Below are 272,410 nucleotides of genomic sequence, written 5' to 3'. Positions count from 1 at the left end.
TCTAATTAATCAATAAATATTATTTGTTTTTTTACTTAATTATTCAAAACCAGCCACGGTTTTTGATTAGCAAAAACACACAAAATTTATCATATTTCAGACCTTTTTTTCTGTTACTGGTATTATTTATGAAGATATGAACAGATTTTAGGCACTGTTCTTTAGAAAACTACAAGGTTCAAACAAGAAAACAAACACACGGAATTGTAGAGACTGCAAACTGAAGGTGACCTTCCAAGGGAAACGAGGAAAATATGGTTTTCGCAATAACTGGTTTAAAGCGAAACAGCGAAATGGGCGAAAATGGAATAAACGAATATTGAGAATTTTGTTTGGATCTGTACCTGCTGCAGCAATAATCAATCAGAGGCGGAAGCTGACAGAAAAGTACTTACTGATCAAAAGGTATATGATTGACATTACTTGCATTGTTCTTAAAAAAAACCCAGCCGAATGCTTGATATTTGCAAATTCGATAGCTAAAACCTGCTTTTTAACATACAAAATGTGAACATCAAAGGAAACTTGGCGTCTCTTGATAACAACGTCAACTTGAACTACGATTAAAAAAATTACCTGCCATTGGTATCCAAAAGCAATGTAACCTGGAAATAGACTAAATTTTTGCAGTTGTTCATCTATTTTGCTTAAGAAAACAGTAATTAAATGGAGGAACCAAAGGGTTTTTAGCGGAACTAGTTACTCGGTCTTTGATCGTTTGCACAAACAAGACATTGTCCCGATGGATAATCTTCAAAAACAGTAAAACAGAATCAAATTGTGAACCAAAATCATTTACAAATAGTTTAATTTAAAACTGATAATTAGCGCTCATGCAAAGAAATTTTTATGGTCAGTTTAGTATCCCCTATATTTCATACATTTTTATATTTTGCGGAAATGTCTTTTCTGTCAGCATTTTTTGCGTCCTTTCTTCAATAAGTGAAATCAGACATCTCCTCCAAAAAATCAAAGAAATTTATTTGATAAAATTTAAATTAATAAACGAATCAAAATAATAAAAATTTACTGAAGCCTTGAATAGTTTAGATTTGGACAATATTTCGAGGAAGTAAACCCAGCAGCCACTGCAGCCGCTCTCTAATTAATCAATACGTATATGATACGTTTATTTACAAAACTATTCAAACCCAGCCAGGGTATTTGACTAGCAAAAGCACACAAAATTGTTCATACTTCAGACCTCTTTTTTCTGTTACTGGTAGTAGTTATGGAATTGTGAACATATTTTGGTACTGTTTTTTGGATAATTAAGGGTTCAAACAGGGAAACCAACACACGACGTTGGACAAAACATCACTGCAGTAACCTAATCGCTGTGAAAATCTCTTTTATTGCGATGAAAATTGGAATTGTAAAAGTGACCTTCCAAGGGAAATGAAGAAAATATGGGTTATGCAATAACTGGTTTCAAGCGAAACAGCGAAATGAGCGAAAATGGAATATACGAATATTGAGAATTTTGTTTGGATCTGTACCTGTTGCAGCAATAATCAATCAGAGGCGGAAGCTGACAGAAAAACATTTTCTGATCAAAAGGCTTGTGAATGTAACTACTTGCACTGTTCGTATAAACCTCCAGAGTGCTTGAGATTTAGAATTTTGATTGCTAAAATTTGCTAAAAGACATGCTGGACCAATCATCACTATCCTGATGAATGGTCGTCAAAAACAGAGAAACAAAATCAAATTGTTAACCAATGTTTTCTGCGAATAAGTCCATTTACAAATAAAAAATCGCGCTCTTGTCATTTAGATTTAAAGATCAGTTTAGTATCCGCTCTGTTTCATTCGACTTCATATAATGTTGAAACGTCTCTTTTGCAAGCTTTTTTTGTGTCGTTTCTTCAATAAGTGAGCTCAGATATTTCTCCCGAAAATTCAAAAAAATTAATATTTCAGAAAATTAACGTCAGAAACTAATCGAAATAAGATAAAGGTACCAAAACATTAAATAATTTAGATTCTGGCACCATTTTGAGAATATAAACAATAGCAGCCGCTCTCTATTTAATCAATAAAAATATGTTATGTTAATTGAATTAACTATTGAAAACCAGCCAGGGTTTTTGAGTAGCAAAAACACATAAAGCTATTTCTATTTCAGACCTCTTTTTTCTGTTACTGGTAGTAGTTATGAATATGTGAACCAATTTTTGGCACTTTTTTGGAAAACTACAATGTTCAAACAAGGAAACCACACATGATGATAGAAAAACATTAAGCAATGCATCACTGCAAAAACCAAATCTCAATGAAAAGCTCTTTTATTGTGATGAAAGTTGAAATTGTAAAGATTGCAAACCGAATGTGACCTTTCAAGAAGAAAGAGTGGAACATGAAATAAGCAAAACTGATGGAATATACCAATATGTAGGATCTCTTTTGGATTTGTACCTACTGCAGTAACCAAAACCACAAGCGGCCGCTGACGGTAAAATACTGCTGAATTTTTACGTAATAATCTAGCCGAATATTTGAGATTCTCAAGTTTGATAGCTAATAATGGGCCATTTACCATAGAAAAAGATGCCAATATCTACTTGAACAACGATAATAAAATACCAGCCATGGGTATCCAACTGCAATTGAATTGGCAAAGAGATTAATTTTTTTGCAGTTATCTACCTCTTTTAGCACAGAAAACAGTAATTCCAGGAACGGATCACAGGGTTTTCAGCGCAACAACTATTTTCCAAAATTGAGAGAATATAAATAATAGCAGCCGCTCTCTAATTAATCAATAAATATTATATGTTTTTTGACTTAATTATTCAAAATGAGCCTCGGTTTTTGATTAGCAAAAACACACAAAGTTTATCATATTTCAGACCTTTTTTTCTGTTACTGGTATTATTCATGAAGATGTGAACAGATTTTAGGCACTGTTCTTTGGAAAACTACAAGGTTCAAACAAGAAAACAAACACATGGAATTGTATGGACTGCAAACTGAAGGTGACCTTCCAACGGAAACGAGGAAAATATGATTTATGCAATAATTGGTTTCAAGCGAAACAGCGAAATGAGCCAAAAATGGAATATACGAATATTGAAAATTTTGTTTGGATCTGTACCTGCTCCTGCTGCAGCAGTAATCAATCAAAGGCGGAAGTTGACAGAAAAATACTTACTGATCAAAAGGTATATGATTGATATTACTTGCATTGTTCGTAAAAAAACCCAGCCGAATGCTTGATATTTGCAAGTTCGATAGCTAAAACCTGCTTTTTAACATACAAAATGTGAACATCAAAGGAAACTTGGCGTCTCTTGATACTAACGTCAACTTGAACAACGATAAAAAAAATTACCTGCCATTACCTGTCAAAAATTCAAAAAAATTAATATTTCAGAAAATTAACGTCAGAAACTAATCGAAAAAAGATAAAGGTACCAAAACATTAAATAATTTAGATTCTGGCACCATTTTGAGAAAATAAACAATAGCAGCCGCTCTCTATTTAATCAATAAATATATGTTATGTTTATTGAATTAACTATTGAAAACCAGCCAGGGTTTTCGAGTTGCAAAAACACATAAAGCTATTTCTATTTCAGACCTCTTTTTTCTGTTAGTGGTAGTAGTTATGAATATGTGATTTTTGGCACTTTTTTGGAAAACTACAAGGTTCAAACAAGGAAACCAACACATGATACTAGAAAAACATTAAGCAATGCATCAGTGCAAAAACCAAATCTCAATAAAAACCTCTTTTATTGTGATGAAAGTTGAAATTGTAAAGATTGCAAACCAAATGTGACTTTTCAAGAAGAAAGAGTGAAATATGAAATAAGCAAAACTGATGGAATATACCAATATGTAGGATCTTTTTTGGATTTGTACCTACTGCAGTAACCAAAACCACAAGCGGCAGCTGACGGTAAAATACTGCTGAATATTTACGTAATAATCTAGCCGAATATTTGAGATTCTCAAGTTTGATAGCTAATAATGGGCCATTTACCATTTACCATAGAAAAAGATACCAAAATCTACTTGAACAACGATAATAAAAATACCAGCCACGGGTATCCAACTGCAATTGAATTGGCAAAGAGATTAATTTTTTGCAGTTGTCCACCTCTTTTAGCACAGAAAACAGTAATTCAAGGAACGGATCACAGGGTTTTCAGCACAACAACTAATTGCCTGGCTTTTCCTCGGTTACTCAAACAAGACACGCTGGACGAATTATCACTATCTGGTTGAGTTGTCTTCAAAAACTCTTTATTGTGATGAAATTGGAATTTTAAAGGCTGAAAGCCGAAAGTGACTTCTAAGGAAAACGAGTAGAATTCGATTTAAGCAAAAACTGGTCTCATGAAAAATAGAAAAATAGTCGAAGAAGGAAGATACCAATTTGGAGGATCTTATCTGAATCTGTGTCTACTGCAGCAATCATCGATCAGAGGCGGAAGCTGACAGAAAAATACTTACTGATCAAAAGGTATGTGAATGATATTTCTGGCACTGTTTGTAATAACACAGCCAAATGCTTGAGATTTGCAAAAACTTTTTTTTAACATACAAAATATGGACACCAAAGGAAACTTGGCGTCTCCTGATACCAACGTTAACCTGAACAACGACAAAAAAAATTACTTGCCATTGGTATCCCAAAGCAACGGAACCTGGAAAGAGACTAAATATTTGCAGTTGTTCATCTTTTTAGCATAAGAAGACGGTAATTAGAGGGGGGAACCACTGGGTTTTTATCTGAACATTTTGTTGCTTGGCCTTTGATCGAGTAAACAAAAAAGACAATATCCTGATGAATGATCTTCGAAAACAGCAAAACAAAAACAAATTTTGAACCAAAATCATTAAAAAAATTAATTTACAATTGATATTTTGCGCTCGTGTAAAGAAACTTTTATGGTCACTTAAGTATCCCCTATCTTTCGATCTTCTTTATATATTGCTGAAATGTCTTTTTTCCGGAATTTTTTGCGTCGTTTCTCCCATAAGTGACATCAGACATCTCTTTCAAAAAATCAAAAACAGTTATTTGATAAAAATTAATGTAATAACAAATCGAAATAATATAAAGGTTTTGAAGTCTTGAATAATTTAGATTGAGACAATATCTCGAGGAAGTAAACGCAGCAGCCACTGTTTAATTAATCAATAAATATTTGATATGCCTATTGACTTAATTATTCAAAACCAGCCCCGGTTTTTGATTAGCGAAAGCACATAAAATTATTCATGTTTCAGACCTCTTTTTTCTGTTACTGGTAGTATTTATGAAAATGTGAAAAGAATTTTGTGACTATTTTTTGAAAAACTATCAAGCTCAAACAAGGAAAACCACACACGATGTTGGACAAAACATCACTGCAGTAACCAAATCTCAGTGAAAACTTCTTTTATTGTAATGGCAATTGGAGTTGTAAAGAGTGCAAACTGAAAGTGACCTTCATGGGAAACGAGTAGAAAATGAGTTATGCAAAAACTGGTTTCATGCAAAATAGCAAATTAAGCGAAAACGGAACATACCAACATTGAGAATCTTGTTTGGATCTGTACCTTGTGCAGCAATTATCAATCAGAGTCAGGAGATGACAGAAAAACACCTATTGAACAAGAGGTTTGTGAATGCCATTTCTTGCACTGTTTGTAATAACACAGCGGTGTGCTTGAGATTTGCAGTTTCGATTGCTAAAACCTGCCGTTTACCATGGAAAAAGTGATCATCGAAGACATTCAGCTGTTCTCGGCATCACAGTCATGGTGAACATCGATACTCAAATTACTTGCTATTGGAAGCAAAATGCAACCAAACGGGGAATGAATCTAAATTTTTGCAGCTGTCCACCTCTCTAGCATAAGAAAACAGTAGTTGCTATAAGCTGCCATTTACCATAGAAAAATTGAACAACGAAAAAAAACTCAGCTTTTCCTGATATTATTGTCATCCTGAACAACGGTAATCAAATTAACTGCCATTGGAAGCAAATTGCAACAAAACCGGGCAAAAGACTAAATTTTTGCAGCTCTCCACTTGTCTAGCAAACTAAAACAGAAGTCCTAGGGACGGATCACAGGGTTTTCAACGCAACAACTAGTTGCCCCGCCTTTGATCGGGTGAAAAAAAACATGCTGGACCAATCATCACTATCCTGATGAATAATTTTCAAAAACAGTGAGACAGAATTAAATTGTGAACCAATATCTTTCGCGAATAAACAATTTACAAATAATAATTCGCGCTCTCGTTATTAATTTTTTAGAGATCAGTTTAGTATCCGCTCTCTTTCATTCAACTTCATATGTTGATGAAATGTCTTTTTTCCAAGTTTTTTTTGCGTCGTTACTTCCCTTAGTGACTTTAAATATCTCTTCCAAAAATTCAAAAATATTATTTGTGAAAATTAATGTAAAAACTAATCGAATAAATATAAAAGTACCAAAACACTGAACAATTTGGACTTGGACAAAATTTCGAGAATGTAAACAAGAGCAGCCCCTCTCAAATTAGTCAATATATTTTGATATGTTTAACGATATAACTACTCAAAGCCAGTCAGGGTTTTTTGGTTAGCAAAAACACATAAAATGGTTCATATTTCAGACCTATTCTTTCTGTTACTGGTAGTAGTTAAAAAAATGTGAACAGACTTTTGGCACAATTTTTCGGAAAAGTACCAGGCGCAAACAAGGAAACCGACACAGGATGTTAGACAACATTAAACAAAATATCACTGCAAATAACAAATATCAGTGAAAACTTTTCTTTTAATATAATGAAAATTGAAATTGTAAAGACTGCAAACTGAAAGTTACCTTCGAGCAAAAAAATTAGAATGCGGGTCATGCAAAAACTTGTTTCATACAAAATAGCAAAATTAGCGAAAAAGAAATATACCAATATGCGGGATCTTATTAGGATCTGAGCCTACTGCAGCAAACAATAACCACAGGCGTAAGCTGACAGAGAAACAGTGTTCAAATTGTAAGCAAATGACGTTACTTGCCTTGCTCGTAAAATTCAAGCTCTTTACTGGCAATTCGCAAATTCGACAGCTAAAAACCGGCCATTTACCATAGAAAAAGTCATCAACGCAAGAAACTTGGCTTTTGTTGGCATCATCGTCATTCTGAACAACGATATTCAAACTGCCTGCACATTGAAACGAAATGCAACCAAACGGGGAGAGAGCAGCTGTCCACCTCTCTAGCATAAGGAAACAGTAATTCAAGGGACGCTTCAGAGGGTTTTAAAACCAACAACCAGTTGCCTGGCCTTCGATCGAGTGCTTCAACAAAACATGCTGGACCAAAAATCAGTATCCAAATGATTTTTCTTCCAAAACAGTAAAAGAGTATCAAAATGTAAACCATTATCATTTACAAAAAAGACATCTGCAAATGATAATTCGCGCTCTTTTATGATCAGTTTAGTACTCATTTTGTTTCATTCAATGTAATATCTTGCTGAAATGTCTTTTTTTCTCAGCATTTTTCAAGTCGTTACAACCATAAGCGACTTCAAATGACTCTTGCAAAGGTTCAAAAAATTGATACTTGAAAAAATTAACGTAATAAATAAATTGAAAAGAAATAAAGATATTGAAGATTTAAATACTTTGGATTCGAAATATATTTTTAGATAGTAAACAATAGCAGCCGTTCTCAATTCAATCAATAAACATGTGATATCTTCTTTAACAAAACTGTTCACAAACATCCTGTTTTTTAGTTCAGCAAAAGTACAAAAAAAATATCTCAGATCTGTTCTTTCGGTTCCTAGTAGCAGTTATGAAAAATTGAACAGATTTTTGGCATCGTTTTTCCAAAAACTTCCAGGCTCAAACGTTGTAACCAACACGTGATACCTGCAAAAACACTAAACAAAACACCACTGCAAAAACCAGATCTCAGTGCAAACTTCTTTTATTGCGATGACAATTTGAATTTTAAATACTGCTAACCGAAAGTGAACTTCGAGGGAAAAAATAGAATACGAGTTATGCGAAAACTTGCTTCATGCAAAATGGCAAAATTAGCAAGAAAGTCCATTTACAAAAAATAAATCGCGCTCTTGTCATTTAGATTTAAAGATCAGTTTAGTATCCGCTCTGTTTCATTCGATTTCATATAATGTTGAAACGTCTCTTTTGCAAGCTTTTTTTGCGTCGTTACTTCAATAAGTGAGATCAGATATTTCTCCCAAAAATTCAAAAAAATTAATATTTCAGAAAATTAACGTCAGAAACTAATCGAAATAAGATTAAGGTACCAAAACATTAAATAATTTAGATTCTCACACCATTTTGAGAATATAAACAATAGCAGCGGCTCTCTATTTAATCAATAAATATATGTTATGTTTATTGAATTAACTATTGAAAACTAGCCAGGGTTTTTGAGTAACAAAAACACATAAAGCTATTTCTATTTCAGACCTCTTTTTTCTGTTACTGGTAGTAGTTATGAATATGTGAACCAATTTTTGGCACTTTTTTGGAAAACTACAATGTTCAAACAAGGAAACCCACACATGATACTAGAAAAACCTTAAGCAATGCATCACTACAAAAACCAAATCTCAATGAAAACCTCTTTTATTGTGATGAAAGTTGAAATTGTAAAGATTGCAAACCGAATGTGACCTTTCAAGAAGAAAGAGTGGAATATGAAATAAGCAAAACTGATGGAATATACCAATATGTAGGATCTTTTTTGGATTTGTACCTACTGCAGTAACCAAAACCACAAGCGGCAGCTGACGGTAAAATACTGCTGAATATTTACGTAATAATCTAGCCGAATATTTGATCTTCTCAAGTTTGATAGCTAATAATGGGCCATTTAGCATTTATCATAGAAAAAGATACCAATATCTACTTAAACAACGATAATAAAAATACCAGCCACGGGTATCCAACTGCAATTGAATTGGCAAAGAGATTAATTTTTTGCAGTTGTCCACCTCTTTTAGCACAGAAAACAGTAATTCAAGGAACGGATCACAGGGTTTTCAGCACAACAACTATTTGCCTGGCTTTCCCTCGGTTGCTCAAACAAGACACGCTGGACGAATTATCACTATCTTGTTGAGTTGTCTTCAAAAACATTGAAACAGAATCAAATTGTGATCCAATATGATTTTATTCGATAACAATTAAGGTAATAAACGAATCGAAATTTTTATAATGGTATTGGAGCGTTAAACAATTTAGATACGGACATCATTTGGCGAAAATAAACAGTAGCAGCCGCTCCCCAATTAATCAATAAAATTCCATATTTTTTACATTATTATTTAAACCAGTCAGGTTTTTTTGAGCAAACGCACCTATAATGATCTACATTTCAGATCTGTTTTTTCTATTCCTGCAAGTAGTTATCAAAATTTGAACATGGTATTGGCACTGTTTTTCCAAAAACCACCGGGCACCAATATTGAAATCAACACCCGATACTGGAAAAACATCCGACAAAACATTGCTGTGGAAACCGAATCTCTGTAAAAAACTCTTTATTGTGATGAAATTGGAATTTTAAAGGCTGAAAGCTGAAAATGATTTCTAAGGAAAACGAGTAGAATTCGATTTAAGCAAAAACTGGTCTCATGAAAAATAGCAAAATAGGCGAAGAAGGAAGATACCAATTTGGAGGATCTTATCTGAATCTGTGTCTACTGCAGCAATCATCGATCAGAGGCGGAAGCTGACAGAAAAATATTTACTGATCAAAAAGTATGTGAATGATATTTCTGGCACTGTTTGTAATAACACAGCCAAATGCTTGAGATTTGCAAAAACTTTTTTTTAACATACAAAATATGGACACCAAAGGAAACTTGGCGTCTCCTGATACCAACGTTAACCTGAACAACGACAAAAAAAATTACTTGCCATTGGTATCCCAAAGCAACGGAACCTGGAAAGAGACTAAATATTTGCAGTTGTTCATCTTTTTAGCATAAGAAGACGGTAATTAGAGGGAGGAACCACTGGGTTTTTATCTGAACATTTTGTTGCTTGGCCTTTGATCGAGTAAACAAAAAAGACAATATCCTGATGAATGATCTTCGAAAACAGCAAAACAAAAACAAATTTTGAACCAAAATCATTAAAAAAATTAATTTACAATTGATATTTGGCGCTCGTGTAAAGAAACTTTTATGGTCACTTAAGTATCCCCTATCTTTCGATCTTCTTTATATATTGCTGAAATGTCTTTTTTCCGGAATTTTTTGCGTCGTTTCTCCCATAAGTGACATCAGACATCTCTTTCAAAAAATCAAAAACAGTTATTTGATAAAAATTAATGTAATAACAAATCGAAATAATATAAAGGTTTTGAAGTCTTGAATAATTTAGATTGAGACAATATCTCGAGGAAGTAAACGCAGCAGCCACGGTTTAATTTATCAATAAATATTTGATATGCCTATTGACTTAATTATTCAAAACCAGCCCGGGTTTTTGATTGGCGAAAGCACATAAAATTATTCATGTTTCAGACCTCTTTTTTCTGTTACTGGTAGTATTTATGAAAATGTGAAAAGAATTTTGTGACTATTTTTCGAAAAACTATCAAGCTCAAACAAGGAAAACCACACACGATGTTGGACAAAACATCACTGCAGTAACCAAATCTCAGTGAAAACTTCTTTTATTGTAATGACAATTGGAGTTGTAAAGAGTGCAAACTGAAAGTGACCTTCATGGGAAACGAGTAGAAAATCAGTTATGCAAAAACTGGTTTCATGCAAAATAGCAAATTAAGCGAAAACGGAACATACCAACATTGAGAATCTTGTTTGGATCTGTACCTTGTGCAGCAATTATCAATCAGAGTCAGGAGATGACAGAAAAACACCTATTGAACAAGAGGTTTGTGAATGCCATTTCTTGCACTGTTTGTAATAACACAGCGGTGTGCTTGAGATTTGCAGTTTCGATTGCTAAAACCTGCCGTTTACCATGGAAAAAGTGATCATCGAAGACATTCGGCTGTTCTCGGCATCACAGTCATGCTTAACATCGATACTCAAATTACTTGCTATTGGAAGCAAAATGCAACCAAACGGGGACTGAATCTATATTTTTTCAGCTGTCCACCTCTCTAGCATAAGAAAACAGTAGTTGCTATAAGCTGCCCTTTACCATAGAAAAATTGAGCAACGAAAAAAAACTCAGCTTTTCCTGATATTATTGTCATCCTGAACAACGGTAATCAAATTAACTGCCATTGGAAGCAAATTGCAACAAAACCGGGCAAAAGACTAAATTTTTGCAGCTCTCCACTTGTCTAGCAAACTAAAACAGAAGTCCTAGGGACGGATCACAGGGTTTTCAACGCAACAACTAGTTGCCCCGCCTTTGATCGGGTGAAAAAAAAACATGCTGGACCAATCATCACTATCCTGATGAATAATTTTCAAAAACAGTGAGACAGAATTAAATTGTGAACCAATATCTTTCGCGAATAAACAATTTACAAATAATAATTCGCGCTCTCGTTATTAATTTTTTAGAGATCAGTTTAGTATCCGCTCTCTTTCATTCAACTTCATATGTTGATGAAATGTCTTTTTTCCAAGTTTTTTTTGCGTCGTTACTTCCCTTAGTGACTTTAAATATCTCTTCCAAAAATTCAAAAATATTATTTGTGAAAATTAATGTAAAAACTAATCGAATAAATATAAAAGTACCAAAACACTGAACAATTTGGACTTGGACAAAATTTCGAGAATGTAAACAAGAGCAGCCCCTCTCAAATTAGTCAATATATTTTGATATGTTTAACGATATAACTACTCAAAGCCAGTCAGGGTTTTTTGGTTAGCAAAAACACATAAAATACTTCATATTTCAGACCTATTCTTTCTGTTACTGGTAGTAGTTAAAAAAATGTGAGCAGACTTTTGGCACAATTTTTCGGAAAAGTACCAGGCGCAAACAAGGAAACCGACACAGGACGTTAGACAACATTAAACAAAATATCACTGCAAAAAACAAATATCATTGAAAAATTTTCTTTTAATAAAATGAAAATTGAAATTGTAAGGACTGCAAACTGAAAGTTACCCTTTAGCAAAAAAAATTAGAATGCGGGTCATGCAAAAACTTGTTTCATGCAAAATAGCAAAATTAGCGAAAAAGAAATATACCAATATGCGGGATCCTATTAGGATCTGAGCCTACTGCACCAAACAATAACCAGAGGCGTAAGCTGACAGAGAAACAGTGTTCAAATTGTAAGCAAATGACGTTACATGCCTTGCTCGTAAAATTTTAGCTCTTTACTGGCAATTCGCAAATTCGACAGCTAAAAACCGGCCATTTACCATAGAAAAAGTCATCAACGCAGGAAACTTGGCTTTTGTTGGCATCATCGTCATTCTGAACAACGATATTCAAATTGCCTGCACATTGAAACGAAATGCAACCAAACGGGGAGAGAGCAGCTGTCCACCTCTCTAGCATAAGGAAACAGTAATTCAAGGGAAGCTTCAGAGGGTTTTAAAACCAACAACTAGTTGCCTGGCCTTCGATCGAGTGCTTCAACAAAACATGCTGGACCAATAATCAGTATCCAAATGATTTGTCTTCCAAAACAGTAAAAGAGTATCAAAACGCAAACCATTATCATTTACAAAAAAGACATATGCAAATTCGCGCTCTTGTATGATCAGTTTAGTACTCATTTTGTTTCATTCAAAGTAATATCTTGCTGAAATGTCTCTTTTTCTCAGCATTTTTCAAGTCGTTACAACCATAAGCAACTTCAAATGACTCTTGCAAAGGTTCAAAAAATTGATACTTGAAAAAATTAACGTAATAAATAAATTGAAAAGAAATAAAGATATTGAAGATTTAAATACTTTGGATTCGAAATATATTTTTAGATTGTAAACAATAGCAGCCGTTCTCAATTCAATCAATAAACATGTGATTTCTTCTTTAAAAAAAACTGTTCACAAGCATCCTGTTTTTTAGTTCAGCAAAAGTACAGAAAATAAAATTCATATCTCAGATCTGTTCTTTCGGTTCCTAGTAGCAGTTATGAAAAATTGAACAGATTTTTGGCATCGTTTTTCCAAAAACTTCCAGGCTCAAACGTTGTAACCAACACGTGATACCTGAAAAACACTAAACAAAACATCACTGCAAAAACCAGATCTCAGTGCAAACTTCTTTTATTGCGATGACAATTTGAATTTTAAATACTGCTAACCGAAAGTGAACTTCGAGGGAAAAAATAGAATACGAGTTATGCGAAAACTTGCTTCATGCAAAATAGCAAAATTAGCAAGAAAGGAATATACCGATACGCAGGACCTTATTTGGATCTGAACCTACTGCAGCAAACAACAACCAGAAGCGTAAGGTGACAGAAAAATTTTGCTCAAAAAGATAAGTAAATGGCTGTACTGGCACTGTTCGTAAAATTCCAGCTGAGTGCTTGAGATTCGCACTTTCGACCCCTAAAAAACTGCCATTTACGATAGAAAATGTGAAAAATGAAATGAAATTTAGATTTTCTAGGCATCATTGTCATTCTGAACAACGATGATCAAATTACCTGCCATTGGAAGCAAAATGCAACCAAACGGGGAAAAAGACTAAGTTTTCGCAGCTGTCCCTTTTTCTAGCATAATAAAACAGTAGTTCTATGGACGGATCACAGGGTTTTCAACGCAACAGCTGGCTGTCCGGCTTTTGATCTGGTGAACAAAATAGACCTGCAGGAACAATCTTCCCCTCCCTGACGAATGGTCTTCAAAAACAGAGAAACAGAATCAAATTTTGAACCTATAATTTTTGCGAATAAGTCCATTGACATAAAACAATTCGCACTCTTGTCATTAAAATTCAGCGATCCGTTTAGTATGCGCTCAGTTTCATTCGACTTCATATAATGTTGAAATGTCTCTTTTGCAAGCTTTTTTGCGTCTGTATTTCAATAAGTGACTTCAGATATTTCTTCCGAAAATTCAAAGAAGTAATATTTGAGAAAAGTAACGTAAGAAACTAATCGAAATAAGATAAAGGTACCAAAGCATTAAACAAAGTTAGATTCGGGCACTATTTTGAGAATATAAGCAATAGCAGCCGCTCTCTAATCAATCAATTAATATATGTTATGTTTATTGACCTAACTATTTAAAAACAGCGAGGGTTTTTGATTAGCAAAAACACATAAAGTTATGCATATTTCAGGCTTCTTTTTTCTGTTTCTGGTAGTAGTTATGAATATGTGAACCGATTTTTGGTACTGTTTTTTGGAAAACTACAAGGTTCAAACAAAGAAACCAACACATGATGCTAGAAAAACATCAGGCAAAACATCACTGCAAAAACCAAATCTCAATGAAAACCTCTTTTATTGTGATGAAAGTTGAAATTGTAAAGGTTGCAAACTGATTGTGACCTTCCACGAAAAAAGAGTGCAATATAAAATAAGCAAAAACTGATAGAATACAAATGTTCGCACCTGTCCACGTGTCTAGCATATAAAAACAGTAATTCAAGAGACGGTTCAGAGGGTTTTCAATGCAACAACTAGTTTCCTGGCCTTCGATCGAGTGCTTCAAAAAAACATGCTGGACTATTAACCAGTATCCAGATGATCTGTCTTCCAAAACATTTTTAAAAGTTTCGCAAAATATTTTTAAAAAGTAAACAATAGCAGCCACTCACAATTTAATCAATAAACCTATGATATCTTTACTGACAAAATTATTCACAAACATCCAGTTTTTTTGGTTCAGCAAAAGTACAGAAAAAAGTTCATAACTCAGATCTGTTCATTCGACTCTTAGTAGCCTTTATGAAAATTTGAACAGATTGTTGGCATCGTTTTTCCAAAAAATACCAGCGTCAAATAATGAAACCAACACGTGATACTAGAAAAACACTAAACAAAACATCACTGCAAACACCAGGTCTCAGTGCAAAATCCTTTTATTGCAATGAAAATTGGAATTGTGAAGACTGCAAATTGAAAATGACTTCCCAAGGAAAAAGTGTAGAATACCAGTTATGCAAAAACTGGTTTCTTGCAAAATATCAAAATTGGCAAAACAAGAACACACCAAAAAGCAGAATTTTTTGGAGACTTGTACCTAATGCCCCAATCAACAGACAGAGGCGTAAGTTGGCGGAAAAATATTGTTCGAAAATATATGGCTGTCATTGCTTTCACCGTTCATAGTTACCCGGCCGATTACTTAAGATTTCCAAATTCGATTATGAAAAACCTGCCATTTACAGTAGATAAATTATACAACGAAAGAAATTTGGCTTCACTTGATACCAACGTCTACTTGCACAACCACAGTAAAATTACCAGCTATTGGTATCCAACTGCAATTGAATGGGGTAAGAGTCTAAATTTTCGCAGCTTTCCACATCTCTAGCATAAGAAAAAAGCAATTCAAGAGAGGTTTTGGGTGGTTTTTCAAATCAACAACTAGTTGTCTGACCTTCAATTGAGTGCTTCAAAAAAATATGCTGGACCATTAATCAGTATCCAGATGATTTGTTTTCCAAAACAGTGAAAAAGTATCAAAATGTGAACCATAATCATTTAAAAAAAACAGTTGCAAATCATGTTTCGCGCTCTTATATGATCAGTTTAGTGTCCATTTTATTTTATTCAAAGTAACATCTTGCTGAAATGTCTTTTTTCACAGTATTTTTTAAGTTGCTACATCCATAAGCAACGTCAAATGACTCTTGCCAAGGTTCACAAAATAATCTTTGAAAAAATTAATGTAATACATAAATTGAAATAAAATAAAGGTATTGAAGACTTAAACATTTTAGATTCGAAGAATATTTTTTAAAAGTAAAGAATAGCAGCTGCTCACAATTTAATCAATGAACATATGATATCTTTACTGACAAAGTTATTCACAAACATCCAGTTTTTTTAGTTCGGCAAAAGTCCAGAAAAAACATCATATATCAGATCTGTTCTATCGATTCCCAGTAGCAGTTATGAACAATTGAATAGATTGTTGGCATCGTTTTTCCAAAAACTTTCAGGCTCAAAATTACCAGCCATGGGTAACCAACTGCAAGTGAATTGGCAAAGAGATAAAAATTTTTGCAGTTGTCCACTTCTCTAGCATAAGACAACAGTAATTCAGGGGACGTTTTGGTGGGATTTCAACGCAGCAACTAGTTGTCTGGCCTTCGATCGAGTGCTTCGACAAAATATGCTGGACCAATAATCAGTATCCATATGATTTGTCTTCCAAAACAGTGAAACAGTATCAAATTTTGAACCATTTTGAATTACAAAAAAAACCATTTGCAAATGATAATTCGCGCTCTTGTATGATCAGTTCGGTATCCATTTTATTTCATTCAAAGTAATATCTTGCTGAATTGTCTTTTTTTTCAGCATTTTTCAAGTTGCTACATCCATAAGCATCGTAAAATGACTCTTGCAACGGTTCAAAAATTATTCTTTGACAAAAAAACGTAATGAATAAATTGAATAAAATAAAGGCATTGAAGATTTAACTATTATAGATTCCAAAATCTTTTTTAAAAAGTAAACAATAGCAGCCGCTCACAATTTAATCAATAAGCATATGATATCTTTACTGACAAAATTATTCACATATGTCAGATCTGTTCTATCGACTCCTAGTAGCAGTTATAATCATTTGAACAGATTGTTGGCATCGTTTTTCCAAAAATTTCCAGGCTCAAACATTGAAACAAACACGTGATACTAGAAAAACATTAAACAAAAAATCACTGCAAAAACCAGATCTCAGTGCAAACCTCTTTTATTGCAATGAAAATTGGAATTGTGAAGACTGCAAACTGAAAGTGACCTTCCAAGGAAAAAGTGTAGAATACCAGTTATGCAAAAACTGGTTTTTTGCAAAATATCAAATTCAGCAAACCAGGAATATACCAAAAAGCAGAATCTTGTTTGGATATCTACCTAATGCACCAATCAACAGACAGAGGCGTACGCTGACGGAACAAAATGTTCAAAAGTATATGGATGGTTGCACCGTTTGAAATTACCCGGCCAAATACTTAGGATTTGCATATTAGATTATCAAAAACATGCTATTTACTGTAGACAAAATGAACAACGAAGGAAACTTGGCTTCACTTGATACCAAGGTGATCTTGAGCAGGGCTAATGAAATTACCTGCCATTGGAATCAAAAAGCAATCAAACTTACAAAGAAACTAAGTTTTAGCGTCGGTGCACCTCCTTACCATAAGAAGACATTAATTCAAAGGACGGTTCACAGGGTTGTCATCGCAAAAATTATTTGCCTGGCCTTCAATTGTTCGCTTCAACAAAATACGCGGGACCAAAAATCAGTGTCTAGATGTATGGTCTGCAAAAACAATGAACCAGAACTGGGATAAGTAATGATCAGTAGAAAGCCTCACAAAGAGAGTAAAAAATTCACACTATAGTGAATGAAAAAACAAAAACTTTTCTACAAAACCACTAAACACAATTTTGGAAACATTTTGTAAAAACTATGAGACTTGCAAAAAGTATTCGCAACGCGAAAATTAAAATCATGCCTCCCATTCTTGTGGTCATCTGTCGATAAAAACCTGATATCTCACGAGGCATATCAAATAAAATTATTGAATGCAGTTCATCTTTTTTGAGCAGACAAGCCGGCAGGCTCCACTCGGATATCAGAACCTCAAAAAAAGAAGGATTCACAGTTGGTTTGGCTTTTCGAATATCTTGGAATCGCGAAACTTGGAAGGCTGTGGAACAGTAGAAAAATTCATCACCATCGACGCGGAAGGCATCAACAAGTTGAAATCAATGCACACGCTACGATTACTCGTAATATATTATAATTTGGGATCCCACGAATCTGGCCATGTCATACACGAACAGATTTGAGCTCCCTAATGCGGTGCTCGGGTTCGCTTTCAAGTAGCAAATACAGGTTTAGCTGGCCCGGTCAGTTTACAAAGTTCAATTTTGGCATTCCCTTCGCTAGTCAACATAAAATTTTTGAACAACTCTGTGATCGAAAACAAGTGGCAAGAATAAAGAATATTTTGCGCAACTAGTCAAGATATGCAAAACTAACATAATGATTTAGCAATAACTAAATGTGGTGAACAGATATCAGTCACCAAGGCGCGATATTAAACCTCTTGCTTGTGAACAATAATTAACATCAGGGTCGCCCAAATGAAGCCAATTACATTAGCACAAATTGAGCAGCACAATTAAAAACAGCAGCACAAATGGTGTCAATTCCAATAGAATATCTTTCGCTAAGTTTTGCGAGAGTCTTTCCTCGTGACTTAAAGATTCGATCAGTGGATCACAGTCTAAAATATGATTTTGGCCTGGATGAATAAGAAGCGAACAATTCCGATTAACAATGTCAAGCTGAACCCTAAAGCATTCATTTATTTTCGCTATTATCACCAGCTCTTTAAAACCAGCAAATTTATTGCTACATAACTGAGGGATAATTGTTAATTTGTAACAAATAGAGTTGTTAGAAAACTTTCAATTGTAGATTTTCAGTTTTTTTGAAAGGAACATGTCGTTTACAATCAAATTGTTTGTGTTTTTCGTCCTATAATTAACGCAGTAGATTCGTATACGATGTACTTTATTTATTTGATGGTCAATTATTATATCTCACTCTTATTTCACGGTATCTTCTGATATTTATTAATATTAACCTGCAAGTCTGATGGGTAGTATTTTGCCTTGGGAAGTGACATCTGTCACCCACTTTTAGCTGTTGCTAAATCATTTTCTTAGATTTGCATATCGCGATAAGTTGCCCAATCTGATTCTTTTCTTCGCTGTATTTTTTCATTCACAATTGAGTGGGTAAGCAATTCTAGGTTGATTTTCTAATTTTAAATTAAACTTTGCAAAGCAAATACGCCTATTCATTCAAAAAATAATTCTTCTAGAATAAATAATACCTACGCGTTAAGCGTTCAATCGCTTCAAATTAGAAAACAACTCGCAGACCAAAATGCAACTACACAAATAAAAAAATTTAATCCTTCTAATTGTAATACCATTCTTGAATCGCACGTACGCTTGGATTAAAATTGTAATTCAAGCGCATCTAAAATAACCAGCGCAAAATTTGTACTTTACAAAATTATATATTCACAATACACTCTGAACCGCACGTCGCTGAGCACCGTATCTCGCTTGGCAAAATGTAATTCGAAATAAGGAGTTTTCTAAGCAAGCCCTGACAATCACTCTTGCACCAGAAACTTCTTTCCAATATAGCAACAAAAATCAATTTGCCTCAAACAATTTGTTTTTTTTTTCATATAATTGACGTACTGAATTGGAAAACAAAAACAAAGTGTTTTTGCACATTCTAACTCTGAAAATCAGTTGCTCTCTGACTGATTAAAGTAATTTTCTAAAACCTCTTTTCATCTCCATTATTCAGGATACATGAGTCAAGCTTTATGCATGAGAAAGAAATCTGTACCATAATTCTCGTCAAGAGTCCTCGCGTATTATCCACAACATAACCGACACCAAACACGTCTCTCAGATCACCTCAAGTACAAAATATAAGCACTCGCTTAACAGATAGTTCGCAGTTTCTCTCATTTGAGAGAGTAATGACAATTGTTTTCAACAGATACCTCAAAGTCGATCACTTAATACCAAAAATGCAGTGTCAAACGAAGTACAGTATTGCAGAAATTAAGATGATGAGACCCGGCTAAAATAACTAAACCCCCACTTTAATTCATATTGGCTGGACCCCAACGTGCGCATCGGGTCGGTTGGCATGGTCCAAACGCAATTTTCCATGCCCTCATTGATGCTTTGATTGAGTCTTAAATGCTAGTCACCCATGCAGTTGCCGGAAGGTTTGCATGGATCAACAATGCTGTTGACCAAACCTAAGACTCAAACTGCTAGTACGCTTTATTGAGTGCTAAACTTGCACCACTATTGGTATAAATTTGTATTCCATTATTCCCGCAAAATGAATTATAGGATATAAACTTTTTTCTCGAAGTCTCCAAACAGGAATTACGAATTGATTTCGCTGGCCCTATTAAAATTGAAAAAGAATCTGAATTTGAAAATGAAATCTAGATATTACATGCATTGATTGATTTTCTGCATACTTATTGGCTGAAACTTTTGTTAAACAAAAAGTAGACAATGATATGAAATGCATAAATAATTATCTACAAATTGTTCCTTGATCTCTTAGTACTGACCAAATTCGTTGTATTTATGCTGATCAAGTATAAAATTTGTGGAAAAAAACTATCGATTTGATGTTAGCACCTTCTAGCAACCAAGGAGCCAAAGGTTCAGTAGAAAAGCAAACTAACACAAATAAGCATTGTCTTGCATGTATGAAGTAGCTCACAAAAACACAAATTCTTTCATTATAAAACAGCACGTAATTAAATAATATACTAGCTTCGCATATAAAACAAAAAACAACACAGATGTTGGCATTTGAATCAAATTTGGTCATTTTGCCAATACCCCGCTTTCCAATATGAGTAAATCAACAAAAAATGCAGATTTGGGATTTGATAAAATATAGAAACAATATTTAGGTGATGAAACGGTTACCCAATTGAACATTTGCCCGAACAGATCCGGAACCATTAGCGTAGTGACAGGGAACTGTAGAAAAATATATGCAAGACCATTCGCGACGCAAGTGATAGGGATTAAATAGCCTCGGACGGCGAGTTACGCTTTCTTCAACTGTAAATTGTACTGACCAGTCCCGGTCAAGGAGGAAGCGGTGCGACTAAAGCCTGCCCAAAAACCTCACCCGCAGAAGTGCTTCAACAAAATCCTTGATGGTTATACGATGCATTGTCTCCTTGGTCTAGTTGTTTCGATTTTAAACTGAGTGGGTCAATATTTGATCATTGATTCGTTAAGCAAACAGCAAAGTTGAAATTTGTAGGCGAATGCATCTAGCGAAATCTATCTATGTTCGGCAAAAATTGATAATTTGAAATTGCATCCTGCTGTGCTGCTCTATGACTTAGCTATTGTACTACAGTTGGCTGGAACAAATTGACGTCGCTTGTTTGTATCTTTTTCTTAGGAAAGTTACAACTTGGGAGCACGAATGGCTGGGTTCGCAAGATGATTCAACTACATATGAAACAAAAAAAAAACAACACAGATCTTGCCATCGGAATTAAATTTGGTCAATGTGCTAATACCCCGATTTCAAATATGAGTAAATAAACCAAATAAGCTGATTTGAGATTTTCAAAATAAAATTTATGTGAAGAAAGGGTTACCCATCTGAACTATTGCTCAAAAAGAAATGGAACCATTGCCGTAGTGTCAAGGAACTAGAGAAAATTATATGCAAGATCACTCGCGATGCAATGAAAAAGAAGCAAGTAGCTTTGGACGGCGAGTCAGGCTTCCTTCAATTAGAAATTGTGCCGTTCATTCCCATTCAAGTAGGAAGCGGTGCAACTAAAGCTGGTCCAAAACCCTCATCCGCAGAAGTGTTTCAACAAAAACCTTGAGAGATTACACGATGCATTGGCTTCTGGTTCTAGTTGCTTCAACATTAACCAGAGTGGGTTAACAATTGAACGTTGATTCGTTAAGTCAACAACAAAGTTGAGGTTTGTAAGGCCAAATCACCTAGCGAAATCTGTCTTTGTTTGGCGACAAAAAATAATATGAAATTGGGTCCAGTTGGGCTGCTTTATGGCAGAGCTTTCTCCTACACTTGGCTGGAACGATCTGACGTCGCATGCTCGTCCTTTACTCTTAGGAACATTCCAACTCGTGCGCAAGAATAACTTGGTTTACCAAAAGATTTATCTTGTTCGAAGCCGTAGTTTTTTGGGCCCCTAGGATTGAGTTTGCCACTTCTTGAAGGAACTTGTTGTAAAATATCACGAGGGCAGACGTAAATCCTGGGGTCACGCCTATTTTATATGTTCGTTCAAGTTGGTTTTTCTCCTCTAGCATCGAGTTTGGCGGGTTTTGCGAGTTTTGCGTGTTTAAGGACCACCACCCCAGGCCCATACATCGTTTAACCTGACAAGATTTTTGGAAGCATCTCTGTGTAAGGATTTTTTTGGGCCAGTTTCTCCATGAGTGGAATCAAGGGGCACAATTTTTCCAAAAAAAAGTCGTGAATTTCCATCATAAGCTGTTACCTCTCTATCCATTTTCTGCCACTTTCTCAACATTACGGCAATTGTTCTGATTCTCTTTGGGCAATGATTCATTTGGTGTAACCGATTCTTCCCCTAAATAGTTTTGCAAAATCTTGTCATATCCCAAATCAGTATAATTAAATGAGATATTCATACTGCGGATTGTTAGCACAACAACCGATATGTGATTAAAATGGCTATTTTGTTGTTTGTTTACAATATAAAGCCAGCTTTTTATTGATTTAAATGCTGTTTTTTGTTAAAAGATTTTTTGTCTTTGGCAGCTAATTCATACATGCCAGATGTTGTTTAATTGTCTTACTGAGGTTTTCTTCTAAACCCCTACTCCTATGGTCAACAGCATGTGCGAGTTCGAAGTCTGTAGTACAATTTTTACATAGTCTTTATTTAACTCGATAACCGCAATGCAACAATCACGGTGAATTCTAAAAGATCTAGGATATCCGAGAATTTTGTATGTAATAATTTAAAAATAAAATAACATTTTACGCAATCGCATTATCGAAATTTTTGGCAATTGATTACTTAGAACATATATCATTGCATTAAATATGTAAATTTTTTTTTCTTTTTAATAATCGGGTCAGCACAACAAATTTGTACCTCCTGGTTGTGTTCTAAACACGGCTTGCGGGATTTGCGGGTCCAATGGAGTTTAAAATATTAGGCAATGTGGTGCACTCAATAGAGCGTACAAGCAACTTGAGGTTACTTACGGCTACCTACGTTTCTGAGCCATTTAAACCATTTTCCAACAGCCTGGCGTACTAGCATGTAGAACCTCGATTAAACCGTATTTGATGGCATGGTGCTAAAATGATATGGAGTGGTGCAAGAGTGATTGTCCGGGCTTGCTTAGTAAAATCCTCATTTCGAATAACGTTTTGCTCAGCGAGAGACGCTAATGATTTGATATGCGGTGCAGACAAATTTAGCTGTTTGGGCAGTAGTGTTTTGAGTTGTGAGTAATTTTCTATTTTGAAAAGAGCAAACGCGCAATCCATGTGTATTTTTCCTATAAAAAGGCTTAATTCTTCCTAATCAGGAACTAGCGATTCGCTTTAAAAATGAATCTATATTGCAAATCGGCAATGCAGCATCAATGCTAATTATAATGCTTTGTTTTCAACTAAGTTTTTTGTGTTTATTTGATCTGTGGGTTTTTGCTCTAAACAAAATATTGTAAAACTTTTGTATTGGATGTGATTTTTTAAAAAAACTTCCACTGAAAATTCGTCGTTGAAGGCAGATATGCTTTTAACAAGTTGATAAGGATTTTTTCTTACCTCAGCATCTAAGATTTCCCCTAAGTGAGAGAGTAAAAATAAAAAATATCGATTGTCAGTAATGAAGAAAAATTGTTTACAAAAAAGATCACTTTTAAAGTATTTATCCCAACAGACAACCCCAAGTAGTTCCTACTCATTGACGTTATAACGTTCTTAATTGCAATTGAAAAATCTAAACGCGATCGAAATTGACTTCCACCCGGCGACTGTACGCTCTTCTATGGCGGTTCTGTGTCCAGAGCCAGATACCTCACAATTTTGTATTCCGATAGTTCGCAGTTTCTCTCATTTGAGAGAGTAATGGCAATTGTTTCCAACAGAAACCTCAAAGTCCATCACTTACCACTAAAAATGCAGTGTCAAACGAAGCACAGTATTGCAGAAATTAAGATGATGAGACCCGGCTAAAATAACTAAACCCCACTTTAATTCTTATTGGCTGGATCCCAACGTGCGCATCGGGTGTGTTGCCATGGTCCGAAGGCAATTTTCCATGCCCTCAATGATGCTTTGATTGAGGCCTATATGCTAGTCACCCAGGCCGTTGCCGAAAGATTTGCATGGCTCAACAATGCTGTTGACCAAACATAAGGCTCGAACTGCTAGTACGCTTCATTGAGTGCTAAACTTGCACCACTATTGGTATAAATTTGTAATCCATTTTTCCCGCAAAATGAATCATAGGATATAAACTTTTTTCTCGAAGTCCCCAAAAAGGAATTACGAATTGATTTCGCTGGCCCTATTAAAATTGAAAAAGAATCTGAATTTGAAAATGAAATCTAGATATTACATGCATTGATTGATTTTCTGCATACTTATCGGCTGAAACTTTTGTTAAACAAAAAGTAGACAATGATATGAAATGCATGAATAATTATCTACAAATTGTTCCTGGATCTCTTAGAACTGACCAAGCTCGTTGTGTTTTTGCTGATCAAGTATAGAAATTGTGAAAAAAACTATAGATTTGATGTTAGCACCTTCTAGCAACCAAGGAGCCACAGGTTCAGTAGAAAAGCAAACTAACACAAATAAGCATTGTCTTGCATGTATGAAGTAGCTCACAAAAACCAAATTCTTTTATTATAAAAACAGTACGTCATTAAATAATATACTAGCTTCGCATATAAAACAAAGAACAAAACAGATGTTGGCATTTGAATAAATTTTGGTGATGAAACGGTTACCCAAATGAACATTTGCCCGAAGAGAACCGGATCCATTAGCGTAGTGACAGGGAACTGTAGAAAAATATATGCAAGAACATTCGCGACGCAAGGGATAGGGAGCAAATAGCCTCGGACGGCGTGTCACGCTTCCTTCAACTGTAAAGTGTACCGACCAGTCCCGGTCAAGGAGGAAGCGGTGCGACTAAAGCCTGCCAAAAAACCTCACCCGTAGAAGTGCTTCAACAAAACCCTTGAAGGTTTTACGATGCATTGTCTCCCCGGTCTAGTTGTTTCGATTTTAAACTGAGTGGTTCAATAATTGATCATTGATTCGTTAAGCAAACAACAAAGTTGAAATTTGTAGGCGAATGCGTCTAGCGAAATCTGTCTATGTTCGTCAAAAAATTGATCATTTGAAATTGGGTCATGTTGTTCTGCTCTATGACTTAGCTATTGTACTACAGTTGGCTGGAACGAAATGACGTCGCTCGTTTGTCTGTTTTTTCTTAGGAAAGTTCCAACTTGGGAGCACGAATGGCTGGGTTCGCCAGATGATTTTACTGCATATATAACAAAAAATACAACACAAATCTTGCCATCGGAATTAAATTTGGTCATTGTGCTTATACCCCAATTTCAAATATGAGTGAATAAACCAAATAAGCTGATTTGAGATGTGATAAGTTTATTTCAAAAAAAATTTAGGTGAAGAAAGGGTTACCCATCTGAACTATTGCCCGAAAAGAAATGGAACCATTACCGTAGTGTCAAGGAACTAGAGAAAATTATATGCAAGATCACTCGCGATGCAATGGAAAAGCAAGTAGCTTTGGACGGCGAGTCAGGCTTCCTTCAATTAGAAATTGTGCCGTTCATTCCCATTCAAGTAGGAAGCGGTGCAACTAAAGCTGGTCCAAAACCCTCATCCGCAGAAGTGTTTCAACAAAAACCTTGAGAGATTACACGATGCATTGGCTTCTGGTTCTAGTTGCTTCAACATTAACCAGAGTGGGTTAACAATTGAACGTTGATTCGTTAAGTCAACAACAAAGTTGAGGTTTGTAAGGCCAACTCAACTAGCGAAATCTGTCTATGTTTGGCGACAAAAAATAATATGAAATTGGGTCCAGTTGGGCTGCTTTATGGCAGAGCTTTCTCCTACACTTGGCTGGAACGATCTGACGTCGCATGCTCGTCCTTTACTCTTAGGAACATTCCAACTCGTGCGCAAGAATAACTTGGTTTACCAAAAGATTTATCTTGTTCGAAGCCGTAGATTTTTGGGCCCCTAGGATTGAGTTTGCCACTTCTTGAAGGAACTTGTTGTAAAATATCACGAGGGCAGACGTAAATCCTGGGGTCACGCCTATTTTATATGTTCGTTCAAGTTGGTTTTTCTCCTCTAGCATCGAGTTTGGCGGGTTTTGCGAGTTTTGCGTGTTTAAGGACCACCACCCCAGGCCCATACATCGTTTAACCTGACAAGATTTTTGGAAGCATCTCTGTGTAAGGATTTTTTTGGGCCAGTTTCTCCATGAATGGAATCAAGGGGCACAATTTTTCCGAAAAAAAATCGTGACTTTCCATCCTAAGCTGTTTCCTCTCTATCCATTTTTTGCCACTTCCTCGGCGTTACGGCAATTGTTCTAGTTCTCTTTGGGCAATGATTCATTTGATGTAACCGTCTCTTCCCCTAAATAGTTTTGCAAATGAGATATTCATACTGAGGGTTGTTAGCACAACAACCGATATGTAATTAAAATGGCGATTTTGTTGTTTGTTTACAAATAAAAGCCAGCTTTTTATTGATTTAAATGCTGTTTTTGTTAAAAGATTTTCTGTCTTTGGCAGCTAATTCATACATGCCAGATGTTGTTTAATTGTCTTACTGAGGTTTTCTTCTAAACCCCTACTCCTATGGTCAACAGCATGTGCGAGTTCGAACTCTGTAGTACATTTTTTACATAGTCTTTATTTAACTCGATAACCGCAATGCAACAATCACGGTGAATTCTAAAAGATCTAGGATATCCGAGAATTTTGTATGTAAAAAATTAAAAATTTTATAACATTTTTTGCATTCGCATTATCAAAATTTTCCGCAGTTGATTACTTAGAACATATATCCTTGCATTAAGTATGTGAATTTTATTTTTTTTCTGTTTAATAATCGGGTCAGCACAACCAATTTATACCTCCTGGTTGTGTTCTAAACACGGTTTGCGGTATTTGCGGGTCCAATGGAGTTTAAAACCTTAGGCAATGTGGTGCACTCAATAGAGCGTACAAGCAACTCGAGGTTATTTACGGCTACCTCCGTTTCTGAGCCATGAAACCATTTTCCAACAGCCTGGCGTAATAGCATGTAGAACCTCGATTAAACCGTATTTGAGGGCATGGTGCTAAAATGATTTGGAGTGGTGCAGGAGTGATTGTCCGGGCTTGCTTAGTAAAATCCTTATTTCGAATAACGTTTTGCTCAGCGAGAGACGCTAATGATTTGATATGCGGTGCAGACAAATGTAGCTGTTTGGGCCGTAGTGTTTTGAGCTGTGAGTAATTTTCTATTTTGAAGAGAGCAAACGCGCAATCCGTGTGTATTTTTCCTATAAAAGGGCTTAATTCTTCCTAATCAGGAACTAGCGATTCGCTTTAAAAATGAATCTATATTGCAAATCGACAATGCAGCATCAATGCTAAATATAATGCTTTGTTTTCAACTAAGTTTTTTGTGTTTGTTTGATCTGTGGGTTTTTGCTCTAAATAAAAATTTGTAAAACTTTTGCATTGGATGTGACTTTTTAAAAAACTTCAACTGAAAATTCCTCGTTGAAGGCAGATATGCTTTTAACAAGTTGATAAGGATTTTTACTTACCTTTAGCATCTAAAATTTCCCCTAAGTGAGAGAGTAAAAATAAAAAATATCGATTGTCAGTAATGAAGAAAAATTGTTTACAAAAAAGATCACTTTTAAAGTATTTATCCCAACAGACAACCCCAAGTAGTTCCTACTCATTGACGTTATAACGTTCTTAATTGCAATTGAAAAATCTAAACGCGATCGAAATTGACTTCCACCCGGCGACTGTACGCTCTTCTATGGCGGTTCTGTGTCCAGAGCCAGATACCTCACAATTTTGTATTCCGAAATGCGAGTTATAGTGTATGCCTTCTTAGTGGTTTGCAATTTGATTTTTTATGGCATCAAAATGTGTATCATGTATATCTGTTAAAATGTTATTTTCAGTTTTTTGGAGAAGTGAACGTAGAAGGTGGCAAAGTTGGGCCAGATTAGGAAAAAATTTACCAAGATAGTATACATAAACAAAATAAGCGAAGTTTTTTAAGAGTTTTCGGTGGTTGAAGTGCGAGTATTGCCGTTGTTTTAGCGTCGGGAGGCAAAATATCAGATTTGGTCATGATATATTTCAGCCAAAAAATTTCAAATTTGGCTTATTGGCAGTTTGATTAGTTTATACGTATGTTATAAGCGTCAAGTTTTTTTTAAGACACTCAGCAACCAACTGAAAATGTTCGTCTTGTGAGCCTTTGCTATCTAATAAAATATCATCTTGGAAACATAAAATAGTTTTTAGGGCCATAAGTGAACAAACCCGGCTTTTGGGAACTCGGCAGACATGTCGGTGAGTCCATTAAAACCACCATTAAATCGGTACACGCCCGTATTTTTACCGATTACAGTGATGAGTCTGCAGTGTTTTGCTGTGTCAGGATAGAGATATAATTGAATTTATGTTGAGGACAGAAATAAAATTTATTATGTTGTTCAGTTTGATAGTTGCTAATTATTTGGGATATTGAACTAATTAATTTCTTTCTGTTCGGCATCTGGTGTTTTTTATGAATCGATTTATTGAAAATTTTGGCATCTAGTGAAACAATTAATGATCAATCTCTTTTTTTAATGATAACTATGGATGAAAAGCCTTGATCTGAGCAACTGTTGAGTTTTTCTAAATGCTTTGATTTAATAATTTTTTAAGTTGATTGTGGGCTCTGTTCTGCGAAATGATGCGTTCACGTCTTTTATTGTTAAGGTTGAAATTTTCAATGATATTAAAATTATACATTATCTAACGGCAAATACGTAAAATTGAATTGCTAATTTTTGCTTTTCGAAGTTTAGATGGAAATTTTGTGGTTATAGTGTTAACCACAATACCTCCTGAGATGCTTAAGGTTTGAGTAATGGCAATGTCAAGAGCGTCGATTATTCCACGACCAAGGAGAGGTTTGAGACCGTTGCGTACGACCACAAATTCACTCTACCCACCAGCTTTTACTTTCCATTCAAGTTTGTATAATAACAATCATTTGGATGCGGGCCTCTGTAAAATTTTAAAACTATGCAGGATTCCCGGTAAGCGAATGTGCGAGAGAGGAGCTTCATGCTATCTGTTTTGCATGGTCTTCATTCAATATAATACAGTAACTTTCAGAGTCAATAGTTGGGCCTATTTTTCTTTGCCGATCCGGAGAACAGTATTTCAACGGTTAGGTTGGAGTGTTTTTAATTTCAATGCTTAACACCATGTTATCATTATAGCTTTCATAGAGGGATTCGCACTCGGCGTTGTAATCATTGGAGGCAATTGCTTTAACCAATTTTTAGGTTATCGTAGATGTATTGATTCCATTGGCCTCAGGGAGTGCATTATTTGAAGAGCTGAAATGGTTTCTCGGCAGACACGTACAAAATGGTTATGCAAGGCACATTTATTACATACTTTACATTTGCCTACATTATCTCTATGATTTGAGGACCAAGCAAGGCAACAATTTCGGCAGTTTTTATTCAAGACTATGGGTTGAGAAATTGGGTTATATATTCGAATAACAGAATTGACGCTGAGAGGATATTGAATTCATTTGCGGAGCAGTTTGACTATTTCTAATCTCTGTGTCCTGCTAATTAGCTAAGAACTAGTCTCAACGAATTCGTCCTCCTAACTTACCATGTAACAATATTCCTTCAATTCGCTTAATTTCCCAAAGAAATGTTCAATCGAATCTCCCGTACACTGTTCTGATGTGAGCAAAACTTAGCAGTCAAAAGGGTTATCTCTAGGTCAAATGAAGGCCTCTTACTTGAGACTGTTCTGCTGTTGTCATGACATCCAACATGACACCTAATTCTTCTTCCTTCAGTACTTCTGCTAAGATAGATCACTGAGACAGTTTTCTGATCAGCTTGATTCAACTTATGATCCCGATTTCCATTTGTCTTTAGCATTGATTATCCCAGTTCAATTCCTAGGTTTTGGAATCATGGCTGCGGCATGTCATAAACAAAACCGAGTTCTTATTTGCGTACACTGATTTGAAGCTAGGTTTCACTTAAGAAAGAAAAGTTACGCCAATTTATTGATTTTTAATTAACATAAATTCATCGTATGCGATTTTACTATACTAAATGTTAAGAGGGCATGCATAAGGGCAATGATTGTGTTCAACACCAAACAGATTTGCGTACTCTGATGCGAACCTCGTGATCACATTCAAATAGCATTCAGAGATTTCGCTAGGCGCATTCGCTTTAAAGACTTTTACCGTGTTATTTGCTGAGCAAACTGAATTACAGTTGCTAAACCACTAGCTTTCAACAAGCCTTTAACAAACGTTCACCCGGAAGCGTTCAACAAGAAGATAGGTTTAAATTTGGCAACCTATCAAGCGATACAAAACTAAGAAAATGGTTTAGCTAGAGCTATTTGTGTTGAAAAGACTTTAGATCCCAAGGTAAGAGAGTATTTTATATATCAGACATGAATCTGAGAATGAAACAATATCAGAGGATAACATGAAATATCAGTTTTATCTAATAATTGACCTTCAAAGAAGTTAAGTTAATAGGATTTGATTTCCCAGCAATAATTATAAGGAAGGAAAACACAGTTGCCATGATTGTGTACAATTTGTCCACTTTTTGGCAACGTTGATATAGATAATATTAATAGAAATTAACCGTTCAATTAACAACTAAACATAGTTGCTGGTTAAGAGCAGCTAGCAGTATTTCTGAAATTGGATGAATATTTTGCGGCTCAGTTAAAAGTTCCTAATCAAAAAATTTTTCTTCTTTATCCAGATCAAAGTCATAACTTGGACTGTGATCCGAGGGTCAAATCCATGGATAAAGGGGAGAGACGTTTTCAATATTTAGCGAAGAAAATTCTTCTAGAGTTGACTCTAATTGTGCTGCTGTATTGCTGATTATTTGCACTACACTATATCGCTGGTTACTTGCACTGCGCTCGACCAATCGTCTTTTTTGTTAAGGGAAGGTCCCACTCGAGGTCAAGAATGAGTTTTATTTGCCAGCCAATTCCTCATGACCAAAGCTCTAAAATTTTGGTTTCCCATGATTGCGTTTGCCACATATTGGAGGAATTGGTAAATAAATATCACTGGGGGCAGATGTAGATGAAGGAACTTGCTGTAACGCAGCACGGGGAGCAGGCGTAGATTCAGGAGGGATTTAGCATACGTAGATCAGAACTTTTTTTGCATACGCGCTCCATTGCAGCTCAAATAAATGAGCATGTAGATGGGACGCCAGTCGCGTTGGCCCGCTTTTGTTGTTTCATCTTGCGGTCTCTTTCGTATTTTGGTTGATTCCTTAATATGCCCAAATATTTAAGGCTCTGTTGTTCTGTCAGGAGTCCTTGAGCCACGTCTATTTGCATATTCATGCATGTTACACTCTCGTTGTATATAAGGTCCAATATCTCAGGAGCCAATTAGTTGAAATCAACTCGTCAAGAAACCAAATAAACTATCAAGTGTTATGTTCTCGATTTCCTCCTTCGCAAGCAGAGTCTGAGCTTGGTTTTCCCATAAAAAAGCTTGATGATCAAAAGGGTTCATTTGTGAGAAGCTGCCAAACACAACAAAATGTCGTTCGCACGAGACTGAAAATATGATATGATATAGCAATAGTAAAATGTGCTGAAGAGATGTTAGTTCCAGGGAGGGATACTAGACATTAGATATAATTTAGAAAATAGTAAATATCAGAGTATATAATGAAGTAAGAGTGACATCTAACAATTAACCTTCAAATGAATTAGATATATCGTGTTTGATTATACTGCACTCAATATGAGGAGGGAAAACATAAATGCTATGATTATGTACAACATTTTCCGTTTTGACAATTTTAAATTTGAAAATGTACAACAAGTAATTCTTATAATACAAAAAATTATCATTTTAATGGCTGTTCACCTGTCATATAACAACTAAAACAGTCTTGCTGTCAAATAGTAGCTTGTGATATTTATTGAATATAGATGAACGTTTTGCGGTCAGTTGAAATAACCCCACTCAGAAGTTTTTTTTCTTCCTCCAGGCCAAACTCATAGCTTGGATTGTGATCCTCGTGCCCAATCCTTGCTTCAGGGGGAGAGACAATTCCAATGGTTAGCGACGAAAAATTAATACACTAGAACGGAACGATTTCACTCAGCTCGTTAGTTTTTTTTCATTAGGGACGTGCGAAATTGGGGGCAAGAATGATTAGGTTCGCCAGATGATTCCCCTTTTTCAAAGCCGTAGAATTGTGGGCTCCTACATTTATTTTTGCCATATAGAAGTGGATGGTGGAGCTTGCTGTAACGCACCACGGTGAGCAGACGTAGATGGAATAAAAAATTTAATTTAGTTTGTAGGGAGAACTGTAATTTTTGTGTTTTTCGGTGTTGTCTCAAGGGGTCCTATTGGAATTGAATCTGGTCTAGCGAAATTGTTTCGAACGGCTGCTATACATTGCGCGGTAACTTGCTGTAACACTGCACGGGGAGCAGACATAGATATAGGAGGGATTTAGCATACGTAGATCAGAATATTTGGCATACGAGCTCCGTTGCGCGTCAAATATTCGAGCATGTAGATGAGACTCCACTTGCAGGGGCTCGCTTCCGATGCTTCATTTTTCTGTACCCTTTTTGTATTCTGACTGACTCTTTAAAATGCATGGATTTTCTAGCTTCAATGTCTTGCCATGGATCCTTGGGCCACGTCTATTTACACATACCTGCATGTTATTTTTTGGTAATATATACTTGCGAGACGTTGTTCAATTGTCTTACTGGGGTTTTCTACTATACCTGTGCATTTATGGTAAATAGCATGTGTGAGATTCAAAGATTGAGGTCTGTAGTATTATTTTTACAAAGTATTTTGCAACTTGGTATTCGCTAAGGGAACGAACACGATCAATTGTAAAAGCATCAGGAAATCCAAGAAATTTGTATGTAATTCAAAAATATTATAACATTTAATGCATTTGCATTATCAAAAACTTCCGCTGTTTGTTGTTCAAGAAATATATCAATGTATCTGGGAAGGTTTTTGTTGTAATTGAATCAGCACAACCAATTTGTACTTCCTGGTTGTGGACTTTACACGGTTTGTGTGATTATCGGGTCCAATGGAGTTTAAAATCTTCTGAATTGTGGTGCAATTCTCAAAACGCTTTAAGTCTTGGGGCCTAATTTTTACAAGGGAGACGTTCCGCAATTGTCATTTTTAGGTTTTTCACTAAACAAATGCTTCTCCGGTTGATAGCAGGTGCGAGATCTGAGTAAGTAACATCTTTTCGAGAATTTTGACTTGATAACTCATAAGACAATGAGCTAAGATATTGACCGAGGCGCACCAAGAGTTTTTATGTAATCACCTAAAAAATGTTATCACATTGATGCGCTATCATTATCAAAAATCTCAACTCATGGGTAAAATCTATCAATGCATGTAATTATGTAGATTTCATTTTCTCTTTTATTATTATTTTTTTATTATTACACAATCAGTTTGCATTTCCTGCTTGGGGACTTTACATGGTTTGTGTGATTTGCCGGTCTAATATATTTTAAACTGTTGCCCGAATTGAGGGTACAAGAAACTGGATGTCATATGTGGCCACCACAAATTCTGATTTATTTAAACTTGTTCCCAACTGTATGTACGTCACCAATTAATGCATCTTTGAGGGAAGGCAGAATTGATACCATGCAAGCAGAACCGCTGCAAATGTGAAGGACCCACTTTTTGAATGCAATTCTGAGTTTTTCTTTTACCCGGGTCCCATCATCCCGATGTATGCAATCTCATACTTCTTTTAACTCTGGGTCTTTTCTTTGAGTGATCAGATGAGAGTTTTTTTTACAATCATCCCATTTACCTTGTCAAATGAGAAAAAACGCGGACTATCTGTTAAGGGCTCTGCTGATATTAGACTATGGAGGTGATCTGCCCGGCCCAGACATGTTCGGTATCGGCTCAGTATTGAATGATATGCAGGAAAAGATTTGGTCAAAATTTTGGCACGGGCTTTCTTTTCATGGATGAAGCTTGATTGATGTTTTTTGAATATTGTAGACGTGGGGAAATTTTTGAAATTGAAATAACTGAGTCAGAGCGCAGCTAAATGTTGTTGTTAGGATCGCCAGAGAAGCACTTTGTTATAGTTACTAATTTAGCAATTGTGTTATTCGATATTTGCAAATTATTTAAGGAAGCGTGAATGTTGGCGCTATAGTGGAACTTAATTCGTGGTGCAAGAGTGATTTATTAGTCTTGTTTAGAAAATGTCTTGTTTTGAATTACATTTTGCACAGCGAGAGATGTTAATGGGTTGATATGCGGCGAATAATGAAGCGCGAAAATATTATGTTGTATAGGTGAGTGTTTTGTGCTTGAAATTTGAAAATTGAGCCAATTACAATTTTGTAGCAACCGCATGGGCAATGCGTGAATGCCATTACAATTAGCAGGATTAAACATAGCTAATTTTTCGGTATTGTTTTGCTCTGTGAGTGATTTTTTTTTCTAGAAGGAGCGAACGCTCAATGTGGGTGTATTATTCCTATTAAAAGAATTAAATATACCTAGTTGAGAAATACTTTTTTGCTTTGCGAGTCAACTTTTATTGCCAGTCAAGCAAACACGCGATGCTTGAACGATGCTAAAAATAGTGGTGTTGTTGTCAACTGAGTTTATGTTATTAATAAGCTTTGTTTGTATATGTTCTAAATAAAATTAGGTCAAATGACTGGCATGAAGAGTTTTACGTTTTTGTAAAGCCTTTGAATTAGATGTGATATCTAATAAAGTTGCCACTGAAAATTGCTCATCATAAGCAGATATTTTTTTAGAATGTTGATAGGTATTTTAGATAAATAGGAACCTAAACCAGTGTTACACTGGCTATATGCTCAATTTATATCAAAATGGTAATAATTGAACAACCCAGCGAGATAGACAACTATTGTGTGCTTCAATGGAACGGCCCTCGTTAGGAAAAGATAATAAAGCTCGATTATCAGTAATGACAAAAAATGAGGGTTAATAGTGATTTTTAATTACATATATCGTCATCTAAAGCCATTTTTGCAACTGGTAAAAATTCGATTTTGAATTGAAATGGTTATGAGCAATCAACCTCATGATTTAGTATAAGAATTATTAGAACGTTCTTCTTCAAGAAAATATAATAAACTTAATGGTCAACGATAAACTCAATTTTTAAACGATTAAACCGACCAAACTTCCAACTCACTGATGCTATAGTAATCTTCATTACAATTGAGAATTATAAAAGCGAAGGAAAAATTTCCAACCGTCGTGTAGAGCGAGAGTCGTCATAAATAACTCGTGTTTTGAGTTGCGGTTTAAAGTGTATTTTTTCTGTTTGATTTGCAATTGGATTTTTTCTGGCACTCATATGTTAATAATGTATACCTGTTCAATTTATTTTCAGTTGTTTGAAAAAGTGAATGCACAGGGTGGCAAATTGGAGTACGTTAGAAAAAGTTCAATGAGAAAATGTACAGAACCAAGAAGTGACCGAAGTTCTTAGCTGAAGTCTTAGACTTGAGAAGCAAAAATATAGATTTGGTTATACTATATCCAAGCTAATGAATTTCCGATTAAGTAGAATGGAGTTCTTGTAAATTTTTACGCAAGCTGTCAGCATCAATTGTTTTTGAGACAGTCAGTAAGTAGTTTAAAATGTTCGTCTTCTGAGCGTTTCCTAACATCAGAAAGTGATTTTTAGGGCTATAAATGTATAATCCACGGCTTTCTGGAACTTGCCTGGCAGGTTGGTGTGTCCACAAAAACCAGCATTGAATGTCTACTGGCCCTTCATTTCACAAATTACAATGTTGAAGTTCTAGTGTTTTGATGTGTAAAGATTTGGTTTTAATTCTCTTTAGGCATACTTATGGTTGTTAGTAGAAACAAACGATTTTATCGTGTGATTGAGTTTCAGAATTTTTGTAATTGTTTGGCGTAAGAGTCGGTTAATGTAACCTTGTTTGGCAATTGGTTTATATTTTTCGGATAGAGTTTTTGAGGATTTATGATTGCCTTTCTTTTTAATTGAATTCTTTTTACGGTGATAACTATAATGGTAATGGAATACCCATTTTTCAGTATGCTCCTTCCTAAGTAGTTTTCTAAGTTTGGTGTTGGCTCTGTCCAGAAAATAACGAGTACTCGTCTCCCGTTCTGATGTTTAGGTTGAATTTTCCGGTCCAATCTGGATCAAACATTGTGTACATTTGAACAGCCAATAAGTGAGAATAAATCGGAAAATTAATTTGCTATTACTTTGAATGGCTATTGTGGGGTTATAGTAATGACCATATTACCTTTTGAGATGTTTTAATTTGAGTGACGGCAATGCCATGAGCATCGAATAAGTCTTGGCAAATGATAGGTTTGGGGCCATCGCGTACATTAACAAAAGCTGCACCCTCTATTTGCCAGCCCTTACATTCAATAGGTGTTTATTTCAGACCGATCACTTCGATGGCTTTGCTTGCAAATTTTTCAAATTTGTAGCGGTTGTCGAGTTGAGCCAATGTGTGAGAGAGAAGTTTTGTCTTTTTTGGCAGGGGGATTCATTCAATATAATACAGACTCAAAATTGGGCCCAGTTTTTTATTGCCTATCCAACTATTAGTTTTTCAACGACTAAGTCAGATTGTTTTACGTTCAATGCAAGAAAGCATGCTGTCGTCTGAGCTTTCATGAACGGATATGCCCTCGGCGTTGTAGTCATTGGCGACAGCTGCGTTAACCTATTTTTTGGATGTCGTAGAATTGCCGATTGCAATATCATTGGGTCTTGCAATACAATGAGGATTTTACTTAATTTTTTTGGCAGACATGTGCAAAATGGTTCTGCAAGCCACAATTATTAAATGTTTTACCTTTGCCAAACATTTATCTTGATGATTCAGGAACCATGCAAGGCCATAAATTTGGCAGTTCTTATTCAAGTTTCGGTGTTCAGGCTGAAATTGAGTCGTATGTTTTGATTACAAAAATGACGCTGAGTGGATATTGCATTCACTCGAGTTAAATGTTGACCATGGGAACTTTGTAGTTGATTTTGGGTTCCGAGTTCTATATTAGTAGCTAATCCTAATGCTTGTTCAGGGTCCACAATTTCTTTGAGAGGCTCATTTTTATTCTCGGTGTCCACCATTTTAACGATGAGCATATCTCATATCAATGTGTTCCACTGCCTACCCACAACACAATTCTCTGAGAACTTTATTAACTTTCCAAATGAAAATTCAACCAACGCTCACTTAGATTGTTTTGTTTTGAGCAAAACACAACGGCCAGAAGTAATATTTTTAGTTCCCATGAAAGCCTCCTCCATGGGACGCCAGTGTTCTGCTGCTTTCGAGATAAATGTCCATCTTGAGGTGCGGATTGCAGCTACTTTTAATTCTTCCTTCTTCATTCCCTAAGCCATATAGATCAATATGAGAGTTTTTTGATCAGATTGATTCCAGTGTTTGTCAACACAAATGATAACGATCTCAATTTTTCTTTGGCGTCGATTCTCTCCATTCAATTTCAGTTGGGCTTTTCTGGCATGTAACTCGCTTTCAGATTGAGCAGAGGTTCTTGAGACAGTGCATAGATGCGTTCATGAGGTAATCAGATTTGTTCTCTTTAATGACCATGTGGAGTATCAAGTGTAATATTCTCCTTCGCGAATGCTGCCAACTCCAATTGGTTTTGTCACCTTTCCCCACTTGAGAAGTTTATCGGCACTTGGTTTCTACTAAAAAAATTCAATTCCTAGATTGGTCCGGATGCGAAAAACCTATAGCGAGATGCAAAACTAAGAGAGTTTTTCAGCAACAGCTATATGTGATGAACAGATTTTAATTCCCAATGCAGGGTAATAAACATCACACATGCATATGAACGAAAAAAGATATCATAAGATATAATGAAAGAATAGTGGCACCTAATAATTGACCTTCACGAAAAATAAAAAAAATCTTATTTGAATTTACGGCACTGAATATGTGGAGGGGATACAAAAACGCAATGATTATGAGCGACAAATGACAATGACAGGAAAATGCCAGAGAATTGTCTCACTGTAAAGGTATTCGTGATCCTTCAAGCTATATAAGTCACCAAGTTGAAGCCAGAGCTAAGCACGCGCGAAAAACGAGGGCGGGAAGTTTTTAAAGAAAATGAGAGCAGATGTCAGTTTTATGTACTGAATAAGCTAAATGTTGTATGTTGTGTTTATTTTCCGACAATTTTAATTAGATATCACCTACAATTTTCTCAATTGTCGTCTCAGACAAGTGTATTTACATTTTTTATTTATTCTTAACAATTTGTGGAACCGTTTAACCTGATAATGAACGTAAACTTCAAAAAGATTTTTTTAGGACCTCGTAATTAATATTTAGTTGACATATATGTTTTCCTACATCATATGAATTTATCTGACAAGCACTTCGATGATTGCCTTAGATGGAAAAGTGAATCTGCTTTACCTACTTTTGGAAATTCTCAAACCTCATTAGGGTGATACATGAAAAACTGATAGGGCCAAAGAAGCCCTTTGCGTTCAACTGGAGAAAAATATTTGGCGCTCCAGCAAATTCAGATAAATTTTTTTTGATATTTTGAACTCCCTAAGAAGGTTGTTACGAGAAATTGAAGCTAACGAATACTCCCAGTTCTAAAATCAAATTACAATAATGATCTCAATTTATAACTTGCTTTCACGAGCGCATTCGACAAAGTAAATTATTCGCTAAGCCATAGATAAAACAAAAAACAAACGTGACTCAACTACAGAACTTCTGTCACTTTATGTTTGCCGCAAATACCTTTTGAAAAGAATGATTCGACGGTGGTCTGTAGCGCCTTTGGAACGGGTAGCGGACATTTGCAAGAAGAATTTAATCTGGCGCATCAAACAAAGGATGCAAGGCTCAAATCTCTGCCGTTTTTCTATTTCTCAATTTCTAAGTTTTTGACTAGACAGTGAATAATAACAATCTGCAGACGCGTTCAAAGTGGTTTCAGAGAACTTTTTTGATCAACCAGGGTCGATCATCCATCAAACCAGAATGCAGAGTGGTGTATAACAAATAATATGAAATTATATAGTAAAAATCATTGTAAAAAAGCAAGAACTGCTAAAAAAAAACTTTTGATAACCTTCACACGAAGAATTGTTGATTTATGTTGCACCCCAAATGTGTAAATTGGAAACATATCTGTGTACTACAAGCCAGTAAACACACTTACGGCTTCTAACTCATCAAAAGGTAGGTGTCAAAATTACGCTGCAAATAAAACGACAACTTTGAGGGCTACAATGTGCCAATTATCATTAAAATTTTCCAAATCTGAAATGCCAACCGAAGAAATCTAATTGCATTTTGAGAATATGGCTGATTACACAATAAAGGAACTTCAACTGCTACAGTTGTAATTGTTCATAGAATTTAATGATTTGTTGATTTTGCTCTGAATACTCAGGGGCACATTCAATTCAAAACCAATCTGCTATAACAAATTCTGAAAAAAACTAAATGTGGTCATTCAAAATTCATATATCACGAAATTTGCACAAACCTGAAAGGCAATGGCCAGCTCTGCAAACGTAAAGAATCATGTTTTCACCTATAGTTTTTGTACATCAATGTCATTGAAAAATGCACACCTCATAATGTATTTTGATGTGGATAAAGAAATCCTTGGAAAAACTACAGTTAGCGTATTATCAAACAAGGACGGGGACCACTACTGGATGTGATTGATAGCAAATTTTTACCAACTACTACCAAAAATAAATCCCATTCGTTATAAAATATTTAACAAAACAGAAGTTTTTATTAGAAACTTTAACTTTAAAAAAAATTTCGTAAAACTCAAGAAAAGCGGCTCAATTTGGATAAATTAGCTAGCAAACTTTGAAAGCATTGAACTGAAAAAAATTTATAGTTGAATTTTCCGGAAAAAATATACTTAAAAACTGCTTTTCAAAAAACTAAAGGTTTCATGAACCCGTTTCATTTTTCCATTGGTTGGAAGACTGTAAACCAACTGATATTCAAATTTAACTACAAAAAATTTTTGACGATAAATTGGAAATAGTATTTTCATTTACAGGAACACGCGCAGCATCGGGAAAATTAACAGAAAACAATGAGTTCCGAGTTTTTTAGCCATTTAATCTTCGGCTCAAATTTTTTTGGACTAGGCAATTTTACGAAATAATGAACTTTGTGCATTTCGCTTGCAAGCTTTCAATTCCAAGCTTAGAAGTAAAGCCACAAATTAATTAGCTGGCATAATTCTCAATAATGAAGCCAAAAACCGGAAAAAAATATTGACTAAAACTCAAATTCGATTAAGAATTCGATAGGAAAACAAAACCGATGTGGCGATTGCTCTCTTTTTATAAAAAACCTAAGAGTTGAAAATTAGTAGTCAAAAAACAGCTTTTTGCATATAAAGTCACTGAAGCCCAATTTAATTAGCTATAACCGCTACCAGATCGACATAAATTATGTTATGTTTAATCGCATACATAAACATTTATGCAACTAAATAAAACTTAATAATCAGAAAAAAATCTACCATTCACAATAAACACAAAAAAATGTCGAAAACAGGAAATGCCTATCTGGGAGCTCTCATCAAGTATTTTCTCAAGATGAAAGCAATGGAAAAACTGTTATTTAATTACTCAAAGAAATACATTCACAACTTTATCAAGCCAACCTAATATATATTTTTGTTTTCAACCGCACTCCAAACAATTTCTCTGTGTTTTAAAACACAGCGCAACGGCAAATAAACAAACCGCCCTGAAAAGCCATAGCAGGCCCTGAAGCAAGCAAGTGGAGGCAATATCTGGACTACTTCGAAAACAAGTCGCTCATTATTGCGAAACTTTTATTTAGTATGCTCCTTCCTAAGTAGTTTTCTAAGTTTGGTGTTGGCTCTGTCCAGAACAAAACGAGTACTCGTCTCCCGTTCTGATGTTTAGGTTGAATTTTCCGGTCCAATGTGGATCAAACATTGTGTACATTTGAACAGCCAATAAGTGAGAATAAATCGGAAAATTAATTTGCTATTACTTTGAATGGCTATTGTGGGGTTATAGTAATGACCATATTACCTTTTGAGATGTTTTAATTTGAGTGACGGCGATGCCATGAGCATCGAATAAGTCTTGGCCAATGATAGGTTTGGGACCATCGCGTACATTAACAAAAGCTGCACCCTCTATTTGCCAGCCCTTACATTCAATAGGTGTTTATTTCAGACCGATCACTTCGATGGCTTTGCTTGCAAATTTTTCAAATTTGTAGCAGTTGTCGAGTTGAGCCAATGTGTGAGAGAGAAGTTTTGTCTTTTTTGGCAAGGGGATTCATTCAATATAATACAGACTCAAAATTGGGCCCAGTTTTATATTGCCTATTCAACTATTAGTTTTTCAACGACTAAGTCAGATTGTTTTACGTTCAATGCATGAAAGCATGCTGTCTTCTGAGCTTTCATGAACGGACTTGCCCTCGGCGTTGTAGTAATTGGCGACAGCTGCGTTAACCTCTTTTTTGGATGTCGTAGAATTGTCGATTGCAATATCATTGGGTCTTGCAATACAATGAGGATTTTACTTAATTTTTTTGGCAGACACGTGCAAAATGGTTCTGCAAGCCACAATTATTAAATGTTTTACCTTTGCCAAACATTTATCCCGATGATTCAGGAACCATGCAAGGCCATAAATTTGGCAGTTCTTATTCAAGTTTCGGTGTTCAGGCTGAAATTGAGTCGTATGTTTTGATTACAAAAATGACGCTGAGTGGATATTGCATTTACTTGAGGTAAATGTTGACCATGGGAACTTTTTATTTGATTTTGTGTTCCGAATTCCATTTTAGTAGCTAATCCTAATGCTTGTTCAGGGTCCACAATTTCTTTGAGATGCTCATTTTTATTCTCGGTGTCCAGCATATTAACGATTAGCATATCTCATATAAATGTGTTCCACTGCCTACCCACGACACAATTCTCTGAGAACATTAGTAACTTTCCAAATGAAAATTCAGCCAACTCTCACTTAGATTGTTTTATTTTGAGCAAAACACAACGGCCAGAAGTAATATTTTTAGTTCCCATGAAAGCCTCCTCCTTGAGACGCCAGTGATCTGCTGCGTTCAAGATAATTCTCCATCTTGAGGTGCGGATTGCAGCTACTTTTAATTCTCCAGATAAACCACTATGAGAGTTTTTTGATCAGCTTGATTCCAGTGTTTGTCAACACAAATGATGACAATCTCAATTTTTCTTTGGCGTCGATTCTCTCCATTCAATTTCAGTTGGGTTTTTCTGGCATGTAACTCGCTTTCAGATTGAGCAGAGGTTCTTGAGAAAGTGCATAGATGCGGTCATGAGGTAATCAGATTTGTTCCCTTTCATGATCATGTGGAGTATCAAAGGTAATGTTCTCCTTCGCAAATGCTGCCAACTCCAATTGGTTTTGTCACTTTTCCCCACTTGAGAAGTTCGTCGGCACTTGGTTTCCTCCAAAAAAAATTCAATTCCTAGATTGGTCCGGTTGCGAAATGCTGGCTGTGCCATGTCGTACTCGCACAGATTTCTGTACTCTGATACGAAGATCGGGTTGACTTTTAAATAGCAACGCCATCTTTTTCTTGGCGTGTTTGCTTTAAAATAATCAAATTTGGTATTCACTTAGCAAATCAAATTTCAGTTGTTGAACCACTCAGTGTTTGATTGAAAACGTTTAGCGCAAGGAGGGACCAAATTGGAAAACCTATTACGAGATGCAAAACTAAGAGAATTTTTCAGCAACAGCTATTTGTGATGAACAGACTTTAATTCCCAATGCAGGGTAATAAACATCACACATGCATATGAACAAAAAAGATATCAAACGATATAATGAAACAATAGTGGCACCTAAAAATTGACCTTCAGGAAAAATAAATTAAATCTTATTTGATTTTACTGCACAGAATATGTGGAGGGGATACAAAAACGCAATGATTAAGAACGACAAATGACAATGACAAGAAAATGCCAGAGAATTGTCTCACTGTAAAAGTATTCGTGATCCTTCAAGCTATATAAGTCACCAAGTTGAAGCCAGAGCTAAGCACGCGCGACAATTGGGGGCTGGAAGTTTTTAAAGAAAATGGGAGCAGATGTCAGTTTTATGTACTGAATAAACTAAATGTTGTGTGTTGTGTATATTTTCCGAAAATTTTATTTAGATTTCGCCTTCAATTTTCTCAATTGTCGTCCCAGACAAGTGTATTTACATTTTTTATTTATTCTTAACAATTTGTGGAGCCGTTTAACTTGAAAATGAACGTAAACTTCGAAAAGACTTTTTTAGGACCTCGTAATTAATGTTTAGTTGACAAATATGTTTTCCTACATCATATGAATTTTGTCTGACAAGCACTTCAATGATTGCCTAAGATGGAAACGTGAATCTGCTTTACCTACTTTTGAAAATTCTCAAACCTCATTAGGGTGATACATGAAATACTGATAGGGCCAAAGAAGCCCTTTTCACTCAACTGGAGAAAAATATTTGGCGCTCCAGCAAAATCAGATAATTTTTTTTTGGTATTTTCAACTCCCTAGGAAGGTTGTTATGAGAAATTGAAGCTAACGAATACTCCCAGTTCTAAAATCAAATCACAATAATGATCTCAATTTATAACTTGCTTTCGGGAGCGCATTCGACAAAGTAAAGTATTCGCTAAGCCCTAGATAAAACGAAAAACAAAGGTGACTCAACTACAGAACTGCTGTCACTTTATGTTTGCCGCAAATGACTTTTGAAAAGAATGATTCGACGGTGCTCTGTAGCGCTTTTGGGACGGGTAGCGGACATTTGCCAGAAGAATTTGTTCTGGCGCATCAAACAAAGGATGCAAGGCTCAAAACTCTGCCGTTTTTCTATTTCTCATTTTCCAAGTTTTTGTCTGGACAGTGAATAATAACAATCTGCAGACGCGTTTAAAGTGGTTTCAGAAAACTGTTTTGACCAACCAGGGTCGATCATCCATCAAACCAGAATGCACAAGATTTGTTGATTTATGTTGCACCCCAAAAAATCTTTAATTGTAAATTGGAATGATAACTGTGTACTACAAGCCAGTAAATACACTAATGCCTTCTAACTCATCGAAAGGTAGGTGTCAAAATTACGCTGCAAATAAAACGACAACTTTGAGGGCTACAATGTGCCAATTATCATTAAAATTTTCCAAATCTGAAATGCCAACCGAAGAAATCTAATTGCATTTTGAGAATATGGCTGATTACACAATAAAGGAACTTCAACTGCTACAGTTGTAATTGTTCATAGAATGTAATGATTTGTTGATTTTGCTCTGAATACTCAGGGGCACATTCAATTCAAAACCAGTCTGCTATAACAAATTCTGAAAAAAACTAATTGTGGTCATTCAAAATTCATATATCACGAAATTTGCACAAACCTGAAAGGCAATGGCCAGCTCTGCAAACGTAAAGAATCATGTTTTCACCTGTAGTTTTTGTACATCAATGTCATTGAAAAATGCACACCTCATAGTGTATTTTGATGTGGATAAAGAAATCCTTGGAAAAACTACAATTAACGTATTATCCAACAAGGACGGGGACCACTCCTGGATTTGAGTGATAGCAATTTTTTACCAACTACTACCAATATTAAGTCCCATTGATTTTAAAATATTTAACAAAACAGAAGTTTTTTTCAGAAACTTTAACTTTAACTTTAAAATAATTTCGTAAAACTCAAGAAAAGCGGCTCAAATTGGATAAATTAGCTAGCAAACTTTGAAAGCAATGAACTGAAATAAATTTATAGTTGACTTTTCCGGAAAAAATATACTTAAAAACTGTCTTTCAAAAAACTAAAATTTTCATGAACGCGTTTCATTTTTTCATTGGTTGGAAGACTGTAAAGCAACTGAGATTCAAAATTAACTACAAAAAATTTTTGATGATAAATCGAAATAGTATTTTTCATTTACAGGAGCACGCGAAGCGTCGTAAAAATTAACAGAAAACAATGAGGTCCGAGTTTTTTAGCCATTTAGTCTTAGGCTCAAATTTTTTTGGACTAGGCATTTTTACGAAATAATGAAATTTGTGCATTTCGCTTGCAAGCTTTCAATTCCAAGAAGTAAAATTCCAAAAATTCAATTCCAGTTCATTTCCAAGAAGTAAAGCCACAAATTAGTTAGCTGGCATAATTCTCAATAATGAAGCCAAGAACCGGAAAAAAAATCGACTGAAACTCAAATTCGATTAAGAATTTGATAGGAAAACAAAACCGATGTGGCGATTGCTCTCTTTTTATAAAAAAAAACCTAAGAGTTGAAAAATAGTAGTCAAAAAACAGCTTTTTGCATATAAAGTCACTGAAGACCAATTTATTTAGCTATAACCGCTACCAGATCGACATAAATTATGTTATGTTTAATCGCATACATAAACATTTATGCAAACATTTATGCAGAAAAAAAATCTACCATTCACAAAAAACACAAAAAAATGTCGAAAAAAGGAAATGCCTATCTGGGAGCTCTCATCAAGTATCTTCTCAAGATGAAAGCATTGGAAAAACTGTTATTTAATTTTTCAATGAAATAAATTCACAATTTTATCGAGCCAATCTAATATTTATTTTTGTTTTCAACCGCATTCCAAACAATTTCTCTGTGTTTTAAAACACAGCGCAAGGCAAATAAACAAACAGCCCTGAAAAGCCATAGCAGGCCCTGTAGCAAGCAAGTGGAGGCAACATCTGGACTACTTCGAAAAGAAGTCGCTCATTATTGCAAAAATTTTATCCTGACAAAAATTATTATCCTGATAAAAAATATGAGAGTGACTTATCAACAACTAAATGTAATGAACTGATATTAGGGCCCAAGGCAGGAGAATAAACAGTACACATGCTTGGGAACAACATATATATCATAAGAAATAATGAAAGCTTTCTAAAAAGTGTTTGCTAATAAATGACCTCCAAAAAATTTAAAAACTTTTCATCTAATTTTACTGAACTAATTAAGTAGAGTTAGTACAAAAGCGCTATGATAATGTTCGACAAGTAGCATGGAAGGGAAAATTATTGAATGCTGTCTCACAGAGGAAAAAATCGTAAACCTCCAAACTTTAAATAACAGCAGGTTGTAGCCAGGAATTTTTCAGAGAAAATGATACCAGGTGTAAGTTTGAGGATCTAAAATTGCTAAATTTTGTGTAAAATTAAAACATTTCTGATAAATTTATTTAGATTTTACCTAGAATTGTTTCAATTGTGGTCTCAGTCATATGTAAATACATTTTCATTTTATCCTTCAACAATTTGTTAAACGGTTTTAACCTGACAAGGAACTTTAGTTTCGAAACGGTTTATTTTAGAAATTGTAATTATTGTTTAATTGACCAATCTGTTCTGCTACATCTTTTGTGTTTTATCTGACAGGCACCTAGATCATTATATAAGATGGAAAATTAAATCCGCTATACTTGCTTTTGAGAACTCTCAAACATCAGCAGGGTTACACATGAAAATCTTGAAGGCCAATAGAAACCAATCGCTTTTAAATCAAGAAAATTTGGCGCTCCAGCCAATTCAGTTAATAAATTTTTTGCACTGTGAACTCCCTAGGAAGCTTGTTTTAATAATTTGAAACAAAATACTCCTCCCAGTTCTAAAGTTAAAATACATTGATGATCTCAAATTATTATTTGCTCACAGAAGCGTATTTGACAAAGTTGATTTTTGGCTAAGCTATAGATAAAAACAAAAACAAATTTGGCTCAACTATAAGACCTCTGTAATTTTACGTTTGCCTCAAATACTTTTTTGAATTGAGTTATCCTATGGAGGCCTGTTGTTTTGGACACGTAGGGGTTGTTTGCCAGAAGAATATAATCTGGCACTTCAAACATGAGATGCAGGGCTCAATCATCTGCCGTACTTCAGTTTTACAATTTCCAAGTATTTATCTAGGCAATGAGTGCTAGGGATCTGTGGAAGAGTTTACAGTGGTTTCAGGAATCTGTATCGATCAACCGGTTTTGATCATCCATCAAACGAGAAAGCAGAATGGTGTATAACAAATAAATTGAAATTTATAGTCAAAAGTGCAACCTGCTAAAGAAAATTGCTAACTGAAATTTGAGATGCTCCTCGAACACAGGAATGTCAAGTTAAAGCAGCCCAGAAGTACATCAAATGTAAATTGGAAATTTAATTGAGTACTACGCACCAGTAAAGACGATAACGCTTTCTACCTCATCAAAACTTAGGTGTCGAAATTAAGCTGCAAATCAAACAATGTCTTTGAAGAATACATTTTGCCAATTTTTATGAAAAGATACCAAATCGGCGACCCCAACCGAAGAAAAACAATTGCATTTTGAGAATATTGCTCATTATACAATAAAAGAGTTTCAGGTACTACCGTTGTAATTGTATATAGGTTTACAAGATTTGTATTTTGTTCTGAATACAAAGGGGCCAATTCAGTTCAAAAACCTATCTACTATAAGAAAGTTTGCAAAAAAATATCTTTCATCATTCGAAATTTATTTAAAACAAATTTTGTACAAATCTGAAAGGCAGTGGCCAGCTCATTAAATGTATAAAAAAAGTTTTCACCGATAGTTTTTTGCTCAACTGCTAACAATATTAAATCCAATTGGCTAAAGAATTTGTGAAAGCTTTCAATTCTAAGCTTAGAAGTAAAGCTACAAATTAGTTAGCTGGAATAATTCTCAATAATGAAGCCAAAAACCGTAAAAAGTGACTGAAACTCAAATTGGATTAAGAATTTGATAGGAAAACAAAACCGATGTAGCGATTGCTCTCTTTTTATAAAAAAACCTAATAGTTGAAAATTAGTATTCAAAAAACAGCTTTTTGCATATAAAGTCACTGAAGCCCAATTCATTTAGCTGTATCTGCTACCCGATCAACATTAATTATGTCATGTTTAATGGCATACATAAATATTTATTCAACTATACAAAACTTAACAACTAGAAAAAAATCTACCATTCACAACAAACACAAAAAAAATGTCGAAGAAAGGAAATGCCTATCTGGGAGCTCTCATCAAGTATCTTCTCAAGATGAAAGCATTGGAAAAACTTTTATTTAATTTTTCAATGAAATAAATTCACAATTTTATCGAGCCAATCTAATATTTATTTTTGTTTTCAACCGCATTCCAAACAATTTCTCTGTGTTTTAAAACACAGCGCAAGGCAAATAAACAAACAGCCCTGAAAAGCCATAGCAGGCCCTGTAGCAAGCAAGTGGAGGCAACATCTGGACTACTTCGAAAAGAAGTCGCTCATTTTTGCGAAAATTTTGTCCTGATAAAATTTATTATCCTGATAAAAAATATGAGAGTGACTTACCAACAACTAAATGTGATGAACTGATATTAGGGCCCAAGGCAGGAGAATAAACAGTACACATGCTTGTGAACAACATATATCATAAGAAAAAATGAAAATTTTCTAAAGAGTGTTTTCTAATAAATGATCTCCAAAAAATTTAAATACTTTTACTCTAATTTTACTGAACTAATTAAGTGGAGTTACTACATAAACGCTATGATAATGTACGACAATTAGCACGGAATGGAAAATTATTGAACGCTCTCTCACAGAGGAAAAAATCGTAAACCTCCAAGCTTTAAATAACAGCAGGTTGTAGCCAGGAATTTTTCAGAGAAAATGATACCAGGTGTAAGTTTGAGGATCTAAAATAGCTAAATTTTGTGTAAATTTAAAACATTTCTGATAAAATTATTTAGATTTTACCTAGAATTGTTTCAATTGTGGTCTCAGACATATGTAAATACATTTTCATTTTATCCTTCAACAATTTGTTAAACGGTTTTAACCTGACAATGAACTTTATTTTGGAAACGGTTTATTTTAGAAACGGTAATTATTGTTTAATTGACCAATCTGTTCTGCTACATCCTATGTGCTTTATTCGACAGGCACCTAGATCATTATATAAGATGGAAAATTAAATCCGCTGTACTTGCTTTTGAGAACTCTCAAACATCAGCAGGGTTGCACATGAAAATCTTGAAGGCCAATAGAAAAAAATTGCCTTCAACTCAAGAAAATTTGGTGCTCCAGCCAATTCAGTTAATAAAATTTTTGCACTGTGAACTCCCTAGGAAGGTTGTCTTAAGAAATTGAAACAAAATACTCCTCCCAGTTCTCAAATTAAAATACATTGATGATCTCAAATTATTATTTACTCATAGAAGCGTATTTGACAAAGTTGATTATTGGCTAAGCTATAGATAAAAACAAAAACAAACTTGGCTCAACTATAAAACCTCTGTAATTTAACGTTTTCCTCAAATACTTTTTGAATTGAGTTATCCTATGGAGGCCTGTTGTTTTGGACACGTTGGGGTCGTTTGCCAGAAGAATATAATCTGGCACTTCAAACATGAGATGCAGGGCTCAATCATCAGCTGTACTTCAGTTTCACGATTTCTAAGTATTTATCTAGGCAGTGAGTGCTAAGGATCTGCGGAAGAGTTTACAGTGGTTTCAGGAATCTGTTTCGATCATTCAGTTTTTATCATCCATCAAACCAGAAAGCAGAGTGGTGTATAACCAGTAAAATGAAATTTATAGTAGAAAAGTGCAACTTGCTAAAGAAACTTGCTAACTGAAAATTGGGATGCTCCTCGAACGCAGGAATGTTGAGTTAGTAGGAGCCCAGAAAGACCTCAAATGTAAATTGGAAAGATAACTGTGTACTACGCGCCAGTAAAGACACTAACGCTTTCTACCTCATCAAAAGGTAGGTGTCAAAATTACGTTGCAAATCAAACGACGTCTTTGAAGGCTACATTTCGCCAATTTTCATAAAAAGATTCTAAATCTGCGATCTCAACTGAAGAAAACTAATTGCATATTGAGATTCTTGCTGATTATACAATAAAAGAGTTTCAGCTACTACCGTTTTAATTGTACATAGATTTACATGATTTGTTGATTTTGTTCTGAATACACAGGGGCAAATTCATTTCAAAACCTTTCTGCAATAATTAGGTTTGCAAAAAAATATCTTTCATCATTCAAAATTTTTTTATCACAAAGTTTGTACAAATCTGAAAGGCAGTGGCCAGCTCAGTAAATGCATAAAATAAAATTTCACCAATAGTTTTCTGCTCAACTACTACCAATATTAAATCCAATCGGCTGAAAAAACATTTAACGGAATTTTTTCTCTAACCGCTACCAGATCAACCGCTACAGGATGTTATGTTTAATCGCATTCATAAATATTTATGCAACTATACAAAACTTAACAATCAGAAAAAAATCTAGCATTCACAAAAAACACAAAAAAATTGTCGAAGAAAGGAAATGCCTATCTGGGAGCTCTCATCAAGTATCTTATCAAGATGAAAGCATTGGAAAAACTGTTATTTAATTTTTCAATGAAATACATTCACAATTTTATCAAGCCAATCTAATATTTATTTTTGTTTTCAACCGCATTCCAAACAATTTCTCTGTGTTATAAAACACAGCGCAACGGCAAATAAACCTACGGCTGCGTTAACCTATTTTTTGGATGTCGTAGAATTGTCGATTGCAATATCATTGGGTCTTGCATTACAATGAGGATTTTATTTAAATTTTGGCAGACATGTGCAAAATGGTTCTGCAAGCCACAATTATTAAATGTTTTACCTTTGCCAAACATTTATCTCGATGATTCAGGAACCATGCAAGGCCATAAAAGCGGCAGTTCTTATTCAAGTTTCGGTGTTCAGGCTGAAATTGAGTCGTATCTTTTGATTACAAAAATGACGCTGAGTGGATATTGCATTCACTTGAGGCGAATGTTGACCATGGGAACTTTGTAGTTGATTTTGAGTTCCGAGTTCCATGTTAGTAGCTAATCCTAATGCTGGTTCAGGGTCCACAACTTCTTTGAGATGCTCATTTTTAATCTCGGTGTCCAGCATATTAACGATGAGCATATCTCATATCAATGTGTTCCACTGCCTACCCACAACACAATTCTCTGAGAACTTTATTAACTTTCCAAAAGACAATTCAACCAACTCTCACTTAGATTGTTTTGTTTTGAGCAAAACACATTGGCCAGAAGTAATATTTTTAGTTCCCATGAAAGCCTCCTCCATGAGACGCCAGTGTTCTGCTGCTTTCGAGATAAATCTCCATCTTGAGGTGCGGATTGCAGCTACTTTTAATTCTTCCTTCTTCATTCTTTATGCCTGGTAGATCACTATGAGAGTTTTTTGATCAGCTTGATTCCAGTGTTTGGCAACACAAATGATAACAATCTCAATTTTTCTTTGGCTTCGATTCTCTCCATTCAATTTCAGTTGGGCTTTTCTGGCATGTAGCTTGCTTTCAGATTGAGCATAGGTTCTTGAGATAGTGCATAGATGCGTTCATGAGGTAATCAGATTTGTTCTCTTTAATGACCATGTGGAGTATCAAGTGTAATATTCTCTTTCGCAAATGCTGCCATCTGCAATTGGTTTTGTCACTTTTCCCCACTTGAGAAGTTGGTCGGCACTTGGTTTCCACCAAAAAAAATTCAATTCCTAGATTGGTCTGGTTGCGAAATGCTGGCTGCGCCATGTCGTACTCGCACAGATTTTTGTATTCTGATACGAAGATCGGGTTGACTTTTAAATAGCAACGCCATCTTTCTCTTGGCGTGTTCGCTTTAAAATAATCAACAGATAGAGCAACAGCTATATGTGATGAACGGATTTTAATTCCCAATGCAGGGTAATAAACATCATACATGCATATGAACAAAAAAGATATCATACGATATAATGAAATAATAGTGGCACCAAATAATTGACCTTCAGGAAAAGTAAAATAAATATTATTTGATTTTACGGCACTGAATATGTGGAGGGGATACAAAAACGCAATGATTATGAACCACAAATGACAATGACAGGAAAAAGCCAGAGAATTGTCTCACTGTAAAAGTATTCGTGATCTTTCAATCTATATAAGTCACCAAGTTGAAGCCAGAGCTAAGCACGCGCGACAAACGGGGGCTGGAAGTTTTTAAAGAAAATGGGAGTGGATTTCAGTACTGAATAAGCTAAATGTTGTATGTTGTGTATATTTTCCGACAACTTTATTTAGATTTCACCTACAATTTTCTCAATTGTCGTCTCAGACAAGTGTATTTACATTTTTTAATTATTCTTAAAAATTTGTGGAGCCGTTTAACTTGAAAATGAACGTAAACTTAGAAAAGATTTTTTTAGGACCTCGTAATTAATGTTTAGTTGACAAATATGTTTTCCTACATCATATGAATTTTGTCTGAGAAGCACTTCGATGATTGCCTAAGATGGAAACGTGAATCTGCTTTACCTACTTTTGAAAATTCTCAAACCTCATTAGGGTGATACATGAAATACTGATAGGGCCAAAGAGGCCCTTTTCGCTCAACTGGAGAAAAATATTTGGCGCTCCAGCAAATTCAGATAATTTTTTTTGGTATTTTGAACTCCCTAAGAAATTGAAGCTAACGAATACTCCCAGTTCTAAAATCAAATTACAATAATGATCTCAATTTATAACTTGCTCTCAGGAGCGCATTCGACAAAGTAAAGTATTCGCTAAGCCATAGATAAAACGAAAAACAAACGTGACTCAACTACAGAACTTCTGTCATTTTATGATTGCCGCAAATACTTTTTCAAAAAAATGATTCGACGGGGGTCTGTAGCGCCTTTGGGACGGGTAGCGGACATTTGCCAGAAGAATTTAAGCTGGCGCATCAAACAAAGGATGCATGAGACGCCAGTGTTTTTGAGTGTTCTGCTGCTTTCGAGATAAATCTCCATCTTGAGGTGCGGAATGCAGCTACTTTTAATTCTTCCTTCTTCATTCTTTATTCCTGGTAGATCACTATGAGAGTTTTTCGATCAGCTTGATTCCAGTGTTTGTCAACACAAATGATAACAATCTCAATTTTTCTTTGGCTTCGATTCTCTCCAATTAAGTTCAGTTGGGCTTTTCTGGCATGTAACTTGCTTTCAGATTGAGCATAGGTTCTTGAGACAGTGCATAGATGCGTTCATGAGGTATTCAGATTTGTTCTCTTTAATGACCATGTGGAGTATCAAGTGTAATATCCTCTTTCGCAAATTCTGCCATCTGCAATTGATTTTGTCACTTTTCCCCACTTGAGAAGTTGGTCGGCACTTGGTTTCTTCCAAAAAAATTCAATTCCTAGATTGGTCTGTTTGCGAAATGCTGGCTGCGCCATGTCGTACTCGCACAGATTTCTGTACTCTGATACGAAGATCGGGTTGACTTTTAAATAGCAACGCCATCTTTCTCTTGGCGTGTTCGCTTTAAAATAATCAACTTTGGTATTCATTTAGCAAATCAAATATCAGTTGTTGAACCACTCAGTGTTTGATTGAAAACGTTTAGCGCAATGAGGGATCAAATTGGAAAACCTATTAAGAGATGCTAAACTAAGAGAATTTTTGAGCAACAGCTATATGTGATGAACAGATTTTAATTCCCAATGCAGGTTAATAAACATCACACATGAATATGAACAAAAAAGATATCATACGATATAATGAAATAATAGTGGCACCAAATAATTGACCTTCAGGAAAAGTAAAATAAATATTATTTGATTTTACGGCACTGAATATGTGGAGGGGATACAAAAACGCAATGATTATGAACGACAAATGACAATGACAGGAAAATGCCAGAGAATTGTCTCACTGTAAAAGTATTCGTGATCCTTCAAGCTATATAAGTCACCAAGTTGAAGCCAGAGCTAAGCACGCGCGACAAACGGGGGCTGGAAGTTTTTAAAGAAAATGGGAGCAGATGTCAGTTTTATGTACTGAATAAACTAAATGTTGTATGTTGTGTATATTTTCCGAAAATTTTATTTACATTTCGCCTAAAATTTTCTCAATTGTCGTCCCAGACAAGTGTATTTACATTTTTTTTATTCTTAACAATTTGTGGAGCCGTTTAACTTGAAAATGAACGTAAACTTCGAAAAGACTTTTTTAGGACCTCGTAATTAATGTTTAGTTGACAAATATGTTTTCCTACATCATATGAATTTTGTCTGAGAAGCACTTCGATGATTGCCTAAGATGGAAACGTGAATTTGCTTTACCTACTTTTGAAAATTCTCAAACCTCATTAGGGTGATGCATGAAATACTGATAGGGCCAAAGAGGCCCTTTTCGCTCAACTGGAGAAAAATATTTGGCGCTCAAGCAAATTCAGATATTTTTTTTGGTATTTTGAACTCCCTAAGAAATTGAAGCTAACGAATACTCCCAGTTCTAAAATCAAACTACAATAATGATCTCAATTTATAACTTGCTTTCAGGAGCGCATTCGACAAGTAAATTATTCGCTAAGCCATAGATAAAACGAAAAACAAACGTGACTCAACTACAGAACTTCTGTCATTTTATGTTTGCTTCAAATACCTTTTGAAAAAAATGATTCGACGGGGGTCTGTAGCGCCTTTGGGACGGGTAGCGGACATTTGCCAGAAGAATTTAAGCTGGCGCATCAAACAAAGGATGCATGAGACGCCAGTGTTTTTGTCCTCCATGAGACGCCAGTGTTCTGCTGCTTTCGAGATAAATCTCCATCTTGAGGGGCGGATTGCAGCTACTTTTAATTCTTCCTTCTTCATTCTTTATGCCTGGTAGATCACTATGAGAGTTTTTCGATCAGCTTGATTCCAGTGTTTGTCAACACAAATGATAACAATCTCAATTTTTCTTTGGCTTCGATTCTCTCCATTCAATTTCAGTTGGGCTTTTCTGGCATGTAACTCGCTTTCAGATTGAGCATAGGTTCTTGAGATAGTGCATAGATGCGTTCATGAGGTAATCAGATTTGTTCTCTTTTATGACCATGTGGAGTATCAAGTGTAATATTCTCTTTCGCAAATGCTGCCATCTGCAATTGGTTTTGTCACTTTTCCCCACTTGAGAAGTTGGTCGGCACTTGGTTTCCTCCAAAAAAATTCAATTCCTAGATTGGTCTGTTTGCGAAATGCTGGCTGCGCCATGTCGTACTCGCACAGATTTCTGTACTCTGATACGAAGATTGGGTTGACTTTTAAATAGCAACGCCATCTTTCTCTTGGCGTGTTCGCTTTAAAATAATCAACTTTGGTATTCATTTAGCAAATCAAATATCAGTTGTTGAACCACTCAGTGTTTGATTGAAAACGTTTAGCGCAATGAGGGATCAAATTGGAAAACCTATTAAGAGATGCTAAACTAAGAGAATTTTTGAGCAACAGCTATATGTGATGAACAGATTTTAATTCCCAATGCAGGTTAATAAACATCACACATGAATATGAACAAAAAAGATATCATACGATATAATGAAATAATAGTGGCACCAAATAATTGACCTTCAGGAAAAGTAAAATAAATATTATTTGATTTTACGGCACTGAATATGTGGAGGGGATACAAAAACGCAATGATTATGAACGACAAATAACAATGACAGGAAAATGCCAGAGAATTGTCTCACTGTAAAAGTATTCGTGATCCTTCAAGCTATATAAGTCACCAAGTTGAAGCCAGAGCTAAGCACGCGCGACAAACGGGGGCTGGAAGTTTTTAAAGAAAATGGGAGCAGATGTCAGTTTTATGTACTGAATAAACTAAATGTTGTATGTTGTGTATATTTTCCGAAAATTTTATTTACATTTCGCCTAAAATTTTCTCAATTGTCGTCCCAGACAAGTGTATTTACATTTTTTTTATTCTTAACAATTTGTGGAGCCGTTTAACTTGAAAATGAACGTAAACTTCGAAAAGACTTTTTTAGGACCTCGTAATTAATGTTTAGTTGACAAATATGTTTTCCTACATCATATGAATTTTGTCTGAGAAGCACTTCGATGATTGCCTAAGATGGAAACGTGAATTTGCTTTACCTACTTTTGAAAATTCTCAAACCTCATTAGGGTGATGCATGAAATACTGATAGGGCCAAAGAGGCCCTTTTCGCTCAACTGGAGAAAAATATTTGGCGCTCAAGCAAATTCAGATAATTTTTTTGGTATTTTGAACTCCCTAAGAAATTGAAGCTAACGAATACTCCCAGTTCTAAAATCAAACTACAATAATGATCTCAATTTATAACTTGCTTTCAGGAGCGCATTCGACAAAGTAAATTATTCGCTAAGCCATAGATAAAACGAAAAACAAACGTGACTCAACTACAGAACTTCTGTCATTTTATGTTTGCTGCAAATACCTTTTGAAAAAAATGATTCGACGGGGGTCTGTAGCGCCTTTGGGACGGGTAGCGGACATTTGCCAGAAGAATTTAAGCTGGCGCATCAAACAAAGGATGCATGAGACGCCAGTGTTTTTGTCCTCCATGAGACGCCAGTGTTCTGCTGCTTTCGAGATAAATCTCCATCTTGAGGGGCGGATTGCAGCTACTTTTAATTCTTCCTTCTTCATTCTTTATGCCTGGTAGATCACTATGAGAGTTTTTCGATCAGCTTGATTCCAGTGTTTGTCAACACAAATGATAACAATCTCAATTTTTCTTTGGCTTCGATTCTCTCCATTCAATTTCAGTTGGGCTTTTCTGGCATGTAACTCGCTTTCAGATTGAGCATAGGTTCTTGAGATAGTGCATAGATGCGTTCATGAGGTATTCAGATTTGTTCTTTTTAATGACCATGTGGAGTATCAAGTGTAATATCCTCTTTCGCAAATGCTGCCATCTGCAATTGGTTTTGTCACTTTTCCCCACTTGAGAAGTTGGTCGGCACTTGGTTTCCTCCAAAAAAATTCAATTCCTAGATTGGTCTGTTTGCGAAATGCTGGCTGCGATATTCAAATTGCCTGCACATTGAAACGAAATGCAACCAAACGGGGAGAGAGCAGCTGTCCACCTCTCTAGCATAAGGAAACAGTAATTCAAGGGAAGCTTCAGAGGGTTTTAAAACCAACAACTAGTTGCCTGGCCTTCGATCGAGTGCTTCAACAAAACATGCTGGACCAATAATCAGTATCCAAATGATTTGTCTTCCAAAACAGTAAAAGAGTATCAAAACGCAAACCATTATCATTTACAAAAAAGACATCTGCAAATTCGCGCTCTTGTATGATCAGTTTAGTACTCATTTTGTTTCATTCAAAGTAATATATTGCTGAAATGTCTCTTTTTCTCAGCATTTTTCAAGTCGTTACAACCATAAGCAACTTCAAATGACTCTTGCAAAGGTTCAAAAAATTGATACTTGAAAAAATTAACGTAATAAATAAATTGAAAAGAAATAAAGATATTGAAGATTTAAATACTTTGGATTCGAAATATATTTTTAGATTGTAAACAATAGCAGCCGTTCTCAATTCAATCAATAAACATGTGATTTCTTCTTTAAAAAAACTGTTCACAAACATCCTGTTTTTTAGTTCAGCAAAAGTACAAAAAATAAAATTCATATCTCAGATCTGTTCTTTCGGTTCCTAGTAGCAGTTATGAAAAATTGAACAGATTTTTGGCATCGTTTTTCCAAAAACTTCCAGGCTCAAACGTTGTAACCAACACGTGATACCTGAAAAACACTAAACAAAACATCACTGCAAAAACCAGATCTCAGTGCAAACTTCTTTTATTGCGATGACAATTTGAATTTTAAATACTGCTAACCGAAAGTGAACTTCGAGGGAAAAAATAGAATACGAGTTATGCGAAAACTTGCTTCATGCAAAATAGCAAAATTAGCAAGAAAGGAATATACCGATACGCAGGACCTTATTTGGATCTGAACCTACTGCAGCAAACAACAACCAGAAGCGTAAGGTGACAGAAAAATTTTGCTCAAAAAGATAAGTAAATGGCTGTACTGGCACTGTTCGTAAAATTCCAGCTGAGTGCTTGAGATTCGCACTTTCGACCCCTAAAAAACTGCCATTTACGATAGAAAATGTGAACAATGAAAGGAAATTTAGATTTTCTAGGCATCATTGTCATTCTGAACAACGATGATCAAATTACCTGCCATTGGAAGCAAAATGCAACCAAACGGGGAAAAAGACTAAGTTTTCGCAGCTGTCCCTTTTTCTAGCATAATAAAACAGTAGTTCTATGGACGGATCACAGGGTTTTCAACGCAACAGCTGGCTGTCCGGCTTTTGATCTGGTGAACAAAATAGACCTGCAGGAACAATCTTCCCCTCCCTGACGAATGGTCTTCAAAAACAGAGAAACAGAATAAAATTTTGAACCTATAATTTTTGCGAATAAGTCCATTGACATAAAACAATTCGCACTCTTGTCATTAAAATTCAGCGATCCGTTTAGTATGCGCTCAGTTTCATTCGACTTCATATAATGTTGAAATGTCTCTTTTGCAAGCTTTTTTGCGTCTGTATTTCAATAAGTGACTTCAGATATTTCTTCCGAAAATTCAAAGAAGTAATATTTGAGAAAAGTAACGTAAGAAACTAATCGAAATAAGATAAAGGTACCAAAGCATTAAACAAAGTTAGATTCGGGCACTATTTTGAGAATATAAGCAATAGCAGCCGCTCTCTAATCAATCAATTAATATATGTTATGTTTATTGACCTAACTATTTAAAAACAGCGAGGGTTTTTGATTAGCAAAAACACATATAGTTATGCATATTTCAGGCTTCTTTTTTCTGTTTCTGGTAGTAGTTATGAATATGTGAACCGATTTTTGGTACTGTTTTTTGGAAAACTACAAGGTTCAAACAAAGAAACCAACACATGATGCTAGAAATACATCAGGCAAAACATCACTGCAAAAACCAAATCTCAATGAAAACCTCTTTTATTGTGATGAAAGTTGAAATTGTAAAGGTTGCAAACTGATTGTGACCTTCCACGAAAAAAGAGTGCAATATAAAATAAGCAAAAACTGATAGAATACAAATGTTCGCACCTGTCCACGTGTCTAGCATATAAAAACAGTAATTCAAGAGACGGTTCAGAGGGTTTTCAATGCAACAACTAGTTTCCTGGCCTTCGATCGAGTGCTTCAAAAAAACATGCTGGACTATTAACCAGTATCCAGATGATCTGTCTTCCAAAACATTTTTAAAAGTTTCGCAAAATATTTTTAAAAAGTAAACAATAGCAGCCACTCACAATTTAATCAATAAACCTATGATATCTTTACTGACAAAATTATTCACAAACATCCAGTTTTTTTGGTTCAGCAAAAGTACAGAAAAAAGTTCATAACTCAGATCTGTTCATTCGACTCTTAGTAGCCTTTATGAAAATTTGAACAGATTGTTGGCATCGTTTTTCCAAAAAATACCAGCGTCAAATAATGAAACCAACACGTGATACTAGAAAAACACTAAACAAAACATCACTGCAAACACCAGGTCTCAGTGCAAAATCCTTTTATTGCAATGAAAATTGGAATTGTGAAGACTGCAAATTGAAAATGACTTCCCAAGGAAAAAGTGTAGAATACCAGTTATGCAAAAACTGGTTTCTTGCAAAATATCAAAATTGGCAAAACAAGAACACACCAAAAAGCAGAATTTTTTGGAGACTTGTACCTAATGCCCCAATCAACAGACAGAGGCGTAAGTTGGCGGAAAAATATTGTTCGAAAATATATGGCTGTCATTGCTTTCACCGTTCATAGTTACCCGGCCGATTACTTAAGATTTCCAAATTCGATTATGAAAAACCTGCCATTTACAGTAGATAAATTATACAACGAAAGAAATTTGGCTTCACTTGATACCAACGTCTACTTGCACAACCACAGTAAAATTACCAGCTATTGGTATCCAACTGCAATTGAATGGGGTAAGAGTCTAAATTTTCGCAGCTTTCCACATCTCTAGCATAAGAAAAAAGCAATTCAAGAGAGGTTTTGGGTGGTTTTTCAAATCAACAACTAGTTGTCTGACCTTCAATTGAGTGCTTCAAAAAAATATGCTGGACCATTAATCAGTATCCAGATGATTTGTTTTCCAAAACAGTGAAAAAGTATCAAAATGTGAACCATAATCATTTAAAAAAAACAGTTGCAAATGATGTTTCGCGCTCTTATATGATCAGTTTAGTGTCCATTTTATTTTATTCAAAGTAACATCTTGCTGAAATGTCTTTTTTCACAGTATTTTTTAAGTTGCTACATCCATAAGCAACGTCAAATGACTCTTGCCAAGGTTCACAAAATAATCTTTGAAAAAATTAATGTAATACATAAATTGAAATAAAATAAAGGTATTGAAGACTTAAACATTTTAGATTCGAAGAATATTTTTTAAAAGTAAAGAATAGCAGCTGCTCACAATTTAATCAATAAACATATGATATCTTTACTGACAAAGTTATTCACAAACATCCAGTTTTTTTAGTTCAGCAAAAGTCCAGAAAAACATCATATATCAGATCTGTTCTATCGATTCCCAGTAGCAGTTATGAACAATTGAATAGTCTGTTGGCATCGTTTTTCCAAAAACTTTCAGGCTCAAAATTACCAGCCATGGGTAACCAACTGCAAGTGAATTGGCAAAGAGATAAAAATTTTTGCAGTTGTCCACTTCTCTAGCATAAGACAACAGTAATTCAGGGGACGTTTTGGTGGGATTTCAACGCAGCAACTAGTTGTCTGGCCTTCGATCGAGTGCTTCGACAAAATATGCTGGACCAATAATCAGTATCCATATGATTTGTCTTCCAAAACAGTGAAACAGTATCAAATTTTGAACCATTTTGAATTACAAAAAAAACCATTTGCAAATGATAATTCGCGCTCTTGTATGATCAGTTCGGTATCCATTTTATTTCATTCAAAGTAATATCTTGCTGAATTGTCTTTTTTTCAGCATTTTTCAAGTTGCTACATCCATAAGCATCGTAAAATGACTCTTGCAACGATTCAAAAATTATTCTTTGACAAAAAAACGTAATGAATAAATTGAATAAAATAAAGGCATTGAAGATTTAACTATTATAGATTCCAAAAATATTTTTAAAATGTAAACAATAGCAGCCGCTCACAATTTAATCAATAAGCATATGATATCTTTACTGACAAAATTATTCACATATGTCAGATCTGTTCTATCGACTCCTAGTAGCAGTTATAATCATTTGAACAGATTGTTGGCATCGTTTTTCCAAAAATTTCCAGGCTCAAACATTGAAACAAACACGTGATACTAGAAAAACATTAAACAAAAAATCACTGCAAAAACCAGATCTCAGTGCAAACCTCTTTTATTGCAATGAAAATTGGAATTGTGAAGACTGCAAACTGAAAGTGACCTTCCAAGGAAAAAGTGTAGAATACCAGTTATGCAAAAACTGGTTTTTTGCAAAATATCAAATTCAGCAAACCAGGAATATACCAAAAAGCAGAATCTTGTTTGGATATCTACCTAATGCACCAACCAACAGACAGAGGCGTACGCTGACGGAAAAAAATGTTCAAAAGTATATGGATGGTTGCACCGTTTGAAATTACCCGGCCAAATACTTAGGATTTGCATATTAGATTATCAAAAACATGCTATTTACTGTAGACAAAATGAACAACGAAGGAAACTTGGCTTCACTTGATACCAAGGTGATCTTGAGCAGGGCTAATGAAATTACCTGCCATTGGAATCAAAAAGCAATCAAACTTACAAAGAAACTAAGTTTTAGCGTCGGTGCACCTCCTTACCATAAGAAGACATTAATTCAAAGGACGGTTCACAGGGTTGTCAACGCAAAAATTATTTGCCTGGCCTTCAATTGTTCGCTTCAACAAAATACGCGGGACCAAAAATCAGTGTCTAGATGTATGGTCTGCAAAAACAATGAACCAGAACTGGGATAAGTAATGATCAGTAGAAAGCCTCACAAAGAGAGTAAAAAATTTCACACTATAGTGAATGAAAAAACAAAAACTTTTCTACAAAACCACTAAACACAATTTTGGAAACATTTTGTAAAAACTATGAGACTTGCAAAAAGTATTCGCAACGCGAAAATTAAAATCATGCCTCCCATTCTTGTGGTCATCTGTCGATAAAAACCTGATATCTCACGAGGCATATCAAATAAAATTATTGAATGCAGTTCATCTTTTTTGAGCAGACAAGCCGGCAGGCTCCACTCGGATATCAGAACCTCAAAAAAAGAAGGATTCACAGTTGGTTTGGCTTTTCGAATATCTTGGAATCGCGAAACTTGGAAGGCTGTGGAACAGTAGAAAAATTCATCACCATCGACGCGGAAGGCATCAACAAGTTGAAATCAATGCACACGCTACGATTACTCGTAATATATTATAATTTGGGATCCCACGAATCTGGCCATGTCATACACGAACAGATTTGAGCTCCCTAATGCGGTGCTCGGGTTCGCTTTCAAGTAGCAAATACAGGTTTAGCTGGCCCGGTCAGTTTACAGAGTTCAATTTTGGCATTCCCTTCGCTAGTCAACATACAATTTTTGAACAACTCTGTGATCGAAAACAAGTGGCAAGAATAAAGAATATTTTGCGCAACTAGTCAAGATATGCAAAACTAACATAATGATTTAGCAATAACTAAATGTGGTGAACAGATATCAGTCACCAAGGCGCGATATTAAACCTCTTGCTTGTGAACAATAATTAACATCAGGGCCGCCCAAATGAAGCCAATTACATTAGCACAAATTGAGCAGCACAATTAAAAACAGCATCACAAATGGTGTCAATTCCAATAGAATATCTTTCGCTAAGTTTTGCGAGAGTCTTTCCTCGTGACTTAAAGATTCGATCAGTGGATCACAGTCTAAAATATGATTTTGGCCTGGATGAATAAGAAGCGAACAATTCCGATTAACAATGTCAAGCTGAACCCTAAAGCATTCATTTATTTTCGCTATTATCACCAGCTCTTTAAAACCAGCAAATTTATTGCTACATAACTGAGGGATAATTGTTAATTTGTAACAAATAGAGTTGTTAGAAAACTTTCAATTGTAGATTTTCAATTTTTTTGAAAGGAACATGTCGTTTACAATCAAATTGTTTGTGTTTTTCGTCCTATAATTAACGCAGTAGATTCGTATACGATGTACTTTATTTATTTGATGGTCAATTATTATATCTCACTCTTATTTCACGGTATCTTCTGATATTTATTAATATTAACCTGCAAGTCTGATGGGTAGTATTTTGCCTTGGGAAGTGACATCTGTCACCCGCTTTTAGCTGTTGCTAAATCATTTTCTTAGATTTGCATATCGCGATAAGTTGCCCAATCTGATTCTTTTCTTCGCTGTATTTTTTCATTCACAATTGAGTGGGTAAGCAATTCTAGGTTGATTTTCTAATTTTAAATTAAACTTTGCAAAGCAAATACGCCTATTCATTCAAAAAATAATTCTTCTAGAATAAATAATACCTACGCGTTAAGCGTTCAATCGCTTCAAATTAGAAAACAACTCGCAGACCAAAATGCAACTACACAAATAAAAAAATTTAATCCTTCTAATTGTAATACCATTCTTGAATCGCACGTACGCTTGGATTAAAATTGTAATTCAAGCGCATCTAAAATAACCAGCGCAAAATTTGTACTTTACAAAATTATATATTCACAATACACTCTGAACCGCACGTCGCTGAGCACCGTATCTCGCTTGGCAAAATGTAATTCGAAATAAGGATTTTTCTTGCACCAGAAACTTCTTTCCAATATAGCAACAAAAATCAATTTGCCTCAAACAATTTGTTTTTTTTTCATATAATTGACGTACTGAATTGGAAAACAAAAACAAAGTGTTTTTGCACATTCTAACTCTGAAAATCAGTTGCTCTCTGACTGATTAAAGTAATTTTCTAAAACCTCTTTTCATCTCCATTATTCAGGATACATGAGTCAAGCTTTATGCATGAGAAAGAAATCTGTACCATAATTCTCGTCAAGAGTCCTCGCGTATTATCCACAACATAACCGACACCAAACACGTCTCTCAGATCACCTCAAGTACAAAATATAAGCACTCGCTTAACAGATAGTTCGCAGTTTCTCTCATTTGAGAGAGTAATGACAATTGTTTTCAACAGATACCTCAAAGTCGATCACTTAATACCAAAAATGCAGTGTCAAACGAAGTACAGTATTGCAGAAATTAAGATGATGAGACCCGGCTAAAATAACTAAACCCCCACTTTAATTCATATTGGCTGGACCCCAACGTGCGCATCGGGTCGGTTGGCATGGTCCAAACGCAATTTTCCATGCCCTCATTGATGCTTTGATTGAGGCTTAAATGCTAGTCACCCATGCAGTTGCCGGAAGATTTGCATGGATCAACAATGCTGTTGACCAAACCTAAGACTCAAACTGCTAGTACGCTTTATTGAGTGCTAAACTTGCACCACTATTGGTATAAATTTGTATTCCATTATTCCCGCAAAATGAATTATAGGATATAAACTTTTTTCTCGAAGTCTCCAAACAGGAATTACGAATTGATTTCGCTGGCCCTATTAAAATTGAAAAAGAATCTGAATTTGAAAATGAAATCTAGATATTACATGCATTGATTGATTTTCTGCATACTTATCGGCTGAAACTTTTGTTAAACAAAAAGTAGACAATGATATGAAATGCATAAATAATTATCTACAAATTGTTCCTTGATCTCTTAGTACTGACCAAATTCGTTGTGTTTATGCTGATCAAGTATAAAATTTGTGGAAAAAAACTATAGATTTGATGTTAGCACCTTCTAGCAACCAAGGAGCCAAAGGTTCAGTAGAAAAGCAAACTAACACAAATAAGCATTGTCTTGCATGTATGAAGTAGCTCACAAAAACACAAATTCTTTCATTATAAAACAGCACGTAATTAAATAATATACTAGCTTCGCATATAAAACAAAAAACAACACAGATGTTGGCATTTGAATCAAATTTGGTCATTTTGCTAATACCCCGCTTTCCAATATGAGTAAATCAACAAAAAATGCAGATTTGGGATTTGATAAAATATAGAAACAATATTTAGGTGATGAAACGGTTACCCAATTGAACATTTGCCCGAACAGATCCGGAACCATTAGCGTAGTGACAGGGAACTGTAGAAAAATATATGCAAGACCATTCGCGACGCAAGTGATAGGGATTAAATAGCCTCGGACGGCGAGTTACGCTTTCTTCAACTGTAAATTGTACTGACCAGTCCCGGTCAAGGAGGAAGCGGTGCGACTAAAGCCTGCCCAAAAACCTCACCCGCAGAAGTGCTTCAACAAAATCCTTGATGGTTATACGATGCATTGTCTCCTTGGTCTAGTTGTTTCGATTTTAAACTGAGTGGGTCAATATTTGATCATTGATTCGTTAAGCAAACAGCAAAGTTGAAATTTGTAGGCGAATGCATCTAGCGAAATCTATCTATGTTCGGCAAAAATTGATAATTTGAAATTGCATCCTGCTGTGCTGCTCTATGACTTAGCTATTGTACTACAGTTGGCTGGAACAAATTGACGTCGCTTGTTTGTATCTTTTTCTTAGGAAAGTTACAACTTGGGAGCACGAATGGCTGGGTTCGCAAGATGATTCAACTACATATGAAACAAAAAAAACAACACAGATCTTGCCATCGGAATTAAATTTGGTCAATGCGCTAATACCCCGATTTCAAATATGAGTAAATAAACCAAATAAGCTGATTTGAGATTTTCAAAATAAAATTTATGTGAAGAAAGGGTTACCCATCTGAACTATTGCTCAAAAAGAAATGGAACCATTGCCGTAGTGTCAAGGAACTAGAGAAAATTATATGCAAGATCACTCGCGATGCAATGAAAAAGAAGCAAGTAGCTTTGGACGGCGAGTCAGGCTTCCTTCAATTAGAAATTGTGCCGTTCATTCCCATTCAAGTAGGAAGCGGTGCAACTAAAGCTGGTCCAAAACCCTCATCCGCAGAAGTGTTTCAACAAAAACCTTGAGAGATTACACGATGCATTGGCTTCTGGTTCTAGTTGCTTCAACATTAACCAGAGTGGGTTAACAATTGAACGTTGATTCGTTAAGTCAACAACAAAGTTGAGGTTTGTAAGGCCAACTCACCTAGCGAAATCTGTCTTTGTTTGGCGACAAAAAATAATATGAAATTGGGTCCAGTTGGGCTGCTTTATGGCAGAGCTTTCTCCTACATTTGGCTGGAACGATCTGACGTCGCATGCTCGTCCTTTACTCTTAGGAACATTCCAACTCGTGCGCAAGAATAACTTGGTTTACCAAAAGATTTATCTTGTTCGAAGCCGTAGATTTTTGGGCCCCTAGGATTGAGTTTGCCACTTCTTGAAGGAACTTGTTGTAAAATATCACGAGGGCAGACGTAAATCCTGGGGTCACGCCTATTTTATATGTTCGTTCAAGTTGGTTTTTCTCCTCTAGCATCGAGTTTGGCGGGTTTTGCGAGTTTTGCGTGTTTAAGGACCACCACCCCAGGCCCATACATCGTTTAACCTGACAAGATTTTTGGAAGCATCTCTGTGTAAGGATTTTTTTGGGCCAGTTTCTCCATGAGTGGAATCAAGGGGCACAATTTTTCCAAAAAAAAGTCGTGAATTTCCATCATAAGCTGTTACCTCTCTATCCATTTTCTGCCACTTTCTCAACATTACGGCAATTGTTCTGATTCTCTTTGGGCAATGATTCATTTGGTGTAACCGATTCTTCCCCTAAATAGTTTTGCAAAATCTTGTCATATCCCAAATCAGTATAATTAAATGAGATATTCATACTGCGGATTGTTAGCACAACAACCGATATGTGATTAAAATGGCTATTTTGTTGCTTGTTTACAATATAAAGCCAGCTTTTTATTGATTTAAATGCTGTTTTTTGTTAAAAGATTTTTTGTCTTTGGCAGCTAATTCATACATGCCAGATGTTGTTTAATTGTCTTACTGAGGTTTTCTTCTAAACCCCTACTCCTATGGTCAACAGCATGTGCGAGTTCGAAGTCTGTAGTACATTTTTTACATAGTCTTTATTTAACTCGATAACCGCAATGCAACAATCACGGTGAATTCTAAAAGATCTAGGATATCCGAGAATTTTGTATGTAATAATTTAAAAATAAAATAACATTTTACGCAATCGCATTATCGAAATTTTTGGCAGTTGATTACTTAGAACATATATCATTGCATTAAATATGTAAATTTTTTTTTCTTTTTAATAATCGGGTCAGCACAACAAATTTGTACCTCCTGGTTGTGTTCTAAACACGGCTTGCGGGATTTGCGGGTCCAATGGAGTTTAAAATATTAGGCAATGTGGTGCACTCAATAGAGCGTACAAGCAACTCGAGGTTACTTACGGCTACCTACGTTTCTGAGCCATTTAAACCATTTTCCAACAGCCTGGCGTACTAGCATGTAGAACCTCGATTAAACCGTATTTGATGGCATGGTGCTAAAATGATATGGAGTGGTGCAAGAGTGATTGTCCGGGCTTGCTTAGTAAAATCCTCATTTCGAATAACGTTTTGCTCAGCGAGAGACGCTAATGATTTGATATGCGGTGCAGACAAATTTAGCTGTTTGGGCAGTAGTGTTTTGAGTTGTGAGTAATTTTCTATTTTGAAAAGAGCAAACGCGCAATCCATGTGTATTTTTCCTATAAAAAGGCTTAATTCTTCCTAATCAGGAACTAGCGATTCGCTTTAAAAATGAATCTATATTGCAAATCGGCAATGCAGCATCAATGCTAATTATAATGCTTTGTTTTCAACTAAGTTTTTTGTGTTTATTTGATCTGTGGGTTTTTGCTCTAAACAAAATATTGTAAAACTTTTGTATTGGATGTGATTTTTTAAAAAAACTTCCACTGAAAATTCGTCGTTGAAGGCAGATATGCTTTTAACAAGTTGATAAGGATTTTTACTTACCTCAGCATCTAAGATTTCCCCTAAGTGAGAGAGTAAAAATAAAAAATATCGATTGTCAGTAATGAAGAAAAATTGTTTACAAAAAAGATCACTTTTAAAGTATTTATCCCAACAGACAACCCCAAGTAGTTCCTACTCATTGACGTTATAACGTTCTTAATTGCAATTGAAAAATCTAAACGCGATCGAAATTGACTTCCACCCGGCGACTGTACGCTCTTCTATGGCGGTTCTGTGTCCAGAGCCAGATACCTCACAATTTTTTATTCCGATAGTTCGCAGTTTCTCTCATTTGAGAGAGTAATGGCAATTGTTTCCAACAGAAACCTCAAAGTCCATCACTTACCACTAAAAATGCAGTGTCAAACGAAGCACAGTATTGCAGAAAATAAGATGATGAGACCCGGCTAAAATAACTAAACCCCACTTTAATTCTTATTGGCTGGATCCCAACGTGCGCATCGGGTGTGTTGCCATGGTCCGAAGGCAATTTTCCATGCCCTCAATGATGCTTTGATTGAGGCCTATATGCTAGTCACCCAGGCCGTTGCCGAAAGATTTGCATGGCTCAACAATGCTGTTGACCAAACATAAGGCTCGAACTGCTAGTACACTTCATTGAGTGCTAAACTTGCACCACTATTGGTATAAATTTGTAATCCATTTTTCCCGCAAAATGAATCATAGGATATAAACTTTTTTCTCGAAGTCCCCAAAAAGGAATTACGAATTGATTTCGCTGGCCCTATTAAAATTGAAAAAGAATCTGAATTTGAAAATGAAATCTAGATATTACCTGCATTGATTGATTTTCTGCATACTTATCGGCTGAAACTTTTGTTAAACAAAAAGTAGACAATGATATGAAATGCATGAATAATTATCTACAAATTTTTCCTGGATCTCTTAGAACTGACCAAGCTCGTTGTGTTTTTGCTGATCAAGTATAAAAATTGTGAAAAAAACTATAGATTTGATGTTAGCACCTTCTAGCAACCAAGGAGCCACAGGTTCAGTAGTGAAGTATCTCACAAAAACCAAATTCTTTTATTATAAAAACAGTACGTCATTAAATAATATACTAGCTTCGCATATAAAACAAAGAACAACACAGATGTTGGCATTTGTATAAATTTTGGTCATTTTGCTAATACCCCGCTTTCCAATATGAGTAAATCAACAAAAAATGCTGATTTGGGATTTGATAAAATATAGAAACAATATTTAGGTGATGAAACGGTTACCCAAATGAACATTTGCCCGAAGAGAACCGGATCCATTAGCGTAGTGACAGGGAACTGTAGAAAAATATATGCAAGAACATTCGCGACGCAAGGGATAGGGAGCAAATAGCCTCGGACGGCGTGTCACGCTTCCTTCAACTGTAAAGTGTACCGACCAGTCCCGGTCAAGGAGGAAGCGGTGCGACTAAAGCCTGCCAAAAAACCTCACCCGTAGAAGTGCTTCAACAAAACCCTTGAAGGTTTTACGATGCATTGTCTCCCCGGTCTAGTTGTTTCGATTTTAAACTGAGTGGTTCAATAATTGATCATTGATTCGTTAAGGAAACAACAAAGTTGAAATTTGTAGGCGAATGCGTCTAGCGAAATCTGTCTATGTTCGTCAAAAAATTGATCATTTGAAATTGGGTCATGTTGTTCTGCTCTATGACTTAGCTATTGTACTACAGTTGGCTGGAACGAAATGACGTCGCTCGTTTGTCTTTTTTTTCTTAGGAAAGTTCCAACTTGGGAGCACGAATGGCTGGGTTCGCCAGATGATTTTACTGCATATATAACAAAAAATACAACACAAATCTTGCCATCGGAAATAAATTTGGTCATTGTGCTTATACCCCAATTTCAAATATGAGTGAATAAACCAAATAAGCTGATTTGAGATGTGATAAGTTTATTTCAAAAAAAATTTAGGTGAAGAAAGGGTTACCCATCTGAACTATTGCCCGAAAAGAAATGGAACCATTACCGTAGTGTCAAGGAACTAGAGAAAATTATATGCAAGATCACTCGCGATGCAATGGAAAAGCAAGTAGCTTTGGACGGCGAGTCAGGCTTCCTTCAATTAGAAATTGTGCCGTTCATTCCCATTCAAGTAGGAAGCGGTGCAACTAAAGCTGGTCCAAAACCCTCATCCGCAGAAGTGTTTCAACAAAAACCTTGAGAGATTACACGATGCATTGGCTTCTGGTTCTAGTTGCTTCAACATTAACCAGAGTGGGTTAACAATTGAACGTTGATTCGTTAAGTCAACAACAAATTTGAGGTTTGTAAGGCCAACTCAACTAGCGAAATCTGTCTATGTTTGGCGACAAAAAATAATATGAAATTGGGTCCAGTTGGGCTGCTTTATGGCAGAGCTTTCTCCTACACTTGGCTGGAACGATCTGACGTCGCATGCTCGTCCTTTACTCTTAGGAACATTCCAACTCGTGCGCAAGAATAACTTGGTTTACCAAAAGATTTATCTTGTTCGAAGCCGTAGATTTTTGGGTCCCTAGGATTGAGTTTGCGACTTCTTGAAGGAACTTGTTGTAAAATATCACGAGGGCAGACTAAAATCTTGGGGTCACGCCCATTTTATATGTTCGTTCAAGTTGGTTTTGCTCCTCTAGCATCGAGTTTTGCGGGTTTTGCGAGTTTTGCGTATTTAAAGACCACCGCCCCAGGGCCCATACATCGTATAACCTGACAAGATTTTTTGAAGCATCTTTGTGTAAGGATTTTTTTGGGCCAGTTTCTCCATGAGTGGAATCAAGGGGCACAATTTTTCCGAAAAAAAATCGTGACTTTCCATCCTAAGCTGTTTCCTCTCTATCCATTTTTTGCCACTTCCTCGGCGTTACGGCAATTGTTCTAGTTCTCTTTGGGCAATGATTCATTTGATGTAACCGTCTCTTCCCCTAAATAGTTTTGCAAATGAGATATTCATACTGAGGGTTGTTAGCACAACAACCGATATGTGATTAAAATGGCTATTTTGTTGCTTGTTTACAATATAAAGCCAGCTTTTTATTGATTTAAATGCTGTTTTTTGTTAAAAGATTTTTTGTCTTTGGCAGCTAATTCATACATGCCAGATGTTGTTTAATTGTCTTACTGAGGTTTTCTTCTAAACCCCTACTCCTATGGTCAACAGCATGTGCGAGTTCGAAGTCTGTAGTACATTTTTTACATAGTCTTTATTTAACTCGATAACCGCAATGCAACAATCACGGTGAATTCTAAAAGATCTAGGATATCCGAGAATTTTGTATGTAAAAAATTAAAAATTTTATAACATTTTTTGCATTCGCATTATCAAAATTTTCCGCAGTTGATTACTTAGAACATATATCCTTGCATTAAGTATGTGAATTTTATTTTTTTTCTGTTTAATAATCGGGTCAGCACAACCAATTTATACCTCCTGGTTGTGTTCTAAACACGGTTTGCGGGATTTGGGGGTCCAATGGAGTTTAAAACCTTAGGCAATGTGGTGCACTCAATAGAGCGTACAAGCAACTCGAGGTTATTTACGGCTACCTCCGTTTCTGAGCCATGAAACCATTTTCCAACAGCCTGGCGTAATAGCATGTAGAACCTCGATTAAACCGTATTTGAGGGCATGGTGCTAAAATGATTTGGAGTGGTGCAGGAGTGATTGTCCGGGCTTGCTTAGTAAAATCCTTATTTCGAATAACGTTTTGCTCAGCGAGAGACGCTAATGATTTGATATGCTGTGCAGACAAATGTAGCTGTTTGGGCCGTAGTGTTTTGAGCTGTGAGTAATTTTCTATTTTGAAGAGAGCAAACGCGCAATCCGTGTGTATTTTTCCTATAAAAGGGCTTAATTCTTCCTAATCAGGAACTAGCGATTCGCTTTAAAAATGAATCTATATTGCAAATCGACAATGCAGCATCAATGCTAAATATAATGCTTTGTTTTCAACTAAGTTTTTTGTGTTTGTTTGATCTGTGGGTTTTTGCTCTAAATAAAAATTTGTAAAACTTTTGCATTGGATGTGACTTTTTAAAAAACTTCAACTGAAAATTCCTCGTTGAAGGCAGATATGCTTTTAACAAGTTGATAAGGATTTTTACTTACCTTTAGCATCTAAAATTTCCCCTAAGTGAGAGAGTAAAAATAAAAAATATCGATTGTCAGTAATGAAGAAAAATTGTTTACAAAAAAGATCACTTTTAAAGTATTTATCCCAACAGTCAACCCCAAGTAGTTCCTACTCATTGACGTTATAACGTTCTTAATTGCAATTGAAAAATCTAAACGCGATCGAAATTGACTTCCACCCTGCGACTGTACGCTCTTCTATGGCGGTTCTGTGTCCAGAGCCAGATACCTCACAATTTTGTATTCCGAAATGCGAGTTATAGTGTATGCCTTCTTAGTGGTTTGCAATTTGATTTTTTATGGCATCAAAATGTGTATCATGTATATCTGTTAAAATGTTATTTTCAGTTTTTTGGAGAAGTGAACGTAGAAGGTGGCAAAGTTGGGCCAGATTAGGAAAAAATTTACCAAGATAGTATACATAAACAAAATAAGCGAAGTTTTTTAAGAGTTTTCGGTGGTTGAAGTGCGAGTATTGCCGTTGTTTTAGCGTCGGGAGGCAAAATATCAGATTTGGTCATGATATATTTCAGCCAAAAAATTTCAAATTTGGCTTATTGGCAGTTTGATTAGTTTATACGTATGTTATAAGCGTCAAGTTTTTTTTAAGACACTCAGCAACCAACTGAAAATGTTCGTCTTGTGAGCCTTTGCTATCTAATAAAATATCATCTTGGAAACATAAAATAGTTTTTAGGGCCATAAGTGAACAAACCCGGCTTTTGGGAACTCGGAAGACAAGTCGGTGAGTCCATTAAAACCACCATTAAATCGGTACACGCCCGTATTTCTACCGATTACAGTGATGAGTCTGCAGTGTTTTGCTGCGTCAGGATAGAGATATAATTGAATTTATGTTGAGGACAGAAATAAAATTTATTATGTTGTTCAGTTTGATAGTTGCTAATCATTTGGGATATTGAACTAATTAATTTCTTTCTGTTCGGCATCTGGTGTTTTTTATGAATCGATTTATTGAAAATTTTGGCATCTAGTGAAACAATTAATGATCAATCTCTTTTTTTAATGATAACTATGGATGAAAAGCCTTGATCTGAGCAACTGTTGAGTTTTTCTAAATGCTTTGATTTAATAATTTTTTAAGTTGATTGTGGGCTCTGTTCTGCGAAATGATGCGTTCACGTCTTTTATTGTTAAGGTTGAAATTTTCAATGATATTAAAATTATACATTATCTAACGGCAAATACGTAAAATTGAATTGCTAATTTTTGCTTTTCGAAGTTTAAATGGAAATTTTGTGGTTATAGTGTTAACCACAATACCTCCGGAGATGCTTAAGGTTTGAGTAATGGCAATGTCAAGAGCGTCGATTATTCCACGACCAAGGAGAGGTTTGAGACCGTTGCGTACGACCACAAATTCACTCTACCCACCAGCTTTTACTTTCCATTCAAGTTTGTATAATAACAATCATTTGGATGCGGGCCTCTGTAAAATTTTAAAACTATGCAGGATTCCCGGTAAGCGAATGTGCGAGAGAGGAGCTTCATGCTATCTGTTTTGCATGGTCTTCATTCAATATAATACAGTAACTTTCAGAGTCAATAGTTGGGCCTATTTTTCTTTGCCGATCCGGAGAACAGTATTTCAACGGTTAGGTTGGAGTGTTTTTAATTTCAATGCTTAACACCATGTTATCATTATAGCTTTCATAGAGGGATTCGCACTCGGCGTTGTAATCATTGGAGGCAATTGCTTTAACCAATTTTTAGGTTATCGTAGATGTATTGATTCCATTGGCCTCAGGGAGTGCATTATTTGAAGAGCTGAAATGGTTTCTCGGCAGACACGTACAAAATGGTTATGCAAGGCACATTTATTACATACTTTACATTTGCCTACATTATCTCTATGATTTGAGGACCAAGCAAGGCAACAATTTCGGCAGTTTTTATTCAAGACTATGGGTTGAGAAATTGAGTTATATATTCGAATAACAGAATTGACGCTGAGAGGATATTGAATTCATTTGCGGAGCAGTTTGACTATTTCTAATCTCTGTGTCCTGCTAATTAGCTAAGAACTAGTCTCAACGAATTCGTCCTCCTAACTTACCATGTAACAATATTCCTTCAATTCGCTTAATTTCCCAAAGAAATGTTCAATCGAATCTCCCGTACACTGTTCTGATGTGAGCAAAACTTAGCAGTCAAAAGGGTTATCTCTAGGTCAAATGAAGGCCTCTTACTTGAGACTGTTCTGCTGTTGTCATGACATCCAACATGACACCTAATTCTTCTTCCTTCAGTACTTCTGCTAAGATAGATCACTGAGACAGTTTTCTGATCAGCTTGATTCAACTTATGATCCCGATTTCCATTTGTCTTTAGCATTGATTATCCCAGTTCAATTCCTAGGTTTTGGAATCATGGCTGCGGCATGTCATAAACAAAACCGAGTTCTTATTTGCGTACACTGATTTGAAGCTAGGTTTCACTTAAGAAAGAAAAGTTACGCCAATTTATTGATTTTTAATTAACATAAATTCATCGTATGCGATTTTACTATACTAAATGTTAAGAGGGCATGCATAAGGGCAATGATTGTGTTCAACACCAAACAGATTTGCGTACTCTGATGCGAACCTCGTGATCACATTCAAATAGCATTCAGAGATTTCGCTAGGCGCATTCGCTTTAAAGACTTTTACCGTGTTATTTGCTGAGCAAACTGAATTACAGTTGCTAAACCACTAGCTTTCAACAAGCCTTTAACAAACGTTCACCCGGAAGCGTTCAACAAGAAGAAAGGTTTAAATTTGGAAACCTATCAAGCGATACAAAACTAAGAAAATGGTTTAGCTAGAGCTATTTGTGTTGAAAAGACTTTAGATCCCAAGGTAAGAGAGTATTTTATATATCAGACATGAATCTGAGAATGAAACAATATCAGAGGATAACATGAAATATCAGTTTTATCTAATAATTGACCTTCAAAGAAGTTAAGTTAATAGGATTTGATTTCCCAGCAATAATTATAAGGAAGGAAAACACAGTTGCCATGATTGTGTACAATTTGTCCACTTTTTGGCAACGTTGATATAGATAATATTAATAGAAATTAACCGTTCAATTAACAACTAAACATAGTTGCTGGTTATGAGCAGCTAGCAGTATTTCTGAAATTGGATGAATATTTTGCGGCTCAGTTAAAAGTTCCTAATCAAAAAATTTTTCTTCTTTATCCAGATCAAAGTCATAACTTGGACTGTGATCCGAGGGTCAAATCCATGGATAAAGGGGAGAGACGTTTTCAATATTTAGCGAAGAAAATTCTTCTAGAGTTGACTCTAATTGTGCTGCTGTATTGCTGATTATTTGCACTACACTATATCGCTGGTTACTTGCACTGCGCTCGACCAATCGTCTTTTTTGTTAAGGGAAGGTCCCACTCGAGGTCAAGAATGAGTTTTATTTGCCAGCCAATTCCTCATGACCAAAGCTCTAAAATTTTGGTTTCCCATGATTGCGTTTGCCACATATTGGAGGAATTGGTAAATAAATATCACTGGGGGCAGATGTAGATGAAGGAACTTGCTGTAACGCAGCACGGGGAGCAGGCGTAGATTCAGGAGGGATTTAGCATACGTAGATCAGAACTTTTTTTGCATACGCGCTCCATTGCAGCTCAAATAAATGAGCATGTAGATGGGACGCCAGTCGCGTTGGCCCGCTTTTGTTGTTTCATCTTGCGGTCTCTTTCGTATTTTGGTTGATTCCTTAATATGCCCAAATATTTAAGGCTCTGTTGTTCTGTCAGGAGTCCTTGAGCCACGTCTATTTGCATATTCATGCATGTTACACTCTCGTTGTATATAAGGTCCAATATCTCAGGAGCCAATTAGTTGAAATCAACTCGTCAAGAAACCAAATAAACTATCAAGTGTTATAATCTCGATTTCCTCCTTCGCAAGCAGAGTCTGAGCTTGGTTTTCCCATAAAAAAGCTTGATGATCAAAAGGGTTCATTTGTGAGAAGCTGCCAAACACAACAAAATGTCGTTCGCACGAGACTGAAAATATGATATGATATAGCAATAGTAAAATGTGCTGAAGAGATGTTAGTTCCAGGGAGGGATACTAGACATTAGATATAATTTAGAAAATAGTAAATATCAGAGTATATAATGAAGTAAGAGTGACATCTAACAATTAACCTTCAAATGAATTAGATATATCGTGTTTGATTATACTGCACTCAATATGAGGAGGGAAAACATAAATGCTATGATTATGTACAACATTTTCCGTTTTGACAATTTTAAATTTGAAAATGTACAACAAGTAATTCTTATAATACAAAAAATTATCATTTTAATGGCTGTTCACCTGTCATATAACAACTAAAACAGTCTTGCTGTCAAATAGTAGCTTGTGATATTTATTGAATATAGATGAACGTTTTGCGGTCAGTTGAAATAACCCCACTCAGAAGTTTTTTTTCTTCCTCCTGGCCAAACTCATAGCTTGGATTGTGATCCTCGTGCCCAATCCTTGCTTCAGGGGGAGAGACAATTCCAATGGTTAGCGACGAAAAATTAATACACTAGAACGGAACGATTTCACTCAGCTCGTTAGTTTTTTTTTCATTAGGGACGTGCGAAATTGGGGGCAAGAATGATTAGGTTCGCCAGATGATTCCCCTTTTTCAAAGCCGTAGAATTGTGGGCTCCTACATTTATTTTTGCCATATAGAAGTGGATGGTGGAGCTTGCTGTAACGCACCACGGTGAGCAGACGTAGATGGAATAAAGAATTTAATTTAGTTTGTAGGGAGAACTGTAATTTTTGTGTTTTTCGGTGTTGTCTCAAGGGGTCCTATTGGAATTGAATCTGGTCTAGCGAAATTGTTTCGAACGGCTGCTATACATTGCGCGGTAACTTGCTGTAACACTGCACGGGGAGCAGACATAGATATAGGAGGGATTTAGCATACGTAGATCAGAATATTTGGCATACGAGCTCCGTTGCGCGTCAAATATTCGAGCATGTAGATGAGACTCCACTTGCAGGGGCTCGCTTCCGATGCTTCATTTTTCTGTACCCTTTTTGTATTCTGACTGACTCTTTAAAATGCATGGATTTTCTAGCTTCAATGTCTTGCCATGGATCCTTGGGCCACGTCTATTTACACATACCTGCATGTTATTTTTTGGTAATATATACTTGCGAGACGTTGTTCAATTGTCTTACTGGGGTTTTCTACTATACCTGTGCATTTATGGTCAATAGCATGTGTGAGATTCAAAGATTGAGGTCTGTAGTATTATTTTTACAAAGTATTTTGCAACTTGGTATTCGCTAAGGGAACGAACACGATCAATTGTAAAAGCATCAGGAAATCCAAGAAATTTGTATGTAATTATTCAAAAATATTATAACATTTAATGCATTTGCATTATCAAAAACTTCCGCTGTTTGTTGTTCAAGAAATATATCAATGTATCTGGGAAGGTTTTTGTTGTAATTGAATCAGCACAACCAATTTGTACTTCCTGGTTGTGGACTTTACACGGTTTGTGTGATTATCGGGTCCAATGGAGTTGAAAATCTTCTGAATTGTGGTGCAATTCTCAAAACGCTTTAAGTCTTGGGGCCTAATTTTTACAAGGGAGACGTTCCGCAATTGTCATTTTTAGGTTTTTCACTAAACAAATGCTTCTCCGGTTGATAGCAGGTGCGAGATCTGAGTAAGTAACATCTTTTCGAGAATTTTGACTTGATAACTCATAAGACAATGAGCTAAGATAATGACCGAGGCGCACCAAGAGTTTTTATATAATCACCTAAAAAATGTTATCACATTGATGCGCTATCATTGCCAAAAATCTCAACTCATGGGTAAAATCTATCAATGCATGTAATTATGTAGATTTCATTTTCTCTTTTATTATTATTTTTTTATTATTACACAATCAGTTTGCATTTCCTGCTTGGGGACTTTACATGGTTTGTGTGATTTGCCGGTCTAATATATTTTAAACTGTTGCCCTAATTGAGGGTACAAGAAACTGGATGTCATATGTGGCCACCACAAATTCTGATTTATTTAAACTTGTTCCCAACTGTATGTACGTCACCAATTAATGCATCTTTGAGGGAAGGCAGAATTGATACCATGCAAGCAGACCCGCTGCAAATGTGAAGGACCCACTTTTTGAATGCAATTCTGAGTTTTTCTTTTACCCGGGTCCCATCATCCCGATGTATGCAATCTCATACTTCTTTTAACTCTGGGTCTTTTCTTTGAGTGATCAGATGAGAGTTTTTTTTACAATCATCCCATTTACCTTGTCAAATGAGAAAAAACGCGGACTATCTGTTAAGGGCTCTGCTGATATTAGACTATGGAGGTGATCTGCCCGGCCCAGACATGTTCGGTATCGGCTCAGTATTGAATGATATGCAGGAAAAGATTTGGTCAAAATTTTGGCACGGGCTTTCTTTTCATGGATGAAGCTTGATTGATGTTTTTTGAATATTGTAGACGTGGGGAAATTTTTGAAATTGAAATAACTGAGTCAGAGCGCAGCTAAATGTTGTTGTTAGGATCGCCAGAGAAGCACTTTGTTATAGTTACTAATTTAGCAATTGTGTTATTCGATATTTGCAAATTATTTAAGGAAGCGTGAATGTTGGCGCTATAGTGGAACTTAATTCGTGGTGCAAGAGTGATTTATTAGTCTTGTTTAGAAAATGTCTTGTTTTGAATTACATTTTGCACAGCGAGAGATGTTAATGGGTTGATATGCGGCGAATAATGAAGCGCGAAAATATTATGTTGTATAGGTGAGTGTTTTGTGCTTGAAATTTGAAAATTGAGCCAATTACAATTTTGTAGCAACCGCATGGGCAATGCGTGAATGCCATTACAATTAGCAGGATTAAACATAGCTAATTTTCCAGTATTGTTTTGCTCTGTGAGTGATTTTTTTTCTAGAAGGAGCGAACGCTCAATGTGGGTGTATTATTCCTATTAAAAGAATTAAATATACCTAGTTGAGAAATACTTTTTTGCTTTGCGAGTCAACTTTTATTGCCAGTCAAGCAAACACGCGATGCTTGAACGATGCTAAAAATAGTGGTGTTGTTGTCAACTGAGTTTATGTTATTAATAAGCTTTGTTTGTATATGTTCTAAATAAAATTAGGTCAAATGACTGGCATGAAGAGTTTTACGTTTTTGTAAAGCCTTTGAATTAGATGTGATATCTAATAAAGTTGCCACTGAAAATTGCTCATCATAAGCAGATATTTTTTTAGAATGTTGATAGGTATTTTAGATAAATAGGAACCTAAACCAGTGTTACACTGGCTATATGCTCAATTTATATCAAAATGGTAATAATTGAACAACCCAGCGAGATAGACAACTATTGTGTGCTTCAATAGAACGGCCCTTGTTAGGAAAAGATAATAAAGCTCGATTATCAGTAATGACAAAAAATGAGGGTTAATAGTGATTTTTAATTACATATATCGTCATCTAAAGCCATTTTTGCAACTGGTAAAAATTCGATTTTGAATTGAAATGGTTATGAGCAATCAACCTCATGATTTAGTATAAGAATTATTAGAACGTTCTTCTTCAAGAAAATATAATAAACTTAATGGTCAACGATAAACTCAATTTTTAAACGATTAAACCGACCAAACTTCCAACTCACTGATGCTATAGTAATCTTCATTACAATTGAGAATTATAAAAGCGAAGGAAAAATTTCCAGCCGTCGTGTAGAGCGAGAGTCGTCATAAATAACTCGTGTTTTGAGTTGCGGTTTAAAGTGTATTTTTTCTGTTTGATTTGCAATTGGATTTTTTCTGGCACTCATATGTTAATAATGTATACCTGTTCAATTTATTTTCAGTTGTTTGAAAAAGTGAATGCACAGGGTGGCAAATTGGAGTACGTTAGAAAAAGTTCAATGAGAAAATGTACAGAACCAAGAAGTGACCGAAGTTCTTAGCTGAAGTCTTAGACTTGAGAAGCAAAAATATAGATTTGGTTATACTATATCCAAGCTAATGAATTTCCGATTAAGTAGAATGGAGTTCTTGTAAATTTTTACGCAAGCTGTCAGCATCAATCGTTTTTGAGACAGTCAGTAAGTAGTTTAAAATGTTCGTCTTCTGAGCGTTTCCTAACATCAGAAAGTGATTTTTAGGGCTATAAATGTATAATCCACGGCTTTCTGGAACTTGCCTGGCAGGTTGGTGTGTCCACAAAAACCAGCATTGAATGTCTACTTGCCCTTCATTTCACAAATTACAATGTTGAAGTTCTAGTGTTTTGATGTGTAAAGATTTGGTTTTAATTCTCTTTAGGCATACTTAAGGTTGTTAGTAGAAACAAACGATTTTATCGTGTGATTGAGTTTCAGAATTTTTGTAATTGTTTGGCGTAAGAGTCGGTTAATGTAACCTTGTTTGGCAATTGGTTTATATTTTTCGGATAGAGTTTTTGAGGATTTATGATTGCCTTTCTTTTTAATTGAATTCTTTTTACGGTGATAACTATAATGGTAATGGAATACCGATTTTTCAGTATGCTCCTTCCTAAGTAGTTTTCTAAGTTTGGTGTTGGCTCTGTCCAGAAAATAACGAGTACTTGTCTCCCGTTCTGATGTTTAGGTTGAATTTTCCGGTCCAATCTGGATCAAACATTGTGTACATTTGAACAGCCAATAAGTGAGAATAAATCGGAAAATTAATTTGCTATTACTTTGAATGGCTATTGTGGGGTTATAGTAATGACCATATTACCTTTTGAGATGTTTTAATTTGAGTGACGGCAATGCCATGAGCATCGAATAAGTCTTGGCAAATGATAGGTTTGGGGCCATCGCGTACATTAACAAAAGCTGCACCCTCTATTTGCCAGCCCTTACATTCAATAGGTGTTTATTTCAGACCGATCACTTCGATGGCTTTGCTTGCAAATTTTTCAAATTTGTAGCAGTTGTTGAGTTGAGCCAATGTGTGAGAGAGAAGTTTTGTCTTTTTTGGCAAGGGGATTCATTCAATATAATACAGACTCAAAATTGGGCCCAGTTTTTTATTGCCTATCCAACTATTAGTTTTTCAACGACTAAGTCAGATTGTTTTACGTTCAATGCAAGAAAGCATGCTGTCGTCTGAGCTTTCATGAACGGATATGCCCTCGGCGTTGTAGTCATTGGCGACAGCTGCGTTAACCTATTTTTTGGATGTCGTAGAATTGCCGATTGCAATATCATTGGGTCTTGCAATACAATGAGGGTTTTACTTAATTTTTTTGGCAGACATGTGCAAAATGGTTCTGCAAGCCACAATTATTAAATGTTTTACCTTTGCCAAACATTTATCTTGATGATTCAGGAACCACGCAAGGCCATAAATTTGGCAGTTCTTATTCAAGTTTCGGTGTTCAGGCTGAAATTGAGTCGTATGTTTTGATTACAAAAATGACGCTGAGTGGATATTGCATTCACTCGAGTTAAATGTTGAACATGGGAACTTTGTAGTTGATTTTGAGTTCCGAGTTCCATGTTAGTAGCTAATCCTAATGCTGGTTCAGGGTCCACAACTTCTTTGAGATGCTCATTTTTAATCTCGGTGTCCAGCATATTAACGATGAGCATATCTCATATCAATGTGTTCCACTGCCTACCCACAACACAATTCTCTGAGAACTTTATTAACTTTCCAAATGAAAATTCAACCAACCCTCACTTAGATTGTTTTGTTTTGAGCAAAACACAACGGCCAGAAGTAATATTTTTAGTTCCCATGAAAGCCTCCTCCATGGGACGCCAGTGTTCTGCTGCTTTCGAGATAAATGTCCATCTTGAGGTGCGGATTGCAGCTACTTTTAATTCTTCCTTCTTCATTCCCTAAGCCACATAGATCACTATGAGAGTTTTTCGATCAGATTGATTCCAGTGTTTGTCAACACAAATGATAACGATCTCAATTTTTCTTTGGCGTCGATTCTCTCCATTCAATTTCAGTTGGGCTTTTCTGGCATGTAACTCGCTTTCAGATTGAGCAGAGGTTCTTGAGACAGTGCATAGATGCGTTCATGAGGTAATCAGATTTGTTCTCTTTAATGACCATGTGGAGTATCAAGTGTAATATTCTCCTTCGCGAATGCTGCCAACTCCAATTAGTTTTGTCACCTTTCCCCACTTGAGAAGTTTATCGGCACTTGGTTTCTACTAAAAAAATTCAATTCCTAGATTGGTCCGGATGCGAAAAACCTATAGCGAGATGCAAAACTAAGAGAGTTTTTCAGCAACAGCTATATGTGATGAACAGATTTTAATTCCCAATGCAGGGTAATAAACATCACACATGCATATGAACGAAAAAAGATATCATAAGATATAATGAAAGAATAGTGGCACCTAATAATTGACCTTCACGAAAAATAAAAAAAATCTTATTTGAATTTACGGCACTGAATATGTGGAGGGGATACAAAAACGCAATGATTATGAGCGACAAATGACAATGACAGGAAAATGCCAGAGAATTGTCTCACTGTAAAAGTATTCGTGATCCTTCAAGCTATATAAGTCACCAAGTTGAAGCCAGAGCTAAGCACGCGCGAAAAACGAGGGCGGGAAGTTTTTAAAGAAAATGAGAGCAGATGTCAGTTTTATGTACTGAATAAGCTAAATGTTGTATGTTGTGTTTATTTTCCGACAATTTTAATTAGATATCACCTACAATTTTCTCAATTGTCGTCTCAGACAAGTGTATTTACATTTTTTATTTATTCTTAACAATTTGTGGAACCGTTTAACCTGATAATGAACGTAAACTTCAAAAAGATTTTTTTAGGACCTCGTAATTAATATTTAGTTGACATATATGTTTTCCTACATCATATGAATTCATCTGACAAGCACTTCGATGATTGCCTTAGATGGAAAAGTGAATCTGCTTTACCTACTTTTGGAAATTCTCAAACCTCATTAGGGTGATGCATGAAATACTGATAGGGCCAAAGAGGCCCTTTTCGCTCAACTGGAGAAAAATATTTGGCGCTCCAGCAAATTCAGATAAATTTTTTTTTGATATTTTGAACTCCCTAAGAAGGTTGTTATGAGAAATTGAAGCTAACGAATACTCCCAGTTCTAAAATCAAATTACAATAATGATCTCAATTTATAACTTGCTTTCACGAGCGCATTCGACAAAGTAAATTATTCGCTAAGCCATAGATAAAACAAAAAACAAACGTGACTCAACTACAGAACTTCTGTCACTTTATGTTTGCCGCAAATACCTTTTGAAAAGAATGATTCGACGGTGGTCTGTAGCGCCTTTGGAACGGGTAGCGGACATTTGCAAGAAGAATTTAATCTGGCGCATCAAACAAAGGACGCAAGGCTCAAATCTCTGCCGTTTTTCTATTTCTCAATTTCTAAGTTTTTGACTAGACAGTGAATAATAACAATCTGCAGACGCGTTTAAAGTGGTTTCAGAGAACTTTTTTGATCAACCAGGGTCGATCATCCATCAAACCAGAATGCAGAGTGGTGTATAACAAATAATATGAAATTATATAGTAAAAATCATTGTAAAAAAGCAAGAACTGCTAAAAAAAACTTTTGATAACCTTCACACGAAGAATTGTTGATTTATGTTGCACCCCAAAATTGTAAATTGGAAACATATCTGTGTACTACAAGCCAGTAAACACACTTACGGCTTCTAACTCATCAAAAGGTAGGTGTCAAAATTACGCTGCAAATAAAACGACAACTTTGAGGGCTACAATGTGCCAATTATCATTAAAATTTTCCAAATCTGAAATGCCAACCGAAGAAATCTAATTGCATTTTGAGAATATGGCTGATTACACAATAAAGGAACTTCAACTGCTACAGTTGTAATTGTTCATAGAATTTAATGATTTGTTGATTTTGCTCTGAATACTCAGGGGCAAATTCAATTCAAAACCAGTCTGCTATAATTAATTTTGAAAAAAACTAAATGTGGTCATTCAAAATTCATATATCACAAAATTTGCACAAACCTGAAAGGCAATGCCAAGCTCTGCAAACGTAAAAAATCATGTTTTCACCTGTTGTTTTTGTACATCAATGTCATTGACAAATGCACACCTCATAGTGTATTTTGATGTGGATAAAGAAATCCTTGGAAAAACTACAGTTAGCGTATTATCAAACAAGGACGGGGACCACTACTGGATGTGATTAATAGCAAATTTTTACCAACTACTACCAAAAATAAATCCCATTCGTTATAAAATATTTAACAAAACAGAAGTTTTTATTAGAAACTTTAACTTTAAAATAATTTCGTAAAACTCAAGAAAAGCGGCTCAATTTGGATAAATTAGCTAGCAAACTTTGAAAGCATTGAACTGAAAAAAATTTATAGTTGAATTTTCCGGAAAAAATATACTTAAAAACTGCTTTTCAAAAAACTAAAGGTTTCATGAACCCGTTTCATTTTTCCATTGGTTGGAAGACTGTAAACCAACTGATATTCAAATTTAACTACAAAAAATTTTTGACGATAAATTGGAAATAGTATTTTCATTTACAGGAACACGCGCAGCATCGGAAAATTAACAGAAAACAATGAGTTCCGAGTTTTTTAGCCATTTAATCTTTGGCTCAAATTTTTTTGGACTAGGCAATTTTACGAAATAATGAACTTTGTGCATTTCGCTTGCAAGCTTTCAATTCCAAGCTTAGAAGTAAAGCCACAAATTAATTAGCTGGCATAATTCTCAATAATGAAGCCAAAAACCGGAAAAAAATATTGACTAAAACTCAAATTCGATTAAGAATTCGATAGGAAAATAAAACCGATGTGGCGATTGCTCTCTTTTTTTAAAAAACCTAAGAGTTGAAAATTAGTAGTCAAAAAACAGCTTTTTGCATATAAAGTCACTGAAGCCCAATTTAATTAGCTATAACCGCTACCAGATCGACATAAATTATGTTATGTTTAATCGCATACATAAACATTTATGCAACTAAATAAAACTTAATAATCAGAAAAAAATCTACCATTCACAATAAACACAAAAAAATGTCGAAAACAGGAAATGCCTATCTGGGAGCTCTCATCAAGTATTTTCTCAAGATGAAAGCAATGGAAAAACTGTTATTTAATTACTCAATGAAATACATTCACAACTTTATCAAGCCAACCTAATATATATTTTTGTTTTCAACCGCACTCCAAACAATTTCTCTGTGTTTTAAAACACAGCGCAACGGCAAATAAACAAACCGCCCTGAAAAGCCATAGCAGGCCCTGAAGCAAGCAAGTGGAGGCAATATCTGGACTACTTCGAAAACAAGTCGCTCATTATTGCGAAACTTTTATTTAGTATGCTCCTTCCTAAGTAGTTTTCTAAGTTTGGTGTTGGCTCTGTCCAGAACAAAATGAGTACTCGTCTCCCGTTCTGATGTTTAGGTTGAATTTTCCGGTCCAATGTGGATCAAACATTGTGTACATTTGAACAGCCAATAAGTGAGAATAAATCGGAAAATTAATTTGCTATTACTTTGAATGGCTATTGTGGGGTTATAGTAATGACCATATTACCTTTTGAGATGTTTTAATTTGAGTGACGGCGATGCCATGAGCATCGAATAAGTCTTGGCCAATGATAGGTTTGGGACCATCGCGTACATTAACAAAAGCTGCACCCTCTATTTGCCAGCCCTTACATTCAATAGGTGTTTATTTCAGACCGATCACTTCGATGGCTTTGCTTGCAAATTTTTCAAATTTGTAGCAGTTGTCGAGTTGAGCCAATGTGTGAGAGAGAAGTTTTGTCTTTTTTGGCAAGGGGATTCATTCAATATAATACAGACTCAAAATTGGGCCCAGTTTTATATTGCCTATTCAACTATTAGTTTTTCAACGACTAAGTCAGATTGTTTTACGTTCAATGCATGAAAGCATGCTGTCTTCTGAGCTTTCATGAACGGACTTGCCCTCGGCGTTGTAGTAATTGGCGACAGCTGCGTTAACCTCTTTTTTGGATGTCGTAGAATTGTCGATTGCAATATCATTGGGTCTTGCAATACAATGAGGATTTTACTTAATTTTTTTGGCAGACACGTGCAAAATGGTTCTGCAAGCCACAATTATTAAATGTTTTACCTTTGCCAAACATTTATCCCGATGATTCAGGAACCATGCAAGGCCATAAATTTGGCAGTTCTTATTCAAGTTTCGGTGTTCAGGCTGAAATTGAGTCGTATGTTTTGATTACAAAAATGACGCTGAGTGGATATTGCATTTACTTGAGGTAAATGTTGACCATGGGAACTTTTTATTTGATTTTGTGTTCCGAATTCCATGTTAGTAGCTAATCCTAATGCTTGTTCAGGGTCCACAATTTCTTTGAGATGCTCATTTTTATTCTCGGTGTCCAGCATATTAACGATTAGCATATCTCATATAAATGTGTTCCACTGCCTACCCACGACACAATTCTCTGAGAACATTAGTAACTTTCCAAATGAAAATTCAGCCAACTCTCACTTAGATTGTTTTATTTTGAGCAAAACACAACGGCCAGAAGTAATATTTTTAGTTCCCATGAAAGCCTCCTCCATGAGACGCCAGTGATCTGCTGCGTTCAAGATAATTCTCCATCTTGAGGTGCGGATTGCAGCTACTTTTAATTCTCCAGATAAATCACTATGAGAGTTTTTTGATCAGCTTGATTCCAGTGTTTGTCAACACAAATGATGACAATCTCAATTTTTCTTTGGCGTCGATTCTCTCCATTCAATTTCAGTTGGGTTTTTCTGGCATGTAACTCGCTTTCAGATTGAGCAGAGGTTCTTGAGAAAGTGCATAGATGCGGTCATGAGGTAATCAGATTTGTTCTCTTTCATGATCATGTGGAGTATCAAAGGTAATGTTCTCCTTCGCAAATGCTGCCAACTCCAATTGGTTTTGTCACTTTTCCCCACTTGAGAAGTTCGTCGGCACTTGGTTTCCTCCAAAAAAATTCAATTCCTAGATTGGTCCGGTTGCGAAATGCTGGCTGCGCCATGTCGTACTCGCACAGATTTCTGTACTCTGATACGAAGATCGGGTTGACTTTTAAATAGCAACGCCATCTTTTTCTTGGCGTGTTTGCTTTAAAATAATCAACTTTGGTATTCACTTAGCAAATCAAATTTCAGTTGTTGAACCACCCAGTGTTTGATTGAAAACGTTTAGCGCAAGGAGGGACCAAATTGGAAAACCTATTACGAGATGCAAAACTAAGAGAATTTTTCAGCAACAGCTATTTGTGATGAACAGACTTTAATTCCCAATGCAGGGTAATAAACATCACACATGCATATGAACAAAAAAGATATCAAACGATATAATGAAACAATAGTGGCACCTAAAAATTGACCTTCAGGAAAAATAAATTAAATCTTATTTGATTTTACTGCACAGAATATGTGGAGGGGATACAAAAACGCAATGATTAAGAACGACAAATGACAATGACAAAAAAATGCCAGAGAATTGTCTCACTGTAAAAGTATTCGTGATCCTTCAAGCTATATAAGTCACCAAGTTGGAGCCAGAGCTAAGCACGCGCGACAAACGGGGCTGGAAGTTTTTAAAGAAAATGGGAGCAGATGTCAGTTTTATGTACTGAATAAACTAAATGTTGTGTGTTGTGTATATTTTCCGAAAATTTTATTTAGATTTCGCCTTCAATTTTCTCAATTGTCGTCCCAGACAAGTGTATTTACATTTTTTATTTATTCTTAACAATTTGTGGAGCCGTTTAACTTGAAAATGAACGTAAACTTCGAAAAGACTTTTTTAGGACCTCGTAATTAATGTTTAGTTGACAAATATGTTTTCCTACATCATATGAATTTTGTCTGACAAGCACTTCAATGATTGCCTAAGATGGAAACGTGAATCTGCTTTACCTACTTTTGAAAATTCTCAAACCTCATTAGGGTGATACATGAAATACTGATAGGGCCAAAGAAGCCCTTTTCGCTCAACTGGAGAAAAATATTTGGCGCTCCAGCAAATTCAGATAATTTTTTTGGTATTTTGAACTCCCTAAGAAATTGAAGCTAACGAATACTCCCAGTTCTAAAATCAAATCACAATAATGATCTCAATTTATAACTTGCTTTCGGGAGCGCATTCGACAAAGTAAAGTATTCGCTAAGCCCTAGATAAAACGAAAAACAAAGGTGACTCAACTACAGAACTTCTGTCACTTTATGTTTGCCGCAAATGACTTTTGAAAAGAATGATTCGACGGTGCTCTGTAGCGCTTTTGGGACGGGTAGCGGACATTTGCCAGAAGAATTTGTTCTGGCGCATCAAACAAAGGATGCAAGGCTCAAAACTCTGCCGTTTTTCTATTTCTCATTTTCCAAGTTTTTGTCTGGACAGTGAATAATAACAATCTGCAGACGCGTTTAAAGTGGTTTCAGAAAACTGTTTTGACCAACCAGGGTCGATCATCCATCAAACCAGAATGCACAAGATTTGTTGATTTATGTTGCACCCCAAAAAATCTTTAATTGTAAATTGGAATGATAACTGTGTACTACAAGCCAGTAAATACACTAATGCCTTCTAACTCATCGAAAGGTAGGTGTCAAAATTACGCTGCAAATAAAACGACATTTTTGAGGGCTACAATGTGCCAATTATCATTAAAATTTTCCAAATCTGAAATGCCAACCGAAGAAATCTAATTGCATTTTGAGAATATGGCTGATTACACAATAAAGGAACTTCAACTGCTACAGTTGTAATTGTTCATAGAATTTAATGATTTGTTGATTTTGCTCTGAATACTCAGGGGCACATTCAATTCAAAACCAGTCTGCTATAACAAATTCTGAAAAAAACTAATTGTGGTCATTCAAAATTCATATATCACGAAATTTGCACAAACCTGAAAGGCAATGGCCAGCTCTGCAAACGTAAAGAATCATGTTTTCACCTGTAGTTTTTGTACATCAATATCATTGAAAAATGCACACCTCATAGTGTATTTTGATGTGGATAAAGAAATCCTTGGAAAAACTACAATTAACGTATTATCCAACAAGGACGGGGACCACTCCTGGATTTGAGTGATAGCAATTTTTTACCAACTACTACCAGTATTAAGTCCCATTGATTTTAAAATATTTAACAAAACAGAAGTTTTTTTCAGAAACTTTAACTTTAACTTTAAAATAATTTCGTAAAACTCAAGAAAAGCGGCTCAAATTGGATAAATTAGCTAGCAAACTTTGAAAGCAATGAACTGAAATAAATTTATAGTTGACTTTTCCGGAAAAAATATACTTAAAAACTGTCTTTCAAAAAACTAAAATTTTCATGAACCCGTTTCATTTTTTCATTGGTTGGAACACTGTAAAGCAACTGAGATTCAAAATTAACTACAAAAAATTTTTGATGATAAATCGAAATATTATTTTTCATTTACAGGAGCACGCGAAGCGTCGTAAAAATTAACAGAAAACAATGAGGTCCGAGTTTTTTAGCCATTTAGTCTTAGGCTCAAATTTTTTTGGACTAGGCATTTTTACGAAATAATGAAATTTGTGCATTTCGCTTGCAAGCTTTCAATTCCAAGAAGTAAAATTCCAAAAATTCAATTCCAGTTCATTTCCAAGAAGTAAAGCCACAAATTAGTTAGCTGGCATAATTCTCAATAATGAAGCCAAGAACCGGAAAAAAAATCGACTGAAACTCAAATTCGATTAAGAATTTGATAGGAAAACAAAACCGATGTGGCGATTGCTCTCTTTTTATAAAAAAAACCTAAGAGTTGAAAAATAGTAGTCAAAAAACAGCTTTTTGCATATAAAGTCACTGAAGACCAATTTATTTAGCTATAACCGCTACCAGATCAACATAAATTATGTTATGTTTAATCGCATACATAAATATTCATGCAACTATATAAAACGTAACAATCAGAAAAAAATCTACATTCACAAAAAACACAAAAAAATGTCGAAAAAAGGAAATGCCTATCTGGGAGCTCTCATCAAGTATCTTCTCAAGATGAAAGCATTGGAAAAACTGTTATTTAATTTTTCAATGAAATAAATTCACAATTTTATCGAGCCAATCTAATATTTATTTTTGTTTTCAACCGCATTCCAAACAATTTCTCTGTGTTTTAAAACACAGCGCAAGGCAAATAAACAAACAGCCCTGAAAAGCCATAGCAGGCCCTGTAGCAAGCAAGTGGAGGCAACATCTGGACTACTTCGAAAAGAAGTCGCTCATTATTGCGAAAGTTTTATCCTGACAAAAATTATTATCCTGATAAAAAATATGAGAGTGACTTATCAACAACTAAATGTAATGAACTGATATTAGGGCCCAAGGCAGGAGAATAAACAGTACACATGCTTGGGAACAACATATATATCATAAGAAATAATGAAAGCTTTCTAAAAAGTGTTTTCTAATAAATGACCTCCAAAAAATTTAAAAACTTTTCATCTAATTTTACTGAACTAATTAAGTAGAGTTAGTACAAAAGCGCTATGATAATGTTCGACAAGTAGCATGGAAGGGAAAATTATTGAATGCTGTCTCACAGAGGAAAAAATCGTAAACCTCCAAACTTTAAATAACAGCAGGTTGTAGCCCGGAATTTTTCAGAGAAAATGATACCAGGTGTAAGTTTGAGGATCTAAAATTGCTAAATTTTGTGTAAAATTAAAACATTTCTGATAAATTTAATTAGATTTTACCTAGAATTGTTTCAATTGTGGTCTCAGTCATATGTAAATACATTTTCATTTTATCCTTCAACAAATTGTTAAACGGTTTTAACCTGACAAGGAACTTTAGTTTCGAAACGGTTTATTTTAGAAATGGTAATTATTGTTTAATTGACCAATCTGTTCTGCTACATCTTTTGTGTTTTATCTGACAGGCACCTAGATCATTATATAAGATGGAAAATTAAATCCGCTATACTTGCTTTTGAGAACTCTCAAACATCAGCAGGGTTACACATGAAAATCTTGAAGGCCAATAGAAACCAATCGCTTTTAAATCAAGAAAATTTGGCGCTCCAGCCAATTCAGTTAATAAATTTTTTGCACTGTGAACTCCCTAGGAAGCTTGTTTTAAGAATTTGAAACAAAATACTCCTCCCAGTTCTAAAGTTAAAATACATTGATGATCTCAAATTATTATTTGCTCACAGAAGCGTATTTGACAAAGTTGATTTTTGGCTAAGCTATAGATAAAAACAAAAACAAATTTGGCTCAACTATAAGACCTCTGTAATTTTACGTTTGCCTCAAATACTTTTTTGAATTGAGTTATCCTATGGAGGCCTGTTGTTTTGGACACGTAGGGGTTGTTTGCCAGAAGAATATAATCTGGCACTTCAAACATGAGATGCAGGGCTCAATCATCTGCCGTACTTCAGTTTTACAATTTCCAAGTATTTATCTAGGCAATGAGTGCTAGGGATCTGTGGAAGAGTTTACAGTGGTTTCAGGAATCTGTATCGATCAACCGGTTTTGATCATCCATCAAACGAGAAAGCAGAATGGTGTATAACAAATAAATTGAAATTTATAGTCAAAAGTGCAACCTGCTAAAGAAAATTGCTAACTGAAATTTGAGATGCTCCTCGAACACAGGAATGTCAAGTTAAAGCAGCCCAGAAGTACATCAAATGTAAATTGGAAATTTAATTGAGTACTACGCACCAGTAAAGACGATAACGCTTTCTACCTCATCAAAACTTAGGTGTCGAAATTAAGCTGCAAATCAAACAATGTCTTTGAAGAATACATTTTGCCAATTTTTATGAAAAGATACCAAATCGGCGACCCCAACCGAAGAAAAATAATTGCATTTTGAGAATATTGCTCATTATACAATAAAAGAGTTTCAGCTACTACCGTTGTAATTGTATATAGGTTTACAAGATTTGTATTTTGTTCTGAATACAAAGGGGCCAATTCAGTTCAAAAACCTATCTACTATAAGAAAGTTTGCAAAAAAATATCTTTCATCATTCGAAATTTATTTAAAACAAATTTTGTACAAATCTGAAAGGCAGTGGCCAGCTCATTAAATGTATTAAAAAAGTTTTCACCGATAGTTTTTTGCTCAACTGCTAACAATATTAAATCCAATTGGCTAAAGAATTTGTGAAAGCTTTCAATTCTAAGCTTAGAAGTAAAGCTACAAATTAGTTAGCTGGAATAATTCTCAATAATGAAGCCAAAAACCGTAAAAAATGACTGAAACTCAAATTGGATTAAGAATTTGATAGGAAAACAAAACCGATGTAGCGATTGCTCTCTTTTTATAAAAAAAACCTAATAGTTGAAAATTAGTATTCAAAACACAGCTTTTTGCATATAAAGTCACTGAAGCCCAATTCATTTAGCTGTATCTGCTACCCGATCAACATTAATTATGTCATGTTTAATGGCATACATAAATATTTATTCAACTATACAAAACTTAACAACTAGAAAAAAATCTACCATTCACAACAAACACAAAAAAAATGTCGAAGAAAGGAAATGCCTATCTGGGAGCTCTCATCAAGTATCTTCTCAAGATGAAAGCATTGGAAAAACTTTTATTTAATTTTTCAATGAAATAAATTCACAATTTTATCGAGCCAATCTAATATTTATTTTTGTTTTCAACCGCATTCCAAACAATTTCTCTGTGTTTTAAAACACAGCGCAAGGCAAATAAACAAACAGCCCTGAAAAGCCATAGCAGGCCCTGTAGCAAGCAAGTGGAGGCAACATCTGGACTACTTCGAAAAGAAGTCGCTCATTTTTGCGAAAATTTTATCCTGATAAAATTTATTATACTGATAAAAAATATGAGAGTGACTTACCAACAACTAAATGTGATGAACTGATATTAGGGCCCAAGGCAGGAGAATAAACAGTACACATGCTTGTGAACAACATATATCATAAGAAAAAATGAAAATTTTCTAAAGAGTGTTTTCTAATAAATGATCTCCAAAAAATTTAAATATTTTTACTCTAATTTTACTGAACTAATTAAGTGGAGTTACTACATAAACGCTATGATAATGTCCGACAATTAGCACGGAATGGAAAATTATTGAACGCTCTCTCACAGAGGAAAAAATCGTAAACCTCCAAGCTTTAAATAACAGCAGGTTGTAGCCAGGAATTTTTCAGAGAAAATGATACCAGGTGTAAGTTTGAGGATCTAAAATAGCTAAATTTTGTGTAAATTTAAAACATTTCTGATAAAATTATTTAGATTTTACCTAGAATTGTTTCAATTGTGGTCTCAGACATATGTAAATACATTTTCATTTTATCCTTCAACAATTTGTTAAACGGTTTTAACCTGACAATGAACTTTATTTTGGAAACGGTTTATTTTAGAAACGGTAATTATTGTTTAATTGACCAATCTGTTCTGCTACATCCTATGTGCTTTATTCGACAGGCACCTAGATCATTATATAAGATGGAAAATTAAATCCGCTGTACTTGCTTTTGAGAACTCTCAAACATCAGCAGGGTTGCACATGAAAATCTTGAAGGCCAATAGAAAAAAATTGCCTTCAACTCAAGAAAATTTGGTGCTCCAGCCAATTCAGTTAATAAAATTTTTGCACTGTGAACTCCCTGGGAAGGTTGTCTTAAGAAATTGAAACAAAATACTCCTCCCAGTTCTCAAATTAAAATACATTGATGATCTCAAATTATTATTTACTCACAGAAGCGTATTTGACAAAGTTGATTATTGGCTAAGCTATAGATAAAAACAAAAACAAACTTGGCTCAACTATAAAACCTCTGTAATTTAACGTTTTCCTCAAATACTTTTTGAATTGAGTTATCCTATGGAGGCCTGTTGTTTTGGACACGTTGGGGTCGTTTGCCAGAAGAATATAATCTGGCACTTCAAACATGAGATGCAGGGCTCAATCATCAGCTGTACTTCAGTTTCACGATTTCTAAGTATTTATCTAGGCAGTGAGTGCTAAGGATCTGCGGAAGAGTTTACAGTGGTTTCAGGAATCTGTTTCGATCATTCAGTTTTTATCATCCATCAAACCAGAAAGCAGAGTGGTGTATAACCAGTAAAATGAAATTTATAGTAGAAAAGTGCAACTTGCTAAAGAAACTTGCTAACTGAAAATTGGGATGCTCCTCGAACGCAGGAATGTTGAGTTAGTAGCAGCCCAGAAAGACCTCAAATGTAAATTGGAAAGATAACTGTGTACTACGCGCCAGTAAAGACACTAACGCTTTCTACCTCATCAAAAGGTAGGTGTCAAAATTACGTTGCAAATCAAACGACGTCTTTGAAGGCTACATTTCGCCAATTTTCATAAAAAGATTCTAAATCTGCGATCTCAACTGAAGAAAACTAATTGCATATTGAGATTCTTGCTGATTATACAATAAAAGAGTTTCAGCTACTACCGTTTTAATTGTACATAGATTTACATGATTTGTTGATTTTGTTCTGAATACACAGGGGCAAATTCATTTCAAAACCTTTCTGCAATAATTAGGTTTGCAAAAAAATATCTTTCATCATTCAAAATTTTTTTATCACAAAGTTTGTACAAATCTGAAAGGCAGTGGCCAGCTCAGTAAATGCATAAAATAAAATTTCACCAATAGTTTTCTGCTCAACTGCTACCAATATTAAATCCAATCGGCTGAAAAAACATTTAACGGAATTTTTTCTCTAACCGCTACCAGATCAACCGCTACAGGATGTTATGTTTAATCGCATTCATAAATATTTATGCAACTATACAAAACTTAACAATCAGAAAAAAATCTAGCATTCACAAAAAACACAAAAAAATTGTCGAAGAAAGGAAATGCCTATCTGGGAGCTCTCATCAAGTATCTTATCAAGATGAAAGCATTGGAAAAACTGTTATTTAATTTTTCAATGAAATACATTCACAATTTTATCAAGCCAATCTAATATTTATTTTTGTTTTCAACCGCATTCCAAACAATTTCTCTGTGTTATAAAACACAGCGCAACGGCAAATAAACCTACGGCTGCGTTAACCTATTTTTTGGATGTCGTAGAATTGTCGATTGCAATATCATTGGGTCTTGCATTACAATGAGGATTTTATTTAAATTTTGGCAGACATGTGCAAAATGGTTCTGCAAGCCACAATTATTAAATGTTTTACCTTTGCCAAACATTTATCTCGATGATTCAGGAACCATGCAAGGCCATAAAAGCGGCAGTTCTTATTCAAGTTTCGGTGTTCAGGCTGAAATTGAGTCGTATCTTTTGATTACAAAAATGACGCTGAGTGGATATTGCATTCACTTGAGGCGAATGTTGACCATGGGAACTTTGTAGTTGATTTTGAGTTCCGAGTTCCATGTTAGTAGCTAATCCTAATGCTGGTTCAGGGTCCACAACTTCTTTGAGATGCTCATTTTTAATCTCGGTGTCCAGCATATTAACGATGAGCATATCTCATATCAATGTGTTCCACTGCCTACCCACAACACAATTCTCTGAGAACTTTATTAACTTTTCAAAAGACAATTCAACCAACTCTCACTTAGATTGTTTTGTTTTGAGCAAAACACATTGGCCAGAAGTAATATTTTTAGTTCCCATGAAAGCCTCCTCCATGAGACGCCAGTGTTCTGCTGCTTTCGAGATAAATCTCCATCTTGAGGTGCGGATTGCAGCTACTTTTAATTCTTCCTTCTTCATTCTTTATGCCTGGTAGATCACTATGAGAGTTTTTTGATCAGCTTGATTCCAGTGTTTGGCAACACAAATGATAACAATCTCAATTTTTCTTTGGCTTCGATTCTCTCCATTCAATTTCAGTTGGGCTTTTCTGGCATGTAACTTGCTTTCAGATTGAGCATAGGTTCTTGAGATAGTGCATAGATGCGTTCATGAGGTAATCAGATTTGTTCTCTTTAATGACCATGTGGAGTATCAAGTGTAATATCCTCTTTCGCAAATGCTGCCATCTGCAATTGGTTTTGTCACTTTTCCCCACTTGAGAAGTTGGTCGGCACTTGGTTTCCACCAAAAAAAATTCAATTCCTAGATTGGTCTGGTTGCGAAATGCTGGCTGCGCCATGTCGTACTCGCACAGATTTTTGTATTCTGATACGAGGATCGGGTTGACTTTTAAATAGCAACGCCATCTTTCTCTTGGCGTGTTCGCTTTAAAATAATCAACAGATAGAGCAACAGCTATATGTGATGAACGGATTTTAATTCCCAATGCAGGGTAATAAACATCATACATGCATATGAACAAAAAAGATATCATACGATATAATGAAATAATAGTGGCACCAAATAATTGACCTTCAGGAAAAGTAAAATAAATATTATTTGATTTTACGGCACTGAATATGTGGAGGGGATACAAAAACGCAATGATTATGAACCACAAATGACAATGACAGGAAAAAGCCAGAGAATTGTCTCACTGTAAAAGTATTCGTGATCTTTCAATCTATATAAGTCACCAAGTTGAAGCCAGAGCTAAGCACGCGCGACAAACGGGGGCTGGAAGTTTTTAAAGAAAATGGGAGTGGATTTCAGTACTGAATAAGCTAAATGTTGTATGTTGTGTATATTTTCCGACAACTTTATTTAGATTTCACCTACAATTTTCTCAATTGTCGTCTCAGACAAGTGTATTTACATTTTTTAATTATTCTTAAAAATTTGTGGAGCCGTTTAACTTGAAAATGAACGTAAACTTAGAAAAGATTTTTTTAGGACCTCGTAATTAATGTTTAGTTGACAAATATGTTTTCCTACATCATATGAATTTTGTCTGAGAAGCACTTCGATGATTGCCTAAGATGGAAACGTGAATCTGCTTTACCTACTTTTGAAAATTCTCAAACCTCATTAGGGTGATACATGAAATACTGATAGGGCCAAAGAGGCCCTTTTCGCTCAACTGGAGAAAAATATTTGGCGCTCCAGCAAATTCAGATAATTTTTTTTGGTATTTTGAACTCCCTAAGAAATTGAAGCTAACGAATACTCCCAGTTCTCAAAATCAAATTACAATAATGATCTCAATTTATAACTTGCTCTCAGGAGCGCATTCGACAAAGTAAAGTATTCGCTAAGCCATAGATAAAACGAAAAACAAACGTGACTCAACTACAGAACTTCTGTCATTTTATGATTGCCGCAAATACTTTTTCAAAAAAATGATTCGACGGGGGTCTGTAGCGCCTTTGGGACGGGTAGCGGACATTTGCCAGAAGAATTTAAGCTGGCGCATCAAACAAAGGATGCATGAGACGCCAGTGTTTTTGAGTGTTCTGCTGCTTTCGAGATAAATCTCCATCTTGAGGTGCGGAGTGCAGCTACTTTTAATTCTTCCTTCTTCATTCTTTATTCCTGGTAGATCACTATGAGAGTTTTTCGATCAGCTTGATTCCAGTGTTTGTCAACACAAATGATAACAATCTCAATTTTTCTTTGGCTTCGATTCTCTCCAATCAAGTTCAGTTGGGCTTTTCTGGCATGTAACTTGCTTTCAGATTGAGCATAGGTTCTTGAGACAGTGCATAGATGCGTTCATGAGGTATTCAGATTTGTTCTCTTTAATGACCATGTGGAGTATCAAGTGTAATATCCTCTTTCGCAAATGCTGCCATCTGCAATTGGTTTTGTCACTTTTCCCCACTTGAGAAGTTGGTCGGCACTTGGTTTCCTGCAAAAAAATTCAATTCCTAGATTGGTCTGTTTGCGAAATGCTGGCTGCGCCATGTCGTACTCGCACAGATTTCTGTACTCTGATACGAAGATTGGGTTGACTTTTAAATAGCAACGCCATCTTTCTCTTGGCGTGTTCGCTTTAAAATAATCAACTTTGGTATTCATTTAGCAAATCAAATATCAGTTGTTGAACCACTCAGTGTTTGATTGAAAACGTTTAGCGCAATGAGGGATCAAATTGGAAAACCTATTAAGAGATGCTAAACTAAGAGAATTTTTGAGCAACAGCTATATGTGATGAACAGATTTTAATTCCCAATGCAGGTTAATAAACATCACACATGAATATGAACAAAAAAGATATCATACGATATAATGAAATAATAGTGGCACCAAATAATTGACCTTCAGGAAAAGTAAAATAAATATTATTTGATTTTACGGCACTGAATATGTGGAGGGGATACAAAAACGCAATGATTATGAACGACAAATGACAATGACAGGAAAATGCCAGAGAATTGTCTCACTGTAAAAGTATTCGTGATCCTTCAAGCTATATAAGTCACCAAGTTGAAGCCAGAGCTAAGCACGCGCGACAAACGGGGGCTGGAAGTTTTTAAAGAAAATGGGAGCAGATGTCAGTTTTATGTACTGAATAAACTAAATGTTGTATGTTGTGTATATTTTCCGAAAATTTTATTTACATTTCGCCTAAAATTTTCTCAATTGTCGTCCCAGACAAGTGTATTTACATTTTTTTTATTCTTAACAATTTGTGGAGCCGTTTAACTTGAAAATGAACGTAAACTTCGAAAAGACTTTTTTAGGACCTCGTAATTAATGTTTAGTTGACAAATATGTTTTCCTACATCATATGAATTTTGTCTGAGAAGCACTTCGATGATTGCCTAAGATGGAAACGTGAATTTGCTTTACCTACTTTTGAAAATTCTCAAACCTCATTAGGGTGATGCATGAAATACTGATAGGGCCAAAGAGGCCCTTTTCGCTCAACTGGAGAAAAATATTTGGCGCTCAAGCAAATTCAGATAATTTTTTTGGTATTTTGAACTCCCTAAGAAATTGAAGCTAACGAATACTCCCAGTTCTAAAATCAAACTACAATAATGATCTCAATTTATAACTTGCTTTCAGGAGCGCATTCGACAAAGTAAATTATTCGCTAAGCCATAGATAAAACGAAAAACAAACGTGACTCAACTACAGAACTTCTGTCATTTTATGTTTGCTGCAAATACCTTTTGAAAAAAATGATTCGACGGGGGTCTGTAGCGCCTTTGGGACGGGTAGCGGACATTTGCCAGAAGAATTTAAGCTGGCGCATCAAACAAAGGATGCATGAGACGCCAGTGTTTTTGTCCTCCATGAGACGCCAGTGTTCTGCTGCTTTCGAGATAAATCTCCATCTTGAGGGGCGGATTGCAGCTACTTTTAATTCTTCCTTCTTCATTCTTTATGCCTGGTAGATCACTATGAGAGTTTTTCGATCAGCTTGATTCCAGTGTTTGTCAACACAAATGATAACAATCTCAATTTTTCTTTGGCTTCGATTCTCTCCATTCAATTTCAGTTGGGCTTTTCTGGCATGTAACTCGCTTTCAGATTGAGCATAGGTTCTTGAGATAGTGCATAGATGCGTTCATGAGGTAATCAGATTTGTTCTCTTTAATGACCATGTGGAGTATCAAGTGTAATATTCTCTTTCGCAAATGCTGCCATCTGCAATTGGTTTTGTCACTTTTCCCCACTTGAGAAGTTGGTCGGCACTTGGTTTCCTCCAAAAAAAATTCAATTCCTAGACTGGTCTGGTTGCGAAATGCTGGCTGCGCCATGTCGTACTCGCACAGATTTCTGTACTCTGATACGAAGATCGGGTTGACTTTTAAATAGCAACGCCATCTTTCTCTTGGCGTGTTCGCTTTAAAATAATCAACTTTGGTATTCATTTAGCAAATCAAATATCAGTTGTTGAACCACTCAGTGTTTGATTGAAAACGTTTAGCGCAATGAGGGATCAAATTGGAAAACCTATTAAGAGATGCTAAACTAAGAGAATTTTTGAGCAACAGCTATATGTGATGAACAGATTTTAATTCCCAATGCAGGTTAATAAACATCACACATGAATATGAACAAAAAAGATATCATACGATATAATGAAATAATAGTGGCACCAAATAATTGACCTTCAGGAAAAGTAAAATAAATATTATTTGATTTTACGGCACTGAATATGTGGAGGGGATACAAAAACGCAATGATTATGAACGACAAATGACAATGACAGGAAAATGCCAGAGAATTGTCTCACTGTAAAAGTATTCGTGATCCTTCAAGCTATATAAGTCACCAAGTTGAAGCCAGAGCTAAGCACGCGCGACAAACGGGGGCTGGAAGTTTTTAAAGAAAATGGGAGCGGATTTCAGTACTGAATAAGCTAAATGTTGTATGTTGTGTATATTTTCCGACAACTTTATTTAGATTTCACCTACAATTTTCTCAATTGTCGTCTCAGACAAGTGTATTTACATTTTTTATTGATTCTTAACAATTTGTGGAGCCGTTTAACTTGAAAATGAACGTAAACTTCGAAAAGATTTTTTTAGGACCTCGTAATTAATGTTTTGTTGACAAATATGTTTTCCTACATCATATGAATTTTGTCTGATAAGCACTTCGATGATTGCCTAAGATGGAAACGTGAATCTGCTTTACCTACTTTTGAAAATTCTCAAACCTCATTAGGGTGATACATGAAATACTGATAGGGCCAAAGAGGCCCTTTTCGCTCAACTGGAGAAAAATATTTGGCGCTCCAGCAAATTCAGATAATTTTTTTTTGGTATTTTGAACTCCCTAAGAAATTGAAGCTAACGAATACTCCCAGTTCTAAAATCAAATTAAAATAATGATCTCAATTTATAACTTGCTTTCAGGAGCGCATTCGACAAAGTAAAGTATTCGCTCAGCCATAGATAAAACGAAAAAAAACGTGACTCAACTACAGAACTTCTGTCACTTTATGATTGCCGCAAATACTTTTTGAAAAAAATGATTCGACGGGGGTCTGTAGCGCCTTTGGGACGGGTAGCGGACATTTGCCAGAAGAATTTAAGCTGGCGCATCAAACAAAGGATGCAAGGCTCAAAAATCTGCCGTTTTTCATTTCCCAAGTTTTTGTATAGACAGTGAATAATAACAATCTGCAGACGCGTTTAAAGTGGTTTCAGAAAACTGTTTTGATCAACCAGGGTCGATCGTCCATCAAACCAGAATGTACAAGAATTGTTGATTTATGTTGCACCCCAAAAAATTTTTAATTGTAAATTGGAATGATAACTGTGTACTACAAGCCAGTAAACACACTAACACCTTCTAACTCATCGAAAGGTAGGTGTCAACATTACGCTGCAAATAAAACGACGACTTTGAGGGCTACAATGTGCCAATTATCATTAAAATTTTCCAAATCTGAAATCTCGATTTGTCCAAATCTGAAATGATTTGTTGATTTTGCTCTGAATACTCAGGGGCACATTCAATTCAAAACCAGTCTGCTATAATTAATTTTGAAAAAAACTAAATGTGGTCATTCAAAATTCATATATCACAAAATTTGCACAAACCTGAAAGGCAATGCCAAGCTCTGCAAACGTAAAAAATCATGTTTTCACCTGTTGTTTTTGTACATCAATGTCATTGACAAATGCACACCTCATAGTGTATTCTGATGTGGATAAAGAAATCCTTGGAAAAACTACAATTAACTTATTATCAAACAAGGACGGGGACCACTCCTGGATGTGAGTGATAGCAAATGTTTACCAACTACTACCACTATTAAATCCCATTGGTTTTAAAATATTTAACAAAACAGAAGTTTTTATTAGAATTTTAAATTTAACTTTAAAATAATTTCGTAAAACTCAAGAAAAGCGGCTCAAATTGGATAAATTAGCTAGCAAACTTTGAAAGCAATGAACTGAAATGAATTTGTTGTTGAATTTTCCGGAAAAAATATACTTAAAAACTGTTTTTCAAACACGTTTCATGATTCCGTTTCATTTTTCCATTGGTTGGAAGACTGTAAACCAACTGAGATTCAAATTTAACTACAAAAAATTTTTGATCATGAATTGGAAATAGTATTTTTCAGCATCGTAAAAATTAACAGAAAACAATGAATTCCGAGTTTTTTAGCCATTTAATCTTTGGCTCAAATTTTTTTTGGACTAGGCAATTTTACGAAATAATGAAATTTGTGCATTTCGCTTGCAAGCTTTCAATTCCGAGCTTAGAAGTAAAGCCACAAATTAGTTTGCTGGCATAATTCTGAATAATGAAGCCAAAAACCGGAAAAAAATATTGACTGAAACTCAAAATTGATTTAAAATTTGATAGGAAAACAAAACCGATGTGGTGATTGCTCTCTTTCTATAAAAAAAACCTAAGAGTTGAAAATTAGTATTCAAAAAACAGCTTTTTGCATATAAAGTCACAGAAGCCCAATTTATTTAGCTGTAACGGCTACCAGATCAACATTAATTATGTTATGTTTAATCGCATACATAAATATTTATGCAACTATATAAAACTTAACAATCAGAAAAAAAACAACCATTCACAAAAAACACAGAAAAAATGTCGAAAAAAGGAAATGCCTATCTTGGAGCTCTCATCAAGTATCTTCTCAAGATGAAAGCAATGGAAAAACTGTTATTTGATTACTGAATGAAATACATTCACAACTTTATCAAGTCAATCAAATATATATTTTTGTTTTCAACCGGATTCCAAACAATTTTTCTGTGTTTTAGAAGACAGCGCAACGGCAAATAAACAAATCGCCCTGAAAAGCCATAGCAGGCCCTGAAGCAAGCAAGTGGAGGCAATATCTGGTCTACATCGAAAAGAAGTCGCTCATTATTGCGAAAGTTTTATCCTGATAAAAATTATTATCCTGATAAAAAATATGAGAGTGATTTACCAACAACTAAACGTGATGAACTGATATTAGGGTCCAACGCAGGAGAATAAACAGTACACAAGCTTGTGAACAACATATATATCATAAGAAATAATGAAAGTTTTCTAAAGGGTGTTTTCTAATAAATGACCTCCAAAAAATTTAAATACTTTTCATCTAACTTTACTGAACTAATTAAGTGGAGTTAATATATAAACGCTATGATAATGTACGACAAGTAGCATGGAATGGAAAATTATTGAGCGCGGTCTCACAGAGGAAAAAATCGTAAACATCCAAGCTTTAAATAACAGCAGGTTGTAGCCAGGAATTTTTAAGAGAAAATGATACCATGTATAAGTTTGAGGTTCTAAAATAGCGAAATAATGTGTAAATTTAAAACATTTCTGATAAATTCATTTAGATTTTACCTAGAATTGTTTCAATTGTGGTCTCAGACATATGTAAATACATGTTCATTTTATCCTTCAACAATTTGTTAAACGGTTTTAACCTGACAATCAACTTTAATTTTGAAACGGTTTATTTTAGAAACGGTAATTATTGTATAATTGACCAATCTGTTCTGTTACATCCTATGTACTTTATTCGACAGGCACCTAGATGATTATCTAAGATGGAAAATAAATCCGCTATACTTGCTTTTGAGAACTCTCAAACATCAGCAGGGTTGCACATGAAAATCTTGAAGGCCAATAGAAACCAATTGCCCTTAACTCAAGAAAATTTTGCGCTCCAGCCAATTCAGTTAATAAATTTTTTGCACTGTGAACTCCCTAGGAAGCTTGTTTTAAGAATTTGAAACAAAATACTCCTCCCAGTTCTAAAATTAAAATACATTGATGATCTCAAATTTTTATTTGCTCACAGAAGCGTATTTGAAAAAGTTGATTTTTGGCTAAGCTATAGATAAAAACAAAAACAAACTTGGCTCAACTATAAAACCTCTGTAATTTCACGTTTGCCTCAAATACTTTTTTGAATTGAGTTATCCTATGGAGGCCTGTTGTTTTGGACACGTAGGGGTCGTTTGCCAGAAGAATATAATCTGGCACTTCAAACATGAGATGCAGGGCTCAATCATCTGCTGTATTTCAGTTTTGCGATTTCCAAGTAATTATTTAGGCTGTGAGTGCTAGGGATCTGCGGAAGAGTTTACAGTGGTTTCAGGAATCTGTATCGATCAACCAATTTTGATCATCCATCAAACCAGAAAGCAGAATGGTGTATAACAAATAAAATGAAATTTATAGTAAAAAAGTGCAACCTGCTAAAGAAAATTGCTAACTGAAATTTGGGATGCTCCTCGAACGCAGGAATGTCAAGTTAAAGCAGCCCAGAAGTACTTCAAATGTAAATTGGAAATTTAACTGTGTACTACGCACCAGTAAAGACGATAACGCTTTCTACCTCATCAAAACTTAGGTGTCAAAATTAAGCTGCAAATCAAACAACGACTTTGAAGTCTACATTTTGCCAATTTTTATGAAAAGATACCAAATCGGCGACCCCAACCGAAGAAAAATAATTGCATTTTGAGAATATTGCTCATTATACAATAAAAGAGTTTCAGCTACTACCGTTGTAATTGTATATAGATTTACATGATTTGTATTTTGTTCTGAATACAATGGGGCCAATTCAGTTCACAACCTATCTGCTATAAGAAAAATTGCAAAAAACTATTTTCCATCGTTCAAAATTTTTTTAAAACAAAATTTTGTACAAATCAGAAACGCAGTGGCCAGCTCTTTAAATGTATAAAAAAAAGTTTTCACCGATAGTTTTTTGCTAAGCTGCTACCAATTTTAAATCCCATTGGCCAAAGAATTTGTGCATTTCGCTTGCAAGCTTTCAATCCTAAGCTTAGAAGTAAAGTCACAAATTAGTTAGCTGGAATAATTCCCAATAATGAAGACAAAAACCGGAAAAAAATGACTGAAACTCAAATTGGATTAAGAATTTGATAGGAAAATAAAACCGATGTAGCGATTGCTCTCTTTTTATAAAAAAAACCTAAGAGTTGAAAATTAGTATTCAAAAAACAGCTTTTTGCTTATAAAGTCACTGAAGCCCAATTTTTTTAGCTGTAACGGCTACCCGATCAACATTAATTATGTTATGTTTAATCGCATACATCAATATTTACACAACTATACAAAACTTAACAATCAGAAAAAAATCTACCATTCACAAAAAACACAGAAAAATGTCGAAGAAAGGAATTACCTATCTGGGAGCTCTCATCAAGTATCTTCTCAAGATGAAAGCATTGGAAAAACTGTTATTTAATTTTCATTGAAATACATTCACAATTTTATCAAGCCAATCTAATATTTCTTTTTGTTTTCAACCGCATTCCAAACAATTTTTCTGTGTTTTAAAACACAGCGCAACGGCAAATAAACAAACCGCCCTGAAAAGCCATAGCCGGCCCTGTAGCAAGCAAGTGGAGGCAATATCTGGACTACTTCGAAAACAAGTCGCTCATTATTGCGAAAATTTTATCCTGATAAAAATTGTTATCCTGAAAAAAAATATGAGATTGACTTACCAACAACTAAATGTGATGAACTGATATTAGGACCCAAGGCAGGAGAATAAACATTACACATGCTTGTGAACAACATAGATATCATAAGAAATAATGAAAGTTTTCTAAAGAGTGTTTTCTAATAAATGACCTCCAAAAAAATTAAATACTTTTCATCTATTTTACTGAACTAATTAGGTGGAGTTAATACATAAGCGCTATGATAATGTACGACAAGTAGCATGGAAGGGAAAATTAATGAACGCTGTCTCACAGAGGATAATATAGTAAACCTCCTATTTTTAAATAACAGCAGGTTGTAGACAGGATTTTTTAAGAGAAAATGATAACAGGTTTAAGTTTGAGATTCTAAAATAGCTAAATTTTGTGTAAATTTAAAACATTTCTGATAAATTTATTTAGATTTTACCTAGAATTGTTTCAATTGTTGTCTAGGACATATGTAAATACATTTTCATTTTATCCTTCAACAATTTGTTAAACGGTTTTAACCTGAGAATGAACTTTAATTTCGAAACAGTTTATTTTAGAAACGGTCATTATTGTTTAATTGACCAATCTGTTCTGCTACATCCTATGTGCTTTATTCGACAGGCACCTAGATCATTATATAAGATGGAAAATTAAATCCGCTATACTTGCTTCTGAGAACTCTCAAACATCAGCAGGGTTGCACATGAAAATCTTGAAGGCCAATAGAAAAAAATTGCCTTCAACTCAAGAAAATTTGGTGGTCCAGCCAATTCAGTTAATAAAATTTTTGCACTGTGAACTTCCTGGGAAGGTTGTTTTAAGAAATTGAAACAAAATACTCCTTAAAGTTCTAAAATTAAAATACATTGATGATCTCAAATTATTATTTGCTCACAGAAGCGTATTTGACAAAGTTGATTTTTGGCTAAGCTATCGATAAAAACAAAAACAAACTTGGCTCAACTATAAAACCTCTGCAATTTTACGTTTGCCTCAAATACTTTTTGAATTGAGTTATCCTATGGAGGCCTGTTGTTTTGGACACGTAGGGGTCGTTTGCCAGAAGAATATAATCTGGCACTTCAAACATGAGATGCAGGGCTCAATCATCTGCTGTACTTCAGTTTTACAGTTTCCAAGTATTTATCTAGGCAATGAGTGCTAGGGATCTGCGGAAGAGTTTACAGTGGTTTCAGGAATCTGTTTCTATCATCCAGTTTTTATCATCCATCAAACCAGAAAGCAGAGTGGTGTACAACAAGTAAAATGAAATTTATTGTAAAAAAGTGCAACTTGCTAAAGAGACTTGCTATTTGAAAATTGGGATGCTCCTCGAACGCAGGAATGTCAATTTAAAGCATTCCAGAAGTACTTCAAATATAAATTGGAAAGATAACTGCGTACTACGCGCCAGTAAAGACACTAACGCTTTCTACCTCATCAAAAGTTAGGTGTCAAAATTACGCTGCAAATCAAACGACGTCTTTGGAGGCTACATTTCGCCAATTTTCATAAAAAGATTCTAAATTTGCGATCCCAACTGAAGAAAACTAATTGCATATTGAGAATTTTGCTGATTATACAATAAAAGAGTTTCAGCTACTACCGTTTTAATTGTACATAGATTTACATGATTTAATGATTTTGTTCTCAATATTCAGGGGAAAATTCAGTTCAAAACCTGTCTGCTATAATAAAGTTTGAAAAAAATATCTTTCATCATTCAAAATTTGTTTATCACAAAGTTTGTACAAATCTGAAAGCCAGTAAATGTATACAATAATGTTTTCACAGCTAGTTTTTTGCTCAACTACTACCAATATTAAATATTTAACAAAACAGAAGTTTTCTTTAACAAAACAAAAATTTTGCTCTAACCGCTAGCAGATCAACAGAAATTATGTTATGTTTATTTGCATTCATAAATATATATGCAACTTTATAAAACTTAACAATCAGAAAAAAAACTACCATTCACGGAAACACAAAAAATTGTCGAACAAAATAAATGCCGATCCAGGAGTTCTCATCAAGTATCTTCTCACGATGAAAGCAAAGGAAAAACTTGATATAAGCACTGAATGAAATTTACTCACAACTTTATCCAGCCATACTAATCTATATTTTTGTATTCAACCGCATTCGAAACAATCCCTCTATGTTTTACATTACAGCACAACGGCAAATAAAAAAGCCGCCCTGAAAACACATAGCAGGACCTGAAGCAAGCAAGTGGAGACAGTATGTGAACTACTCCAATCACAAGTCAGTTAATATTGCGAAAAGTTTATCCTAATAAAAATGTATTGCAAATATGTTATCCTGACACAAATTCACGATAATCATTCGACAGCAAACAAGGCTTGTCGTCTCAAAACACTCAACAAAATTCTTGAGATAAAGAATTCTGTACCGTATTATTGGCAATTTTATAATAAAGTACATAAAAAAGCACCTGCTTGCAGTTTCAGGATGGCACCACACAGGAAGATTTGATTGCCATGGCAATGAATGCTACACCAATACTCCCACTGATTGAAATCATGCAGAAACTGAGCATAACGCATAGAGGGTACGCGGAAAATGGCATTGCGATGGGAAGCTTGCAGAGCTTGTTGAAATTCTTCAGGGATTTATCCGATCATGATAATTATTTTGGATACTTAAAAACTGCCTCAATGCGAACTGATGATAAAAGAGCACACAAACTCAAGAACTTAGTAACTGAGGCTGAAAACATCTGTAGTTTTGAATTGTTAGAAAAAAGACGCGACACCTATTTAGTCTGGTATTAATATAACGCTTTCACGCTGTTCTCATAGCCTAGTCTTTTGCTGTGCGAATGAAAAAAAACAACGACTTTCTCTCTGCATCTTAGGAACCGGAAAGGCTATACGGTGGGGCTGGCTTGAAAAAAGACTAACCAGGAACCGATCCGTTGAGTTGTAAAAAACTACTGAAGAAACCCAAAAACCGATGGGTTCTGAAAGCGAAGAACCAGAATGAAGTCTCTTAGGGTGGATGCAATATCGGACGAAAACTGAGTGGTGGGACCTTTGGGTTTGGACGAATAACTGAAGGACTCCAAGAAACTATAGGGCGCGGGCTTATAAAAGTTACATTCAAGAAGATGTCCTTGTGATGGAAGAAAAACCAGGAAGAGGTCCCATAGGACGCGTAAAAGTTAGAAGAAACCGAAGAAGCGGTTGGGGTTGAAAAATAAACGACAAGGAAAAGATAGTTTGGGAAGGTAAAACCCGAGAAGCAAACAAAGGGTGATGAATTTTGAAGACTATCTAAGATGAGGAAGACCGTGAGGATGAATGGTACCCTGAATGATACCTTCTCATCAAGTATCTTCTCATGATGAAAGCAAAGCAAAAACTTGATTTAATCACTCAATGAAAAACACTCACAGCTTTATCAAGCCAATCTAATCTATATTTTTGTTTTCAACCGCATTCGAAACAATCCCTCTATGTTTTAAAATACATTGCAACGGCAAATAAAAAAGCCGCCTTGAAAACTCATAGCAGGCCATGCAGCAAGCAAGTGGAGACAGTATGTGAACTACTCGAAAGACAAGTCAGTCAATATTGCGAAAACTTTATCCTAATAAAAATTATTTTAAAAACGTTATCCTGACAAAAATTCACGATAATCATTCGGCAGCAAATAAGGCTTGTCGTCTCATAACTTTCAACAAAATTCCTGACTTAAAGAATTCTGTACCGTATTATTGTTAATTTTATAATAAAATACATTGAAAAAAGCACCTGCTTGCAGTTTCAGGATGGCACCACACAGGAAAATTCGATTGCCATGGCAATGAATGCTACAGCAACACTCCCACTGATTGAAATCATGCAAAAACTGAGCATAACGCATAGAGGGTACGCGGAAAATGGCATTGCGATGGGAATCTTGCAGAGCTTGTTGAAATTCTTCAGGGATTTATCCGATCATGATAATTATTTTGGATACTTAAAAACTGCCTCAATGCGAACTGATGATAAAAGAGCACACAAACTCAAGAACTTAGTAACTGAGGCTGAAAATATCTGTAGTTTTGAATTGTTAGAAAAAAAACGCGACACCTATTTATTCTGGTATTAATATAACGCTTTGACGCTGTTCTCATAGCCTAGTTTTTTGCTGTGCGAATGAAAAAAACAACGACTTTCTCTCTGCATCTTAGAAACCGGAAAGGCTAAACGGTGGGGGTGGCTTGAAAAAAGACTAACCAGGAACCGGTCCGTTGAGTTGTAAAAAACTACTGGAGAAACCCAAAAACCGATGGGTTCTGAAAGCGACGAACCACAATGAGGTCTCTTAGGGTGGATGCAATATCGGACGAAATCTGAGTGGTAGGACCCTTGGGTTTGGACGAATAACTGAAGGACTCCAAGAAACTATAGGGCGCGGGCTTGTAAAACTTACAATCAGGAAAGTGTCCTTACGATGGAAGAACAACCAGGAAGAAGTTCCATGGGACGCATAAAAACTCGGAAGAACCGAAAAAGCGGTCGGGGTTGAAAAATGAACGACAAGGAAAAGATAGTTTGGAAAGGTAAAACCAGAGAAGCACACAAAAGTAGATGAATTTTGAAGACTATCTAAGATGAGGAAGTCCGTGAGGAGGAATGATACCCCGAACAATTGGGAAAAAGATGGAGGCTGTTGTTGGCAGAAAACCAACCACGGAAGGTCTCTTGGTGTGGGTAAAATCTCCTAAGAACTCGAAGAGTGACGGGCGGGTTGAAAATGAAAAATTAAACAGGAAGGACTCCTTGGGTCGACTAAACACTTAGAGAACCTCAAAAAACGATAAGGGTTTGGACCAGTTAGGATGCAGTCCCGTGGGCTGGGCAAAAACACCAAAGAACCAGAAAACTGAGGGTGTTTGGAAAACGACCAACCAGGAAAAACTCCCTTAGTTTGGTCAAAACCCCTGAAGAACCGGAAAAACGAAGGTGGTTGGAAAACGACCGACCAGAAAGAACTTCTTTAGGAAGGATAAAAAACAAAGGTTAAAAAAGGAACAGGTTATTTTGATTGAAAAAAAAAGCTATGAAGAAACAGACAAGCGATGTTGATTGAAAAGCAACCAACCAGAAATTGGGTGGTAAAAATTCAATTTTATTAGCAAGATACAAAATCATCAAAAAACTGTGAAAATGGGCAATCTTCCTCTGGTTTTTTGTTGCGTTCTTCTTGTTTTTCCAACCAACCGTCGACCAAGACGCTCTTGAAACCAAAACATTCAAAAAAATTTCATGCAGATGGGTCTAGTACTTCAGCGATTATTTTTTTGAAACTGAGACTTAGTTTATTCAGATGCTTTCGAAGCTGCTGATTTTGGTGCCGAAAAAGAACGGATGGTTTTTATATTACTATTTTGAAGTTTTTCTATTAGTATAAAAATTAAATTAATTTATAGGTTCCATGTTTTGTTGCTGTGCATGCAAGTCAAGTAACTTCGCCATTTTTGAGATTATAATGTTTTTTCAATTTTGCCGGTTTTTCTTTCAAGAAACGAAAAGCACACAACGTGTCAGTGCCCGGACATTTTATTGATGGTTTTTGAACAACGGAACTGTCACATTTCATACCGGTTAAAATTAGCCCCCTATATTTAGCTTCTAAAGTATGCCGTCATTAAATTGAGCTGGCCAAAGTTGTGTTTAGTCAGGGTTATGAAGAAAATGAAAATGTGTCTGAACTCAAAATGCTTAGAAAGTTATCTTAGAAATCTTTTTGTTTAAAATTCTCTTGTTAGCCTCCAAATGCCATGGATCCTCTAAAACATTGTAAATTTTAATGTATGCCGTCATTAATTTGAGCTGAACAAAATTGTATAGTTAGGGTTCTGAAGAAAACGTGTCAGAAATTTACCTGAGAATTTGTTTATTTTAAAATGCCATGGATCCTCTAAAAAATTGTGCAATAGTGGAAGGCATACAAAGCTGCTTTGATTGATCTTATCATTGAAACCCATTGGTTTCTCAACTGGATGCAGGTTTCAACGCAAAAAGGCCTTTTAATTCAAAATTGAATATTACAAAGAAAAAAATGACTTTGAATGGATACAAAATTTAGATTTGGGCAGATTGTTATAAGATGAGAATAATGGACAGTTGGTTCTCTTGATGAACTGAAAATCCAACACAACAAAAACTTAAATGGAAAAACCTGACTTGTTACGCAAAATTTGAATAAAAAACATTACTACACTGCCTGACCAGCAGATAACTAAATCAATCTGACGTCAGTTTTTTCGAAACCAAAGAATGCAATATATCAATTTACGTGTACAATGCAGTACCAATTGTATAACTGACAACTTGCGGTCAAAAGGAAATGTAAATGACCCAGTATTTTCTGAAATTTAAATTGATTTTATTTTTTTAATTCATTTTTTAAATTTATATGGATTTCAACGGGAATTTTTTTATGTGCATGCATATGGCGTCAAAACCACTAAACCTTGTTACAATATTTTAGAAAAAAAATTGCACGATAGCAGGAGCTTACGTTGTGCGTATAGGCGACAAACAAAAGCGAGAATTAAAATTTGAGACAAAGTTTTACGAATTAGCTTTCAAAAAGCTTCGTTGGCTCTTAAAAATATGCAAAAAAGTATAAATACCTCTGAAAAAATTTCAAAATAAATAACAACGATTTTTCTGCTATCATTTCAAAGGGACTGCCAAGTTGCTTGTCTCTATCTCTGCTGGAAGCCGAACTAAACCAAAAACAAAATATACTTGAAATAAAAAGGAGAACGAGATTGATAGCAAATCAGAAAATAGGAGAACTAAGAGAAAATTTACTAAAAAGAAGATTCACTCAATTGACTTATGTAGTCAAAAGGGAGCATCAAGCTGCTTGAATGCTGTGCCATTGAAACGATAACATTAGGACCTAACAAAAAGCGAGTATCGTGGTGGCATTGACTTTCGCTATGGTTGGGGACCAGTAAAGGTGCCATCATTAAGCACATGCAGTGAAAACTTCAATGTGACACAAGCCCTCAGCGGTCCAAAAGCAGGACACACACACACAAATGAGTCTGTATGATATTTGCAACTCGTTTTGAGTGCGAAAAGTTATGTCTGTAAGGATGCGAGATCGAACGTCATTTTAGCCGTAGCATACCAGAAAGCCCTGAAAGCATACAATTCTCTTGAACCTATTAAAAAGAACACATGTGAACAAAGCATAATTGACGTTGTGAAAACAAAATTTTGTCTTCTTGTCCTAGCCTACATTGGTGGAAATGGCCCCTCAGCTTCAACGTCGCTGAAACAACAGGCATGAAAACTCTGTGTGTGAAAAGAACCGCAAAGCTGACATCATATCATATAAGGACAAATTTAATTCTTTTAAGCTTTTAATCAAATTATTTGCACTCTCACACGCACACGTCATATTTCTAGATAAAAATTCGTCTTGTAATGACACGTTCTCTGCAACTAGGGATGCAGAACGTACGGGGGTGCAAAAGGAAAAGATCCCACAAGCCTAGTAAGAACAACGTTTGACTGATATAGAGCTTTGCATGTTCAGGGCGTTTTTGTTTGTCTGTGCGGGCAGTGCAGGACCTGAACCAGCAGAAGCTCTCAACGTGCTTACAATTATGATTAGCAATAGTGGCAATAAAACTACGCTGTCGTACTTTCCCTCTTTGAAATAGTTTCAGATGTCAATAAAATACGGGACAGCCGTGGTGATCTCCTGATGGTGTTTCTTCTTGGACCAAATTCTTTATCCATGCCCCCAACAAGTTAACCTACATCAAGAAGCAGTGTGGTCAGGAGGTATTTGCCGTTCCTAGTGCAAATCTGAATCCACGATCTGACAAAAACAAAACAGTCCAGCACATTCTGAAGAAACATTACCCAAAAGAAAATCCATTTATCATTTGGCACGATCTGGTCAACAACTCAATATATCTTCCCCAAAAGTATCCGCACTAACCTTTATCAGCAAGTAAAGTAGTCGCTGAACTGAAGGTTTTCCCGACCATCAAAAGCGCTGAATTCTGTGATAGAAGTGGTGCTGAAAAATTGTTTCCGAAATCAAATTCTGAACTCCCTAAATTGTTCATTCTGCTAATTGTCAATTACTTTTTCTCAAAACGGAAGAAGACAAACAAAAAAAAGAAGAACCCCTCCAAATAGAAATTAGCAGCACAGAACAAGCAGTAAGCTAATGAATCTCTCATATTTCTGTAGATTTTCTCAAGCTGTAGTTTGTAATGACGGTCACTGATTAAATTCTCTGGCCTTAGCATCGTTCCTTAGCCATGGAAACAATTTGCAATATTTGCAAAATCGAATATCAATGCTTGTCAAAAAGCTTTCGTTTTTGTAGCCTGCAACACAAATTTCCATCTTGATCTCATCTGTACTGGGCTGACTCCAGCCGCCGTCAACCGAATCAAAGGTTTAGGCCAAAACTGCGTGATCTTCTGCCCCGATTGCAGGGAAAATAATGAAAGAGAGGAATTCGTCAGATATAGAACCGACGCTGAAGAACAAATAGAAAACCTTAAACTAATGGATAAATTTTGAAAAAATGGAGATAAAATTAACTGAAATAATAGAAACGAAAATCGGAAAGATGTGTAAGAAATCTTGCATGAAAAAAAGCAGAAAATTATGCGGCAGTGGCCCTGAAGAACATTGGGGAAGAAAATGTGCCATGCCCAGTAAAAGTGTCCAAAACAACCGTACAAAAGCACACGAATCTCAAAATCACAAACAGTTTTCGCGTCCAAGGGATACTTGAGGATCCATAAATGTCAAAATCCGGATACCTTGTCTCTACCAGTGATACAAATAACTGAATCCTACAAACTCTTGGCGTCCACGGCAAGATCATGGAGCTTAGAAGGCTCGCAAAGTTTTCCAAGGATAGGCCAAAGCCCCGAACGGTACTAGTGACCCTGAACAACAAACACGAAGCTAGACTGGTGATAGCAAAGAGTGTCAGAAAACAAGATGAGATAAGAAACATGGGTAGTTGTCTTTTACCTGCTCTGAAAAAAACCAATTCCAGTGAATCGTTTTTTACCTGCTCTGAAAAAAACCGATTTCATTGAAGAAAATCCATGTTTGAAAAAAGAGATATATTTCACTGCGGATTTCCTCGGGAGAAGCTAAAAATTCGAAATATTTAACTTTTCAATGACAGCCAATTAATAAATCTCAACCGCAGCTTTGAAACTGGGAAAACAAGTCATGACTTATCTATCCAAATATTTTGTTGCCGAATGCGAGAAGTCTCGTGAATTTTGAACGCAGAAGTAAATTATGTAACTCTATGTAGTTGCGAGAATACAGTATTTTATGCAGTTCTGAAACCTGGTTAAATGAGATATTAGAAGCATCGGAGCTTTTGTTTGATGATTACGATATCTAGCGTGCAAACAAACTCCTCACGGGTACAGCTAGAGCCATGGAAGAACCCTCGTTGCCGTCAAAAAACATCTCCATTCCTGAAGAATATACTATTCTCTCCCAGACTGCTGGGTCGCTTGAAAAAATTGTATGAACAGGGAAGAGTTCTCCTTAGCTTTTATCTAGAGACCTCCCGTAGGCAATAGATACTGCAATTTGCCAAAGGAGTACAGAAGCATCATCGATGCGCGGCCAAAACTAGGCCAATACTGATTTGTGGAGACTTTAATCTGTCTACAGTCAATTGGAACATTTTCGATATACACGACCAGAAAAAGAAAAAAATCCTCGCAATTTTTTCAAACAAATGCTGAAACAAGCAATAGAGTTCCCCATATGTCACTCGACTTAGAGTATCACAAAGGATGCAATCTTTTTGCAATAATTGATGAAAAATCTGCGAAACATACGACTGCACTGACTACAAAGCAATCTCTTGAAGTACCATACCAAACATTGAATACTGTAGTGGGCAATACAGGAAACTTTATTAAGCAAATGACGGATAATTAACCGAACTGATGAAACTATTGCTTTTTGTCTCAATATGTTTCACTAAAATCAACAATATTTATCAAGAACCAGTACAAAACTTCGAGCAAATCGTCTCAAAATGGGCCCGAGGAGGACAAAACAACGTCAGCTGCTGCAACCGTGGATCAAAATTGCTACATCTAACTTGCTGAAAAAATTTGAACTCAGGAAAATGTCCTCATCACTAACCCGAGGAGCTACTGTCAAAAGGCAGTTGCGAAGTAGCTAGACTTATTTCTGCAATGCTGCGAGTTGGACGGATTTTTCTACCAAGAAAATATCCTGGCAACCAGAGATTCTGAAAGGATTTCCGAACTTTTGAGAAACTCGAATGAATTGACCCCATTATCAGAGAAATTGACAAATGGTCTTGAAGTTAAGGAGAATGAGGCAAAAATGGCAAACATGTTCAACAGTTAATTCATTTCCGTATTCATTCTCGCCTGAACAAAACCGCAACATGCAGGATATCAAGTGTAAAAACCTTCTGATAAAAACCTTCTGATATGTTGAATTTCGGCATCTTCAAGAACAAAATCCAAGAAATTTTTTGTTCTCTAGAGTCCAGTCAGGCTCATTCCGCCCATATTTTACCAGGAAGAGAAATTGAAAATGAAGCACATCATAATTACAGCTTTCAAAAGCATTTAAATAACTAAGAATACCACCCAAAGCTCGAAAAAGAGCATTAGCTGTACCAATATTTAAAAAAGAGACAAACCTTGATGAATAAGTACCGTCATGTATCTTTTCTTGATATTGACAGCAAAGTTTTTGAACGCTGCCTCTATGAGCCCCTCTACAAATTCTTTGCCGATCATTTGGTCTAGGAGCAACTAGAATTTGTGAGAAACAGATCAGTGTGGACCAAAATGCTCCCGTTTCTGCAGCGTATCCACTTTGCGATGAATAGTAATTCGCAAGATAATGTAGTGGTTTTCCATGCCGACTTCTCTGAAGCGTTCAACCGCGTCCCACTCCTTGAACTCATCAAGAAGATCGCTGGAATGGGAGTTGGAGGTTGCATGTTGAAGATACTGTTTGATTATTAGGAGGAGCGATCTCAATTTGTAAGCGTTGGTACTACCAACTCCACAAAATTGAACGTCCCAAGTGGTGTTCCAGAAGGCTGTATTCTCGGCCCGCGCCTGTTTTGTATGTTCATAAACGACTTTTACACAAAGCTCTAAAATTTAGCGAACGTTTAATTTTTGCCGATGACCTAAAAATCTTGACAGTTAACAGGACCCAGCTTGAGATACAGACAGGCAAGACAGTCCTCGACACATGGGCTACGGAAAACGAAATGTTTCCTTTCGACACATGCGCTGAACTAAAACTGCGCGAAAGAAACAAGAACCTCTCACTCGCAAACTGACTTTTATCTAGCTTGAAAAATATCAAAGATCTTGGACTAAAAGCTACTTGAAAAGCTACAAAGATCTTGGAGTAAAAGCTATCTTGGAGTAAAAATGATCTAACTTGGAATAGTCACTTCGAACGAACGACTCAAAATAGCAAACAAAATTTTGTACTCCCTGAAACGAAATGTCGCATTCAAAAATCAAAATTTTTATGAAATTAGGGCTCTATAAATGACTAATTCTCCGAGTTCTTCTCTATGGCTCCTTCTCTGCCGATGTCTCGAGAGGAATGATGAGAAGTCTAACGTGGATCAAAATTGCTACATCTAACTTGCTGAAAAAATTTGGACTCAAGAAAATATCCCCATCACTAACCCGAGGAGCTACTGTCAAAGGGCAGTTGCGAAGTAGCTAGACTTAGTTCTGCAATGCTGCGAGTTGGACGGATTTTTCTACCGAGAAAATATCCTGGCAACCAGAGATTCTGAAAGGATTTCCGAACTTTTGAGAAACTCGAATGAATTGACCACATTATCAGAGAAATTGACAAATGGTCTTGAAGTTAAGGAGAATGAGGCAAAAATGGCAAACATGTTCAACAGTTAATTCATTTCCGTATTCATTTTCGCCTAAACAAAACCGCAACATGCAGGATATCAAGTGTAAAAACCTTCTGATATTTCGAATTTCAGCATCTTCACGAACAAAATCCAAGAAATTTTTTGTTCTCTAGAGTCCAGTCAGGCTCATTCAGCCCATCTTTTACCAGGAAGAGAATTTGAAAATGAAGCACATCATAATTACAGCTTTCAAAAGCATTTAAATAACTAAGAATACCACCCAAAGCTCGAAAAAAGAGCATTAGCTGTACCAATATTTAAAAAAGAGACAAACCTTGATGAATAAGTACCGTCATGTATCTTTTCTGGATATTGACAGCAAAGTTTTTGAACGCTGCCTCTATGAGCCCCTCTACAAATTCTTTGCCGATCATTTGGTCAAGGAGCAACTAGAATTCGTGAGAAACAGATCAGTGTGGACCAACATGCTCCCGTTTCTGCAGCGTATCCACTTTGCGATGAATAGTAATTCGCAAGATAATGTAGTGGTTTTCCACGCCGACTTCTCTGAAGCGTTCAACCGCGTCCCACTCCTTGAACTCATCAAGAAGATCGCTGGAATGGGAGTTGGAGGTTGCATGTTGAAGATACTGTTTGATTACTAGGAGGAGCGATCTCAAGTTGTAAGCGTTGGTACTACCAACTCCACAAAATTGAACGTCCCAAGTGGTGTTCCAGAAGGCTGTATTCTCGGCCCGCGCCTGTTTTGTATGTTCATAAACGACTTTTACACAAAGCTCTAAAATTTAGCGAACGTTTAATTTTTGCCGATGACCTAAAAATCTTGACAGTTAACAGGACCCAGCTTGAGATACAGACAGGCAAGACAGTCCTCGACACATGGGCTACGGAAAACGAAATGTTTCCTTTCGACACATGCGCTGAACTAAAACTGCGCGAAAGAAACAAGAACCTCTCACTCGCAAACTGACTTTTATCTAGCTTGAAAAATATCAAAGATCTTGGAGTAAAAGCTACTTGAAAAGCTACAAAGATCTTGGAGTAAAAGCTATCTTGGAGTAAAAATGATCTAACTTGGAATAGTCACTTCAAACGAACGACTCAAAATAGCAAACAAAATTTTGTACTCCCTGAAACGAAATGTCGCATTCAAAAATCAAAATTTTTATGAAATTGGGGCTCTATAAATGACTAATTCTCCGAGTTCTTCTCTATGGCTCCTTCTCTGCCGATGTCTCGAGAGGAATGATGAGAAGTCTACCGTGGATCAAAATTGCTACATCTAACTTGCTGAAAAAATTTGGACTCAAGAAAATATCCCCATCACTAACCCGAGGAGCTACTGTCAAAGGGCAGTTGCGAAGTAGCTAGACTTAGTTCTGCAATGCTGCGAGTTGGACGGATTTTTCTACCGAGAAAATATCCTGGCAACCAGAGATTCTGAAAGGATTTCCGAACTTTTGAGAAACTCGAATGAATTGACCCCATTATCAGAGAAATTGACAAATGGTCTTGAAGTTAAGGAGAATGAGGCAAAAATAGCAAACATGTTCAACAGTTAATTTATTTCCGTATTCATTTTCGCCTAAACAAAACCGCAACATGCAGGATATCAAGTGCAAAAACCTTCTGATATTTCGAATTTCAGCATCTTCACGAACAAAATCCAAGAAATTTTTTGTTCTCTAGAGTCCAGTCAGGCTCATTCAGCCCATCTTTTACCAGGAAGAGAATTTGAAAATGAAGCACATCATAATTACAGCTTTCAAAAGCATTTAAATAACTAAGAATACCACCCAAAGCTCGAAAAAGAGCATTAGCTGTACCAATATTTAAAAAAGAGACAAACCTTGATGAATAAGTACCGTCATGTATCTTTTCTGGATATTGACAGCAAAGTTTTTGAACGCTGCCTCTATGAGCCCCTCTACAAATTCTTTGCCGATCATTTGGTCAAGGAGCAACTAGAATTCGTGAGAAACAGATCAGTGTGGACCAACATGCTCCCGTTTCTGCAGCGTATCCACTTTGCGATGAATAGTAATTCGCAAGATAATGTAGTGGTTTTCCATGCCGACTTCTCTGAAGCGTTCAACCGCGTCCCACTCCTTGAACTCATCAAGAAGATCGCTGGAATGGGAGTTGGAGGTTGCATGTTGAAGATACTGTTTGATTATTAGGAGGAGCGATCTCAAGTTGTAAGCGTTGGTACTACCAACTCCACAAAATTGAACGTCCCAAGTGGTGTTCCAGAAGGCTGTATTCTCGGCCCGCGCCTGTTTTGTATGTTCATAAACGACTTTTACACAAAGCTCTAAAATTTAGCGAAAGTTTAATTTTTGCCGATGACCTAAAAATCTTGACAGTTAACAGGACCCAGCTTGAGATACAGACAGGCAAGACAGTCCTCGACACATGGGCTACGGAAAACGAAATGTTTCCTTTCGACACATGCGCTGAACTAAAACTGCGCGAAAGAAACAAGAACCTCTCACTCGCAAACTGACTTTTATCTAGCTTGAAAAATATCAAAGATCTTGGAGTAAAAGCTACTTGAAAAGCTACAAAAATCTTGGAGTAAAAGCTATCTTGGAGTAAAAATGATCTAACTTGGAATAGTCACTTCGAACGAACGACTCAAAATAGCAAACAAAATTTTGTACTCCCTGAAACAAAATGTCGCATTCAAAAATCAAAATTTTTATGAAATTAGGCCTCTATAAATGACTAATTCTCCGAGTTCTTCTCTATGGCTCCTTCTCTGCCGATGTCTCGAGAGGAATGATGAGAAGTCTACCGTGGATCAAAATTGCTACATCTAACTTGCTGAAAAAATTTGGACTCAAGAAAATATCCCCATCACTAACCCGAGGAGCTACTGTCAAAGGGCAGTTGCGAAGTAGCTAGACTTAGTTCTGCAATGCTGCGAGTTGGACGGATTTTTCTACCGAGAAAATATCCTGGCAACCAGAGATTCTGAAAGGATTTCCGAACTTTTGAGAAACTCGAATGAATTGACCCCATTATCAGAGAAATTGACAAATGGTCTTGAAGTTAAGGAGAATGAGGCAAAAATGGCAAACATGTTCAACAGTTAATTCATTTCCGTATTCATTTTCGCCTAAACAAAACCGCAACATGCAGGATATCAAGTGTAAAAACCTTCTGATATTTCGAATTTCAGCATCTTCACGAACAAAATCCAAGAAATTTTTTGTTCTCTAGAGTCCAGTCAGGCTCATTCAGCCCATCTTTTACCAGGAAGAGAATTTGAAAATGAAGCACATCATAATTACAGCTTTCAAAAGCATTTAAATAACTAAGAATACCACCCAAAGCTCGAAAAAGAGCATTAGCTGTACCAATATTGAAAAAAGAGACAAACCTTGATGAATAAGTACCGTCAAGTATCTTTTCTTGATATTGACAGCAAAGTTTTTGAACGCTGCCTCTATGACTTCCTCTACAAATTCTTTGTCGGTCATTTGGTCAAGGAGCAACTAGAATTCGTGAGAAACAGATCAGTGTGGACCAACATGCTTTCGTTTCTGCAGCGTATCCACTTTGCGATGAATAGTAACTCGCAAGATAATGTAGTGGTTTTCCACGCCGACTTCTCTGAAGCGTTCAACCGCGTCCCACTCCTTGAACTCGTCAAGAAGATCGCTGGAATGGGAGTTGGAGGTTGCATGTTGAAGATACTGTTTGATTACTAGGAGGAGCGATCTCAAGTCGTAAGCGTTGGCACTACCAACTCCACAAAATTGAACGTCCCAAGTGGTGTTCCAGATGGCTGTGTTCTCGGCCCGCGCCTGTTTTGTATGTTCATAAACGACTTTTACCCAAAGCTCTTAAATTTAGAGAACGTTTAATTTTTGCCGATGACCTAAAAATCTTGACAGTTAACAGGACCCAGCTTGAGATACAGACGGGCAAGACAGTCCTTGACACATGGGCTACGGAAAACGAAATGTTTCCTTTCGACACATGGGCTGAACTAAAACTGCGCGAAAGAAACAAGAACCTCTCACTCACAAACTGCATTTTATCTAGCTTGAAAAATATCAAAGATCTTGGAGTAAAAGCTACTTGAAAAGCTACAAAGATCTTGGAGTAAAAACTATCTTGGAGTAAAAATGATCTAACTTGGAATAGTGACTTCGAACGAACGACTCAAAATAGCATACAAAGTTTTGTACTCCCTGAAACGAAATGTCGCATTCAAAAATCAAAATTTTTATGAAATTAGGGCTCTATAAATTACTAATTCTCCGAGTTCTTCTCTATGGCTCCTTCTCTGCCGATGTCTCGAGAGGAATGATGAGAAGTCTAGAATCTTTTCAGAAGCGAGCAGTGAGGTGGACTATTGGTTCTTTTTGTGAGTTCTATAGAAACAACCTGCGGCTACTCAATATTTTTCCAAAACCGATGTTCATTCAAAGGAACATACTTCTCTCCAACATCCTTCTGAACACAAACAAATAGTACATCAAAACTACATCCAGAAACTCCGCTCACCACACGGAATAGAAAAATGTTCAAACCGTGTGAGCTAGTGAACGAGACAAGAAACAGTTTCGATATCCTAAATCAAACTGGACTGAAGAGACGAGCTTTGTCGATCATGCAAAATTATTTCGGAAAAAACTATTTTGAGATTAATTATTGTACCTGGCTAATGGCATGCGATTGTCGAACATGCAGAAATAAAGAGACAACGTCTTAAGGTTAAAAAATACCTTCAGCAATAGCCGAGAATTCAATGCACAACAACAATAGAGCAATGCCTAATTTTGTCTATCATAAGTATTGCAACCATGGATAAAAGAAGTTGACCTTAAAAATGTGTGTCAGTTCGAAATACTTTAATTGACAAGCGTACTGCTACTAAGGCTAAAGTGTAAAAGTCTGTAATTTGTCCTCCCCCTCCCCCCTTTGCTTAATGGACATATAACTTTTACGCACCCAGACGCACGTGCTATGATTTACATTGTAATGTGCTATATCGAACTGCCAAGTTAGTCAACATCTCGCGAAAATTGGGATCTTTGGAGGATCTAAACAAGCCAAAATTGAATTATTTGTACCGAAACTTCTTCCTGGAACAGTACAACGAGTTGAGTGCATGCAGCTGGAGGATTTTGTGCTGCTGTGGCAGCTGCAACCCTCATTCAAAACTCTGAAACTGTTATAGTTTTAATGCCAAGGCAACGAACTGTTGAACTGAAGGGTGAAAACCTTTGGCTGTGCCTCGACTACAATTGGGCATATTCCAGAAGTCTCAACTACTACTACAACTGACTATATAATTTGTCATTGGGGGCATTAAAAACGTGGAAGGGTGGTTAACAGAATATATCTAAACTAAAAATATGTTTTTTCAGTTCACTTGATGGGAGTCCCAGCGTTTTTCAGATGGCTTTCACGAAAATATCCATCTCTAATATTTGACTGTGTTGAGGAAAAGGTAATCTTTGATGTGTTCGTGTCACAAATTAACAATCGTTATTTTTGTTCGTGCCTTTACCTTTTAGCCTCGTAATGCGAAAGGGTAAAGAATTCCAGTTGAAATTTGCGAGGCCAATCCAAACGACACTGAGTTTGACAACCTGTATTTGGATATGAATGGAATTATACATCCATGTTGCCACCCTGAAGACAAGTACGTCCAAGTAACGCAGCCTCAATTCGATATTTGATTCAATTTTTTTAAATTAGCTGTATTCAATAGGTTTTGAATCAACCGATTGTTTTTTTAAGTTCGATTCGTTTCCTCTCATTCAAAAACAGTAAGTTGTTGTTGTTGTTGATTTTCAGCTCGTAGCTGAGGAGACTTGATCCCTATCGGCTTCATTAGAACAATATCATGTTGTTTCTGCATGTGTTATAGTTGTTGCAAGCTATTTTCCCCGTGCAGATGTTGGTTTCGGAAAAAAACTTCATTGGTAAATTTCCACATGATATCCAGAATTCGAATTTTCAGTCCTGCAAATTGACGACCATCAGAGTGCTTTGCGAGTCGATTTATGATTCTGCAAATTCAGAACAAATTAGTTTTATCACCTCTCAGTGCGTCTGTTTGGCAGTTTGAAAACTTCATGTTGTAGACAGTCATTGTCTATAACCTCATGTAGTATCAGATCAGAATTTTTGTCATCGACAGGTTTCACAAGAAGTAAAACATCCATGAGTTGGATAAACAACGGCAACGGAAGAATGTTCAAGAGTCTCAACTGATTGATGTAACTGTTATCTCAGACCCCAGTGATCCATTTTACAACTTTTCTTTGGAAACGCTCGATCTCAGTGAGGTCTTTTATAGACTTTGACACGCAGTTGAAGCCATAACAAAGAAGAACTGGCAGTAAAAGCAATTTGCACAAACCAAGCCTAACTCCCATTCTCACGCCAGAGTGCAAACTCCTGCGTAGCATGTACAGAACTTGATTGGCCTTCCAAGTTCTGAAATCCATATGAGGTCTCCATGAGAGGTCTATGTTGATGGCAACTCCTAAGTCCTGCTAAGTCTTATACCTAAGTCTTTGAAGCTTCAGCTCAGATTGATCTCCCCTAAACTCAACATGTGCACATTTGTCTATGGCTGGGTCAATTTTGTGCCGACTCACCCATCTCTCTACTGCGTGTAGATCAGCTTGAAAGTTCCAGAAGGCTTTTCCTTTTGACAGCAGTTTGAAATCGTCTGGAAAAAGAATGGATTCTCTGAAAACAAGCGCTTCGGGGAGATCGTTGGCAAAAATGCATGCATAATAGGAAGGGACCGAAGAGAGTCCTGCGGTATGCCACTCGTAATATCTGAAGTTTCTGAGCGTACATTGTCTACTCGTACGTACTGTTTTCTTTATGTGAGATATTCAAAGAGAACTTCCTTTAGAAAACCACCAACAACAATACTGGCAATCTTCTTCAGAAGTTCTGGGCGAAACACTCTATCAAAAATTTTGGAAAAATCTGTGTAAACAGTTACAATGTAATGTTTGCTATCACTCTCAACCGCATCGTATACCTGATGATGTATTTCCGCATGTTTGTCCAAACTGATTTTCATTTTATAAAACCGTGCTGTTTGCAAATAAATTTCACAAAATGTTGGTAGACGTTGGAGTACATACATTTTAAAAGACTTTGCTAACTGTGTTGAAGAGAAACAGGTCTATATGTTTCAGCAAGCTTGCGATCACCCATTTTGAATTAGGGTGGAAGCTGCAATTTTCCAGCTCTTTGGAATGTTGCGCAAGCTCATATTTTTGAACATCGTATTCAAGGCATAACTGTTGCGTTGAGATGTTAGCTGTAAGAATTCTCGGAGACTAAAAAATACCGAGATGTGTATTTTGGAGACACAGAAACTTGTAAATAGTGGATTCTCAGTTTGAATGTCTTCAATACTGAAATCTGGTTTAGAAGTGAAGACTGAGTGAAAGAATTCATTCAATTTGTTTACTTTCCAGTGAATTTCAGAACACCTCTAACATGAATTGGGACAAGCTTGAAGATTTGTTGAAGCTTTAGGTGTTGTTAAGGTGTTTGGAAAGTGGTTGTGTTACGCGCTTGCATAATATTTTTCTTGATAGCTTCTTTCTTTTTTTCACAAGAATCTGGCACTCCATTCTCGAGCTTTCAGACTATCTGTCGCCGATAACTAGTTGGTCTTTTTTTTAGACGACCCATTTGTGTTTTCAATCTTTTCATAATAATTCTAGTGAAGGATGTTTTCCCGGGTATGAGGGACTGACAGTGTTTCGTATGCAACGGAACTAATTTTTTATATTAAAGACTAAAGAAAATCGTAGAATTTGATCACCTATGTTCTCATTGTTTGTAACCAAAACGCGGTTACAAAAAACCGATGAGAATTTCTTCAGAAGACCCTTTTTGACTATTTTGTCCGGGTATACAAATATTATGGTCCTACTCTCGTGAATAACACTGTACAAAAGATTAACCAACAGTTTTTCGAAAGAACATACAATGAAGAAAACAAATGCTCATGGATAATACTCTTCAGATGTAGACATTGCAATATATTGAGTGGCTGTAGACTGATATAAACTCTGACCGTGTATTATGGGTGAAAATCTTTGAGCCTTGCCCTAAACACTTAACTACTACTACTGATTGGAAGTGTGACATCCGAATTCCTATCAGTAATTGCAATTCGATATCTTTGTTTGCGCATAACGAAGAAAAGTATTTAGAATATTTGGTTCAGCAATGCATGCAGTTTTCTGATGATTCTCTTCGTTCACTTTTGAAGTGGATTAATGGTTCTTTTTATGAGTTCTATAGAAACAGCCTACGGCTACTCAATATTATTCCAATGCCGATGTTCATACTATAGTGAACCATAATGTATGACATGCTCATAAATTACATATTAAACGTATAATTCGAAATTTTCACAAACAAATAGGAGAACAAAAACAGATGGTTACTAATAATAAACCGGATTTTAACAATATAGAGAAAGCCTCATAAATAATGATGGGAATCATCATGCAATTTCATCTTGACGGGACACGTCAAGGAATGTTTGTTCATGACGGGATTCGTCAAGCAGTTAAACCCGTTATCTGTTAGTTTAACTAACAGGGACACGTGCGGTAGAAAAAAACTATGAGAAAATCCCAACGAAATTAATGAAAATGAGTAAAAATAACATAAGATTAATTAACCATTGATAGGACTGAAACCAAAGAACATACTCAAAACTAAACCTTACACAATCGAGCTGCCTCTCTTTAATTGCTTTACATCTCTCATCTTCACAAAACTTCTAATATTTACAAGCAAAAGATCTAACTTTGTATTAAACTGATTGTACATTTACATCTGCTCAATTAAATTCAAGTCTGAAACTTGGAAAATTTTCCTCAGTAACTCCGGGGTTTAAAGTGATTAAGAATAACACCCAACCCAAACCCTAACCGTAGACAGTGCACGGATATTACACTGGCATTTAAAAGAAAGTTAACATTTCAAACTCTTTAACAAAATTGTCAGAAGGGAGACGCAAATAAAAAGCACTCTAACCCCAAAAACTCCGAGAATCGAATTTTTCTCGAGACAAAACACAAGATTTGGGATAACAAATCTTCAATTTCCACCAATTTCCTCCAATTTTTGTGGGAATCAATTGCAGAAGTCACAGAGGAGAAAATCAGCCGCAGGGAACCAGTCGCAGGAAAACAAGTGACAAATTACTCGCGTGGTGCTATCTTTTACTCGTTGGTGGAGACAGAAACTTCCTTGTGTGGAAAGACCGCATAATACTAAGTGAGTAGAAATAAAGAGTTCTTTCTTGTTGTTTTCGTTCGTAATTGAAACTGATCGCAACTGCCCAAGTCTGTTTAGTCTAGGAAATGTTTTTCTCTTTCGACCTTATTTGCTAAATTGACTTTTAGATAACGAGCGGCATAATCATCGGGAAAAAAATGCGGGATAGTCGCGTTGTAAAATCAATTGAAACAGTTGCTGAAAGTTATATATTGACTTTTTCTGGAACTACCATTAAAAAAAGAATATAAAGCGAAAATAGTTCAAAAGTTAACAATAAGCAGGAGAAAGTAAAAGAAAACTAAAGCACCTAATATCATCCTTGTCGTAAATAGAAAAGAAAATATATTAAAAACATCAATAAAACAAGGAAAATCAGAGTTCAGCCAGAATCATATTAAAATAAAAAAAAAGAAATTAGGTGGGACAGTCGTCTATAAGACTGTAAATTAAAACTTCATTAAAAAGAAAAATAAATAAAAAAAAAGAAATACCGTATTGAAACAAGCGTTAGATTTTTATAAACGAAAGTTTTTAAACGTTAAAATAAAGAGAGTGCTATAGAAATTCAAAGATAAAAAGAAAACACCTTCAAGTAACGATAGAAACTATTAATTTCAACAACTTAACAAAGTTTTAAAAGGGGACGATACAAGTAGGGGAACAATAAAATGGCAACGGGTTCAACCTCTAGAATGGTATTACCGGAAGCATTTACCAGTTCAAATGACTTGGAAAGTTACGTGACGCATTTTGAGCTATTAGCGGAACTACAAAAATAGAAAAGAACTGAAGGAGATGCGGCTCGCGAATTGATGAACGGCCGCATTATTTTGCACTTAGGCTAGAAAACTCTGCCATAGAGTTCAATCGCACTCTACCGCAAGCTACACGAAAAAAATATGATGAATGCGTTAAAGCTTTTTGAGAACACTACAGCGAAAAACCGGTCGTTTTCCGGGGACGGCTAGCTCGCCGCGTACAGCAATCAGGAGAAAAACTGACAGATTTTCTGGGAGATTTGAAGCAGTTGGCGTTGAAAGCTTACCTAACGGAGTCACAAGACGTTAGAGACCATCTCGTTCTGAGAAGATTTCTAGAAGGAATCAACCATAGTCAGGTGAAGTTATATCTCAGAAAGCAAATCGGCGACAAGGATATGAAAAGTGAAACAGTTTTGGAAAGAGCATTGCATTTGGAAGCTGTAACAAGAATAGAGGAGGAAGAGCAAACACCAAAAGTTGCGGTAATTAGACGAGATGAAACAAAAGATTTAGTGGAGGCCGTCACCAAGCTTGTGAACCAACTGTCAGTAGATGACAAACAGCGAGAAAACCGTCGAAGCCAATCTAGGGAGCGAAGCGGTTCCCGGGACGGTGGAGTGACGACAAACGTGACAGAAGACAGCAACAAGATCGTTGATTTAACGATCGGCGGCGATTTCCAACGCCAGAACCTAGTCACCGAGACAGATCTTTTGGAAGAGAGGAACCGTCTAGGAGGAACGACAGGCAGGGTTTCAAGTGCAGAGCCTGTGGACAAGAAGGACACTATTCGAGGAATTGTCGAAATTGTTTCCTATGTGGAAGTTCCCAACACTTGAATAGAAACTGCCCTTTTAAAAAGAAAACCGAGAACTGCAATGTCATTAAAATTTGTTTGACAAACACAATTAATTGTCTAAACGCAGAAATCATACTTCATGGGAACAGATGCGTTGGATTAATAGACAATGGAAGTAGTATATCGCTTTTGAGCTGGTCCACATACAAAAAACTGAGAAAACCGGGAATTGTACAAACATACACAAAACGAGTGTTAACAGCCAGTAACTCAGCTGTTAAAATAATAGGCAGAGTAAAGCTTTTGGTACAGATGCAACCAAGACTACCGGAGGTTGAACAAGAGTTTGTATTAATGGCAGACGAAGGCATAGAATGTCTGCTGGGAATTGATTTCCTGAAAACCAATAAATGTGTATTGAACCTACACGAAGACAAACTATATAGCAGTCACTTTAAAATTTCAATACCGCTCACCACACAGAAAACGCAGGGTGTTCAAATTTTTGCCATTGCGGGAAAAACAATTATATACAGAGTAAAAACGAAAGTCTAATGAAAATTAGATTAGCTGATGAAAACGGAGGAGAAATTCTTGGAGTGGAAGGATTAGTGGAAACAATTGCAGATTTTGAATTAAAGACTGGTTTTTTTAGCCGCCTGTATGAAATCAATGAAAGATGGTTGGAGTTTGATAAAAAGTGTTAAGTCTAACGGACGCACCAGTAACAGTGTATAAAAGCACTAAAGTGGGAACTTACTTTGAAAACAAACAAAACTTAGTTGTGATTGGAATTTTCACAAATCAAAATAAACCAAAAACATTGGAAATTTTTCAAATGGGAAAACACGCAAACTTGGAAGGTTCTAAACTAAGTGACCGGCAGAAAGAGAAAGTACAGGAATTGTTCACGAGACATCAACAAGTCTTCTCACGAAACTCAAATGACTTAGGATATTGTGACAAAATTAAACACCAGATTAAATTGAACAAAGATGCACAGACGTTCAGAAGAAGTTATTGCAGTATGAGCTTTGATAAAAAAAACAATGAAAAAAATTGTCGAAGATCTAGAGGATGCAAAATTAATTGAACCAACCCATTCGCATTGGGCAGCACCATCAATATTGGTGAAGAAGAAAGATTGCAGCTACAGACTAGTTGTAGTTTACAGAGGTTTGAATAAACAAATCGAGAAAACCAGTTAGCCGCTACCAAGAATAAATGACGTTATTGATTCTCTAGACAGAAATTGTTACTTTTCCAATATCGATTTGACATCGGGATATTTTCAAATGGCACTCGATGAAAAGTCACAGAACGTGACAGCTTTTTTAACTCCAATGTGACTCTACAAATGGAAGAGACTATCCATGGGTTTGGCGTCAGCGCCAGGAGCTTTCCAAAATTTAATGGAATTGATCATGTCGGGACTCTCCTATGAAGTGGCTTTAGTATACCTGGATGACATAATCATCTTCGGTAGATCCTTTGAGGAGCATCTCAACCGCCTAGATCTTGTACTTGGGCGACTTAAAGTCGCTGGAATGAAAATAAAAGGCCCAAAATGAGGGCTTTTCAGGAAAAAGTTCAATTCCTGGGATACATTGTATCAAATAAAGGCGTAAAAGTGGATCAGGAAAAAGTAGCGGCAGTCAGTAAAATGAAAAGCCCACAAACAACAAAAGAATTGAGAGCTATATTAGGACTAGTAGTTTTTTTAAGAAGATTCATACAAGATTTTGGAAAAATAGCAGAGCCGCTTTATAAGCTATTAAACAAAAAAGAACGTTTTACTTGGAGCAAGGAATGTGAATCAGCAGTTGAACAACTAAAACAAGCTTTACAGAAAGCACCAATTTTGGGTTATCCGATTGACACGGATCCCTATACGTTAACCACCGACGCCTCTTTGTTTGCCATTGGCCCAAATATTTCCCAAAGACAACAATGGGGTTAAAGAGTTATTGCATACGCAAGCAAAACGCTCAGCAAAAGTCAACGAAACTATTCTGCGACAAAACGAGAACTTTTTGCAATAGTTTATTTTACTCAACACTTCAGACATTATCTTCTGGGACAAAAATTTTTAATTGTTACTGACCATAGGGCCCTCACGTGGTTATGTAGTTTTAAGGAACCGGACGGATTATTGGCCAGATGGATAGAAAAGCTCGGACAGTTTGACTTTGAAATCAAACACGAAGCGGGAAAAAAATCCCTCACGCGGACTGTCTGTCGAGAGTTCCACAGACTGAAGACCACGTCAAAGACTGCGATCAAGTGAACCAAATACATACGGAAGAAAAAAATATCTGGTCCATTGGACTAGGGAAATCTGTTGAACAACTAGTTGAACATCAGAAAAATGCAGCCGACCTCATTATACTGAGAAACTGGATTGAGAACGGGAAACGCCCTAAAAAAAACACATGGCAGGAGTCTCTAGGGCACAGTGGAAACTTTGCACTGATTTCAGAAACTTACGGATTGAAAATGATCTAATCAAGAGACAGAAACGTATTGACGAATTTAATAACTTAACACAAGTAGTCATTCAGAGATCACTTTTAAAAGAAATTCTACCTTTCCATCATGAGCATTGTGGACATTTTGGTATGGCCAAGACATTTGATCGGGTTCGAGAACAATTCTACTGGCCCGGGATGATAAAAGATGTCCACGAGTGGGTAAGTTCGTGCGAAGAATGCTGTCAAAAGAAATCTCCATACCAGAAACACATACACAACCAATGTGAAAAACAAGTCATCCGTTCTGGCAAGTTGCCTTAGACATTATTGGACCTTTACCCGAGTCCAGCGGAAACAAATACATTCTGTTAATTGGAGATCAGTTTACAAAATGGTATGATGCAATTCCCATGAGCAAACAAGAAGCTTCAACAGTAGCTAAGGTCTTTGTAAACGTATGGGTTTCAGGGTTTGGTTGTCCGGCAAATCTTCATAGCGACAAGGGCAGTAATTTTATGTCGAATCTTTTCAAGAACATGTGTAAAGAGCTGGGAATTAACAGGACTTCAACAACAGCTTATCACCCTCAAGGAAACGCAAAGATAGAGCGCTCCAATCGCAAAATCGAAGAGAGTCTTGCAAAATATGTGGGTGAACATCACAACACCTGGAGCGACTACCTTCCGCTAGTTATGATGGCGTACAGATCATCAATTCACTCTGTTACGAAGTACAGCCCCTTTTACCTCCTTTTTGGACAATCATGCTCGCTGCCGATTGATTGCATGTATCAAACAATACAAACCAAAATCTACCCAACTTTGAGTGATTACGTTGGTTGCTTGAAAGACGAACTACAAACGTGCTATGAGCTGGTACCGGAAAGAATGGATCTGGAGCAAGAAAGACAAAAAACCTACCCTGACCGTAGCACATTTGGACCACAATATGAAGTAGGTGATTTAGTAATGGTGTTCAACCCCACAATAAAAACTGGCCAGACAAAGAAATTTGAATCCTTTTACAGCGGACCGCAGGTAATACGTGAAAAAATAAACAATCTGAACTTTGTTATTAAGGATGTGAAAACAAAAAAACAACAAAAAGGTCCACTACGATCAACTCCAACGTTTTGACAGTAGAAGTGCTACCAATGATAAAAAAGAACCTAAGAAGGGAAAGATTGAACAGAGAATAACACAAAACGACCTCACGGAGGACAATGATTTTGTGGAAATTGAAGTGGTGACCCCAAAATTGAATGACACAGAAAGAAGAGAAGTTCAACCTGAAGGAAATATTAGTCAAATTAATCATAATACTGAAACTCACAATGAGACAGTCAAAGACGAATCGATTCAAACACCTATGGGTGGGAGTACAAGAGAATCAACAAATACTAACACCAACAATAAGAGCAGAAGCACAAAGATACCTGCGCCCAAAGTAGCCACACAGCAGAAGCGGGATAGTCTGGTGTCCACATCTGAAAGGATTGAAGGCGAAGAATTTCTAAATAGGAGCACGGCTTCTACTTCGCAAAATGTCGCCGAACGACGATATCAGACAAGAAGTGCGTCGGGAATAACAAGACCACAGAAACTGAAAGACTAACTTTTATTCAAGGATAACGCTTCAGATGAAAAAGTTGATAATGATGTATTTTTTTAAAAGGTGATACGACAAAATGCAGAGGGCATGGAACCCACATTGGATCGTGTAGCTGAACTGGAAACCTCTTCAATTGGTTAGCATATTAGGTTTTTCACAATCCTTGGAGATTGTGGGGTATGATTTTGAGAACATTCTACAGACGCAGAAATTTGCAATGACGGAACCGACAAAATGTGAAACGTCACATATAAATGAGGAGCAGGTAAACAAAGGAGGATTGATCTACGCCAAAAGCAGCATGATTAAACTAAAATACTGCATGTACAGGGCTGCATATACGGTATTTGTGCTGAAAAAGAGTAGTTGGTATGACGACGCAACTTACTTAAGCAAAAAATCACAAATAATTCCAACGTTTTATCCAATAAAAGAGTCAGTCTGTCAAAATCTATGGCAGGGACACAAAGCGCGGTTACCGGGTCTTGGTGATTTTGAATTCAATGCTCCCAAAGAAGTCCTCAACGAGATGAATTTTGACCGAACCGATGCTGAATTTGTTCAGAAGATATCAAAAACTTTCATGAAAGGCGGAGATGAGAAAGGAGTGAATTATGTCTACCCCCGTGGATTGGATCAATCCAAAATGTGAAACACAGAAAGGTAACATCATGATAAATGCTGAAATTTTCATGGGGACTTTGTTCAATGAAACTAGGAAGCAAATGAAGGAACATGGTTATATTTTAAAGACCCTTTGAAACAGGAGCAGACCTTGTTATATGAAGGAGACACATTTGAAATAGATGCAGAACAATATCTGTTCGACCAAGACAAAAACACCAAACATCTTAACGATCGTTAAATTTTCAGACTCGATAACAGCAAAAATAGTCCGTGCTGGAAACAAAAAGTACTTGACGAGCAAATTAGACAGAAAAAGAAATTTAGTTGACCAGTTGAAAAACAAGACAAAACATATAGACAATTTTCTGCTTTTTGAAACAAACCGCAGAAATTTGTTTTACACAACGGAAAAGTTGACGGCCACGGAACAAAATTTTTCAACAACAAATATATCTGAGACAGATCTCAGGGACAGAAAACTTGACCAACTTTTTGTGTGGGATTTTCGAGGCATGTTTGAAACCCTGAAACAAATAGAGTTATTAAATTGTCACATAGAAAAACTGCACAGAGCTATGATTCTAACGACATCAATTAACGGAAATTCACACCAAATTTTCTTAGGTCAACAAAAAGCTCTGGGTACACACGCAGAAAGAGCGGGAGGAATATTTTATGTCCATAGGTGCGCTAAAGTAATCGTACAAGTTGTCGAAAAACAGTTTTTTACGGAGGAAGTACCAATTAGGGTGTCTTCTGACAATACTTCAGAAGTAATTAGATAAATGGACCCCATTTCTAGAGTATTCTATTGAAATTTCACACTGATTAATTGCAACCCCATGTACCCGAACGCTCTTGAATTGCAGAACGGGTCATGGATAACATATGGGCGAAGAATACAATTGATTGAAAAACCCAATGATATGCCTAATTATAGAGTTAACGTCAATTGGTCAACAACTGCGGCGCCAATGGATGGGTTTTTCAATGACAAGGACCTGGAACTCAGCAAAAGGGCCCAAAGATTAAGGCCATCGAGAAAGACGATAACAGGAAGAGAAGTTTTCCTGGGACAAGGAGGTTTATATGAGCATGAGACTTTATAGTATTTCAACACGGACTTAAAGTACAATCATCAGTTGCATGAATTGCTGATTTTTGTTTACTTGGGTAATGAAGTGAAACAAATCTGGCATGTGGCCAGGGAAATAACCATCAGTTTGATGACTATTTTTGTTGGATCTAAAATCATATTTTGTTTGGTACGCGTGTTTCTTTCAATCAGTATGCTACGCAGTGGCACCAATCCTGTAATTGCACTGCAACCCATTAACACAATGGGGGAACTAGGTTATTTTCATCATCTAAAACAACGTAGAAAGGGTCAAAAATTGACAAGAAAAAGGACAGTTGAAAGGTGTGACGGTGAAACAAACATCGTAGTTATGAAAGCAAATCGCAAAATCTGTACCAGATATGGCAGAAATTGAGATTGATACATTGGACTAATTTACGTGTATGATATGTAGGAATGGCAGAAACAAAAATCGGTGACTGTTGCTACTATCTACCCGAGTTGTTGGAGGTCAGGTTGATAGTCAGGCACCAAGTGTATAGGATTGTTGGAGTAACCTCAAACAAAAGGTACGTGGTGCCACTGACGCAGCTGCAACCACCCAATATAATGGATAGAGCCGCAATTAGCGTTGGGGAGTTAAGTGAGATTCAACACAGAATCGAGGAACAACAAAAGAAGGTTGACAACAGCGAAATGCTGGGAACAGCCGGGGCTCGGCTCGAAGAGGAGCTCCGGCAGTTAAAACTTGAAGGTCAAAGATTAGATGATCAATTGCTGGAGACCAAACGGCAACTTGAATACATTGGGAATCAGCGGGAGTCCTGCAGGAGGCAGGTGGAAACATTGAAGAAAGAGTTGGAGGAGGTTACAAATGTAGCCGAAACAAAAACAAGGGAAAGTATCGCTCTAGTGGACGAGCGGGAGTGCTTAGCTCGGGAGTTGGAGAATGCCAAGATAGACAATAGAAAGCTAGGGTGTAGAGTAAAAACAGAGCGAACCTCAAAGAAGGTCATACAGAGGAAGCTGGAGGCGATCAACGCGCAGAGCCCGTTCAGTCGACCTCCAAACTTATATGTACTTCTATTCCTGCCACAGGGGGCCACAACCAGTACTATTCAGAAGCATTTAAAAACGTTGGCAATCCTCTGTCATCCGGATAAGGGTGGTCGTGAGGACATGTTCAAAATCATTCTTCAAGCAAAGAAACATATGGAAGACGAGGAGACCCTTAATATTTATGACAAGTACGGGATTGAAAAAGCACAAGAATATATGAACTCGAAAATGTACATTTGAAACTCTTGCTGTGTGAGTGAGTGGAACACTCACATTTTCTAAGAGGGAGGCAGTATTGTGAACCATAATGTATAACATGCTCATATATTACATATTAAACGCATAATTCGAAATTTTCACAAAGAAATAGGTGAAGAAAAAGAGATGGTTACTAATAATAAACCGGAGTTTAACAATATAGAGAAAGCCTCATAAATAATGATGGGAATCATCATGGAATTTCATCTTGACGGGACACATCAAGGAATGTTTGTTCATGACGGGATTCGTAAAGCAGGTAAGCCCGTTATCTGTTAGTTTAACTAACAAGGGCCCGTGCGGTAGAAGAAAACTATGAGAAAATCCCAAGGAAATTAACGAAAATGGGTAAAAATAACCTAAGATTAATTAACCATTGATAGGACTGAAACCAAAGAACATATTCAAAACTAAACCTTACACAATCGAGCTGCCTCTCTTTAATTGCTTTACATCTCTCATCTTCACAAAACTTCTAATATTTACAAGCAAAAGACCTAACTTTGTATTAAACTGATTGTACATTTACATCTGCTCAATTAAATTCAAGTCTGAAACTTGGAAAATTTTCCTCAGTAACTCCGAGATTTAAAGTGCTTAAGAATAACACCCAACCCAAACCGTAACCTTAGACAATGCGCGGATATTACAACACAAAGGAATATATTTCACTCCGACATCCTTCTGAGCACAAACAAATAGTACCTGAAAACTACATTCAGAAACTCCGCTCACAACACGGAGTATAAAAATGTTCAAGCCGTGTGAGCTAGCGAACAAGACAAGAAACAGTTTCGATATCCTAAATCAAACTGGACTGAAGAGACGAGTTCTGTCGATCATGCAGAATTATTACGGAAGAAACTATTTGGAGATTAATTCTTGTACCTGGCTAGTGGCATGCGATTGTCGAACATGCAGAAACAAAGAGACAACATCTTTGGGTTAAAAAATCCCTGCAGCAATTGCCGAGAATTGAATGCACAACAACAATAGAGCAATGCCTAATTTTGTCAATCACAACTATTGAGAGAGAGAGAAAAGACTTAATTCTCCTATACTGGAGTACCAATATTGGTAAAGGTTAGCATAAACTCACTTTTTTTTACAGCCTGAACATGCGCAACAGATAAAGTAAGAGCACCTATAATTAACACTGAACGTCTTGTTTATTAGAAACTTTTTGATCTTTTTCTTCATTCCAAGTGAGCAGGGCTCAATGATATTATGTCGGTGAAGATAATTATATGATCTGACTGCACGAACAAAAAAAGAATCAGTGTGGCTGTTTGAAGGATGCGATGTCCATGTGAGGGGGTTCCAATATCGTTTGCTATTGCTTCTGGTGGGCTCCTGGAAACATATAAAACGCGACAGATCGAAAGTATACTGTAGGTCCAAAAGGTCCAATAGAAGGCATAATGGCCGATTTTCAATGAGTAAGCTGATGGGTAAAACCCGATTCTTCTTCAATTGAAATTCGTAAGACTTAGTTTTCCCGAATACCCAAAAAAGCACCGCTTTTGAAATAACTCAAGTTTTCGAAGCATAGTAAAATTTGCATTCCAGACTGGCGAAGCATATAATAAGACTGACAAATTAGTGCTCGAATAGAGGGACAATTTGACTCTTGAAGGTGAACTCCACGGAATAGGTTGTTTTAATAAGAAAAAAGATTTATTCGCTTTTGATAATTTAAGTTTCAGATGGGGCTCCCACTTCAACTTGTGACTAATCAGTACTCAAAGATCGCTGTGATTTATTACATTTTCAACAGGCACGCTGTTGATATCGACTTGAACATGGCCTTTGAAAGAAATGCAGATGGTTTTCGAGGCGTTTATTAACATACCATTTGCAATATTCCAGTTCATTAATTTGCTCAGGTCATTTTGAAAGTTCAAAGATTTAAAAAGTAACTTAAGGTCATCCGCATAAAGCCAGTCAAACGCATCCAAAATAATCGACGGCAGGTCATTTATAAAGATTAAAAATAATAGAGGCCCCAATACAGAGCCTTGAGGAAATCCGCTCAAAACTGGTAACGGATAAGATGAATCGAGTCTGACCAGAACGGTTTGATAACGTCCGTTGAGATATGTTTGAAAGAAATTAGTCAAAGACTCATCGAAACCATTTTTTTTAACTTTTCGAGTAAAACTGAGAATGGCACCTTGTCAAAAGTTTTGGCGTAGTCAAGATAAACAGCGAAAAGATTGTCCGAGTTTGAAGAAAAGTTTCCAAAAAGTCAAGAAACTGAATAACTGAGCTTTTGTTCGATTGAAATCCAAACTGGCGAGATGTAACTTTGTCTCTTATCTTGCAGTAAATGAAATTGTGGTGTAATTTTTCAAACACCAAAGATAATTTGGAAAGAAGACTTATTGGTCTATAATTTTGTATGTCTTTTTAACTGCCATGTTTTTGAAGGGGTTTAATAAATGGGTATTTCCATTCCTCAGGAAATGAGGCCAAAATGAATGTGGAGCAGAAGACTGGCATTAGGAGCGAAGCAAACAGATGAGGGCACAGATGCAAAAATTTTGAGGGAAATTTATCATGGGCTACTGCAGAAGGTTTTGTTTTGCGATGGCTTCAAAAACTTTGGATTCTGTCATTTTGTATAGAATATCTTCAAGTTTTATTTGTCCCGTACTCTCTATAGGTCTTGGTTTGTATACTTCGGCGTTGAAATTTGAAGCAAAAAATTTGTTGGACTCAATCGCCCGACAGCGTCAGAGTACCTTGTGTCATGGAAGGAGGGAGATGAGAAAATTTGAGACTACTTAAAAGGTTGAAACCATCAGATAGAGAGCTCATGTTGTGCCCAGTGAGGAAAGTTATTCTATCAAGCTCAGTTGACTCTTCGAAGTCTTTAGTAGCATTTCTCAAATCAGCAAGGTTGGTACGTGTTGGGTTTCGTGAGCATCGTCTGCGCAACGTCTGAAGTTTGTTCTGACAATGGATACTATGAGATGAGTAATAAAACGGGTTGAAAAGTCGTTTTTTAGTTTTCTTTCTGAAAGCCACTGGGATCATAGCAAGCAGATGACTATAAAAAGAGCTGACTACATTTGAAGGGTAACTTTCAAAGCTGAAGTTGGACCAGGAATTACTGAAAACTGATATTCCTTCATATGAGTTAAAAGAATATGTTGAGAGTAGGGGATCAAACTGATAAGGCGTCTTCTCTATAAAACATTCGAATACCAACGGAAAATGGTCGTTGAGGGTAACATTTCGTTTAACATTTACTTCGAAATGAAAGTTTTCTGTAATTAGTATATTATCAAGAACATTTCCAGCTTTGTGAGTAGCTTGAAAATTGGTGGGGAATAAACTATGTTGGTGAAAAAGACCTAGAAAGGCGTTTTCAGAGGAGCAGGTGCTAGACATTGACAGCCAATCTGTGCTCGGATAAAAGAACCATGGATAAAAGAAGTTGACCTTAAAAATGTGTCAGTTAGAGATACTTTAATTGACAAGCGTACTGCTACAAATGTTAAAGTGTAAAAGTCTGTAATCTGTCCTCCCTCCCCCCCCCCTCAGCTTAATGGACATATAACTTTTACGCACCCAGACTCACGTGCTATTATTTACATTGTAATGTGCTATATCGAACTGCCAAGTTAGTCAACATCTCGCGAAAATTGGGATCTTTGGAGGATCTAAACAAGCCAAAATTTAGGTATTTGTACCAAAACTGCTTCCTGGAACAGTACAACGAGTTGAGTACATGCAGTTGGAGGATTTTGTGCTGCTGTGGTAGCTGCAACCCTCATTCAGAACTCTGAAACTGTTATATTTTTAATTTCAAGGCAAGGAACTGATGAACTGAAGGGTGAAAACCCTTGGCTGTGCCCTAAAGTCTCGACTACACTTGGGCATAATTCAGAAGTCTCAACTACTACTACAACTGACTACATAATTTGTCATTGGGGGCATTAAAAACGTGGAGGGGTGGTTAACAGAATATATATAAACTAAAAATATGTTTTTTCAGTTCACTGGATGGGAGTCCCAGCGTTTTTCAGATGGCTTTCACGAAAATATCCATCTCTAATTGTTGACTGTGTTGAGGAAAAGGTAATCTTTGATGTATTCACGTCACAAATTGACACTCGTTATTTTTGTTCGCGCCTTTACCTTTTAGCCTCGTAATGCGAAAGGAGAAAGAATTCCAGTTGACATTCGCGAGGCCAATCCAAACAACACCGAGTTTGACAACCTGTATTTGGATATGAATGGAATTATACATCCATGTTGCCACCCTGAAGACAAGTACGTCCAAATAACGCAGCCTCAATTCGATATTTGAATCAATTTTTTTTAAATTAGCTGTATTCAATAGGTTTCGAATCAACCCACTGTTTTTTTAAGTTTGATTCGTTTCCTCTCATTCAATTACAGTAAGTTGTTGTTGTTGTTGATTTTCAGCTCGTAGCTGAGGGGACTTGATCCCTATCGGCTTCATTAGAACAATGTCCTGTTGTTTCTGAATGTGTTATAATTGCAAGCTATTTGCCCCGTGCAGATGTTGGTTTCGGAAAGAAACTTCATTGATAAATTTCCACAAGATATCTAGAATTCAAATTTTCAGTCCTGCAGATTGACGACCATCAGTGTGCTTTGCTAGTCGATTTACTATTCTGCAAATTCAGAACAGATTAATTTTATCACCTCTCAGTGCGTCTGTTGTCGACAGTCATCGTCTATAACCTCATGTAGTATCAGATCAGAATTTTCGTCATCGACAGGTTTCACAAGAAGTAAAACATCCATGAGTTGGATAAACACCGGCAACGGAAGAATGTTCAAGAGTCTCAACTGATTGATGTAGCTGTTATCTCCGACCCCAGTGATCCATTTTACAACTTTTCTTTGGAAACGCTCGATCTCAGTGAGGTCTTTTATGGACGGTGACGCACAGCTGAAGCCATAAAGAAGAACTGGCAGTAAAAGCAATTTGCACAAACCAAGCCTAACTCCGATTCTCACGCCAGAGTGCAAACTCCTGCGTAGCATGTACAGAACTTGATTGGCCTTCCGAGTTCTGAAATCCACATGAGGTCTCCATGAAAGGTCTTTGTTGACGGTAACTCCTAAGTCTTGCTAAGTCTTTGAAGCTTCAGCTCAGATTGATCTCCTCTAAACTCAACATGTGCACATTTGTCTATGGCTGGGTCAATTTTGTTCTGACTCACCCATTTCTCTACTGCGTGTAGATCAGCTTGAAAGTTCCAGAAGGCTTTTCCTATTGACAGCAGTTTGAAATCGTCTGGAAAAAGAAAGGGTTCTCTGAAAACAACGGCTTCGGGGAGATCGTTGACAAAAATGGATGCATAATAGGAAGGGACCGAAGAGAGTCCTGCGGTATGCCACTCGTAATATCTGAAGTTTCTGAGCGTACATTGTCTACTCGTACGTACTGTTTTCTTTATGTGAGATATTCAAAGAGAACTTCCTTTAGACAACCACCAACAACAATACTGGCAATCTTCTTCAGAAGTTCTGGGCGAGGAACTCTATCCAAAATTTTCCAGCTCTTTGGAATATTGCGCAAGCTTATATTTTTGAACATCGTATTCAAGGCAGAAATGTTGCGTTGAGATGTTAGCTGTAAGAAGTCTCGGAGACTAAGAAATACCCAGATGTGTATTTTGGAGACACAGAAACTTGTTAAATGTGGATTTTCAGTTTGAATGTCTTCAATACTGAAATCTGGTTTTGAAGTGAAGACTGAGTGAAAGATTTCATTCAACTTGTTTACTTTCCAGTGAATTTCAGAACACCTCTAATATGAATTGGGACAAGCTTGAAGATTTGTTGAAGCTGAAGGTGTTGTTAAGGTGTTTGGAAATGGGCTGTGTTACGCGCTTGCATAATATTTTTCTTGATAGCTTCTTTCGTCTTTTCACGAGAATCTGGCACTCCATTCTCGAGCTTCCAGACTATCTGTCGCCGATAACTAGTTGGTCTTCTTTGTAGACGACCCTTTTGTGTTTTCAATCTTTTCATGATAATTCTGGTGAAGGATGTTATCCTGGGTATGAGGGACTGACGGTGTTTCGTGCGCAACGGAACTAATTTTTTTTATTAAAGACGAACGAAAATCATAGATTTTGATCACCTGTGTTCTCATTGTTTGTAACCAAAATGCGGCTACAAAAAACCGATGAGATTTTCTTCAGAAGACCCTTTTTGACTATTTTGTCCCGGTATACAAATATTATGGTCCTACTCTCATGGAGAACACTGTACAAAAGATTTATCAACAGTTTTTCGAAAGAACATACAATGAAAAAAACAAATGCGCATGGAGAATACTCTTCAGATGTGGACATTGCAATATGTTGCAAATTTAGACTGATATAAACTCTGACTGTGTATTATGGGTGAAAAACCCTTGAGCCTAGCCCTAAACACTTAACTACTACTACTGATTGGACGTGTGACATCCGAATTCCTATCAGTTATTGCAATTGGATATCTTTGTTTGCGCATAACGAAGAAAAGTATTTAGAATATTTGGTTCAGCAATGCATGCAATTTTCTGATGATTCTCTTCGTTCATTTTTGAGTTGTTTTTCGATTTTTAAGATATTTTTTTGGTGAACCCAAAACTGTCTAAATGCAGAATAGAAACATTACTGTACGGAAATTAGAAGTCTTAAGTACAAAATGTCTGTAGCTTTGTACAGTTCTGTGTTGCGTGCACCATCAAAAGATTATTCGAATTCAAATGTGGATCAGTTGAGTTTTAGTTAAAGTTTCGAGTTTGATGTTAAACATTATTCTACACTGTTTCCTTCCGGGAGTCATTTTTTTCGAATTTGATGTCATGGTTTTTTGCAAAGTTCACGTTTTTTTTCCTGACCACCAAAAAATTTTAGAAATTACTTTGTAGTCCCTCCTCCAAAAAAACAATTGATCGGTTAAAGTTATAGGTAATTGAAAATTTTGAAGCACGTTGGTTTGGTAAAAATTTTGATCGAGAAACACTGTGGTCTAATTCTTCTGTGGACATGCCCCAGAAAGTGGAACAGTGTGAACCATTTGGCTACGTTGATAAATATAAACTTGTCACAACCGATCCAGCAAAACTCCATGTCGACATTGACAGAATAGAGAAATGGTACAAACACATGAAATTAAATAATTACTTTTTACCTGTCAAAAAAGAAAATAGCTTTGATTCTACGCTGAACGACAACAACTTGAGTCAAAAATTAATTAAGGATTTAGGTGTGGTAATATCAGCGGAATTCTCCTGGAAATCTATTTGAAAGCATGTGCATATAAGCCTGGAAGACGTACTACTTCCCGAAACAAAACGTCTCTACCAAGTCTAATGTAACAAAAATACATATGCGGGCTATGTTATGTCGGTATTAAGCTACGCTTCCCAGGTCTGATGTGCAAACAAGAATGAATTGAAGAATCTTGAGAAAGTCCAGCTCAAAGCTAGAAATTGGATTTTAAATGATTGGAGCACTAATTAAGGGACCAGACTGGGAAAGCTCAAGATCTTACCAATTTCAATGTGTTTCGAGCTTCATGACGTTCTTCTTTTGCTGTCTTTTCGCAAAAAGAGTTTCAATATTGATCTACCAATAGAAGTAAATTCAGAAAATTACTATGGCAAAAGCGAGACAACAAGTTTATATAGAACTACTAAAACACGTACGAAAAAGGCTAGGTAGAGCTTTCGAACAAGATACAGCAATCTTTTGAAAATAATTGCGAAACAGACATGTACAATAATAAGCGAGTTCAATAAATTTCACCTAAGTAAGATCTACTAGAATTACTCTATCAAGAGTTACTCAGGTCTAATTTCTTGTTCGTGGTTTTTCATGTGCAGTTGCAGACATTGTGACCCATTCCAGAAAATCAACGCAGCTGTGAAGTGACGGGCCCAAGAACTGACAAATCAGACTAATTTAAAGCTTAAGCTACTATTACATGGGGCTGCATTTTTTAGAAAACTGTTTTTTTCATACAAAATGATTTTTTAGTATTTTTAAATTGAGACTTTTTTCGTCAGCTCTATGGAAATAAAAGTTAATTAAACCTTTCAGTTTTTCAGTAGAATTTATGATTGAGCTTTGTAGGCTATTGAGCATCTTTGATAAAGAATTGTATTTGTTCCAAATTGTGCAGTTTACTAAATACGTCGTCAGAAAAATTTCCAGATATGGTGGTAACTTCCGTGGGAATGTAGCAATATCATTTAAAGGCCAGAGATGAGTTTTATTGATTATTTTATCCAAATTTAAAATTTGTGCCTTTTACTAGTGCCACTAAGTAGAAAAATCGTTCATGATCATTCTTCTTTTTTGTTTACGAAAAAGTATTTCATAGAAAAAGGTCAATGAAAAAAGCTATTTTTCTTCATTCGCTGTTTTTTTCAAGGGTTATGAGCAAAGGCAAGGAAATGATTGGTTTTTAGAGTAGTCTTTTCTGTGCATGCCTCTACTTGTAAGTTGAAGGCTATCGCTGCAAATGTTTCCTAAGTTTGAGCTTCGTATTTGAGTTTCAGTCCAATGATAAAATTGATCAAAAAGTCAACAACACTGAATAATTTTATTGAAATCGCAGCGAAACTGCTCTTTTGTGACCTGCCCAAGATTTTTTTCATTGTTCAGTTATATTATGTAATAACGTCTCTGAGATCTGGAAAGCTTACCCCTGAATTTGAGTAAAAAAAACTTTTTGATCTTGATATATGATTTGTTTGATTCATCTAAACATATTTTCTGAAAAATTGTAAGAGTTTTTGAGGCACCAGGAATAGTTTTTGGAATGCATTGGGAGTAATTTGACTGGCGGTTTTCGTTGTTTTGATTAATGTAGTTTTCTATTGGTTTCCGTTGGTCATTTTTCTCTGGCATAGCTTGGAAATAATTTCTAGTTTTAAGTTTTGTTTAATTGCTCTCAAACGATGTTAAGCATTTATATTAGTCCGGTGGTCTTGATGCAATTTTCGTTGACCGATCTATCGTCTGACTCATTTGAATTTTTGTCCTTAAAAACGGGATAAAGAGCAGCTCTCTTAGAGCCTTACGCTTTGCTGGTCCCCAAGTTTGCGATTCACCGTAACTGTTTGAGGAGATAATTTCAAGGTGTCTCCCCATCACTTGGCCCCCCGTCCCCTCACTCCTCTCTCACCCACTTGACGCATACCTAAGCCCCAGATGGCTACTGCCAAAGCATACCGCTCGCCAGTCGTTTGAGAGCAATTCGCCCGACCTTAGTCGGTTATGTTTAATATGTTTTGGCCATTCTTCCATCGAATGATTCAAAATATTTTCTTTAAACAATAGGCGCATTTCTTCAATTGGGTTTTGTTGAGTGTTTTCATTTTTATTGGGTTTGGCGTCAGTTTGATCGTAAAAATTATGGTGCAAATTTCTTCCAATTATATTTTTGTTTTTGTTTCCCGTGATAAAGGATTTATTGCTTTCGTTTAAATTTTTTGAGTTTCTTCGACATTAGCCGTTTTTTTAATTTAGCACGTAGCTACAGTCAAACTACCTGGTGCCTGGAAAGATGCCTTTGACTTTCAAAAACTACCTGGAAAGATGTCCTCTGCTTCTCGAATGATGAGATCTTGTTAAATGTGAAATTTCGAAAAAAAAATGAATGATTTTAAAATCAGCATAGCATTTGTTTGTTAGAGATCAAAAGTCGGTTGCCTCGAATACAACTAGTACTACTTCAGGGCGCCTCCGAAAGATGAAGATGAAATGATGGTTCGAATATTCGAGGCCATTGACCGTCTAATGGCCATTGTTAGACCTAGGAAGTTGCTTTACATGGCCATAGACGGGCCAGCTCCAAGAGCCAAGATGAACCAACAAAGATCCAGAAGATTCAGGGCTTCCAAGGAGAGCGGAGAGTTGAAAGCTTTAAAGGAGAAAATTAGATCAGAATTGGCGGCGAAGGGAATTGTAATAGAAGAAAAGAAAAAGTCAGGACATTTTGACAGTAACTGTATCACTCCTGTAAGTTTGAATAATTTGGTAATTAATTGATGTCGTAGAGAAGCAATTATTGTAAACGTGTGTCTAATGTGGTTATTTGAAGCCCACTATTGAACTTCTTAGTCCCATTTAGCCCCCCCCCCCCCCCCGACTGAAGCAGGCTGCAATTGATTAGAGCTCCCACTAGTTGTTCGAGAGCAATTGTTCCGACGTTTAGTGGGTTATGTTTAGTTTCCTTTAATTAATTGCTCTCAAACTAAGTTTGTAGCAATTATATTATTCCTGCCAGCCTTTCTTTGAATTTTTCGTTTTTTTGCTTACCGATTTTTTGTCTGACTCATTTGACTTTTCGTCCTCAAAAACGGGATGAACAAGTAGCACCCATTGGGCATGTTCGCTTAGAGCCCTTCAGCTCACTAGTCTCCAAGCATGCGACTCGCAGAAACTGTTTTTGAGACTTATACTTACGGTGTGATGGGCGGTTCTTATTGGTTGACACCCCCCTCACACCCTCACATCACGCCCCTTCAAATAAGCTAAAGCTAGCCTCACTAAACCGTGGCTAGCTACTGACGAAGCCAGCCGGTCGTTTAAGAGCAATACGCGCGGAGTTAGTCGGTTATGTTCAAATGTATCTGAGAAACGGTGGAGTGGACGGGTCCTGAAACTTTTCGAGACCTTGGCCGCATCCGGGATGGATCCAATTGTTCTTAGTTCTCGTTTTGTGTCTAAATGAAATCCGACAATAAAGTTAGTTGTATCATTGGACTCCTATCTGCCCTGAAATTTCCGAGGAGAGGACTTGTCGGGCTATTTTTAATTGCTCTTGAACGAAGTTCATAGCAAGTACTGTAAACGTGTTTGTCTTTTTTATACAAATTTTTCCCAAGATCATTTTGCGCATTTCTTCTAGAACCTTCTTTGACTTCTCAAGTGACTTTTTCACGCTCTCGAATGACATTTTTGAGTGATCTCCTTTGCTCTCGCTCCGAACTGAAGCTTGCTGCTAAAATAAAATTGATTGGAGCATAGGAAGAGGAATGGCCTGATAGCCGAGTGTCAGTGCTTCTGGTTAGGGAGCGGGAGGCCAATTGTTCCAATCCCGGCGTGGTAAACCATTTTTTCACCCTTAAAAATTTATCTAGGCTACAGCTCCTGAATTAAATTGCCTCGCCTGTCGGTCAAGAGCAATTCCGACATTAGATGATTTATGTTTAATAGCCGCCGTCAGCCTCTCAAAAGCTACTATTTAGGCGCTGTCCTTTTTTACATTTCAAAGAATTGGAGTGCTGTCTTTTTTAAGACTCAAATGGTTTTCTGTTTTCAAGACGCGAAGTGGCTGAATGGTTTTCTGTTTTTTTTGATAAGTGGCCGAGCAAGAAAACCGGAAGTTCAGGGATTGAATAAAGTTTGAAAAAGTTAAATCAGTGAACAAATGCGAAGAGCGGAGAACGGGGAGAAATGAGAGAATGGTTCGTTTGTTCATGCCTTCTTTTGAAACAGAGTGAGAAATGTAAGTGTGAAAAAACTTCCGCTAAGCGAGCAAATTTTTTCGCATGCGGCTTTTTCCAGCTATTTTTTGTTTTCGGAATTTCTATGTTTTCTAAAAGGTTATCCCAGACTATAGTTGTAATTTTCATATTGTTGTTTTGATAGCGTTTCAAAGGTTTGTGATAATTAAAGGGAATTTTACGCTGATTTGATGGTTTTTCAACTAATTCTGGGGTTTTAAGGCCATTGTAGCATTTTTTAGCGCATTATTGTTTCTTATTGCCTTTACTTGTAACGGAATATAAGCTTATTGCTTGTTTTTATTACAAATAGGTTCTTTATTACCAAGCATTATTTTGGTTGAATTTTAACAATAATTTGCTTAAAATTGTTAAAAATTTTCTTAATTTCTTTGTGTATGTTTTATTTCGAAATTAGAGACGTTTTTGTGCTTATTTTGGCTGGTCCGAATTTTTTGTGTGCAATTAAGTTGTCTCGAATACTTGAAATATTGATTTCATTTTGTTTTTGTAATTTTACAAATTGAAAAAGCAATTGAATTTTTGTTTTTTTATTCAAATTACTTTTTAGTAATTTTTATTTCAATTAAAATAGTATTTTCTCTTTTTTGATGCTCACTCCCATCAGAAACTAGTTTCTTGACAGGCTGCTTTTTATCGAAGACATCTTCGTTTTCATAAAAATTTTTATGGTTTTGGAATTTTGCTTTTTGGAATTCTGGTTTTTGTCGCTTTTTTTCATAGTCTGAAAAATGGCAGTCTCCATTAACTTCTTGTTGAATACAGAAATGAGGTTGATTCATTGGTTAAGCGTTTAACTAAAGATTTTGACTTTGAGACTTCGATGCCATTTGTTTTCGAAAAATTATTAGTGGATATTTTAGCTTATCCATTATTTGTTGCTTTTTTGTCGCCTCTTAATCCCAATAATAACGCGTGTCATTGAGTCTATTGTGGCTTGTTTTAATTTTTCAGTAGTTTGAACTAACTGCTAAGTTTTGCAACATAAACTGTCATTGACATAGACAAAGTAATAATTTTTTTCTTTTTTAACCGTTGTGGTATCAGTTGAAAATGTTATCTGCCCTAAAGCGTTAATCGATGTGACGTATATTAATTTTTTATTATAAGGTTATATTTTTGTTCCATTTCACTACCATTAGTTATACGAATTAAAGACATTCTTTTTTGTTTGCTTATGTAGCGTCATACGACTCGTTGACTATCAGTGGCTCTTTTTACCATAAATATTTTTCTTTTAGGTCACTAGTCGATCCAGTTCTCTGCATTGAAATTCGAGACTGTTCCTGCTGTTTTTAGGTCCTCGGTAGTTTGTTGCGACCTGTGACGTCACGCTCACTGCGATTCAGCTCTTGAATTTTTGTGTGCAATTTCCTCGACTGTCCTTTGAGTCTGACGTCTTTTTCCCTCGTTGGTTTCATTTTAATGAATAATAGTGTTGTCACTCATTCTCACAATACTCTTGGGTACTTAAATTTAAATATTCAGGGCAACTTGTGATATCAATCTATGGAAGTTTATTTTTATTTCTGATACAAAGTTTATAGCAATTATTTTAGTCCAGGTGGTCTTTTTAATACGATTTTTCTTGTAACCGACTTTGACTCCACTCACCCTCATCCCACGCGTTCACCTTCCTTCCAGCTCGTGTCTACGCCCATCTACATAATTCCACCCGTAACACTGCAGGTTCGATCCTTCAACTCCCCCCCCCCCCCCCCCCCATAAATCTTTAGCTAGCCTCCCTAAGCTGCGGCTAGCTACTGACGAAGTCAACATCTCCCCAGTCCTTAGAGAGCAACTTGCCCGGCGTCAGTCAGTTATGCCTGTTTAATGGGGGCGTACAAGAGCAATCTATAATGTTGGACAAATCCGGCAAATATAAAATATTATTGATTGATAAAAGAAAAGTTTTATTTGGTTTTTTAACGTCTTATTGCAATGTTTTTGTGCGACTAGGGCTGCAAAGCATTCGCAGCTTTTTTGCAATCTAGCAGCTATGTTCATTGTCTTTTCATAAAATTAGCTTGAACTTTTGGCCTGTGTAATTCAAATAAATTTACTTTTGCAGCAGGCCGCAAAAACTTTTCAGTTAACTTATATGTCTTACCCTGGCCAGAATTTCAAGCTAAATTAATGACAAGACAATGAACGTAGCTAGTAGATGGCAAAAAAGCTTTGATTGCTGGAACTTTTGGCCATTGTAAGACAGTAAGTTATTGTAAGTTATTCAGCCATTGTAAGTTATTCATATGATTGTACTTAATTTTACAAATATTAAGCTGATTGCAGCTTAGTTTTTGCCGAATTGTGTATGTTGAAACAAGTTTTTGGTTTAATCCTAATTCATATCAATTAAAAACAAAGAATCCGGAACCTTAACTCATAGATTATGTTTGGGATCTTTTCAACAATTTTCCCTATTTTTTACCTAGTAGATAATCCCCCCTTGGTACATAGTAGAGAATCCCCCTTTCTGTGCTATACTCCACCATATTTTTTGGCCTGCAGTTTAGTGGCCGAATATAAGTTGAAGCACATTTGCGGACCGCTGTTCACGGCCATGCCTCTCATGCGCTGTAGGATGTAATCCGGAAATCGCTGGTCGGTTGTCGCGGCGACGTGCGTAAAGTGCTCCAACCGACTCAAGTGGGAAAGTCTTCTCGCTTTGTTTTCCAATTCGGCTAATTGCCATAGCAAGGCGAATTTTATTCTATTCAGTTTGACATAGTATGCGCATACGTGGAAAGTGGCAAAAGGGGCAATTATTGAAAGGATCCTAAGTTTGTTTATTGTTTGTAAATTTTGTTTACAATTGTTTTGATAGTTATTCGGGAATATTTTGTCTGCTTTTATTGAACTATTTTGTCTGAGACTGATTTGTCCGGACACGCCCCCATGTCATTACAACCTAAAATTGAAATCGGTTTTGTTCGAAATATTTCAGGGAACTGAGTTTATGGACAGACTAGCTGTGTGTCTACGCTACTATGTGCATGATAGAATGGAGACAGATCCTGGTTGGGCTAAGATTCAAGTGGTCCTCTCTGACGCCCAAGTACCAGGAGAAGGAGAACACAAGGTTGATGAAAAATTGATTAAGCTTCAGTTTTGACGTTAGTTTCGAATTTTTGGAACTGTTTCTTTCCCGATGGTCTTATTCTACCAAGTTGGATTTAAAGAACGAATTTGAATTTTCTGAAATTTCTGGATTATAAAATCACTGGAACGGCAAAACGCTTCAATCCGCGCGTTAATCTACATTACAACGTGAGTGGTGATACCCAAAGTTTTAAAATTAGATTCAGTTTTTCTGGTTAATTAGACACTTTGCTGCTTGTGCAGATCATGGACTACATTCGACGACAGAGAGCTCAGCCGGACCACGATCCCAACACACACCACTGTCTCTGTGGAGCAGATGCAGACCTGATCATGCTGGGACTAGCCACACATGAGCCACATTTCACAATTATCAGGGAGGAGTTCAAACCTAACAAGCCGCGACCTTGTGAACTCTGCGGACAAGTTGGTTAGTTTACAATGAATGGTGCTTACTCTGAAGTATTGAGTTTTAGACAGAGAGATGAGACAAGCTGAATTTTATTAATTAATCTCGAAGTTTGAAGCAATTATTGGAAACGTGTTGGTCTTCTAGTGACTTTTACGCCCTTGTCTTCGTTTGTTGTGATCTAAATTTCTCTCCCATTCACAAGTGTCAGCAGCTGAACTCAATTGGCGGCAGTTCCCTAATGAAAGTTCTGGGAAATTGGAGTACACTGAACGGCAAAAGTATGTTAGAACCCCCTATTTTTACGAATTAAAAATTCAATTTTTGAGGCAATACTACTCCAACTCTGAATCAATTTTCAAAAACAATTTATACACCATTGATCGCCTACACTAGGATATTCATATAAAACGCAACGCCAACTAGAAAACCCACTCTAAAGTTGAAGAACTTCATCCAAGTTGCACAGTAAAAAGAAAGTTGCGACGAAATCACACGTCGCAAATTTTTCTCTCTAATGCTTAACGCAAACTCATAGATGTTCAAATCATAGTTGAACAAACTTGAGAACATCACATTTTGTTACAATTTTCTTACTGCGAAACTATGATGAAGTTCATCTTCCTTACATTGGGATTTCTGGTAAGTTGCCGTTGTTGTATCTGAAATTCATAGTTAGACTAGTGGGGGATTCAGAGGACTAGGGTAGGAAACTAATGATGTAAAAATTGTTTTGAATTTGATGTAAAATTAGAGTAATATTGCCTCAAAAATTCAATGTTTACTTCGTAAAAATAGAAGGTGCCTACTTACTTTTGCCGTTCAGTAATTTTTCAGTTTAAATTTTAGTAGTGGTATATAATAACCACCAATAACCTCTAATGACTTGATGCCCCCGCCTCCGACTGAAGCAGGCTGCAATAAATTCGAGCGCCCACTAGTTTTTCCAGAGCAATTCTTCCGATGTTAGTCGGTTCTGTTTTATTGAATTTTTTAATAGCCGCAAGCGATAGCTGAGGCTATTATTGACCTTCTCGTTTTATAGCTGCGAAGCTGTAAGTCGAGCGTAGCTATATTGCGGTGCTCATGGTTTTTTGTTTCGTCGTCTGACGCTCCATTTTTGTTCTACATCTGTTCTAGAACATTCTGTCTCGTCACTGCTTAAAGGGTTTTTCGCGCTTGATTTCAGGCTTTCTGCGTGACCTAAATTGCAGTTATTCAGAAGTTGTCTGTTGCTAAAACAAAGTTGATTGTAAGAACAAAGCTTGTGTGGTCCGGCAGTCGAGTGATTAAGGCGACTGGCTGTTAATCAGGAGATCAGCCGTTCGAGCGGCGGCAGTGAAACATTTTTGTGCACCCAAAAGCCACCTTTGAATTAAACTTGTAAGTTTTATTGGCGGCGGCAATAACTTCTATCAACTAACCTCTGTGTCTTTTCCATCTGTATTTTACGACACGCAAGTCTATTTCGCAGCTATTCCGGCAATCTGCCGGCTATGTTTTATTTTGTCAAGATTTTTGTTACCGTTGTCACTTCAAAACTGCGTTTTGTTCATTCGTTCATGCAATTTTAATTGAAATGTGTGCGTGACGTCATTTTTCACTCTTAGTGAGTTTTTGTTCTTTCACGTGAAAAACTTTTTTGGTCACACGTGACTTACCTCACTCTCAATGACTTCCTCACTCTAAATTGACTAATTTTCGCTCTAATTCAAAAAGATAAGGTCAAGTGATTTTGTTTCACTCCAATTGAAGGTCATTCAAGGGCAGTGAATAGAAGTAGCATTGGGATAAACAAATTATTAATAAAAACAACATCTCAGAGTTTAATAAAAAAAGGAATTTTTTGGTCTCTTCCTTATACTATCTTTTTGAGACTACAGATCTACAAAGCTATTGCGGCTATTTTCTGGCAGTCTACCAGCTATGTTTATGATTATGCTTAAATTTTTTGAATCATGTGTTTTGAGTATTTTGAATTGCTATCAAAAAGTTTGAAGCAGATTATTTGACTCTTTGGTCTTTTTCTTTGAATCGATTTTCTCTGACAACTTACTTTTTTAATGACCTCTTCACCTTTGGGTTCCTTCCTTTCTTTTGTATGGCTAAACTTTTTTATTTAGGTTTTTCCTCTCTTGAGCCGAACGCTCTATCAGCAAAATTGCTGTCTTTTGTAACTTTGGTAAAGATTTTTAAAAAAATTTATGGAAGTTCCTACTTTGTTTTGAACTCTCGAAGCTTTTCAATTGCTCTTAAACAAAGTTTGTAACAATTCTCTAGATCCTTTTCAATGCTATTTTTCCATTGATCAAATTTTCGATTGATCATCTTGATTGACTTTTCGGTTGATCACCGTTTGACTTTTCTAGTGATTTTCAGTTTCCAGTCTTGATTTCCTTATTTTATGTGATCTGAATTGTCTTCTTACAGAATCTAAATAGTTCCATTCAATTGGTAGCACTTTACTACTATGCGTTTTATCAAAAGTGTGCCAAAATTGGTTAAACTATATTTGGTAATGGTATAAGATTTTGTAATAAGCTCAAATATTTTCCTTATTAGCGCTTTTTTGAAGTACCCCTCTACTCCGGCTGAACCAGACTACAATGGAATAGTTGGTAGTGTTTTGATTGTTCTTTGATCACTCATCAACTGAGTTAGTGTGAATAATAAGTTTGTGAGGGCTGAATTGTTTTCGTTCTTGCCATCATTTCTGGATAATATTGTACCACTAAAGGACGTCAAAGCTGAGTTACTAATGTTGAGCTACTTATGCAAATATTGGATCTATTCTGTTTTGGGCCCCAGCGTAGTGGGCATGTGTATATATTATCTTTTACGCCCCCAGGTGCACGTGCTAATTTTTTTATATAGTTACTTGGTATATAACAATACATAATTTGTAACTGGGGCATAAAAAACACCAGGGACAAAAACAGAATAGATCCCAAATATCATTGTAACTCATTGTAATAGAATCAATTAATGATCTAGCCCTTATCCATTTTTTTGTGATTTTTACGGAATGCAGGCGAGCAGTTTAGTTGAGTATCGTCAGATAAAAAATCATTTAAATGAGGTTTTGTTTATTAACTGAGGAATCTTTGTTAATTTTTTGAGTAGAAATAAAAAAATCTGAGCTGAGTGATTTCATTCTGCCTTAAAACTAAACGCGAGTTTTTCAAAATAGTAATTGTCAGTTAAAATCAAGTCATGTTGGGATATCAAACTTCAATGACAAGAACAATATAGGGTGTTTGATATGGTTTCTAAGAAGGGACCAAGCGCAGGTGTTGTTCTTCATAAATGTTGCTGCGTAAATGTTGAGCTGGTTTTGATCGTATCATTTATAGGGCACGAGTTAAAAGAGTGTGATGGGTCTCCACCTGATCAGGACGCAGAACCAGAAGAGGCCTCTGAGGTTAACTTCATCTTCGTCCGCCTTAATGTGCTGAGGGAGTGTCTCGAGAAAGAGCTGGTCAACCACTCACTCCCTTTCAAGTGGGATTTAGAGGTGGGATAGAAATGAACACAAAATGGTGTGCGAAATTTAACGCTTAAAATGAAATAGAACCCCTTGGCTCTGTTTCCTTTCATCCGGTGAATAAAATTTCATAAGCTTGGTGTTTCATAAGCCTGTATGAACAAACTAATGTGCGTAGTAGCGTTTGATGATTTCCGCAGCCTAATAAATGGTCAGTACCAGCAATTTGCATTATAAGATACCATTATGAGGGTGTACTATACAATTAGATGTATAATCCATAGGGAGAGAAAGTAAACTTTCTAAATAAATTGTCAACAATCATTCGTTTGAAAGCTGATCTCGTTTGCTTGTTCACAATGGGGTAAGTTGTGTGATGTGTTATAGCGTGCAATAGACGACTGGGTGTTCATGTGTTTCTTCGTGGGCAACGACTTTCTACCTCACTTGCCCTCTTTGGAGATCAGAGAGGGTGCTATTGACCGACTCATCCGTATCTACCATAATGTCATCTACGAGACTAAGGTCAATTTACTGCACTCAACTGTTCAACTAAAAAAACACGGATCAGTAGATGTTTAATAGCCGCACAGCGATAGCTGGGGCTATTATTGGCCTTCTCTTGCTTTTTTTACAATTCAAAGAATTTGAATTGTATTGGGGCACTGTCTTTTTTACGACTCGAAGAGGAGTATTGGAGAAGTCCTTTTTTTAATCAATTTTATTGGAGTGATTTTTGAAGCGGGAAATGAAACGCGTGAAAAAATTTGGAGTGATTTTGGTGCTGAACAAAAGTGAAGAGCGGAGCGAAAAGAGAGTGGTTTTTGTTCAACCGCTGTTTTTGAGAGAGCGAGAAATTGATGTGTGAAAAAAAATTCTAAGCGAGCGAAATTTTTTAGTTAACGTGGGGCTTTTTAAAGCATTTTTTTAAATTTATTTTCGTTAAGAGGTTTGGTTATGATTTTGTTTTAATTTTAGGCTGGTTTCGGTAGTGGTTTGAAGGTTTCTGGAAAATCATATGAAATTTATGATAATTCGGAGGTTTTTAATGTATTTTGCTGATTTTCGGGCTAATTTTTGCGTTTTTTAACGATTATTTTGTTTTACTGGCTCAAATGGGTATTGAAGAAACCCCTTCTACTTGAGCAATATTATGATAACAATTGGTTACAATTTTGTGGGTAAGAATCATTTTTTTGTTGAGAAATATGACAAAAAATGGCGAAAATTGGAACTATTTTTCTTAATTTTTTGCAGTTTTTCGTTTTTTTTTTTCTGTTTTTAGCTAAGTTTCTTTGCCTATTATGACTTGCCTATTGTTTTGCGAGCATCTGGATACCCTGTTGGCTGGAGGGATTTTTTCTTTGGATTTATATGTTTTTTGAAATATTAAAAAATTTAGTAACTTTTTCCAGTTTTTCTGTGAAAGTTGTTTTTAAGAGCTTTTTTTTTCATAATTTAGCCTAAAGTATATTTTCCAAAATTCACATAAAGTGGTTTTTGTAAGTACTAGTTGTTTTGATGAAGTTATTTTGGCAGAGATAGTTTTTTCGGGATCTCAATTTTTAACGAAATTTGATGAGATTTTTTATCATATTTTAACGGATTTGTTTTTGTTGTTTTGTCTTTTTTTGTTTGATGACTTTGTTTCAAGATAATCATAAATTAGTGAAGGCACGTTTTGTTTGATGAGTAGTTGGATCGCGTTTAAATGGATTTTCACTTCGAGTCGTTTCCGGAATTCTTCCGGCTATGTTTTTTCTTAAGATCTGCTCACACTTTTTCATGATTTTTGAAGTCAAATTGGAGTAGTGATTTTGGTCATGCCGAAACAGGAAATGGAGAGAAAAAGCGAGTGGTTTTGCGGCGTGAATTTTTTTCGCTATAATTTTAAAGTAGAGTGAGAAAACGGTGTTTGAACAAAAATTCGGTATCTCGGTAGTGGTTTGTTCACATGCGGCAATTTCACTCTGATTTTTACTGTTTTTTCCTTTTTTTTCATCGGTTTTTTTTTGTAACTGGTTTTCCCAATCCATTCACAGCTCATTCTAGGCATAGTTTTTTGTCTGAATTAAATTTTCATTTCTCTCTAGGGGTTTTTTTCACATGCGGCATTTTGATATTGATTTTCTGTTTTTTTCTTATTTTTTTGTTCTGATTTTTTAAAACGGTTTTTGAGTTCACTCATAGTCCATTCTAGGTCTATTTTTTCTGTTTTGTCAATGAAAATTCTTTGAATTGTACGTCAGGACTTGTCCTGCTATGTTTTTTTATTTCGTCGTCATGATTTTTGTTACGACCATATGACGTCACAGCCACTTTTTGTTCATTCGTTCATGCAATTTCAACTGAATTGCATGCGCGACGTCCTTTTTCGCTCTTAGTGGAGCGAGTTTTTTTTGCTCATTCGCGTGATTAAATTTTTGGTCACACTTGACTTACCTCACTCTCAAAAATGACTTCCTCACTTTGAAATTGACTTTTATTTACTTTAATTCAAAGAGATAAGGTCAAATGGGTGTGTGTCACTCTAAATGAAGGTTATTTCAGATCAGCTAATAGAGGCAGCAATAACTTATACAGATTTTAAATCAAAATATAACAGATCAACCTTCAATGAAATGATATTTTTTTGGTCTGTCGTTTTTACTGTTTTTTTTTTAGACTGCCGATCTACGAATCTGTTGCGGTTATTTTCTGGCAATCTGCCAGCTATGTTATTCCTTAGACGCTAATGACTAGTTTCAGTGGGAAGAAAGGATATCAACTTATTATTAGACAACTATCCATCGCATAAAATGGAATGTAACATGTGAATCGGTTTCCTTTCTCATGTGAACAAAAGCTTAGGCTGTCAGCAGTGGAACTAGTCATCCACAGACATTCCAAAATAGTTATTTGTAATAATCAGGAATTATAACTTGGGAGGGGAAATTCCAGCCTATTCATAAAGGGTTGATGTTGAATTTTGTTGTCTAGAAATTGTCTGGACATTCTTGTAAGGAATCTTGTAAGGAATCTTGCAGTCACTTTGTACGAGTTCGAACGATTGTTTCAAGATCTGAAATGTATAGGGATCACTGATTAACATCCTAAAGATATATAAGTATCAAATATATACGGCCGTATATACCCGGGAAAAGGAAGCGATTTCGAAAGTGTTGAAAAACATAAAGAGTGATGAATGTTTTCATTGAGTATTTTCACAATGGTTCTTTCAACAAGGTATGTGTGGAACTGTTTACTTGCGTTAATTTAATTACCGAAAATTTTTGATTTGTATTCAAATAGTAGTGATTGCTCTCTACAATCTTTCACTCCAAGCATCAATGGTGGAGTAAGAATTGTAAAGAATTTGAATATGTTAGACAATGTTGAATTTTTTCAGGGTTGGTTGTCGGACAACGGGTATGCCAATTTGTACAGAGTCCAACTGATCATGAAAGGTTAGTCCCAACTAGATAAACTAGCTGTTTTTTAGTAACTCGAACTTCAATTTCCGCTAGTGAAATATGGAAAGGAATAATTGAGCCAGTTTTAACCCAGGTTGCCCCTTTTAGACAAAACTTTGTAAACTTACTAAGACTTACGAAGCTTAGTACTTAGTACGGTGCCATAGAAGGTCGTACAAATTTTTATACGTCATTATAGTTAGAAGTTGTGTTTGCCGATTACTCGACTCTGCCTTAGTAAAAATGATTTTACATAAAAATCATTTATCCCACTCAAGTTATTTTATCATTTTTAAAATATGTGGATACAATTTTCAGATAGATTTCGAAGAATTGCAAAACTTAGTACTTCGCCGTATAAAGACGTATCAAGCTTTCAATACCCGACGTCTTCCTCTCAACGGCTAATATTAAAGCTCTTTTTTACAATTCAAAGAATTTCACAATTCAAAGAATTTGAATTGTATTGGGGCGCTGTCTTTTTACGACCCGAAGAGGAGTATTGGTGGGGCGTTTTTTATCGGTAATTTTGTTGGAGTGTTCAATGACTTGAGTGAATTTTACTGCTTTGCATTTAAAATTTGTGTTCGTGACGTCATTTCTGTTTTAATTCAATTGCGTTACTTACCTCAGTAAAAAAAATGACTTCTGAACTCCTTTATGGAACTTTAAATTTTATGAACATTTTCAAATTAAAGGTCAATAGTATGCATCCAAGTAGTGCCAAACTTAATTCAATATCGAATTTTAATTTGAGAAAGCTTCATTAGGGTTTTTTTCCTTGTAGAGCAAATATGTCTCATAAAAATGACAGTCCGAATCTAACCCAAAAATCTAGTTGTCTATTGAAAAGCTGGTGGTCGATCTGTCAATTTTATTTCTTTAGTTGTTTCAATTCATAGTAGGGCACAAGCGTCTATCGCGGCTATTTTCTGGCAATCTGTTGGCTATGTTAGGGTTTGTAAATTCAGTTCCGATGATGGCCTAAATTTCTTAATTTATAAAGTTATTTTTGATCTTAATTCCCGATGTTGAACCTTGACCGCTAATCCTGACAGTTTTCGACTTTCACCAATTTAATTGACATTACTTCATATTATCGTCATTTCGATGGATTTGAGTCGTATCGGTCAGACTATGAGCAGACATGTGATCATGTCAAGATACAGGAGCTCGTTTTGAGGTCCTGTCAATATTTGCTGCTTAATATTTTAAGCGTTGTTAATTGCTGCGTCAGCAATTCCAGGCGGCTATTATTGCGCTCCTAATTTCTTTTACAATTCAAAGAATTTGAATTGTATAGGGGCGCTGTCTTTTTTTAACATCTGTTCTCACATTTTCATGATTTTTGAAGTCAAATTGGAGTAGTGATTTTGGTCACGCTGAGTTAGGAAGTAGAGCGAAAAAGCAAGTGGTTTTGTGGCGTAAAATTTTTCCGCTCTTATTTAAAAGTAGAGTGAGAAAACGGTGTTTGAACAAAAATGGGTTGCTCGCTGGTGGTTTTTTCACATGCGGCATTTTCACTTTGTTTTTTACTGTTTTTTCAGACTTTTTGATAAGATTTTTCTAAATGGTTTTCTCAATCCTTACATAGCTCATTCTAGGTCTAGTTTTTTGTTTGAACTAAAATGCAATTCCGCGCTATTTTTTATGTTCACATGCGGCATTTTGGCAATATTTTTCTGTTTTATAATTTTTGTATACGATTTTGTTTGGAAATGCTTTTCCCAATTCACTCGTAGTAAGTATAGTTTTTCGTTTAGTCCATAAAAATTTTTTAAATTGTACGCCAGGCCTTGTCCTGCTATGTTTTTTACTTCGTCTAACAGATTTTTGTTTCGTCTTAGCCTGACTTCTTGTAACTGACTTTTTCAATGACTTGAGTGAATTTTACTGCTTTGCAGTTAAAATTGTGTTGATGACGTCATTTCTGCTTTTAATTCAATTGCGTTACTTATCTCACTAAAAAAACTTATGAACTCACGTATGGAACTCTGAATTCTAAGAACATTTTCTAATTAAAGGTCAATAGTGCGCATCTAAGTCGTGCCAAACTTATATGCCCTAATTCCTGAGTAATAGAGTCTTGAGTTTTAATATTGAATATTAACTTGAGAATGCTCCACTAGGGTTTTTTTCCTTGTAGAGCAAATATGTCTCAGAAAAGTGACAGTATGAATCTAACCCAAAAGTCTAGTTGTCTATTAAAAAGCTGGTGGTCGATCTGTCAATTTTATTTCTTTAGTTGTTACAATTCATAGTAGGCCACAAGCGTCTATCGCGGCTATTTTCTGGCAATCTGTCGGCTATGTTAGGGTTTGTAAATTGAGTTCCGATGAGGGCTTAAATTTCTTAGTTTATAAAGTTATTTTTGATCTTAATGTCCGATGTTAAACTTTGACCGCTAATCCTGACAGTTTTCGACTTTCACCAATATAATTGACATTACTTTGTATTATTACGTCATTTCGATGGATTTGAGTTGTATCGGTCAGATTATGAGCAGATTATGTGATCATGTCAAGATACAGGAGCTCGTTTTGAGGTCCTGTCAATATTTGCTGCTTAATATTCTAAGCGTTGTTAATAGCCTCGTCAGCAATTCCAGGCGGCTATTATTGCGCTCCTAATTTCTTTTACAATTCAAAGAATTTGAATTGTATAGGGCGCTGTCTTTTTTAACATCTGGTCACACATTTTCATGATTTTTGAAGTCAAATTGGAGTAGTGAGTTTGGTCACGCTGAATTAGGAAGTGGAGCGAAAAAGCAAGTGGTTTTGTGGCGTAAAATTTTTTCGCTCTTATTTAAAAGTAGAGTGAGAAAACGGTGTTTGAACAAAAATGGGTTTCTCGCTGGTAGTTTTTTTGTCACATGAGGCAATTTCACTTTGATTTTTACTGTTTTTTCAGATTTTTGGATAAGATTTTTCTAAATGGTTTTCTCAATCCTTACGTAGCTCATTCTAGGTCTAGTTTTTTGTTTGAACTAAATTTCATTTCCGCGCTATTTTTTATGTTCACATGCGGCATTTTGGCAATATTTTTCTATTAAAATTTTTCTTTATGATTTTGTTTGGAAATGTTTTTCCCAATTCACTCGTAGTAAGTATAGTTTTTCGTTTAGTCCACGAAAATTTTTTTAAATTTTACGCCAGGACTTGTCCTGCTATGTTTTTTACTTCGTCTAACAGATTTTTGTTTCGTCTTAGCCTGACTTCTTGTAACTGACTTTTTCAATGACTTGAGTGAATTTTACTACTTTGCAGTTAAAATTGTGTTGGTGACGTCATTTCTGCTTTTAATTCAATTGCGTTACTTATCTCACTAAAAAAAACTTATGAACTCACTTATGGAACTCTGAATTCTAAGAACGTTTTCTAATTAAAGGTCAATAGTGCGCATCCAAGTCGTGCCAAACTTATATGCCCTAATTCCTGAGTAATAGAGTCTTGATTTTTAATTTTGAATATTAATTTGAAAATGCTCCGTTAGGGTTTTTTCCGTGTAGAGCAAATATGTCTTAAAAAAGTGACAGTCCGAATCTAACCCAAAAGTCTGGTGGTCTATTAGAAAGCTGGTGGTCGATCTGTCAATCTTCTTCAGTTGTTTCGATTCATGGTAGGCCACAAGCGTCTATCGCGGCTATTTTCCGGCTAGCTACTGGCTGTTTTTTTTAATTGTTTTTTAAAAAGATAATGAGTAAATTCAAGTCAGTTTTGACCAATTTTTGTCTTTAATTTTAATTTTTTTTGCTCAGTTTAAGCATCTATCTATAGTTTTTGTTGGCCAATCTTTAGTTTGGCGATATTTTTTAGGTTTTGCTCCTAAAAGATGCTATTGAAACTCAGATTTCTTAATTCTTTCTGGTTCTTTTTTGGTTCTTTGCGTTATGTTCTTTAATAAGTATTTGCCAGGTGCTAGGGGTTATGTGCCTGAAAAAAACCAGTACTTGTCAAATAGTTGATGGGAAAGAGCATTTTGTGCATATTTTTTGTTCAAATGTTTAAATGTTTTTTTTTACCGAAAATACTTTCTACTTTGTCCTTAATTTTTTCTTTTTATCGGTTTGCCATAGAAACATTTTTGGCGTTTTTTCTGTCAATTGGCTGCCTCTTTTGAATGAAAACTAACTGTTGTGAAAGGTTTTTGCCAGTAGTTGTTTCGAAGTCGCAATTCGCAATGAATTTTCAGCAGATTCTTTATCAATGACTTTTGCTCTCTAAAACTTCTGCAGAATGAATATAAACAACCTTTATTAATATATCGCTGAAAGTTTTTTACCTATCTTTTTGAGCGGCTTCGATTTTCTTTTCTTGATTTTTGTAGTCAAATTGAAGCGGTGATTTTGCTCACGGAGAAACGGGAAGTGGAGCGAAAAAGCGAGTGGTTTGGCGGCGTGAACTTCTCTTTTTTTAATTAGAGTGAGAAAACGGCATACGAGCAAAATTTCGCTTTCTCGCTAGTGGTGTTTTGTTCACTTGCGGCATTTTCTTTAATTTCTTTCACGCATTGAATTACGCAATGTAGTGAATGCGGCCACTGTCAACAGAGCAAAATCAAAATCAAAAACGGGATGAAACGATCAGCCCGGTCATTAAATCATATTGCATTAGGTTATCAAAGTTAATTAGAGCGAATGCTACCTGACATTATTGTTAAGCTTAATAGCTTTAAGCTTAGAAGCTTAATTAAGTATAGATTTGAATCTTACTGAAAATGCACTCTGAGTTCGAGCCATTTTTGAAACTTAGAAAAAATTCTGTCAATTTATATCTCCAACTTGAGACATTACAAAATTTAGTTATCAAAGCTGTCCAATCTGTTTTCTGACATTATATTCTCATTATTATCAGATAAGATTCCCGTTGAAATGAAATTCAGCATGAATTGATAAAATTTCTATAACTGCGAAACTGTTAGATGAGTCAAGCTATTTTGCGCTACGTGTATTGCCTTTTTTCGTTTAACACTGTTCACATAGAAAAGATGAAAAAATGAAATTTTTTTGAATGAATTCTCCTTTTCTCTGACAGCATTTAAACTCATGACATCATTTCTTACTCTAAGACGAGTATTGAAGACATCTGCGCGATTAGATTTTGATTAGACTTATCTTGCGCAACAAAGTAACTGTTGAAGTTGAAAACTTAAGTTTAATTTCGATTAAGTTAGGGTCACAGAAACTAACGTGTATAAATGTCCCCCCTAATGAAAAGGCTTCTGCAGAATGAATTTGAACAATCTCTGTATTCTACGACGCGGAAGTCTATTTCGCTGCTATTCAGGCCATCTGCTGCTTATGTTTTGTTTTATTGGTTAAATCTTTCAAATGCAATGCGTTATTTGGTGCAATTTTTTTGGTTGTCTTTCTGGGTGTTCTTTTTTTCATCTGACCGATTTGACTCTTTGTCTGGAAAAAGAAATTAAGTGGTGAAGCCGCGATAAGAGCTTTAAGCTTCGTTCTATTAGCCTCTGTATTAGTTTTATTAGCCTCTGATGTACACTGAATGTTTGAATTGTTAATGTAAAAGAGTATATACAATTTGCAGTTTATCGTTCTCAGAAAAGTGATAAATGACAGCTCGAGGCATTTCAGCCACTGGCAAAGTTAACCTCGATGCATAATTTCCTTGTAACGGGAAATTTCGGTATTTTTTTGACATCCCCACAACTATTTTGCCCCATACCCATTCAGGTTAGTATTCTTTGGCTTAAGCTTGCTAAAGCAATGATCATTATTAAGCCAGTTGCTTGAGAGCAATTCGTCTGACGTAAGCTCGTTAAATTTTTGTCACTACTCTCGAAAATTCAAAAAAGGATTGAAGCTCAGTGCTGATACAGATGAGAGATCTTCTAAATTTTCAATTTAGTGTAAAAGATTGATATGAAAAGAACAGGCATTTTGGACCCCCTCAGCTCTCCCACGACCCTGAACCCTTTTTGAAGTATTTCTCGCGTGCGACATTTTGACTCGTGCTCACTGTTTTCTAACTCAAATTTGTGGAACGAATGTTTTTATGTTAAAACATGTGATCTAATGCTGCATACTTTTGATTTTTATTCATCAAGGGGAATGTTCTGCCTTATGATGACTTGAACACTAAAATTTTTTGGATTTTGCGCTTTTTCACTGTTCTATTTGTCCTGTCTATTTGTCTCATTAATGACCCGTCTCCTGAAACAGATAAGGCATGATCGAAGCCATTTAACGGTTTTATTTTATATCGATAGTTTTTAACGACTTTGAGACTACTTGCTTTCAAAAATTATGACTGGTTTTTAATAGCCGCCCTCATCTTCTCAGCCGGCTATTATAGCGCTCCTATTTTTTTTACAATTCAAAGAACTTGAATTGTATTGGGGCGCTGTCTTTTTTTTTAAGATCTGGTCACACATTTTCATGATTTTTGAAGTCAAATTGGAGTAGTGATTTTGGTCACGCCGAAACAGGAAGTGGAGCGAAAAACGAGGGGTTTTGCGGCGTGAAATTTTTTCGCTCTAATTTTAAAGTAGAGTGAAAGCGGCATTTGAACAAAAATTCGCTTTCTCGCTAGTGGTTTTTTTGTTCACATGCGGCAATTTCACTTAGATTTTTACTGTTTTTTCGATTTTTTGGATCGGATTTAAATGGTTTTCCCAATACATTCATAATCCGTTCTAGGTCTAGTTTTCTGTTTAGTCAATGAAAATTCTTTGAATTGTACGTCAGGACTTGTTCTGCTATGTTTTTTTTTACTTCGTCGAACTTTTTTTCGCTACCATTTTGCCGCTTTTTCATCATTTTGCGTGAAATCTTTTTGACTTCTCTAGGCTAGTTTATCTCTTCTCTCATTCTGCTAAAAGTGAATTTGAACATCAATTGCTCAGCAAAGCAATTCAAAATGAACAGAGGCAGAATCAAAAATTGAAGTCAGAAATAGAAACGGGATAAAGTCCAATTTTAGATGCCCGCTATTTGAACGTCGTTCCTATAAGTCTTAGTTACCATCTCTTGTGCTTATTGGTATTGATAGTAGCCCCTGTAGCCTCTCTCTAAGAAACAGAAGTATGTTCAACTACGAAGAAATGCCATCAAAATAAATCGGTCTTTAAAAACGTTTTTGAACAATTTTTTTTTCGATATCTTCTATTCTTTCAATCCCAATCATGCTTATTGGAATCAACGGCGGCTATTTTCCGGCAATCTGCCGGTTATGTCTTGTGTTGCTTGTGTATAAGGTATTTTTGTTGTGCTAGCACTTAACGCCATTTATTGCGGGTTTAACCAGTGCTGTGACGAGGATAGTTGGAGCTACTTGACGGTTTTAATGTATATTTATTGTTTTAACGTCTTAGATTCTCTATCAAGGATCGCTTTTGATTATTAATAGCCGCCTCATCTTCTCAGCCGGCTATTATAGCGCTCCTATTTTTTTTTTTACTTCGTCGAATAAAAAAATTTTTCGCTTTACCTCATTTTGCCGCTTTTTCAACATTTTGCGTGATATCTTTTTGACTTCTCTAGACTAGTTTCTCTCTTCTCTCATTCTGCTAAAAGTGATTTTGAACACCAGTTGCTCAGCAAAGCAATTCAAAATGAACAGAGTCAGTATAAAAAATTGAAGTCAGAAGTAGAAACGGGATAAACCCATAAAGCCCAATTTTAGATGCCCGCTATTTGAACGTCGTTCCTATAAGTCTTAGTTACCATCTCTAATGCTTATTGGTATTGATAGTAGCCCCTGTAGCCTCTCTCTAAGAAACAGAAGTACGTTATCTTCAACTACGAAATGCCATCAAAATAAATCGAACTTAAAAAATGTTTTTGTACAAAAATCTTTTTTTTTTCAATATCTTCTATTCTTTCAATCCCAATAATGCTTATTGGAATCAACGGCGGCTATTTTCCGGCAATCTGCCGGGTATGTTTTTGTAGCCGCCCTCGTCTTCTCACCGGGCTATTATTGTGCCCCTATTTCTTACTTCGTCGAATTTAAATTTGTTTTGCTTTACTTCATTTTGCCACTTTTTCGACATTTGCGTAAAATTTTCTTGACTTCTCTAGGCTAATACCATTGTTTGCTCCTTCTGCTCTAAGTGCTTTTTAGCAACAGTTGCTCAGAAATGCAATCCGAAATAAACAACCAGTATCAAAAAACGGAATCAAAAATAGAAACGGGATAAAAATTGAAACTGCTTAAACCCTAATTTTAGATGCCCGCTACTTGGTAAACACGGTTCTCCTTGTCCCTCGAATCAGGTTTAGTTAGATATGGTTTTGTTTTCATCTATTGTATCACGTTTAGTAGAAGTTGGACATCTGTTAAAAACTATCATTAATTTTCTCTGGATCCGTCTGCTTGCTGTTTCTGTTTTAGTAATCACAGTTGGCATCGGCTTTCTGATGAAACAAAGTTGATGCTATTATGTTTTTAAGATAGTAGATACCGTTCTTTAGATCATTGTTTTCAAAAAAGTTGTTCTTTTTGAGCTTTGACCGTGCTTGTTAAGCTGTCTGGTTCATAGTTTCCTATTTTCAATTTTGACAGGTTTTGATCTCTCAAGATTTGTTCTCTTTTGAGAGAAAATAGGATCTTTTTAATGGTTCCAGTTTGCAGTTAATGATTTTTGAATTGGCTTTTAACAAAAGTTTACGGAGTGTTTGATTGTTGCTACGCAATACCTTGGTTTTTATTTAGAAATGTTTTTGTCTGCTTTTATCACGTGTTGACTACTGTAATTATCTTTATGGTCTGCCAAACTTTTTGTTAACAAAACTACAGCGAATAATGAACTCTGCCGCGCGTTTGATCTTTCGATTGTCACCTTCAACGCCAACCTCGTCGTACCTGAAGCAGCTGCACGGGTTGCCAATTAAGCAGCGCAATGTGTTCAAAATCCTATTGTATGCGCATCGCTTTATACATCAGCCTAGCAAACTCCCACTATATTTATCGGAACTAATGAAACGAAACACAATGTTTACGAGGTCTCAATTTTTTTTACAAGTAACTTGTTCCCAAATTTCGCTCCTACTTTGGAAGACGTTCGTTCTTGCATGCTGTCGCTGTTGAGTGGAATAAATTCTCATTTGATATGAAACTGATACCATCTGAAGTTTTATGCAGGCGAAAACTCAAAATTTATCTGTTTTAATTTTCAGGCCCTGTTGAGATTTTAAATGGTGCTTAAACCAATAATAATAATTTTTAGTAAGTAATGATTATGCGCTGGTACTTTTTTCAAAGTCTTCAGTGAACTTCGAATTTCGCCAAAGTTTTTGTCTTTTTTGCCTCTCATTTATTAAACAAAGCTGGTGTTTTCTGTTTGAAGTTCATAGGTACACTTACTTAATATGCTGACTTTGGCCTTATTGACTTTGAGAACACTATTTTTCCTAAAAATAGGATGTAGGTTTTTAATATTACTTTCATACGTGTTTGAAGGTTTTTTGATATATGCTCTTTGGACTATGGAAGGCTGTTCCTTATGACGCTGATAATCAGGTCTGGAATTTGTTGAATTCCTTGGATTAAAATTGAGGACTTTTCCTGCAACGTTTTTCAAACAAAATTTTGGTTCGTTTTACCTTAGTTCACAAATTGTTCAACATTTTGCGTGAACTCTTTTACTTCTCTAAGCTAGTTTCAGTCTTCTGTCATTATTTTCAAATTGCTTTTGAACAGCCAGCAAAACAATCAACAGAGTCAGTATCGAAAAAGGAAATCGAAAATAGAAACGGGATAAACCACTAAAGCATAATTTTCGATGCCTGCTACTTGAACTTCGTTCTTATAAGTCTTAGTTAATATCTCTAATGTTTTTGTGATGATATTAGCCACTGTATACTCTCATTAGGAGACAAGAGTAGTCTTAGGGGAATCATTGGCGGCTTTTTCCGGCAATCAGCTGGGTTTAGTCATAACATGACGCGAACTTTCTTTGCCTAGCGACAGATGTTATTTATAAAGTTCATTTTCCAGATTTTTGAGCTTGCACCTATTTTAATTTGAGTTTAGGAACAGTTATCGTGAAATCAGAGGCATTAAACTGCAAATATGGAAAAACTGTATTATTTCAGCGTTGGGTGAAATGGAAGATGAAATTTTCAAAAAGAGGGCCGAAAGAGAAGTATGCTTAACGTTCGTGAAATATTGGAAATGTATTGTTGGTGTTTCATAAATGAAATTGTTCTCGTGTTTCAGAAATTTTTCAAAGAGAAGGAGAAACGACAGAAAGCTGAGCAGGTTAGTTATAGTTGCCAGGACTTAATGATTTTTTTCGTAGATGTGTGCTAGTTATTTCCTGCCTTTTACCTACGTGGTGTAAATTTTTTTACTGGTGTTTTAAGAATTCAAGTTGCTCAATTAAGCGGTCCTTGAAAGTGCTGATGAAATACAGGTCTACGGATCCTTATAGATTATTGAAGTACTAGCAAAACTGTCTAATAAATCAGTTGTTCGAAAATACTATTCAATTATGTATCAAAAATGAAACGGCCCAAAATCCCGCAAATATAGCACATTCGGTTCCTGCTTTTTGACACTCGCGTTTTCCCGACAAACGCGTCAGGGAAAGCAAGGAGTCGTATTGTCGCACCCTCGAAAGGCGGAATTATAATTTTTGGGTATGACCTCTTGTACTAGATGATAAAGCGGTTCCAATATCAATGCTTTATGTTTAAAAGTATACTACTACTTTTCGAAGCATCGAGTGACACAAGACCTGTAGTACACACAGAAAAGACGTTAGTAATAATTGTCGACAATAAATAGTGTAATCTAACCGCAAGCAAGTTTGATTCTGGTCTGCTGGAAGCTTCTGAGCACAGTGCTAAATTAACGGATACAAATCACGCAAGCTATTAATATCACTTGAGTGATTTTCCGCAAGCTAAACTTTCTGCTTAATTTAGAGTAGATTGGTGCCTATTTAAGTCAGGATTAGTTGAAATAGTTAAGCAGTTGTAAATAAGTAAACAAATTATTGCATTTTCCCCTTTCTCACTCCTGAATCCGAGTAAGCATAACTTTCAGCCCCCCCCCCCATCCCCTCCCACGAGCACGTTTTTGTAGTATATCACGTGTAAAGTGCTATATAATAATTAGCATCTGGCTTTCAAAAACGCCTTGGCTTGACAGGTTTGAAATATTAACAGGCGGCGGCGAAATCGGGCCGAGGTGGCTTCAGTCCCGCGTATCACCTCAGAGGCCAGTTGGGCCCACAGCCGATAAACAAAGGAGGCCGGGGAGGGCACTCGGACCCTGTAGTGAACCCAAGACAAGCTATTGCTGAGGCCAGAATGCAGTCCATGCAGCACGAGCAAAGACAGTTCATGGCCAATAAGAAGGTATTCACGAATTATTAGATTTTCTTCTACCATTTTTTCAAAAATTTATGTGAGACAAGGTTTCTTTCAGTCTAATTTGAAATTCCTCTCAAGTTTTTATCTGTTATTTGGGTCCTGTTAGTCTTCTCTTTGTGCGGTTTTTTACTTGATCGTGTGTCATCTTAGCTATTTAATTTCTCGAGTGGCGATTTTAATCACGACAAAGCGCTAAGTGGAGCGGAAAAGTGAGTGGTTCTGCGATTTTCAACTATTATACTCTAGTTTTCAAGTATAATGAGAAAACAGTTAAGCGTGGTCCTGTTTGAGAAGTTATTGTCATTTATTAAATCCAAGTTAAAATTAAACAGTTCATTGAGCAATTAATGCATGTCAGGTATTTGTCCTCATTCATATCTCTTAGCCGTCTGACATTGTGTGACATAAAGTCACTCATCGATCAATCGTCGTTGTTTTCGTCGAGGTTTTTTTAGTTGGATCTCCCCGCTTAATGGGTTAATCAACAAGAACAAGAAAAGGTCTCTAACAAAGTCTCATCTCATTGATTGAAAAATTTGATGAAATTACGCCCTACCAATTGTGAGTGCGTAAAAACTCCGGAGATGTCAACATCGACTGGACTCAAGAAACGAATTGTACAGCTCCTCTGGAAATTCGTGGAAACGAAATTCAACAAAAACAACATCATCACCTGGCAGCTCGCATGTGACTGCCAAAACCGCAGAGAAAAGTGGACAATTTTCTAAACTGAATGTATGGGATAAATGCCCACCAGCTTTGCTGTAAAGACTTTACAACAGCAACAATATATTTCTTAATCATTTCATTATTTCCAGTATTTCAATATCTCTTGAGAATCAGTGGCTATTAGCGTCGTGACATGCCTCGCATTGCGCAAAGTGAAATAAACTGAGCCTAACGATTGTAAGCTATTGGCAACGCTACAAGTCGGAAGCTTCGGCTATCTGAAAGTACAGCTAACTGTTTAAATGTTTCCAGAACAATCTCTGAGAAACTCCGAAATAGTTCAAAAGCTAGTGGAACGAGCTGGACGTCCGTTGCATTGAGTTGTTGTGAATAATGGTCTTTTTTCTGTCCTTGGCAGCTACTAAAGCGATACCAGATCTCCTCGCCGCATCTGAAAGTAGACTGGGTTGTAGTGGTGAGGTAATGGTAGCTCGCAGAACTGCTAGTTGGCCTCCATTGAAACTAGACAAAAAATGTCTGCTGGACTAGATTTGGTCTGGACATAAAAATTACCAAAAAAATGTTAAAATGAGCTCTAAAGACAAAGTATGTTTGGTGAAGTAAATGCTCAGAACAAAAAGAAGCTCAGAACAAGCAGAGAATGTAACGTAAAGATGAGTGGTTTAGTTATTTTAGTTAATTCTGGGTCAAAAAAACGAAAAAAATTCTCACTGTTTTTGATCGGATTTTCTAAGGGGTTTGTAAAATCCATTAGTAGTCATTAATAGCCGCGTCCTCAATTCCAGGCGGCTATTATAGCGCTCCTAATTTTTTTTTACAATTCAAAGAATTTGAATTGTTTTGGTGCGCTGTGTTTTTTTCTTAAGATGTGTTCGCACATTTTTCAATGACTTTGATCTTTAAAAACGGGATAAGCAGCTAAAGCCCAGCGGGCATCAAGTTTCATTAGAGGCCTAAAGTGGGCTTTAGTAGTCCTTCAAGTGCTTTTAGTGGTGCAGCTGCTGGGATGGCCTTAATTTAAGGTTAAAAGGTCATTTTTAGGGCTCAAAATGGTGCAATTTTTCATGTTTTTTGTAATTTTTTGTTTTGATGAGTCTTAGGTTGAAGTTTTTAAAAGTTGATGAAGGCCTTTTGTGAGACAAAATTGCGTGTTATGACCTTTTTATGAGCTATATGTTTTGGTACTACAAACACAAACACTCAAAATGATACTACTTTTTGCAATTTTTTTCAGGTTTTTTGAAATTTTTTGTCATTTTTTAGCCCTAGGTTTCAAGAAACCTCCTCTAGTGTTTGATAAAGGGTTTGACGATTACTGCATAGTTTCTAGTGGCAATTGAATGGCTTTAAACCTTTTCACATCATGAATTTTAGCATTTTATGACAAAACTTGCGATTTGTTTCATTTTTTTTGACATTTATTGTCATTATTCAAGTTGTACCAGGGGCCAGAAAACCTCATCAGGGGCTGGATAATAAGTTATTGAAAAATTTTTAGTTGCCATGGAATTTGTTTCAATTTTGAAAATCACAAGTTTTAGCAATTTTTTTTGACAAAGTTCACATTTTTTTCAGGTTTTTGAAAATTTTCATGATTTTTGAGTTTTTCCAGCTTCAGGGACCAGGCATTTTCCTTTCAGGTTTGTTAATAGTTTCTAGAGGGCACTGCATAGTTTCTAGTAACAATGCAATAGTTTTTAACTTTTGTCTCGAATTTTAGTATTTTTTGATAAATTTTGCAATTTTTTTAAGGCTTCCTAAAGTTTTTGTCAGTTTTTGATATTCGTCCATTCTCAAGTGCAAGAAAACAAATTCCACGTTCTGACAAAAAGTTACTGCATGGTTTATAGTTTCAAGTGATCTGTTTTCAACAATTTAAGCTTCGACTTCAGAAGTTTTTTGGATAAAATTTCTGTTCAAGTTTCAAGTTTTTTTCAAGTTTTTTCAAACATTTGTATTTTATTTATTTTTTTCTTGCCTCAGTTGCCAGGTAACCTCATCCGGGGTTTGATAATATGATATTAAATAGTTTTTGATAATATGTTATTAAATAGTTGCTAGAGGGCAATTGAATGGCTTTCAACATTTTAATTCAACGATTTTCTCTTTTTTTGATGTTTGAATTTTTTTCTAAAAATTTTTGCCTATCGATCTATGAGCCAATGATCTTTTTTATAAAGCTTGGAATTGGGTTACTGGATAGCCTCTAGAGACACAGAAATTATTCTGAAGATATTTATATCGCGATTTTCAGCAATGTTTCCTTATAGTTTGCAATTGTTTTTAAGTGTCAATGAATATTTTTCAGGTCTTGCAGATATACTGGACCGATTTCAGGAACAAAAATTGGTTCTGAACATATTTATGAAATAGGTATTTTTAAAGGAAAAAAATTTTGCCTTAGTTTTATAAGCTTCAAGAGTTTTAGTAATGAGTATATTTTTGTTTAGTTTTGATTCTTTTAGTTCCTCAATTTTTTGATGATTTTGTTTGTGTTCTGGCTGGCATTCTTAATTGATCTGCTGGTCAAGTAGAGTACGTCTGAGTTTCTCATTCAATTCTTTGAATTGTATTTCAGGACTTGTCCTGCTATGTTTTTTTACTTCGTCTAAAAGATTTTTGATTCGTCTTAATCTGACTTCTTGGAATTGACTTTTTCAATGACTTACCTCACTCAAAAAAATGACTTCTGAACTCACTTATGGAGTTGTAAATTTTATGAGCATTTACTTATTAAAGGTCAATGGTGTGCATATAAATAGTGCCAAACATATATGCCTTAATTCTTGATTATTAGAGTCTGAGTTTTTGATTTCGAATACTATGCACGTGCCGTTACATAGTAAGTCATTATGTAAAAAATATTGCACGTGCATCTGAGGGGTGCAAAATATACGCGCGCACTAATCTGAGGAGGCACAAACGGAAAAGATCATAATTTTGAAAAGCCCTATTAGGTCTTTCTCATTTTAGAGCTTATGTGTCTTAAATAATGACAGTCCAAAGCTAACCAAAAGTCTAGTGGTCTATTAAAGGACTGGTGGTCTTTCTGTCCGTCTAATTTCTTTAGTTGTTTCAATTCATGGAAGGCCCCAAGCTTCTATCGCGGCTATTTTCCGGCAATCTGCAGGCTATGTTTTTGCGGCATAGTTTTTCGGGTTTTCTAATTGAAAATGAATGGCTTCTTTGAATTATTTTTATTCAGTTTTCCGGCTTCTGTTGTTGAAGCCTTTTTTTAATTGCTCCCAAACGAAGTCCTGCTGGTCTTCTTTAATGCTGGGCTTCGTTTTGTAATACCGATGTTCGTCTCATTTTTCGTCCGAATTTCGTCCTCAATTCGTCGGACGTTATGTTTAATAGCCGTCGTCAGCCTATCAACGGCTATTATTTAGGCGCTCTCCTTTTTTAAAAAATCGCTTTACCTTTTGATCGCATTTTTTGTTTTACATAAGTTACCGTTTTAACGCGTGACTTCTAACTTAATTCACTCATTGTTTCATCTGAATGGATTTTATATTCTTTCGCGTATTGAATTACGTAATATAGTGAATCTGGTTAAAGTCAAAAGAGCAAAATCAAAAGAACGGGATAGACATATAAAGCCCGGTCATTAAGTCAGAATGCATTAGGTTGGCGAAGTTCATTAAAGCGATTGCTAGCTGGCATTAGTATTATGCTTTATAGCTCTCAGTTTAAAAGCTGAATTAAGTGTAATTTCCATCTCTTACTTTTTTCTTTCTCTGTTTCACTCCCAATGTGCGTCAAGCGCGTCACCGTTGGCTATTTTCCGGCAATTTGGCGGCTATGTTTAATAGCCGCCCTCATCTCAACCGGCTATTATAGCGCTCCTAATTTTTTACAATTAAAAGAATTTGAATTGTATTGGGGGGGGGGGTGTCTTTTCTTTTTTAATAGCCGCGAAGCGATAGGTGAGACTATTATTGGCCTTCTCTTGGTTTTATTTATTTCGTCGTCAAGATTTTGGTTACGACCATATGACGTCACAAACAGTTCAAATCTGCTTTTTGTTCATTCGTTTATGCAATTTCAACTGAATTGCGTGCGTAACGTCATTTTTCACTCTTAGTGGAGCTAGTTTTTTTTTGTTCATTTGCGTGATTGAATTTTTGGTCACACGTGACTTACCTCTCTTAAAATTGACTTCCTCACTCTGAAATTGACTTTTCTTTGCTTAAATTCAAAGATATGAGGTCAAATGAGTGCGTGTCACTCTAATTGAAGGTTATTTAAGAGCAGCAAATGGAAACAGCAATAAGTTATACAGATTCTTAATGTCTTTTTTACCTTCTTTTCGAGACGACAGATCTATGAAGCTATTGCGGCTATTTTCTGACAATTTGTCAGCTATGTTTTTTTTGAGATCTGTTCACACATTTTCTTGATTTTTGAAGTCAATTTGGAGAAGTTATTTTGGTCACGCCGAAACAGGAAGTGGAGCGAATGTTTTTGCGGCGTGAATGTTTTTCGCTCTAATTTTAAAATAGAGTGAGAAAACGGTGTTTGAACAAAATTCGCTTTCTCGCTAGTGGTTTTTTGTTCACACGCGGCAATTTCACTGATTTTTACTGTTTTTTCAATTTTTTGGCTCGGATTTTTTTTCTAAATGGTTTTCACAATCCATTCAGAGTTCATTCAAGGCCTAGTTTTTTAGTTTGATCCAAATTTCCACTTCTCGCTAGCGTTTTTTTGTTCACATGCGGCATTTTGACATTGATTTTTCTGGTTTTTTTATCTGATGTTTTTAAAAATGGTTTCCTCAATTCACTCATAATCCGTTGTAGGTCATTTTTTGTTTAGTCAATAAGAATTCTTGGAATTGTACGTCAGGACTTGTCCTGCTATGTTTTTTTACTTGTCGAACAAAAAATGTTTCGCTTTACCTCATTTTGCCGCTTTTTCAACATTTTGCGTGAAAGCTTTTTGACGTCTCTAGGCTGGTTTATCTCTTCTCTCATTCTGCTGAAAGTGATTTTGAACATCAGTTGCTCAGCAAAGCAATTCAAAATGAACAGAGTCAGTATTAAAAATTGAAGTCAGAAATATAAACGGGATAAACCTATAAAGCCCAATTTTAGATTCCCGCTATTTGAACGCCATTCCTATAAGTCTTAGTTACCATCTCTAATGCTTATTGGTATTGATAGTAGCCCCTGTAGCCTGTCTCTAAGAAACAGAAGTATGTTCAACTACGAAATGCCATCAAAATAAATCGGACTTAAAAATGTTTTTGTACAAAAATCTTTTTTTTCAAGATCTTCTATTCTTTCAATCCCAAACTTGCTTATTGGAATCAACGGCGGCTTTTCTCCGGCAATCTGCCGGGTCTGTATTATTTTCACGCTGCAGCTCTCAAAAGAATTTCGTCGGTGCTTGATGTGATTTGTGAAACCCTTTTGGGCAAAATTCAACACTAAAATTCAATAAAGGTTAGAATATTCACTTTCAGAGATTAAAAATTTAAATTTCAGTTTTTGGGAAAGTGTTTCTTTCATCACAACTCAAAACTTTGTAAGTTCTACATCACTTTTTTTGCTATTTGAAATTTCGGCAATCTGACGGCAATATTCCAACCTTTGAAGCTGCTAACCTAAATTGGGGTTAGGGTTGAATTGTAGATTTGTCATAAGCACTAATAACATGACTTTTTGTTCGACCGTATTTTCTGATTTTTTGCTTGTGGGATTTTGTTGTTCTTGAATAATTGATTTTTACTGATTTTTTTGATTACTGCATGTATTCTAATGCAAAATTGTTTCTCGGCCTATCTGACTTTTCAAGTGACGTTTTGGTCATTATCGTCTTCAATTTTAAGTTCTCTGTTATGCTCTATCAGTCACAATTTTTGGCAGCTGACCTCAATGGTTTATATTTTGAAAGATGAGCGAAAATTTGCCATTTACTTAGTTCTTTGTATTGGTGTACAATAAGCTCTAGTAACATCATTTGAAGCCTTCTAGTAAACTTATTGGCCCTGCTAGTGACCTTATCCTCATCCCCTTCCTCCTCCACTTCTCTCCATCTCGTGCCCCTGACCATAGCAGGAGAATTGTCTTTGAGTTTATAATTTAGAATTGTCTTTTGCTTGTCTTTCGAGAGCAATTCGTTGGACGCTAGTAGATTATGTTGTAAATCATTCGTACCCATGATTTTACGCGGTTGAACTAACTCTGTAGCATTTGACAACAAAAAGTAAAGTGAAAAGAAAAGTGAAAATGCCCAAGGATTTACCAGCTTTTCTCAGGTAAATCCTTGGGCATTAAAATGCTGTGCAGTCGCTTAGTGACTTTATACCGAAGCAAGCGAAAACCCGTCCGTCTGTTGTTTGAGAGCAATTCGTCCGACATTACTTGGTTACTTTTGGGCTGCCATTTGAAGATGATTAATTTATTGACAGTATAAAAATCGCTTGTTTGCCGTTCATCGGATGTTTTTTTTAGCTTTTTGGTATGAATTAGTTTTATTGGTGGTTTTTGTGATAACTATGCGCTGTTAGTACTTGCTGCAGCATTTAGCAGGCGATGATTAATGTTTCAGGAACAGGACATGAACAATCGGTTTGGTGGACCCGAAAATGTGAGTTAAACTACTTTTTACTAATGCAATATATTGGTATGTTAAAATATAGAACTATTTATAATTGAATCAACTGTAAAACAAGATCATGTTATCAGATTCAGGTTATCAGATTACTCAGATAAGGTATTGGTATCAAGATCATTATCCAGAATAATCTGATCTGAAAAAAGTGCAAACCGAATCAGAACACTTTTAAGCGCTCTCTTTCTCTTTTATTTGAATGCTTCCATTTTATTGTATCGATAGCAGCTATCGAATGACGTATTGTGTATTCGTTTTTGTTCAAGAGAGGAGCAAAAAGAACGAGAGAACAAGCAGAACAGGAGGACAGTGAGGATGAAAACGATGAGGTCAAATTGCACCAGGATGGCTGGAAGGACAGATACTACTCCACTAAGTTCCACGTGCCTGCTTCAGATATTCAATTCAGGAAAACTCTAGTAAGTTCTTCAAATTACAGAAATAGCTCAGCTGATTGTTTCATTTTTCCAAGAAATGATTTATTTTAAAATAACATGGTCGGGACAATATTTTGCCTGTAGTAAGATGTCTTGAATGAGAAGTCGAGCTGGATTTCTATGCGATTATGAAGCTGTAGCAATTATTTGGTTTTTTCATGCAAGTTTTTTGCTTGGCCGATTTTTTTTCCTCTAACCATTGTTCTCAAAAACGGTATAAAATAGTCAAGTCCGGAGTCAATAAGTCACTTTACCACCCATAGAAGTTAGTTTCCTGTAGCGTCAGCGACCGACTACAAAGCCAGGCAAGTCCTTTGAGTGAATTTCTTCCGTCATTAGTTGGTTATGTTTGAATTGTTTAGACCGCATATATGCAAAGGTTAATCCGTAGTCGAGTAAAACAGTTGATATCTCTAATGATATTCTCATCAGTGAGGTGCCATCTACGACGAGTACACATGAAGTACAGCATTTTTACATCACAGCTGCTTTATTGCTTGGGACTGACGTAAAGTAAAGTTTAGTATAGAGTGGAAAGAGTACGAAGTAGTGTTTGAGAGATCAATTGCTCTGTAACAAAAGACGTTGCAAGTAATTGGGCTATGATGATGTTTTTAATGCGATCTCCTGCATGATCTTTTTTGAGCGATTTGCCTTTTGATCATCAGAAACCGGATAAGCTGGTAATGCATGAGGGTATAAAGACGCTGTCCAGTTCTGTAAGAACTAATAAGGAGGCATAAATTAATAGTTTAAAGGGCAGTTTAGGTTTAGAGAGGTTTCGATGCCTTTCCCAATTTTGTGGTGCTAGTGGTTTTTTGTTTCGTAGTCTGAGGCGCGTTTTTTTTAAATTTAACCCTGAAACGCTCAAACTAACATTTTGTTGCTTTTTTCAAGTATAGTTTAGAACAAAATCTTAGTCGCCTAAGTGCTGGGCACGAGGTCTGAGGTGAACGTATTTAGAGAACAAAGGGTACGAAAGCGTAGAATTTCATTTAAAATTGAAGTTCAGAGTACATTTTTACAGAGTAGCGAAGAAAAGTTCTCGTCTTAAAAGTATGCATTTTAATTTCTTATTTTGAAAGATTGAGCTCAGACTAACATAAGTGAAAGTCATTTTTTTCTCCTAAACACCTCCTACACGACACTGAGTTTAGGACAAAAAATTAAGTTTTCAATTCTTTTAGTCTAAGTGAAATCTTCCAAACTAAGCACTCTGTCTGAAGTTTTAGTGACCGATGAAATCTTACCCTGGGTTCAGAACAACTTTTAGCTACTTTTGTGTGCCTTGACGTTATTTGTTCCGCTCTTTAACAGTGACGATGAGTTGTACGATAAATGTTTTTAAATCAAAGATTATATTATACTTCACTCTCTAAATGAGTTCAAAATTTACCTAACATTTATTAATAGCTACCGTCGGCCTCTCAAAGACTATCTATCATTCAGGTGCTCATTTTTCTCTACAATCCAAATGATTTGGATTGTATTGGGGCGCTGTTAAAATGGGTTTACAATTTTGTCGACTTTTGATGACAACCAGAAGTTTAATGAGAGTGGCAATTGTACTCGAGCTGGAGTAATAAAGGGAGCGCAAAAGAGAGTAAATTTGAAGCGCGATTGTCAAGCTACTTTTAAAGTGCATTGGGAATTTGGTGGGCAAAAAGGGGTAAACACTTTTTTTGAAAACGAATGTCCACGAATTGAGTACAGCTTCTTAAAATTGTTAATGAAAAATTTAGATCAGTCAAAAACCTCGAAAAGTCAAAATTGTCGAGCGAAAATCAATAGAAGCACACGTTTACAACACTTGCTTCAAAATTTCGGTGGAGGGCAATGAACAAATGAAGGCAAGGTTCGGAAGTTCACAAGAACGTGAAGTATTAATTAGATTTACTTGTGCGAAATCCGGAACAAATGAGAGCTGTAATTAATGAGACTAAGGGATACAGCCTAATTGTTGTGATAAACTTATTAAATAATCTTCAATTGCACACGGAAGGCTATTTAGTTTTGTTTCAGCTCTGCTCTGATTTTATTGCTTGAGGATTAGAGGCCGGATTTTGATTGGGTAGCCCCATTTACCTGGGATTTTAGATTCCGGCGGAAGATATTTCTATTCAATATACGACTACCAGAAGACCGGTGAACTTGAATCATCTTCCTAGCGGCTGAATATCTTAGACTTATTGCCAGTTTACGTTGAGAATCACTGGTTGCAGTGATTTCTTTATTTCTTTATTTTCGGCTTGTTTGTTTTTGTGCCGCTGGTAGCAGTGGTACAGTCGTCTTTTTTGCTTAAGCGTGGTGCCGCTGGTAGCAGTGGCAGCCCGTTTTATTAAGTTCTTGAGCTATGGGTCGACAAGCTAAGAAAGCGGACAATTCAGGCAATATTGAGATTATTGAGAAATGGAGAAATGGATAACGTGCCTGACCGAAAGTTGTCCCATTCAAACTAAAGTTTGTGTTCCATCGAGCTACGATTTTTCTCAAAATTTTCTCTGCGGATTTTGCGCTGCAAATGACAAAATCAAGATGGAGAAAAACTATTCTGCGGCTGTAACGAACTCAATTAAAAACGAACAGCAGACACGTGCAACACTTTTTGCCGAGGTCCAACAGGAACAGAAACGTAAGGACGCCAAAAAACTGAATTTGATAGGCAAAGGAACCCAGCCATCTCCCTCTAAATCTGACTCTGCTCTTGTTTAAGAGTTTGCAAAGAAACTCAATATTACAATCAGCGTCAATGATGTTGAGTGCAAGCGAAAGTCAAATACTTCTACAGGTTGTCAGCTTCTCCTGAAATTTAAGGAACAACTGAAACGAAAGGAGTTTCTGCGCAAATCTGGAAAGCTCCGTGATTGTCCAGACTCGTCTAATGTATATATATCTCCCAACCTCACGAGAGCTGAACGCATTCAATAATATAACCTTCGAGTAGAAAAACGAAGACGAGAGAGCGAAAATCCTGGATCGGCTTATGAAATCCGATGGGGTCGCGTGTGCGAGAAATGACTAAATCTGAGAGATAGTTCTTCCACTTCGATTCTTTTCCTGAATGTTCAAAGCATCCTGTTATGCGAAAAAAGAATGCATTTTGTAAGCTTTTGTCTATTTTTTCTCCTACAATTATCTGCCTTACCGAGACGTGACTTGATAACTCAATAATTGATACGGCTATTTTCTCTGGTCATTCCTACACGCTTGTTTTGCGATCAGATCGTATGAGTGGTTGTCATGGAGGCATTTTGATTGCCGTAGAAAACAAATTTCTTAGCTCAACCCATATCAGATTTTCGTCAAAGTCGGAAATTGATTGTACATTTGTAATGGAAAGCCCTCAATTTTCTGTTGGCATAATTCTGTTTTTTCTCCCTCCACGTGGTTCTCGTTATTACGTCAATCCCATCGCGGTTGAAAATCGGCTTCAAACTATTTTCCGAGACTTGGAAAATGAACCTGAATCAGAATGGAAAGCCTCAATTCAGTGGCTTGTTCTGGGTGACTTCAATCATCCGAATGTCGACTGGAGCTCCGTGTCTTCCTTAAATTCCGAAGAGCAAAATTTTCTTGATTTTCTTACTGAATGTTTATTCTTTACACAAATTATAGATCAGCCCACTCATAAAGGTGGCAACATTTTAGATATAGGTTTCTGTTCTCATCCTGAAAATTGGGATTTCTCGGTCAGGCAATCATCCTGTTCAGATCACTATTCAGTCATTTTATCTTACGAGGGTTTTATTACTCATGACAGCTCAAATGTTTTTTCGATGCATTCGTTTGATGCCGAGAAGTGCGCTCAAAGCACGGCAGTATTAAAATTGCTAGCTAATGATTGTCACAGTTCGCGTCCCGGTTTTATCTCGTTATGCTACAAGTTGTTAGATACTGCTCTTGACAAGTGTTTCTCTAAAAAGCGCAGAAAGCGTGTTAATACTCCATTCTTCTATTCTTCGGCAACCATGCATTGCTTGAACAAATTAAATACCGCCAAGCGGGGCCGGAAGCAAAACGTTGCAACCCTTGAAGAAGAGTTAGGGATTTTTATTGAAATGGATAAGCAAGTTTTTCTCAACAGTGTAAAAACATTCACGACAAACGAAGCCTTTGCTCTGCTGAAAAAATTGAATGGTAGAAACACCTTTCCCAGCAAAGTTTGTTATAAAAGAAGAGTGGCGTCCAGAGATCTCGATAAAGCGAACCTTTTCAATCAATTCTTCAATTCTGTCTTTCTGACTAAAACGTCTCTGAAATTACAAGAGTCTCTGTGTAATTTCAATTTTGGTAACAGAACCAAGCTCTCGGAGGTCAGGTTTAGCATACTTGATATTCACGAGCAACTTTTACAAGTGCCTGATAGTTCGATAGCGACCTGCGATGGTTTGCCTCGAACTATTTAAAAAAAAGCAGCTGATTCTTTAGCGCCCATTTGCTATGTCATTTTTACTTACGTTATAAATACTTGTAAATGGATATGTGCTTTCATAACACCAATTTTTAAGAAAGGATCAGGAGCTGACGTCGAAAATTACAGACCCATTTCTATTTTTCCAAGGGTATCGTTAATTATGGAAAAGTTTCTTTTTATATACATTTATGACAATGTTAAAGATCGTCTGAATACTAGACAACATGGGTTTCGCTCCAAACATTCAACTGTGACTCAGCTTTTAATCTTTTCGCATGAATTGTATCTGCACTTTTATTAAAATGTAGAGCAAGTTGTCGTTTATCTCGACTTCTGTAAAGCGTTTGATTCAGTCGATCACACCTATCTGCTCGTGAAGCTGACTAACTTTGGTTTTGACGAGAATTTCGTGGTCCTTTTTTCCTCTTATCTTGAAGATAGGAAACAAAGAGTTAAAATTGGTAACATTTTGTCGGATTGCTTACCTGTCTCTAGTGGTGTCTCGCAAGGCAGTGTTTTGGGACCTATTCTATTTTTGATTTACATTGATGACATGCATGAAGTTCCTGAGTTTTCAAAATTGTTCTGTTTTGCCGACGATGCCAAACTTGTATTCCAAAAAGATTCTTGCTTACAATCTGGTCAACACGATCTTTGTGCTCTTAGGTTATGGTCTTATTGTAATTCACTTTCTTTCAATATTCAGAAGTGTGGCTACCTACATTTCAACAGGACATCCACCGATGCCTTGTTTATCGGAAAGGACGAACTATCTTGGCTCGAGCAGGTCAGCGACCTGGGTGTTGAAGTATCTAGTTCACTCAAGTGGGGAGCTCATTTAAAGATCAAATTTGTCAAAGCTTGTAGAGCTCTTAGTTTTTTGAAGCATAGTGTTCCTTCAAATCTTTCCTCTGGAGTTAAATTCAATCTATATAAAGCATGTGTTATCTCTGTGTTATGGTACGGTTACCCTGCTTGGTACCCTGATATTTATGAACTTCGGAAGCTTGAAAGTTTGAATTATCTTAGACTTCGTTGGTGTTTCGGTTGTGATAACTATGAAAAATTTTTACAGAAGTCTCATTCGTTGCCGATCAGTTATCAGCTCATTGAACGTGATCTTCGGTTTTTTCTTGCAGTAGTGAATGAAAAGAACTGCATTAGTTTCGATGATTACTTCAAAATTGAAAAAAAAATCCGTTCACTTACGAGCGCAGAATCTGGAACGCCTGGTCCTTACGAGATCGAGAAAACGACTCACCGAAAAATCTTTTTTCCGTGTTGAGAGACTAGTAAACGACGCTGCCGATCTCCTGAATATCAGTATTAATTTTTTCAAGTCAAAATTTTCCCGACAAACCACAATTCACAACCTGCTACTGGACTTAACGCGGTCTAATTATGACATTTGTGTAACACGCACTTGGTATCTAAAATGTAGGTGTCATTTTTGTATAGCTTAACTCTTTACTTTCACAGTCAATTTTATCTTATTTATAAAATTTTTGTGTACAGCACCTGATTATAGTATTATTTGTTCTACTGTACATCTTCTTAAAGGTAATTCAAGTCTTTTACTACTACTACTACAACAGAAAAAAAACAGTTTTTGATTTATGCCCGTTTTTTTCATTGTGTTGTCTTATCTTTTAGTCGCATTAATGACAGCTCTCATTGGCTACTAATGGGACATGAGTGGGTCTAATTAATGCTTCAAGGTTTGTTTTTAATGCTTAGGTTTCAGTTATTTTCTAAATCTTGCCTTCATTTGTTCTTTTTAATTGCTGTCGAACGAAGCTTGAAGCAATTGTCGTAAATGTTTTGAATGGAAAATTTTTGCTGGACTGTTTTGTTCCGCCGTAGTTTGGGGATTCGAACCCCTCCTTGATCGAATTTTTGCGCCCATATTGAGCTATCTAGGCTACAGCCCTCACGGAATTAAATTGCCCAACCTGTCGTTCGAGAGCATTTTGGCCCACGTTATTCGGTTTGTTTTTTGAAATACTTAAGCTCGACCATTTTGACTCTTGGGTGACGTTTCCACCCATAACTTTTTGTGTGACCTAAAATTTGCTTTTCACAGTTTTATGCAGATGATTTCAATAGGTGGCAGTTGTTAAAAGTAAAATGAAAATTGCGCCCAATTCATTTCATTTCTCATTTAAAATCCTAATGGTAATATATAATATCTAAAGACGTCAGATGTAGCCATTCAAATTTGTATGGTATGCGCTGATACTTTCTCTGCGCATTAATTTACGCAAAGATGGTATCTTGCTTTGGATTGTTGTTCAATTTTTGTCCGGCTTTGTTTTCAGTCTCGAATTTCACGTTTGACTCCTGACTTACCTCACTCACTGTTTCAGCTAAATCAATTTCAAAGTCTTTCCTTCATTGAATTATGCAATGTAGTGAACACGGTCAAGGTCAAAAGCGCAAAATCAAAAACGATAAACCGATAATGCCCGCTCAGGAAAGCATATAGCATTAGTTTATCTAATTTTTTGCACTTAGAAAACAGTCTGTCAGTTGGTATATTTTCCCTTCTATGTTTCCATCCTAATGGGGCTCAGCGGCGACTTCTTTCCGACAATCTGCTGACTATGTTTTAATATAAGCCATTTTTATTATGGCAATTTTTTGCTAGTCAGAAACTTTTTCTACATAAATAAGGGACCGCTATATAATGAAGGCTAAAAGTAAGAATGTAATGCGACCGAAGTCAAAGAATTACTTTGATTGTTTTTAATTTTTTTTTCTACAAGATCAGTTTAAAAAAATCTTGCATTGAAAAAAAAATCCGCAGGCCAGTTTCTCAAATGAATTTAATTAAGGTTTCATATTTTGGTTACTTTTTTCACTAACTTTCTTCGTGGTTTGCACCACTCGTTAGCATGTATCTTTGCAAAAACTGACTAATTATTGGTTTGATGTATTTTAGGGTCACGCGTATGTGCTTGGTCTATGCTGGGTGCTGCGCTACTATTACCAAGGATGCCCCTCTTGGAAGTGGTTCTACCCCTTCCACTACGCACCCTTCGCCTCTGATTTTATAGACATAGTTAAAGTGGACAACTCTTTTGACATCGGGAAGCCATTCCAACCTCTGGAGCAGTTGATGGGTGTATTTCCGGCTGCCAGTGGAAATTTTCTGCCTGCATCTTGGAGACGCCTAATGTCCAAAGCGGTTTGTCATTTTTCAGTTGCTGATTGGTCAAAATTCGTTTGACGACTTTTCCGCATGTATACGCAGTAGTGAAAATTCGTGTTCAGATTTTTGCACGGTGGCTTCTTGTTCCTGCTCAGTTTTAAACCGAAAAGCGCTTTGAACAGAAAAAGGCAAAAGATAGATAAAAAGGGCTATTTATTTGAGAATTGTATTGTGACTATATAAGGTATTAACCCCTCAGTGGTTAATAACAACGGCGGCGGCGAAAGAGAAGCTTATGAAATTTTAATTTCATCTCAAGATTCAGTTTCAGTTGCAATGAAAATTTGAAAAGGACTGCCTTCGTTTAGGATTCGCCGATAATTGACATGTACCCGACAGATTTCAAGATAGATCTCAATGGAAAGAAATTTGCCTGGCAAGGTAAGTCCTTTGTTAGAATTGGGTTGTGGTTGGTTTCTTTGAATAATTTTCTAAAATAGTCAAAATTTTTGATTGGGTAATTGTTGCATTTAACAAGAACTTTTTTTGTTTTTTGAGGGAATCTGCCCAGAACTCTTAAAAAATTCAAAAGGTATTATTAAAGATCAAAAAGATATTCGGTGGTGTTCAAGCAAGCCGATAGGCAAGCAAGCTGAATTTTAAAAACGAGGTCAAGTAAGCCGAAAATTTTGGGATACCCGTATTTTAAGTTGCCCCTGCCGGGCCGGTGGGCGGGCTTCGCCGCGATAACCGACCCGCGGTTTCCGGATTAGATCCCACAGCGCATGAGAGGCATGGCCATGGACAGCGGTCCGCTGAGGCCCGTACCCACTAGATGTCTAAAAATTGACGTATTTTTTCTTTGGAGCATTGAATACATTATGCACTTTAATACTACGCGCATTATTGATTGTACGGCTAACAATGTATTATTTCTGATACATAACTATTTCTGATACATAACTATTTCTGATACATAACTATTTCTGATTACCCGGGTCGCCGCTTCCTTGGTTCCATACAAGGATCATATATGATGTCATACAAATCATAACGTATTTCCTAGTACGATCCTTGCATGGAACCAAGGAAATCATATATGATCCTTGCATGGAACCAAGGAAACCATATATGATCCTTGCATGGAACCAAGGAAATCATATATGATTCTTTGATGAAACCTAGGAAGTCATATATGATTCTTTGATGAAACCTAGGAAATCATATATGATTCCTGAATGAAATCCGGGAAACCATATATGATCCTTGTACGAAATTGAAGAAATCCTATATGATCCTTGTAAGAAATCAAAGATATCATAAAGGTTCCAATACGACGAGGAAGTAGTTGTTAGTCCTTGTATTACTAGCAAATGCTAAGCAAGATCAGCTAGGCTTTCATTTTCGTGCTAGGGAAAACTTCAATTTCCTCGATTTCATATAAGGATCATATATGATTTCCCTGATTTCGTACAAGGATCATATAGGTTTTCCTGGGTTTCATACAAGGATCATAAAAGATGTTTTAGTTTGTGAGCAGTCTCGTTCTTACTGGAAGCCGAAAAAAAAACTTTCTGAGGAATATTCAATCACATGACAAGAAAACAACCCGCTGTGAAGTTAAACATAACAACTTCACAATGTAGTGAAATTAATTAAATCTTTAGCGCAGTTGCTCAAAATCTCAACGAAAAATTCAAAAAGGAGACACCAGAAGTCAAAAAAATTAAAATGATTTCTGTTCTTTCTAATTGGCAAACGTAACAATAAAAATTGTGCAAACATTTAATTCATTGGCACATAAGATCACAAGCAATTGTTATGATATTAGCATCTTCATACTTTAAATACTTGTATCTCATATCTAACACTTTTGAGTTTTTAATCAACAAAAACCATTGAAAACACACGAAATAATGGAAGACCTGGGTCCTGGGTTTTTACAAAAATCATAGAAGAAGTTTTAGTTTAGTGACCAGTCTCGTTCTTACTAGAAGCCAAAAAACTAACTATCAAACCAATAATCAGATTAATCGTGTTCAAACGCCTCAATCAGCGGTACAAGAAACTTTGCAATTGATGTTCTGAAGAACAAAAGTTTATTGGATATAAGTTTTTGATTGAAAGTGATCAACTCGGAACTTTCCTCAACAAGAAAAAAAGAGTATATTTGATGAGTTGAACCAAGTGGGGATGAACGAGACTCAACAACTTTGAAACGTTCCACAGATGCGTAATCTTCGCCTTTTTCCGAATAAAACATTCGTAATTTTCCACAGATGATTTCTCCTCTATAAAAAGCTGCCACATAAGAATCTTTGCCGTTAGTTGAAATGTCAAAAACAAAATTTTTCCATTTCAAGTTTCGATAAAACTGGCGTTCATTTTTTCTGAGGTCCTCTGGAACGTCAGTGTTCGGGATGCTGATGTGCTTGAAAACTTTAACGGCTCGCATTTTTTCACAAAACTCTGACAATTGGTCATTGACAATTGGGGAACGCCAAGCTGCTTTGTTTCTGTTATATCTCTCTACTAAAAGAGGCAGATGATTGACAGTACCAGAGAACTTCGAGCTCAAAAGATAATTAGCAGACTCGAACATCATACTGGACGTTGTCCAAAGGGGCCCAAAGTTACGCACTTGCCATGTGAGATGAGTCAGGGCATGCATATTAGCAGAAAAAACGGTTTCTGTGTACTCCAGTTTCGTGTCTTCCAGAAATCGATTAATCTGTTTCTCTGCTTCATTGCAAAAACTTGTGTCTAACATTAATAGTCGAATTGCGTAACTAAGTAAACAAAATCTATTGGCTCTCGTTTCATTAATTGTTTCGCTGAAAAGTGCTGGACCGATATATAACAACCAAACTTTCAACTCATTTGCCTTGAAGTACTCCAAATCATTGAGCGACCTCACCGACCTTTTGAACTCCAACGGTAACTTAATACTTGAAACCGTGTGTCTCAAACACTCCATGTCAGTTCGATGCGTTTCCTTTACGATAACTTGGAGGAGAACTTTAGTTACTCCCAGATATACTTGATGCATTACGTCTGGTGGAGCCGTCAGCGGTAAGTTTTTGACCAGTTTAGACAACGGGCTGACCCCCTTGACACCCATATAATGCTGCAGATTTTCCATTTGAACCTTCTGAAGGTGCTCCGAATAGATGTGTTGCGTGCGCATGGGATATTTTTTCAGTGGATAATATCGTGAGCGCTGGTACACGTCCGTTTCAATCAAACATAGTGTGCAGCCGTATTTAGCTAGATGGTGGTGCATGTTTAGCATAGATGCTTTTGCTGGGATATCAGCTATTAGAAGAATGATTTTAAAAGTAACATTCAAGCTCATTTGCTTGTACTCTAATGTCATTCGACGGGACAAAAGTTGACCTAAGTCATTGAAAAGTGGCTCCCAATCTGGTTTCTTTGCACCACGCCATAAAGCGGCCAGAACAATGTTTTTATAGGAGCATCTCAAAACTGGAGGCAGATCAGCAATGGCTAACCAAACGGGCCACAGCTGGTCTCTACTGGACTTCACAAAGCGGACACCATCAGAGTTGAGAACAAGCGATATTGTTATGTTTTTGTTATCGAAGTTCAAACAGGGCTGTAATTTGATATCTTTGTTGGGATCTCGTTGTTGCGAGTATTCCTCAATAAACTCAAGGTTGCTTTGAACAATCTGATGAAGCTCACTCACAAAATCAAGCACCCAATATTCACCGTCAGAACAAGATTTAACAAAATTCTGATGCTGAGATTTAAAGACGTGATAGCGACGTTTTAAACTTGAGAAACTTGGTAACTTAGCGTCCGGAAAAGCTGATCTCATAAGAGATAGCCAATCTTTGGTCTCTTGATCAGATGTGCCATGTTTTGCGACAATTGAGTTTATGGCTGTCTCGAAATTGTCTCCAACCACAGAACAGGGCAGATCAGGGCTGTCAGGTGGAACAGTTGAAGAATCAGAAATGTCTGGCAAAAAGTCTTCAGGTGCACCAATTTGATTGCCTTCATCATTATTCTCCACTTCAGGAGTATCGTTGTTGCCCTCACCTGTGAACAACATAGAACTGTTCTCCAAATCAGCCGAACCGTCTTCATGATCAATTGACGACTGCGACTCACTTTCCGTAAAAAAACGCATTTCATATGACCTCATTTTCTTGGGAGCAGGTTCATCCCGCTTTTTGCGGCTGTATAGCCTAACGAATCTCTTTTCTAAGTTTGCTGATATTAATTGAAGCTGCTTGTTACTGAAAATCAACGGGCGTTCAGCATGCATTTCTGAATGTGGGCATTGGCAGTCCCAATTTCCTTCGCCAAAAAAGTTTTCCCCGTAAAAAACAGTCAGTTCGTCATTCTTCTGTATATTTTTAGTTATTTTCAACTTGACACACTTCTGGTTTTTGTAAGTTGAAGCAACGTATTGAGTATTGGGTCTGCATGAATGATTTGCGAATCTGACCGGACCGATCATAATTCTGTTGTTTCGACAGATCTCGGTTCCAGCAAATATTGAAATGGGCTCAAATAGGTAAAGCTCTTCACCTTTAACACTTTGAAGGAGTGCATGAAGGTTCGGCAACAACAGGTCACGATTCCTACTGAAAATGAAATTTTCATCCTTGCCGTAAAACAGTCCATATCCTCCAAAGTCATCGTGTTCAAAAAAAATCCTGCTCCCAATGCTTCTTGATAACAGGATTTTAATAGGTTATAGGTTTTTTTATATGACATCTTGGTATCTAGCAATTTTTTGAAGGCTTCATCGTCAATTTCAGCTACCATTGACCTCACGCGCCGGTTTTTTTTTGCTATCAAGTCATTTGAGACGTGAGCATCGCATTGAGCAAGGATAACTGATCGACTTTCTTTCTCCTGCATGTCCTGCTCTCAAAACTTTTTATTCGAATTCATTAACAGGTTTAAAAAAAAACCACAATCGGTCCTACGTAGCATTTTACGTTTTTGTCTAAATCGAGTTGAAGTTATAACTTAAAATAAAGGAGTAAAAAACGGAGTAAAAATAACGGAGTAAAAATAACGGAAGAGAACGAAAATAAAAATAGCCTCAATATATGTAATAAAGCTAAAGATCCGAATAATACTTGACGTTTATTATGGCAACAATAAGCATTTTACTTATCTGAAAATATTATCAAACCTTAACGACTGGCGGTTTGAAGAAAGTCTGAAAAATAGTCTTTTTTCATTTAAATTCGTTACCACACTCATTCCCTTTTTTAGGATGACATGAGCACATTGAAAGGAAAATGATCGAAGGCTCCTCAACAAATTTTGTCATAGAAAATCTTTAAGGCCTCTAAAAGTCCGCGAAACCGCCGAGTATACAATTGAATTGAAAGTGGCGGGATAGACATCAACTCTACAAATAATAAAGGCCCGCCTGCATAGAATTGAAATCAAATATATCAATAGCAAAAGTCATTTCAATTTGCAATTCCACTGTTGCTCAACAAGAAACCGCTGCTCAACAAAAAAAGCATGTCGGTCAGCACTTTATGGAGAGGAAAAATTACATACAAATCAACACTCAGGAAAATTTAGGTTAACAGCAGATCAATTTTTTTTGGAAAATTGCACAACGGAAAACATTTTTAAGACAAGTTTCCATCGAACAATTGACAGTTCCGAGCATTTGTTTCATCACAATTTATTTTACAAGAAACTTTTGTTTCCTTCACAAGCAACAGACAGAAAAATTAAATTAAAACGAGCACCCAATTGAACCTTTCCGATAAATTGTGGTTGGATGCACAAAGGCCCCAAAAGGTTTACTCTTAGGGATTACAATACTAAGAATAAACAGCAAAAGAATTAATTGGTCTAGCACGCATTGAACTGAGTTAATTTAGATGTCCAAAAGAAATATTGAAGAGGGAAAACGTAAAAGATTGTCAGCACTTCTTATAGGAAAAAACGATACAAACTGCATTCATGTTGATTCAGAGTTCGATTACCACTGCTGCGGAAAGGCCACTCTGTTATCGCACAAAGAAAAATAGATACTAACTTCACACTTTTCCAGAAAAATATGTTAACTATATAAAGGAATTTACATTTAGAAACTGTCTGCATCCGAAAATCGACAATTGTGATTATCGCATAGATCTGATTGCTCTTACCGGAGAATTTCGTTTGGATAACAGAGTGCGACGCACAGCAGAATTGATAGGAGGGCGCGCATATAAACATTTTGGAATAGATGACCGATCATCTGATTTACTGAAACCAGATTTCTCAAAAAGATGACAGTTGGCCTAGGAAAAAGCAATTGAAAGAATTCGCAAATCGAATCTGATGTTTCTTTTGTAAAGGTAACAACGTTTTTAAAGGAAACGCGATACTACTAAAATATTGAAAGAGTTAACTTAGCTTCAAACACATTTATTACGTTGCAGCAGTTTAGCAAAACAAAACAAATTTAGTTTACAGAAGTCTTGCCACAATCGGCAATTCAACGCATTTGCGAACGTTTCACTTGTCAGCTTTTTTCGACTCTTTCGCGCACTTCTTTTTGTAATCCAATCCCAATTGATTGGCGGCACTTCTGGCTTCCCGCAAGCAATATTCCGGTTCGCGTGGGTATTTTTGTTTAACAACTGTATTGAACATTTTCTCTAACGCAAAGTCAATGCGGGGTCTTGACTTTATCTTACATCTTTGCTGCCCGATCATGTAATCCTGGAGCAAACAGTTCTCGTTTTCCCCAAACAGAGCTTTCGCCAGTTCTCTACCAAATCGACAAGGATCAGAACCAGCAACAAGATCCATTAAATTACGTCCCTTGTAGATAACAGGCTTTAGATTTTCATTATTGTAGGTAACGTTTTCGCCCATCAACTCACTTTCTACAATTGTTAGGAACTCGAGGTTGTCAGCTTTCAACTCCTGCCGTAAATGTTTTAGTCTAGATCTATGAGCGTCAATGAGAGAATCCAGTCGAATGCCGAGAGCGTTAATTGTTGAGCATTGCTTTGGTGTAGAGGTCATCTCACCCGTTACTGCCGAGACGAGATTTTTGGACTGCGGAAGCGTAATGTCGAGCCCTATGTTGGATTCGTTATCTTTATCTGGAGGAAGCTCCTTGTTTCCTTCAATGACAGAGGGCATAGGCTCATTTTCACTCGCTGAGTCGGAACTGTACAGCAGTTGTTTATTGCTGATACGCGGCATGATAGTCTCTTAAAAACGGTAAAAACTGAAATACGCTAGAAAACGACATCAAACAGAATAATTTTTCAGGCGAACTGCAAAACTGTTTTTTTTACAAGGCACACCCTCAATTAATCTTTCCCTTCAGACTCCTAGCTGAACAAATTTTAGAAGTCGCCCATAGTCTGGTACACAATTTAAAATGAATGGGGAAAAAAGAGAAAACAAACAAAGTATTTTTTGAATTTGAAGATGAATGAAACACAAAGTGTCTGATCAACGCAAGACTTTTTGTATATAAATTGACTGAGCATATAACGTTAAAGTTCCCAAGAAGCGTACAAATCAATAACCCGCATTACAGCAACTTCTTTAAAGGCACTCGGTGCTGGCAGAGGCAAATTGATATAAACAGATTAGATATATAGGTAAACAAAGCAGCACTTCACAGAAGCTATTTGAGAACCTAATTGTAGAATTTTAATCAGCAGAATCATGTCAAATTGAGTGACAAAAATAACATCCTGAATTAGGCCCATAATTTGATCAAATTGGGAAATAGAACAGCGTAACAGCAAGCAAGTTTATTAGAACTAAATTTCACCGGTATCTATAACAATCAGATTATTGCGATTAATAGTTCAGAGAAGAGTTAACGCAGTAACTGTTGAAACCAAAGGTCAAACTCAAATTGGTCGTTCAACGCAAAACTAATTATTATCAAATCAAGGAATAAACGAATGTAATCGGATTTCTCAAAAACCTACGAAGATCTAAATTGAATTACAGCCGTTTCAATGCAAGCACTCGGTGCTGGCACAAGCAAATTGATACAAAGTGTTTTGATATATAGACATACTAAAGAAGCAATTATAAGAACCTTTTGAGAGCCTAACAGTAGACCTCTGATGCGCAATGTGTCAGATCCGGTGACAAAACAAAAATAATAATCATCAATAAAAATGACTACATTAGATCATATCAAAAAGTTATGTCCATTTGTTACATAACTTAGGAAATGAAAAGGCATAATCGTAGGCACACTAATGAGAAATTAACATCGCTGATAACTATATAATCAGTTTAGTGTGAAGGCGTCTATTGCATAAAAACATGCGATACAAAATTAACTTGGTCTCAGCTGACAAGTTTTATAGCAAGCATACTTCTGTCGCCTAAGTTAGCGACTTACTCGATATACAAGGCCACAGTTGGCCCTACAGATCATTTGGATCGCTATTTTCGTCACCTGAGTGCGAATACTTGGTCTTCATGTCTGTGCCGTATTGATTGGCGCCCCTGATTGCTTCTCGCACTGCCTTGTTTGATTCGTTAGGGAAAAAACGACCCACACATTCCTTGAAAAGAGACTCTTTTTCAGGATCGGCCGCTTTTCGGCAGTTGTTTTTGGTAACTTTTATGTCCAGCCTTTGAGTTATCAGGTCACACGAGCTTTCGGCGCCAAAAATAGTTGCAGCTAGCAAGCGCCCAAACGATGACGGTCCACCAACAGGCTTCAAGCTCATTAGATCAAGCGAGTTGAAGATCAGAGGTTCCGATGACTGAGGCACTACGGCCTCGATAGTATGATCTCCCTTCTGCTTTCGCAGCAACTCAGCAAATCGGCTTCGAAATCGATTGTTCTCCAAGGAGATTTTTCTGGCGTGCTCTTCGTGAACAGCGATCAGGCGCCTCATTTTTGTTTCAATCAGTTTGACAAGCTCGTCCGAAAAATCCTCCATCTGGGGATTCAAAGAAATTTGACTCACATCATTTGAATCATCATTGACATCTGTTTGCTCGAAGGACAAGACAGGTTCATACGCACTCTCTGCTAATTTTGAAGGGATCACTTTAATAACCTTTTTCGATTTAGTTTTAGCCGGGGAAGCGCGCGGCCTCTTTTTGCTAACAGAAGTACCTTGTTCTTCGACATCAGAAGCGACTGTTGAAACATTCGCAAGAGTCTTTGACGGCGTCTGATTTTCATGTAGACTGACATCACTCAGTGCCCCTCCTGCATCTAACATCCTTTTATGTACGTACGCTATTGCACCATCAATGACTGTATTAGCGACGACACCCGTTAACGAACATTCGATTGGTTTGCCTTCGTATTGTAGAGTGATTTTCGTTTTGGCAGGCTTTTTCTCCAAGTTTAACTTTTCCCGAACAGTCATTCCTGTAGGCCACATCACGCTATTATACGGTATGACTATTGGTTGGAGGTCACCTTTATTTACAAAGAGCCAACTTAGCGACCTTGCACGCTTCATCAGTTCGTCATCAAAATCCTCATAATTTTGCGAACACTGACCTTTCGTGCTTCTCGATGGTCTATTCATTTTCAATCTATGGCAAAAAAGCAACTAAAGATGATTTTTAGCCGAGGTCACGCAACAAGACATTAAAAGAGTAAAAAATTTCGAAAACTTCTCACAAAAAATATTCAGCTTTTCACTCATTATGCTCTACATTTTTTCAAGATTCTCATCCTCTTTTGAGCTTTCCGCGATCTCTGCAAACCTTGTTGAAAACAGTAAAATTTTACTGGGAAACTAAACCAGATCCAGCTAATTAGATGAAACAAAGAAGTATGGCAACAACCACTGAGAGCGAATTAGCCTTTACTGATTGCGCTTAGTTAGGCAACAGCTGTCTCAACACAAGAAGAAAAGCTTCGATTAACACAAAATTTCATTGCTAAGCATTGGAGAAAAACACCAGCATAAGTAGAATGTTAGGTCACTTAGTGACTCCTTGGAACTCAGGAACATTGTATCAGAATAAAGTAAATGAATAAACTTACAAAGTTTCAAAACATATTTCAAAATTGTCAACAATATATCAAATGCAAACAATTTTAATATACAAGATTTTCAGAGAATTTTTTTGTAGCGAGGTATTCTACCTCTTCAACGAATAGGAGGCCTCAATTGGCCCTACAGTTCTCTGTAATGATTGCCTTTGAAAGTTGCGGCGTCATCTTGAGTAACCGTAGCCATGAGAGAAGTGGAAGGCTGCTGATTTTCAAGGCCTAACGAGCTAATTGCATCAACATGCTTTTCAACATCAAGTTTTGCAGAATCAAGGAGAACAGTAGCAATCACTTCAATCAGCAAACAACAAATTTGTTTTCCTTGGTAGTTCAGAATCATCTTTGTTCTATAGGGCTTTTTTTCGAGATTGACTTTCTCTTTAACGGTTATTGCGGCCGGCCACATCACGCTATTGTATGTTATAACCATTGGTTGAAATTCGCCTTCAATAATAAAAATCCAGCTCAGCGATCTCGCGTATTCCAACAGCGCCTCATCACGCTCCTTTTCTGTTAGGACAGCTTGATCTTTGACGGGATTTGAGGACATTTTTGATCTATGATGGTGAAAACTGACTGATGTTTACTTTTTAAAAGAGGAAATGAGGTAAGAAAATCAGATTAATTCATTTTAGTCACATGCAGAACTATTAATGACAGGGGTATGCATGGGAGAACATATGTGACTAAAATTTTTCCGAAATAAACCTCTGACTCTCACTCATATTTCCTACGTAGGCCCTAAATTGATTTGGATAAGTCCTTCCCTATATTGGAAAACACTTTTTGTTAAACTGCATATAGAGTCTTTTGAGCGCAAAATCTGACAACATGTTAAGTACTTCTTTCTCAGACTACCTAGAACAATTATTTCTTCTGCTTTAGAACCTATTTTCATTTTCCCACTCCTACTTAGGCGTTCAATTGATTAGAATGTGTCCTTCACTCTATTGCAAAACACTTTTTGTTAAACTGTATATAGATAGTCTTTTGAGCGCAAAATCTGTTAACGTGTTAAGTACTTCTTTCTCAGACCACCTAGAACGCTAATTCCTTCTGCTTTAGAACCTACTTTGATTTTCCAACTACTACTTATGCGCTCAAGTGATTTGAACAAGTCCTTCAGTATATTGGAAAAGAATTTTTGTTAAACTGCATATAGTCTTTTGAGCGCAAAATTTGACAACGTGTTGAGTACTTCTTTCTCAGACCATCTAGAACAATAATTCCTGCTGCTGTAGAACCTACTTGGATTTTCCCACACCTACATAGGCTCTCAATTCATATGAACAAGTCCTTCAATATATTGGAAAACACTTTTTGTTAAACTGCATATAGATAGTCTTTTGAGCGCAAAATTTGACGTGTTGAGTACTTCTTTCTCAGACCATCTAGAACAATAATTCCTGCTGCTGTAGAACCTACTTGGATTTTCCCACTCCTACTTAGGCGCTCAATTGATTTGAACAAGTGCTTCACTATATTGGAAAACACTTTTTGTTAAACTGCATATAGAGTCTTTTGAGCGCAAAATCTGACAACGTGTTAAGTACTTCTTTTTCGGACCACCTAGAACAATAATTCCTTCTGCCTTAGAACCTATTTGCTTTTTCCCACTCTTACGTAGGCGCTCAATTGATTTGAACAAGTCCTTCACTATATTGAAAAACACTTTCTGCTAAACTGCATATAGATAGTCTTTTGAGCGCAAAATCTGACGTGTTGACTACTTCTTTCTCAGACTACCTAGAACTTTAATTCCTGCTGCTGTAAAACCTACTTGGATTTTCCCACTCCTACGGAGGCACTCGATCGATTTGAACAAGTCCTTCACTATATTGGAAAACACTTTTTGTTAAACTGCAAATAGACAGTCTTTTGAGCGCAAAATCTGACAACGTGTTAAGTACTTTTTTCTCAGACCACCTAGAACGATCATTCCTTCTGCTTTAGTACCTATTTGCATTTTCCCACTCCTACTTAGGTGCTCAATTGATTTGAAAAAGTCCTTCCCTATATTGGAAAACACTTTTTGTTAAACTGCATATAGAGAGTCTTTTGAGCGCAAAATCTGACAACATGTTAAGTACTTCTTTCTCAGACTACCTAGAACAATTATTTCTTCTGCTTTAGAACCTATTTTCATTTTCCCACTCCTACTTAGGCGTTCAATTGATTAGAATGTGTCCTTCACTCTATTGCAAAACACTTTTTGTTAAACTGTATATAGATAGTCTTTTGAGCGCAAAATCTGTTAACGTGTTAAGTACTTCTTTCTCAGACCACCTAGAACACTAATTCCTTCTGCTTTAGAACCTACTTTGATTTTCCAACTACTACTTAGGCGCTCAATTGATTTGAATGAGTCCTTCACTATATTGGAAAATACTTTTTGTTAAACTGCATATAGATAGACTTTTGAGTGCAAAATCTGACAACGTGTTAAGTAATTCTTTCTCAGACCACCTAGAACGATTATTTCTTCTGCTTTAGAACCTATTTTCATTTTCCCACTCCTACTTAGGCGTTCAATTGATTTGAATGAGTCCTTCACTCTATTGCAAAACACTTTTTGTTAAACTGTATATAGATAGTCTTTTGAGCGCAAAATCTGTTATCGTGTTAAGTACTTCTTTCTCAGACCACCTAGAACGATAATTCCTTCTGCTTTAGAACCTATTTACATTTTCTCACTCCTACGAAGGTGCTCAATTGATTTGAACAAGTCCTTCCCTATATTGGAAAACACTTTTTGTTAAACTGCATATAGAGAGTCTTTTGAGCGCAAAATCTGACAACATGTTAAGTACTTCTTTCTCAGACCACCTAGAACGATTATTCCTTCTACTTTAGAACCTATTTTGATTTTCCCACTCCTACTTAGGCGCTCTATTGATTTGAATGAGTCCTTCACTATATTGCAAAACACTTTTTGTTAAACTGTATATAGATAGTCCTTTGAGCGCAAAATCTGACAACGTGTTAAGTACTTCTTCCTCAGACCACCTAGAACGATTATTCCTTCTACTTTAGAACCTATTTTGATTTTCCCACTCCTACTTAGGCGCTCAAATGATTTGAATGAGTCCTTCACTATATTGCAAAACACCTTTTGTTAAACTGTATATAGATAGAATTTTGAGTGCAAAATCTGACAACGTGTTAAGTACTTCTTTCTTAGACCACCTAGAACGATTATTTCTTCTGCTTTAGAACCTATTTAGACTTTCCCACTCCTACTTAGGCGCTCAATTGATTTGAATGAGTCCTTCACTATATTGCAAAACACTTTTTGTTAAACTGTATATAGATAGTCTTTTGAGCGCAAAATCTGACAACGTGTTAAGTACTTCTTTCTCAGACCACCTAGAACGATAGTTCCTTCTGCTTTAGAACCTATTTACATTTTCCCACTCCTACGAAGGTGCTCAATTGATTTGAAAAAGTCCTTCCCTATATTGGAGAACTTTTTGTTAAACTGCATATAGAGAGTCTTTTGAGCGCAAAATCTGACAACATGTTAAGTACTTCTTTCTCAGACCACCTAGAACGATTATTCCTTCTACTTTAAAACCTATTTTGATTTTCCCACTCCTACTTAGGCGCTCAATTGATTTGAATGAGTCCTTCACTATATTGCAAAACACCTTTTGTTAAACTGTATATAGATAGACTTTTGAGTGCAAAATCTGACAACGTGTTAAGTACTTCTTTCTCAGACCACCTAGAACGATTATTTCTTCTGCTTTAGATCCGATTTAGATTTTCCCACTATTACTTAGGCGCTCAATTGATTTGAATGAGTCCTTCACTATATTGCGAAACACTTTTTGTTAAACTGTATATAGATAGTCTTTTGAGCGCAAAATCTGACAACGTGTTAAGTACTTCTTTCTCAGACCACCTAGAACGATAATTCCTTCTGCTTTAGAACCTATTTACATTTTCCCACTCCTACGAAGGTGCTCAATTGATTTGAACAAGTCCTTCCCTATATTGGAAAACACTTTTGTTAAACTGCATATAGAGAGTCTTTTGAGCGCAAAATCTGACAACGTGTTAAGTACTTCTTCCTCAGACCACCTAGAACGATTATTCCTTCTACTTTAGAACCTATTTTGATTTTCCCACTCCTACTTAGGCGCTCAATTGATTTGAATGAGTCCTTCACTATATTGCAAAACACCTTTTGTTAAACTGTATATAGATAGACTTTTGAGTGCAAAATCTGACAACGTGTTAAGTACTTCTTTCTCAGACCACCTAGAACGATAATTCCTTCTGCTTTAAAACCTACTTACAGTTTCCCACTCCTACGAAGGTGCTCAATTGATTTGAACAAGTCCTTCCCTATATTGGAAAACACTTTTTGTTAAACTGCATATAGATAGACTTTTGAGTGCAAAATCTGACAACGTGTTAAGTACTTCTTCCTCAGACCACCTAGAACGATTATTCCTCCTAGCTTAGAACCTATTTTGATTTTCCCACTCCTACTTAGGCGCTATATTGATTTGAATGAGTCCTTCACTATATTGCAAAACACGTTTTGTTAAACTGTATATAGATAGTCTTTTGAGCGCAAAATCTGACAACATGTTAAGTACTTCTTTCTCAGACCACCTAGAACGATAATTCCTTCTGCTTTAGAACCTACTTGGATTTCCCCACTCCTACGTAGGCGCTCAATTGATTCGAACAAGTCCTTCACTATATTGGAAAATACTTTTTGTTAAACTGCATATAGATAGACTTTTGAGTGCAAAATCTGACAACGTGTTAAGTACTTCTTTCTCAGACCACCTAGAACAATAATTCCTTCTGCTTTAGAACCTATTTTGATTTTCCCACTCCTACGTAGGCGCTCAGTATATTTGAATGACTCCGTCACTATATTGGAAAACACTTTTTGTTAAACTGCATATAGATAGCCTTTTGAGCGTAAAATCTGACAACATGTTAAGTACTTCTTTCTCAGACCACCTAGAACGATTATTCCTTCTACTTTAGAACCTATTTTGATTTTCCCACTCCTACTTAGGCGCTCAATTGATTTGAATAAGTCCTTCACTATATTGCAAAACACTTTTTGTTAAACTGTATATAGATAGTCTTTTGAGCGCAAAATCTGACAACGTGTTAAGTACTTCTTCCTCAGACCACCTAGAACGATTATTCCTTCGACTTTAGAACCTATTTTGATTTCCCCACTCCTACTTAGGCGCTCAATTGATTTGAATGAGTCCTTCACTATATTGCAAAACACCTTTTGTTAAACTGTATATAGATAGACTTTTGAGTGCAAAATCTGACAACGTGTTAAGTACTTCTTTCTCAGACCACCTAGAACGATTGTTTCTTCTGCTTTAGAACCTATTTAGATTTTCCCACTCCTACTTAGGCGCTCAATTGATTTGAATGAGTCCTTCACTATATTGCAAAACACTTTTTGTTAAACTGTATATAGATAGTCTTTTGAGCGCAAAATCTGACAACGTGTTAAGTACTTCTTTCTCAGACCACCTAGAACGATAATTCGTTCTGCTTTAAAACCTATTTACAGTTTCCCACTCCTACGAATGTGCTCAACTGATTTGAACAAGTCCTTCCCTATATTGGAAAACACTTTTTGTTAAACTGCATATAGATAGACTTTTGAGTGCAAAATCTGACAACGTGTTAAGTACTTCTTTCTCAGACCACCTAGAACGATTATTTCTTCTGCTTTAGAACCTATTTTGATTTTCCCACTCCTACTTAGGCGCTCAGTAGATTTGAATGAGTCCGTCACTATATTGCAAAACACTTTTTGTTAAACTGTATATAGATAGACTTTTGAGTGCAAAATCTGACAACGTGTTAAGTACTTCTTTCTCAGACCACCTAGAACGATTATTTCTTCTGCTTTAGAACCTTTTTAGATTTTCCCACTCCTACTTAGGCGCTCAAGTGATTTGAACAAGTCCTTCAGTATATTGGAAAACACTTGTTAAACTGCATATAGACAGTCTTTTGAGCGCAAAATCTGACAACGTGTTAAGTACTTCTTTCTCAGATCACCTAGAACGATAGTTCCTTCTGCTTTAGAACCTATTTGCATTTTCTCACTCCTACGTAGGTGCTCAAATGATTTGAACAAGTCCTTCCCTATTTTGGAAAACACTTTGTTAAACTGCATATAGATAGTCTTTTTTGAGTGCAAAATCTGACAACGTGTTAAGTACTTCTTTCTCAGACCACCTAGAACGATAATTCCTTCTGCTTTAGAACTTACTTGGATTTTCCCACTCCTACGTAGGCGCTCAATTGATTTGAACAAGTCCTTCACTATATTGGAAAATACTTTTTGTTAAACTGCATATAGATAGTCTGTTGAGCGCAAAATCTGACAACGTGTTAAGTACTTCTTTCTCAGACCACCTAGAACGATAATTCCTTCTGCTTTAGAACCTAATTGAATTTTCCCACTCCTACGTAGGCGCTCAATTGATTTGAACAAGTCCTTCACTATATTGGAAAATACTTTTTGTTAAACTGCATATAGATAGTCTGTTGAGTGCAAAATCTGACAACGTCTTAAGTACTTCTTTCTCAGACCACCTCGAACGATAATTCCTTCTGCTGTAGAACCTACTTGGATTTTCCCACTCCTACTTAGGCGCTCAAGTGATTTGAACAAGTCCTTCAGTATATTGGAAAAGACTTTTTGTTAAACTGCATATACAGTATTTTGGGCGCAAAATCTGACAACATGTTAAGTACTTCTTTCTCAGATCGCCTAGAACGATAATTCTTTTTGCTTTAGAACCTAATTGGATTTTCCCACTCCTACTTAGGCGCTCAATTGATTTGAACAAGTCCTTCACTATATTGGAAAACACTTTTTGTTAAACTGCATATAGATAGCCTTTTGAGCGTAAAATCTGACAACGTGTTAAGTACTTCTTTCTCAGAACACCTAGAACGATAATTCCTTCTGCTTTAGAACCTAATTGAATTTTCCCACTCCTACGTAGGCGCTCAATTGATTTGAACAAGTCCTTCACTATATTGGAAAACACTTTTTGTTAAACTGCATATAGATAGCCTTTTGAGTGCAAAATCTGACAACGTCTTAAGTACTTCTTTCTCAGACCACCTCGAACGATAATTCCTTCTGCTGTAGAACCTACTTGGATTTTCCCACTCCTACTTAGGCGCTCAAGTGATTTGAACAAGTCCTTCAGTATATTGGAAAAGACTTTGTTAAACTGCATATACAGTCTTTTGAGCGCAAAATCTGACAACATGTTAAGTACTTCTTTCTCAGATCGCCTAGAACGATAATTCTTTTTGCTTTAGAACCTAATTGGATTTTCCCACTCCTACTTAGGCGCTCAATTGATTTGAACAAGTCCTTCACTATATTGGAAAACACTTTGTTAAACTGCATATAGATAGCCTTTTGAGCGTAAAATCTGACAACGTGTTAAGTACTTCTTTCTCAGACCACCTAGAACGATAATTCCTTCTGCTTTAGAACCTAGTTCGATTTTCCCACACCTACTTAGGCGCTCAAGTGATTTGAACAAGTCCTTCAGTATATTGGAAAACACTTTTTGTTAAACTGCATATAGACAGTCTTTTGAGCGCAAAATCTGACAACATGTTAAGTACTTCTTTCTCAGATCACCTAGAACGATAGTTCCTTCTGCTTTAGAACCTATTTGCATTTTCCCACTCCTACGTAGGTGCTCAATTGATTTGAACAAGTCCTCCACTATATTGGAAAATAGTTTTTGTTAAACTGCATATAGATAGTCTTTTGAGCGCAAAATCTGACAACGTGTAAAGTACTTCTTTCTCAGACCACCTAGAACAATAATTCCTTCTGCCTTAGAACCTACTTGGATTTTCCCACTCCTACTTAGGCGCTCAAGTGATTTGAACAAGTCCTTCAGTATATTAGAAAAGACTTTTTGTTAAACTGCATATAGACAGTCCTTTGAGCGCAAAATCTGACAACATGTTAAGTACTTCTTTCTCAGATCACCTAGAACGATAGTTCCTTCTGCTTTAGAACCGACTTGGATTTTCCCACTCCTACTTAGGCGCTCAAGTGATTTGAACAAGTCCTTCAGTATATTGGAAAAGACTTTTTGTTAAACTGCATATAGACAGTCCTCTGAGCGCAAAATCTGACAACATGTTAAGTACTTCTTTCTCAGATCACCTAGAACGATAGTTCCTTCTGCTTTAGAACCTATTTGCATTTTCCCACTCCTACGTAGGTGCTCAATTGATTTGAACAAGTCCTTCACTATATTGGAAAATAGTTTTTGTTAAACTGCATATAGATAGTCTTTTGAGCGCAAAATCTGACAACGTGTTAAGTACTTCTTTCTCAGACCACCTAGAACAATAATTCCTTCTGCCTTAGAACCTACTTGGATTTTCCCACTCCTACTTAGGCGCTCAAGTGATTTGAACAAGTCCTTCAGTATATTGGAAAAGACTTTTTGTTAAACTGCATATAGACAGTCTTTTGAGCGCAAAATCTGACAACGTGTTAAGTACTTCTTTCTCAGACCACCTAGAACAATAATTCCTTCTGCCTTAGAACCTACTTGGATTTTCCCACTCCTACTTAGGCGCTCAAGTGATTTGAACAAGTCCTTCAGTATATTGGAAAACACTTTTTGTTAAACTGCATATAGACAGTCCTTTGAGCGCAAAATCTGACAACATGTTAAGCACTTCTTTCTCAGATCACCTAGAACGATAGTTCCTTCTGCTTTAGAACCTATTTGCATTTTCCCACTCCTACGTAGGTGCTCAATTGATTTGAACAAGTCCTTCACTATATTGGAAAATAGTTTTTGTTAAACTGCATATAGATAGTCTTTTGAGCGCAAAATCTGACAACGTGTTAAGTACTTCTTTCTCAGACCACCTAGAACAATAATTCCTTCTGCCTTAGAACCTACTTGGATTTTCCCACTCCTACTTAGGCGCTCAAGTGATTTGAACAAGTCCTTCAGTATATTGGAAAAGACTTTTTGTTAAACTGCAAATAGACAGTCTTTTGAGCGCAAAATCTGACAACGTGTTAAGTACTTCTTTCTCAGACCACCTAGAACAATAATTCCTTCTGCCTTAGAACCTACTTGGATTTTCCCGCTCCTACTTAGGCGCTCAAGTGATTTGAACAAGTCCTTCAGTATATTGGAAAACACTTTTTGTTAAACTGCATATAGACAGTCCTTTGAGCGCAAAATCTGACAACATGTTAAGTACTTCTTTCTCAGACCACCTAGAACAATAATTCCTTCTGCCTTAGAACCTACTTGGATTTTCCCACTCCTACTTAGGCGCTCAAGTGATTTGAACAAGTCCTTCAGTATATTGGAAAGACTTTTTGTTAAACTGCATATAGACAGTCTTTTGAGCGCAAAATCTGACAACGTGTTAAGTACTTCTTTCTCAGACCACCTAGAACAATAATTCCTGCTGCCTTAGAACCTACTTGGATTTTCCCACTCCTACTTAGGCGCTCAAGTGATTTGAACAAGTCCTTCAGTATATTGGAAAACACTTTTTGTTAAACTGCATATAGACAGTCCTTTGAGCGCAAAATCTGACAACATGTTAAGTACTTCTTTCTCAGATCACCTAGAACGATAGTTCCTTCTGCTTTAGAACCTATTTGCATTTTCCCACTCCTACGTAGGTGCTCAATTGATTTGAACAAGTCCTTCACTATATTGGAAAATAGTTTTTGTTAAACTGCATATAGATAGTCTTTTGAGCGCAAAATCTGACAACGTGTTAAGTACTTCTTTCTCAGACCACCTAGAACAATAATTCCTTCTGCCTTAGAACCTACTTGGATTTTCCCACTCCTACTTAGGCGCTCAAGTGATTTGAACAAGTCCTTCAGTATATTGGAAAAGACTTTTTGTTAAACTGCAAATAGACAGTCTTTTGAGCGCAAAATCTGACAACGTGTTAAGTACTTCTTTCTCAGACCACCTAGAACAATAATTCCTTCTGCCTTAGAACCTACTTGGATTTTCCCACTCCTACTTAGGCGCTCAAGTCATTTGAACAAGTCCTTCAGTATATTGGAAAACACTTTTTGTTAAACTGCATATAGACAGTCCTTTGAGCGCAAAATCTGACAACATGTTAAGTACTTCTTTCTCAGATCACCTAGAACGATAGTTCCTTCTGCTTTAGAACCTATTTGCATTTTCCCACACCTACGTAGGTGCTCAATTGATTTGAACAAGTCCTTCAGTATATTGGAAAAGACTTTTTGTTAAACTGCATATAGATAGTCTTTTGAGCGCAAAATCTGACAACGTGTTAAGTACTTCTTTCTCAGACCACCTAGAACAATAATTCCTTCTGCCTTAGAACCTACTTGGATTTTCCCACTCCTACTTAGGCGCTCAAGTGATTTGAACAAGTCCTTCAGTATATTGGAAAAGACTTTTTGTTAAACTGCATATAGACAGTCTTTTGAGCGCAAAATCTGACAACGTGTTAATTACTTCTTTCTCAGATCACCTAGAACAATAATTCCTTCTGCCTTAGAACCTACTTGGATTTTCCCACTCCTACTTAGGCGCTCAAGTGATTTGAACAAGTCCTTCCGTATATTGGAAAACACTTTTTGTTAAACTGCATATAGACAGTACTTTGAGCGCAAAATCTGACAACATGTTAAGTACTTCTTTCTCAGATCACCTAGAACGATAGTTCCTTCTGCTTTAGAACCTATTTGCATTTTCCCACTCCTACGTAGGTGCTCAATTGATTTGAACAAGTCCTTCACTATATTGGAAAATAGTTTTTGTTAAACTGCATATAGATAGTCTTTTGAGCGCAAAATCTGACAACGTGTTAAGTACTTCTTTCTCAGACCACCTAGAACAATAATTCCTTCTGCCTTAGAACCTACTTGGATTTTCCCACTCCTAATTAGGCGCTCAAGTGATTTGAACAATTCCTTCAGTATATTGGAAAAGACTTTTTGTTAAACTGCATATAGATAGTCTTTTGAGCGCAAAATCTGACAACGTGTTAAGTACTTCTTTCTCAGACCACCTAGAACAATAATTCCTTCTGCCTTAGAACCTACTTGGATTTTCCCACTCCTAATTAGGCGCTCAAGTGATTTGAACAAGTCCTTCAGTATATTGGAAAACACTTTTTGTTAAACTGCATATAGACAGTCCTTTGAGCGCAAAATCTGACAACATGTTAAGTACTTCTTTCTCAGATCACCTAGAACGATAGTTCCTTCTGCTTTAGAACCTATTTGCATTTTCCCACTCCTACGTAGGTGCTCAATTGATTTGAACAAGTCCTTCAGTATATTGGAAAAGACTTTTTGTTAAACTGCATATAGATAGTCTTTTGAGCGCAAAATCTGACAACGTGTTAAGTACTTCTTTCTCAGACCACCTAGAACAATAATTCCTTCTGCCTTAGAACCTACTTGGATTTTCCCACTCCTACTTAGGCGCTCAAGTGATTTGAACAAGTCCTTCAGTATATTGGAAAAGACTTTTTGTTAAACTGCATATAGACAGTCTTTTGAGCGCAAAATCTGACAACGTGTTAAGTACTTCTTTCTCAGACCACCTAGAACAATAATTCCTTCTGCCTTAGAACCTACTTGGATTTTCCCACTCCTACTTAGGCGCTCAAGTGATTTGGACAAGTCCTTCAGTACATTGGAAAACACTTTTTGTTAAACTGCATATAGACAGTCCTTTGAGCGCAAAATCTGACATGTTAAGTACTTCTTTCTCAGATCACCTAGAACGATAGTTCCTTCTGCTTTAGAACCTATTTGCATTTTCCCACTCCTACGTAGGTGCTCAATTGATTTGAACAAGTCCTTCACTATATTGGAAAATAGTTTTTGTTAAACTGCATATAGATAGTCTTTTGAGCGCAAAATCTGACAACGTGTTAAGTACTTCTTTCTCAGACCACCTAGAACAATAAATCCTTCTGCCTTAGAACCTACTTGGATTTTCCCACTCCTACTTAGGCGCTCAAATGATTTGAACAAGTCCTTCAGTATATTGGAAAAGACTTTTTGTTAAACTGCATATAGACAGTCTTTTGAGCGCAAAATCTGACAACATGTTAAGTACTTCTTTCTCAGATCACCTAGAACGATAATTCCTTCTGCTTTAGAACCTAATTGAGTTTTCCCACTCCTACTTAGGCGCTCAATTGATTTGAACAAGTCCTTCAATATATTGGAAAACACTTTTTGTTAAACTGCATATAGATAGCCTTTTGAGCGCAAAATCTGACAACGTGTTAAGTACTTCTTTCCCAGACCACCTAGAAAGATAATTCCTTCTGCTTTAGAACCTACTTGGATTTTCCCACTCCTACTTAGGCGCTCAAGTGATTTGAACAAGTCCTTCAGTATATTGGAAAACACTTTTTGTTAAACTGCATATAGATAGCCTTTTGAGCGCAAAATCTGACAACGTGTTAAGTACTTCTTTCTCAGATCACCTAGAACGACAATTCCTTCTGCTTTAGAACCTATTTGCATTTTCCCACTCCTACGTAGGTGCTCAATTGATTTGAACAAGTCCTTCACTATATTGGAAAATAGTTTTTGTTAAACTGCATATAGATAGTCTTTTGAGCGCAAAATCTGACAACGTGTTAAGTACTTCTTTCTCAGACCACCTAGAACAATAATTCCTTCTGCCTTAGAACCTACTTGGATTTTCCCACTCCTACTTAGGCGCTCAAATGATTTGAACAAGTCCTTCAGTATATTGGAAAAGACTTTTTGTTAAACTGAATATAGACAGTCTTTTGAGCGCAAAATCTGACAACATGTTAAGTACTTCTTTCTCAGATCACCTAGAACGATAATTCCTTCTGCTTTAGAACCTAATTGAGTTTTTCCACTCCTACTTAGGCGCTCAATTGATTTGAACAAGTCCTTCAATATATTGGAAAACACTTTTTGTTAAACTGCATATAGATAGCCTTTTGAGCGCAAAATCTGACAACGTGTTAAGTACTTCTTTCCCAGACCACCTAGAAAGATAATTCCTTCTGCTTTAGAACCTACTTCGATTTTCCCACTCCTACTTAGGCGCTCAAGTGATTTGAACAAGTCCTTCAGTATATTGGAAAACACTTTGTTAAACTGCATATAGATCGCCTTTTGAGCGCAAAATCTGACAACGTGTTAAGTACTTCTTTCTCAGATCACCTAGAACGATAGTTCCTTTCTGCTTTAGAACCTATTTGCATTTTCCCACTCCTACGTAGGTGCTCAATTGATTTGAACAAGTCCTTCCCTATATTGGAAAACACTTTTTGTTAAACTGCATATAGATAGTCTTTTTTTAGTGCAAAATCTGACAACGTGTTAAGTACTTCTTTCTCAGACCACCTAGAACGATAATTCCTTCTGCTTTAGAACTTACTTGGATTTTCCCACTCCTACATAGGCGCTCAAGTGATTTGAACAAGTCCTTCAGTATATTGGAAAACACTTTTTGTTAAGCTGCATATAGATAGCCTTTTGAGCGCAAAATCTGACAACGTGTTAAGTACTTCTTTCCCAGACCACCTAGAACGATAGTTCCTTCTGCTTTAGAACCTATTTGCATTTTCCCACTCCTACGTAGGTGCTCAATTTATTTGAACAAGTCCTTCCCTATATTGGAAAACACTTTTTGTTAAACTGCATATAGATAGTCTTTTTTGAGTGCAAAATCTGACAACGTGTTAAGTACTTCTTTCCCAGACCACCTAGAAAGATAATTCCTTCTGCTTTAGAACCTAATTGAGTTTTCCCACTCCTACGTAGGCGCTCAATTGATTTGAACAAGTCCTTCAATATATTGGAAAACACTTTTTGTTAAACTGCATATAGAGCGCAAAATCTGACAACGTGTTAAGTACTTCTTTTCCAGACCACCTAGAAAGATAATTCCTTCTGCTTTAGAACCTACTTGGATTTTCCCACTCCTACTTAGGCGCTCAAGTGATTTGAACAAGTCCTTCAGTATATTGGAAAACACTTTTTGTTAAACTGCATATAGACAGTCCTTTGAGCGCAAAATCTGACAACATGTTAAGTACTTCTTTCTCAGATCACCTAGAACGATAGTTCCTTCTGCTTTAGAACCTATTTGCATTTTCCCACTCCTACGTAGGTGCTCAATTGATTTGAACAAGTCCTTCAATATATTGGAAAACACTTTTTGTTAAACTGCATATAGATAGCCTTTTGAGCGCAAAATCTGACAACGTGTTAAGTACTTCTTTCCCAGACCACCTAGAAAGATAATTCCTTCTGCTTTAGAACCTACTTCGATTTTCCCACTCCTACTTAGGCGCTCAAGTGATTTGAACAAGTCCTTCAGTATATTGGAAAACACTTTGTTAAACTGCATATAGATCGCCTTTTGAGCGCAAAATCTGACAACGTGTTAAGTACTTCTTTCTCAGATCACCTAGAACGATAGTTCCTTTCTGCTTTAGAACCTATTTGCATTTTCCCACTCCTACGTAGGTGCTCAATTGATTTGAACAAGTCATTCCCTATATTGGAAAACACTTTTTGTTAAACTGCATATAGATAGTCTTTTTTTAGTGCAAAATCTGACAACGTGTTAAGTACTTCTTTCTCAGACCACCTAGAACGATAATTCCTTCTGCTTTAGAACTTACTTGGATTTTCCCACTCCTACATAGGCGCTCAAGTGATTTGAACAAGTCCTTCAGTATATTGGAAAACACTTTTTGTTAAACTGCATATAGATAGCCTTTTGAGCGCAAAATCTGACAACGTGTTAAGTTCTTCTTTCCCAGACCACCTAGAACGATAGTTCCTTCTGCTTTAGAACCTATTTGCATTTTCCCACTCCTACGTAGGTGCTCAATTTATTTGAATAAGTCCTTCCCTATATTGGAAAACACTTTTTGTTAAACTGCATATAGATAGTCTTTTTTGAGTGCAAAATCTGACAACGTGTTAAGTACTTCTTTCCCAGACCACCTAGAAAGATAATTCCTTCTGCTTTAGAACCTAATTGAGTTTTCCCACTCCTACGTAGGCGCTCAATTGATTTGAACAAGTCCTTCAATATATTGGAAAACACTTTTTGTTAAACTGCATATAGAGCGCAAAATCTGACAACGTGTTAAGTACTTCTTTTCCAGACCACCTAGAAAGATAATTCCTTCTGCTTTAGAACCTACTTGGATTTTCCCACTCCTACTTAGGCGCTCAAGTGATTTGAACAAGTCCTTCAGTATATTGGAAAAGACTTTTTGTTAAAATGCATATAGACAGTCTTTTGAGCGCAAAATCTGACAACATGTTAAGTACTTCTTTCTCAGATCACCTAGAACAATAATTCCTTCTGCTTTAGAACCTAATTGAGTTTTCCCACTCCTACGTAGGCGCTCAATTGATTTGAACAAGTCCTTCAATATATTGGAAAACACTTTTTGTTAAACTGCATATAGATAGCCTTTTGAGCGCAAAATCTGACAACGTGTTAAGTACTTCTTTCTCAGACGACCTAGAACGATAATTCCTTCTGCTTTAGAACCTACTTGGATTTTCCCACTCCTACTTAGGCGCTCAAGTGATTTGAACAAGTCCTTCAGTATATTGGAAAACACTTTTTGTTAAACTGCATATAGACAGTCCTTTGAGCGCAAAATCTGACAACATGTTAAGTACTTCTTTCTCAGACCACCTAGAACGATAATTCCTTCTGCTTTAGAACCTAATTGGATTTTCCCACTCCTACGTAGGCGCTCAATTGATTTGAACAAGTCCTTCACTATATTGGAAAATACTTTTTCTTAAACTGCATATAGATAGACTTTTGAGTGCAAAATCTGACAACGTGTTAAGTACTTCTTTCTCAGACCACCTAGAACGATAATTCCTTCTGCTTTAGAACCTACTTGGATTTTCCCACTCCTACTTAGGTGCTCAATTGATTTGAACAAGTCCTTCACTATATTGGAAAAAACTTTTTTTTTAAACTGCATATAGATAGACTTTTGAGTGCAAAATCTGACAACGCGTTAAGTACTTCTTTCTCAGACCACCTAGAACGATAATTCCTTCTGCTTTAGAACCTACTTGGATTTTCCCACTCCTACTTAGGCGCTCAATTGATTTGAACAGGTCCTTCACTATATTGGAAAACACTTTTTGTTAAACTGCATATAGATAGTCTTTTTTGAGTGCAAAATCTGACAACGTGTTAAGTACTTCTTTCTCAGACCACCTAGAACGATAATTTCTTCTGCTTTAGAACTTACTTGGATTTTCCCACTCCTACATAGGCGCTCAAGTGATTTGAACAAGTCCTTCAGTATATTGGAAAACACTTTTTGTTAAACTGCATATAGACAGTCCTTTGAGCGCAAAATCTGACAACATGTTAAGTACTTCTTTCTCAGATCACCTAGAACGATAGTTCCTTCTGCTTTAGAACCTATTTGCATTTTCCCACTCCTACGTAGGTGCTCAATTGATTTGAACAAGTCCTTCACTATATTGGAAAATAGTTTTTGTTAAACTGCATATAGATAGTCTTTTGAGCGCAAAATCTGACAACGTGTTAAGTACTTCTTTCTCAGACCACCTAGAACAATAATTCCTTCTGCCTTATAACCTACTTGGATTTTCCCACTCCTACTTAGGCGCTCAATTGATTTGAACAAGTCCTTCAATATATTGGAAAACACTTTTTGTTAAACTGCATATAGATAGCCTTTTGAGCGCAAAATCTGACAACGTGTTAAGTACTTCTTTCCCAGACCACCTAGAAAGATAATTCCTTCTGCTTTAGAACCTACTTGGATTTTCCCACTCCTACTTAGGCGCTCAAGTGATTTGAACAAGTCCTTCAGTATATTGGAAAACACTTTTTGTTAAACTGCATATAGATAGCCTTTTGAGCGCAAAATCTGACAACGTGTTAAGTACTTCTTTCTCAGACCACCTAGAACAATAATTCCTTCTGCCTTAGAACCTACTTGGATTTTCCCACTCCTACTTAGGCGCTCAAATGATTTGAACAAGTCCTTCAGTATATTGGAAAAGACTTTTTGTTAAACTGAATATAGACAGTCTTTTGAGCGCAAAATCTGACAACATGTTAAGTACTTCTTTCTCAGATCACCTAGAACGATAATTCCTTCTGCTTTAGAACCTAATTGAGTTTTCCCACTCCTACTTAGGCGCTCAATTGATTTGAACAAGTCCTTCAATATATTGGAAAACACTTTTTGTTAAACTGCATATAGATAGCCTTTTGAGCGCAAAATCTGACAACGTGTTAAGTACTTCTTTCCCAGACCACCTAGAAAGATAATTCCTTCTGCTTTAGAACCTACTTCGATTTTCCCACTCCTACTTAGGCGCTCAAGTGATTTGAACAAGTCCTTCAGTATATTGGAAAACACTTTGTTAAACTGCATATAGATCGCCTTTTGAGCGCAAAATCTGACAACGTGTTAAGTACTTCTTTCTCAGATCGCCTAGAACGATAGTTCCTTCTGCTTTAGAACCTATTTGCATTTTCCCACTCCTACGTGGGCGCTCAATTGATTTGAACAAGTCCTTCACTATATTGGAAAATACTTTTTCTTAAACTGCATATAGATAGACTTTTGAGTGCAAAATCTGACAACGTGTTAAGTACTTCTTTCTCAGACCACCTAGAACGATAATTCCTTCTGCTTTAGAACTTACTTGGATTTTCCCACTCCTACATAGGCGCTCAAGTGATTTGAACAAGTCCTTCAGTATATTGGAAAACACTTTTTGTTAAACTGCATATAGATAGCCTTTTGAGCGCAAAATCTGACAACGTGTTAAGTACTTCTTTCCCAGACCACCTAGAACGATAGTTCCTTCTGCTTTAGAACCTATTTGCATTTTCCCACTCCTACGTAGATGCTCAATTTATTTGAACAAGTCCTTCCCTATATTGGAAAACACTTTTTGTTAAACTGCATATAGATAGTCTTTTTTGAGTGCAAAATCTGACAACGTGTTAAGTACTTCTTTCCCAGACCACCTAGAAAGATAATTTCTTCTGCTTTAGAACCTAATTGAGTTTTCCCACTCCTACGTAGGCGCTCAATTGATTTGAACAAGTCCTTCAATATATTGGAAAACACTTTTTGTTAAACTGCATATAGAGCGCAAAATCTGACAACGTGTTAAGTACTTCTTTTCCAGACCACCTAGAAAGATAATTCCTTCTGCTTTAGAACCTACTTGGATTTTCCCACTCCTACGTAGGTGCTCAATTGATTTGAACAAGTCCTTCCTTATATTGGAAAACACTTTGTTAAACTGCATATAGATAGTCTTTTTTGAGTGCAAAATCTGACAACGTGTTAAGTACTTCTTTCTCAGACCACCTAGAACGATAATTTCTTCTGCTTTAGAACTTACTTGGATTTTCCCACTCCTACATAGGCGCTCAAGTGATTTCAACAAGTCCTTCAGTATATTGGAAAACACTTTGTTAAACTGCATATAGACAGTCCTTTGAGCGCAAAATCTGACAACATGTTAAGTACTTCTTTCTCAGATCACCTAGAACGATAGTTCCTTTTTCTTTAGAACCTATTTGCATTTTCCCACTCCTACGTAGGTGCTCAATTGATTTGAACAAGTCCTTCACTATATTGGAAAATAGTTTTTGTTAAACTGCATATAGATAGTCTTTTGAGCGCAAAATCTGACAACGTGTTAAGTACTTCTTTCTCAGACCACCTAGAACGATAATTCCTTCTGCTTTAGAACCTACTTGGATTTTCCCACTCCTACTTAGGCGCTCAATTGATTTGAACAGGTCCTTCACTATATTGGAAAACACTTTTTGTTAAACTGCATATAGATAGTCTTTTTTGAGTGCAAAATCTGACAACGTGTTAAGTACTTCTTTCTCAGACCACCTAGAACGATAATTTCTTCTGCTTTAGAACTTACTTGGATTTTCCCACTCCTACATAGGCGCTCAAGTGATTTGAACAAGTCCTTCAGTATATTGGAAAACACTTTTTGTTAAACTGCATATAGACAGTCCTTTGAGCGCAAAATCTGACAACATGTTAAGTACTTCTTTCTCAGATCACCTAGAACGATAGTTCCTTCTGCTTTAGAACCTATTTGCATTTTCCCACTCCTACGTAGGTGCTCAATTGATTTGAACAAGTCCTTCCTTATATTGGAAAACACTTTGTTAAACTGCATATAGATAGTCTTTTTTGAGTGCAAAATCTGACAACGTGTTAAGTACTTCTTTCCCAGACCACCTAGAACGATAGTTCCTTCTGCTTTAGAACCTATTTGCATTTTCCCACTCCTACGTAGGTGCTCAATTTATTTGAACAAGTCCTTCCCTATATTGGAAAACACTTTTTGTTAAACTGCATATAGATAGTCTTTTTTGAGTGCAAAATCTGACAACGTGTTAAGTACTTCTTTCCCAGACCACCTAGAAAGATAATTTCTTCTGCTTTAGAACCTAATTGAGTTTTCCCACTCCTACGTAGGCGCTCAATTGATTTGAACAAGTCCTTCAATATATTGGAAAACACTTTTTGTTAAACTGCATATAGAGCGCAAAATCTGACAACGTGTTAAGTACTTCTTTTCCAGACCACCTAGAAAGATAATTCCTTCTGCTTTAGAACCTACTTGGATTTTCCCACTCCTACTTAGGCGCTCAAATGATTTGAACAAGTCCTTCAGTATATTGGAAAACACTTTTTGTTAAACTGCATATAGACAGTCCTTTGAGCGCAAAATCTGACAACATGTTAAGTACTTCTTTCTCAGATCACCTAGAACGATAGTTCCTTCTGCTTTAGAACCTATTTGCATTTTCCCACTCCTACGTAGGTGCTCAATTGATTTGAACAAGTCCTTCCTTATATTGGAAAACACTTTGTTAAACTGCATATAGATAGTCTTTTTTGAGTGCAAAATCTGACAACGTGTTAAGTACTTCTTTCTCAGACCACCTAGAACGATAATTTCTTCTGCTTTAGAACTTACTTGGATTTTCCCACTCCTACATAGGCGCTCAAGTGATTTCAACAAGTCCTTCACTATATTGGAAAATAGTTTTTGTTAAACTGCATATAGATAGTCTTTTGAGCGCAAAATCTGACAACGTGTTAAGTACTTCTTTCTCAGACCACCTAGAACAATAATTCCTTCTGCCTTAGAACCTACTTGGATTTTCCCACTCCTACTTAGGCGCTCAAGTGATTTGAACAAGTCCTTCAGTATATTGGAAAAGACTTTTTGTTAAAATGCATATAGACAGTCTTTTGAGCGCAAAATCTGACAACATGTTAAGTACTTCTTTCTCAGATCACCTAGAACAATAATTCCTTCTGCTTTAGAACCTAATTGAGTTTTCCCACTCCTACGTAGGCGCTCAATTGATTTGAACAAGTCCTTCAATATATTGGAAAACACTTTTTGTTAAACTGCATATAGATAGCCTTTTGAGCGCAAAATCTGACAACGTGTTAAGTACTTCTTTCTCAGACCACCTAGAACGATAATTCCTTCTGCTTTAGAACCTACTTGGATTTTCCCACTCCTACTTAGGCGCTCAAGTGATTTGAACAAGTCCTTCAGTATATTGGAAAACACTTTTTGTTAAACTGCATATAGACAGTCCTTTGAGCGCAAAATCTGACAACATGTTAAGTACTTCTTTCTCAGATCACCTAGAACGATAGTTCCTTCTGCTTTAGAACCTATTTGCATTTTCCCAGTCCTACGTAGGTGCTCAATTGATTTGAACAAGTCCTTCCTTATATTGGAAAACACTTTGTTAAACTGCATATAGATAGTCTTTTTTGAGTGCAAAATCTGACAACGTGTTAAGTACTTCTTTCTCAGACCACCTAGAACGATAATTTCTTCTGCTTTAAAACTTACTTGGATTTTCCCACTCCTACATAGGCGCTCAAGTGATTTGAACAAGTCCTTCAGTATATTGGAAAACACTTTGTTAAACTGCATATAGACAGTCCTTTGAGCGCAAAATCTGACAACATGTTAAGTACTTCTTTCTCAGATCACCTAGAACGATAGTTCCTTTTTCTTTAGAACCTATTTGCATTTTCCCACTCCTACGTAGGTGCTCAATTGATTTGAACAAGTCCTTCACTATATTGGAAAATAGTTTTTGTTAAACTGCATATAGATAGTCTTTTGAGCGCAAAATCTGACAACGTGTTAAGTACTTCTTTCTCAGACCACCTAGAACAATAATTCCTTCTGCCTTAGAACCTACTTGGATTTTCCCACTCCTACTTAGGCGCTCAAGTGATTTGAACAAGTCCTTCAGTATATTGGAAAAGACTTTTTGTTAAAATGCATATAGACAGTCTTTTGAGCGCAAAATCTGACAACATGTTAAGTACTTCTTTCTCAGATCACCTAGACCAATAATTCCTTCTGCTTTAGAACCTAATTGAGTTTTCCCACTCCTACGTAGGCGCTCAATTGATTTGAACAAGTCCTTCAATATATTGGAAAACACTTTTTGTTAAACTGCATATAGATAGCCTTTTGAGCGCAAAATCTGACAACGTGTTAAGTACTTCTTTCTCAGACCACCTAGAACGATAATTCCTTCTGCTTTAGAACCTACTTGGATTTTCCCACTCCTACTTAGGCGCTCAAGTGATTTGAACAAGTCCTTCAGTATATTGGAAAACACTTTTTGTTAAACTGCATATAGACAGTCCTTTGAGCGCAAAATCTGACAACATGTTAAGTACTTCTTTCTCAGACCACCTAGAACGATAATTCCTTCTGCTTTAGAACCTACTTGGATTTTCCCACTCCTACGTAGGCGCTCAATTGATTTGAACAAGTCCTTCACTATATTGGAAAATACTTTTTCTTAAACTGCATATAGATAGACTTTTGAGTGCAAAATCTGACAACGTGTTAAGTACTTCTTTCTCAGACCACCTGGAACGATAATTCCTTCTGCTTTACAACCTACTTGGAATTTCCCACTCCTACTTAGGTGCTCAATTGATTTGAACAAGTCCTTCACTATATTGGAAAAAACTTTTTTTTTAAACTGCATATAGATAGACTTTTGAGTGCAAAATCTGACAACGTGTTAAGTACTTCTTTCTCAGACCACCTAGAACGATAATTCCTTCTGCTTTAGAACCTACTTGGATTTTCCCACTCCTACTTAGGCGCTCAATTGATTTGAACAGGTCCTTCACTATATTGGAAAACACTTTTTGTTAAACTGCATATAGATAGTCTTTTGAGCGCAAAATCTGACAACGTGTTAAGTACTTCTTTCTCAGACCACCTAGAACGATAAATCCTTCTGCTTTAGAACCTACTTGGATTTTCCCACTCCTACTTAGGTGCTCAATTGATTTGAACAAGTCCTTCACTATATTGGAAAAAACTTTTTTTTTAAACTGCATATAGATAGACTTTTGAGTGCAAAATCTGACAACGTGTTAAGTACTTCTTTCTCAGACCACCTAGAACGATAATTCCTTCTGCTTTAGAACCTACTTGGATTTTCCCACTCCTACTTAGGCGCTCAATTGATTTGAACAGGTCCTTCACTATATTGGAAAACACTTTTTGTTAAACTGCATATAGATAGTCTTTTGAGCGCAAAATCTGACAACGTGTTAAGTACTTCTTTCTCAGACCACCTAGAACGATAATTCCTTCAGTTTTAGAAACTACTTGGATTTTCCCACTCCTACGTAGGACCTCAATTGATTATTGAATTGAATAAGTCCTTCACTATAATGAAGAGTTGCTGTGATTTAATTGACTTACTGATCTAAAAAATGTGCCACATTCGGCACTACAATATAGTTCGAGAACAAAAGTGATACAGCAGTAAAGTCAATTGTTCAAGACTTAAAAGGTCAAAACAACAAGCAAAATTTAGCAAGTGAAAGTTTAAAGTAGCAACAACAGAATGGTTTGTGATCACAATCGATCTACACGTTAATTAAACTTTGTACGCATCCCATACTCTTGCAACCAATTTTGTTTCAAGGAATTCCCACAGCAGCTCGTAATTCTGCAGATGGACCCCATCGCTTAAGAAATTGAACTGGAATCCATTTAAGCGTATGTGTCTCTTTTTGAATCTCTTCAGCAAGCGTTTGTTGCTGAGGTCCGTTCCGACGGCATTCCATGTTCTTGGGATTAAGTCACATGTTAGTACTTTAACGTTACGTTGCCGAGCCCAGTCTGCCAACATCCTTATGTCATAAACTAGATCACACAGTCGAGACGCTCCCGGTTGCCCATTTCGTCCCGTGATATCGTTTCCTCCGAGGAAGACAATCAGGAAGTCAAGATCTGACATTTCGCTGAGGTATCGTTCAAAATTAGCAACCCTTTCTCCACCTCTCCCAATGATTCGCACTCCGCTGTTCATGAATGAACTCATTCTCATAAGGTGAGAATCACCTATAAATCCCACTTCATATTTTGGGACCAGTTCGTTCATTTTCCAACTATAATAGAGGCAACTTAGTATTCTCTACAGCAACATGAAGTAGTACAAATTATGCTAATCCTATCCTACTAATTTGGGGCCCACTCCGGTCGCCGACCGGACTATTTGGGCGCTGCCTCGACCCGTGCAGCTGGGGTGACACTTACTGCTGAAAGGGAACATCAGAATTTTTTATCAAATAGACTTGCCCATGTACTGACGGGATCAACGAAACGCCGGAGAAAACGCATCGCAACGTCGTGAAAGCCGCACGCACGCACGCCGTACATCCCCAAATGCATGGGGTGCACCAAAAAAAGAAAGCGGGGGGGGGAGCTGACTAACCAGCGTCTCAACGGGACAGGGGGGGGGTGCACCCCATGGGGCGAAACGCCCTCACCTTAGAATAATAGTATACATATAAGTAATAAGGGGAGAGAACATCAACCCCTCAACCAATATGGCTGAAAATTGGAGTAGCGTTTCCCCACATTACATGGGGACTACAGTGCTTATACTGGTACTCCAAAACAAGAATTTTCCCAAGGATATTAGGTGATTTTGGGAATATATTCACGGGGGTTGGGGTGGTCACGTGCAGAGTGAAAATTGACCCCCTAGATCTCGGAAAACCCTATACAAAATATATATGGGGAGACTCCCCACTAACTGGGGATTCTAAAACACTAAGATTTGTAACATAGTTCAAAGCTTCAAGGTGTGTCAATGGTGTCAACGGATGGTGTCAACCGCTTCTGGGGCTAACACCGAGGGCAAGTTTACTGGCCAATTTCTCTAAAACGGCGGAACAAAAATAAACCCCCTTAGTACAGTTTGTAGCACTGCTTGAGATACGCATCATATTAAAAAATGAGCCCAATCGGTACATTCTTCGAGGAGTTATAGCAAAAATAAGGTGCCGTACCAAATGGCCTTGGAGGAGAGATACACCACCTTCAGAGCTAAAATTGAACATCTAAACATCACAAAACGCTATATAAAGTATACATATTCTGAATCTACGTTAAATGAGCAATTCAAAACACTAATTTTGTCACCCGAAGTAACAAAATTCAAAGGCTCAAAACGGGTACCAAGTACAGGTACCCTGCTTCACCGGGTCAAAATTGGGGCACCTGTCCTGGCCAATTTCTCGAAAACGGCTGAACGAAACGGAACGAGACCTATATCAAAACAAAGCTTAGCTCAAGCTGGGTCTAACAAAAAAAAATCATCAAAATCGATTCACTCTACAACGAGTTATTCCAAAGTTAAGGTACCGTACCAAATCACCAAAAAGCCAGGGTACTCTGGCTGCAGAGCCAAAATTAGCCATCTAAACCTGCAAAAACGCTATATAAAGTACACATATTCGGAATCTACGTCACACGGGCTAATCAGAACACTAATTTTGTAACCTGAAGTAACAAAATTCAAAGCTTCAAATCTGGTGGCGGATGGTGTCATCCGCTTCTGGGGCTAAAACGGAGGGCAAGTTTACTGGCCAATTTCTCTAAAACGGCGGCACAAAAACAAACCCCCTTAGTACAGTTTGTAGCACTGCTTGAGATACGCATCATATTAAAAAATGAGCACAATCGGTCCACTCTAGAAGAAGTTATAGCAAAAAGTAGGTACCCTACCAAATGACCAAAAAAGCGAGGTGACCTGACTTCAGAGCCAAATTTGACAATCTCAATTCCGTAAAATGCTATGGAAAATATATATGGGCATACTCCCCACTAACTGAGGATTCTAAAACACTAACATTTATTGGGTAACTCTCGTGTTTTGTTGTACCGAAATTTGGCTCACTCAAGATAGCCCGAAAATTCGACTTTTTTCAAATTTAAACATTAATAACTTTTTGATTAGGCCGATTTGGGAAGCCAACCAAAAACTGCAGGCAAGAGGGGTTCAGTGCTAACAAAATGCGACCACTCCCGTTTAATTTGGTCCAGTACTTTAGAAGATATTAACAAAATACTGTTCTGTACCCCATTTTTTTGGCTAAAATCGAAGCCCTTGATTTCCAGAACCGACGTAAAACAACGTGAAACAGCGTTCCCGGCGTATTTGTGGGTGTAATTCTGGTCCACTTCGATGTTCTGGGTCACGGCAAACCTTCATGGTGAGGTGGGAAAAAATTTCCCACCTCACCATGAAGGTTATGATGTTTTGTGTGTTTTGACATAAAACAACATCCAAAGAAATTTGATGAAATCGTGAAAAAAGAAAAATTGTTGAATTAACCCCATTATTTGATTTCATTAGCTTCAACAACCTAAATGGTGTCTAGAAAACACAAAACCCACGCCCAAAATGTTGTTCAATTGCGGAAAACACCACTCAGCCATAAAATTTGAGAAAAGATTTGTTTTTCCGCATTCATTATTGAAGAACAGTTCTAAAGAACATTTCGAATGACTGTGACTAGCCATTCCTGAGAAGCACGTCTTAACAGCAACAGATTATGCCAATATTCACTCATTTTGGTCAAAAATTGAATGAGAAATTTGAAAAACAAAAAAAAACAAAACATTAAATTCCTTTCTCAATGTGATAGTTTCACAAGTTCTTTCCTCCAACTTTTTGATCAGGCCGATTTGGGAAACCAACCAAAAACTGCAAGCAAGAAGGGTTCAGTGCTAACAAAATGCGACCACTTCCCTTTCATTTGGTCCAGTACTTTAGAAGATATTAACAAAATACTGTTCTGTACCCCATTTTTTGGGGATAAAATCGAAGCCCATGATTTCCAGAACCGACGTAAAACAACGTGAAACAGCGTTCCCGGCGTATTTGTGGGTGTAATTCTGGTTCACTTTGACGCTCTGGGCCACTGCAAACCTTCATGGTGAGGTGGGAAAAAATGTCCCACCTCACCATGAAGTTTATGATTATTCGTGTGTTTTGACATAAAACAACAGCCAAAGAAATTTGATGAAGTCGTGAAAAAGAAAAATTGTAGAATTAAAACCTTTATTTGATTTCATTAGCTTCAACAACTCAAATGGTGTCTAGAAAACACAAAACACACGCCCAAAATGTTGTTCAATTGCGGAAAGCACCACTCAGCCATAAAATTTGAGAAAAGATTTGTTTTTCCGCATTCATTATTGAATAACAGTTCTAAAGAACATTTCGAGTGACTGTGACTAGCCATTCCTGAGAAGCACGTCTTAACAGCAACAGATTATGCTAATATTCACTCATTTTGGTCAAAAATTGAATGAGAAGTTTGAAAAAAACAAAACATTAAATTCCTTTCTCAATGTGATAGTTTCACAAATTCTTTCCTCCAACTTTTTGATTAGGGCGACTTGAGAAACCAATGAACACTGCCAGCCAGGAGGGATTAGGGCCACAAAAAACGCGAGCATTCCCGTCCAATTTAGTATGGCAGTTTTGGAGAAATCATTGATGACATGAAGCGTACCCCGATTTTTGGGCTATGGTGAGAGCCCAATTTCTCGCAAAATCGCGCAAAACGACTAAAAATGGCGCCACGTAGATAATTCTGAACGTAATTCAGGTCCACTCCGTAAATACTGAACACCCAAAACCTCTATTGCGAGTTGGGTAAAAATTCCCACCTTGCCCTAAAGGCCAGGGTGTTTTGTGTGTTTTGATTAAAAAAAAGAACTCAAACAAGAATTTCATGAATTCGCAAAAAGTTAAAAACACTTTTATAGAAAAAACTTCATTCCACACAACGAGGAGCTCCCTTCGACTAAACTCCTCCCCTATCGAGGAGTAGCTCGCATAGCGACTCGCCTGTTTTGTTGTATCAGAAAATTGATGTCCACGAATATGACAAAATTCAGTACTCTTTTCAAGTTTGAACATCTTTAAGTTTTTGCCCCGTTAGATTTTGGGAAACAACTACCTAGAGCAGTCAAGAAAAATTCAATATCAACAAATTAGGACTATATTTGTTCTGTCTGGTAGATTAGTTTAAGAGAAATCAACAAACATACGAACTGTACTCCTATTTTTGGGATATCAAAAGAAACAATTTTCTCACAAAGTTGAAAGCAGCTAGACCCGACTCCTTAAACGTAAATCTGGAGGCATTTACGGTCAACTAATTTACTTAGCTTTTGAACACCAAAACCCATTATCGCTATGTTGAAAAAAATCCCAGCTTGCCATGAAGGCTTTTTGGGTTTTTTATTAAAAAAACAACAGGAGCAAGAAATTCCTGTAAAGCCTACAATTGAAAAACTGAAAAAAAAGCGAATTGCACCCAATTTTAGGTTTAAATAGCGTCATGCGCACTCTGGGAGACCAAATAGCACGATATATTTGTAACATTAACATCCAAAATAGTTAAACTTTTAAGGTAATGCATTAAATCGGCGGGATTTTCATTTTTTTTGATATTTTAGAAAAAAATATCATTTAATGAGCCCAATAAATAGAAGAACTCATTTGCTCAAGCTTGTGCAGCTATTTCAATAGGGAAGAGAACCCTGAATTTGCCCTTTGGGTTCTCGTTAGTTGCATGGGAATAAGTAGAACTCTCAAAATAAATCCAAATTTTTTTTCGAGTGGACAGCCAACTTTCGCAAATTCATGTAAAACAGTTTTATAGAAGAAACTTTATTCCACTAACTGCGAAACTTCCTTCCACTAAACTCCACACCTTTCTAGGAGTAGCTCGCATAGCGACTCGCCTGCTTTGTTTTACCAGAAAATTGATATCCACGAATATGACAAAATTCAGTACTCTTTTCAAGTTTGAACATCTTTAACTTTTTGCCCCGACATATATTGGGAAACAACTACCTAGAGCAGTCAAGACTAATTCAATATCAACAACTTAGGACTATGTTTGTTCTGTCTGGTAGACTGGTTTAAGAGAAATCAACAAACATACGAACTGTGCTCCTATTTTTGGGATATTAAGAGAAACAATTTTCTCACAGAGTTGAATACAGCTACACACGACTCCTTAAACGTAAACCTGGAAACATTTACGGTCAACTTTTTTATTTAGCTTTTGAACACCAAAACCCACTATCGTTATGTTGGAAAAAATCCCAGCTCGCCATGAATGTTTGTTGGGTTTTTTTATTAAAAAACAACAGGAGCAACTCAAAAACTCATCGTTTGGTTGACTCTCGTGTGTTTTTTACTAAAAGAGCGCTGTACTTGTTACAACTGGAGTCGTTAACTCATTTAAAAATAAATTTTTTTTCTTTTATGAAACTTGTATGATTACCGGGAAATCATACAAATCATATATGACCTTGTATGATTACCGGGAAAAATGCAACTCAAAAACTCATCATTTTGCTGACTCTCGTGTGTTTTTTACTAAAAGAGCGTTGTACTTGTTACGACTGGAGTCGTTAACTCATTTAAAAATAAATTTTTTTTCTTTTATGAAACTTGTATGATTACCGGGAAATCATACAAATCATATATGACCTTGTATGATTACCGGGAAAAATGCAACTCAAAAACTCACCATTTTGTTGACTCTCGAGTGTTTTTTTACTAAAAGAGCGTTGTACTTGTTACGACTGGAGTCGTTAACTCATTTACAATTAAAGTTTTTTTCTTTTATGAAACTTGTATGATTACCGGGAAATCATACAAATCATATATGACCTTGTATGATTACCGGGAAAAATGAATATCAAAAACTCATCGCTGGGTTAGTCTGGTGTATTTCTTACCGAATGAGCGCTATAGCTGTTACGATTAGAGTGGTTTAACACTATTTTTGTTTTTTGTATGAAACTTGTATGATTACCGGGAAATCATACAAATCATATATGACCTTGTATGATTACCGGGGATCATATATGACCTTGTATGAAATCAAGGAAAGTTGTATGATGGGCAACCCGGGTACATAACTATTACATAAATTTTGGCTTGCTTTTATTTCGGCCTACTTTTGCTTCGGCTTCCTTTGCGTTCGCCAAGATATTCATATCAAATGGTACTAATCTTGAAAGATGGTTCCTAAATTGCGTTTTTTTTTGGTTTTAACCTTGCTTTCCCCCTGTGAACATTTTATGGCTTTCATAATACACATCGGATTTGTATTTGCAGGAGTTGCCCTTTTGCCTTTTGTGGACGAAAGGAGACTGTTAGCCACATTAGACACTGTCTATCCAGATCTGAGTCAGGACGAAACTAGACGAAACACTTACGGCTGTGACAATATATTCTTCTCTCAGTACCACCCCGCCTATAACTTCATAAAGGGCATCTACGAGGGGTTCAACCCTCGGAGAGCTGACAAAGACAAACAGGTGTGTAATGTAATACTATTTCTAGGCTCTGTCCTGGTTGCTGAGGATCTCAGCTTAGGCGAATATAAGGTGACTCAATGATAACTGCGACAGCATTGAGTTCATTAATAATAGCCGCCTCAGCTTCTCAGCCGGCTATTATAGCGTACCAATTTTTTTTACAATTCAAAGAATTTGAATTGTATTGGGGCGCTGTCTTTTAATAGCCGCACAGCGATAGCTGGGGCTATTATTTGCCTTCTCTTGGTTTTTTACAATTCAAAGTATTCGAATTGTATTGGGGAGCTGTCTTTTTACGACTCGAAGAGGAGTATTGGAGAAGTCCTTTTTACGACTCGAAGAGGAGTATTGGAGAAGTCCTTTTTTTAATCACTTTAGTTGGAGTGAATTTTGAAACAGGAAATGAAACGCGTGAAAAATTTTAGAGTGGTTTGGGTGCTGAAGAAAATTGAAGAAGGGAGCGAAAAGAGAGTGGTTTTTTAATAGCCGCGAAGCGATAGCGGCTATTATTGGGGACATCGTGGTTTTTTTTTTAATTCGTCGTCTCCATCGATGATTCTTGCGACCTGACTTCTTGGAATTGACTTATTGGAATTGACTTCAGTGACTTCTATTGCTTTGCAGTTAAAATTTGTGTACGTGACGTCGTTTCTGCTTTTAGGTCAATTGCGTGACTTACCTCACTCAAAAAAATGACTTCTGAACTCACTTAGTTCAGAATGTCTTGAGCTTTTGATTTCGATTATCAATTTTGAAATAGCTCTTTAAGGGCGTTTTCCTTATTAATAGCCGTACAGCGATAGCTGGGGCTATTATTGGCCTTCTCTTGGTTTTTTTATTTCGTCGTCATGATTTTTGTTACGACCATATGACGTCACAGCCACTTTTTGTTCATTCGTTCATGCAATTTTAACTGAATTGCATGTGTGACGTCATTTTTCGCTCTTAGTGGAGCGAGTTTTTTTGTTCATGCGCGTGATTAAATTTTTGGTCACACTTGACTTACCTCACTCTCAAAAATGACTTCCTCACTTTGAAATTGACTTTTACTTACTTTAATTCAAAGAGATAAGGTCAAATAGGTGTGTGTCACTCTAAATGAATGTTATTTGAGATCAGCTAATAGAGGCAGCAATAATTATACAGATTTTTGATCCAAATATAACAGATCAGCCTTCAATGAAAAGACGAATTTTTTTGGTCTGTCTTACTTTTTTTAGACTGCCAATCTACGAATCTATTGCGGCTATTTTCTGGCAATCTGCCAGCTATGTTAGAACATGTGTGTCAAAAGATTGACAGTCCGAAGCTAACCCGAAAAGACCTAGTGGTCTATTGAAGGACTGATGGTCGATCTGTCTATCTTATTTCTTTAGGTGTTTCAATTCATGGAAGGCCACGAGCGTCTCTCGCGGCTATTTTTCGGCAATGTGCCGGCTATGTTTGTTCATTCCGCTGTTTTCGAGAGAGCGAGAAATTGAGGTGTGAAAAAAATTTCTGTAGGCGAGCGAAATTTTGTGTTCACGTGCGGCTTTTTTAAACCTTTTTTGTTAATTTTTTGGGTTTAAAAGTCTGATTATGATATTGTGTGATGCTAAGGGTTGTTTTATAGTGGTTCTTAGGTTTCTGGTCATTAATAAGAATTTTATACTATTTTGCTGGTTTTTCAGCTATTTTGCTGAATTTTAGGCGAATTTTAGCAATTTTTTGCGTTTTGTTTTGTTATAATGCTTTGTATGGGCTTTGAATAGACGCATGTTAGTTACGGAGTCTTTAGGTACCAAGTGATTACATATTCTTAGGTTTTAAACGATTTTTTTGTTTAGAAAAATGACAATAAACTGAAAAATATTAAATTATTTTTCTTAATTTTTTTTGCTGTTTTTCGCTTTTTTTCTAAACTTAGAGAAATTTTTCAGCCTATTTGACTTTCCCATTGTTTTAGAAGTCTTCCAGTACTATATTTGCTCCAATTAACGTTTTTCGGGTCTATGTGCTCCCGTGAAATTAAAATAAAAGCTCAATTTTTCTATGATTTTTTTCAAGTTGTCTTTAAATGCCCTTTGTGTTCTGCAATTTTTTATAGCATTTGGGGATGCCTATAGTCCAGATTAGTTGTTTTTGATCCGTTTTGATGATTTGTATTTTTTTAGTCATTTTGTTAAAGATAATTGAGTAATTTTTATGAAGATTTCCGCGAATTTTCGTGTTTTTTTTTGGAATTTTTGCTGAAAACTTCTGATTGTCTGCTTTTTGCTACTTTTTGGTGTTCAAGCTTTTGATAGGAGCTTTTCTAGAGGTTTTGTTGAAATATATTTAGTGCACTTTTTAATGACAAATTTATCTAACTTTTCTTAATCTCTAACTTTTTTTCTGTTTTTTTCGATCTTCGTTTTTACTTTTATAAATAGACAATGATTTGGATTGGTGGACGCTTCACCAGATGTAATATTAAAAGTTTTTTGAAATAATGATTTGAATTCAGCATAATGGTATTTGATTGATAATTTGTGGCCATTTTTTTTGTTTTTTTACAGAGAATATTTTTGGTTTTGTTATTCGTTTCCTTTCTTTTACCTTCGTTTATTCTACTTGAAAATTTTGTGATGGGTTTTTGTCTCAATTTGCAGTAATTCAACGAAATAAAACTAAACCTATTGCATGGGTTTTTGCCAAAATTTGTATTTTTTAAACTTGCAACTCAATGTAAAATTTTTATCTTGTGCTTTATCGTCTTTTCTTGTCAGTTATTTTTTCATTGTTCTTTTGCATTTTCTTGTTTTAAAGTGACAAGTGTTATTCAGTTGGATGAGCGTTGTGTTAGTTATTGTAGTCAACCAGTAGAATAAGTTTTATGTTAGGGGCGTTAGTTTTTTCCTTCGAGTCGTTTCCGGAATTCTTCCGGCTATGTTTTTTTTTAATCAATTTTATTGGAGTGAATTTTGAAGCGGGAAATGAAACACGTGAAAAAATTTGAAGTAATTTTGTTGCTGAACAAAAGGAAGAGCGGAGCGAAAAGAGAGTGGTTTTTTGTTCATATCGCTGTTTTCTAGAGAGCGAGAAATTGAGGTGTGAAAAAAATTCTGTAAGTGAGCGAAATTTTTTGTTCGCGTGCGGCATTTTAAAGCAGTTTTTTTCTCAATTTTTTTGTTTAAGAGTATTGGTTATGATTTGCTTTTAATTTTAGGCTGGGTTTGGTAGTGGTTTGAAGGTTTCTGGAAGTCTATATGAATTTTATGCTAATTCGGATGTTTTTCATGTATTTTGCTGATTTTTGGGCTAATTTTTACGATTTTTTTTTACTATTGTTTTGTTTTACTGCCTCAAACGGGTATTGAAGATACCCCTATTACTTGAGAAATTTTAAGTTAACACGAGGTTACAGCTTTGTGGATATGAAGCATTTTTTTTTGTTGAGAAATATGACAAAAAATGTCGAAAATTGGAACTAATTTTCTTAATTTTTTGCAGTTTTTCGGGTTCTTTTCAGTTTTTAGACAAGTTTCTTAACCTATTATGACTAGCCTATTATTTTGCGAGCGTCTGGGTACCCTATTGGGTACCCTATAGGGTACCCTTTTGTTTAGATATATATGCTTTTGTAATATTAAAAAATATTAACTTTTTCCAGTTTTTTAGTCAAAGTTGTAAGAGCATATTTTCATGATTTGGCTGCAATTATTTTTAAAAAATCTCATGTGGTTTTAGTAGTTACTAGTTGTATTGATGAAGTAAATGTGGCAGAGATAGTTTTTTGGGGTATCAATATATGACAGAATTTGATTTTTAATCATATTTTAATAGATTTGATTTTTTTTTACTTTTTTGTTTTATGGTTTTATTTCAAGATAAGCGTAAATTATTGGAAGCACGTTTTGTCTGATGAGTAGTTGAATGGCATTTAATAGGTATCCACTTCGAGTCGTTTCCGGAATTCTTCCGGCTATGTTTTTTTAAGATCTGTTCACACATTTTCATGATTTTTGACGTCAAATTCGAGTAGTGATTTTGGTCACGCCGAAACAGGAAATGGAGCGAAAAAGCGAGTTGTTTTGAGGCGTGAATTTTTTGCTCTAATTTTAAAGTAGAGTGCGGAAATGGTACTTTAACAAAAATTCGGTTTCTCGGTAGTGGTTTTTTGTTCACATGCGGCATTTTGACTTTGATTTTTTTGTTTTTCTTATTTTTTGATCTGATTTTTTAAAAAATGGTTTTCTCAATGCACTCATAGTCTATTTTAGGTCTAGTTTTTCTGTTTAGGCAATGAAAATTCTTTGAATTGTACGTCAGGACTTGTCCTGCTGTGTTTTTTATCGTCGTCATGATTTTTGTTACGACCATATGACGTCACAGCCACTTTTTGTTCATTCGTTCATGCAATTTCAACTGAATTGCATGTGTGACGTCATTTTTCGCTCTTAGTGGAGCGAGTTTTTTTGTTCATGCTCTTAGTTGATGTAAATTTTTGGTCACACTTGACTTACCTCACTCTCAAAAATGACTTCCTCACTTTGAAATTGACTTTTTTACTTTAATTCAAAGAGATAAGGTCAAATGGGTGTGTGTCACTCCAAATGAAGGTTATTTGAGATCCGCTAATAGAGGCAGCAATAACTCACAGATTTTTAATCAAAGTATTCCCACATTTTCATGATTTTTGAAGTCAAATTACAGTAGTGATTTTGGTCATGCCGAAACAGGAAGTGGAGCAAAAAAGCGAGTGGTTTTCGGCGTGATTTTTTGCTCTAGTTTTACAGTAGAGTGAGAAAACGGTGTTTGAACGAAAATTCGTTTTCTCGCTAGTGTTTTTTCTGTTCTCATAATACAATTTCTCTTTGACTTTTACTGTATTTTTCGATTTTTTGGATTGGATTTTTTTCTAAATGGTTTTCCTTATGCATTCAAAGTTCATTCTAGACAGTTTTTTGTTTGAACCAAATTTTCATTTCTCGTTAGTATTTTTTTATCTGATTGTTTTAAAATGGTTTTACCAATTCACTCATAGTCCGTTCTAGTCTAATTTTGCTGGGTTATTGAAAATTTTTTGAATTGTACGTCAGGACTTATCCTGCTAGGTTTTTCACTTCGTTGAATAACAGTTTTCGCTATACCTTCGTTCAAAGCTTGTTAAACATTTTGTGTGAAAATTTTTTGACTTCTCTAGGCTAGTTTTACTCTTCTCTCATTCTGCTAAAAGTGTTTTTAGACAGCAGTTGCTCAGCAAAGCAATTCAAAATGAACAGAGCCAGTTTTGAAAAACGAAAGCAGAATTAGAAACTGGCTAAACCCATAACGCCCACTTTTAGATGCCCGTTACTCGATCTTGGTTCTTATAAGTCTTAGTTGCCATCTCTAATGCTTTTTGGCATTGATACCAGCCTCTGTAATGTCTCACTATGAAACAGGAGTCATTTCAACAACAAAATGACATCAAAATAATTCGCTTTTTAAAATTGTTTTCAAGAAAAATCCTTTTTTTCTCATTTTTTCTCTTCTTTCAATCCCAATCGTGGATATGGGAATCAACGGCGGCTATTTTCCGGCAATCTGCCGGGTATGTTTTAGAAGTTGAGATCATGTTATCTGAGGCAACCAGTGACCCGACATTTCAGTGCCTTATCTTGAAAATGACGGGTGTAGGGTCATATCGAGTCTTCATATAATTGCAGTCATCTGAATATGAATTGCAGCAATTGTTTGGCCCGGTTGGTCTTTAAAGCAATTTTTTTTATGTACGAGCGTTTCATAATAAGGATAGTAATATGAGTAATATTTTTTCGAAAATATGGATCTAACAGTCAGATCACTTATTAATAGCCGCCGTGAGCTTCTCAACGGCTAATATTTAGACGCTCTCCTTTTTTTTACAATTGGACTATTTGAATTGTATTAGGGCTTTGTTTTACTGTCTTTATTTGAGATCTGTTCGTTGATTTTTTGAAGTCCAATTGGGGTTTTGATTTTGGCCACTTCGAAACAGGCGGTTTTGAGGCGTATTCTTCTTAGTCGTTTTTAATAGCCGCCGTCGGTCTCTCATTGACTATTATTTAGGCGCTCTCCTTTTTTCAATCCAAAGGATTTGGATTGTATTGGTTTGCTGTCTTTTTTTAATCTGTTCACTCTTTTTCGGCTTTTTCACGTCAGTGAGATGTCAATTTAGAGTGATGAGTTTATTCACGCCGAAGTTCTAAAGAGAGCGACAATACGAGAAGTTTTAAGGCGTGAATTTCTGCAAACTATTTTTAAAGTGGAGTCAGAAAAATTTTCCGTTTTTGATTGGGAGTTTTTTTTTCATGTGCGTCAATTTGACTTGTTTTCAAAGGTTTTGTTTCTTGAGTTCTTTTTTTTATAATACATATGTGTTGTAATTGCGCCTAGTTAAAGTTCCTAGAGTTCATCAACGGGCAGCTGAAACTTTTTGTGACCTGAATACTTTTTTGTCAAAAATCGTTAAAGAATATTTGATTTTGCGCTCTTTCAAAAACCATTTCTGTTGTCTTATTACTTAGTATCATTAATGACAGCTCTCATTGGTTGAGAAGGAGGAGCAAAAGAACTTAATTAATGGTCCGATATCATAGTTTATTTGTTTTCATGACTTTGACACTCCTTTTTCTCAAAAATGATCAGTTTTTGTTGTACTTTTGTAATTTTTGTTGTCTTATCGTTTGTTCGTTTAATGACAGGCGTCATAGGTTGCTAATAGGGTTCTTTAGTCGACTAAATCGTTTCTGTTCAAATCTGATGCCTTCTATGACTTTGACATCAATTGTTTTCAAGAAATATTATATAATTTTTGCGAGTTTTTGTGGTTAACTTTTTTATCCTATCCTTCTCATTATTGGCCGTTTTCGTTGGTTTCTAAAAAATCTTTTCGTTATAAATCTTCTCAATTCATAGCTATTGCGTTCTTTTATTCATACGCCCGAATAACTTTTAGTGGATTGTTTATGTCTTTATTGAACTTATTGCCGTCTTATCACTTAATCTCATTAATGACAGGTTTCATTGGTTGATAATGAGAAAGGAAATTTAGATTTTGGCATGAGTTAGTAGAAGTCGTTTTTTGATTATGAACTTGTCTTTAAAAATAGATCTGATTTTTTGTCTTGCTTGTTTTTTGTTCTTATAGTAAAATTGCTTAATCTCAATGGTGCCAAACTAATTGGTCTCATTGGACATCTTACAAGCCTTATTGTTTTGCCAGGTCAAAGATAAAGCAATTCTTTGGATTGTAATTCAGGATTTGTCCTGCTATGTTTTTTTAATTCGCTTTACGTTTTGATCACGTGTTTCGTTTTAAATAAATCACGATTTTCACGTTTGACTTCCGAGTTACTTCACTCACTGTTTCAACTGAATGGATTTTAAATTCTTTCATCCATTGAATAACGCAATATAGTGAATACGATAGAAGTCAAAAGATCAAAATTAAAAGAGACGGTATAAACCGCTAAAGCCCGGTCATTAAGTCATTGAGAATCAGGTTATCAAAGTTCATTAGAGTGTTGGCTAGCTGAAATTGGTATTAAGCTTATTAGCTCTCAGTTTAGAAGCTGAATTAAGTAGTTTTAGAATCTAACTGAAACTTTTCTCTAAATTACAACACTTTTTGACACTGAAAAAAAAATCGGTCAATTTATCTTTTTTTTCTGTTTCAATCCAGATGTGCATCAAGCGCGTCAACGGCGGCTATTTGCCGGCAATCTTCCTGCTATGGTTGTTCATATGCGGCATTTTAACTTTGATTTTTACCGTTTTTAAAATTAAAATGCTATTGATAGTTTTCCTAATCCATTGATAGTCAATTCTAGGTCTAGTCTTATTGTTTGGTCAATGAAAATTCTTTGATTGTTGTCAGGACTTGTCCTGTTATGTTTTTACAATTCAAAGAACTTGAATGGTATTGACGCTCTGTCTTTTTTTCCGATCTGTTCACACCTTTTCATGGTGTTTGAAGTCAAATTAGAGTACTGATTTTGGTCACGCCGAAACAAGAAGTGGAGCGAAAAAGCGAGTGGTTTTGCGTGGTATATTTTCCTCGAATTTTGAAGTAAAGTAGGAAGAGGTGTGTGCGAACAACAATTAGACTTCTGTATGGTGATTTTTGTTCACGTGCGGAAATTTGCCATCTGTTTTTACTGTTTTTTCCGTCAACTTCTAATTACTTTTCCCAATCCATTCATAATCCATTTCTAGATCCATTTTAAGTCAGCTGACATTAGCGTTAAGCTTTCAGCTTTAGAAACTGAATTTAGTAGAATTTTTAAATCTTACTGAGTTCCACACCAAAATAGAACACTTTTTGACACAAACAACTGCCAATTTTGTTTCTGTTTCAATCCCTATGTGCGTCAAAGGTGCCAACGGTGGCTGTTTTCTGGCAATTCTTCGGTGATTTTTACCAATGAGTTTTAATTGCTCTCAAACGAAGCTTGTAGCATTAATGTTAGTCGTGCTGGTCTTTTTCAATGCATTTTGTGCTATCATTTTGTCTGATAGTTTTTTCGTCCGAGCATTTGACTTTTCATCTTCAAAAATTCGATAAACAGGCAAATCCCGGATGTTATTAAGTTTCTTCGCAGTTTTCTCAGAGCCTTATGCCTTACTAATATCAAATTATGCGACTCATTGAAACTGTTGAGGAGACATAAATTCAGGGTTCGAGGGGCAGTTCTTAAACTTTTGAACCCCCAACACACCCCTTCCCCCGCCTTGTCCACTTTCCAGCACCTTTTCCCACTTATAATATCACACAACGCTCAGCCCCCACCACACCCGAGCGAAACCCCCGCTAACCCATCCCACCTCAATTAAGCGTTTGCTAGCCTCCATAGGACGCAGCTGGTGTCTGATAAGCCAACCGCTTATCAGTTGTTTGATAGTGATTCGCTTAGCGTTAGCTGGTTATGTTTAATTGCTCGCAAACGATATTTAAAACGGTTAAAATATTGTGAATGCTTTTGTTGCAAATCAAAGGGTACTGTTTTTTAACGTTTCTTCTAATAGTCACCCTCAGCCTCTCAAAGTTTATTATTCAGGTGCTCTCAGTTCTAAATTCGTTTAACCTTTTTTTGTTTTACGTAAGTCGCCCGTTCACGTTTGACATTTGAGTTACTCAACGCATTGTTTCAGTTGAATTGAATTTAGATTCAATTCCACAACTTTAGGCAAATATTATCAAGGTTCAAAAGAAAAATAAAAACAAACGTTGTAAACCAATAAAGCCTGGGTTTTAACCATTCATTTTTCTAGACTTAGTGCATTAGGTTATCAAAACACTAAGTTATCGCGCTTTGGGTTTCAACAAAGAATACTCGGCTTGTTTGCAATGTTCAGTGCATGTCACTCCGTACTACCAAAGTTCAATCCCTTTAACTATGCTTCTCCCCACCTACTCCATTTTGTACCTCTAACCTAAGTACTCCTCAATAGCCGAGCGCCTAAGTTAATTTTTTTATAAACACTATAGTTCTATTAGCCAATTAACTTACGATTTTTGCTATTTCTTTCACTTTGATATTTATGATTCAAGTCATGTTTGTTTATTATATCTGCAAAGCTGTAAGCTAAGCGTACCTATGTTGCAGTGATCTTGATTTTTGTTTTGTCATCCGACGGTCATTTTTTGTTTTGCAGTTGTTCACGCCTCAAACTTCGAAATAGCTGTTTTATCATTTCATGCCATTATCTCACTGCTTTTGCATTTTTTTCACGCGCGTGCCGTCTTTTTTAAATTATTGTGCTGTGAGTTTTAGTTGAATTGCGGGATCAGTTTTTTAATCATAAATGACTTACCACCTTCTCTAAATCACTTTCAATACTAATCGTAAGGACAATTAAAGTTACTCGTTCATTTTTGACGTCAATGAAAGACAATGAAAGCTGTTTTTATTACAACGGCAATAACCAAAATGAAATGAAAAATGAAAAATTGTATTTTGAAAAAAAAATCATGTGCAACCATGAGAAGGTGGTAAGTCATTTATGATTATTGTGCTGTGAGTTTTAGTTGAATTGCGGGATCAGTTTTTTAATCATAAATGACTTACCACCTTCTCTAAATCACTTTCAATACTAATCGTAAGGACAATTAAAGTTACTCGTTCATTTTTGACGTCAATGAAAGACAATGAAAGCTGTTTTTAATACAACGGCAATAACCAAAATGAAATGAAAAATGAAAAATTGAATTTTGAAAAAAAATCATGTGCAACCTCAACTCATGTCTCTATCTGTTGCTACCTGTGATTTATTGCGCGCTGTTCTATTTTATAGCTACTGCGCAACTTGCTGGCTATGTTGGTTGCTTTACTCTTGAGTCGATTTCGATACTCAAATTTGCTTTTTTGTGCAAAGTTTTTGCTTGACCGTTTTTTCGGAATCTTCTATAAATCGCTTTTTTGGGCAAGCATTGAGTCTCAGCAGTGCTTAGAGTATCTGCCGAGGAACGATCGACGAAACAGATATTCATGGTTTTAAAGCCGAGTTGTGACCCCCACTCCGCTATTCTTTTTTTCGCCATCTACGGCTGACATTCATATGCTTAAGCTAGCTAAGTGGTCAAATAACGTTTAGTGCCCCCATCTGTAGATTATGTACTAATTTAGTCCAAATCTGGACTAAAGTTTGAAAAACCTGATTATTCTGTATCACTTTTGAGGGGTTATGCATTTATGTAGATAGATTGTTTCAGCACGTGTCTTTGGATCCGAAGTTTTGCTATGGAATGGCGTGTACAGTTTGGCCCGATCCCAAATACACTCCGGTTGATGCGTAAGTAATCGGATCAATTTGAATTTCTCTTTTAGGAATGGAAAATTTTTCCCACTATACAATGGCGTAATAAAGAGCAACTCTCGATGCGATAGCATCAGTTGCGCAAATTATTGATGAAGTAACTTAGTTGGCGCCCAATGCATACTACGAAAATTCTGAAAAATGAGAGAAACTGCTCTGGGATTAGACTACTTTTTCCACCACTCACTTTTCTTCGCTGCTATATGAAGAATGACGAGAAAAGAGTGATGGAAAGAGATAGTCTAATTAGTTGGAGTGTTGTGTAAGTTAAGCAACTGTTGTGATTGCAACGAGAGATTTGAACTGAACACGAAAATTTACAATTTTTTACCTTCTTAAATCTTCAGTTCTTTCCATGTTTGAGACTGCTGCACTTAATGAAAGCTATTTCAATAATTTTCTGCTAAACTTTTGGCCATGTCTTGTTTTGAAGAGAACTTATTTTGTGTTTATTATGTAGGACATTTGAGAGTCCGATTCCGGAATTGCCGGACCTGAACCACAACAAAGTGCTGCAGATCTGCTTCCAAGATCCCTACTTCCCACCCAGCCATATCTACAAAGCTACAATACTACCAGGATGCAAGTCAGTGTACCCGTGTTTAACACTCTGTAGATGGACATAAAAATCATTCGGTCAGACTATCGTCTTCTTTGTTTTATGCGGCTTTAAGTATTTTTAGAGCAGCTCTTTCTACAAATCGATGAAAAGTGTTTTATTTATTCATTGGTCACAAAAGAAATCTCAATCAGACGTGTCTTTTGTATCGCAAAATATTTGCTTTGACCGTTTGGACTTGGATTTCGCCATTGACTGCTTGTAGTGATCTTAACTCTCAATCACGTTTTTCAATCAACCCTCGTTGAGATAACAACAGTTACATAAATTACCTATATGTTACAGCTCGATGAGTACTGCAAAAATCTGATCTGAAACAGTGGCAACGCTCTTTTCATCCGCTTTTCTCGCCACGGTTACTGTCTGAAGGCACTGTAGCCATTTCCGATAGCTAGCGTTTTGGTATATTGAGGTTTATTTTTTTGTTGACTTTAACACGTAAGTAATAGCTGCAAAAGCAATGTTGAACGCTTGTGTATATATACGAAGTTGTCACGGTCAAGTTTGGCCGAGCGTGTTACTAAATTCTGTATTGCTACAGAGTATCGTATACTTGTGTTTTACAATAGTTTTGCGCTATTGGTTTTTCTTAAGCAATTTCGGTTGCATTGAACAAAAATGAACTTTCCAATAATAATAAATGCGTAAGTTTCAAACTTAATACATGGGAGGATACATTTTTCAGGAAATTAGTTACAAAGGGATGTAGCCATTTTTGTATGCACAAGTAACCAAATGCCTGAGGGAAAAATCGTCAATTTTTAATAGCCGCCCTCATCTTCTCAGCCGGCTATTATAGCGCTCCTATTTTTTTACAATTCAAAGAATTTGAATTGTATTGGGGCGCTGTTTTTTTTAAGATCTGTTCACACATTTTCATGATTTTTGAAGTCAAATTGGAGTAGTGATTTTGGTCACGCCGAAACAGGAAATGGAGCGAAAAAGCGAGTGGTTTTGCGGCGTGAATTTTTTTCGCTCTAATTTTAAAGTAGAGTGCGAAAATGGTGTTTGAACAAAATTTCGGTTTCTCGGTAGTGGTTTTTTGTTCACATGCGGCAACTTCACTCTGATTTTTACTGTTATTTCGATTATTTGGATCGGATTTTTTTCTAAGCGGTTTTCCCAATCCATTCACAGCTCATTCTAGGCCTAGTTTTTTGTTTGAATTAAATTTTCATTTCTCGCTAGTGGTTTATTTTGTTCACATGCGGCATTTTGACATTGATTTTTTTCTTATTTTTCAATCTCATTTTTTTAAAAATGGTTTTCTCAATTCACTCATAGTCCATTCTAGGTCTAGTTTTTCTGTTTAGTCAATGAAAATTCTTTGAATTGTACGTCAGGACTTGTCCTGCTATGTTTTTTTTAAGATCTGTTCACACATTTTCATGATTTTTGAAGTCAAATTGGAGTAGTGATTTTGGTCACGCCGAAACAGGAAATGGAGCGAAAAAGCGAGTGGTTTTGCGGCGTGAATTTTTTTCGCTCTAATTTTAAAGTAGAGTGCGAAAATGGTGTTTGAACAAAATTTCGGTTTCTCGGTAGTGGTTTTTTGTTCACATGCGGCAACTTCACTCTGATTTTTACTGTTATTTCGATTATTTGGATCGGATTTTTTTCTAAGCGGTTTTCCCAATCCATTCACAGCTCATTCTAGGCCTAGTTTTTTGTTTGAATTAAATTTTCATTTCTCGCTAGTGGTTTATTTTGTTCACATGCGGCATTTTGACATTGATTTTTTTCTTATTTTTCAATCTCATTTTTTTAAAAATGGTTTTCTCAATTCACTCATAGTCCATTCTAGGTCTAGTTTTTCTGTTTAGTCAATGAAAATTCTTTGAATTGTACGTCAGGACTTGTCCTGCTATGTTTTTTTAAGATCTGTTCACACATTTTCATGATTTTTGAAGTCAAATTGGAGTAGTGATTTTGGTCACGCCGAAACAGGAAATGGAGCGAAAAAGCGAGTGGTTTTGCGGCGTGAATTTTTTTCGCTCTAATTTTAAAGTAGAGTGAGAAAATGGTGTTTGAACAAAAATTCGGTTTCTCGGTAGTGGTTTTTTGTTCACATGCGGCAATTTCACTCTGATTTTTACTGTTATTTCGATTATTTGGATCGGATTTTTTTCTAAACGGTTTTCCAAGTCCATTCAAAGCTCATTCTATGCCTAGTTTTGTGTGAATTAAATTTTCATTTCTCGTTAGTGGTTTCTTTGTTCACATGCGGCATTTTCACATTGATTTTCTGTTTTTTTTTCTTATTTTTTTATCAGAATTTTTTAAATGGTTTTCTCAATTCACTCTTAGTCCATTCTAGGTCTGGTATTTCTGTTTAGTCAATGAAAATTCTTTGAATTGTACGTCACGACTTGTCCTGCTATATTTTTACTTCGTCGAATAAAAATATTTCGCTTTACCTCATTTTGCCGCCTTTTCAACATTTTGCGTGAAATCTTTTTGACTTCTCTAGGCTTGTTTCTCTCTTCTCTCATTCTGCTGAAAGTGATTTTGAACATCAGTTGCTCAGCAAAGCAATTCACAATGAACAGAGTTAGTACAAAAATGGATGTCAGAAATAAAAACGGGATAAACCCATAAAGCCCAATTTTAGATGCCCGCTATTTGAACGTCGTTCCTATAATTCTTATTTACCATCTCTAATGCTTATTGTTATTGATAGTAGCCCCTGTAGCCTCTCTCTAAGAAACAGAAGTATGTTCAACTACGAAATGCCATCAAAATAAATCGGACTTAAAAAAATGTTTTTGTACAAAAATCTTTTTTTTTTCAATATCATCTGTTATTTCAATCCCAATCATGCTTATTGGAATCAACGGCGGCTATTTTCCGGCAATCTGCCGGGTATGTTTTAAAGTTATCTCTGATGCTATGATTTTGATTTCTGTTTCGTTTTCTGTGTCGTTTTCTGTTTCAATCCGTAATGTTGCTCACTTCAAATTAGCTTTTTGTGAACTGAAGACGACTCAATCTAATTGAGGGCGATTTAATGCTTTTTAAAACAATACACGACTTCAAATCATGTTAATTAAAATCAAAATGTTTTCGAAGTTTTTTGTATCTTGGCTCTTTGTGTCTACAGATCTAAAAAAAATCGTGATCTATTTTTTAGCAAAGTGTTTTAGCGCTTTTTATTAGCCGCCGTCAGCCTCTCAACGGCTATTATTTAGGCGCTCTCCTTTTTTTAAATTCGCTTTACCTTTTGATGACCTTTTTTGTTTTACATAAGTGACAATTTTCACGCTTGAATTCTGACTTGCTTCACTCACTGTTTTAACTGAATGGATTTTAAATTCTTATGCAATGTGGTGAATACGGTCAAAGTCAAATGAGCAAAATCAAAAGAAACGGGAAAAAGCATATAAAGCCCGGTCATTAAAGCGATTGCTAGCTGGCACTGGTATTATGCCTAATAGCCTTCAGTTTAGAAGCTGAATTAAGTATAATTTTAGAATCTAATTGAAACGTCTCACCAAATTAGAACACTTTGACACGAAGAAAAATGGTCCATTTTTATCTCTATATTTCTTTTTCTGTTTCTCACAGATATTTGTCACAAATTGAAATATTCTTACATCTGAAATAATTCTGAACTTGTTGAATATGTTTATGGCAACAGCTCCTAATAATCGATCTTCCAAAATTTTGTCTTTTGTTCTGTCGTGTGTAAAACTGTCTTGTGTTCTGCAAAGTTTATTATTGTCTTGTGCTAAAATCATGAGAGGGTGATCTGAAAAGAGGTACTTGATGTCCCCGTTGATCATCCTTGCTTTATTGCATTTATACGAAAAAGCTAAATCTCTCTCTCTCTCTCTCTCTCTCTCTCTCTCTCTCTCTATTTATCTCAATGTGCGCCAAGCGGGTCAACGGCGGCTGTTTTTCCGGCAATTTGCCGGCTATGTTTGGTTGTTAGTTAAAAATGGCCTACACCGAAATTTGATGTGCATATTGTTGCCCGCTGTCTTAGTCGTAAAATTTGCTCGAGTGAGTTAAACTTTCTGATGGATTCCGTCGCCCTTAACTTGTTGCGTTTTGTATAATCTGAAAACCTATCTCGCACTCTTCCTCATACTTGACCCCTGATTAATTGCTCTCAAACGAAGTTTGTAGCAATTATATTAGTCCTGTCGGTCTTTTTTTTTATGCGGTTTTTCGCTTGACCAATTTTTCGTCTGACGCTTTTGACTTTTCGTCCTCAAAAACGGGATAAACAGATAGCGCCCAGCGGGCATTAAGTGCTCTTAGAGCCTTTTAGCTCTGTTTCAGCTCAAACAGTTTTGGAGTCTTATACTTATGGTGTGAACAGCGGTTCTTAGAGGTTGAAGACCCCCCCCCCCCACCCCCCCACTGCTGACCCCTCCACTATTGCCCCCCCCCACCGCCCTGTTGCCCCCCCACCCCCCACCCGACTGTCGCCACCCCCATTGGCACCCCCTTGCACCCTCCCCCCACCCGTGGCTAGCTACTGACGAACAACCGCTAGCTAAAAACGCAAATTTACACTAATTTTCACAATTTCAAGATTTTTGAAAATTTTTGTCAGTTTTTTAAGTTTTTTCAGCCCTAGGTGTCAAGGAATCCACTCTAGGATTTGATAATAGGTTATTGAATAGTTTCTAGTGGTAATAGAATGGTTTCAACATTTCAACACTGCGAATTTTTTGCATTTTTTTGATAAATTTTGCAAATTTTTTCAATGTTTTTGAAAGTTTTTGTCGTTTTTCAGGTTTATCCAGCCTCAAGAGCCAAGGAACTTACTCGAGGGTTTAATAATAGGTTACTATGTAGTTTCTAGAAGTAATGGAATCATTTTCAAGATTTAAACATCACGAATTTTAGCATTTTTTTGACAAAAATTGCTATATTTTTTAAAATTTTTGGACATATATTTTCATTATTCAAGATTTTTCAGCCTCAGGGTTCAGACAACCTCCTGAAGGGTTTGATAATACATTGCTGCATAGTTTTTAGTGGTAATAGAATGTTTTTCAACATTTGAACATCACGATTTTTAGCAATTGTTGGATAAAACTTGAATTTTTTTTTTCAAATTTTTCAAAATTTGTCATTATCTAAGTTCTTCCAGCCCCAAGAAACCTCGTATAGGCTTTGATAACAGGTTACTGAACAATTTTTATTGCGATAGAATAGTTTTGAACTTTTCAATATCACAAATTTTATCGATTGTTTAATAAAACTTATGATTTTTTCAATTTTCTTTTTGAAATTTTTGTCATTTTATTTGCAGTTTTTGAGTCCTTTTTTGAGTTTAACGATTAATACTGGCCAACGAAGCTTTTTAAGTCTTGCATATGGGTTACATGACAAAAATCCAGAGGCAACAAATGTTCTTTGAACATTTTCGTCACTGCGAAATGTGGAAAGTTTTCTTCTGAATTTTGCACTTTCAGTTTTTTGTATGATTTAGTTACTAACAAGGCTAGAATCTCATGGAAAAAATTTCTAGCTCTCTCTTTTTTTCTCTGTGTGTGTTGGTTGGCGTTTCTTTCCTTCTTCTTCTCGCTCACGTTTTACCTCGCACTCTCTCTCTCTCTCTCTCTCTCTCTCTCCTTAACTCTTTTGTAGACTTCAGCGGCTGTTATGTGGCGTGATAATATCGTCTATTACCCTAGCCTCACGCCTCTTCAATCAAGCGAAAGCTAACCTCACTAACCAGTGGCTAGGTGCTGACAACCGGCCGCCGTTCGTTTGAGAGCAATTCGCCCGACGTTAGTCGGTTATGTTATATGATGTCAGTCCTGGTATCACAATAGAACTTAGTTTCGTTTTGGAGCGATAGTTAAGATACTAAAACAGAGTCAGATTCAGATTTGTTTGTCTTATAGATAGTTTCAGCGTTTGGTTCTCCAGGCTCTTCTGGCTATGTAAAACAAAAAAATTTTTTGGAAGTTTTTGGTTTTGATCTAAGTTAATTTGCATTCAAATTTTAAGCTGCTGAACTCAATTGGCAGTAGTTTTCATTTTTTTACTTTATATTTTAATATCAGATTAATATTTAACCAGACAACGATAGAATCAAGCCCCTCCAGTCAGATTTTAGTTGGTTATGTTTTGAAAATAATGAAACTACGGAAAAAACTTGAATGAATTGAATTAGACTTTACTGTTTAGGATGCCGGAGAAAGTGTTGAAACCGGGCGACTGGGACAATAAACGAGATGGCCAATTCAGACCCATGATCGGCTTCAATCGTAACATGCCAAGAGCTTCACTTGACCAAGCTGGTCATCGCATGCTCAGGTAACTACGTTTCACTCGAGTTTATAGTTGTTCCCACTATATTCGTTGCTTGATACTTTAATAGGAATGAGCAGTCAGTTTTCTTTTTTTTCCAGATATGGAAATGCTTCTAAGATTGTTTCGCTACAAGCCGTACCCCCCAAGAACAATGGATGACTTCTACTATTCTAATTCTGTTATGGTGTCAAACAAGTATGAACTAAGCTGACGAAATATCGAATCACCCAGAACCATATATAAATTATTGCAAAAGTTTTCTCAGATAAGTTTAGAATCTTCAAATTGGTTAATTTTAAAATCAATTATTCATTTGCAATGAAAATGGTCAATAAGTTATCATTTCTGTCGCTGCGGTTAATCAATTTAATATGATGACAGTTTGTTGCACATGGACGGAAACGCTTGATCTTTATTTAAGAGCGGAAGGTGTTGGAGGATTTCACAATAATGACCGCGGAGGAAGAGGTCGAGGCGGGGGAGGTGGAAACTTCCGTAATGAAGGCGTTGCAATTGCTCCACCCAGTAGTTATGGTAACAGTGGTGGATACAGGGGCGGAAGACATTCATGGGATGGATCCAACTTCAACAATCAGCAGTTTAATAGAGGTGGAGGGAGAGGGGGAGGATTCAACAGAGGAGGCGGGGGAGGGGGATATAATGGACAGCAGTATGATAACCGTGGAAGTCAGAGTGGAAATTTCAATAGGGGGACAAACAGCTTTGGGTTAGTACTTTTTATTGCTCTGAAGCAATGACCTGTCGGTCTTGCTAATTGCTGTCGAATGAAGTTGAAAAGAAATTATTCTACTCACGTTTTTATGCAAAAATTTTGCTCGACCTGTATATATAATTGCTCTCAAAAGAAGTTTGTAGCAATTATATTAGTCCTGTCGGTCTTTTTTTAATGTGGTTTTTCGCTCGAACGATTCTTCGTCTGACGCTGGTGACCACTGTTGCCCACCTTTCCCTTCCTCCCCATCAGCCTCCTGTTGCGACCCCCCATGGCTACTGACGAACAACCGATCGCTAAAAACACTCAATTTTATACTAATTTTCACAATTTTGAGGTTTTGAAAATTTTTGTCATTTAAGTTTTTCAGCCCTAGGTGTCAGGGACCTCCTCTAGGGTTTTATGATAGGTTACTGCATAGTTTATAGTGGTATTGGAATGGGTTGAGCATTTTGACATCACAATTTTAGCTCTTTTTTTCTCTCAAAACGTGCAAATTTTTTCAATTTTCTTTTTTATAGCTGCGAAGCTGTAAGCTGAGCGTAGCTATATTGCGGTGCTCTTGGTTTTTTTTTGTTTCGTCGTCTGACGCTTCATTTTCGTTTTACATTTGTTCTAGAACATTCTGTCTCGTCACTGCTTAAATGGCTTTTTCGCGCTTGATTTCACGCTTTCTGCGTGACCTAAATTGCGGTTATTCAGAAACAGAATCTGTTCCTAAAACAAAGTTGATTGTAAGAAAACAGATTGTATGGTCCGACGGCCGAGTGGTTAAGGCGACTGGCTGTTAATCCGGAGATCGCCGGTTCGAGACGCGACAGGGAAACTTTTTTTGCACCCAAAAACAACCTCCTTTGAAATAAACTTGTAAGTTTTATAGGCGGCGGCGATAACTATTATCAACTCACTTCTGTATCTTTTTCCATCTGTATTTTACGGCACGCAAGTCTATTTCGCAGCTATTCCGGCAATCTGCCGGCTATGTTTATTTACATTTATTTTCATTATTCACGTCTTTCCAGAAGCAAGGGCCACAAAACATCCTTGAGGGTTTGATGATAATTTATTGGAAAAATTTTATATGCGATGGAATAGTTCTCAATTTTTTAATATGACAAATTTCAATCAAATTTTTTGATAAAATTTGCATTTTCAGATTTTTGAATTTTTTTCAGTTTTTAGGTTTCTCCAGCCTAAAGAGCCGAGGAACCTCCTCTAGGGTTGACAATATGTTACTGTATAGTTTCTAAATGGAATGTTTTTCAAGAGTTAACATATTTTAAATTGCTCTCAAACGAAGTTTGTAGCAATTATATTAGTCCTGTCGGTCTTTTTTATGCGATTTTTCGCTTGACCGATTTTTCGTCTGACGCTTTTGACTTTTCGTCCTCAAAAACGGAATAAACAGGTGGCGCTCAGCGGGCATTAAGTGCTCTTAGAGCTTTTCAGCTCTGTTTCAGCTTGTATACTTATGGTGTGAAGGGCGGTTCTTAGAGGTTGAAGACACCCCCACTGTTGACCCCCACTATTGCCTCAACCCCCCCACCGTGTTGTTGCCCCCAACCCACTAGTTCCCACCTCCCCCCCCCCCCATCAGCACCCGGTGCACCCCCCCCCCCCCCCCCCCCTCTGTCTCTACGATCGAATAACCGATCGCTAAAAACACGCAATTTTATACTAATTTTCACATTTTGTTCAAGCATTTTGAAAATTGTCATTTTTGAGTTCTTTCAGCCCTAGGTGTTAAGAAAACTCCTCTAGGGGTTATTAATAGGTTATTGCCTGATTTTTGGTGTTAGTGGAATGGTTTCAACATTTTAACATCACGAATTTTAGCATTTTGTTTTTAAAAAACGTGCTATTTTCAATTTTTTAACGTTTATTTTTCATTATTGACAAATTTTAGCGAATTTCCTGAGTTTGCCGAGTTCTTTTGAAAATTTTTTGTCATCTTTAGGTTTCGCCAGCCTCAAAAGCCATATAACCTCCTCTAGGGTTTGATTATAGGTTACCGCATAGCTTTAGATGTAATGATTTTTCAATTGTTTTTCAAGAATTAAATATCAACAATTTTTAAAAAAATATTTGCAATTTTAAATCTTTTTGAATTTATCATTTTTCTGGCGCCAGGGTCCTAGGGACCTCCTCCAAGGCCTGATGATAAGCTGTCACATAGTTTCTAGAATTAATGGAATGGTTATCAATATTTTAATGCCTCCATCTTTTGAAATTTTTTGATGAAATTTAGCTCCAAGGGATCTTTATGAGCCAGTGAAACTATTTAAAGCTTGAATAAATTTGTGTATATTTTTGTACTTTTCTGAGTTTAACAATCATTACTGGCCAACGAAGCTTTTCAAGTCTTGCAGATTGGTTACTTGACATAACTCCAGAGACAAAAAATAGTTTTGAACATTTTCACTGCGAAATCTGGAGGCTTTTCTTTTAAATTTTGCAAATTTTTAAAATATCAGTTTTGATTTATTTACTAAGAAGGCTAGAAAACTAAACGCCAACCGCTCGCCGCTCGTTTGAGAGCAATTCGCCCGACGTTAGTCGGTTATGTTTTAGAATGTTTTCGCTCGCTTGAGAAATTTCACTCAAAATAAATGGTCCAACTGGTAATTCCCTCCCGAGGGAATTAAGTAGCTGTTTGGCTCCATTAGAGACTTCGGAGGATCTAAGCTTACGGTTTATCAAAGCTACCGAGTGAGCAGAACTGCGTAGTGCGAAGGGCAATTTTGGTTTTTGTGAGGTTTAGAGCACCGCCTCCTCTTACCAAGTGCGTCTAGTTTCCGCCTCTATAAGCTGAAGCCAGCTGCAACCCCTTGCTCGTCAGTAGAGAGCAAAAGTTCAGACGATAGTCGGTTGTTTTTCGTTCTCTATTATTTTCACTGAAATACTAGTTAAGGACTCTTTTTAAAAGAGGAGAAAGTTAAGAAGAATAAATCTTTCAAGCTCGACGAATTTATTGTTTCTTACGAGTAAGGTTTTTGGTACGCGGGGCAAATTTATGGGACATGAATTTTGACTCGATTAATTTTTTGAATAAAATGCTTACAGTAATCGCTGTTTACAAATTTCAATTTGCTCCCTGACATGTTCATCTATTGAATAGAGTTCTTTTTAATTGCTCTCAAACAAAGTTTGTAGCAATTAAATTAGTCCTGTCGGTCTTTTTTTATGTGCTTGACTGATTTTTCGTCTGACCCATTTGACTTTTCTTCCTCAAAAACGGGATAAACACGTAGCGCCCACCAGGCATTAAGTCCTCTTAGAGCCTTTCACCTCTGTTTCAGCTTAAACTATTTTGGAGACTTATACTTATGGTGTGAAGGGCGGTTCTTAGAGATTGCCCCCTGAATGTTGCCACCCATCAGCCCCCGGTGCACCCCCGCTGCGCCCCTTCAATTAAGCTTAAGCTAACCTCAATAAAAATGGGCCGAGCTACCTGCGAAGCTAGGTCGTTCTGCTCGCCGGTCGTTTGAGAGCAATTAGGACGTTAGGCGGTTTTGTTTATTAACCCCCGTCAGCCTCTCAAATGCTAATATTTAGGCGCTCTCCTTTTTTACAAATCAAAGAATTTGAAGTGTATTGGGACACTTAGTTTTTTTTAGATTGGTTGACACACTTGCTCGATTTGTAAAATTGACGTAATGATTTTGATCACCACGATACAAGAAGTGGAGCAAAAAACCAAGCGGTTTTGCTGCGTGAAGAAAACGGTGGCTGACAATAACTAGTTTTTTGTTCACTTTCACCTTGATTTTTACTGTTTTTCCGGCCTTAATACTTTTAATAACCGCCGACAGCCTCTCAGTGGCTATTATTTAGGCGCTCTCGTTTTTGAAACCCGCTTTACCTTTTGATCACGTTTTTCATTTTACATAAGTCACGAATTTCACGATTGACTTATTTCACTCAGTGTTTCGACTGAATGGATTCTAAATTCTTTCACGCATTGAAATACTTAATGTGGTGATTACGGTCATTGTCAAAAGAGCAAAATCAAAAACAATAACGGGATAAAAATATAAAGCTCTGTCATTAAGTCAATGCATTAGGTTATCAAAATTATTAAAGCGATTGCTAGCTGGCATTAGTATAAGCTTTCAACTGAATGGATTTTGTATTCTTTCAAGCATTGATTACGCAATATAGTAAATACGGTCAAAGTCAAAAGAGCAAAATCAAAGGAAACGGGTTAAACCAATAAAACCCTGTCTTTAAGTCACTGAGAATTAGGTTTTCAAAATTCATTAAAGTGTTTTGTTAGCTGATATTGGTATCAAGCTTTTTAGCTATTAGTTTAGAAGCTGAATTAAGTATTGTTTTAGAATCTAACTGAAACTGCACGATAAATTGAAACACTTTTTGACACTGAATAAAAAACAGAAAAAAATTCGGTCAATTTGTCTCCTTATTTCGATTTCTGTTTCAATCCCGATTTGCATCAAGCGCGTCAGAGGCGGGTATTATCCGGCAATCTGCCGGCTATGTTTTCTGTTTCCGTTTCAATCCCAATTTACGTCAAGCGTGTCGACGGTTACTTTTCCGGCAATTCGCCGGCTATGTTTCTGAGTGGTGTTCCGAATCCATAGCACACGCCAGTTATAATTTTTTTGTTTAAATGCTCTCGAAGGAAGTCGGCACTTGTCCTGCTAAGCTTTTTGGACCTAATTCGATTATTTTTGTAGTCCGATTTGAGTAGTGATTTTGGTCACGCCGAAACAGAAAGTGGAGCAAAAAAGAGGTTTGGCAATGTGAATTTTTTCTCTCCAACTTAAAAGCTTAAAGGCGAGTGAGTAAGGGTATTTGGACAAACTTTGCCCTTTCGCTAGTAGTTTTTGTTCACAAGCAGTAATTTTCCTATGATTTTCTGTTTTGCAGTTTTTTATCTAAGTATAAATGGTTATTTAGTAATTGAAAATTTTTTGAACTGTAGGTCAGCTTTGGTCCGATTATGCTTTTAATTGCCCTCGAACGAAGTTTGAAGCAATTAATGTAAACTTGTTTGTGTTTTTTGTGCGAAGTTTTTGCTAGACGGCTTTGACTTTTAGAGTGACTTTTACGCCCTTGAATTTTTCGTTGTGCGTGATCTCCATTTCTCTGTGTCAGCAGAGAAGCTCAAGTGCCGACAGTTCACTACTTAAAGTCAAATGAAAGTGCTCCAAAATTGGTGTAATTTTTTTTGACTTAAAATTTAATTATCGGTTATAGTTATTAATAGCCGCCCTCATCTTCTCAGCCGGCTATTATTGCGCTCGTATTTTTTTTTTACTTCGTCAAACTTTTTTTCGCTTTACCATTTTGCCGCTTTTTCGACATTTTGCGTGAAATCTTTTTGACTTCTCTAGGCTAGTTTCTCTCTTCTCTCATTCTGCTAAAAGTGAATTTGAACATCAGTTGCTAAGCAAAGCAATTCAAAATGAACAGAGTCGGTATAAAAAATTGAAGTCAGAAATAGAAACGGGATAAACCCATAAAGCCCAATTTTAGATGCCCGCTATTTGAACGTCGTTCCTATAAGTCTTAGTTACCACCTCTAATGCTTATTGGTGTTGATAGTAGCCCCTGTAGCCTCTCTCTAAGAAACAGAAGTATGTTCAACTACGAAATGCCATCAAAATAAATCGGACTTAAAAATTTTTTTGTACAAAAATCTTTTTTTTCAATATCTTCTATTAGTTCAATCCCAATGATGCTTATTGGAATCAACGGCGGCTATTTTCCGGCAATCTGCCGGGTATGTTTTATAATAACCTGTAATGACGTCAATTGAAGCGCCCGTCAGTGAATTTAGTTACTCTCCCGGACTTAAGCAGACTCTATTTTATTCGAGGTCCCACTAGTCGTTCGAGAGCATTTCTTCCGACGCTAGTGGGATATTTTTTAATTCGTTTTTGATTTCGTTCTTATTTTTACATAAGTCAGGACTTTCACGTTTGACTCCTGGTTGGCCTCAATCACTGTTGTTTCAGCTCAATGGATTTGAAGTTCTTTCGCTCATTGACTTACTCAATGTAGTGAGTCCGTTCAGTATCAAAATAGCAAAAAAATCGAAATGAATGGTATAGACCGACAAAGACCGGTCATTAAATCATTTTGCACTAGTTTATCAAAGTTCATTAGAGCGATTGGTATCTGGCATTAGTATTAAGCTCAGTAGTCTTCAGTTTTGAAGGTGAATTAATTATATTTTTAGAATCTATCTGAAATTGCTCACCAAATTCCAACTGAAACTGCTCACGGAACAAATCTTGACTTAGGAAGAAATTCTATAATTTTTTCTCTTTTTCGGTTTCAATCCGGATGTGAGTCGAGCTGGTCAACCGCGGCTATTTTCAGGCAATTTTCCGGCTATGTTTGAGTATACTATAAAGTTATAGAATAAAAGTACATCTAGGCAGTAGTTGTGTATTCTTCCTACCAGAAATGTTTTGCGGCTGATATAGGATACAAATATTGGATCTTTTCAACAATTGCCCCCCCCCCCCCTTTGCAAAAGGGGGGGCTATTCTTGAATAGATTTTAAGCGAGCGATTTATTAACCAATCAGAGACGACTAATAACTTTCCGTGTATGCTCATACTGTGTTAAACTGGATAGCATAAAATGCGCCATGCTAGGACAATTAGCCGAAATGGAATACAAAGCGAAAAGAATTTCCGACTGGTGGGTCGGTGGGCGCGCTTCGCGGCTTCGCCGCGATAACCGACCCGCGATTTCCGGATTACATCCTACAGCGCGTGAGAGGCATGGCCGTGAACAGCGGTCCGCAATTGCACTTAACTGATATTCGGCTATCTAAACTGTAGGCCAAATAATATTGTGGTAAAGTATAGCACAAAAGGGGTGGCGATTCTCTACTAGGTACCAAGGGGGGCAATAGTTGAAAGGATCCCAAATATGTTTTAGACGTCCTACTAAACGTACATACGGCGAGAGCAGCGAGGGGGGCGATAGTGGATTCTCAGACGCGAGTAGTAGTGGAGGAGGGGCATCTCAGAATCCCTTCAAGAAACAGCGAATTAGTCATAGCAATTCCTTCAGCAATACTACAAATAACAGCCAAAGAGGGGGAGGAGGAGGAGGCTTCACGAGAGGGAATCGACAAGGGTTCGGCTGGGGATCTTACTAGGCCTACAAAATGTACCCTTGTAAATGCACCCGCCTCTGAAGTGCGCTTTATCTGTTCACGTTCTGTTCAGTTAGCGTTTGTTGGAAATTTGGACTCGTGATTAAAAAAGCTGAGCCGAAATAATGATCGCGCTATGAACGAAGTTTTCCTTTATAACTCTAATTATTCGTCTTTTTAAACAATATTGTGAAATCTGCCTGATATAATATCCTTGTTTTATTTGTTTTGTTCTGTGCATTGCAAATGCACACAAACTGGCTTATAAAAATGTTAGAAATAGAATCTTTGGTCTCCTCTTCATTAATTAGCAGCACTACTCATGGTAGGTTTATTCAGCCGACCAATTCAGACATTACTTTGCAAAAAATAAACCAATTGTACTTATTGAGGAATGCTTGAATACCGGAATTCATATCAAGTAGCAGATGGAAAAGATCATAAATTATCAGAACTTTTAACCGGCTTTTTTTAGGAACTGCAAGATTAAGAACTGCAAGATTGAGAAGTCAGACAGGTATAGAGATTATTATGTGAGAAGGCGTAGATCAACTTATTTCTAGTGGAACGGAGCAAAAGTTCTGATTATAAATTGAATTTTTCTCAAAGAAATAAGTTCAATCAAAGTTGCTGACAAAAAGTTTGTGTAATTATGTTTTGCTCATTGACTTCAGCAAAATAATATTAAGCAGGAGCCAAAAGCTAAAATTGCAGTGCAGATCACCAACGCTGACAATGTTTTGAAAACAAATCGATGTACCCAGAACTATCCGGTGAAACGTTTGTGCGCTGTAACATTTTGAATAGCCACCGTCAGCCTCTCAAAGGCCATAAGCTTTTCTCCTTTTTCGATCAAAAAGATTTCGATTGTATAGGGGCGCTCTCTTTATCAGATGATCTGTTCATACTTTTTTCGAACATTTGTTGTCAATGAGAAGGCAAATTTTGAGTGGTGATTTATCACGCTGAAGTAGTAAGCGAAAAGATAGTTAAAGGGTATAAAACTTTTTTGCAACTGCTTTAAGTGGAATGAGAAAAAGGTGGTTAGACAATAGTTCCGTTGTGGAGTTTTGTTTTTTCACGCGCGGCATTTTAACATATTTTCTGAATGGTAATTCTCTGCAATTACTATTGGATATACATAAGCTGTAATGGAGTACAGATGCAATTGTGGGTACTCCTTCATCGGCAGTTGGTAGCTTTAACATTGTGAATTTAAACCTTTTTGGCTTCAAAAACCATTGGTGGATTTCGGATTTGGCCCGTATTTGTTGCTCTTTACTGCTCTCGAATGAGAAGCAATTATATTAAACGTTTGTGTCTTTTTATTATAGCCACAAAGCTGTAAGCTGAGCGGAGCTATATTGCGGTGTCTTTGGTTTTTACAATTCAAAGATTTTGAATTGTAATTGGGCGCTGTCTTTTTCTAAGATCTCTTCACACATTTTCATGATTTTTGATGTCAAATAGGAGTAGTGATTTTGGTCACGCTGAAGCAGAAAGTGAAGCAAAATAGCGAGTGATTTTGCAGCGCGCATTTTTTTCACTCTAATTTCAAATTAGAGAGAAAACGGTGTTCGAACAAAAATTCGCTTTCTCGGTAGTGGTTTTTTGTTCACATTCGACAGTTTCACTTCGAGTTTTACTGTTTTTTGATTTTTTGATCGGTTTTTTCTAAATTGTTTTCCCAATGCATTCATAGTTCATTTTAGGACCAATTTTTTTCATTTGAAGCAAAATTCTTCTAGCTAGTGTTTTTTTGTTCACATGCGGCATTTTGACATTGATTTTCATTTTTTAAAAAAAGTGATCTGATTTGTTTTGAAATGGTTTTCCCAATTCACTCATTGTCCGTTTGTGGGCCTGCTTTTTGTTTGATCAATAAAAGTTCTTTGAATTGTACGTCAGGACTTGTCCTGTTATGATTTTTATTTCGTCGTCTGACGCTCTTTTTCGTTTTACATCTTTTCACACAGTAAAGGTGAAAAGCCCAATTTTCTGAATGACTTCTTCCTGACACCGACGGTTTTTGCGCTCATGACGCCATTCCTCACTCAATCTAAGCAAAAGTCTTTGTGTGATTAGATTTTGATCATTCATGACTTGCCTCACTCAAGAAATTGACTTTTGCACCTTAAAATTTAAGTTTGATTGGAAGTAAAGTCATAGGAACTCATATGTGTAATAAAGGTTCCTAATGAAAGGGCTTCGGCGGAATGAATTTTAACAAACTTTATTAATTGATCGCTGAATGTTGTTTACATAGTTTTTCGGGCGGCGGCGACTCTTTTTTCAACTTACATCTGTATGTGTTTCTATCTCTATTATGTGGCACTCAAGTCTATTCTTTCGCAGCTATTCCGGCAATCTGCCGGGCATGTTTCAGATTTTTTTCATGACCGTTCTTGCGCTTTTCTTCTAGAAAAATCTTCGACTTCGCAATTGACTTTTTCACGAACTTCTTGATTTTTGAGTAATTCCACTTTTTCTAACGCCAAAATAAAGGTTGTTCCAACAAAAACGATTGTTAGAGAGACGATGACACGGCCCTGATGGCCGAGTAGGTACTCAGTCGAGGTGGTGGAATGGGACTCTGAGGAAGTTGGGGTTCGAACCCTACCTTCGGTTGATGTTTTAGCACTAAAATAGAAAAAAAATATCTAGGCTCCACACCCTGCAATAAATGACTCCGCCTGTCATCCGAGAGCCATTTTTCTGACATTGATCGGTTTATTTTTGAATTGCAACCTTCAACCCAGTTGGCTAGTATAGCGGCCATATTTGTACTATCCAACGAATTTGGATAGTATTTGAAAGATGTTATAACGCGTGATTTCGATTATTTTTCCTTCAAAACGAGATAAGCATATTCCAGAATAATTTTTTTTGGATCTGAATATATGATCAACAAGACTTCCCAGCAATTTTTTCTGGAATTTAAATTCTTACTTTATTTGATGTTTTTTTTGTAGAGCTAATCTTTATCTCTATACCTTATTTTCAGCTTGCCAGTTAATCGATTTGTAGTTTTTCTGTAAGTTCCTTGGATTGTACTTTAGGACTTTTTTTTCAATCCGTCGATCAAAAACTTGTATCGCTTTACCTTAATTCACAGCGAGATAGTTCGCAAAAATCGTTTTGCTTTCTAAGATAGTTTCAACCATTGTGTTTATAGTACCTTTAAGCAGCAGCTGCTCGGTAAATTAATCGAATCAATGGAGTTAAAATGAGAAAATGAAATCGAATATAGAAACGGGATAACCCCATAAATCCTAGTTTTAGATGCCCACTATATTCCTATAAGCCTTAGTCACTATCTCTAACGCTTAATGGAATCGACACTAGCCCCCTGTATCCTCTGTTAGAAACGGGAGTGTGAACTACTGCCAATTGAACTCAAAAACAGTTTGACTCGTTTGGTTTTGTGACGGTTTTTTGTGTCGTTAAAGACAATCCAAATTAGCTTTCTAATGATGCACACATGAAATATTATTGCTGTTTCAGTTTAAAGTAAGTTTTTGTTGATTTTATTTTGACTTGAAAAAAACTTTAGTTTTCATTTCAGTTGTCTCTACTGCTGTCGTTTCTGCTGTCTTGTCACTTAGTATTAATGAAAAGTTTTATATTCTTTCTGATGAACCGTAAATGAAATTATTCAATGATTTCATTCCCATCTATTGGTTATTTCTTACTTTATCTTTAAATGTTTCAAAAAAATGATAAAGAACTTTTAACTGCTCTCGGACGAAGTGTGTGGAGCACCTTTTCTAAACGCAATTTTCTGTTTCATCTGAAACTTTTGTTTGAGCGTGCTCTTGTAGAACATGCCTGCCAGTTCCCTTATTGAGTGACTTTTTCACGAGTGACTCGTTGATTTTCTGAGTGATTTGAATTGTGCGCAATGGAAAGTTAGATCTGTTGCTAATATAAAACCGACTGTGACCGGTGACCATATTTATCACTTCCGCCGTGCAGGTATATTTCTCGGACTCTAACTCCAGACGCTGAGGGTTCGAACCCCCAATCAAATATTTGCACCATTAAAGTTTCTCTAGCCTATGCACCCATCTAAATTTTTTGCCTCGCCAGTCACTTGTTTAATTAAACTTAAACTGGTAACTTTGTATCTTTGTACAATTATACTTTGGAGTGTATTTAAAACAGGATAAAAAAATCAATACCGCACGTGAACTTTAAGTAATTAGGGCAAACAACTGATCCAATTGAAGAGCAGAGAGAAGAAATAGTGGTTTTCTGATCATGACGAGTTCTTGAGAGAGCGAGAGAGTGAGAGCAAGAAAATATCGGTAAGCAAATTTTTTCTTAGCCACCAAAATTTTGTGATCATGTGCGGCATTTTTGGAGTTTTATCTCTAATGCTTAGAGCTCTAATCTCTCTCTTTACATGCTTAGATTCAATTTCTAGCCATTTTTGCTATTTTGCCTTGTTTTCAGCTTTTTCTTATAGCAGTTTGTATTTTTATTCATTTTATAATAGAATTTCGGGAGCTGTGCGGCTGAAAGTAGTTGTTCTAGCAGCTTTTAGTAGTCTTTTAATTTGATTGATTGAATGAAGAAAACTTAGTAATTTTGAACACTAGTTATTGGCTTTTGTCTGTTTTTTGAGTTCTGGACTATTTCTTCTATTTTTCATCATTTCAAGAAATGATGATTTTCATTAGAGTCAAGAATTTTATAATAGATAGTGGCTCTTGATTGCTCTCGAAATTTTGAAACGCTCACTGTACACGTCTGTGTCTTTTTAATGTAAAGTTTCTGACTGGCACTTCCTGTGTTTTTGTTCTACGGCAATTTTTTATTCATTTCGGGTGACCTTTTCAAGCTTTACTTGCATGATCTGATTTTTGCATGATCTGATTTGCTGTTATTCAAGAGTTATGCCTGGTGCTATAAAAGCAATTGTCGGGTAGGGCAGTAGACGGCTCTGCTACCCTAGTGGTTAAAGCTTCAGTTGGTTCGAACCCCTCAAATGGAAAGTTTTTACGCCCATAGGTTACGGTCAACTCCGTAGTTGATCGGTTTATATTCAATACTTGCAGTTTCCACCTCAGAAACGGTCGAACAGTGTTTTGTACAATAACCATAGCTAGTTTGTAGCAATTAAAGGATCTTTACCGTTTGTGCCCAGAAGTACGTTGAGCACCCCCAATTAACCAGCAGGAGAAATTATATAGTAAATCTTTGTATAAAAAAATGACATGTGCTGCTGGGGTCAAAAAATATAGCAACTTTATTAGCCCGGCTGTTCTTTTTACGACTCGAAGCAAAGTATTGGTATTCTACAGGTTTTTGCGACGCGAAAAGGTGTATGGCTATTTTACATTTTTTTAGCGGAAGTAATTTTGTTAACGAATTGAGCTATCACTTCTCTTTTTTCTTCGACTATTGACTTCTGTTTTAGAACATTGGCTTCTGATTTCGCACATTGGACTTTAACAATAGTTCCTTTGGTAGAGTATAGTAACAAATTACTGAGTGCATTTTTCAAGGTTAAAACGTCATTTTGATAGTTTTTGATCCTCTAAAAGTTTTCTCTTTTTATCCATGCTGCAGATACCCCCAGCTACCTACTGTCCTTTTCAGGCAATTACGTGTTTTGTTGACCCATATTTTTGACTTTGTAAGGTTTGTAAGGTTTCTGACTTTGTAAACACAAACGGAAAAAATCAAAATCTGTTCTCAAAACTTAAATTTAAGAAGCCAAGTTTTTTTTAATTTTTAAAAATTAGTTAATGCTGGTAACCAGTGAGGAAGTCAGATAATGTGGTAAACGCAGACAGACTCATTAAATGTCCTCATTAGTTGAGAAAATACTTTTTAAACGTAAAATAAATTTGGTTTTTTTAAGGTGACTAATTCGTTAGTCATTTGATCAAAGTAGTAGTGAAAATGCCTGGTTTGTAACGGGGGGGGGACCTGTCCCCCCCGTTACAATTCAGGCATGGCCTTTTTTAGGTATCCTTTTCGAAAACTTGTAAAATTTCTCGAAAATTTTGTTTCTCGAGGTTGGGAAAGACTTGTAATTTTTTTGAGAGTTTGGTATTGTGAGAGTGGTGGAACTTGTAAAAATTTTGGAAAAAAATTTTGGTGGGGTGAATGAGTGAAACTTGTAAAATTTTTCGAAAATTTTTCGAAAATTTTATTTTTCGTGGTTGACAAGACTTGTAATTTTTTTGTAAAATTGGTGTTGTAAGAGTGTTGGGACTTGTAAAATTTTTGGAAAAAAGTTGGTGTGGTGAATGAGTGAAACTTGTAAAATTTTTCGAAAATTTTGAATTTTTTTTTAAAAATTCTGAATCCTTTTTCTAGTCTAATGAGAATAATGAAGGACTGAAAAGCGAAATTGACTAACCTGATGGAATACTGAGGTGAGGGAAGAAAAAAGATAGTTTAAAATTGATAAGTTTCTGTTCCAATGTAAGAAATTTAATAGTTTTGCGAGTCTGAGACCGCACAAGTGGTATTAATTTTATGGGTTTTATTGCCCATATGTTTGAATTAACAAGCAAGTGTGAAGTAATGAAATTGGAAGTTTGTTGAATTTCAAGCCTGGAGAAAAGTTTTATGTAGAGTTTCGAACTGAAAATAGCGCATGAGAATGAATAGGGGACAAAATATCGTGAAAATTGACTGAAAAATAGAAGAAATTGGGGTTTAAAATTTGTCTGAAAATTGGTTAAAAAAGTGATTTTATCGCTTCATTACTGTGTCGGGAAATGCTTGATATGGGGGTCAATTGAATTTTGGAGAAAGTGCGGGTTGAAAATAGTTTGAATGGAGCGCTTAAGGTGTATTTTTGAAGCCATTTTGCGTCAAAAACAGACAAAATTTTGAAAAAAAAAGTGCAAAAATTGGTGTTTTTTGGTAGTAAAAAGTTAAAAAAAAATTGTTTTTCGCCGCCAATAAGCATTTTTATACAATTGAAAAACTGTTAAAATATGGTACGAGAAATACTGTCAAGGAATCGGGTTTTTATTAAATATTATTTAGTGGTAACTTGTAACTACATTTTTTGTATTTTTTGATGAAAAAAGGCCAAAAATGTGCAGAAATTGTTAATTTTTGAGGTAAGAATGTAGAATGAAATGTTCTATGCTAGTTATAAGGGAGTGGACAACAAAGTTTCATAAGGTGAAAGTTTGCTCGAACTATTAATAAAGAGTAATTGGGTGTTGTTTGCATGTTACTTTTTGTTAAATTTTTGTTTTTTTTGGCAATTTTTGACAAAAAAGTGAAAAAATCGATGTTTCTTGGGCGATCAATGTAGAAAAAATTAATGGTTCTTAGTTGAAACGCAATTTGCAATGAAAGTTTGTCATTTAATAGCTTGGTGAAACAAATGATAGTGATTAATTGGGTGCTGAATATATGTTTTTTTGTTACTTTTTATGTTTTTTAGTTAAAACTATCACTATTTTGCGAACCAAATGTTATGAAAGAACAGTCGGCTAAAATAGCTGACGTCCAATTGTACAGTTCTCAGTGTGCAAGGTCATTTTAATTATTTGCGCTGAAATTGTGAATAAAAAAGTTTGAGAGATTAAGAACAAAAAGGACATGATTTGGGCAATTTTGCCGGCGATTAACACATTTATGTATCTACGAAGATTCTTTTATGTGTTCATGTATGACTTCACAACATGGTAGACAAAACTTGGGTGTGGCAACCATAAAACTAGGCTGATTTTGAGTTTGAGTTCTATTTTTGGCTTATCTGTGCAATCGACCTTGTAAAGCCAAAGTGAGGAAAAGTGGTCTTATATAGTTTTATTGGTAGTTCATTTTCTTTAGGATTCCATTGAAAGCAAGCCGTGTTTCCTAAATTTCTCCTACTGAGTGTTGATACCATTAAAAGCGTATTTCTTGTCCACAACGGAAACAAAGTTATGACTGAAAAATTTTCCTTTCACGATAATAGTGACTTTTACCACGAAAATTCGTGCTCTAGCAAACGACTTGTTGTTGCTTCAGTGAAAACATACGAAACAACGGGAACATATATTACTCTACGACTCTTCAAAAAAGACTCCGAGGAATTTCGTTTTAACCAAAGAATAACTCTGTCAGCTGCTGAATTCGATCTTCTCGGCCAGAAAATAAAAACCATTCAAGATCTATCGTCTCCAGGAACCGCAAAGAAAAATAAACGAAGGCAGCGAACTGGTTGTGAAAGTGATCTCGAAGAACGAGCCCAGTACGAAGGTGGAAGAGCAAAAAAATCACGACAAAAAATTGCACATAAAGCAAGTGAAAGTGACAAAGAAAATTAATTAGCAAAATGGTGGAGGCAATGGTTGAGCGCACGCCGGAATATTTTCGTCAGTTTGCCAAACAATATCGCTACTTTATATGTCAAAGCGAGCTTATATTTGACCATACAGTAACAAAGAACTTTGCCTACAGCTTGCATTTGAATGACGATTATTGTAAAGTACCTGGATTTCATTATCATGTTATTGCTTCCAAGGATCAACTTCCTGATTCTTTCAAGTCTTCAGCATCCAAACCATTCATTATACCCTGTCTCTTCACCTGTTTCAAACTACTTATTAAAACCAATTTGACAAATACAGTTTTTCGTGGAGAAATAATGAAGAAAATTGACGAAGCGGTGAACTACAACGAGCAACACCAATTGAACTTTGCAAACTCTAAGCGAAAACTACCTAACGTTGATTGTGTTTTTACTAATAATGTTCAAACTCAAACTGACTTTTTGCCTAATTGTACGATTGATAGATTCTATAGTATTTATAATGGTGGTCTATACGGTGAGCTTTCCAAAATACTTGATATATTAAATAGTGGCTATGGTTGTTTGCATGTTGACAATAGTTTCATTTTGATAAATTTTATTATGGAATCGAAATCTTCTAATTAATACTTGTGTTCTCTGTTGTCTTTGAGGAAAGTATTGAGCAAAAAAACGTTAATTAAAAAATGTTAGAGCATATGATTAGCAAAGCGTAGCAAATCATTATCGTTCATATTCAACAATAAAGGATATTCGTAACCAAACATCACATGCGCAATATAAATGCAAAAAAGTCCACAGAGTTTTGAGTTTTGATTCTGAACTGGCTTAAGTTTGAGTACTTGGGTTACTTCATTGTAAAACTGTACCAGACGGGAATACAATATTTGGTAGTTTTGTATCGGGATTCCAAGCGGGTCAGCCAAATAAACTTTGTTTTCGCGGAACAAAATAACCATCCAATGACTTCCTTCATATTGCGCTGGTGAAGCATTAACTATAATAAAGCCTTCTCTTGTTAGTTTTGGGAAATTGTCCGCTGCAAAAACTCCGTAAAAACAATATTTTAAATGAATACATTTTCCCAACAAATAGCGTATTTCATCACTATCCATCGGTGGGGTAGGTGTTAATTGAGTTTTTTGTCACCTTTCGTTCCGAATTAACGTAAAACGCTGAACTTCTTTCGCCCAGAAATAAAATTTCTACGTTGGCTGCCAATGCTCCGTCAAATGTAAGTTGAACCGAAATTGAGCGATTTGTAAGTTCTGGATGAATGAAATCATGAGACGCCTCTTGCGTTGAAGTTAAATCAAAAGCTAGAATAAAATGATTGGGATAATTATCCAGAGTTATTCCATGCCCACCTTTGTCAAGAAAATCCAAGGCTTCCAGAGTATTGAAGTAAATGAGGTGGTTAAAAGTTGTTGAGACCGGAGTTCCAACAATAGGTTGACCATTTCTATAAACAACAATTTGGCTCAAATTGAATTTCTGGTAGTGAAAAGGATTAGTGCTATTAGTTCCGAGGTATGCTTGATTTGTTGCCATTGCAATGATCATACGTCGTACAGGCTCTTTCGAGAAAATATCCTCATGGCTCCAACTTCTTATTCCAGTTGTAGCTAAAAAAGTTCGTGGCAATACTTCTGTATAGCGATACACGGCAGGTGTTTTTAGTAGAAATCTTTCAATTGCCGTCAAAACATGATCCGATACTGTCATTTTTCTAACACACAGATTTGCTTCAATTATTTTTACTTTGTAATGTTTGTTTGACTCGGAAATAACAGCAAAATCATTTGTTGATCTTCTGAATGAAATTCGCAGAGTAACACCACTAAGCAGGTGTTTATCACAAGTTAAAATATCACTTGCCGGCTTTCCAATGAAATAGTTTTCCTGGGAATTAGCAACAAGAGCTTTTCTGGCCGCTACGTCGTCCGCGCGACCGTCGGTGCCATCAATTTTAGCTGGCTCATCCTCGTAATAATATCCCTGACAAGCTAGCCATGTGTTTTTTGCAGTTTTTCCCAAAGAAAGTTCCGTTTCAATGAATGCTTTATGCGCATAATTTCCGTTTGTGTTGGAAATTTTAACACCGTTAGCAGATACAGTGCATTCTGAAAATAAAGAATGTAATGCGTTGTTGCTAAAGTATGGCGCGTCTGTATTTGTAGCGTCAGTTCCTGTCCTTAAATCGCCGTCATTGTTTCGGGAGATTTTGCATTTAATTTCAAGGAGAAATTTTTGTAAATCTATGAAATTGGTCCTATCGCCCAAAACTTCAAACTCAAGCATTGGACCGTCCGGGGAGTAGGAAGGTCCGACTTTTTGAGTAAAAGCATTGTCAAAAGTAATAAGCAGAGGCTGTTTTTCAAATAAATCAAGTGTGGTGTGTGTTGCCTCTGCGGGCAGTAAATTAGTAATCATTTTGAACTTTAGAAAAGAAATTTGACCGACTTCTCGTCAAAGGCTTTTTCTTACGAATGCCTTGTTTTGGCTTTTCACCGTTAGTTTTTAATTTACGCATTCTTCCTGTTTTTGATCCGCCCACTTGTTTCCTTACAGTTTTTTTGCACAGTCGATTTTAATGCTTGTTTTGGAGACTTTTTCGTTGTAACAACCTTTACCAGCTCAGGAGCTGCCTAAACAATTAATTCACGTCCAATCTTTTTGGCTACAGGCCAAAGAAACTTTCTTGCAATCGGTAATGCGGCTCTACCAATACCTGCTGCTAAAGCCCCAAAACCACTTCCTCGTTGGCGATAGTGTCCTGAAAAGAACGGATACCGATTGCTGTTGATAGTAGGCTTCCATTTATTCGAATTTTTTAAAATTTAATGTCAAAATAACTTTTCCTGTTCCAGCGAATGGAACTAATTGTCCGGTTTCTGTCCGCAATTGAATTTCAATTGACTGAAAATTTTTTGATAATAACTTTTTGTATTCCAAGTTGCTGAAGACAATTCTGTGTGCTGGCTCTATTTCGCAGGGGCTACCGTTTTTCAGGCGTTGTTTTGAATCAATGACTCGAATAAGAGGAGCTTTAGTATCACCTACGTATTGATACTCAATTATGTTAACATAAATAAAAATCAGTTGCTTCCCTGCAGACAAATCAAAAGGATAATCGCCAACAAAAGTTTTTTCTTCGTCTTCTGCCATGGTCACATTTTCAAAAGTGTCCAACATCTTGTATCCAATATGATAACCAGACCCATCATGAATACCGTTGAAACCTAGTATGCTTGGAATTTCCTTATCCGGAAAAGTAATTCCTTCATTTTTACCAAAAAAGAGGAATAAAACTCCGTTGATTTTGTTAAATTGAAAGTCAAAATGAGGCAATCCAGTAGCTGTTTTTAAGGATCTCAAAAGATGGTCACGGTTTTCATAGGAACCAGTTCCAATAATAGCTCTTTCTCCTCCGTATGGTCTGGAGACAGCATCAAATGGAATACTTTTCTCATAAAACTTAAGACCTTCAGAGGAAAATATCTTCAAATCACTTTTGTTCACTTGATTTATTTTTGCTGGGAAGATAATTTCACTTAGAGCAACTCGCCAATCCCCTTCCAAATTAATTTCTTCATTGAAATAGTTTTTGAAAGAAGACAAGGTGTTTTGAGGAAAAATATTCATAGAGGCTGATGAGACTAAGTGAACGGTGAATTCATTCATGTTTTGTTATTTCACTACTGTTGTCTCTAACTTTGACCAACTCTAATTCATAAAATTTTCCTTTGACTGGCTCTTGGGATGCGTCAATGAGACTATAAGTAGGTGGATTTGTTGTAGGTATATCGTAAATCTCAAACACTTCGTTGGTAAATGTTTGCTTGTATCCTTTTCTAAAAGGAAGATCCGCTTTTGATATTCGCACAAAGTCCCCAACGTAAAACTTTGGTCGGCGAACTAGTTTTGCTGAATTATTGAAAATTAATGATATCAAATAAGGAACGTCTTTCTTTGTTACTTTATTCGGCGCCAATTTCGTTACTCTGTTGACTCTAGAGTTAATGGTTTGTACAAAGCTCTGCAATTGATTAATATACGAGTATGTCCATTTGTCTTCTAAATACTTGTATATCAAATTTTTGAGCGAACGTATATTTCTTTCCGCAAATGCTGATTTTTTCTCGCTGAAAGTTTTATAAACTTCAATATCATTTTTCTGACAAAGAGTGCTGAATTAGCCCTTAAATTCTGTTCCAGCATCTACCCACACTTTTTTAGGTTGCTTGTTCTTTATCATTTTCTTAAACGCATCTGCTGTAGTTGTGGCGTACTTTGATTTTAAGGGTTCAACTCGTAGATAGCGTGAGAGGCAGTCCACCGCAACCAACAAATATTTTACATCTTTGTTCTCTTTTGCTAATTTATCCACATAAGCCAAGTCTAATGACCAAATCTCGTTTATGTCATAAGCAATAACTTTCAGTGTTGGAAACCTTTTTCTATATTTCTTATGCTTTGTGTGGGCATTTTTACCCTCTAGAAACAATTTCACTTTACTTGGTTTCAATTCTGTGCTTTTTTGTAAATTTTTTATGCTTCCGTATGCTGCGGGACCTTTCGTGTATTTTAACTCAAGCAATTTTTTCTCATTCGTCGAAAGACTCCCAGTCCTTCTCCTCTTGCTGAGTTCTGTCTTCCTTTAAGGTTTCGAAACCACTTCCGGCTTCTGAGGATTCCTCTGTAAGTAATTGGCTGGTTTCATTGTGCTTGATTCTTTTTGGCGCAAAAGTTTTCTTTTTCTTTTTTTGTTTGGTAACTCTTTGAGTTCTTTTCCGGATCGCAATTTTAGCATTACTGTTGATCACCAAGTCTTCTTTAATGTTCAAAGCCTCTAAAATTTTGAAATAATCTGGATTATTTATTTTTTTAGTTGGTTGCTGCAAATCATAGAGAAAAATGGGGACATTTATTCCTGTCGCGGTTCCGTCAACAATGAAATTTTCATTTTCGTCTATAACAAATTTTTTGATTCTTTAATGAGGTTAACTATTTTTTCCGTCCTGGTAAATTTTGCTGACGCTAGCATATTGAGATTTTGAAGAATTTTGTCTGAATGTACTTTTGACAACTCAGTAGGATCAGTTGTTTCCCTTGTATCCAATATTTCTTGGTTCTCTTTCTCAGTGTTTTCATTTGGTCGCATACGGTTCAAAAACGAAAATTGAGCACCTCTATGCTGAACTCTGGGATCATTTAGAATTTGTGAGGAATATGGTTGCTCCTTCATAAACTGATTTTTGGGAATCAAAATAAACTCTTCAGCAGTTGACATTGCTTAACTCAAATGGATGAAACAAAATTTAATAATGAGTTGAATTAGTTCGAAACCGGTTTTTGTTAGTAAAAGTGCTCGCCGTTTATCCATTGATGACTTTTTCTTGAGAACGCCTTCAAATATGTGTCTGTAATTTTCTAAGTCTCTTACTTTCACTCTAACATGGCCCAGTAAAACATTGTGAAGACATTCACACAAAACCAGTATAGCATCACTATCACAACTACGCAAATATTTCCTTAACTGTTTGGGCTGCAAAAGCACCATTTGCTTCAGTATAGATAATTTTTTCTCTTTCATTGTTTAGAGGAGTTGTTTCTGCTTTATCAGATGGAAGATAGAAAATTGATGGACCTGGCTCAGTAAAATTTGAACAGTATCGTAAACAATCAGAAGTTTTTGGATCAAGATCGATAAGCAAATGCCCAAACGGTTCTTTCGTTGCAAATTGGTAGCAGTGTTTTAAAAATTTAACGAGGTTCAACTGTTTACCTAAAAATTCGACTTGTTGAATATCGCGGGCTGATTTGAACAAAATGATGTGTGTCGTGTTCAAGTCTATTGTACGAGACCACTTGCTCTGTTGGTAAAGGTTGTGCTTGATATAAATAACATTAATGTTTTTGTGACGCCCTGCAGTGGCCAATTTAACAAATTCTTTGTCATTGTAAATTTCTTCGCACGAGTCGTCTATTATCAGAAGACAGTTTGCAAGGCTATTCAAAAATTCTAAATTGGCGTACTTTTTAAACGTAACACCAAGTGCTTTCTCCATTTTGATGTATATTTGTTGCATTTCTCTGTAAAAAAAATAATGTTGTTAAATTTTGGGTAAAATGTGTTTTCTCTTAGCATTTTGAAAATTAACTCTGTTTTGCCACAACCTGAAGGCCCTACAACGGCCATGAAGACCCTATCTTGCGTAGATATAATTTTATTCATAGTCTGGGATTTGGTAAAATGTATCCAACTAAAACTTGACAATATTGATATCCAAACTGAAGTTTCTTCACAATTTGGTTTTAAAATGGTTAATTTAACAATACAAAGTGATATCAGCAGTAAAATAACAAACATTTGAACGAAAAATACAACTTCTGACCGTGGCAACGTTGTTTGATTACAAAATTTCCACGAAGATTTGCTGCTACTTTCTTTTTCAAAAAAACTTTCTTCTACAACAGCGTCAACTTGATCAACTGTTACTCCCTCCATCTCTAGACAAAATAAAATTGTTTTAAAAAATGTATTAAAAAATCACTTTATATAAAACAATTCATAGCAATTGAACTCAGTTAGAAAGTCTTTCATATGAACCATAAAGCACTCCGGGAGTCTCTCAGTTTTGTCATAATGAACAATTTTGTGTACTCTTTCTTCCTTCACCAAATGCTGAATCTCCTTTGGCAGCGAAGGATCGTTCTTGTCTATTTCTTCACCAACCGGGTGTTTCGACATCAGTAAGAGTCTCGGAGGACAGACTTTGGGTTGAGTTTTTGACATTTTGCTTTCTCCACTGAAGAAAAGATTCAATATAGTATACTAAATGAGTAAATGAGCGAATTTCGTCCTCAGTCAGCAACAATTTAACTTTTCTCTGTAAAAACTGGTTTCCGGTTTTTATGGTTTCGTCTTTGGAAATTGAAAGACTCAGATTCCCGTCCCCCGTAATCAAAGCGCAAATTGTTGAACTCGGTGACAAGGGTGCTTCCAGTTTCGTCAATTCCTCTCTCATTTGTTAACCAGTTGAAATAGAAAATGGATTTTTCTTTTGCACAATGTTTGTTGAAATTGTTTTTGCCCTTTGAATGATTTTGACAGTTTTGTGTAAAATAGTTCACAGATATCGAAGGACAGGCGAGTGAATTCAGATCAATGATAGGGCACTCAAGCAAATCTGACAAAAATTTTACTTTTTCCTCTCCCTTAGCGTAAAATATTGCACCCGGATTCCTCAAACGAACGCTTTGAATTATTTGTGTAAGATAAATATAGGGATAGTTTCCTGTGTCCCACTCAATGCCGTGTAAATTTCTAGTCAACCAACTGAAAGATTGCTTTTGTTGAGTTGTTAACTCACTATAACTTGTTGGAGGTAAAAATGACACGCAGTCAAGATAGTCCTCGGTGCAAACACCAAGTTCTTTAACAATAAATTTTTCTTTTCTGTGACGGAACCCTTCAACGTCTAACACAACTGTTTTGCTGCTCAGCATTCCAATAAATGAAAAATTGAAGGATGAAAAACCTTTATATATAAGCAAAACAATATTCCCGACAAATGTCCGCTAAAACAGTTGCTGCTTTTCCACGGAAGCATATAAGAGTAACCAGGTCCTTGGTTATATATTTCGTATATGAAACCACCTGCGTCGTGTAAAATAGCGTGCAATCGTAAAACTTTTGAGATTTTTAAGTATTTATCTACTGAAGAATTATCTATGCCGATAATACCACCATAGGGCCTCAATTTTAGCGCTATATCAAAATCAAAACCCTGAATTTCACTAAAGTATTCACTTGTAGCCAGAAAATAATTTAACCTTACACTGTTGTTTGGGTATTTTGATGAAACCGATAAATAATTCTCGTGAATTTTGTTCAAACAGTTTCTGCATACAATTGGTTTTTCAAGACGCATACCTTCTTTTCGCTAGTCTGGCTGCGCATTAAAATGATTGGAAATAAACAAAAAATGGAGTTCTGATCATTGGGTTGGGAAAACAATATATTACAAACAGACAAAAAGGGATTTGATTTATTAATCACATACTTAACCTTGATCATACAAAAGCAAATTCCTTTGAAACCGTTTCAAGATAAGGAAGCAATAAAAGAATTTCCTGCTGGTGTTAGTTTGTTTGTATTCTCATAAATAGTTCATATAATACACTAATAACCACACATAGACACAGATACACATACACACAAAATGTACACATATAATGTTAACAATACGTTGTACTGTTGATTACCATTGATAAGAAAGTATTAAATACGTTCGAGCGGTCTGCAGGCACAAAAGGTAGCGTAAACTCAGAGAGGTCAAGTTTTGATCCAAAGCACAATAAACCCGGGAGTTTAACAAAACTTCGTTAAGTGTATGTTGAAGTGATTTCGTCCTATCTAAAAAGGGAATTTATTGCGAGAACACATGTTAAAACCCAGACAAACCCTAAAGCCTTATATATCTTTTGATCTACATAGCGTTACCCATATGCCCATATGAACGCTGTTTGGTATTTGAACAACATACTGCTTTGATTAATTGCTCTAGATAAGAAAGTAATAAAATTAGGTGTGTACATGCAACATAGCTAACACGGAAAGATTAGAAAGGTTAAACCGAATAGTATACTAAGGTTCACTTAAAACACCAGGTTTTGAGTGTAATGAATTTGTGTGTAATAGCCATTTGAGTAACCTTTTACAACAAAACGGAAGGAATTGATTGATCACGCCTTAAATCAATATTATAACTGAACTCTTCATTTCCTAACTTTCGCTTCAACTTTCATTTGCTCAATTCAAAATTTTAATTAGCAGAACTGTTCCTGGATTTTGACAACAGATTCCAATTGTTCAATTCGATTACCAAAATTCTACCACAACCAAAGAAATTAATTCTAATGTCTCCTCTAGCCATCATTCTAAAGGCGGAATCGACGCCTGACAGCCGAACAATTGCTTACGAGACTTACAGAAAGCAAACTGTTATCATTGTACAGCAGGACTATCAGTTAGATGAGTGGGTTACAGTAAATTACATGGCGGTGCCTATTGTGATTTTCGATTTTATTCAGTCATTTCGATTTGAAAAAGGCCTTATGAAAGGAGCTCAATACTTGTTGGATTTTGTAACTTCTTATGTCAGAGAGTTTGTATTTGACCCAGACACATTGGACGATGGAGTACGAAAAATTTTTTACGATTATGACGTGAAAGAAATCCCGCTGTATGAAAATCAAGAAGGTTACTGGAGAGATCTTGAACTGGTCGAAAGCATTTGGAAAATGGAACCAGATATTGAGAGCCCACAAACTTTTAGCGAACCACCAACACCTGCCATGGTTCAGGATACAATTGCCTGTACACCTGAAAACAAAACCGAAAACAAACCAGATGATGTTTCTAGCAGTGGAAGCCTTGCGACTCCACCCGTGAGCAAGTGTTTTGCACCAAAGAAACGAAGAATCGATCTCAATTATGAAAACTAAATCAAACTTATTCCTTTGTTGATATTGCTTTGTGTGTGTGACATTCTTTTGTGAAAATGACTTTATAAATTTTGACTATTTTATAATTGAATTCTCAAATCATTCAGCTTATTTCAAGTATCAAATATTAGCAAAAAAAGCACTTCATATTATTCGTGGAAAAAGTCACTATTATCGTTAAAGGAAAGTTTTTCAGTCATAACTTTGTTTCCGTTGTGGACAAGAAATACGCTTTTAATGGTATCAACACACAGTAAGAGAAATTTAGGAAACACTGCTTGCTTTCAATGGAATCCTAAAGAAAATGAACTACCAATAAAACTATATAAGACCACTTTTCCTCACTTTGGCTTTACAAGGTCGATTGCACAGATAAGCCAAAAATAGAACTCAAACTCAAAATCAGCCTAGTTTTATGGTTGCCACACCCAAGTTCTGTCTACCATGTTGTGAAGTCATACATGAACACTTAAAAGAATCTTCGTAGATACATAAATGTGTTAATCGCCGGCAAAATTGCCCAAATCATGTCCTTTTTGTTCTTAATCTCTCAAACTTTTTTATTCACAATTTCAGCGCAAATAATTAAAATGACCTTGCACACTGAGAACTGTACAATTGGACGTCAGCTATTTTAGCCGACTGTTCTTTCATAACATTTGGTTCGCAAAATAGTGATAGTTTTAACTAAAAAACATAAAAAGTAACAAAAAAACATATATTCAGCACCCAATTAATCACTATCATTTGTTTCACCAAGCTATTAAATGACAAACTTTCATTGCAAATTGCGTTTCAACTAAGAACCATTAATTTTTTCTACATTGATCGCCCAAGAAACATCGATTTTTTCACTTTTTTGTCAAAAAATGCCAAAAAAAAACAAAAATTTAACAAAAAGTAACATGCAAACAACACCCAATTACTCTTTATTAATTGTTCGAGCGAACTTTCACCTTATAAAACTTTGTTGTCCACTCCCTTATAACTAGCATAGAACATTTCATTCTACATTCTTACCTCAAAAATTAACAATTTCTGCACATTTTTGGCCTTTTTTCATCAAAAAATACAAAAAATGTAGTTACAAGTTACCACTAAATAATATTTAATAAAAACCCGATTCCTTGACAGTATTTCTCGTACCATATTTTAACAGTTTTTAAATTGTATAAAAATGCTTATTGGCGGCGAAAAACAATTTTTTTAACTTTCTACTACCAAAAAACACCAATTTTTGCACTTTTTTTCAAAATTTTGTCTGTTTTTGACGCAAAATGGCTTCAAAAATACACCTTAAGCGCTCCATTCAAACTATTTTCAACCCGCACTTTCTCCAAAATTCAATTGACCCCCATATCAAGCATTTCCCGACACAGTAATGAAGCGATAAAATCACTTTTTTAACCAATTTTCAGACAAATTTTAAACCCCAATTTCTTCTATTTTTCAGTCAATTTTCACGATATTTTGTCCCCTATTCATTCTCATGCGCTATTTTCAGTTCGAAACTCTACATAAAACTTTTCTCCAGGCTTGAAATTCAACAAACTTCCAATTTCATTACTTCACACTTGCTTGTTAATTCAAACATATGGGCAATAAAACTCATAAAATTAATACCACTTGTGCGGTCTCAGACTCGCAAAACTATTAAATTTCTTACATTGGAACAGAAACTTATCAATTTTAAACTATCTTTTTTCTTCCCTCACCTCAGTATTCCATCAGGTTAGTCAATTTCGCTTTTCAGTCCTTCATTAGTCTCATTAGACTAGAAAAAGGATTCAGAATTTTTAAAAAAAATTCAAAATTTTCGAAAAATTTTACAAGTTTCACTCATTCACCACACCAACTTTTTTCCAAAAATTTTACAAGTCCCAACACTCTCACAACACCAGTTTACAAAAAAATTACAAGTCTTGTCAACCACGAAAAATAAAATTTTCGAAAAATTTTCGAAAAATTTTACAAGTTTCACTCATTCACCCCACCAAAATTTTTTTCCAAAATTTTTACAAGTTCCACCACTCTCACAATACCAAACTCTCAAAAAAATTACAAGTCTTTCCCAACCTCGAGAAACAAAATTTTCGAGAAATTTTACAAGTTTTCGAAAAGGATACCTAAAAAAGGCCATGCCTGAATTGTAACGGGGGGGGGACAGGTCCCCCCCCCGTTACAAACCAGGCATTTTCACTACTACTGATCAAACTATTGATCAACTTTAGAAGTGCTTTGTTGAGCGTTGACTGCATTGAGCGATAATTTAATGTAATGTTTAGATAAGATAAGAGGCATAAATGTTCAAACGATTTTTGGGTTCTCGCGTTTATCTTCTATACTAATTTGGTGACTCCCATTTTTGCCTGACAATTTTTTTTCTAATAAATTTAAAAGAAAATGTAGTTCCTGATTTTTGAACTTTGAGAAATGCATAAAGGCTAACAAGTAACGGGCTTGATTGGAAATGGCTAAACTGCTACTTCTGCTTCTTTCATTTTGCTTCAATTCTTTGGTCTACTGATCAGAAAACTGACATTTATGACCGACTTTATGACTGCTGTTTTCAAAGAGTACTTAAATTTGTGGAAAAAAGTGGAAATAATCACTTTGTGATGTGATTTTCATTCGGATGCCGAATGATTCGAATTAGTTGCTAGTATCAATATTGGACTCATTATTGAAAAAAAAAATAAATTAACGTAACTGGTCGGAACTTCCAAAATTTATCATTTTTCACTTCTCTAGGCAAGTATAGTGCCGCCCTAATTTTTCCGCTATATAAAAAATCCTAAATTTTTAATATTTTTCCACCTAAAGAAAAAAATTGATATGAAAACAGACTTGAATGCAATACGGAGACGTTGGAAGCTCTGTTCTTTTTCGTTATTTTCTAACCTGCGATATGATTACAGCAAATTTGTTAATCCTCGCATTGAAATTTGCAAGTTTGAAAAGCAAGTTGCTAACAAAAATGCAATCAACTTACTAATAGGAGCTTTGTTCTTTTCGGTTTGCGAACATGAGAAATTGTTGATGCATTCTATGTTTTCATTCTCTGGAAAAATGTCAATCAGAAAAAAAAGATTTCGATCACGATAAATGTTGCTGTGGATATATGTCTGCAAGTTACGTAAATATGGTTTTATATCATCAATAAAAGTCATCAGTCAGATATATAGATTCTTTTATATAAACAAAAGTTTAGCTGAATAAATTGATAAAAATTACGGAGTAAGTACTGTAATATTTTCTAATTAATGACTACCTCTATCGTCATTTTTGAAATATGTTATGGCGATACTTGTTCGGCCCGCTATTCTATTTTTTTGTAAATTTGGCACCTGGTGCCCTACTTAAACCCAGAAAAGTATTGCGAAAGCCGCGTGTAAGATTAATTAAGTTTCATACGAGTGGTTTTTCTTCATTTAGTATAACACCGCATTCTGCTGCGTTTTTTTCTCTGTTTTCTTCGGATTTTTTGTCGGTCGAAAATTGGTTTCTGACTCCAAAGAAAGAAAACGTCCGTCGACAATAGACGTTTTAATAGCAAATTCATGTAGTTACATAATTATATTTAAGAGCCGCCCTCACCTGAGCAGTTTTATTTTTGACCGCCCATTTCTACGATTGAAAAAATTTGGGGGTTGTCTTTTTTGTTTGGCATTTGGTCACACATTTTCTGACTTTTTGATGCCAATGAGAAATTATTTTTAGAGTAGTGATTTTAATTAGGCTGAATTATTGAAAGGAGAAGAATGTGAGTAGTCGTAGGGGTGTGAAATTTTTTGCTGGGTAGAGGCAAAAAGTTATATTGACTTATGTTTCCAATGTTTTTACCCAACAATGGTAATTATGCTTATCGTGTTCATGCATGCATTCGTATGTATCTCTCAATTGAAATTTAAGAGCTTTCATGGTGCTGACCCTATACGGTTTCAAATAACAACAACGATATTTTGAGTTTTGCGTTCGCGTGCAGTCATTTTTGCTGTCTGTTCACTTAGTGTGAATTATGACAAGCATCGTTGGCTTCCGAATACCGACAGAAGACATGTAGCCTATTATTTAAAAGATTAAATAATAGATGGCTTCAGTTCATGGCTAACAGTTTATCAACTTTACCTGTTTCTTCAAAAAAACAATTAAAGTTAAAAACCGTAAAAAAACAAGGGTTTTTTACTTTGCTCGTCTTTGTTGTTCTTTTGCATTCTTATGACTTAATGTCGTTTTTGAAAACCCTCATCGACAGCCCACGATAATCCTAACGTGGCCTAAATGATTTCAGATTTTTAATCTGCTTAATAGCTATTTGTGATTTTCAAACTACCCGTTTTCAAAAATTATCATTGAAGTTGAGTTGTGCCGTATTTTCTGTCTTTTCGTTGTCTTGTTACATGATTTCAATGATAATGGGTCACAGTGCTTTTTCCAGTAGACATAATTCTACTTTTTTGAATACGTTTATTGATATATTTAGGGTTTTTATATGACCTGCACACAGTGTTTTCATAAAATCATAGTGAGTTTTTTGTGCAATGTACTTTTTGGTTCTGTTTTTTTAGTTGTCCAAGTATTTAGTGTTTTAATGACTGTTCAAATTCAAATACCAATGAGATTATGTAAACTTTTTCAATGTGTTCAGTTAATATCATTTGGTTTTTACTAGAGTGGCGATTTTCAATCACACCGGAGTACTAAAAGGAGCGAAATATAGAGTCGCGAATTATTTTTAATGGAAGAAAATGGTATCTGAAATTTTTTTACAGTTTTTGAAAGCAAGTAGCTTTTTGCGTGCGTTAATTTGACTTCTTTTTTGGTGTTTTTGATTCTAACTTTTTGAACAAGTATTTTCAAAAGATCATACTTGTGTTCTCATAATGAATAATTCTTTTTCGTAATCAAACAAACTGAATGCTCCGTCAGTAAAAAATCAGTGGCTGTTGTTTTGTCCTTTTCTGTAGTTCTTATGTTGTAATGTTTCTCCGTCTAATTTTTGACTGGTCTTCAAAGAACGTATTTTCAAACCATATCAATTTTTTGATGTTGCTCGGTTTCAAAGTTTTTTGTTGTTTTTACTCTGTCTTGTTAATAAAAGTTCTCATCCTTATATGATGAATCAAAGATTATAGTGTTGTGTTTATTGTTATTTTTTGTGTGACTGTGATACTGTTTGTTTCCAAAACCTATTGAGGACTTTCTGTGTTTTGCGTTTAATTGCTTTATTTCTTTGATT

General features: G+C 36.1%; 1 protein-coding gene across 2 annotated transcripts; it reads left to right on the top strand.

Moving 5' to 3' along the window:
* Nucleotides 1-139,369: 139,369 nt before the first annotated feature.
* On the top strand, nucleotides 139,370-249,684 carry LOC142354790 (5'-3' exoribonuclease 2-like). Of its 2 annotated transcripts, XM_075407165.1 has the most exons (21): nucleotides 139,370-139,448; nucleotides 139,516-139,643; nucleotides 145,087-145,369; nucleotides 149,828-149,962; nucleotides 150,226-150,412; nucleotides 153,745-153,905; nucleotides 154,263-154,400; nucleotides 157,264-157,321; nucleotides 167,388-167,437; nucleotides 167,512-167,553; nucleotides 168,465-168,656; nucleotides 175,917-175,955; nucleotides 176,246-176,398; nucleotides 183,772-184,017; nucleotides 184,350-184,422; nucleotides 223,615-223,817; nucleotides 234,514-234,593; nucleotides 235,078-235,203; nucleotides 241,387-241,515; nucleotides 241,934-242,239; nucleotides 249,164-249,684. In XM_075407165.1, exons 1-21 carry the CDS (start codon nucleotides 139,374-139,376, stop codon nucleotides 249,384-249,386), a joined length of 3,027 nt encoding a protein of 1,008 aa, XP_075263280.1. In that variant the 5' UTR covers nucleotides 139,370-139,373; the 3' UTR covers nucleotides 249,387-249,684. The 2 variants fall into 2 exon arrangements, with proteins under 2 accessions (XP_075263280.1, XP_075263281.1); XM_075407166.1 differs by lacking the exons at nucleotides 139,370-139,448; nucleotides 145,087-145,369 and having other exon boundaries at nucleotides 139,555-139,643.
* Nucleotides 249,685-272,410: the final 22,726 nt, after the last annotated feature.

Source organism: Convolutriloba macropyga (genome assembly GCF_964194025.1).
Source record: "Convolutriloba macropyga chromosome 13 unlocalized genomic scaffold, txConMacr16.3 SUPER_13_unloc_1, whole genome shotgun sequence".
NCBI lineage: Eukaryota > Metazoa > Xenacoelomorpha > Acoela > Convolutidae > Convolutriloba > Convolutriloba macropyga.
Note: the sequence above shows the minus strand (reverse complement) of the source record. Positions and strands in the feature narration are given on the sequence as shown.

Excerpts from the sequence above, each read along its gene's own strand:
- LOC142354790 (XM_075407165.1), top strand. The coding sequence starts at position 139,374 with ATGGGAGTCCCAGCGTTTTTCAGATGGCTTTCACGAAAATATCCATCT. Across the intron at positions 145,370-149,827 it reads ACAGTAACTGTATCACTCCT|GGAACTGAGTTTATGGACAG; the intron begins GTAAGTTTGAAT and ends GAAATATTTCAG. Across the intron at positions 241,516-241,933 it reads GCTGGTCATCGCATGCTCAG|AGCGGAAGGTGTTGGAGGAT; the intron begins GTAACTACGTTT and ends TCTTTATTTAAG.